Source organism: Falco punctatus (genome assembly GCF_963210335.1).
Source record: "Falco punctatus genome assembly, chromosome: 4".
NCBI lineage: Eukaryota > Metazoa > Chordata > Aves > Falconiformes > Falconidae > Falco > Falco punctatus.
In genome coordinates, this window is record NC_137583.1 from 57721688 (window position 1) to 57968151 (window position 246464).

General features: G+C 42.4%; 6 protein-coding genes across 18 annotated transcripts; 2 read left to right on the top strand and 4 right to left on the bottom strand.

The window, feature by feature from the left end:
• Positions 1-19193: 19193 nt before the first annotated feature.
• XYLB (xylulokinase) lies at positions 19194-103628 on the bottom strand. Of its 3 annotated transcripts, XM_080386950.1 has the most exons (19): positions 103450-103626; positions 101648-101730; positions 100819-100888; positions 99268-99348; positions 97426-97512; positions 96110-96238; positions 94773-94838; positions 92307-92379; positions 86616-86734; positions 85338-85419; positions 84294-84334; positions 83763-83878; positions 81566-81681; positions 79072-79145; positions 77594-77690; positions 33700-33758; positions 29752-29839; positions 27334-27428; positions 19194-19485 (listed from the first exon to the last, which is right to left on the bottom strand). In XM_080386950.1, the coding sequence occupies exons 1-19, from the start codon at positions 103492-103494 to the stop codon at positions 19402-19404; spliced, it is 1605 nt and encodes a 534-aa protein (XP_080243076.1). In that variant the 5' UTR covers positions 103495-103626; the 3' UTR covers positions 19194-19401. The 3 variants fall into 3 exon arrangements, with proteins under 3 accessions (XP_080243076.1, XP_080243077.1, XP_080243078.1); XM_080386951.1 differs by lacking the exon at positions 94773-94838; XM_080386952.1 differs by lacking the exons at positions 19194-19485; positions 27334-27428; positions 29752-29839 and having other exon boundaries at positions 33721-41733; positions 103450-103628.
• A 157-nt stretch (positions 103629-103785) lies between these two features.
• LOC308063668 (uncharacterized protein C9orf152) lies at positions 103786-123396 on the top strand. The gene is given in 3 exon segments (XM_080386967.1): positions 103786-113943; positions 118700-119205; positions 119207-123396. Coding segments are annotated over 3 exon segments (840 nt in total). The 5' UTR covers positions 103786-113714; the 3' UTR covers positions 119312-123396.
• Positions 123397-124258: 862 nt separating this feature from the next.
• NUB1 (negative regulator of ubiquitin like proteins 1) lies at positions 124259-140233 on the top strand. 2 transcript variants are annotated; one of them, XM_080386943.1, is made up of 15 exons: positions 124259-124281; positions 127469-127586; positions 127672-127833; positions 129515-129573; positions 130138-130208; positions 131073-131255; positions 132809-132897; positions 134291-134397; positions 135260-135446; positions 135789-135896; positions 136064-136216; positions 137172-137318; positions 137594-137692; positions 138440-138632; positions 139547-140233. In XM_080386943.1, exons 2-15 carry the CDS (start codon positions 127470-127472, stop codon positions 139708-139710), a joined length of 1839 nt encoding a protein of 612 aa, XP_080243069.1. In that variant the 5' UTR covers positions 124259-124281; position 127469; the 3' UTR covers positions 139711-140233. The 2 variants fall into 2 exon arrangements, with proteins under 2 accessions (XP_080243069.1, XP_080243068.1); XM_080386942.1 differs by lacking the exon at positions 124259-124281 and adding an exon at positions 124366-124525.
• Positions 140234-142391: 2158 nt separating this feature from the next.
• On the bottom strand, positions 142392-167728 carry WDR86 (WD repeat domain 86). Of its 8 annotated transcripts, none has more exons than XM_080386964.1 (8): positions 167350-167728; positions 166324-166359; positions 166048-166236; positions 163181-163322; positions 161172-161604; positions 150972-151107; positions 146321-146424; positions 142392-143873 (listed from the first exon to the last, which is right to left on the bottom strand). In XM_080386964.1, exons 3-8 carry the CDS (start codon positions 166208-166210, stop codon positions 143595-143597), a joined length of 1257 nt encoding a protein of 418 aa, XP_080243090.1. In that variant the 5' UTR covers positions 166211-166236; positions 166324-166359; positions 167350-167728; the 3' UTR covers positions 142392-143594. The 8 variants fall into 8 exon arrangements, with proteins under 8 accessions (XP_080243090.1, XP_080243091.1, XP_080243089.1 ...); XM_080386965.1 differs by lacking the exon at positions 167350-167728 and adding an exon at positions 166879-167082; XM_080386963.1 differs by lacking the exon at positions 167350-167728 and adding an exon at positions 166819-167082.
• A 16743-nt stretch (positions 167729-184471) lies between these two features.
• On the bottom strand, positions 184472-201099 carry CRYGN (crystallin gamma N). Of its 2 annotated transcripts, none has more exons than XM_080386970.1 (4): positions 197746-201099; positions 192317-192565; positions 190314-190459; positions 184472-184698 (listed from the first exon to the last, which is right to left on the bottom strand). In XM_080386970.1, the coding sequence occupies exons 1-4, from the start codon at positions 197767-197769 to the stop codon at positions 184563-184565; spliced, it is 555 nt and encodes a 184-aa protein (XP_080243096.1). In that variant the 5' UTR covers positions 197770-201099; the 3' UTR covers positions 184472-184562. The 2 variants fall into 2 exon arrangements, with proteins under 2 accessions (XP_080243096.1, XP_080243097.1); XM_080386971.1 differs by lacking the exon at positions 197746-201099 and adding an exon at positions 193022-193413.
• A 137-nt stretch (positions 201100-201236) lies between these two features.
• Positions 201237-243475, bottom strand: RHEB (Ras homolog, mTORC1 binding). 2 transcript variants are annotated; one of them, XM_080386972.1, is made up of 8 exons: positions 243199-243475; positions 223173-223244; positions 216279-216346; positions 213027-213109; positions 208689-208745; positions 208541-208588; positions 207872-207953; positions 201237-201748 (listed from the first exon to the last, which is right to left on the bottom strand). In XM_080386972.1, the coding sequence occupies exons 1-8, from the start codon at positions 243248-243250 to the stop codon at positions 201656-201658; spliced, it is 555 nt and encodes a 184-aa protein (XP_080243098.1). In that variant the 5' UTR covers positions 243251-243475; the 3' UTR covers positions 201237-201655. The 2 variants fall into 2 exon arrangements, with proteins under 2 accessions (XP_080243098.1, XP_080243099.1); XM_080386973.1 differs by lacking the exon at positions 208689-208745.
• Between the last annotated feature and the right edge of the window lie 2989 nt (positions 243476-246464).

Consider the following 246464-nt stretch of genomic DNA (forward strand, 5'->3'; position numbering starts at 1 on the left):
AAACATCCCTGCTCATTAGCACAGAACGGCTGGCATGCAGCAGTGCCCAAAACCAGGGCACACTCCTCTTTTGCCCTCCTTTGCATTTTAAGCATGAACAGTTAAAGCTTGCAAACTTTGGTAGGGCTAGAGAGAAGGACAAGGGTGTACACAAGAGATGTGGCACTGGATATTTTCAGTCGGCAAGACCTCAGTTCAGGAAGGAGGAGGAGAACACCTTGAATTTGAAACTGCTGATACGATCACGAGAAAAATCAAGGGAATTATGCTAAACCAGAGAGCAAAGTGTGGTTGTGGTACCCAGCAGCCAGACCCAAGCAACTTTGTAGAAAATAATTTCTACGGGCCCTCCAGAAGCCATTGGCTCCAAGTGTCTTCCCAGGGGCTCTGCTCTCGCTCGGGGGGAGAGGGGGTGGTGTCACCCTGACCTGCGCAGGGACAATGGTGGTGTCACCCTGACCTGCGCAGGGACAAGGGACACTGGTGAGGACCCAAGCTGAGCCTGATGGAGAGAACCAGGCACAGGACAAGCCATGAGAGGCTGTGTCCTCTCACTGCTAACCAAACCACAAGCTATTCATCACACACCTCGACTACCACCACCAGGACAACCTAAGAAAGGTGCCGCTCATGCCAAGCACTGCTCTGAAAGATTCACTTCCAGAAAGCACCAGTTGCCACAACATTTTACAGCAGTGAGAAGTAGGATCCACAGCTGGTTCCCAAACCCCTCTGAGCCTGGCTTGCTGTAAGGAGCAATGAATATGTGGGAATTTTTTGTGCAGCTCAGGGAAAGTCCTCCTTCTTTCTCACCCCTCTACATCTCAGAGGATAATAAGACAGAGCACTACTAACACCACCAGGAAAATCAAACAGGACAGTGTCTAAATGAGCCAGCCATTCCTAGTAATATCCAGACTCAGTCTGAAACCAAAAGTGAGCAAATATGAATGCAAAAGGCTGGATGAAGGAGCAAGCAGCCAGGACAGATTATAGGACACATCTCCTCTTCCTGGGCTGTCCTATGATGCCACCAGGTTGTCACACATTAGCCACTTACAGACACAAGAAAATGGTGTGAAAACACAGGGCCAAGTCCATCCACGGTGCAAATTCATCGAGTGCCAGCAGATCTACACTGAGTTCTAATTTGGCTTATTATGTTTAACTGAACATAATTCTAATTGACATGTTTGATTACACCTCACATCACTTCTGTTCTAATTTACTCACATGGGACGAGAAAGAAGTAACACACAGATTGAGGGCTGGCTCCAAGGGTGACAGCAACAGGAGGAAGAAGGAAAACCATCCCTGGACCTGTGCATGATGGCCAGGGGTGGAGCGGGAGGCATTCTTCCACTGAAGAAACATTTATGCTGCTGGTATGCAGGAATCAGGTTGTTTCTAATTTACCATTATGCAGCTTTACCTACCCAAGAGTTTGCTACCCACCCCTGCAATATGCAACCTCTACTATTACTACAGATTTTATGGTGTGGCAGTCCCTACAGGCATTTTGGGGGTAAAAATTCAGCTTGGTATGTGAGGAAGAGCATCTTTGTGCATGGGTGGGATTACAGTTTGGGGGATTTGGAGTTTATAATTATTTTCTCCCATCTGTCTCATATACTCCACCTTCTCTTCCAGACTCTTCATGTCTCATGTTAGGAGACAATTTCAAACCTACAGGGATCAGCGGTGCCAGCTCCACCTCTCTGGGGAAGAGAGGTACTTCCAAGGGGCTTCCAGTTAACATGGACAAAAATCTGGTATACTAGACACATACGTCAACCAGTCTGGAAGGAAAAGGTCTGGTCCTAATGAAATACCAGTTACTTCAGAAAGGTCAGCTTAGACCCCACCAGGGTGGGAATGTCCTTGCAGGGCTGGGACTGCACAATAGCATCCATGGGCAGATCCATGGATCTTGGTGAATTCATACTATGGATGCTTTGGGGGCCCAGAAAGCCCAGCTGATAGCCCCAGGCCGTAGGAAAAGCTATGGAGGAAAGGGCACAAGTGGATGAAAGAAAGCATGCAAAGTGGTTAGCCATGGCTCACTCCCAAACCGGCAGAGGCTTGCCTCAGATCTGGATCTGGCCAGTGTCATGATTGATGCCTTTGACAAAGGGTCAAGAATCTGCTTGTGAAATGCACAGTGGGACCAAGCCCACAAGGGGTGCAAGTGCTCAAGAGGAGAGAAGCAAAATTCAGGCAGACCACAACCTGAAATGCAACTATCTGAAAGAAGCAAGAAGGAAATCCAGAGAGGCAAGTTCAGCCTCCTGCCCTCGGGAAGAACATCCCCAGAGCACAGGCACAACAAGAGATGCTGGGTTATGGTCCAGGGGCAGGGAAAAGGGTGACAAAGAGCCAGAAATGAGAACAGCATCCCATCAAAGTTACGAGATGTGCTGACTGGAGGGGTACACAGGGAGGCACAGGAACCAGCCATGGCACAGCGGGGATAACCCCCAACCTTCCCACTTGGGGAGCTGAGGGCAGCTGCCCTCATCCCAGCCTCTGGGCTCCCTATCAACGACAGGGGTGTTTCCTGCTACCCAAAAGGCACATCCCCCGACCAACCCAATTTGCTGTTTGGCCACTGCTGAATTTCAAGCAGCAGCTCTGGCTTCAGGACCAAGCCAGCCTGTGCAGAGGAGGACACCACGCACCCATGGCATGGATTTTGGGGTGGTCAGTGCTCTCCCACCCAACTAGCAGCACGCCTGTGCGCATACAACGAGCACTTCAATGGGTGGAAGGAACGATCAAGACGTACAAAGCCAAATCGGTCCAAACCTGTGCGAGGGAAGGCAGCAGCGCGGAGAAAAGCAATCTGGCACCCTCTAGTGTGATGCTCTGAGAAAAGCTCGCACCCTTCGCATCTTTCCTCACTAGCACAGGCCGCCCCTGCCCGCAGGCTCGGGCTCAGGCTCATCAGCCCCCTTTAATTGCCATCCACCGTAGCAAGACACGAAACTCATTAGCGTGAGCGGCAATGCGTCGCGGCGAGGCTGCCGGGCCGTTTGCGTCCCAAGACACTCAGCATGTGCGAGCCTGGTCTGCGGGAGATGCGCAGCCTGGCATCTTAAAAGATGATCTTCAAAGCTTTGGGGAGCTGGCGAGGCTGAGATTGAAGAATTGCTGATGCCAGGACACCGGGGCCACTGTCACGCACAGCACTGCGTGCGCAGGGCTGAGCACGAAGGCAGACGTGTCCCAGGGCATGCGCTGGGAAATGAGACACGTCGCCGTTTGACAGCACTTAAGCCAGGAGAGAACAGATTCAGGTGACTGCATGACATCTGGAGAGGGACGTTTGTATAAAGAGAGTTTGAATTACACAAAATAAAACCCCAAGGACCAGCCAGGGTCTCCCAGCCCAGCCCCAGTGGTGCAGGCACAGCTACAGCCACCCGAGAACATTCTGCCTTTTACAACTTGGCCCTCAAGCCATTGGAAGAAAATAAATTTTCTTCCCTTCCTAATCACCTTCATCGTCCTCCAGTGAACTTTTGGGTAATGTATGCTGTGTCATCAGAGCAGTGCTGCTCCACGAATGGTAAACGGGCACTCGTGGATGTCTCAGGATGACAGTTTATATTATCATTGAACCCAAGGAGCCAACCCAGGGCACAGGCAGCAGGAAATAAAATACCCCCCAGCCAGAGAGCACCCAGGCACTGGGACCACTTCCACAAACACTACTGAACAAAACCTCCTCCGCTCCCACGGCTTTGCAAACAAAAGGGTTTGGGGGTCAAACCATGTGGCCATGGGACAGTGGTTGGTGGCTTGGCCTTCAGTACCTGGGATGGTGCAGGTGGGATGGCTGTCCCAGCAGCGACTGCTGACTCTGCCAGCTGTCAGAGACAGGACAGGGCCAAGTCCCAAAAGTCCATGATAGATATTGCAACTGGTACTGCAAACACATTAATGTGAGCATCCCTGTGAAACCTGGAGAGCTGACACCTAAACCTTCATGCCACTGAGGGTGGCATTGTCACATCACTGCTGGTGTATTTATGTGTTGGAGGTTTCTATGATCTGCACAAAATGTTGTATTTGGTTTAGGGCAAGCCTGTCACCTCAAAACGGTCCTCTATCCTCATCCCTCATGCTCTTCCTTGTCATGTTAGTCTAATGCCAAAGGACCCTGCTTGGGTAGGGGGCAACCCAGGGCCACATGTCTCCTGCATCACCTCTTACATCTCTCACTGCCCTCCTCCACACCCTGTGCTCCTCTGCACCAGCCAGATATTTCCCAGGCAAACCAGCTGCTGATAATGCAAGCCATGGATCTGGCTCAGCTCTGGGTAAAGCTGGATCAAATTTTACAAAACCCATCTTGCAAGCAAGTTCATCTCCTATAAATAAACAGAAAACCTGGGACATTTGCCTGGCCCCTGAAACAAAAGGATTTTTTGCTACACAGATTAAATTTTTATTGCTACTTAGCGTAGGAGAGGGGGAAACACAAAAATGCAGGCTCGGCCAGGATCTACACAAGCTTTTGCAGGCAGATCAGCCAGTGTATCCCCTTAATAACCATTAAAATGCCTCTTGCCTGTCACGCCAAATTGCATGGTCATTTTGTGATGTGGACACAAGTTCACAGAAGACTAAGCTGAGACCATCCATGAAACAGAATGCTCTCAAATGATAGACACATTCTAAAAAGTGTGATTTCTCTCCCTTAAAGATGTACAATTCCTTCTTAAAATCAACTTTTATTTTCAAATCATGGACTCACCAAAAATGAATACACTGAATTTGGCGAGCTAAAGCTATCAGAGAGGTGACTCCAGCCGTGTTCAAATTAGAGTTATGCCCAGATCACCAGCCTCCATCAGAAGCAGTAATATTTTTGGAGGTAGGGCAGAAGGTTAAACATTAAAGCAACTCCCTTACACTGCCCTTTCCACCTGCAAACCACATGCAATGCTTGAATCTTTTTGGAAAACCAGAGAAAGATACAGCCTTGCCATAAAAACATTACAGAAGCAGTGCTTCAGAGGACATCCCTTTAAAAACAGGTCTTGGCAAAATGCAGTGAGGGTAAGTTCTGCCCTCCCTGCTGCAAACCAGACTGATGCTGCTCTGTATCCTGCCTGCTGTAGCAGATGCCTAGGGAAAAGCAGCAAACAGATGACCCTGAGAGTATAAAATTGGGTTGCATTTGCTAGCTATGCCCTTACAGAAGACACAAGAGAGGAACAGAGGCACAAGGATAATGCCTGATGTACGTTTGTACAACCGTGCAAGACCACACTTGTCCACACCTACAGCTATTAAGTGCTACTGCAGTAGGAAAACTAATACAGTAATACCCAAATCAAATGAGGTATCTTTCATGTTCCCTCCACCCTCCCTAGAAGTTTTGAATAAAGACTATTAAATGAAAACTGAAGGGCAGGTCATTGCTTAAGGTCAATCAATGCATCTCCTTCATGGTCAGTGAAGTTGCATCTGGTGAGGGCTCAGCCACAGGATCTCAGGAAGGTTTGGACGGGGGCTGTGCTGGTGAGAGCAGAGTGAAATCACTGACAACAAAAGAAACAGCCAGAGTTGTTGTAAAACTGAGGAGCTGAAACCAAATATCAACTAGAAATAGAACAGACTAGACTATTTCAGTTGGCAGGGACCTACAACGATCATCTAGTCCAACTGCCTGACCGCTTCAGGGCTGACCAAAAGTTAAAGCATGTTATTAAGGGCATTTTCCAAACACCTCTTAAACACTGACAGGCTTGAGGCATCAACCACCTCTCTAGGAAGCCTGTTGCAGTGTTTGACCACCCTCTTGGTGCAGAAATGCTTCCTGATGTTCTATCTAAACTTCCCCTGGTGCAGCTTTAAACCATTCCCATGTGTCCTGTCCCTGGATCCCAGGGAGAAGAGCACAGCAGCTCCCTCTCCACTCCCCCTCCTCAGGAAGCTGTAGAGAGCAAGGAGGTCGCCCCTCAGCCTCCTTACTCCAAAGGAGACAAGCCCAAAGTCCTTAGCTGCTCCTCATAGGACATGCCCTCCAGCCCTTTCACCAGCTTCGTTGCTCTCCTCTGGACATATCAAGGACCTGAGCATCCTTCTTAGACGGTGGGGTCCAGAGGAGCACATGGCGCTCAGGTGAGGCCGCACCAATGCTGCACACAGCGGGATAACCACCTATTTCGACCGGCTGGTTCTGCTGGGTTTGATACACCCCAGGGTGCAGGTTGTCCTGCCTTCCCCGGCACAATGCTGGCTCCTGCTGAACCTGCTGCTGGCCGTACTTCCCACCTGGGAAAAGAGAGGAACACGCCAGCAACAGCACGTATCCATGTTTTGCCATTAGGGAAAAAGCTTTAACATTAACGTATTATTTCTTGGTTTCCAACAATTAGTGAAACAGAGCTATATTGTTCTCAGTATCCCTATTACCCTGTTTTTCTTGCTGGTTCTTTAGCCATTACTTAGCTCAACTCAAACTTACTGTTAAACGTACTCCCATCAATGCTGGTCAACAAAGCATTAAGGCACGTGCTTAAGTCAAAGCAGATAACTAAGGCACATTCAGCAAAACTCACCTATAAACCTCTCTTTTTTCCCTGAATAGGGGCCCTCCATCGTGTTAAAAGCTGTATTTCTTTTCAGCATAAAGTACTGCAGCCGCAAAATCAATGCACTATGCTCCATCAGTGTGCATCTGTCACTCAGCTCCCAGCATGGCAAAAAGACAGGGCACGTATAGAAAACACTCACCCAGTCCCCTTCATTTGAGAACAGCCAAGAGTCAAAAGATGCATAATTTAGCAGAATGGTTTTATTTGTGTATCATGTTATTTTAAACGTCAGCTAAGGTTATGTTCTTGTCTTCAGTTGCTGCTGGGTGTTGCTTCAAAGTCATTCTAAGTCACTGCTCTCCATCTTCTGCTGCTGATGGGCCCCCAGGTAGTGATGGAAACATAACTTCCCTTGACATGGATAACCTCCAATAAAGGAGCGACTTCCCTTTTGACATGCTGATTAGAATAAACAAGGGGAGGCAGAAGGGAAGAGGAAGGCAACCATCACTCTTGAAAAGCCAAGAAAAGGGTCACATCCTGCTCTCGGCTTCTGCAGCATCAGATTCACTCCAAGCTGTTTGTAAAGCAGCAAGCAACTCATCGGTCTGCTGCTGGGGCTATTGATGGAAACACAAATCTTTACCTACAGGACCTTATCTCACAGCAAATGAACAGCAGGCTGGGGAAAGCCAGCAAGCTGTAGTCTCAGGTCCAGGAGTCCGGCAGACTGAAGGATCAGCTCTGTTTTTCAGATCTCAGTCCAAAAAAACCCACGTCTGACTTCACTCAGATTTTCCATTAGTTGCATCAACACTGACTTGAAAGAAATTCCTCCAGGTTTCCACAAGCCTAAATAAGGATCAGAGCCTGAGTGTTCAGTAAATCAGCCTTGGCCCAGTGCGATATGAAAGGGCTGTGTTCAGAGGGATACGGGCCGGCTGGCGCTTTGCAAGACCAAGGGAAGTCTCCTCCAGAGCTGAGCTTTTGTTTTGGCCTGATGCAAGACTTGCCAGAGCAGTAATTCTTTCCACTATCTTCCATGGGGTTTGGAATAGGCTGCTTATACTGAATTCAGCTTTGGCTGCCCAAAGCCATACTTCATTAGATCACCTAGTACAGAAACCCGGTAGAAGCTTTCCAGAAAAATCCCGCCCTGGTGTTCTGAGCAAGCCTGCTAAGTCATTGCACTGGTCCCAGTAAGGCCACCTGCAACTGGATCACACAGCCAGAGGCTTCAGCTCTCTTAGAAAGAGCATTAACCCCCCCATCTCGACCCCTCAGTAGGGTCTGCACTCCCTGTCACATGCACATTTTCCACAGAGCGCCAAACATTGTCATTTACACCCATAAAAGCTGAATTCAGCACTCTTTCCATAAAACGGATCGTGAACCCTTAACACCACTTGCCTCTCCTTGGAATAATAAATTATGAGGACAAATGGCAGAATCATTATCAGTTTCAATATCCAGTCATAAATAGTCTTGTAAGAACACTCAAATGATGGTGTTTTATTGCATTAGATATCACTTGCCATTAATTATAGCATGAAACTTTTGTACTTTGATGAAAAGCATTTTAGCCAGCTCAGTTATAAATTTAAAACAGTCTTAAAACAAAAGTCACCTCAAGTTGTGGGTTGTTTGGTTTTTTTTCTCTATAGATCTGAACACAAAATAGCATTTTAAGTTTGGAATGACACAAAAGTGAGATTTTATAAAAGCTATTTTATTGCACACATATTCAGCTTTAGCGCTTACAGCAAACTAACAGTACCCATGGCAATTTTTTACGACAAACATTGTTGGCAGCTGGATTTCACTGCCACAGATACTTCATAGTTCATTTGGTTTAGTGGGGGGGTTCTTACTAATGATCAAACGCTGTTGTGAATCAACATGATCTAGTTTACGTTTCTGCTCTGTTTCTTTCGTTCGGATCATTTCTCCTCCCTTCTGTCACTGTAACTCACCACGCGGGACAGGAATGCAGCTGGCTGCAGAGCAAGCCTGGCTCTCCAGGAGCTGGTGGGTTCAGTCCCTAGGAAATCTGGGATGCCCACAGGACCTCGCACAGAAAAGTCACCTTCAGCCTAACTTCAGCAGGATGACCCACGGGGGTGAAGCTCATATCTAAATTTTCAAGCAGTTGTGGGATCAGTCTTCAAATGTCCAGGTGGAAGGGAGTCAGGTTGTGGCAATTTAAGTTGCTGCTCCTGGAGAACAGGGTATCAGCCCATGGCACCGATCACATTTTGCATTTGTTTGCAAAAGGGATTAAAGGGATTATTCCATTCCTGCTCTGGGCATGGTAACCTTACAGCCACCACTGCCAAGTACCCCAGAGAACGGGATTCAGAGCCTCTGCTCAGGTGAACAGTGGTACATCAATTATTAAATCCAGAGGGATTGCTAACATCCATTCACGAATGTACAGTCCTGAATCCACATGCACAGCACCAGCTGTACTGGCTCCCATAGATTGCTAAGAAGACTGAGAGAAGGTATTTTGCTTTCCTTTCCCAACCCCTCCAGGAGGAATTAAGGGTAGCCCAGTACTTAAACTATTCTCATAAGACCTGGGGGACCAAGGTTTGGCTCTTGTCCTGCCAAAGGCTCTTGCTTTGCCCAGGGACACAAGAAAAACACCCACCTTCTCAGAGGTATGGTGGGAATCCGTTCAAACTTAAAACAGATAAGCTGAGGAGTCAAATTCCTGTGACAGTCAATGCAGATCTGGCCCCTGAATTCTTGTCCTTCATGTGCCTGGAAATGGCCCTCAGGAAGATTTGCTCTGTAACCCTCCTGGAGACAGAGGTGGAGCTGACCAGTTTGCAGTTTTCTTGGATCCTCCTTACTCCCTTTGAGGATGAACTTCACATTAGCCTCTTCCCAGTCATTCGGGACCTTCCACAATCACTGCCACCTTTCAGAGATGATAGAGAACAGTCTCGCAATGACATCAACCAGCTTCCTCAGCATCCTTGAACACACCCCATCTAGTCCTATGCACCCATGTACACACATTTTGCTTCAGTAGTCCCTAAACTGATTGTCTCCTGCTACAGGTAGCACCTATCTCCCTAAATTCTGCTGCTAGGCACAGAGATAAAGAGGCTCGACAGCAAGCCTTGCCAGTCATGACAAAGAGCACCTCGGCTTTTTCCATGCCCTTTGTCACTAGGTTGGCCAACCTGCTCAGCAGCAAACTAGTATGTTCCCATTTTCCCTTTTCTGTTGATTTACTTATAGAAATACTTACTCCTGCCCTTCACACGCCTCACCAGTTTCATCTCACTTTTGGCTTTTTGAATTTCATCCATGTCGGACCATATCTGAGATCTAAGGACAAGTGACATTCCCCAGGACTCATCAGCACCTGTAAAAACAGATGTCATTGTCACAACTCGACTGCTGCTTGAAATGGTGACCATTTGCTTTTTGACACGAAAGTGAGAAATTGAAGAAAAACAGTCTAATTGCTCTTTTAAGGCAGCCTGTTCCTTCCCTTCTGCTTAGCCAGTTAAAACCTCATTTGACAATCTGAGAGTTTAGCTCCCAGTGCTCTTGCTTAAAATATAACAGATGGCCTCTAATAAGTAAATTGAAAAGTGCAAATAAGGTTAAAACAATTTTTCTTTATTGAATATCATTAACTTCAAGGCTGTCCACTTTAAAATGCTAATTAAACTTCACTTCCTTTTGCAGGGTTCTAGTGAAGAAAGATTGCCGTGGGGTAAATTCCTCTTGTTTGTAGAGGACTAGCCCAGCAAACTGATAGCAAACGGGGCCATCACACGTTCTGAGCTTAAGAAGCGGAGTTGGAAGCTTTTCCTTTATTTTCCCCTTCCAGACTAGCTCCTTCCCACAAACCAAAGTCAAGAAGGAAACTCAAAAGAGGTCAAGTGTGAAACCCCGCTCTGCGCACATGGCAAACAACAGTTTCTCAAATGGTCGCTGCTAGTCCAAACCAAATGCAGTTTCAGCACAGCCTTTCTGACACCACGTTACACCCTGCAAAAGGTCATGCTGCAGGCATGGGGCTTTACAGTCCTGGCACCACACACAGAGTACGAAAGGTTCATCAGCACCTTGCCCCCACCTTATTCCTAATTTCCAGTTCAAATTTATTCCCAATCAGTAGTGACACTTGCTCACAAGCCAACATTGTCTTTTGGCTGGAATAGCTTTTCCCTTGCTCTTTACTGCCAGCCTGAAGGATTTTGACTAAATGATGGTATCACCTCCCAGCTTCCACTTGCTAGGCAAAGCAAGCTAAGCTTTTAGTCTCCTCTCCTAGGACAGCCTTTCCCTTCCCCTGATCAACATATCGGCCCTCTTCCTCACTTGTTCCAGTTTTAATTTTTCTTTCTTGAACGCAAGAGAGCAGATGTGCAAATGCCCTCTTGTATGAGGCGATGCCCCCATCTCAGCTGGAAAGACACACGGGTAAACTCAGGGTTAACGGAAAGGCACACAGGTAAGGTCAAGGTTAATGGAAAGACATACAGGTAAGCTTAAGGTTAACACCTTTTACCTTTTTCACGGCCAGGTCATACTCCCAGTTTCTAGTCAACATGTAAAAAAACCTAACACGTTGAAATCTTTCACCTCCTTTACTCCTGCTGAAGGTTGAGCTCCCAGCCCAATACAGGTCCCAGAGGCACCACAACTCATGACAGAGTCATGCAGACAGCCAAAGACAGCCTCATGTTCAACTAAAAGCGACAGGTGCGATGCAGACAGCTTTTTGGACAACAGACTCAGGACAACAGCACACCATCGGGAGCAGGGAGCTCTGGGTGCTACCCCTGCCTGGTGGGTTTGACCCCAGGTCCCAGTTTGCAGACCTCCAGTAGGCTGCAGGAAGCTCAGGGAGGAAGCGGTTTCCATGTCTCTCGTGATCCTGGGCTGCTGTAAAGGAAAAAAGCAGGATGCATCAGGCCAGAAGAAAGGGAACCTGACTGAGTACCTGGGCCTCCCCACCAAGCAATTCCCGAGTCCAGATGCATTCTCCTTCCCCCTCTAAACACATGATTCTCACTCATCTGAGAAAGCTAATTAACTTTGTCATTCAAAGATTCCGAGCATAAATTACAAAATGCAGAACTTGCCATAAATTACCCATGCAGTCTCACCTCAGTGATTGCCCACCTAGAAAATCTGGCTGAACATTAGTGACACTTACCCCAAAATAGTCATGCTACGGACAACCCAACACTGCCTGTCCAGTGACGCTGAGCTACAGCAACATTTCTGGGTCAAGGAGAAGGGAAAAAGTTTCTTGACATTTACTCTGGCCTTCACAAGAAGCACTTGCCCCATGGTGGCTCATCTCCTTCAGTATGGAAGGCCATGAATGATGAGGGTTGACTACCAACAGGGAGGGGCAGTCGTTAGCAACACTTGTTTAACCGGTTCATTTATAAAGTGTGCCAAAACCACACACAACGTAGATCAAAATGAAAAATCTGTATTCGCTGGGCAAACAGCAAAATGAGTCCGTGTTGAAAGGCTTTTGGGAGAGTCTGCTGTGCTGCAAACGTGGTGAGATGGAATCAAACGAAAAACAGTGGCCGTTATCTTCGGAGCCAAGAATCACTCTGAGGAAACAAAAGAAAAAAAAACAAAACCAAAACACTTTCACAGAAAAGGAGGTCTTGAAATACAGCTTATTTGCTTGTTCATTCAGTTGAACTGCCTGACTAAATCACACATTGGATTAGCTGCATTCACTGTCTTCTCCTCCCTCTGCTTCAGCAGGCATCTCTTCCAGGGGACAACAATGGCGAGGACCAGAATAATTAGACTGAGAAATGGAAATTGGGAAAACGTATTGTTGCCTTTCAGCAATATCTTTCTTAATCAAAAGGGTATTTCTGCTATATGCAACTGTCCTCAAGTAGGGTAAGAATCTAGCAAAGCAACGATACCAGGAGCAACAGGGGAATATCCCACCCTAACCTAACAAGCTACAGCAGCAGTGTGAAGAAACACTTTCAGGAGGCATAAGCTGTGATATCAAAGTTGTGTGAGAATCCTTTGCTTCTTAGTTGTTTTCTGCAACATGTATTATTTTAAGATAGAAGTCCTCAGCTAAGAAGCAGCTCTCTTTCTGCTCCGTTTCTCTGACTAAGCCCTTCTGTTACACAGCATGGCCTACTATTTTTTAAGGAGAATTCAGTCTTCCACTACACCTTTATTTAACAGAACTTGAACAGAGTTGAGGTTTCAGAAGGGTAGTGCATACATGTCAGTCAGTAAATATTGTCTCTGAACAGCGAGTTGAACAGACCTCTCTTTTCCTGCGCAATGCTTGTCTAAGTCTTAAGGGAGCTGTCTTTCACTGGGCTGGGGTACTGAGCTTGCAGGCATAACACAAACACCTGAAAGAGTCCAGCTTGAAGGGATAAACACAAGCAAGGGCATGCAACAAAGGGACAAAAGGCAAGAACGTGTGGCATTCCTCAGGGGTCTGTACTGGGACTGGTGCTGTTCAACATCTTTGTCAGAGACATGGACAGCGGGATCGAGCGCACCCTCAGCAAGTTCGCTGGTGACACCAAGCTGTGTGGAGCGATCAACATGCTGGAGGGAAGGGATGCTGTCCAGAGGGGCCTTGACAAGCTTGAGAGGTGGGCCTGTGCAAATCTTCTGAAGTTCAACAAGGCCAAGTGCAAGGTCCTGCCCGTGGGTTGGGACAACCCCCAGAATTAATACAGGCTGGGTGAAGAATGGATTGCGAGCAGCCCTGAGGAGAAAGGCTTGGGGGTGTGATGAAAAGCTCAACATGGTCTGGCAGTGTGCCCTTGCAGCCCAGAAAGCCAACCCTGTCCTGGGCCGCATCAAAATTAGTGTGATCAGCAGGTCAAGGGAGGGGATTCTCCCCCTCTACTCAGCTCTCCTGAGACCCCACCTGCAGTACCGCATTCAGCTTGGGTTCCCCAACATAAGAAGGACATGGACATGTTGGAGCAGGTCCAGAGGAGGGCTATGAAGATGATCAGGGAGCTGGAGCACCTCCTTTGTGCAGACAGGCTGAGAGAGCTGGGGTTACTCAGCCTGCAGAAGGGAAGGCTCTGGGGAGACCTTATAGCAGCCTCCCAGTACCTAAAGGGGCCAACAGGAAAGCTGGAGAGGGGCTTTTTACAGGGGCATGTAGTGATAGGACAGGGGGGAATGGCTTTAAACAGAGAGAGGGGAGATTTAGATTAGATATTAGGAAGAAATTCTTCACTGTGAGGGTGGTGAGATGCTGGCCCAGGCTGCCCAGAGCAGCTGTGGGTGCCCCACCCCTGGCAGTGCCCAAGGCCAGGCTGGACGGGGCTGGGAGCAACCTGGGCTGGTAGGAGGTGTCCCTGCCCATGGCAGGGGGTTGGAACTAGATGGTCTTTAAGGTCCCTTCCAACCCAAACTGTTCTATGATTGTAAGAATATAAGTAATAAAGCTCCTAATCTATGTCTGCTGGATATCTCCATGTAAGTGTAAGAGAGGACTGTCTGAAGGGACCTGGGGAAGTCAAGCTCATGGATTTGACAGTAAAAACAGGTAAGTCCTGGAACAAGAAAGCTTTCTATTTGTACAATGGTAACTGGTGACAAAACTCACCTCCAAAGTTGAGACCAGCTTTCAATCAAGTCTTCAGAAGTTTTAGCACAAGAAGAAAAATTGGCTTTTTCTGTTCTCTACACCACTGCCTTTCTACTCAGCAGGGAGAAATGGCTCACTCAAGAGACAAATCACCTGATCTGCTGTAGACATCTGCCATAAGATAAGATGAACAGCCAGAAACTCTTCTCCCTTGTGGTCCTCTCCTTTGATTATAAAAGGAGCCCATATGATGGCAGACACAGATGTCCACACTGGCCAGGTGAATCCCACACCTGAGTGACCAAAGACTTCTGTTTGCCTGATTAGATGCCAAAAGAGAAACAACAACCAGATGGATGCCTTACAAAGTACTAAGGCACAATACACCAAATAAAAGCAGAGCTTAGCATCTTAATGAAGAACATATCACAAATACCTGCCATATAAAGATCTTAGAGCAAGAAACATTGTATACAATTAATAATATCCCCAGTTGTTCTAATGAGCATGCTGATGCATCAATGGATGAGGCAATTTAGTGAAAGACTGAAATCAGAGATCACAGCAGTATTCATAGGCAGTGACAGCCGCCCCTTCACCCTTGCCCCTCAGGGTATGTGTTCCAAGAACCCTGAACAAAATCAATGAGTTCCCACAATGGTCAAGACATCCGCAGAAGTCTGGGATCACTGCAGAAGCATCACTGTTTGTCAAGGCCAACTTTAAGAAGCAACAGAGAAGAAGAACAGGTAAAGCAATACGACTCCTGGGGCTGGATTTCAGCCCAAGACAAGTTAACTCAGCAAAGTGTCTCTTAAAAGAAATTAGCATCCCGCAGAAGCAGCTAGCAAGGCAAACCATGTACAAGAAAAGGATGTATCTGCTGCAGGAGAGGAAAAAACGGTTCTAGGGAAAAGAACAAACCTAAAAATCTTACACTCTGGTAATGTAAGCTTTAATGACCAAAAGCTAAACCACTTGAACCGGCTAACCCAAGAGGCTTGATCTAGGCTATAACCAAAGCACAAAAGGTAAGCAGGGGCTGTGAATACTCTGAATATCCCAAAGGTGTCCTACTCACACACTTCAGAGACATTCTCAGAAAAAAGCAGGTTACCAAAAAAAATGCATCCACAGTTCTTTCGCCTTGCACATCACACCGTGATTTTGACCTGCACAAAAAGAAATAACAAGGTAAGATCCTTTGGAGCAGATATGATTTTTTACCGAATTTGCACAAGAGTAAAACACTACCTAAAATTTTAAGCCATGTGGAATCAGAACTAGAAGCTACTCCGAAGATGACTTCGGAGAAGCTTCGGAAATGCTCCTCATAGGATAGCAATCCCCTGGTGAGTGAACATCCACCCACCTGATTATCATCCTGAGCCATACGTTTGCCAGCTTCAACCCAACCTAACATGAGGGCTGAGATCTCACCAAATTCAAAACCTGAGAGGTTACATGAAAAATCAGCGGCTAAGGAAAAGAAAAAAATCCAAATTAGCCCTTTTCTGCTAGGGAAGAGGCTATGATTTGGCCCCGTAATCATGACAAGCACCAACAGCAGACAGTTTAGTTCTCTAAAATGTTTCTCTTTTCATCCCTCAGCCTCTAACCTGCACGCAGTAGCCTGGGGACCAAGGTAATAGAAATACAGATAAAACAAATGATCTGTTGAAAGTTCTGCTTTGGCTTTTTGTGGCTTTAGATACACATCCTCCACTGCACCGCTCTGTGATCTGTGGTGGTAGCTGCAACTCCAAAGGAAAAGAGAGCTGAAAAACAAAAAGGTCCCGCTGGGATCACACACGGTGGTATTCAGCTCAATTACTTATTAAAGCACCGACAGAGCATAGACTTTTTCAGTACATTACTTATTCAATCAGAGCTCCAGCTCTCTCAGACTGATCCCTTAAGAAAAAGCAAACATCTTTCCCTGTTTGTTTCCAGCTGCAACACAAAAGACTTTAAAGACTTCAGGCTGCAAAGAAAACTGTTTGTCTTTGGGTCTTGGTACACCAAGAGCTTGTGGGTGAATCCAGTGCAGCTCTGATTGACTGGTGAGGGCACAGGGCCATCGAGCTAAGGAAGCTGCTTGGATTTTTCCATGTACCTCCATGACCCACCTCCAACCTGGAGTGGCTTTGCTTGTGCAGGACAGGAGCTGCAGGTTAGACAGTGATGAACCACCTCCTTGTAGCAGTCAAGGGTGGGTTTTTTTCTAGGAGCTGAGATCAATTTTCCAGCAGATTAGTCCAGATTGGGAATAGATCAGCAGGTCTTTAAACACAGAAGCTAACCTTTCATCCAGACAAGATGGGGATACTGTGTTTCTCACTTGAAGACCAATAAGGTCACTTATGGGGGAGAGAGGGAATCAACCTCCATCAAATACGTTGAGGTAGAAGACATTGACTTTCCTTCAGATTTCTGTTAACTAAGATGTCATTTAAGTCAGTAACCTCTCTACTTCAGACAACCAGAATAACATAAGGTAGACAAGCTGGCAAAAAAACAAGATTTTGGAAACCAAAGGGCACCAGATCCTTCCATCGCTGGTGGCTTTTTTACAGAGATGTGCACGTGACAGCAGGAAGCCTGTGGTTCCTTGGCAGGCTAACATGCATTCCTGGAAAGACAAAAAGAAGAGAGTGGTGGAAGTCTTACAGCAGCATTTCTTCAAAGGACCTTTCAAGGGGGAGATTTATTGAGTCTTATTCTGACACTAGTCAGTGAACATGTGCAACTTTGGTGAGCTGGAACAAAAAAAAAGAGCTTGTCTATAAATTCTGATACTCCAGACACCATTCCTCAGAGGCCAGCCCTAATAAACCCATCACCACAGCAATTCTATAATTCAGTGGTGCTCAGCTCCTGGCCCTTCCGAGCTTTGCATCTGAGCCTTTTCTCGGCAACTTCTGCAGCAAGCACACAGTGCATCAGCCACCCCGAGGAAACAGCGTTTTAATGCTAACGTGGGACCCACCAGAGAGCCCCAGCCCAGCCCAACAGGGAAGAAAGTCTTTCCTTCTCCCTACCCAGAGAAGAGCTCTGGCCCAGAAAGTAGTTAAACCATCTAGACTATATCCTACTAGCACCACATAACACTTTCTTTGGAGCCAATATATTATCTAGAAACGTTCTCACATGTGCTGTGAGCTGGGAAACGAAAGCTATAACCTTCTTCAGCTGAGTAAGAAATTGACCCTGAGCCTGCCATTTCGCAGGCAAATAAAGCCACAAAGCTGTAAGACACATCAGCCTTCCCACTCTGATTAAGCTGAATGAGCTACTCAAGAAATTGTCACCAAAACTGCAGAAAGTTAAAACACCTCTCTCGATCCCATCCCTGTGTGGTTAACCTTGATGTCAAACCAGTCACCAGGCAGAACAAAGACTAATGATGATGGCAATGCTGCTTAAACTAGTGGCATTGTTTAACTTGCATTAATGAATCCTTCTGTACCTCTTTACAGCCTTACTCAATGACAAAGCAACTGCTGATGACGGAGGCCTGCAAGAAGTATTATACATTTTAGCGCTGTACCTTTGGACCCAGAATAATAAGCACATAAAAGAGATAGATGTGTATTTGTAATGCCACCTTTTAAAGCAATTGCTTAAACGAAGCCTGCTTTAGAAACTCAGATATGTAATTCTTGACCTTCCTGAGTAATCATGCTAATATCAAGAAAAGTTATATTTATTCACTTCTGAACAAAAAAAATGGCACTGTTCGTACTCACAGATGAAGCACTTAAATATAAAAGGGAGAGCAGAGGAGGAACGTGCCTACTCCCCTGCCACCCCAGAGGCAAGCCATGGCAAGGGGTTCCCACCCTCATCGCAGGGATACAGCAGGGACAGGGAGAGTGGTCCTGTGCCACTGTAGTGTGAATCACCCAGCTCCAGCAGGGACATAATCCAGCTGTCAAATACTCAATAAAGGGATCCTCGTCTCCCTACAATTCCCTGGCTTACTCCCTGGGCACATTACCACTTCTGCAAGAAGGGAAGAAAGGCTTTATTCCCAGAAGAAATTTTAGCCTAAGGGAAAGATATCAGCACTGCAGAATGGTGCAGTAAAGTGTTCCCACTTGCACAGGGTGATGTAAGATATTCATTCAAAATCTGCAACTTCCACACAACTCCGTACAAAGATCTCCTGGCTTGTACTTTCACTTAAGATTTTCTCAGCTAGAGCCTACTTAATCTGGAATAAAATACTTGAAGTGAAAGAGCAGCAACAGAGCAAGGCAGTCACCTGTTCTGCTCTGTTTCCAAGAAAGAAATGGGATAGTGGTGGTATAAAGAAAAAAATCAGTAACCTTCATGCCCTGCTGCGAGCAGAGCCCTACTTCTGCAGTCGCACTCAGCACAACACAAAGAATTTCATGGCCATGACACCTGAAGGAGGAAAGGAAAACAGAATAACGCCAAACTGGTGAGCAGATGAACTGACTACTTTTTGAAACAGAAAGGAAGCATGTGAGACTTCCAACTTTAGTTCCCTTATTTTCTTTTTTACAGACCGATGTCAAGTAACACATTGTGCAATGGTGTCTGTATCCATGTAGGCCTCTGCGCTTTCCATAATTTATAAAATCCAACCCCATCATGTTTTATCACACAACAGACTTTCCATAGTGTCATGTACCAAGAATTCCCCTTCTCTGAAGATCCCAGGGAGCCTTTAAAGACTTTAATCAGCCTTCACACCACAAATCTCTCACATATTAAAGAAAGATGGGATTAAGTCAGTGTGCTTATGCTTTCTGTTGGTTTCATGTAGTCAAAGATATAAACATCGACAAGTTACAGATGTACAGAAAGATAGTCTCAAAAGATCTAAGCTGGAGAAGTTGCAGAATTAAGATACTGTCCTAGATAAGTATGCAGAGGTCGGCATGCTAAACACATGGCATCAAAGCTGACAGAGATGGGTAAAGTGACTCATATATACAAGGGACTTGACTTTGTCACGCAGCTATTCCAAAACAGCAAGCACAATCTGAAAAGTACCTAAGAAAAACTGAAGTCACAAACACACAGAGCAATATGATGCCTTTTTTGTAAATCAGGTTTTCAATCGCAACGTAATTTTTTCCACCAGCACACCCAAACACAGACATTTAAAAATTATTTGTCTACAAAGAGGAACGAAATGATTTAAACAACTCCAGTAAAATCTGAGCAAATCTTTTCTGATCTTCTTCTTGGGAGTCCACTCTTCAGCTGACTTATAAATTTTGTTTGCTTCTATTTCACAAGACAAGAAGAGGTTGGGTTGTAGATAACCTTCTGTTCAAGCTCAGCATATCTTTTCAGAAGTGGACGATAGAGCTAAAAAGGAAAAAGAAATAAGTATGTCTAGGTTGAGAAATTAGATTTTTACATCATGCTGCAGTTAAAAACATCTTCAGACCTGAAGGTTTGGGTTTTTTTCCCCCAAATTGCTCAAGAAAATGCTGCAGTCTTCCTTTTCAAATGTCACAGCCTTTTTTACCATCTCCTTCACAGCTTAATTTTATGATGTGCACAGGTTGTTCTTATTGTGGCTGTAAGCAGAAGTCATTTCTTCCAGAGGAAGCAGCTCAGCTAAAGTCACCTCTCCCAGTCTGACATGCCCCCTTGGTAATCGCTGTCCTAATCACCCAGGCAGAACTCCCGTCCTTGCCTCCCCCCACTACCCCCGGACGGATCACTGCCTCTGTCCCTCCTCCTCTGCCTTGTTAATAAGCACGCTGCCACCCTGCAGCACAGTCCAACCACTGTCAGAAAGGTCCTCCTTGGCCAATACGCTGACCAGGGCCTTCTAAAATACACTTCACACTCCCTCTCCCACCCCTCTCATACTCCTGTATCTATTCGAGCTTCTTCTCTCCTTCACATTGTTCACAGCCACGACTCTTCCCAAATACAATCTGCTCCATGGCCAGGCTCCTCACTCCCTGAGCCCCGGCCCAGGGGGAAAAATGGGGACCCCACTTCTTTTCACAACTATACCGAGTATCTGGGTAGCTTTTTTGTATTTGCCTAGCTAGAATTCCCCAGGAGTTTTTAGATCCAGAATTGTTACAACCATAAAAAGAAGAATCAAGACTCAAATGTATTCAAAACCCCAGATGCAAACATGCCCTCTGCTTTTGGATATGGGCGAGATCCACATTGAGATTCGTTTCACGTTACCTTTTCTTTTCCCCTCCTCCCTTTAAATTCATCACAGGATGTATCAGAGAAGATGAGCTGCTTGTATGTGACCAGGTTACATCACAGAAAACCTGAACAGACCCTAGCCTTACTGATAGCTCCAACCCAAAGCTGTACTTCGTCTAGATCTTGGAGATACCCCTTCTTCATTACCTCCTCTTTCTGCTTTTAACTGTCCATCTATCAGGAGTTTGACAAGCCATACCAGGACAGCTTCACTCATTTGCTGGCTCCAGCACAAGGAAGGGACGGCCAGGAGCCAGTGTGGGGTCTGGTACAGGCTCGAGCAGTCTTTAGGAGGATGCCATTGAGGTCATATCACTGCCACAATGAATCCTAGGGGCTGCCAGTCTAGTCTACAAGCCCTCTGCACTGATGTTATTCATAATCAGAGCAGTCTCGCTCCTGGCTCCAGGTTCAGAGAGGTTATAAAGCCTCAATGAATCATACCCAGTAAACTGTTCTCATCAATAAGCGAGATCCAGCATTTAAATGCATTTTATCCTTTTCTGGGTAAGATCCACAGCCAATAACTGTATATGTATATGCATGATAAAGTCAGGAGGAAAACGTTTCAAGCATAAACTATGAGGCCATAGGAAAAGACAGGGTTACTCTTCCACGGTTTTATGTATAGTCTGCAGTAGCCTCAGTGTCTGTAATATTCACAGCTTCTCAGTGGAAGAAAAAAAAATAATCACAGTTTTCTCATCCAGAAAATAAAAATTAGCATTTTAGTGGTTTGTTTCAATTGACAGCAAAATAGCCAGTTTCTGTGTTTCCCTCTTCCTGAATGATAGTTTCAGTTTGACCAGTGAAACCGGGATTTATTTCTTTCATTTCCACTTCCACCTTCCACAATGGCAAGGTGAGGGTGACTTAATGGACAAATTCTGCAGAAGCAGCCTGTTTTGATCAGCTCCTCCCTTTTACCAACCAGATATTACAGAAGTTAAAGGACATTTGTACAAAAGATTAAGTATATGAAGGGGAAGAATAGAAGGCGCATCTACAGCAAATGGGAAGAGGCACTGTTCGCTTGCCAAGGCATCACCTGGACAGTTTTTAAACTCATCTCACAGTGACTGAGTCTTACAGTGTCTGTCACTGACTACAACAGAGAAACCTGCTCGCTCCTACCTCTGCCACAGACTCGTTGAGTGACCCTGGCCAAGTCATTTAACACGTATGTGCCCCAACTCCTCTTTTCCACAGGACGGTGAGTGATACTGAGATCCACGGAGATTTATACAGATTTATGGGGTTAGGAAACAAAATGCACCACTACTATGAAATACCACATGATTCAGCATGGTATGTTTAACTAACTACTTGAGGGCCTTGGGGGGTCAGTGAAGTACACATATATATTCTTTTCATGTACCCAAAGAATATTATTGCTCCCATTTCTGCTAAATATGCACATCAGAGTAAACAAAATATTGAGCAGGCAACTATGCCTATACTGGGACTATCAGTTTGTCAAAACAAAAGCAGCTCCTTTATTCACTGAAGGATCTATAATCAAGCCTCACTATTTCTTACTTTGCTATTCTGTAAATTTGATAAACCCTAAATGCTTCTCAGAAAAGATTCAGCACAGCAGAGCTGCATCGGTAAGTGGGCTCAGGCACTGAGAAAGCAGGCTCCATATCACCCAGCAGTATTTTTACAAAATACACAACAGCCCTTTTACTAGAAGGCTGGGAAGTATTACTGTTAATAAATCACTCTAAATTAAAATGTACCAAAATAAATGAACAGCCACGTTTACTGATACAGTTTTTTCTCCTGTTTATTGGGCTTAAGCACTTAGCTTGCTAATTGAGAAAATTCAGGCATTTGCAATAACCTTCTCAGCCATTACAGTAAATGAATGCTGCATTATGGACCATCTGAAGAAAATGCAAACAAAAAATTAAGACTATTCCTTGTACTCTATTCCCGTTCAGATGGGGTAAAAAGTAGCACAGTTCAGAGGGCTAAGCCAAAGTCTTAAATTCTTCTTCCTTAGGGAATTGGGCTGTAATACCACTAGTACATCATGGCTGATAAGCGCAGCAGTACTACAAGCTTTTCATGAGCAGTATTTTACATGCCAGCTCGACACCAGCTGAAGTTTGGGGCCAAAGCAGTGCAGCTCCCATGAAGTATGGAGAAGAAAAGCCAAACTGCACTGACCAAGAGCATGGCCTGAGCACACACATAGATGGGTCTGTGAAAGATGCCTCTCCACATCTGCCACGACTGAACTGCCTCCGCAGACCCTCAGGCAACTCCTCCTAAGTGATTCCAGGAGTCTTTTTCCTAAGGCAATTATATAGATTTATTTTTATAATTGAGGTCCAAAGGGAATAAAGAACTCTCAGTGATGCATAAAAACTCAAGAACATAAATTCTCTCCCTGTCATAGCCTCAAACCTAATATATCAAACCATGATATTTAACAAAAGCAATTACAAGTATCACAACATGAACCTTATTATTGTCCATAATTTAATTGTCCTTGCTATATTATGGCCTTTTCTCCTGTTTATCTCTATAGCTTACACCACAACATCAGCAGTTGTCTGATGGCTTCATTTACAAACCCTAAACTTCTCTCCTGGGACAATCTGGCCACACTCCGACAGTCCCACAAATAACTAAGAAGATGCTAATGATAAATATTGCATTATAACAGAGAATAAATTAACTTGCCCTCCCTGGAAAATGTACTCAAGTAAATGTTACCTTGTGCTCTAGTCCAAATCAAGTATGTCATCCTCATACTATATCTCACCATAGTACCAGCCTATAAACTCAACAGGGCTTTTTTTTTTACACTGTCCCTGCCGCCCTCTAAAAGCAAAGCCAGCTCCAAATTATTACTACAAGTGACAATCCACATAGATCCTTCTGTCTCCTGCATTGCTATGTTAGCCAATGATTGAAGCAATTCAAAATTTACAAATTACAGAGATGATGCTGATGATTACCTAATTTTAATCTACCCGAGTACATTTAATCTACCCTGAATAGATTAAAATTAATCAGTCTCTCAGAAACACTTGCTACTTTTGATTGGTTCCTTTTTTTTTCCCAACCAAACTCAAATTACTCAAAGAGATTTGCTTAAGAAATCAAGAATTACACATTTTATTTTTAAATCATAGCCGTAGTTTACCTTTCATAACACAGAAAGAATACTCCTAAAGCAGAAAGATTATGGCAGTGTCCTGAAATGCTCTGAAGAACCCTCCAAGGAACCACACCTCAAACAGTTACTTTATTTACTTCAAATATGCATTCTGCAAGCCTATCTTAATCAGTTTAATAGGTTAAAAAAATTTATTGGCTACAAAATTACCTTAATCAAACTCCCATCGATACCTATTATATTTTTGTGCTTGTATTATTATTACCTACTTTGCACTAAATTATCAATCTAAACCAATTCTAGGAAACAACCTCCCCCCTCCAAAATCTAACTCATCAAAAATATAATTATTTTAAATCAATGAATAGGTCGTTATAACCTTCCTGGGTAATAGGGTCGCTTCTATAAATCTACCTACTTACAAGGCAATTCACCAAAGTCAAGAAAATCTTTTAGGTCTATGTTTTCCCTTCTTGAATTTTTGCAGGATTAATACATCTCAGTAGAGTCAATAATGCAATCAAAAATTACACATCCAGAGGTAGTGAACTGCACTATGCCTTCTCCCTACAAAACCGTACAGGACAGTATCACAATAAATCTGACACTATGTCACAGACACTCAGCTTATATAAACACAAATGATCAACTCCAGATAATCATGTTCTCTCTTACACGTTTTTGCTTAATTAACCAACTAGCCAACCATCTCTGTTTTAATAGATTACTAAAATGGATCTGAATTATAATGCTGGAATAATAGATTCCTTCTGTCTGTTAACATATATTTGATGCTCTAGCATCTCCTGGTTATTTCTGTCATGCTTAGTGGTTCTGATTCATCTTCCTCCCCAGGGTGGAGAGGAAGCTCCTAAGAGGTGAGGTGACTCTCTAATTTTTGCTATTCTGAAAATAGGGAAGAAGGATTCATCAGCTTAACCCACAGATGACTGAATTTGGCTAGCCTCGGTTGAGCAAGTGACCAAAGACTACTCCCACAGTGGCTGCCACCACAATACTTTATGACCCGTTTGGGCATTGGCACAATTAGAAACAAGCTCAAGTAAGCCCCTGCACCCTACAAATATACTGTGAAATCGGGCTCAGCTACGGAACTTAGTTAGGGTCATAGCCCCACAGAGGGATTTATTGTCTTTGAAATGGTCTCTGCAAGGCAGGACAGTCTGCTGCAGGATAAAAGTCACATTTTTGCCAGACAAGTTGGAACTTATGGGACTTTACTGACTACTAATTCATCACCCATCACAAGCTCTATGTTCCCCATCTTATGGCTTTATTCAATTTTACCAGCCCATCAGTTTAATTGAACCAGAAGAGCTGTTTTGTGTGCCCTGTTCTTCCTTTGTGAAATCAAATCCATTATCAAAAATGAGCCCTCAGCAATCAAAGAAACACTTTTTGCATTTTTGGTTCCTGGAAACCCCTACTGCGTGCATAAGCCTTGGCAATGAAGAGGAAGCTACATCAAACTGTCGCATTTGCCCTCTATCTATAGGAGCTTTTCCTCTCTCCGATGATCTAACACATATTGTCTCTGACCTATACCAGGAAGAAAGGATGAAACCAGAGCAGATTGCTGTGTTATGACCTGTTTTTTCTCCACCTTGCCAAGATTTAGTTGTAGCCGTCCAAAACATGTAGGGAAGTGGTCCGGGAAATTTCACATTGGTTAGCCAGATTCTTTCAGAAGAGCTTCTCAGCAAGACAGAACTTAACCTCAGGATGACTTTGAAGTTTATAAAAAGAACCATCATTTAAGTGAAAGGCTCTAACCTCAACAGAATGAAATCGGATGGACAGGGAGACGCAGCTCTGTAAAAAACAGAATCAAACTGACTCATCACATTATGAATTTTTACTGCACTGTTCATGCTAACACACTGTATTACTGACAGGCCCTCTGGCTTTCTGCAGTTTCACAGCCATGAAACTAGCCAGGGAATCCACCATCAACTGCAAAATTATAAGACAGGAAGTAAAAAAAATTGGTGTAGAATACATAATTGCAAGAACCTGCTTTTAATGGAATGAAGCTGACAAGCTAAGCTAAAGTGCAGGAACGGTTATTCCTTCTCATGCTTCATGCTGTTTGGCCACTACCTTCTCTATCATCCACTCCTGTCTACTGGGGCAATAATTCACTGCTGTACATCATTTAAAACCAATAAAAAGATGTGCTATGAGAGCCAGGTCTAACCAAGTGGAAAAGGAGAAGAAAAGTATAGAGAGGGAGATAATTAACTCTTTTAGCTTCCAGGCCATTTTATGCAGACGGTAAAATAGAAAGAGGTAAATGAATTCCCCACCAACGTTTCCAGTTAGGTTAGCTTGGTCCCTGCAGGGGTACAAGGTGCTTGCTGCTCTTGCAAAGGCCCCTGTGAGTGACAGCTGTATTCCCTGCCCTTGAGTTTTATAGCTGAAGCAGCACCAGGGGGGTCAAAAGCAGGTCTCTGAGCACTCTCCACCTCCACACAAGCCAGCCTGGCAGCTTTTCAGCAGCCAGCATTTTTGGGGGGAACAGGGCAGCAATGTGAGGTTGAATCAGACACCAGGGATGTGCTCCTGAAGTGTATTCCCTGCAGATGGCTTCAGCTGCAACACAGATGACACAGGCCATTGCTGTTAATTATTTTATCTTTTCAAATGAGGGGGGAAGGTTGAGTAAATGAGATCAGATCAATCAAGTTTAAATTATTCAATGTCTTAATATTTCTGAAGGGGACTTCTATTCGATTACTGAGCTCCTCCATCTCAGTTAATAATTAAATAATACGCTGGCAGGCACAATGCAGCATGATCATTTCTATTATTACTCATGATGATATCTGGTGCTCCACTACACATGTAGCTGGGAGTTAGTAGTTTTGGCAGATCATTAATTTCCCAGTTTAAATAAAAGCCTTAAAACCTTCTTGCCTGTAGTTAGGGCACATTCAAATCTCATAAATGGAGAGTGTAAGGCTGTGTTGGTGTAAAAGAAGTTTCTGCACAGCTTAAGACAGATTCACCTTTGGTCACTTAAACTTGTGTTCTCTAGGAATCTTGCTATATTGTATTTTTTATTTATTACTGAACTTTATATTTCATAAATTATTGTAATCTAAGGCCTGTGGTACCTTATAGCAAGAGGTACAGGGTTGCACGGGAGAGCCTGAGACAATTCCTTCCTTGCTTTTACAGGGGCTGGAACCACACAGTGTGCAACAACGACTATTTATTTTGCTTTATCTGTACGGCCCCACAAAGCAAAACTTCCACCTTCAGATGCACTGAAATTCCCAGCATGGGCATGGCACCTAAGACCTGTACCTACTGAATCTTCCCAGTTGGCACGCTTTCCGACTGGGAGCTACAAGTGAAGATACACAATTGCTGACCACTGTTTAAGATAAGAAAGGAAGGATTTTTGGGGACGTTTTCCAAGAGGCCAGAAAGCACCATCACCACGCCTTTTTCCATGCTGCTTCCTGCAAACAAGTCAAGACTATTTTGTCAATATTAACAGTTACAACCTGACTGACCTGTATTTAAATTCAACCTATTTTGTAACTTTTTCTGTCCCTTAAGGAATAGATTTTGTTCTGGGATCACACCCAGTTGGGAAAAATCACTCTCACAGACCTGGATGCAGTGATCAGATTACTGCAGCAATACAACACCGAAGATCTCCCAAAATAAAATCTACCTTTACAATCAGGAGTAAGAATCGTGCAACCCAGTGTTTCTTAAATTAATCTATTTTACTAGAAGAATTAGTAAAGCACTACTTTTTGAAGCAGGCAGGAAATGAAAAGAAAAATGGTATTCCCAAGCTTGCTCACCTCCTTAGACCCAGCAGTTGGTGTAACAGCCAATCTAGGCTCCGGTGCTAATTTCACAACATCAGCCAAGGACACATTCGTCTCAGCTACAAGCCCTGCAATGAGAATCACAATCCTGATCAATGCAAAAAGCACGTGAGGGATGTGTCTTGACTCCCTGGCAAATTAATACATTATATTGATCTTCCCTGGTCAGGTCAGCATTCAGGATTGAAGGATAAATGGCAGAAGATCTTACATTCCTATGCGCTAGCCCGGGAAGTGGGGACTCTGTGATTGAGTTTTTGCCAATCACTCAATTCGTACCCTGGAGAATAGGTAAGCCGCAGGAATGCTATTCAACAATATCAGTAATTATGGTTACAATACAGTAAACACCAGTGAAAATATGTGTAAGCAAGGGATTCAAGGACAAAATGTGACTAAAAAAAGGGAAGAGAAGTGAAAACCCTGTCAAGAAAATACGCAACAAATTATTAAATACATTTATATATAAAGAAGCAGAATAACAGAGTTCTGCTACTACACCATCTTGCTTTGCAAGTGAATCACAGCATTTCAGGAGCTCCTTGTACACCTTCTAAGAACCCCAGGCTAACTGCAGAACACCCTACTTGCAGGTGTACATTGTAACATTATTACGAAGACTTTGCCATCAATATTTCATTTATATTACCAAGTCTTCACTTTTGCTCAATTCCTTTGCCTGGCCAAGAGTGAGTCGGCTGAAAGCATCGATCAGACATGCCATTTAGAAACACAAACAGCAAGCCCCTGGGGCTTGGCTGCCAGCGCACCTGAGCTGAGGAGTCCCTCCATCAGCATGGCATCTGAAATCTTCCCTCAAAGGCTCTGTCAACCAAGCCTCGAGACTTCATATGCCAAACTGGCAGCCAGAATACACATCTTCCACACAAACAGAATATCTGCACAAACTTTAAGGACAGCTCCACGTTTCACATACGTTCACGGACAAGCAATTTGCCTGCAGCATTAGGCACTGGGAAGCTTCTAGTGGTTCTGAAGCAGTAGGCAAAGGTTGAGTGCAGAGGAAAACAGTTTGGAAACTTGGTCCCCAAGGTGGAAAAATGGTCACATCGTGGCTTCAATCATACTGTTAATCTAACGGTACTGTTTCCACTGCCCTGCAAGAGCATACTTTGCCTGACAGAACCCTTGCGTCTTTTCTGGAAATAAAAAGGAGCACATGCTGCGTGCATTGAACACATCGACTCAAGTTTTGTCAGTAATAAAACTGTGCAGTTTTCTGTGTTGTTTTCAAATGCAAGAGAGCATGCAGTCTTCAGATGCTATAATGTGACAGCAGAATTTGCTTCTAAAATTAAAACCTGGCTGATTTCTTCTGATGACTGATGTTATCTTTTCCATGCTTGTTGCAATCCCATGATCCTACATGAACATGTACAGAACTTACAAATCTTAAGGTCCAAATCCTAAAGCTTCTAATCAGAAAAACTGAGGCTAAGAAAAACTGGCATAAATAAGGACTTCAGAATTTGATACACATGCCTTGATTTCTTTAGCTGTAAGATAGTAGAAATTGTTTTAAACCACATTAATAAAATTTCCTGCTTGGGATTCAACTCTTAAATGGCTGATGGCCCACCTTTAACATACACCTGCATGTATTAATAGATTTAAATCAACTAACACTTTAAATCAGGGACTCGGACTGTTACATTACAGTGAGTGATGTAGTACAGCAAGCAAAATGACTGGTCAACCTAAGAGTATCCCAAGATTTATGCTTTTATAAGAGAAAATGCATGGAGCCCAGGACACCTTGCATATCCTTTGTCTTGACATTTGAAAGCTGGAAGATACATATAGATTTAGTGACGTTCATTTGGCCAGTGGTATTACTGGTCCTGTTGTCCCTGATCTCTCTGATCTTCTTTGCTAGGATTTATCTTTTGCTTGGTTTGGCCATTTCAGCAATTCAGTTCACAGCCTGCCCCCCAAACTCGGGCAGCAGGCTACACCAGCACCTTCACTTGGCTGTATTCTCCCAAGAGCAGCACGTGGAGTAGCAACTCAACACATTAAGGTCCTAGACTTTCCCCTGTCAGTACCAACAGGTTCCAGGCCCTTAGAACTTTCCCCTGTCAGTACCAACAGGTTCCAGGCCCTTAGAACTTTCCCCTGTCAGTACCAACAGGTTCCAGGCCCTATCGCTTGGCTGAGAAGCCACCACCAGACTTGAATTCTGATGTAAATGTTATTCTTGGGCCTGATCCAAGCACACTAAGAGCAGAAAACCCTCTTTGACCTGAGTGACCTTCCAGTCAGATCCACACAGCTTTATTCTCCCCTCATTTTCAGTAATGTTAATCCCAAGTATTAACCAAGTGAAATTAAATGCCCAGGCCGCTCAGAAGTATCTCCTTACAGTCTTACCTTGAATTGCTCTGTAAGCACTTCCCAAACAAGCAGAGTTGGCCGTATCAATAGTGTACACCGGTGCGTTGAACACATCAGACAGGACCTAAGAAGTATCAAAGCATTGGTTATGCATATCCATGAAATACCAGGGGTAAGCAATCCCCTATCTCTGCTTAGGAAAACAAATAGCTACCATACATCCCAGCCAAACATTTGGGTTCCCACAGGAAGAAGCACTGCAGGCAACGACGAGTCCTGAGCTTGTCACACAACAGGGTATTTGTAAATCTGAGCTACAGATGTAACCGCAGCCAGTAAACAAAGTCCCATTTCTCTCCACATCTCTTTATTTCAAATTCAGAGAAGTCCAGGTTCAAGCATCATCTCCCTCGTAAGCCCACACAATCAGACCATGCCAAAGGATTAAACCAGGGCAAGGAGATCTGCTCAGGAGCCCACCACTGGTGCCTGTATTCTTCCATTGCGTTTAGGGCTGAGCCAAGTGGGAAAAGGAGGAGCGAGAGGAACCAGTCATGGCTCCTCAGTTCTCAACTTTGATAAAATAAAAGCTCCAGCAGTATGAAGGCCTGCTAAGCCTGTCTTCACCTCCACCATTTCTATGTTATTAGGGTTAGCAGCAAGAACGACACAGGAACTAGTTACAGTTTCTAAATTTACCAGGAATTTTCCTGTATTGGAGGGATCCTTAGGTATGAAGATATACCAAGACTGTTCTCACCTTGGCTTGAGCAATTCAAAGAAAATCTTACAGGCAAAGAATTTGTTAGGGTATCCAACAGATACTAAAGTTATTCAACCACACATTATTCTGCATTGAAATCAACACCAGGCAACTTCCATTCAACGAGTACACGTGTTCTTCCTCACAGCGTATGTTTAGGAAAATGGATATAGAAGGGGAAAAATGAAGACATATTTGGATAGAGACACGGGAGGTTCAATAACTCTTTTCCAAAAACATTGTTAACAAACTCTTTCCATTTGGTTTCATCACCTCTAGGACTGCAGATGCCCCTCAGGCTGAGCAACGCAAGCAGCAGGTAACAATTCAGATCTAACTTGTGCTGGTTTTATTACTTTTGCCAAAGGGAACAGTGGTATCACCCGATTTACACCCACACAACCAAGTCTAAAGTAAGGCCAGAGTTTCCAGGAAGCCAAACCATTTGGATTAGTGATCTGCAACCCTGATCCAGGAATTTTCAGCCCTACTAATCATGGGCCCCAGGGCTTCATAAAAGATGACTAAGTAATTAAATTCATATATGCTATAGAAGAAAACTGTATGTGACATTTCTGAAATATTTTGTGTCCTTCTCTGAAAGTTTGCGGGGAATCTGCAAATCAAAACCTTTGAAAATCACCATTTTTCATACAAAAATCATACATTTTTCATATAAAAAGTAGCTGGTTGCTAACTAGAATACAATGAAAGCCTGAGCTTACAAACTTAAAATACTCTCTTCTGGCATGATAGCCAAGTCAGTATTGCCTAACTTTGCTTGCAAGAAAGCATTGAGCAAAACATGAGCTTCAATGCCAGAGGATAAATGGAAAATTAATCATGATATCTATTGAAAAGTCCTCTGGAAGTAGTAAGGTCACAGAGTGCTCATTCCACTGTCCATCCTGCCAGCCAATACTACCATATTGTTTCAGCACATTCCCCATCTGCTGCTTCATCTCATCCCTAACAGGTATTTCTTGTCTTGAGCTGGAATTGTACATTCCTTTGGAAAATGCAAGTCTTTTTTTTGTCTTTTTTTTTTTTTTGCATCTCTGCAGAGACTTATACAATGCTGTTCTGCTCTACTCTGAATGCTAATAAGTACTGTAACACTACAAATAACTACCTTTTGTGCCACATGATTATAAAATCAAAATTATTCAAAGTTCATATATTAAGTCATTTGAAACTGTAGAATCTCTCATGAATAATTTTACAAGGAACTGTTACAGGTTTTACTGTTAAAAATATTTCACCATGTTTCATGTGGTCATTAATCAAGCACCACATATGTTATAAAAAGCTTCCCAGAACTGTGGAGAAAGCTACCCTACTATATTTTTTTTCAACAGATATTCCTAAGTTGTCTCCTTTGCAGTGTAAAATATAGGAGTTACTGAATGTTGATTAATTAAGTGATAAGTCTTTTGTAGCCCTGGAACAAATTATCCAAAATTGACCATGATAAGGATGGAAGCTGTTATTCCTCATGCAACTGATATGGCTTCTGAGGTTTTGATTAAATTAAAAAGAAGGATCCAATTAACCAGTGATTGAATTAAGTGGATGACACTGTATTGATCATATTATTTTAAGACACTTTTAATGAGTTTTAAAAGCAGCTGTAGTTACACGTGAAGAGCAAGCACCACAACTACCACTCTCCCATCCCCACGATTTTTCAGCTGTGTATGTTGCAGAATTGCATGTTATAAGAATATTCAGTTCTCTGCCTTCATTCCACAGCAAAGAGATCCTCCTGGCACCTAAACTGGAAATACAGCTTTAAAAACAAACTCATCTATTAATCCAATCTCCTTCCTGACATATTCTTAGTAGAATTACTCCAGTGGGGACCAATGTTTTAAGCAATTAACCTATCAGCTAATTTTCCAACGTCAGGTTCCTAAGCAAAATAACCAAAGTAGATGAAAAGAAGTGACATCTGCAGGCAAAACATGCCAGATTTGCTGTGTCCCAATCAGCTGCATAACCAATGGTTATACAAACATGTGGCTTAGATGCCTTAGGAGAAAGACAGCTTTCTGCTCTTTGCTCTTCAACCTCCGTTTATCTAGCTCAGGTTTTGCAGAGCAGAAAACCTTTTTTGACTGCAATTGTCAAAGAGTATGGTGCATAGTCGAGGCTGGCCTCTAGACACCCCAGCTGATGGAAAGGGATTGGCATCTCCAGAAAAAAATTCGCCCTGTGTTGACTAACTTCAGTGCCGGGACTTAGCCCCAGACTAAACCAGGTGCCTTTTGGTGTAAATGTCTACCTCCAGGCTCAGTGCTGGAGCCCCTAGTCAAAGGGGAGCTTGTCAAAGCTGTCAGTGGAGTACAGAAAGCTCTCAGGCTCGCCCCCAGGGAGATGTCTACATTTGCTCAGTTAAAACACCATCCAGTTTCCTTTGCACTGTAACTGACAGGATCTCAGGACTGACAGCTCGCACACAGATGTCACATCGCAGGTGACTGGATTTGGGCGAGAAGAATCCCAATCCAGATGTCTAGTTCTGTGCTAGCAGGAGCCAGCTGAGGGGCCTCTCACCATTCTCAAGCAAGGCTTGCCAAACCTCAGCGAGCAGAAAGAGGGAGCACACGGTACTCTGTTCTTGAGAAGATGGACGAAGGATCTTAACCAGGGCTGGATGTGCAGCAACAGCAGCAGCAGAGTAAGGTGTGAAGAGGGAGGACAGGCTGTACAGAAGCATAGCCTCCCCCCAGTATATGACACAATGCTAATAAGTAACAGATACTCAGAACAACAAGGGCAAGGGTTTGGGGGTTTGCATGAGGGTTTTCTAGGTGTTCAACACCACATAATCCCTCTCCAGTTTAAATTCATGGTCTTTGATCTGAATGGCAAAACCTAGAAAAATCTCAGGTGTTGTATCAAGTCTCTTCTAGATTTCTTTGCTGATTGATTTGATTTAAGTCATGAGACCTGGAAATCATCAGTGCTTCAGATACACATTCATAAAACTTGTCAAGTGTAAAAAAAACCCAGAAAACCTTTAAAGTTCAATACAAAATTAGCATTAGGCTAATGGTTTCCACACCAAACCTGAAGAAAAGCCCTGAAGACCTGCAGCAGATTTAGAATTCCACACCAACACCTTCTTGTGCAGCTGCAGGGATTTGGATTCAGTACCTCAAACTAAAAATGAAGATGTAACTGTAAGTTCAGTTCAAAGGATTTAATTTTCTACTTACCTGTAAGATCTTTTTATTGTGGGATGCACCACCCGTAGCCAAGATCCTTGTTCTAGGCACTGCAATGCAACACAACACACAGATCAGACTGAACGTGCATATTGCCACGATTTGTGCTTCCAAACCAAGCAATGAGAACAAGGAGGTGCAAGTTGGGTGATCTGGGCGCTCTCTCTCTCTCTCTACCTCTAATTTAACTTCTGTAAAAAAGGGGGTAAGACCAATTACCCACCTTTGCAAGAGACGTTAGAACACTTCCTTAGAAGAGGCATATTGCAGATCCATTGTTATTATAGCGCTAACAAAGTCAGGGAGATTTGCAAAACAGATACACAGCAAGAAAGGCAGAGTGCTGTTATACTACAGCTCTGGTTTGAGGTCAGATGGGTTTGGCTCATAGCTGTATATATACAAACTGACAGATAACCTTTAAAAATCACCACTATTTTCCAAACTTAGCTCTCTGTGACGTTCACAGTCAAGAGTTCACTGAAACTTGGGCAATCCCTATATGCATGAGTGACAAGGAAGTGTGTCGAAAGGTAATTAGAGATGGTCTAAGTCACTTCAATCAAAAAAAATATCTGAATCTTCACCCAATGCGAACCCACAGTTTGGGGGCATTAAAAAATAAATTATCCTGCATTCTTTAGTATTTAAAGAAAATGTCTTTCCCATGCCTCATCATTTATTTGTGTGCAACAAGTCACGCATCTATGCATAACCACAATTCAGCAAGGCACTATGAACATGAGTATTCCAAATTATCTCTCTGAACTACTTTAAAGGATTAAAACAAAATAAACTCATAAATACTTTGATATCATACATTAAAAAAATCTAACCACTTAATTACCCTGATTTATGACAATAATAAGTGATATCAGCACGTATACCCTCCCAAAAAGGGAATTTCAGCGTGGTTATTATTTTGTTATTTGAACCTCCTTTTTAATAAAAGCTAATGATAATTTATTTCTTACAAGGCAAAGCTGGTCTATACTGATGCCCTAAATAACTTATTGTAATTTATCCTTTCAAGTGTCTTAATGACAAAAGCCCTGAAGACAGAATTAGAAATAAAGAGAAGATGCGACCCACCGTGCCATTTCTAGACCCAGAGCTAGGTGCTCAGGTGGAGTCTAAGACCCAGACAAAGCATTGCATGGGGGACCCTATTTTACTGACAAATTTTAATTTTATTTTCCTCTTTGGAGGATATTCAGTGATGCACAAATTGGGTTTTAAAAGCCATTAGGATCTCTGTCAATGTCAGTAAACAAATAAAACAAACAGCAGAGTGATTCCTCAGAGAAAACAAGTTTCAATTATTCCAGCACAGAGTGACAGATCCCTGCCAAGATTATCACAACATAATAGCACAGAAACCAGTGAAAAATAACTAGTAAGCCTCTGTTCCTAGAAACCAAACCGAACTCCAAATGATTTGCCTAGTAGTTGCAATTCTGTCTTGCTAAACCTTGTTGCGAATATAAATTCTTGCAGAACTACCACATCCAACACGAAAACATCACATTTCAGAGACAGCCAGTAAGACAGAATGAGAAACAGACACGTCTGCCACACTTCACAGCAGCTACAACCAAAGAATAAGGCACGCTTGCCTCTCCACCGCCTCTGGGATGGGGCTTAATAAACTGCTGGGCTATCACCATCTGGAAAGAATGGTGGACAATATAGAAGTGGTCAAGCCAAACAGCAACCACCCCGGTGAAAACCTCAAACGTATCTTAGCTCATCTCCAGCTGCATGCCAGTGCTCTGTCTCTGGGCTTCTGCTCCACAACTTTCCAAAGGTTTCAGAGCTCCGTCAGTGTGTATTGCCACCTGCTTTCACTGGCACAGTAACCGATGGGCCAGGCAGGGCTGATTTGTGCCTCCTAGCTGACTCCACTGCCCCTGTAAGAGGCAGCACATTTGCATTTGGAATCGAGGACTGGACAGGAGACTTACTCCTTGCCAGGTCAGAAGATTCAGAGTTTAGCTACGTTATCAATTTATGCCAGAACTGTCATTCAAATTACTTCGATATAACAAAGTTATCATAAGAAGAGTAGGGGTGCATTTACAGTTTGCATTGATACAAACCGCTCACGAGTACGCATTTACCCTACTAGTAGGTGAGTTAGATTATTTACCAGGGCAGCAAACAGTTCTCAAGTTTAAAAGTATTTAACACCCTGATTATCTGCACACCCATCTTAATCCAGACTGATTCATTCATAGCAAAATACTAAGAATTATTTCAGTATATAGCTAACCTACTTGATAAATGAAACTAACTTAATTTATACCAAGTTGCTAACGTTGGTTGGACATCTCAAGTTCTAAATTGGATCAGCTTGTGAGTACTAACACACACAGATACACAGTAAAAAAAAATCCAGACCCTATGCTGAAGTTACATGAAGGGCACACTCATTCGTTCTCCTCCACTTTGAATAATGAGGGTGGCTCACCTCACCAGAAAACATCCCAGCAGGCAACAGCCTAGTGAACCTCAGCCATCGCTGTCTGACAACCGAATCTGATCCACCATACTGGATCATATGGTGGCACATATGCATCCCGGCCATGTGGAAGAGTGATCTTAGGTGAACCCAGCGCACCGCGTTTCCAGAGGCAGCTCTGCGTGCGGTTAGAGCAGAGGCAATGGCTTCCTTGGTTGAGTTTCAGCTGCTTCTTACAGATGAGGACTAGGTCGCAAAAGTATTTACTGGAATTTGCTGAATTTTAGGTTTACCTCTTATTTCAAACTCTCTCCAGAGAGTGAGGAAAATGCATTGATCGCTGATTTCAGGGATTGTCTTTTTAATGCCAATATTGTGTGCTCTACTGAACGGGGAACATTTGCTCTGAGATGTGTAATTGGATACATCTTATAAATAAATAAAGAAAGCCCATCATTTATGTATACAGGGGCATTTAACAAAGACATCGTTCATCCATCACTAGCAGTGTTCTCAGCCGGCTGTGTTTGAATCTGTCAGGAGCTACCAACTATCCCCTATGGCAGTGCACAGAAAGAACTTAAATACAGTGTTACTAAAAAAAAATTCAAAACCAACACCAAAAACCCAACAGTTGTAGCAAACATCATTGTTTGTTGTTTAAAAACTGAGAGAATCAGTTTTAAACATCTTTTAATTAAAAGCTCCCTGCATAGTACCTAACCAACCAGTTTATTTCCTTCCTATTTAAAAACTAATGATCTTTCAGAGAGCTGATCGAGAACTTTAACCCTATCTAGAAAGCACCTGCAGCTGCGCATGGCATGGTGTCATCCTGCAATATGCACATCGTGCACAGATCTGTTATCTGCCGTGGAACGCAGTGACTGATATAAATGAAATTCAGGTAAAATAATAATTCCCACTGGACAGGAGGAGGGGGAAGACCCAAGAAGTTCACTTGGGAACATGTGGGAAAACTGAGCACAAGGCATTTTCCCACACAAGGTGAGAAGGCAGCCCACTCTATGCATGTTACTACTCAGACAACAACCTCCATTCTGCCCTTCACAGAGATCCAGCAAGAACTGAATTATTAGTTAAAGTTCATCTCCTGGCTCTTGTTTTCAGCCAAAATATTGCTTTCATTGAAAGGCATGTATGGGGAGGGGGCGTAAAAATAATCTGTTGCTGAGGAGAGAAATTACTGTTATCTGTGTCCAGCCATTGTCAGTGGTCCCAAAAAGACTGGTCCTGCATCACTATGTATTTATAAAAACAGATCTGATGCCTTTCCAGAAGAGCAAGAAGTTTAAGTAGAGTAAGCCAAAAAGTGCAGGAATAACAAAGATTTTGGAAAGTGCAGACTCAAGGAGCACTGCCCGAGTGGATTCAGCAAGTGAGACAGCAGAATCAGTAACACAGGGCGAGTGTCTCCTGAACAGTCTGACATCCCCTTTAATGGTCTTGGCCCATTAACCACAGCTATTAAAAAAAATAATCACATAAGCAAACTTCCATCAATCAGAAGGTTTGTGCTGATAATTAGTACCAAAGTCTGCTGCCACATAGTTTGTGCAAGATGACTGGAGGTAGAAGTTCAGCCTCCTCTTCCACCAGGAGTGGGTCAGATCAGACCACTAAGTGGTCCAGATGCTGAAACCGATGGGATGGCTCCTGGGATGGCTCAGGGCTTTTGGATCTGGCTATATTTCAACTGGACTGTAACAATGTGCCTGTGTCAGTCTAGAATTTTGCTGGCTCATGGGCTGCAAACTCCGAAAGCAGAATTTGACCTTAGATTTTAAGGCTGAAAACTCTTTAGCTTTTTCATCTAAACTTCCAGTGCTGCACAGAGCCCTGGTTTGTATCCCAAACTCCAGGCACTCTGTCTTTCAAAACTCCTAAAAGACGTTTCCAAGGCTTCATCCAAACAACTTCACAACATCTTTCTCATCACAACTGAATCCATAAATAAAACAGAACAACGGAACATGCATTCAAAAAGCAGCTGATTATGCACATGAACCCACGCCAGCTATAAGCATGATTGCGAATAACTGCAATTTACAATTTGCAAGCAAGAAGAAATGTATCAGCCCCTCCTTTATTTCTCTGATTAACTCCAAACACTATAATTTCAAAAAAAGTATTTTCTAGCTTTTCATTCAAGAAAAACAAACCAAGAATATATGATTATTTTGTCCCATTTATAAAACAAATGTTCCAAAATTGCCCTTCTTGCATACTAACTCTTCCAATATTCATGCTAATCTTTCATATTCATATAAGGACTGTGAAATTAAACTCCCGCTATGGTAAAAGGTTTCTCTTGTCTATATCTTGTAAAATATGAAAATGTACAAGGTACTGAGTGCCTTTTATGTTACTCCAAGTTCTAGAACTGGGTCCAAAGGCGCTTGCTTCTCTACCTCATTGTGCTGCATCACTTTTGGCATAACTTTCATAACAGGAAAAAAAAAAAAAAAAAAAAAAAAAAAAAAGACCAGCCTTCAGCATATTAGACACTATCTACCTAAGGCAAAAGTAACGTAAATTGGAACACACACTTTTTTTTTCCTTTTCTTTTCCGCTTCTTTTTTTAATTTAGACCCAATACAACTGTCTGAGTGAAAAAATTACAAGCTTGAAGCCAAATACTCAAACAAATTCAGCCACCTTTGCAATTCTAAAAACAATACTGTAATTCATAAAAGCCATTAAAAAAATAGTTTTAGAAGTGTTTCTAACTTTCACTTTAAAGCATCAGCTAATTTATTCCAAAGAAAAGCAAGCCAGACTTGCCATACGGGTTAGCTGTTTTCTTACTTACAAGCAAAAAAGTTTTCATATTCTGTAACATGCTTTAATTTCACTGAGGGTTTCAATTGCTCAAATGACTGTCAGAAATTTTCCAGACACAAAATTTTATTCTTATTTTTTAAATGCAGTGCCTGGGGAGGAAAAACAACTTTTAAAGTAGAATTATCATCAGCCTCTAAAGGCTACTGAAGTAGAGCTACTATCCTACCAGCTGTAATTCAACAGGGGAAAAAAGCCTTGATTTCTTCAGCAGCCATGACAAATACGGCTAATATCCTCAACAATTTATTCTACTTATACAGATAATGTCTCTACAATGATGTAGGTAAGAACAGGCATGATTTTTCTTGCTCACACTACTCTAAGGCAAGAATACCACCACTAAAATGAGTAGATGCGCACACACCAAAGTAAAACAGAGTAGGAAAGGTATCCATGGTCAAGACTCTTATGCCACTGATAGTCTAGGTCACCTTATATTCTCAAATAACTTCTAACAGCAGAAATTGTTCTTCATGAGGGTGCCAAATTTGGCTTTCCTAAGACCCTGCTTCAATAAAGACAAAACTTTAAGCTTCAGGTTTTGAAATGCAAAGACACCAAATCACCTGAGTCTGAAAATCCTCAGCCTAGCTCACTTCAGATATGAATTAAAATTTAACATTGACTCAAAGCCTTCCCTTTTTGATGGATTTCAGAAAAAATAAACATAGAAAAACATGTACATAAATTCTCTCTTAACAGCACCTTAAATTATTGCAGATCACCACAAAAGTACACGCAGCCTAAGATGTACTATCAGAAACAAAACCTACTCCAGATACAACCCCACTGACAATTCAATTTCATTGACTTTGGCAGGGTTATACAGCAAGAAAAACTTTGGTACATGAATGGTAAATACTTGTTTGGGAACAAAGCAGATCAATAGTTGTAATACTGTTATAACATATACATTGACACCCTCCCAACAAGACCTCTGAAATATCTGCATTTTTGTAGAAATAGTGCAGAGCTGTAATTGCTTATCAATTTGCTGTGATTTTTTTTTTTGAGATGCATATCTCTATTTGACAGAATATTTTGATGAAGCCAGAGATAAATTCCAATGGTAATGTGTAAAAAAATAAATCCACAACTCAGTACTGGCACTTACAGCAAGGGAAAAAAAAGGGAAAAGAGAGAAAAAAAGGGAAAAAAAAAAAAAAAGAAAAGAGATTCAGACCAAAAGTTTTTGTAGATATAGGCTGAATATTTTGGAAAATATTTCTGTGACAGCTTTTAAGGAAACGAAGGAAGACAAATTAGAAGGACCACTTAAAATCCGTTTGGTTGAGACTGAAAACGTATTTGGGGAAAAGTCCTCTCCTGAAGACATTATTACTAGAAGTAGTTTAATAAACCCTTGTTATCTCTAACTTGTGTAAATTCTTCATTCTGAATTAATTCCTTTAAAAAAAAAGTAATACATTTCATGAATTAGTAAGGTAAAATGGGTTCACATATCAATGTAACTGGCTTACATCAGGTTTATTTTTTTTATTTTTTGGCCACTCAAAGTTCTTCTGTTTTGTTACCCGAAGTTTAGATATGGCAAGAACTGTGAAACTTAAAAATAATGTGTGTTGGGGAAAAAGACTAATCACCACAAAATCTACTCAGCTGTTGCTCAAACATCCATAAAGTGGCCAAGGTTCCAATTAAAGCTTAACATAACAAAGCGCAACCTGCTTTGATTTACCCCATGCTTCCACAATTATTCATAGACTCTTGGCAGCACCTCTGCCTTCACCCTCCACTTCAGAATTCCTGTCATTCAGCAAAAATAAATGTGAAATCTGGAACCAATGCGACAAATGAATTGATTCTCAAAAAATATTCTGAAGCAGGTGGTACCAGTCTGAAAACAAAACTTAGAGAAGATCCAAACTGGGCATTTGAAATCCAGCCACCACATTCAGCTACTTAATAACCTACCTACAGAGAGCTCCAAAAACGTAAAAGGTCAGAGTGGACCATCTGCTGAAACGGTATCACACAACTTTCACACAGCAATCTCACCACCCAGCTCAGCTCTGTATTCACTGAACTGCAGTCATCTGAAGAAGACACAGAACCTCAGCTGAAGGACCCAAAGTGACAGAGAATTTACCGTGTCTACTGGCTGTTTTCATGTTTAATACCCGTAAAGTTAAATATGTGCTCTTTCCCCATAATTTAGATTTTTCTTCTTTAATCTTCTAGTCACTTGATCTTTGTGGCTGTAGCCTTCCAGTTAAAACATTACTATAAACTTGGGTTTCCCCTTCTCGTTTTGGCACTTACAGACCACAATTAAATTGCATCTTGTCTTTCTTTTTGATAAGCTAAGGATATTATGTTCCGGTACTCATTAAAAGGCATAATTTTGAGACCACAAACCACTGATTCTTAGTGCTGCTGGTATACTACCAGTGCCTAGCAGAAATGTCTTCACCACTGAAACCACTATCAAAAGAGAGCAGTTGGTAAAAGCATCAAAAATGTCTACTCTAGAAGTAGCTGATATTGCACTTGGTCAGTTTGCCTATCCAAGTACTTAGCAGGAAAGTGTGAGGTTTTATAAACTGATAAATGACAGAGAACCTTGTGCTACAAACCTGCCTGCCTTCTTGGGAGAACATTCCAGCTCTGAAGGTCTGTAGCCCCAACAGACACATGCCCTGCAGTGCTGCAGTAGGAGGTCAGATGTTCTACGGCCCCTGTTGCAAAAAAACCCTGAGTTCAGGAGGGCTCTGCACCGAGCTACACATCGGTGCCTCTCGGAACCCTGGAAATGCAAACTTACAATGCCTGCTGCTCAGTTCCCAGGACTGGAGGTGAGATACCCACCCAAAGTCAGGAGCATGCAAGATGCAGGTCACTGCTACCTTAGGCATTTTCCACTGACTAAACCCAACACATTTTATGTGCTCTGTTGCTAGTATTTCAGCAAAGCTCAGTATTGCCTCAAAATCTTCTGACACATGAGAAATTTGTGCGTGACACTCAGCAAAACATACACCCTCCCATGGCTGTCACAACTCTGATGTAAGTACTGTACATGGCTTTACGAATCACACATCAGTACATAACGCTTGCTACCACGTTATTTAGAAACACAAAACCCATTGTTTTAAAACTATTTTGTCCTCATATACAGCAATTTTCAGCCTTTCAAATCTTCTAAGGGAAACAGAAGATTACATTGGCAAATCAACATGTGACACCATCCATCGAAGGTTAATATGAGAAAAGCAAGGAAGGATACAAACGAGGTACCCAAGGTCGCACAAAATCAGTAGAACAACCAAGAATAGAACAAAGACCTCTTCATTACTTACATCACAAACACATTCAATTCTGCATTAGTTAATCTGCAGAGTCTGTGCATCAGTAGCAAGACATGTCCACAGGAGAAAATACAATAATAATCAGCTGCAAGTTCAGCATTACCTAAAGCCACGGGATAAAATTAAAAGGTACAGGGTGTGATGGCCTGACCTTGAATACCACTTGACTGAAAAGAGGAAAGAATATCCTTCCAGGTATTTTAATTCTAGAGGAACCCAAATCACCACAAACTTGGAAAAAAAAATCCGTTTGGGATCTAGATTTGCAAACCAGATCTCTACCAGATCTCAGGACTACTCTGCTTCCCTCAGCACCAGCCTTTGCACCTTATCAACATCAAGCCTCTATAAAGAAAAAAGTCAAAGCCCAGATATCATTTTATTTTTTCAAAGGATTAGCCAGCTGAAAAACAGAAAAGAACTTACAAAATAAGGCAATTTGGGTGATTAGTTTACATGATTTTCCAGAAGAATTACAACTGTTCCAGCATCCACAAATATTGCCTGTAGCTCTTCTTCCCCCAGCTCTGTAAGGCTGTTTTGAGTTTGGTGCTGGTGACGAATTTTTCTTCTTGATTTTTCTTTTTAATACCTCCCACTCCTCTCAATAGAAATAACCTACAGGCTGTAAAGTACTTCGTAAGCGTAAAATGAATTGATAGGAGGGTGTACCTGCTCACAAAACACTAGGCTGAGATAGCAGAAAATCTGTTTATCTTGTTTGTTCAACAAAGTTCCATATACCAGAAGCCAAACAAATACATTGAGTAGGAAACATTTGCTTCTTTTTCTCCCTAAAAACCGTACCTAACTTACCAGCCAAAAAAAAAAAACCCACTGACCTTCTATATGTGACTGTGGTGGGTCACTTCACTCCTTTGAAGCTCTGGGTTTTTTTACGGTACCTACAGAATCCAGCACTGGGGACCACTTGTACCAGTTGAGGCCCTGAGCACTACTAAAGTCTTCTGTTATTAATAAACCTCCTGCTTTCCAAGTGGATTATTTATAAATGAATTTTGTAACCTCTGGCAGGCTAGAACTAAACAGAGAATAGTTTTTCCCCCTTTAACTTAAAAATAAAGGCTACGGAAAGATGAATAGAGAGAAGCAATTAATATCTCCTAATAATTGTCATACTGAATGGGAGAACCGCTACGTTTCTTGGGGTTTCTGTGCAGGAAGGTTCCAGGTAACTATTCATTCACTGGGCTGGGTTCATGTAAATCGGATGCTGTTGCCAAGCAACTATAGGTGCTAAGGAATGAAATACAGTCTGCAGAAACCTAATAGCCTGGAGAGAAAAAGAACTACAATCTGAGATTTATGGCATATATAAAAGGAAAAGAGTCATTCTCCCACACACAAAGAACACAGATACTTTATTATAAATGTCCTTAGCGTGTTTTTCTAAAGCATAATTAAGCAATAAAACCCCCACTCCACCCCAAATCAAACAGGTATTTTTTTTTTTTTATGCTGTGTTCATTAAGCTTTCTAGAAATAGATCTTGAGAAATTAGCTACCAAGACAAAAGCTAAAATATAACCAAAAGATCTATCTTTTGCACATGAAAAATGTTAGCTGTACAGACAGCACTGCAACTGCCAATCAGCTATCTACTTCACCTTCTTATGTTTTTATACCATGCTCATTAACATTGCATCTGATCATCAGAAATTCTCTTTAAGCTTATTAAGATTTTAAAATATTTTTAGCAAGTTAATTAGAATACATTAACAGAGCTCATCTGTGTTCACCCATCATGCATATTTTATTTTATTCAGGCAAATTGCTTTTAAATGAAATATTAGACCTAGGAAGGGTACACTGTTGGGTACTGAACAATACAACCCCTTAGTACAAACAACTCCTCTCAAACACCCTAATAACTTCATGCCACTGGAATGTGGGGAGATTTTCTGATGGCAAAGGGGGTTTTTTTTAGTGTCTGCCCTTATCACAATCCCCTCCAGCTGAGGTGTGGGTACCCAGACCTGGTGTATCATCCTAGTACCTGAACATCCTTCATTGCCATCGTGTTCCCATACAATCAATAAAGGTTAAAGCCACTAAGAAACCACTGCAATGGGAACCAAAGATCCAGTTAAGGAGAAGGAAAGAACATCTTCAATCCCTCATACTGTAGTTCAAGGGCTTTTACAAATTTGTGTTTGGTGGTCTTTTTTTTTTTTTTCCTCCTGCTGACAGTCTCTGAGGACATTATTTGATCTTAGGACAGGAGTCCAATTAGAAGCTCTGGCATGACGTGGCAGAGGTGCACACATTTGGCAGAACAGCAAGAACAGCTCACAAAGAACAAACCTGAAATACCCTTTGCTTTAGTTAACATTATAAATTCCTCCCTTCAATGTGCACTAAGTGTCACCAAATTCAATCACTCAAAAATAAATAACAGTTCATGAGGAAAAGGGAGACAGCAAAAACTACCTTGGGGTATTTTGGGCATGCCACTTGCAGAATTTCACTCAAGTCAGATGAAGTCCATCACTGGACACTGAAAAGTCACTACAATGCTACAATAAGATGCTCCTCAAGCTTCTGCTGTACATTCACTCAATCCAGTCAAATATGACACCTTTGAAATTGTTCCTTTAGATTCCATACAGCCCAAATCCTTCCTATCTAAGGAAGGATGGAAGATCACACTAATTTCATCAACATTTCTCAAGCTAAGTGGTTACTTTTAGAGATCTGCATAAATAAAAGGATGAACAAAGTTTGCCAACCTCATGCTTGATTCAGATTTTGCACTCTCACTGCATTTCAATTAACCTGCCACAGATTGCAGAGCTGACATATTTGATTCAGATAGTAAAGAAAACACTCTTTAAAAAACAACAGGTCTGAAGCTTTTGATGAGCGATCATACAATCTATATCAAAACACACATTTAAATCTCAGTCACCACGCATTTCATGATCTGCATCATTAACACTCTCTGGTTTGAGGGATTTTGATAATCTCTTTTACAATCTATAACAGTTCTTTATCTGCAAGGCACTGATGCCTGTTAACCAATGATCATTATTTACATATGCTTTGTGCCTGCAGCCTTCCCTGAGATGTTAATCTCTTCAATTCTAACGGCTCCTCTTTTATAAACTGCTGTGATACGCCCCATGTTTTCTCCCACTGACGAACCCCAAAACTGGATGCATCTCATTTAGCATTTGGCTGAACACATCAGCCACGCTGGCACAGGGAAATTTTAATCACAGCTGAGCAATTCTATGGTAAGCTCTTCCAAAGGCCAAGCGAAAAGAACCGTATCGATGGGTGGAGCCCCTTGTCTCTGAATAAATCACTTCTGATTGCACTGAATCCAAAACCATCCTGTTGTAACCTTTTCCTTCTATTTCTACATTCATTAATCAACTCAAAAAACATCAAAAGCACAAGCTGCAGTGCTGCGGTCCGTAGTTTCTCCTCAAGCTTGACCACGCAGAAGTTTTGCTTTTTAAAGGAATTCTTTGCCTTTGACAGTTGGAGCAGAGATTTCACCTCCATGCCACGGAGCTGGAGTCCGGCAGCTGCCTTGGCCCCCGGGATCAGCCAGGATATCTCTCCCCAGCACTTGCTGCATGCTGAGTAACAAGTCACACAATCCAAACAATTTATTTCTTGGCATTAAAGAACACAAACTGCCTTGGTTTATTTTGTAACATTTAAGCAGAGATACGTCCTATCCTAAGGAAAACACGCACCTAGAAATCAATATGAATTTCTACTAGCATCCTAATTGCAAAGAGTAGGGCTTGAATGAGCAATGAGGGCAAACGCACATTTTAACGTCATTTAGAGTGACCAAAGACACTGAAACATGTTTACAGTTAAGAGTATTCACTAGAAAAAGCAGGGGAGAAAATAAAGCATGACTACCAGACAACAGTAATATAAAATGCAATTTAACAAAGCACGTTTTGTCACTGGCCTACCCTGGTGCACGCTCATTGCTCCTGCAACCAGAACAGTGACTCAGTTATCCAAGCCAGCGGAATTTTAGCAAATCCCTATAATATCGCCGCTAGAGCTGCACCTGTAGTACAGCTATGCTCAAGCTCACCTGGCTCAGGATTCTAATGGGAACCTGGAGCTCTCCACTGCTTACAGAAACTTCCCCATTAACCCAGCCATACCCAGAGCAGCTCGGAGCACGTTACCCACCCCAATCCCCCGTGTCTGGCTCTGCCACCCCTTCAGAGAAGTCTCAGCCAGCTTTATTAGCAAGCTGCAAAAGTCCTCCTGTCCACCCCCTCTATCTTCCCCTTCTCCCAAACCCATAGCACAGAAGACTCCTGACCAATTCTTTTCCTTACATTTTCTTCTGCAGAGGCCAAAATCTCCCGCTACCTAAAATCCAGCCCCATGTAAGTACTGGACATCACTGAATAGCCACTGACTCTATCAATTTTATTTATTATTACTAGCTTTTTATTATTATTACTTTATTATTATTTTAAAGTAAGAGGCTGCTCACATCTTCCTTTGAAATGGCAAAAGGACAGGGTTTTCCAGCCTGGGTACATCCTCTGGGTCCCCAAGATACGGTTCACCACAAACACCAAAATCCAGCACATCGTCTGAGTCCGATTCCCTACATTACACCCAATCCCGGCATAAAACAGCAGTCAACAAAAATGCACAACATCTTTTCCCAAATCCTCACAGTTAACACATTAAGTGGCAATAAAGGGTGCAATGACTTTCCAAGGGCATGTACCTGTTTAATTATTCAAAAGAAAATTGACTCAGGCACCATGGTATGAAACACTAAAATATGCAAACGAAGTAAATAATGGGGGAAAGCAACAAAAGAGAAAAAAGGGATCATGGTGAGAGGAACATATGGGGCAGATTCAGATCTCCTTGTGTACCTGAGTTTCTCTATATACTTGTGTATAAGAAGAAAAGATTGTGAAGTGACAGAGAAATTATTATTTACTCATTTCAGTACTCTGACTAGGGTCTTGAAACAATCTAACCATGCCTAGAATTTCCTAAGAGAGTGTTATTTTCACCTATATACATGAAGCAATTTCAGGAAAAGGAATGTTTACACCTTTCTAGACAATCAAATCTTACTGCTGTGAAAACACTTACTTGTTTCAACAGAGGCTGTATAGAACAGAAGAAAAGATGCAGGATCTGATCTGTGAGCTAATCTTGTTTATTCTAAATTAAGGCCTTGAAATGACTCGCTAAAACAGTAAGAACAGGTTAACAGAAAAATATCGTAACACCAATTCTAGTTTTTGTCCATAAAACATGAATATCCCATTAAAACAAAGAGCATTTGATTTTAGCTTGGACCAAAGCAAATGTCTTTCCAATCAAGACATCTAGTGAATTGAATGTCTCTTGTAAGCAGGTGCTACTGTGTTACATTTTCATCCAAACTGCTGAGAATAAGCTAGAAGAAAATGACAAAGTAAATTGAACAAGAAAGTGTCTGATCTTGATGAATAATTCAATGATGCAATGCAACAAATACTGATTTTTTTCCTGGTAAAGGCAGTTTACAACTGTCCTTTGCTTAGAAAAATGACCTTCTCATGGTAATTCTGCTTTTGTCTTTAGGCACTGGGTGACAGCCTCAGTAATACTCACAATTCCCGTTCACAGCTCTGCTGCTGATCTCAAAGCACGCACTTCAATTCCTGCTCTATCATCTAATACTTTTAAAATAAAATAATCCAACGGCTGAAGAACTGACTGTTCTTTAACTGATTTGGTCACTTTCCTTGAGTCTTAAAAAGTATGAGGCTATCTTTTAACAGAGTTCAGAGTCACAACCTGCACGCTGGCATGAGCTGTAGGAACTGCAGCATGATGTAGTCATCGAGGCAGGAACGATGCCATCAGCCAGGAATACAGCAGCTCATTGGATACCTAGCAACTCCTTACAGCAACAGGGAGAACCTGGAAGCTACGGATTTGATGATCCACATTCAGGATTGTCTGAACTCGTAACAAAAATACATCACACCTACTTCTGTCTCCTATCTGTTAAAAGGCATTAGACTGGAACTACAGCTGGAAAGCAGGATTCAGAGCTGTTGGGTTGTATATTCCTGCCTCACACCACCAATGATTTCCTGCATTACGCTTGGGCAACCTGCCTTCACCCTTAAGGGTAGAGCTTCTCCTTTTATAAACAGGCAGTATTAACAGCAGAAACATGATAAAAATATCATCCACAAGGAGACAGGGAATAAACTCTCTTCTCCATAGCCAGGATGGACAGAACAAAGCCTGACAAAACTATGAAGCTGCGACATGCCAGTTATACTTGTTGCAAGAAAATCTTTTTAATAGTCAAGATAGCAAGACATAGGAATAGGTTAATCACCACTCCCATTCCCTGAGGAACTGCTTGACTGCGTGGATAACAACAGTGTGAACCCAGACAACCATCACTCTTCCATTACAGAAAAGTTACCATGCAACCAGAGCCGCAGGTCCAGAATAACCACGGCCATTTAGTCTAATGAAAAGAGAATTTACTTGGGAAAGGGCTGAGCTGGATGCCAGCCTCCATTCCCAGAAGTATGTCTTTTATTCCCAACAATTGAAAAATGCATATAAGAATTCATCTGTCAGCCCTGTTGTATCCACAGTAAAGATTGCATTGGAAGAAGCCCATCACTGGGGAGGTGGGTTCAGCCTAATGATCTAGTAACCAGAAAGCCAGAAAAATCTTCTTTAGAGGTGGTAAAGTCATACCTCACATATCAGTATTAACAAGGGACATACTTCACTAGAAGATCACAACTGAAAAAGGCTTATTTTGCCTTTTCTCATGTACTCTTTGCTAATTGTGCTCTACATCTTTCTCGATGCATAGTCTTATTATAACAAAAACATATAGCAAAGAATCCAGTCTACAGTAGATTACCAATCCAGCCAGAAAAACGAAACAACAACAACAACAACAAAACACCAATTAAGAAAAAGATTAACCCTACTAAAATGTGCGATCCTAGACATAACCAGTATGGCCAGCTTAAATGCAAGTAAGGACACAAGCATCCAGCTGCATATTTTCTGTCCCCTGCAATGTATCAGAATCTCTTGCTTATGAATAGTCAGATTACGTTTGGCTAGTTGGCAGCACTTCTTAACACCTAACAATCTAATAAAAATATATTTTTTCTCTGTGCTAGACAAATCTGCCCACCTTCAACCTCTGCTACCCATAAAACACACAATTTATTCAAGTACCTTTACTCTGAGTATAATTAACCTTTTCAATGTACAAAAGCTTCTGTGCCTCTTAAATGAACAAAGAGCTATTAATGAACAAAAAATACTCTCCTGATCAAATGTTTGATACTATTTCTGGGAATACAGAGCATATTATTACTATCCATATATTGTATATAATATAGTATTTAGCTCACATATCTTCTTCCAAAAGGTTTCTGTTTTCAAAGTATCATTGTATAAGACTGATTTTTATATGCCACGAGGATACATTAGTCAGGTTACTGCAGATTTACACTGACAATCAGAAACAGAACGACATGATCATGAAAAAGGAAAAGCCCATTTGCCCTAGCTTCAAAGCCAGGGGATAAATGTAAGAGGAAAACAAGATTAATTTTATTTTACTCATTTCAAGGTTAAACTGCAAGGAACCTTAACATCACATGCATGGTCATAAGTTTTCAATGCATGGTCCATGAACTCTTGGCAGCCCATAAGGTAAGGGAAGCAGGTCAGTTGTCAAGGAGATTTTGAATTTACCATGTAAGAGGTCCAGTCCCATACTGAAAAATTTATGAAACCTACAGATTTGAAAGTTTGAAGTTTGAAAATCAGTGACCAAGAGGAAAGAAGGTGGCATGTGAGTGGTTTTCTTCCTCCTCTCCCTCATTTCTTATAGGGATGAGAGGTCGGAACTGAGTTGGAAGGCTCGAATTCACCAGTGCTGCACATCATCTCTTCTGTACAGACACTTCACATCTAGGCAAATGCTGGCTTTCTGGCTTTAGTCCTGTATTTTTAGCTGTATTTTCAATGAAAAGATGCACTGAATTCTGCAGTAACACAACTGTTGATCACACTCTGTTTTGTAACAGAAGTCCTGTCAGATATTTAGCCTTAGTTACCAAAAACTATCTTCAGGGAGTACAAACATTTCCCCTCTGGCATCCTGTCAGTCACAGCAAATCTGTAAATAAACTGTCAAACTCCATTCTAATCATTCCTGAATCTGCAAGGGAAAAAAGTAGTAAAATTGGTGCAGCTGGTTGTAGTCCCTGTAGAGCAGGGCTGATTTCACAGCTTTAATATGGTTCACTACTTCACAGCAAGTCCGATCTGATATACAGCATGCAGAAATGAGTGACACCTTTGCTAATCATTTTCTTAAACTTATCACATGTGGAGGTAATAACAGATGCAATGACTTTTCAAGGGCACAGACTGGTTAATTTTTCAAAAGCAAATCAACTCGAGTTCTGCAAAATTAAAAATCCACTAAGACACACTGTCAAGCTATCTAAATTATGGAGAATCACACAAAAAGGGAAAAACAAAAGTCTGGTCATGAGAAAGATCGTGTTAGAGGCTCTTCTTATATTGTCATATGTAAAGTAGGAATATAGCAGCTGCAAACAAGCCAAAGATCTAAATAGGGATGCTGACTTTAGCAAAGACTTATTAAATAAAAAGGGAAACCCTATGTACTATTACCTAGAACATATTGGCACCCTCATTCTATAATTCATAACTTACTAAGTAATTCTGAGGGAGCTGGTCAAGAATTTTTCTGCAAGATATTTTTTGTTGGACCGTGACAGCTAATCAAAGAGTTTTTCAGGGCCACAACAGAAAATGTGCAACAGAAGAAAGATCAGAAAGAGAGCAGATAAACACTATCACCTCACTGCCTATGGACTCACTTAGGATGTAAATCACCTGATTTAGAGCAGGGACAGAACCTGAACCAGGGTCTGCTTTATCCCACAAATTTTCCTTCACCATCAAGTTAGACAAAGTCACACTGTCTCTCTGGATCGGTGAATATTTCATAAGAAGCAGAATAGCCCCAAGCAGAAGAAAGACTGACTCTAAGCCCAATAGCTTGACTTGTATCAAATCTAGGTTCAAGACTCAATTCTGTTTAGCAGTCATAAAAGGGATCTCAGTCTCGGTCTGCAAAAGGAGATGCATCCTTCATGTTTCTTCACAAAAGCCCCACAAAATGTGACTTTAATTATGAGACAGTTTGAAAATAAATTCTGAAAGTACATAATTTCTCATGAAACATAAATACAGATATTTGATTGCACATGCTTACTCAGTCCCCCTGCTCAGGAAGGAAACGTTTCATGAGAATAGCTGAATGCACCACAGGAAAGGAAAAAGCACTAAGGTCAGTATGACTGCCATGAGTTTGAAGGTGAAAAAAAAATAACATCACCCCCTTAATTAGGGTTGCCATATGTTCAGACTTCTGCTTTCATGTTTTCTTTTTTGAGCTCAGATTCTGACTGGCTGAAAAGAGAGGAATACAAAATGCATCAAGATTTACCATATGTGTCCTGGCCTCCTGTGCACTACAATGTGTCAGAGATCCGACATATCAGAGACATCATGCTCACTATGCAAAGGCTACATGGCCTATCAGCTACTATTTCCTTCCAGTAAATCCCAGAAGAAATGATGGGAGTGCTACCCCACATCTTCCAATTTCCCACCACACAGAAATCCAAACCATATGCTATAAAAGTTTTCAGCAGAAGCAACTGCTGCTCTCCAGAAGTGAGAGTCAAACTGGTTTATTCTCCTCTACTTGTATACAAGCATCTCACTCAAGGGGCAAATACACCACCATGACCCTGAAAAATTCAGTGACCCTTGTCAAGACACCTCCCCGTGTTGGTGTACAGGGTCCTTAGCAGACCTTTCATCTGAGAATTTAACCACCAAAAAAATAATCTCTGGCCCTGAATTTAATTTCCCATGTAACGACTGTTTATCATCCCAGTCTAATAATAGTCAATTCACCCTCAGAACACCCTTAACAGATAGGAATTTCCACCACTCCAATTTCAGATGTGAGAAAAAGATACAGGGAAGATACCCATCTAGATGAACCAGGAGTGCAAGCCAAGTCTCCCGAGCACCAAAGCAGAACCCGAATCACACCGCCTTTTCATTGTGAACTACAGCCACGGCTTTGCTTTAAAATCAATGAGACCTCAAAATCCAGCCTGTATACTTCTTTCCATCCAAAAAAAGTAACGTTATTTCAATTTCCAATAAGAAAGAAAATGGTTTATTGGATTGTCCTTCCAGTATCAAAAAAATAAATAAATAATTACTTTGCACACATAAGTTTCAGCCCTATATAAGTCCACAGCGAAATACAGCCCTCTCTGGCAGACAGCGCAGCGCAACTACTCGTGACATGAAATGAACCCTACGATAACAGCCGACAAAAACTGGACTTTAAATAAAAAGAATGTAATTATCCCAACGGGGGTTGCTCCAGGGCACCTGTGTTAACTTCCCTGCCAAAAGTATTTTGAACCCTCTAATGGCCACAAATGATAAGAAAAGCTATGATGAGAGAAAGTCCATGAGGCTACACCTGCAAAGTGAAGTATTTTAAAGAAAAATGCTTCAGATACAGAAACGGAAGCAATTAAAAACCGAAAGAAAAACGTGTACCGCCGTCTTTGTTTTCACCCAAGCTGAACTTCCCCTGCAATTGAATCGCTGGCTCATGGGGGCAGCTGGCTGACATCCTGAGCCATGAACAGGAAGAGCTTGTCTGGGAAATCAGCACAAACCTCAGGCTTGTTTGTTTGGAAATGAGCCCACATGTAAACAAGCTTACACACACACACAGACCAAGGTCTGTAGCACATGACTGCAAATTAACGGGACCTGGTGATAAAGGATCAAAGTTCTTGATGCCATCTTTGCCTCAGTCTCTACTGCTATGATGCACGCTCAGGAATGCCAGGTCCCTGAGGCCAGGAGGAAAGTCCAGAGCAGGGAAGACTCACCCTTGATGGAACAGACCAGATTAGGGAACATTTATATAAACTGGACATACAGAGGTCCATGGGACCTCATGGGATGCACCCATGAGAGCTGAGACACTTGGCCAATAACATTGTGAGACTACTCTTGATTATCTTTGAAGGTCATGGCAATTTGGGGAGGCTCCTGAGGACTGGAAGAAAGCAAATGTCACCCATCTTCAGCAACGGCAAGGAGGAAGATACTGGGAACTATAGGTCAGTTAGGCTCACCTTGATCCTCGAGAAGATGGAGCAAAACCTGGAAACCATTTCCAAACATACAAAGGATAGACAGGTGATTGACATTAGTCAGCATGGCCTTCTAAGGTGAGATAACTGGTTTGGTGGATGAGGAGAAAGCAGCAGATGTTGTCCACATCAATTTTAGCAAGCCTTTTGACACGGTCTCCCACAGTATCTTCACTGACAAACTGACAAAGTACAAATTAGATACGTGGACAGTGAGGTAGACTGAAAATTGGCTGAACTGCAGGACCTGAAGGCTGTAGTCAGTGCTACAAAGTCCAGCTGGAGGCAACTCACTAGTGGTGTGTCCCAAGGGTCAATACGGGTCTGATACTACCCAACATTAATGACCTAGGTGATGGAAAAGAGTGTATCCTCAGCGAGTTTGCAGATGATACAAAACTGAGAGGAGTGATGATACACAAGAGGGTTGTGCTGCCATCAGCAGGACCTCAGCAGGCTGGAGGAATGGACTGACAGGAACCTCATCAAGCTCAATAAATGGAAATGCAAAGTCCTGCACCTGGGGAGGAAACACCCCATGCACCACTACAGGCTGAGGGTCAACTGACTGGGGGCTATCAGCTGGAAAGCAGCTTAGCAGAAAAAGACTTGAGGATCCTGGTGTACAGCAAGGTAAGCATGATCCTGCTGTCTGCCCTTGCAGCAAAAGTCAGCCAACATCATCCTAAGTTGCATTAAAAAGAACATTAGTAGCAGGTTGAGGGACCACTGCTCAGCACACGTGATGCATATCGGTAGTGCTGGGTCCAGCTCTGGGCAAAAGAGTACAAAAGAGAGACATGGATGTACTGTCCAGTGACGGGCCACGAAGATGATTAAGGGACTGAACACCTGGCATACTGCAAGGCAAGGCTGGGAGAGCCAGGACTGTTCAGCCTCGAGAAGAGAAGGCTCACAAGGGGTCTTACCAATCTGCATAAATACTTGATGAGGGAGAGTAAGACAACAAAGTCAGATTCTTCTCATGCTGTTCAGTGACAGAACAAGAGGCAAAGGGCACAAACTAAAAGACAAAAAAAATCCTTTAAAACACATTTAAAAAAAAACCAAACATATAGGTGATCAAACACTGCAGCAGGTTTCCCAGAGAGGCTGCGGAACCTCCATCCTTGGAGACAGTCAAAACCCAACTGGACACAGTCCTGGGCCACCTCCTCCAGCTGGCCCTGCTCTGACTAGATGATCTTCAGAGGTCCTTTCCATCCTCATCCATACTGTGATTTTAACTACTCTTAGCACAACTTACTACATGTAACTGTAAACAGTGTAAAATACCCCGAAAGACTACTTTGCAGAATCAGCCTAAACTGTGTGAAATACTAATTTACAACTTACATATGTACAGACAAAATTACTGAACCGCATGTAAGAATCTACTTTGAAATTCAGAAACTAAATACCTAAGGAGCAAGGAGTCAGAGCAGAAGAGAAAACTGGTCATATGCTGTAATTTAAAGTGCATCTTTGGTAGACTTAAAGAAGTCAAAACAGAACAAGCTCAAGACGACAAAATTACTCAAGAAAGCACCATTATAAAGGTAATATTTTGACTAGTAAGTCATGATACTCTTGAGGACATGACAGTTATTTTGTAGAGCAAAAGTCTGTGAATGTAGCCATCTCTGCTTTGCAGGAGCCTTTGACCCCAAGGAAGCCAACTGATTTCGGTGGGAATTGGATAGCACCATAGCCATACAGCGCAGCTTGTGATGATGCAGTCCTAAAGGCTTCAACAAGAAACAAAACACATGTAAAGCTGAAGACCCCAAAGATAGCTAATTTACAACTATGCAGTTGAGGTAGTTTTCTATCCTTCTCTATAAAGGAAGGGGACTCTTTGTCCTTTGCAAGTTCGTCATACAACATTTCATCAGAACAAAAATGGTACAGCCTAGCATGCAAAATAGTATGGGGTTTTTTTAGTGAGGAGAGAGTATGCATAAAGGACATGACTAAATTAATTTTGAGAACCTCCTGATTTTCAAGTGCCAGGTATTTAACACTGTGATAACTGCAGGGAGGAGGGTTGCCCATAACTTCATAAGGAGGAAACAAAAGGAAGCACTTGGATACTGCAGAGAAACAGACAGATGGACAGATTTACTTGACATGCTCTCTAGAAGCCCTGCAGGCTTCATCAGAGGTACTTGTAAGGCCTTTGAAGTGTAGCTGTTGCACATCTTGTAAGTCCCTTCCTCCAGAGCTAGAAAGCTTGTGGTGTTATAAGCTACTTAAGCTCCTTAGTCTAGATCTAAGCAAACAGCTTGACGCACTTACAAGCTTCACTCCCTCTTATTCTGAAGATGTTAAGCTGCTTAGCTTACTGTCTTCAACTTTCAAATTCCTACAACCAAATCCTACCCATACACCGTGCACCCGCCTTTATTAGCCTGATTCTCCCCTCTGCTGAGGATTCTGAATGTCTTGTGCCAAGTCAACAGCAGAACAAAACGATCTTTTATAGCTTAGTCCTTCCAAAGTCATAGCCAATACCTGAGTGCCTACTGCTTTGGCAGCTACCACTCTGCATTTTCAGTATCGACAGATTTACTGTAAATCAAACTTTTTATCTATGCTAACAAATCTCTTCCCATCGATAAAGTCTATTAAATATTTCAGTTATGATTTTCAAAAAAACTTCACACTGGCGTAACTCTTCTCACAAATGTGAGCTTTTACTATTAAATTTTGATTTGGTAGAAACTGCAGAAGCTTTTGGAAGAAAGTCTGCTTATATAGAAAAGATGGTTTTCAACTAAATCAAGCTGGTACCAGACTACTGGCATTTGCAATTAATAATCTTAACAGGAGAATCTTGAAACCAAGAAGTGCAGTAAGGCTGGCACAAATGGACATGACACATTTTCTAGGGCTGAAATCATTAAAACTTTGTACCTATAAATAAAAGATAGGGCAGACATTAATAAATCTGAACAAGAAACCACAAAGAAGAAATAATTCCATTTTAATCATAGCACAAAAAATAAGCTACTGAGCCAAGCGTGGAAGTCCTGCTATAATGATACCAGAAATCTAAAAAATAAAATAAAAAGCCTTAAAATGCCTGGTTTTCAATTAGGATATTGACAGAAGCAGCATACTGGTGAAAGTCAGACAATCATTACATGCTGTAAAATAAAAAAACAAATTATATTGCAAAAATACAGAAAAACCACAGCAGTGAGTGTTGCTATACGTTAATGAAAACCCGAAGTCAGAGCAGACGAACAAGTTAATTGTACCAAGTTCTAACATAATCCATATGGTTTGAATATCACATCAATATTGGGACCATACAACAGACCACTCGCCCAGAATGACGACAGTGACTCCAACACACACAAAACGATCAGAGAGACTGCCAGGACAGACAATACAGTAACAGTGAGATACTACAGTTATCCCTAGATGACTTAGGGTAAACATCATACTTCCATATGCTTTATGCTACAACTTCTCAAGAACCCTAGAAAAAAAAAAAAAAAGAAAAAAAAAAAAAAGCCGCAACTTCTGACCTGTCTTATCGTAAGTAGAAAACACACAGGTTCAGAAGGTTATTACTGAAGAACTGCTCTGTAAGTTACCATGAAGTACTGAGTTGTGGTGGTTCAGCCCAGAGAAGAGAGGGCTCCAGGGAGACCTTACTGCAGTCCTTCAATACTTAAAGAGGGCTTATAAGAAAGATGGGGACAGACTTCAAACTTTTTAGCATGCCTGTTGCAACAGGGCAAGGGGTGATGTTTTTAAACTAAAATAAGGTAGCAACAAACCAGATTTAAGAAAGAAATATTTTACAAAGAGAGTGGTGAGGCACTGGAACAGGTTGCCCACGGAGGCGGTAGATACCCCATCCCTGGAAGTGTTCAAGGTCAGGTTGGATGGGGCTTTGAGTAACATAAAGATGTCCCTGTTCATTGCAGGAGGATTGGACTAAATGATCTTTGGATGTCCCTTCCAACCCAAACTGTTCTATGATTCTATTAAGATAAATAGGTCTATGAAGGGCCAATCAAAGTAAATAATCAATCCACAGCAGAAATACATAATTACAGCAAAGTGGAATAACATAAAAAAAGGAGAAAGCACATTAAAAAGATATTAAAGGCAGCAGCCACAAAGCCTAGAATACTCTTAAGTAACACCAAGATTGTTCACGAACAATGTATGAACATCTTAATTTGGGATGTGTTGGAGGGCCTGTCTCAGACACAGGTGTTATCAAGATTTAGATCAGATCATATGTTACCCATGCAAAAGTTGTGTATCAATGAAGTGCCAAATTGTTGTAACATTACCTATGGAAAATACAACCTCTTGCTTAAAACTGCCTTAGTACCAGGGGCATGCTGGTGACAAACATGATGCCACTTATCAAAATGGGCTCCCAGCTGGATATGAGGAACTTTCAGTAACTGAGATCCATGCTCAGCTAAAACTGGCGGGAAGCACTGCGAAACCAGGATCATTAGGTACTCTGACAAATGGGATTTAATGGGGAAGACTTGGTGCCTTTTGTAAGGAAAAGTCCTGCCCGATAGACCTGAAAAGAAGTCTCTGCCTCAATTGCTTTACACAAGCATAAACATGGATGTCCAACAGGTTTTTGACAAGGTCCTTCATCAAAGTTTCTTGTAGAAAGAAAGCTGCCACAGGACAAGAATGGAAGTGGTCTTACAAACTAATGATCATTTTTTTAAAAAGTCATGAAACAAACAGTAGGAGTAAGTGATCAGTTTTCAGTTGCTAGTGAAAGGAGAACACAAGTATTGTGGGAAAGGACAGAGAATGAGACAACAAAGCCAATCCTGATGAGTTACAGAATTTTCTCATGATAGAGGTGGGATAAGAAACAAAATGGCAGATGAAATTCAACGCTGATTAGTACAAAGTAACATACATGGAAAGAACAGACCTAAATTTGCACACCCAACAGGTTCTGAAGTATTATCTTTGAAGAAAGCATGGTGAATTTTAGTAATTTCATTAAAATATCAGATCAATACTCAAAAATTGAAAAAGTATACTAGAATTTTTTATAAAAGCTATTAAACCAAAACCAGCATTATGCCACCTTTTTAATAAAAGGTGAGTCTCCGAATACTCACTGCAGTGCTGGCCCTGCATCTCAAAAAGAACATAACAAAAATGGAAACAATACAGAGAGGCACAACAAGGCTGATCAAAGGTGCGGGACAGCTTCCAGTGAGACATGAGTAAGTCTTGATTACAGTCCTTCAGCCAAGAAAAGAAACGGCTAAGGGTATACCAGGGGGAGGCCAGCAGAGCACAAGCAGTCGAGGAGATGATAAATACAGAATAACTATTCACTGTTTCTCATAGTACAAAACCTATTGAGGAGCAAATGAAATTATCAGGTGACATGCTCAACACAAACAAAAAATAGGACTTCTCATACAATGCACAGCTCAGCCGAAGTACTCAATGCTACAGGATACCACAGGTGCCAAAAACCTACATGCTTTTAAAAAGCTATTAGAGACATGCATGGGAAAAAGTCCGTCAACAACTGCTAAATAAAAAAACCTCAGGCTCAGGAAGTTGCTAAACTGCAGAGTGGTGGAAACTGGGAAGATACAATAGCTCTTCAAGTCTAGCTTGTGTATTAGAGACTGGTCACTGTCAGAGAAAGACTCTTGCCTAGCTGGCCCTTCAGCCTGACTCAGGGTGACCACTCTTACCTTCACCAACAGCAGCCAAATTATTTCGGCCTTAAGCACTCTTGAAAGAACCTCCCCTTAATTCTCTGCCACTTTTGAAGGAAAGTCTGTTAATCACATCAAACCAGAGGTGGTCCAAAAGAAGTGTGAGAAAGATATACCCTGCACGTTTTTCCTTTCCCTATCACAAAATACATGAAAGTATTTTACATCCAGCGTTTCAAAAACTCACCATCCAGCCAACAAATAAGGCACCTTCAAATCTTGCAAATAGACATTTGATGGTACCAGCTCTAAATTTCCAAGTATGGCCATTTTCCCTCCTCAACATGTTTGTTTTAAAAGTTATAAGAACACAAGTCTTACAACCTTAGCTATATTTATCATAATTCTGGAGACTGCAACAATATTGACCAGTTTTCCGCACGTCTTAATGCAATTTCAAATTAATCTTCTCTGTTTAAAAGAGGTATCAAATGCCATACAGCATGTAAACTGTATCTTGATTGCTGAAAAAACATCTCTTTGCAGAACATTATTTAGGCATGCATTTAAGTTTCATTGACCTCACAGGTACCTAAGCACTTTCTTGCATCAGGCATTTCTCATTCTGACAGTACCAAGAGTCAACGGGAGCTGAAACCCTGTACTTCAACCCTGAGACTTTCAGTCCTTAAAATCCTACTGAAAAGGGTGGCTGGTCAAGATGCTGCTTTGCCTTCTTCCACTGTCATGAAGGGCATAACACAATGCAGCTAAAAGAGAAAGCATTGTCTATTTGTCAGAAGTAATTAAACGTGTCACTGACTTTCTGTAAAACTCAAAGGCCATCTGGGAAAAGAGCAGTATGTCTCCACATCCATCTGAGTGACAAGGTCAGAGCATCCCTCACTTCCTTGGTTGCTTCTCCATAACTGACTCTGTTCATCATGCTGTAAATTAATCCACAAAAATTTGGATAGAGTACCTACTGTAATTAGCTCTATCTGTCCAAATGAGGCAAAATGAGATGGGGTGGCAGCTGAGGGATCCAATTGGCTCGTGGCTGCAGAGTGACAGAACTAGGTCAATATACCAACTTTATTCAGAACGAGAACAGCATAAAATCAGCCTTGTCTTGTTACATTTCTGGGACAAGGTTTCAAGACCTTCAGTTACCAAGAGCCTGCTAATAAAATGTTTTACATTTATACTCCTCCCTGTGAACATTTTCTTTCATATATCCCATTAGAAACTCTCATCTGTTGATTTATTGGACATGGTCTCGCATTCTTCTGCTGTGTACCTCAGTAAATAGCATCTCAACAGCTTGCCATTTAGGTCCCCTGAAGCCCCCTCTTCCCCAAGCTGAACAAGCTCAGCTTCCTCAGCCTCTGCACCAGGCACGTCCTCCAGCCCCCAAGCATCTTGGTGGCCCTCCACTGTACTTGGTCCAGTTTGCCACTGCATTTCTTACATCAAAGGGCCCCAAACGAGGCACAATACTCTAGATGCAATCTAACAGACTGCTGAATAAAGGACCATAATACACCTCCCTCAATTGCCTGGCTGTCCTCCTGTTGGTACAGCCTGTGTGCTGCCAGCCTTCCTTGCTGCAAGGACACACCGCTAGCTCACTTTTAGCTAGACCTCCCATGTCCTCTTCAGCAAAACTCCCCCCCAGATTCTTACGAATGCAGGAAGTTTATGTGCCCCAGATGCAAGACAAGACGTTTCTCCTTGTTGAATTTGATGAGGCTCCCGACAGACCATTCCTCTGTTTAACATGCAACTTAAATGATTTTATTCAAGTCACAAGCATGGGCTTCTCATCATCATATCAGAGGATAAGCCTGAAAATAGAGTTGAATGAGTAACACAGGATTAGGTGTACATTGGATGAAGTAGTATGATGCACAGCTCACCTCTTTGGCCTTTTCTCATTATATCGTAAGACCTTTCTCAATGTTTATATTCACAGTGACTAACACACTGGAGGTCTCTCTGCTAACAGTTCTCTCTTCTGAGAAACTTGGCCCAAGCCACATGTCCCTGTTGAAGGGACTTCTGCCAGGAATTGCTAAGCACACACTGGGTCACAAATGACATGACTCAGTTTTCCTGCTGGCTCTCAGCAGGAGCTGAAAAATTAAAGCTAGGACTCACGAAACCACTTCAGAGCATGCTTAAACACAAGTAGCATCAAAAGCATCAACAAATCGATGAGATGACAACATCTCTATTTAAATCTAGACCCCAAAAAAATGGCTGGACTAGAGATAGAGCCCATTTATATAAAAATGTATACATTGTCTTCTAAAGGTGCTTTCTTAAGTCAGAGCTGGGATTAAAGGGTAAGGAAGCTTTCACTGCTGCTGTCTGTGCAGAACACATTCTGCAACTGAAGAAGTAATTGCAATTTCCACCATTGACCCTGCAGAAAGTGTGTTCTCTCTTGGTTTTTGTTTGCCTTCTAAGTTTTCTGTGAACTTTTAAAGCACACAGAAGCATTTCAGGACTGGCTGTCTGAACTGGTAATGCCCAGTGAAGGAATACAGGAAACTTTTTTCTTTTTTTTTTTTTTTTTGAAGTGTCTAGAAGATGCACACAAATGTGAGGGAGAAGGTAGCACTAAACTGACAAGTCAAGGAGGTGCATGTATTTGTATTTATGTAAACTCATGGATCCTTACAGATGTGAGCCAAGTGTGTCTCAAGGCAAAATAACTTCTACCACTAACATCAGAATAGTAGGACACCTGTGTAACTTAAACACCAGTTTCAGAGGCTTTAAAAGCAGCCTTTCCACCAAAATAAGCATTCCAAAATAACTTCCCTGGGATTATTTATTAAAACCATTAATAACATCCATAAACTTGTGCATTTCTTTTGAATCCCTGTCAAGACTAACACATTAGACAACTGCTACACTTGCAACCTAGAAGCACTTGGGCTTTTCATGCATGAGTGGCACTAGGTCAGGAATAGGTTAATGTGTGGAAACACAAAAAGGATTTGGCAAGAAGGAAGAGGAGAAAGCACTGCACTTCGGCTGAAGAATATGACATTTCAGCACATGAGGATACTAAAACATCAGCTATTTTTTCTAGGCAACAAGGGAGTGCACTACTGTGCTCTATACCTTGGCAAACTGAATGAGCATTACAATTTTCAGAAAACACGGAAGGGAACAAGGGAATCATTTCTCAATACAGTGTGGGATTTGGATAAACTGGTATCTGGAAGGATCTGGAAATGTCCTTTTTATCTCTCAGTTACAACTTTAAACATGATAGGACAGAAACAGTTACTGCCATCCTGTTTGTACCTGAACCATGAATCACGATCCAAGGTATCAATTTACCCTCAGAATCCTTCATTGCAGTGTAATTTACTTTTCCTCCAGTGTAATCCTGGTGTCACCTTACTGTTTAATATTGAAAGTTATTGACCAAGAAAATGCTGACTCATGAAAATGAGATTTTGCTCTAATGTATTCATGTGAAAACAGATGAACCCATACCACTACATGGTTCTTCCGCTGGTTCACATTTCATTTCAGCCCTGACATAATTTCAGATGGGGTGAGTGAATCCTGCACAAATCCTGCAGTAAGTTTTTCTCAGTCGTGGGCCAATGAGCAAATCTGATTTCAAAGAAAAGCTTCATCCTCAGTGCAACAAGAATTCTCCTGGGAGTGTGAAAGGGCACAACCATTTACAGACTGAAGCAGAGCTGTCTCTGAAATTATGGAATCTGTTTATCTAGCTTGTTTCCTATTCAAAGAGTACGTTCTGCTCCATAGGTACATATTTGCTGTGGCTTAATCCTGATTAAGATTTATATTCTAATCCAGCACTATTTATCCTCACTATTCATAACAACTGTACTTTAATTGATACTGGGCTCGATTGCCTGGGCTGGGTCATAGCCTGCAAACCACTTTAGCCACCTGAAAACAGTCTGTTTTGCAGGAGGAAGCAATACAAGCTCCTATTGTGCAGCAAGGTCAAACCTTCAAGTTCAATACCAACCCTTCTTTCCTCCATGCTAGTGCTTCCAGGACTTCTTCATAATTTATTCACATTTAACTAGCATGCACTGAAAACAACTCAACTGTTGGCTTTTCCTGGATGCAGAGATCCTCATTCTTTGATTGCTGCAGTGCCGCACCATTCAATTCAGTTTAAGCAAGTACAAGATGGTGCCATTGCAACATGGTGCCAGACAGCCAGGGGATCATTCTGGAAGTCTAGTTATAGTGTGGCAAAAAGATGTGTAAGTTTGGAAGAAGCACCAGAAAACATCTATGGAAAAGCATTTTCAAAATTCTTCCAGAAGAGAAGCCCAAGCAACATCAGCCTCAAAACCATAAGACATCCCCTGCAAGGTAAAGATCTCTGTTTGCAGCCCAGGAACGCCTCATTTACCTGCCACCACTGCAAGGAGGCCCTCAATAGCTGGCAACACCCTCAGCAACAAAGCCAGCATAACACAGGGGAGGTTTTTGAGCTAGAATGGTGTCATTTTCAGTCCAGGCACAGAACAGGGATTCTGATGACCATGGGAGTAGAGTAGCATGAATAGACTATGCTGACAGACAAAGGTGTTTCAGGAGAACATTCTGGAGCCACACTCCAAGGATTTGTGCAACAATGGGCAGGGGAGGAAGCATCAAGAAAGGGAAGCATTTTGTTAACTGTAGTAGTCAAATACATGAAACAAAGCAACATGGCAAATACCATGAGGTCCTCGTCACAACGCAGAAAAGAGGGTGTTTTCCATCCATTCCAGTAACAAAACATTATGGTCTCTTTCGGTGCCTTCACAGAACCATTCTGAATGAGACTGGAGGCAGGCTGATCAAGAACTCAATAGAAACTGAAAGAGGAGGAGCAGGGAGAGGAGGACAGAGAAAGAAGTAGGGGGAAAGTACTAGTTTCCAGGATTTGGAGTAGCATGGGCAGAAGTTTCTCTGGGCACAGGGTGAGAAGGCTGACACTCATGCTCAGTGCTCAACATCTTGTCCTAACGCTGCCACACGCTCCCCCTGTAGACACAGGCACCACAAACGCCTTAACCCTAGTACTGGAATCCCATCGCCCAAAGCAGCTGGCACTTCGGGTACACTAGCTATGCCCACCACATAAGGGTAAAACAGAACAGCAGCTACCTCACAAGCCTCCATCACATCATCTTGAACAGTTATCCTGCCAGGAAAAGCTTAACCATTGACTGAAGCTGAATCAGTTTTATTCACATGGACGGTTATGAAGCTACTAGCCAAGCTTACCTCATACACTGGCAGGAAAAAAAAATAATATATGTACAGTGAAACCAGAGCAACTGCTGTAAACATCAACTATCACCACTGCTCTGTCAGCATCCCACTTGCATGGATTCCTCATCGAAGTCCAGCAGTGCCTTCCAGAAGGTCACAAAACAGCGGAGAGGTCTCGTGTTTATTCTCTACACCCTGCTGTAAACACAGTGCAGCCAGAGCAGAGCTAATCCACTTGTGCTGGACACGTGCCTTGACACCACCAGAATAAATTGAAGTGAGAAGCATGCTGAGCTGAAAGAATTTTATACTACTGTACTGGCAAGCTAAGAACACTTCTGCATGGGGGCTCAACAGGACAGACAAGTTCTTCCACACTATATAATATTACAACTCCTTTAGCAGCTCAGGAGTACTGGGGGACATCAGAGAAATCCTACCATCTCACCCAGAGCCAGGCAGCACCAGGATGGATGCAGCGGCACAGGCACAAGCCACCCCAGCTCAGGAACGTGGTACCCCCACCTGTGCCTGGCTTGCCCAGAGCTGCGCTGGACCAGTCACACCACAAGGTGTACCCTCGGTTATGGTGGCTTCTCTCCAGCTGGGACTGTCACAGGGTATCTATGGGCAGCTTTGGTAGCTAGTTTGCTCAATTTCACCTTCCTGAACGGCTTCCGAGGAAAACAATAGCTTAAAAATTAAAAAAGGATTTTTTAAGCAGACTAGTACCTTGGCTGTGCACAAAGCAGACAAGCCCAAAATGGCACATTTTCCTCTTTCCTACCTAGATTTCTACTGATTTCAGACAGTTTAGGATACAGCATTTTATAAAAATACAAACCAAAGGACAAAGAACAACTTGGAATAATCTAGTTCTGATACTTGGAAGACACGCTTCATTTATTTTGGATGTTTTAATCATACAGGAAGATATATCTTCTGAAACTAGCATTTTCCTTGCTAGCTACTAGTATTTAAAGTTAGCATAGCAGAAGCCACTGAACATTTATTCAGGTGAACTCATGTATGTAATGGAGTTGCCTTTAGCAACTCTCCCTTACCCCTGGGCCTCCTGTGACTATGCTACCTAAAGTTTACATTTATCTTTCTCTGATGATCGCAGCTGGGCAGGGTTTTAAAACTTTAAATCAGAAAGCCTTGAAGCCTGCATTATACACAGTGCTAACAGCCCAAACAAAGAGGCAAAAGCAGCAAGAGGTTTATTGTAACACTGGTATTTTCCAAGCTCTTATCGAGCAAAGCATTTAATCTAATGTATTACACTTAATGAAGAGTCAGGAACTTGTTCTGCAAATAACAGATCAGATATAATTGGAATTTGCTCCACACCACTAGCCTACATATATCAATAAAAACAATAACCACATTGGATTTTGGGCTCACTTCATTTGCATTTCTTAATTTAGTGTTTAACTAATTTAACAATAGTAATTATTTAATTCAAATTAAAATCTAAGGAAAATAATTTTAAAAAGCCATTAAAGATTTCATTAAGTTCCATCTAAATTAATATTAGCTTTCTTAATATATTCAGTAAATGATTTTTTCTCTCACCGCTGAAACAAACACAAAGTTTCCTCTGTGCAGTCAAGCTTTAGACAAACCTCGTTAGATTTATTGGTATTATTTCAAGCAATTAATTAATATACATTAGAGTTATTTAGAGGAAAAGCAAGAAATGGCAGGAAAACGGTTGAAGCTGTTTTTAAAACACTGCATTCAACTTAGATAATTGTTCTCTGAGCCTTTTAGGCAGAGCTCTTGGGTATACACCATCCATTAGATCACTTTTCCTTTCCCATACATTTGTGGTATTGCTCCTAAGCATCAGGCACATGAGTTACTCAAGCCACAATAGTTCTACAAGACACCTTCTGCATCTCCACATGTAGCAGTTACCTGCACATGAGCGACTACTCAGGGAAAATAATTTCTCTCAGAAATATGTCAGTTACAATAACCAAAAGGTTTCTATAAATCTCCCCTCTTGCCTCCCATCCTCTAAATGATAAAGTAATTTGTATGCCATAGGCATTAATACATATTAGGACTGTGTGTGCGTATAAATAAAAACATATATATAAAACTTTCTTCTTTTGATCAGTAGAATACAACACATCCTACCTTAGCCTTCAACATACGTTTGCTTTTGTAGTCTCTCGGGATGTGCAGCTCATTTTGGGGTGTTGGACATGCCATCAGACCAGACAGAAAGGATGTATGGAGGAGGTAGAGGCAAGAAGTCAGACTGAAGCCTCTCTGAACTGCAAGGCTTGCTCTATCAGTTTAGTCCCTTGCTTAAAGTGTAATACGGTTAAATGGTCAGGCCTCTGAGGAGCTATCACCTAGCTCATTTTCAAGCGTATAACAAGGGTTGGAAATTAGGGTTATAGGCCTGCACTCTCCTGGTTCTCACGATTAACCCTTATTCATGCAAATGGCAACATTGAAATCAGCAGGAATGTCCTTGCAGTGATTGTATTACCCTTGTAAATAACAGCCTAGATAACATCTAAAATTTGCACTGACCTCTATCACACCTCATAGCAGCTATGGCAGTTGAAAGAATTTAATAAGTAACAAATAAAAAAGAAATTTAAAATACAAAAATAAACAAGAAGCCACTGGATCCCAAGTACTTGCAATTTACTTAAAAACACAATTCCAGCTTTTCAAATAGATATGCCAGCAATTTTTTATTTTAATGTGTCATACTTAAAAACAGTGGCTTCAGATGTTCACCTGCAGTTGAGTGGATACCAGGCTTTTATGTTTACAGACAAAATTAGGTATGAAATATGAAGCTTTGTATCACTTTCTTTGCAGCACAAGTATTCACTCACAGGTAAACTTAAATCATTTAACTAGAAGTGCACTTAATTTGAAGAGATTGCTCAAGCAGCTCTCCACTTGTACATTTGTATTACCATTATAATTAGAGCTACTTCAAAATAACAAAAAGTTCATTTTCGACTGTGGTGGGTTCGTCCTGGCTGGATGCCAGGAGCCCACCACAGCCGCTCTATCACTCCACTCCTCAGCTGGACAAGGGAGAAAAAAATATAATGAAAGGCTCGTGGATTGAGATACAGACAGGGAGATCGCTCACCAATTACCATCATGGGCAAAACAGACGCGACTTGGGGAAATTAGTTTAATTTATTAGTAATCAAATCAGAGTAGGATAATGAGAAATAAAACCAAATCTTAGAAACACTTTCACCCCACGCCTTCCTTCTTCCCAGGCTCAACTTCACTCCTGATTTTTGCTGTAAACTCCCTGCCAGCAGCTCAGGGGGATGGGGAGCGGGGCTGCGGGCAGCTCATCACACGCTGTCTCTGCTGCTCCTTCCTCCTCACACTCTTCCCCTGCTCCAGCGTGGGGTCCCTACCCACGGGAGACAGCTCTCCACGAACTTCTCCAACCCGAGTCCTTCCCACAGGCTGCAGTTCTTCATAAACTGCTCCAATGTGGGTCCCTCCCATGGGTGCTGTCCCTCAGGCACAGCTGGCTCCAGCGCAGGTCCCCAGCCCTGCCCGCAGCCCGTCCCCAGCCTGGGCTCCTCTCCCCACGGGGACACGGGTGGGCTGAGCGTGGGCTTCCCATGGGTCACAGCCTCCTTGGGGCATCCACCTGCTCCAGTGTGGGGTCTTCTATGGGCTTCAGGTGGGATCTGCTCTACCATGGACCTCCATGGGCTGAAGGCACAGCCTGCCTCACCATGGGCTTCACCAGGGGCTGCCGGGGAACCTCTGCTCCATCACCTGGAGCCCCCCCGCCTCCTCCTGCACTGACCCGGAGGCTGCAGGGCTGCTGCTCTCACAGCATCCCACTCCTCTCTCCCACTGCAGGTGTGCAGGGTTTTTAACCCTTTATTAAATAAGTTATCTCAGAGGCGCTGCCACTGCTGCTGACAGGCTCAGCCTTGGCCAGCAGCGGGTCCGTCTTGGAGCCGGCTGGTATGGGCTCCATCAGACATGGGGGAAGGTTCTGGCAGCTTCTGATAGAAGCCACCCCTGTAGCCACCTGCTACCAAAACCTTGCCATGCAAACCCAACACAGAACAAACACAAATAAAAACAAGAGCACCCTGAGTGAAGAGAGTGAATGCTCTTGAAAATATCCTTCAAAACCCTTCCAGCTCCGTGACCAGTGACGACCTTCATTCCAAAGTCACTCACAGGGCTACTGTGACACAGGTTAAGATATAACATTATTTTCTGCTTTTTTGTATGGTTTAAGTTGGCCACTGAGATGACTCAAATACTTTGTCAATTTATAACAATGCTGAGTGCCTTATTTCTTGAGGTGCATACATGGAAATTGCTATGTACAGATAATACTGACATTTACCTGTTTGGTAATAGATAGCAGCAATAGAGAGGGAAGGAACTGAGTGGCCCAGTCCTGGAAACACTGAGAAGGCAGCCAAGGATGTGCTGGAATAGAGGCCCCAGAAGCCTTCCTTCAGCACATGGATACCTCTAGGATCCAAAGCCCTCTACCAACAAAGCCCATATCTGAAATGTAACAAAAGCAACCTTAACCAGCTGAAAACAAGAAAGCTGCTATCAATGATGGAGTACACTGACTAGACAGGCAAGTACGCTGAAACTTTGGCTACCAACTTTAGCCTAAGGAAATCAAACATATTTCCAAGTCAGTCCATTTGTTGTCCAAAGTAATACTGACATTTGACACTCCTTCTGTAATGAATATACATTGTTTAGTATTGTTACCTTTGGTGATATTGTTGGTTTGTAAAAAGAAATAATTCAATATTATGCATTTGTGCACACCAAACATTTCCTAGTGGAGTTTTTCAGACACAGCATTCAGCTTATTCAAACTCCTATGCAGCCATTCCTTTCACTTAGTGTTATGCAAAAGTGGAAATAAAAAAGCACACAGATGTGTATTTCAGAAAGATGCTAGCCGATTTCTGTTAACAGGGGCAAACTGAGCTTTCATCCACCAGAACTTCTGAAAACATCTAATAATTATACATTTCAGAAGAATCAACCAAAACAGGCACACCCAGAGATGGAACTTTAAGAGTTAAGCCACACTTTAGTAATATTTCAGAAAAGATTGACAAGTGCAGTTATCTGCAGTAGAGGTATCCTCTAAAGAACTATTTCACTTTGAGACACTATCAAAAATATAAACCTACCCTTTGCTTCTATGTATATACATATTTCTGGTTTCATTTTCAAATTTCCAGCTTTCAGAAATTGTCAAATGGAAGATCCATACTTTAAAACCAACAGAACTGGTAGAGAAATGGCCATTTTTAAATTCACTCCCTGCTTGAGTAGTAACTGATGTGCAAAGCTCAGCAGGTACACCTGAGTTCGTTTTACTTTAAGTCTGTCTGGTGCTGCACAATCTCTGTAAGTGCGTTCGGAAAAAGACAATTTCAGATTCAGGCAAACTTTTTCTTTGTGTTCTTTCATCCATTCTTTAGATTTTCCAACTAGGAAAAGTATAGTACTGATGAGCTGAAGGCCACTGTAAGAGACTGTCAAGTCCAGCCTTGAACATCAAAGAGAAGAACAGTATCAGCGTCCAGAAGCTGGGATCAGGAATTACATGTCACCTACCATATCATTAAGGGACTCAATTCTGTGGATGCTCTAATCTCACTCTTACACACATCCAATTTTCTTCTTTGGGTCATTCCTGTCACTTATCCCAAATTCCAGCCTCCAAGTGCAAAGCCAAAAAATTTCTGTTCTCACGTCAGAGAGAGAACTTTAGAAGTACATACTGCACTTGAAGCTTATTTCTCATGAACTTCCCATCCTTTGCCACTCTTTACACTTGGACTAAACTGACACTGTGAAAGCCTTGGGGACCGAGACCTGTCATTTTACATGCACCATGCACACCTTTGCTAGTGCATAAGTTAGACACACCACAGACAGAGTGAATAATGTTATAGTTTAAATGTGGAAAAAAGAATACCCTTCATGTGCGCACTTGAAAACGATGGGCCAGAAATAAGAAAAGAAAGCTGCCCAAATTCTTTCATGTCTGAAGAGAATTAAAGTTATACAAGTAGAATGCAAAATTCCCCTTGTCCACAGACATGTGTTTGCTTGGTTTTTACTTAAACAAGAAATGTGGAGGCAGTTGGTTATTTTTTCTTGAGATAATCTGAGTAAGCACTGAGTAGCTGTCCTCTAATAATCAGAGTCTGGACGGAACCAAAGTTTTAGATATTTAAATTTGCTTTTAAAACTTGGGCAATAATCTCTTTTGAAGTAAGGCAAAACTGTCTTGCTTAAACTTGAACAACAAACACAATCACAGCTAAAGATCACTGGACGTGCAGGCAAATAAACTAGGCAGGGAAAGAATGACTTCCCTAGTAGAAACCCTGTTAACACTAAAAACCCCCAGTGTGGGTTGATGCAGCTGAAAGCATTGAGACACTTCGTGCTCAGAACCAATGTGTAACGTGAGACGTGCAAGAGAAACTGAATAACCTTAAACTAGAAAAAAAGGAAAGACAGCTGGAGGTACTAGGGAATCCTGGGAGAGCCGATTAGAGTTCACTAACAAGCCCGACATATTTGAGCAACAAAAATGAAAATACAGAAAGACACAGAAAGAAATGTTTAAAGTAATAAATATGTAACATTTCACTGTCAACTAAGGTAAATGTAGTATTTTACAAGCACAACGATCAGCAAAAGAGGACATCATTTACAGTGATACCAGAGGCTGCTATTGGTATAAACGATTAATACAAAGCAATGTGTATATAGCTGTGAACCAGATAAGCTTCCTAGCAATGACATCTCTTACAGATTAACATGTGTCTGAAACAGAACAGACCACTGTGATCCACTAATACACCCTTCTAACATAAATGATCTCTTTGAACCAGAGCACCTGTTTCTTAGGGGACCAAAAATTAAAACAAAATTTAAAAAATCTTGCTCTTAAAACTACCAGTGCTAAAGAATTCACTACACCACTGTCAATTGCTGTACTGTTTGATTTCAATTTCTGTTAAAAATCTGCACCTTGCTTGTCATCTGAGGTTTGCCTACTTTCAGCTTCCAGTTATTGAACCATAATGTTTCTGTCTGTAAGGCTCAAGAGTCCTATACTATCAAGTTCCCTTTCCCCAAGAAAGTACTTACAGAGTACAATCATGTCATTCCCTTGCTAATCTAATTGGATTTAAAACTGTAGATCAGTCTCAAAAAACAAGCGATAAAAGGAGATTTATTAGATAACCCAACTGATCTCAAAGTCCCCAGCTTCTAGAGATCCATGAAGCTCTAACAAAACCAGCCAACTGACAGCTTGACTTTTTTTCTGAATACTGCTTGAACAGTACATCCACTGAAAGAGTTGTAAACAATCTCTCCTAACATCAGGGCACAGGAATTGAACTATTTACATACTTGGTCTTTTGCTGACCAAACATTAAAAGCCATTGTTCAAACAATGACAACATTTTATCATTGTGTCAGGAAAGAAAGACAGATAGCACCCTTTCCAATCTTTTTATTAACTCTTCAGATTTTCTGCCTTCATTGTGTTTCCTGCATATGTATAACAACAATAAAACAAAATAAAAGCAAGACAATAGCCACTGCATGAAAAATTCTACAGCACGTAAGCAGCTTCCTTATAGCACATTAGGTCATTTCCTTCAGAGACACTTTATCTAACCCTTTTAAAAATTAGTTAAGCCAATACTGTACTCTCCTGAACCAACTAATAATAAAAAGCCCTTTTTAATATAATACTTGGTCAGGGAATTGGTAATGAGCTACTCAGCCTTTCACTCCAGATCACTGGCTTAAAACCAAGCCTTGCTTGATCGTGCCTAGAAGGCTCCACTACACAATAAAAGTCAGATGCTCTGCAGAAAATATGAGCGGGTACAGTCAAGTTCTTGGCAAGGTACTGCCCATCTCACACTGGCACTCTTATCAGCCAGATATTTCATCAGAAAATACAAACATCCTCTGCAACAGGCTTATCTGGGAGGAAGATCCTGCCTTTGATGAATTCAAAAGTACTTCTGAGCCAACACTCCTCCCTCAAAAATACAGGCTTAAGATCTAACGGCAAAGCATATTTGTGGCCTGTTTGTACCACATACCAAGCAGCACACTCCGCCCCATCGCTATTCATATATGTTTCAATCTGACCATTACCACTATTCACTATTATTTTAAACAGAGGAATTCCACCTCCCATCAACGGTGCTGTCCTCTAATTATTTTTACACTGTTTTTACTCACTTGCTGAAGCAAAAGGCCCTTAACAAAGCCGTCACCCCCACGCCGTTGAAACACCATCAGCACTCTTAGCAGCAAACAGCAAGAGACAAGCACGAAGCCAACACAACATTTTAGTATTGATTTCTCTAAGAAATTTAAATCCCTCAGGGCATAAACATCAATTTAATCTGTATGCAACTACAAAATGGTCTCACTCACAGTGTTCCTCACTTCAGCCAAAACACGGCTCCAAGTGGAGTAGAAACACACTTAGCAGGGAAGGCAAAGGTGACTGACAGAACAAGTCCCCCAATGTTCCTGGTAATTTCTAAGAGGTTTGGAGAGTACAATCACAGAAGCCAGTCAGACAAAGACAATCAGCAGCAGAAACACCTGTCTCATACAGAGCCATCCCTGGAATGTCCCAATGACCAGCGGCATCTAGCCTTGCCAAATCAGAGAGCCACTTCATCCTCCAGCAGACCAGCAAGTTCCCCCTCTAACCTCTGAGAAGCCAGGCCCAGCACACTGACATTTCTCTTTTTTCCCTAGCACTGTAGGACTGCTGTTTTGTTTAAGAGTGCATCCTGTTGTATATCCAACCAGAAAGATGTACTTTCACACATTTTAAACACCAGCAACATGCAGCACTTCAGGGACAAAAAAAAAAAAGTGGCTCATTTTTCCACCAGTGCAAAGCCACGGGCAGGTCTGTGTCACCCCAGCCAGCACTTAAACACCAAATACAGTCAGTAGAATTCAAGGCACCAACATTATTTGCAAGTGATGGATTTATGTACGTAAGAAACTGTAAATTACATAATAAACACAGACACCAGATTTTATGGACAAAGCTTGCGCTTGTAAAACATGGCACCTTCTATCCATCTGCCCCCGCTGACGACAATTAGGAAGCAGAATCAGATTCCTAAAGGTATCAATGTGACACGAAGAGCGCATCGGGCAACTGGAGTACTATGAATTCACTGACAAGCACAACACAAGTACTATGAACAACCGACAAGCTGTCCAAAGCTAACAGCTTTGGCACACCTACCCCAGATAATCTGCCTACAGACAAGGCAGGATTTATTAACTGCTGCTGCAGTCCCACAAAAGCTTATTTAACACAACTCTAGCACACACCTGAACCAGTATGTACAGACGTAATGCTCAAGTCACCACTGACAGGAAAGTTTCTACACTGCAGGCCAGCGTATCGTTTAAATACCTGTTGGCTACATGCATGGTCAACACCAGAACGCCTACCTGTTTTTCTTCAGCACACGCAACATACATCATGGCAATATTTACTTCACCCATCAGTGGGTAGAGAGGTAGATTTTACTCCCAAGAATAATCAGGTTTGTGGGTTTTCACTAGGACAGCATCATTAGGTCCAAGCAAGGACCATTGCAACATTCTCCAGTCAGCATCAATTTTAAGATGAACTTCAGGATTGCTTGGTCAGGAACAGAAGCAACCCTGAAGTGATCATCAAGGTTATTGAAGTATATACTGGCAGATCAGTCTGAACTACTGACAGGTTTATAGCTGCTGTGATCACCTGTGTCACTGAGCTGCAGACACTGTCATTTCTCTACAAAGTTACCATAGTTTTGATTTCAGAGAGTCCCCAAACATGCAGCAAGCATGTCTGTGACCAGCCTCTGAACTCCAGTTGTGAGCCTGGCTTTCCAAAGGGGATGGCTGCAAGCAGAAGGAGGAAGTGACAAAACAGAAGGTGTTTATGATACAATCAAAATTCAGGAAAATAAAGGCAGAACAGCAAACCTTCACCTTATCTACATGAATCTCTGAATCGGAGGATGTAAACAGGGACAGACCAAACTTGACTTGTTTGTTTCTAGATCACAACACTATCCACCCCTTAAGCGCATAAGCAAAACAGGATACAGGGTGTTACTGAATGATTTCCCCTGAAATCTGATTGAGAAAGATTAGAGCAATTAGAACAGAATGACACACACTTTTAAAACCCTTAAATCGTGATTAATGTAAGGTTTAACTTTTCTCCTAAGGATCATCTGGTAACTCTGTGCCGTTTTGAAAACAAGGCTCACACACGCATCCCTGCCTCAAAGAAAAAAATCATGAGACAGAATCCCCTGCCCTCTACTGGTACACTGAAACCTGTGCACATGCCTGCAGGCAAGCATAAACACAACCTGAAGAGCTGTTTCAAGGGGGGAGGGGGGGGGTGTTGAACTATTATTTGCAATTTTTGTAAGATCTAGAATGTACCAGAGAGATCAAACGGGGAACAAAACCTCACATCAAACACAACACTCTTTCACCACCATTGCACTTCCTCCTGCAGCGCTAGCTAGACCAAGGATTCAAACTACTGCTCCTAGCAAGATAATATATTCATTAACTGAAAGTAAATTCTAAGGGATTATCTAATGTTTGTCATGTTCACAGTGCAAAACCAAGAACTCTATATGACACATTTTTATTTATTTTTACAAAATTCTCCTCCCCATATGCTACTGCTTTTCAGACTACAGGCACCCAAACAGCATTTAACCCAAGAATAGAGAGGCCGGTTCATGACTGCCAAAATTCTTTTTGAGCACCTTGGTGCCAGAGCTAGGGAAATTCTTAGCCAGGTTTCTGACTCATTTGCACCACTGAGACAGCACCACGCAAATCTCAGGACACCATAGCAAAGCATTTATTGTGACTGACCATGTCACTTCCATTTCTGTTACAGATCAATTTATTAGGTGTCATCATATAACATTCCAGATCTTATAAGCAGTTATTACTATATTCTCTCATTGTTGTAAATAGCAACAACAACAAATGCTAAGATTTACACCGCTGTGAATATATTTCTGCATTTAATAAAACCAGCCTGATTTCTGAAAAAAATCAAGGTAAATTCCCCATGCAGACAAGGCCTAAAAGGAACTGAATAAACACAAGGGTCCTGACTATATATTTCATCCAAAACATAAATAAGCTTTTAAATCATACTGAAAAGAAAAAAGAAGCCTGATAAACAGCAGGTACTAAACAAGAGAAAGTCTAGCAATACCAGAGTAATTCCCACAATGTTCATCCTTACCCTGAAACACACATTCAAAACACACCCTGTTTTCAGAGCTGTCACACAACAAACACAGAAGTAAGCCTGCCATCACTACACAAATACCAGAATATGACATTTAAATAATAACACTAAGGAAAAGTGGGAGATGCATACAGCAGTTCTTTTTTAAAGCAACTCATCTGTTAGTTACCAAATAGCTAAAAAACCCTTGGGATGCAACAAAACAAAAGTGTACAAAGTTCCAAGGAATCTACAGGAACACAATGCAATCACACCCATCTCCTTTTTACTGTAGACACCTACAGCTTTTAAGAAAAAAGACATTTTAAAACTTATTAAGACACATCCTAAAACCATGTAGGTTTTTGTCTTTCCTGCTTAGCCTAAATGTATTTACAGATAATTTCTACCCATTTGTTTCTGTGTCAGAGTTGTCTAGAGTTGTCTGATATCTTAAATAGTTCTTCTCACACTCTGGTGCTTGTCTAAACCCTGACATTTACAGAGTATAAAAGTATCCTCTTCAGCCATGAGCTTTCTAGGCTATACAGGCCAAGCTTTTGGTGCAGCAGAATCTAAGAATGAAGGATAAACAGGTATTTTAAACACAATCTATTTGAATTTCTGCCTGTCTCCATAAATAATCTCCCCAAATAAATACGGTTTCAAGTATATAAGAAAATATGTAACAGGAGAACCTTTACATGTAAATTAATAAGGTGGTGTTGCCAAGCCTTGCGATTTGTTCCGCTACCTCTATGTTTTCTCAACTTTCAGCTCCTGCGGTTCTTTCTTAAAAATAAAAAATAAAAAAATTCTATCTTTCATGATTACGGATAAAAGCCTGGAGGTAGGAGTCAAGCAATGGCTTGTAAAGGAGAAGATCAGGCATGGCTTGTAAAGAAGGAAGTCAGGATTTCTTAAAAACCCTAAAGATGAGTTAATTCAGTATTTTCCAAGATGCCACTGGCTGATATACTGACACAAAACACCAATAAAACATCTTACTAACTTGCCCATATTCTTTTTGTAGAATTGCAGAGCTATAGGTAAAACACTGCCTGACTTTATTGGTCCAATGTGCTAAAAACTATTCAACATTATAAATTCCAGGAAGCAGGATCTCTTTGCTTTCTAAAGCACAAGACAGCAAAAGGGCTTCTGTTTTATTAACAGAAAACGGAGGTAAAGAGGTAAGTGAGCAGCTTATGGCAGCTCCAGGAACTGAACACAGATTTCAGATTTTCTAAGTTACAGTCTCGTGCTTTAGGCAGAAGGCTGATATTCTTTCCACTTAACAAGCTATCGAAGCCCAAACTCTTATTTAAAAATTGACAGTGCAGCTCAATAACAATGAAATGGCAAAAATACTTGAAAAGGAAGTAATCATGAAGTTAAACCAATCAGTTCTTCTAAAGTTAACATCTGCAAAAACTTGGCCCCAACACACTGTCAAAATTTTTTCCAGAAGACTCATTTAGAATTCACACTAGTTCCTGTCTCCATCAGGCAGGACAAGAATCACAATCCTGACATTACTGTCGGGACTCCTATCTTTGTGTTTGATCTCTAGTGCCATTTGTTCTGCAGCTTTTCATCATACTTACAGACTTTGTATCCCAGCTTTTCAGCATGGATCCTCTTGCCTATGAACTGCCCTTCAATCAATGCTCTTATTTCTACGTCCTTTGGAAAGTCTGAAACCTGTATCAAAGAGGGAATACATTAAGTTAACAAGCACCTTACGCAGTGTACGATGCCAAGCTGGAGACTGGTTAAAAACACAAGACTTATAGTTGCTTATCCTGGTCATCACCCTGAAGTCTGCTTTCAGCTAGGCCCAGTTCTTCACCCATATACACAAGATGGACCTAAAGACTCACGACAGCAAACGCAACCCATAACCTCAGCGCTGCTGGCAAATCCATCAAACCTGAAATCAATGCACAGTGGGAAGAGGTTCCACTGCAAGTTATAAACTTTTCTCTATGCATTTCCCAGCACCAAAGCCTTCTTAAGAATCAATATCTCAAAAATGTAAAATTAAAGCAAGTAGATAAAATTCAGATGCATTAAGCAATGTCACAAAAGTTTAAATCTATTTCTGTCTGCACAGAAGTGAAACCACATAATCTTTTCATTAATTTATTTAGTTCCTCTATATAACATTTTTTGTCCTTTCATCAACCAGAATACGAGAAAGGCAAAAGTAAGAAAATATGTAACTATAAATACAAATAATCGTTCACAATAACTTTATTTTTTCCACACACTACAGTAAGTGCCTACAACTTCTATAACAGCTAGAAGTGATTAAGCATTCATTTAAACAGCAAACATTTAAGAGACTAGTGCTACACTGCAAACACAAGACAGTATCAATCTCTGTTCACCTAGGTGAGGTCTAATCGACTGGGAGTCATGATTGATCTTCAGTACCACCCAGAAAGTCAAGACATTTAAACATCCATCCCTCAAAAGAAAAAAAAGAAAAAAGATACAAAGAATTTTTATTTTCCATAACATAATTTCTATTTTAATTCCAATTGGATTTGAGATTGTGCCTACTTACAAATCACTATGTGGCATGTAGGTTACTCCCAAGACATGCAGGACAGCAAAATGAGGGCTTTACTTTACTTTGCATACACATTTAGAGCAAGATAAAGGACAAAATATTATAGCCCAAAGCTTCAACACATCCTTATCTGTGTGTCTGAAACTGAGAAGATGGGGACTAAGTCATGTAAGTGTACTAAGCTCTCAATAAGCTTAAAGTTAATCCTGTTTCAAAAACAGTGTCAGGTTTCAGTAAATCCACATTTTCCAATAAAGGAAGTATTTCCTCAAAAAAATACCATATAAGTTCTAGTTCAGACTTTGCACTGTAGATAACTCTCAAGCTACAGACCAAATACTTCCTCACGAAAATTGTCCCAGGGACTTGCATCAATAAATGAAACTTGAAAGCAAGTATCTCAAACCAGACAAAAGAAAGAAATAAAAAAAAAAAAGATAATGGCAAATATTTCAAGCCTTGACAGTACTCCTTCAAAATTTGAGACGTTAACTAGATTATTACTACCTTTTGGTTGTCTCTGTTGAATCTGTGAATCCCAACTGCTTCAGGAGTAATTTCCTTCACATCAAAGTAGAAACCTGTATCAAGGAACATTAAAAAGCATCATGTTTGCTCCTAGTCCAAAGTTGGAATCTTATTTCAGCACACAGCTAAAATGGTAATAAAAGTTTATCACATATTTGGATATTTGAGTCACCACACAGCCTGTTTCATAGTAATTTCAGTCCACATGTATCAAATTTAACTACTTCCAGTTTATAAAAATGTGGATCTTAAGCATGTCTGGCTCTAGGCATGCAAACAATATAATAAACAAGCCTACAAAAGAGCACACATCTACGATAACACACACACATGCAAGCAATGTAGGTAATATATAACATATCTTGGAGTTCAGTAGGTCGTATGCAAGGGTGAAAGAAAAAGTAAAATAAAAAAACCAAAAATGGTATGTTAGTAAGAAGAGTACAGGAATACTGGAACATTTCATGCACTAGATTAGATTTCATGAGCTTATCAGAGAACATCAGATATTTTAAGTCATGAAGCAGAGCTGATCTCTGAATAGTTTTCATGAGATCTGAAGAAATGCAGTAATGCTTTGTAGAGAGCAAGACAAAAAGTGTGAAAAAGATTTCTTTTGTGTTGATGGCAAGAAGGGTTGGTCAAAAAGATATTCAAGAAAGGAGACAAAAAAAAAAAAAAAAGAGAGCGAGGACAGAAAAAACTGAACAGAATAGCTAAGAAACTATGGAAAGTTTCTAAGGTTCAGACCTTGAACAAGACCATGCTGCCCTAGGAGCTCTACAATTACAAGCCAAAAAAACACAAAAACAGTACTGTGCTTTAGCACATATAACCTTTTTGGCTAAACCTTCTGAAAACCTGCCAGTAAGTAACACTGTGGGTTACAGATCTGCGGGCTCTGCCAGGGGATGTATATCTCAAATTTCCTTTCTGACTCTGCTGCCACCCTGAATCTAGCAGATAAGGTCTTCAAGTAAACTTGCTGGGTTTATTAACCTTCTCAGGTACTTCCCGGATGTGACAAGACCCTCATCCAGTCACTCCTCCTTCCCTGCTTGCTTCCCCCATCACTCTCATTATCCAAACGTCACCCTAGCAGCTGCCTCTGCCCACCTCCGAACCTCTGCAGGGGCAGCTGCTCACACAACAGGGCGGGCAGGGCACAAATGATGAAAGGGAGGGTGCCTAACCACTTACTGCTTTGCTCCACTTCCCTCAGCGACTCAGATTATGGAAATTACTGCATTTTTACAAGTATACCCCGAGGTTATCCAAGTGTATGGGTTATTGAGGATGACTGCCACAAAACACCTTTTATAAGGGACTGAGGTATACAAATGAGTATATTAAAGTGTTTTTTAAAGCTTCAAGGCAGTGTCCTGGTATCCTTGAAATCAGTAACAATATTTTCATGAACTTCCAATTTTTTTAATACTGTCTAAAGCAGCTGACTTCTGAGTTTTTGAATAACTTCTTCCCATTTTCTGAAACACATGAATTGATTTGTCTTCTAGTGAAAAGAGATTCCTGGTCATTTTAATACCCCACAGAGACTGGATTTGACAGACAACATAACAGAGCTTCTAAAAATGAAAAATCAGTGCTAAACTCATAGTGTTGAGAAACTGTACCTTTAAATTCACCTTCCTAAGGAGCGAAGTCTTCTATAGCTTAAATATCTACATTAATTTAAAAACTGTAGATAGCAAAGTTTTTCAATTTTGCTTGTATCAATTCAGATCTAGGGTGATAATTTTAAATCCAGCTCTGCAACGCGTTAAATTTTAACACTGATTGCACATATGCTCACTTTTCAATAACTTATTTCAGAGCTGTATACTACACTTGTAAAATGTTAAACTGTAGGGAATAAAATAATGTAAAACTTCGCATACACGGGTTTGTTTATATTTTTTAAATATTTTGCATCATCATCATTTTGTTTCATTACATTCACTTGCCATAACATAGGGAAAAAACAGGGATGAAATCACTCTGTGACATACATTGGGGGAAATTCAGGAAATCTAGGGTTTGATTACTTGACATTACTGTTTTGTTCACATGCATGAACAAGATTCTAGATGAATGGCTGAGAAAGAAATAATATGGAGCTACTTAATTCACTTGGTTTGAGTCTTCAGAAAAAAAAACCCAAACTTTAATGAAAGCCTCCTTCAGCAATTATTAGTTTTAAACATTCTACAGCTAAGGTGCTAATAACACCCTTTCAACAACTAAAAAAAGCTCCATAAATATGATTTTCTTATTTAATGAGTACTGTAGGAAAATACTATCATGACACTTCGAAATGCTCTGTTGGCAGGCGAAGTATGCATTAGAATTTCCCTTGCTCTAGTTAACTTAATTCTTGGCCTTTAAAATGACCTCAGTAAAAAGTAGATACAACACCCACAAAAGCATGTGTCTAAGCAAACTCTGGATCTCCCAGCCCTGCTAAGGTTCATACCCAAGTTTCCATTGTTTCCAGCAACAGTAGATGATAAGGCTTTGGAGAATTCATCCCAGGAGCCTGAAGCACAGTCATCTCTGATCCTCTCTCTCATGAGAGAGCCGTTCTTAAAACTGAAACACACAAACATACCACACGTTGATTTCCAAAACATTTGGCTCTAGATTTTTTAAGCAATTTGTTGTTTCACTCTATATTGGTGTTTATTGTATCAGGTAAATAAAGCTGCGCAAGCTAAAAGATACAATCACTTCTTCATTATTAAAAGAGATAGAGAGGGAGAAAACTAGATAAGAGAGAAAACAAATATTACAGGTTGCGTTGAGGAACACAGTATAGAAATGTTGGTATACATCTCTCCGATGAGTCAGCTTAGATCCAGTCTGACAGGTCACACTAAACCTAGGCTAGCTCTGAGCAGCTAAGACACCTCCTCAGAGGAGTACTCTGACACAGTACTGAAAAGCTCACTGAGATGACTCTGCAAGTCAAGGAGCAAGAGTGTCTCTACATGGCATTTATGATCTCAGGAGCATGGTACCAGTATGCAGCCAGCTTAGGGCCAACAAGACTTATGAAGTGTAGCTCCATGCCAGCATCAGGCAAAGGAAAGCACCACGGCTGCACCTGCACAGTTCTGCTCCACAGCCAGTAAACCGTGCTGTAAAACACGCATCTGTCCAGCGTTTATGGTCTTTGCACCCTTTATGCAGTCGCCTCCTTTGCCTCCTCTGCAAATGTAACAGTCCTGCAAAATACTGCAGCGTTGGACACAGACCCAGAGGAAAGAAGTTTGAATACTCTCCAGCACAGAGTTATCAGAGCAACTCAGCAGGAAAGGCACAGAAATATTCAGAAAGAGGGCAAAGAAATTATTGAACTTGTTCAGTAGCAGCAGCTGAAATTACTCGAGTTTTCTGTACAAATACTCTGCCTGGTAGCTTATGCGCTCTTTTTCTATGAACTGAGAGTCCCCTATTAATTGTGATATTCTACAAATAAAGGGGTATTGGTGCAAAAGGGGTAGTGTCAGGGCAGAAATGGCTGGGCAGAAATGGCTAGGCAGAAGGAACAGGAACTCTTTATATCTGCACGGCGACAGAAGTATCTTGTGTTCTGAATGGCAGGTTTGGCTTTCTGCATATGTTAAGCTGCAGCAAAAGAACGGCAGCACCTCCCTTCCTGTTATGAAGGGGTTGTTTATAGAGCTCTTACACACAGCAGGTGGGGGAAATATTGGGTAAAAGGGAAACTTTAATGCAAAACTTAAAAAAACAAACACACACACACACACAGAGCTGCTGGGAAATCATACTACGAAACTCAGTCACTTGCAATTGACATCATGCTTTTGAACTCGGCCTCATCAACACTGCTCCCACTGCCATCTACACCATCCTACTACTGCACAGGTAAGATCAGCACTACAGTTAAAGAGCAGATTTGACCTTTGCTGAAGTTTTGGGTTTCAAGCACCTACAATCCAGGGGATTTAGACACAAAATTGATCTGCATATTACTTGTAAATACTTTCCTAAACACTACGACCTGTTTTGGAAGTTTTGACTCTGAAAACAGTGACTCGGTGAGGGAAAATATAGCTTCAGGCCACCTTTCCACCTACTTGGCTGGCAAGGAGCCAAACAATTCCCGAATCACAGCAACCAAAAGCTACCATGAGGATCATTCTCTCAGCTGGGTTTCTTGAGATCTCCGTATTTTCCACATGCACAGCCTAATACGTCCCTGAACAGCACTGATTATACTCCTCTCTGAAAACGGAATCTTTACCTGCCCCGTTATGTCCCCTCTGGACCACTAGAAGAGCACAGAAGTTATACAGCCTGGTTAAGCTTCTGACATTTCACATTATTATATTTCAGAAGATTGTTATTCCTGTACATTAAATATATTACCTTAGATTCATAATGAACTGGCTCTATGTATACGTAAAAATAATTTCGGCTTTTTATTGCCATGAGAATTTATCCTCCACAATTCTGCAGTTTCAGTTACACAAATTAAACAGGAATGCTATAACGTTGATGCAAATGTTGCAGCAGTAGACTGCCATATACTGCACAGAATGCTGAATGTTCTATTCATTATCATTCTGCAAAAGAAATAAAAAACACTAACAGAGGAAGAAATATATGTTATCGATCCCAGATGCACAAAAAATAAATTATATTACCATAAAAGTGCCATATATGTTTGAGAATCAACAGGATTGCAGAGGATATGACCTTCTAAGGCAGGAGTTGGTTCTTGAATCCACAGAAACAATGTGTCACTTGTGCCAAGGCTAATCTGGAGGGGAAAAAAAAAAAATAATTGAAGCGTTATCACAATGTGCATGGAAAGCAATACAGAAATTAAATTAAAACCATTTGTTACTACCACTAATTGTTTTTAAATTACACATTAAGTCAATTGGATTTGTGTTGAAGCTAGCTCTGACTTTGGTTGTCACACCAGTGAAATACATACTAGATGGAGACTTAGGTTTTAATGTCTGGAGCATTAGTTAAAAATATTCACAAGAGTTTACTTAAAATCTTTCAGGCAGCTTACAGATTGATAGAAATAAAACAAGCGTGATTCCAATAAACAGAATATTAAGACTAGCAGATAAATTTAACTGATAACCTACAGCTAATTTACATTTCATGCATTTCATTTATTCAAGGATATGGGCAGTTTTCAGGAGCATGTTCTGACTTACTGCAATATCTCCTTCTTGAAGCCTCATCCCTGCCAATGATGCTGAAAACAAAAAGTAAGAATACCAAATAAAGAGTTGTTTGACTCCGTTACAGCATGTTGTATGAGACATCATAATACATCACATTCACCACCTCAAAGTACAACATAAAAGGCAAACATGCTCAGGATGGCCTTGGCCTAGACACTGAAAAAGATGGGCAAAGCATTTGGGCGAGAGAGTGATTTTTAACAAAATCAAAATGCTTGAGACAAAAGACTACAGAACTGCATGATTATCTAATGTTTTTGAATCCAGGTTTTAAATACAGGGGACCCTTAGTTAATAACACACTTCAAAGGAGAAACCCTCCCACTTACATCAGACTACTCATTGGACTAAGATGGATTTGAATCTCCAAAAGAAATTTCACCTTTGGGAAATGTAGAGTTTAAGCATCTCCCAGAATATGAATGTTAAATATATCATGATGAAGCCTCCACCTTGATTCAAACCTGCATATGCTACCGTAATACAGATAAATATTTTATTTTCACAGTCCTGAGAAACAGACAACTTTGCTCTACACTGAAACAGCCTCCGGGATTCAAAAAACTGACCTGAAATCAGCACCTTATACTGAGATCTATCAGTCTGACGAAAAGACAGATCTAATTATTAGAGAAAGCCTATAAGGTCCATCTCCACCTTTTTGCTTCAAAAGATAAACAGCAAATTTTTAATTCATATCTTTTAAGTTAAAATGTTAGCAGTTCATAGTAAGAATAGTTTCTTAGGGGCAGGCAAACCAAAGTCATCAAGAGGCAAATGAAATCACTTCTAATTGCTAAGCAAAAGAGAATTCATTTGTCATACCCAGCTTAGCCAAGATGTCTGTATCTCAGAAGAACCAGTGATGGTAGGCTGTTAGAAAAAGGTATTAGTGCTGATAAACACTATATTCTCTCACTGTATAAGGAGCATCTGAGAATCAATGAGATTGATTTAGAATTTTAGTACATACATAACCATATTCACTGAATCTTATACATCTAATCACCTCACCTGGATTGTCTCCTGTAAATGCTACTACCTTGCAGTCTGGGCTAAACCCGTAACGCTGATTATAATATGGAGAAATGGGCCCCTAAGGAAAGAAAGAAAGATAGAGAGGAAAAAAGCTCAAAAAACCTGAAAGTAATCTTGGAATATATGACATAATCTGTTGTCACAGAGAACCGAAAACACCAGAGCAGCTACAATAATCATTTCTGGGTATTTAAGGTATGAATGAAGATTTTAAAGATTTTTAACTCTATTTTTTCGCTGTTGAGAACCTCACAGAAATATCTCAGATCAGATTTTACAGTAAGTTAAGCAGCACTTTAACTTTGGGTCTTTCTCCAGTTATTCACATCAAGTAACCCAAACACATCCATCTGTTTTGCACACATACATGAATATTAATACACAGAAATTAGAAATTCAATGCAAACATAAGAGGAAACACAGCATTAATATACATCACAACATCAAATGCTGGAATATGACCCCTATTATTTTAGGGGTCAAGATCTGTATTCTTTTAAGCGATATTTGATACCTATAGAGAAAAAACAGGAGGAAAAAAAATGTCTGTAAGAAATACAAGGACATCTACAGGGACTTTTAATATGTTCCTCTCCATTACAGAAGATGAGCACTGAGTTCAGAGGGATCGGGTGATCAGTATCTACACCCTCTTACATGTGTACCAGCTAAAGCAATAGCTCTTTTTGTGGTGGGTAGTAAGACTAAATTCATTTACTCTAAGAGATGTGCAGCTTGATTTGATTTCACCATTATGCTACATGAACTGAGAAGCTTTAAATATCCCAAATTATTCACAAAGATTACCTCATTAACTCCACAAACCACTTAAAACAAGGTCTCTGTCAAGAAATGCAGATGTTGGGTTCTGTTTCTGCAGTAATAAATACTGTGCACAGTTCTGCAGTGACCAGGTGCTTGTGGGCACAGGAGGGGACCCCAAAGATTCTTATCGCTGCAGCAGCTACCAAATCTTTTCTCACCATAGCCCAGGGCATGCAAGAATCCAAGGAGATCAATGACAAAAGCTATGCCCAACACCAGCTAGTAGTTTTCTAAGATGTCTGGTTTTGCTCTGGCATACACATTGACAACACACCTGAAAATATTAAATCAAGCAGCATAACTCTGAGGATATAAGCATGCATGCACGCTTGCGTGCACACACAAATACACTCCAAGCAAGTGCTATTAGCAGAACTCTCAGCACAAAGCCCTGTTTGTTGTTTGAAACTCTTCTAGACAGGCACGTACCAGGACTGAATGGGATGGTACAGGGTATCCTAGTTTCTCCTCTAATCCAGGTGCACAAGCATCAAGGCAGGACTGTGACCATACCTTTTCCCAAATCTGCAGCAAGTTCATACCAGAACCTACAAGACAGATCAAAACAGGAAACATATATGATTAAACACAAGACAGTGTTGTGTCAGAAAATTTCACCTTGTTACAGGCAACATAAAATTTACACAGACGCATGTTTTACATTCAAAGAGAATGGTTTCAGCTCTCCTAAGCATAAAGTATACTGATAATTCAGCCTCTAGATTGCTTTCACCTGTAAAGGCAGCAGAAAAGGCTGCTCTGATGCAAAATGTACTCGACAATTCAGTTATTCCCAAGTTAAAAGCGAAAGAACATGGATGCTTCCCCATCAACTCCTCCCCAAATCATCCACCTTAGACAAAGGCTTCACTACAACTCTCTAAAGGTGATGCAGGAATGTCACCTGAAGGTGTGGTGTGCTCACATGAGACCTAACAAGGAAGAAATTTCCCCCTGGGTGGTACGGCTTTACTCTACTCAAAGGCAGGAGTGGTGTATCACATAAGCATTAAAATCCATGCTGACTAATCTTCCTCCATATATCAATGTTTCCTTCTGCAGAGATGACAAAATAAAGCTTAGAAATCCACAAAAAATGGCAAGAGATCAAATTTTCAAATGTAGCCTCTAATTTTGAGGCTAGTTTAGAAAGTCCAGCTTTGAATATCAGTCGTGATTTTCAGAAATGATGAACAGCCCAACTGAAATCTGCGACACCTGCAAACATGCAACACCCCTAAAGTCTAGATTCTGTGAAATGAATTATAGGTTGAAAAAACCTAGATAACTGATTTGGTCACCTATTTCCTCACCAGATCCACAACTAGACCTGGGGAAGACCTGTGCAGTTTCAGTTTGGTTTCTCATTGCTTTTTCCTCATTATTTCATTGCTGGTTTAGAAGTTAATTGAAGTTGGTTAGTGGCTGAATCTACATAACATACCGAGCACTCCACACCCCTTTTACATTACTAAGATGACTGTAATTGCACATTTCATTAGACTTGAAAATCTGTATGTGTTTCTGGTTAGTACTGTTCAGGGACATATTAGTCTTATTCTAGATTAACAACATTTTCATTTCAAAGACCATTTAGCCCACGACACTTATCTCAGAAACACAGCCACGTTCTTAGCTGAGTACAGTGGAAAACCTGAAATTCACTTCCATTCAGTACATCTTTAAGCTTTCTAAAACACAAAGACTGTGAAGTTGACTCCACATGCAGTGTCTGTGGAACAAGACTATGCTTGCAATGCTGGGACACAGAGGAAAAGAAGGGATGCAACCGACATCTCAGCTAGCACATCACAAGGCTCTAGCAATGCTCTTACTCTGACAAGGGGTATACATCTGCAACACACTCCACACACATACACTACTGCTGGTTACACATGCACAAATGAGCCCACCCTTTCAATTCCCAGCAGCCTTTTTCACATAGGTTTAATAATTAATTTAATAACATTTAATAAATAAAGTATATATTTGCGCAGTCCAATCCTAAGCACCATCAACAAGGTCTGGACCTAGTGCTTCACACAGTCTTGTAAACAGAAAGTGTTGCAGCTGAGACACTGGAATAACCCAAGACAAACAGTAGGATATTTGGATTATACTTAACAACACAAAAAATAGAATTAAATTTCTTAAAATCTATCAATCCATTTTAGGCAAATTAAACACACTTAAATTATGCACAGCTTTATTTGGCCTATGATGCAACAGCAGGAATTTGACAGAGCACAAAGTGCAACACACCTATCACATGCAAAAGGTGCATTTCCCTTTTCTGCTGTCAAAATTGCTACCACCCACAGAAAAAAACAGATTTAATCCAGTTTCTCTCAGTTCTCTATGTGAGAATACTCTTAAATCTATCCATCTCCTCCTTCCAGGGGTAAACCAAGTCCTTCCAAGGCAAACTGAGCCCAGCATCACTGTTTGCATTTCCCAGAGACAGAGGGTGTGAGCAGCCAAGTGGTCCATGCCCGCAGGCATAACAAGGCTTTCTATAAGGAAATATGTACATCTATAAATTTTCCTTGGAAAGTCCCCAATTTAAAAGGCCAAGAACCCCTTCACTAAATTAAATCAATCAGCGAGCAACAGAATCTTTAAATAAATAGGCATTTCACTAGAGAAAGATTAGTTGTTGTTTCTGTGGTTTTTTGGAAAAAGTCCTTTCTCCTCCCCACCCCACAAGCCTAGAGAAACATTTAACCAGTGCCCTCCGATGCAATTTTGCAAGACATAAGGACAGCCTCCAATCTCTTCTGCCTAAAACTGGAAAAACACTAACCTTTATAACTGAAAAGGTCTAAGTTGATATGATACAGATACAACACTTCAGTTTATTGACTGGTAGATAGTGTGGCACAAAGACTTTAATAAGCTCTGAGAAAAGAAAGATGAGCTAATTTACCCCGCCCTCAGAAACTCATTTAAAAGATGTGAAACAACTGTTCTACAAGAACTATTAATCTGTTGGCCTGAATTCATCCTATCCAACTGTGGGCACTTTTATGAGAATCTCTAGTCAGTGGAAAATACAAACCAGAGCTGAATGCTCCCTGGAATCGCTCCTCTTTCTCCTTTGATTATAGGAGTGATGCACAGAGAGTTCCTTACTCAAGCACCTCCGGTCATGATCTACGCCACTAAGTTTAACATATAAAATAAGTAATAGTCTGGGAACTAAGGAGGAGGGGGGAGGATATCAAAGGCAGCTCTTCAACTTGTCACTCCAAATAGATATCCCATCAGCAATGAAAGCCAATAGCCAAGACCATTGTCTAGTAAAGACCGAGGAAAGGGTCAATACATGGATGGATAGGATTCAGTATTTCACTGCAAGCATCACTGACTTAACATAAAATGACCAGGAGCACCAACAGGACTTGCTAATACTTAGTACATATACAAAAGTATAAGTGTTTCAACACAGGGCAGAGGGGGAAAAAAAAAGAAAAAAAAAAACAACCACCCAAACATTTTCATTACAAAGACCAAATGATGCAGACTAACTGGTTTTATTAATCAACTAACTAAAGATCAATATTTGCATTTATAAACAGTTAAGTGCATCTGCATTACAGTAGTCTGGATTGCCTTTTCAGTGAGCTAAAATCATAAGCAGCGTAACTGCTGGCACCATGCAAGCTACATTAGGAGTAAATTCAACCCACCATGCTTCCTTTTGAAAAGGCTTCAGTTCAAAGCATCCTTGTTTGATAGAACAACAAAAACAAGTATGCTAAGCTATGATTTGCCTAAGGCTCTTAGAAAAGCATTTCAAAAGATAAAGCTTCTCTAGGTCAAGAGCTGAATTGCTGTTCTTTAAGGTGTCTTCTAAAAGAAACAATGCCTCAAGTGTTCAAGTTGTTTAGGTCCCAAACGTATCTTACTTTTAACATCTGCACAATACAAATGAAAATCATTCTTCATTCCCCCAGAACGTAATTTGATTTTTTTAAAATCAATCACCCAGGGTGCTCAGCCATTCAGGAGGAGTGATTTGAACTTTATGAGATAGGACCTTTAAAAAGAAAATAAAAAAATCCTGAAACTGAATAGCACATTTCCTACAATAACCTGCAAATTTAGAGAGATAAGTTATTGTGCAGAGCTAAACAATTTGACAGGGTCTTTTAAAGACGGTATGACCTGAAGTTAAACCTGCAGAAATGAAGAACGGGTCTATTATCTGAACATTATTTTGAGAGATGCATTTTAAACTACAATATACAGGTGCAATGTAAAAGATGAAGTGAATTGCAAGAAATCATAGATGACAAGAAAACAAGTTTTTCCACTGGATCCAAATAACTACCACATACTTTATAATTATATTTTATTACTGGAATTAGAATTCTCTCTTATTATGTTAACAGAAGAAAGGAATGAACATGACAAAATATAGCTTACAATGGTGAAAAGCCTTTTGTCTTGTGAAGAGAACTATAACATCCTGCTGAGTTCTCTTATCTTTTTTGACACAAAGATTTAATAATCTTACATGCTTTGAACAGTAGATAACATTTATTCAAGTTCTGTAAATATCCAGAGGTGTAATAGAACAGGCTCTCCTACACTTGCTTGAAAAACGCAATACATTTTCTAAGAAAATTTTCTAATGAAGTAAATTTTCATTTTCTTTAGTTTAAAATGTTTCTGTTTTCAATGAAACCCAGGAATTTTCGTGTTTTGAAACGGAAGAAGCATGGCTTTCCCCAACTTGCTTCCAAGCAGAAAAGGCAGAAGTAACATTAACAAAAAAAAACAAAACAAAAAAACCTCAACCCAACCCCAAACCCCAGAGGTTTTTTAATGCTTACATTTTAAAATATTTGAATCAAAATAAACACTTCACTCTCATTAAAAAATCAACATGTTTCTGTATCAGAAGAAGCACCCTGAAAACCTCACAATCTCTCAGAAATACAGTACATGGAGCCAGTTCTGCTGAGCAGCTGAAGCGCTCAGTATTTGGGACTATGATAAGCAAAGTGCAAATCTCCAAAGAGTTACTGCTGCCCACAATATAAAAAAAAATAAAATTCACCTGTGAAAATACATGGCTAACAGAAGGACCAGAAGATAGATGTAATAATCCCACAACTGCTGCAAAATAAGCATGGATTGCCTTGCAATTTTTAAGGTCTCAAGCATAACTGGAAGATCTGCTATTGAATAAGTTGTCCATTAGCGCCAACTGAGATGACTTGCCTTTCCCTGAGTTTTCATGGACCAACGAAGGAGAAAAAAAATGAGTTGGTCTTAACCCATGGGTGTCAGCTATGGCTCTACAATACAAAAAGTCCTTTGGCAGCCTTATCTAACCTTTCAGCTCTGAAATATATCTTTTCTCTTAGTTTCAGAGCAGGAATCAAAACCGCTATTTAGAAATAACAGCACAGCTCCCAGGAAAATGGGTTCCTTTGTAATTGCCATTTAAAATCGCCATTTAAAAGCTGAATAACTGAGATAACACACAACAGAAGTGACAAGGCTAGTGCCTCTTTTTTTTTTTTTTTTGTCTTTGTTATGATGCATAGAGAGATATGGAAGTTTATTTTTTTTTAACTGAGTTTAGGATTTTTTTTAATTGGTTTATGCTTTTTTTTTTTCATTTTGAAAAGATATTTCTGTTGCAGATCCATACCCCAGCTAAGCGGTGGGGAAAAAAATCACAACATACATCTTGTTCATATCCTGTGCTACTCAGACCTAAACCAGCAAAACCAAGAACCAATACCAGAACTATGAAATCTAGCTTAAGAATTCACAATGTTTTATGCTTTTAAATAGGTATTTCAACATTCCTTTATACATCATAAACTAATGGAAAAAAAGGTTACAGTTTCATTTAAGAATATTTTCTGTGGATCCATTTTACAGAAATGGGAATCATGGTATGATGGGGATAAATAAGCACAGCTGACAGCACAATCAAGAGGAACAACAAATTGAAAGGAGTAACAGCTTAAAATCTATCAGACTTGCCATTAAAGACTGAAAATAAATAGCAGAAATCTTGTTCCCCTTTTATGTAAGATAGGGATGGAAAGGAAAACTTCCTTGTTGAATTGTTGCTATGAGAAAAGCCCACACACTTACCATCACTGTAATCGATGGGCGCATAAGCTCCTAGGAAAAGGGAAGCTGCAAAACTACTAACCAAGGAGATTCTCTGAAAGAAAAAGTGTGAAATAGTGAGTCCCATCAATAGTCACTTCAAAGAAAGTAAATCATTAAGTAATTTGAAGCAGCAAATGTTAATAGATGCTTAATGTTAGGCACCACAAGCACACAAAAATACACCAAGAAGAATTATTCAGTTCTATCATACTACCTAAATAATACAGCAGATACCAATCTAAAAGTAACCCCGTGATAAAAGCTCTTAATAGCTTTGCATTCTGAAACATGCAAAATACACCCAGTATATTAGCATACTCTATGTTATTATGAATTAATTCACAACTTCGGCGTACCACTGAATTTCATTTCAAGGAAAAACACTTTCTAAGAGAAAAAAAACAAGCAAACAAAAAACCACCCAAAACAAACAAACTAAAAAACCCCAAAAAACAACATAACCCTATATGTTGACAACAGGGGAAATGCCCAGAAACCATGCACTGGTCCACCAAAAGCACAGACCCATAAGCTTTTTAGCATCTCTAGCAAGGCTCTGCTAGCACCTTTATGTGAACTCTCACCTCCCTCCCAGCTGAGATCCCAGACCTCCCAGGAATTACTCTCAGGAGCTGGTCATAATCAGCTGATTTTGATCTGAACTGAACCACAACCTGCAGCTTTGCCTCAGGGTATGTTCCAATAAACGCATTAAATCCAGCTGCAGGGCTTCTACTACTGGCCCAGAAATGTCCCAGCCAGATGACACAAAGCACTGATCCAACACAAATTCGCCTCCACTTCAAATCTGCAATACAAACTACCAAGCTAACTGCCTACCACCAAGCTTTCTGCACGATCAGGTAGTATCTGTTCCCAAGAAGCTGCAAAATTCCTTCTGGTGTGTTCTGACTAATTCAGAAGAAATATGATTATCACCCAATAACTAACCAGAATCTAATCTCTACTGGTCGAGCCAGCCAGCAGTGACAGGTTTTGTATTAATGATCACAAAACCACTGCTTCACACAGCATTCAAAGACAGACTATAGGCAGAGCTCTAAGAGGTGGTTATAATTGCCAGGAAACTTAACGATGCGCTTGCTCTTCAGGTGTCTCTCCCCAAGAATATATCATACTGTGCTTAGATAGCAAAGGCCTACCTTCTGTGGTGCCCCAGCGGGCACTAGCTGCCTGAAATGGAAGGAAAAGGATGAAGTTAAACTGTGATTCAGCCAGTTTAGCAAGCTGACCTACAGAATGAGGAACATCCACCTTCCACGTCATTGAGACTGCCAGGCTGCTAAGTGCTTCTTGATGGCCCCCAAGAGCAACTCTGGCATAGAGATATTTTGTGCTTGAACACATTATCCTGCATATCCTTTATCGGTAAAAGGTGCCATCAATGCAACCAGCCCTCGAAGTCTGAAATTGGTCTGACTAGTTCTCAGTTCCGTGGACCTACTTTCCCCCCATTAACATATCTTTCCCATACCTTACTAGTGCAAAGGTTATACAATAAAAATGCACTAAGAAAGAAAAAAATACTAAAAAATTAAGCATTCTCCCACAAAATACAGTCAACTTTGCAACTCGCATCCCCATGAAACTAACTGTTTCAGACAGGGGTGAGATTTTAAAAACCACAAAAAAAACCATGATCAATGCTATCAACAACTGCAGTAATAGAAAGCCAGGAGCCGCCTGACTTCACAGGTCTAGATGTTTAGCATATTCTAATCACAGGACAGCAGTCCTTCTCTCATTTACATCATATTTGCATGGAGCTTTCACCTTGCTTCAAACCATGGCATTTTAGTCTCAGCTAGATGCAGACTCAAACTGGAACAATAACGGAACTGAAGCTGATTTCTCAAAATTAAAACTAAGAAGGAAACCAACTACACAACGCAATTCATTTGTAACAATAGAATCAAAGTAGCTCCTCAAGGGAAAAACTACGGAAAAAGTCTAGCATCAGCTGCAGGGCTTTTTTCCTACGCACATCCACACTGATGCTAGCTTTGTATGGCAGAGCCATCACATTTCTGCATTCAAATGGCCAGTTCTAAGTGTGAAAATTTCACCTGTGTGCTTAACTACCCACCTGTGTTCAAACTGCTGTAAATACAATTTATTACCACCCAAATGAAAGCCTTTATTCCTTTTTATAACGTCTTCCACAAAGATGAGATCCAATGGAGCCTGCTGTGTGACATGTAACATTCAAGATAGAACTGATGCCCAATTTTTATCTGCCTAGCAACTAATAATTTAACAAAACAAAGAAAAAATAAAACAATCACATTTTCAATTTTAATCTTAAAATCAAACACAAGAATCGAAATACTCTTTAGTAAAAAAAAGTCTGTAAAAACATCCCCACAAAACTAATTTTAAAAGATTTCCAACTGTGTTTTCCAAGCGTATTGAAGTTGAGCCAACCTCAGTTTGCATGTAGACCTCAGGATTCTGGCTGTAAATCTTTGCTATCTGGTTTCCTGTAAAACGCTGAGAAAGAAATGCAAATACTTAGAAACACAAACCCTAAATGGAGTCAATAATCATTAACTCTGTGTAATGAGTTCAGTACATTGCACTTTGGATACTTAATTTGCCGATGCATGATGAAAGTCGGTGCACAGCAGGCAATCTGCACTAAACAGGCTATAACGCATAGTCTCATTAGAGACTTTTGCTCACCTTTTGGGAAAAAAAGCATGTGAAAAAGCATTACTATCCATAATTTACATTTCAGAAATGACAGTTCAGTGGAATGAACCACACTTATTCTATGCACAGGAACCACCACAATTCAACTACTGCCTTCAAACCCTTGAAAAGGTTTAAGCTACCCAACCTACGTACCTCTGTGAGGCAGCTGAATTGGGACCAAAGCAGGAGGTTTCATACTGGAAGCAACTCCAGCACAGGCTAATGAGAGTTGTAAGAATAATTATTTTTCACCCCTGTATTATATCAAATAACAAAAAACTTTTAACACTGAAATTTTAACCGTTAGCAAGTTAAAAATAAACCATCACTGGCATGCAAAGTCCGATTTCAACATTGGCCATAAACCTTGCACAGTGATTCAAAACCGGAATCAGTAATTTGGGAGGTTAGAGCCTTATTCTGTTGAACCAACAGTAAGAGTAGCCAGGTGCTGAGATGCCCGGAGGACAGCCCTGCTCCCACTTTATAACTCACTGTCACGGTTACAAGAGAGGGAAGTGTCAGGAACAGGAGATAAGTAACAAAAGACTCTCTGATAGCATCACAAACTTCTGAAAATTCTCTTAGGTCAACAGCCAGCCACTTGTTAGCTTTCAGCGAATACTAAAGGCCAATCTTTTAATTGCAGAAGTAACCTAGAGCAGCAATCCACGAACAGGGGCCTCATAACTCCAAGTAAACCTGTAACCCAAACTGGATTGCCTTCCCAATGGAAACATGGCTACACAGGAGCTCCCAGGGGTGAACCAGGCCCTGAGATTGCAAACATGGCCACCACACACTGTATTTTGGAACCACTGGCCAAATGTAACAGCTCACCCTATCTGCTTCCTGCAGCAGAATTTCCAGTGTTTGCCTAATTTCACTTGACATTTTCCACATCTTCCTTTGTAAGACTGCTGCAAAGCACTGCACCATTGGAGTTTCTTCCAAAACTCTTTTTCATCGTTAAGGGCTGGTCGTCATCTGCTGCAGCACCACTGTAATGGCAGAACTGTTTCTATCACAAGACTCTGCTAAGGACTTTCTCCCCACCCGCTCCTTACCTCATAGGCTCTAGAACCAGTGATACTCGCCAAGTGCTGTGCTCCCCCCACGGCTTTCTCCAGAGCGCTGCACTGGGAAGCTGTGCTGGAATCCATCCAGATGGGGCTGTTACTGACAGAAAAACAAGCCTGTAGCGAACAATATCCTTTATTAGTAATTCTGATCTTTAAGAAGTCCCTGCTAGAGTACTAGCAATGCAGCAGACCTACGTATGAGCTCACAGTTCAGTTCGCTGACGTGCCTTCTGGTTTCCTCTCGATAACTACAGGCAAGCAGATACTGGTCAGCATCTTAGTCAGTGGTGAAACCCAAACTTCACACCAGAGGGAAGCAACAGGCTTTTTCTGCTGTTACTTGACATACACTACAGCATGGTGTGTACTTCGCATACCCTGCAGCGCGCTCCATTGGTAGCCAAAGCCCTTTTACAAAGTTTAGCCCCACTTTTTAGAACTCCTCTCTAAATAATCAGATTATCTTTCCACGGCCTTACTAACAGATTTCTCTTTTGTGACTGGCATAATCATTTGGAAATGCAACTGAGGCTTATCACTAGAGAGCATTTTAATTCCATTTCCATGAGTTTTGCACAGATGAGATATTTCCAAAATTACTCATTTAACAGATCAGTTACACAAATGTCTCCCTTTCAACAAACAATTGTCCTTTCTGATCTTGAAGGAAGGTAGGGAAGGGTCTTCAAGAGGCAAGTTGACTCTTCCCTACTTTTTAAACAAAAGTTTGCCAAGTCTATGTTCTAAACTTAACAACCACACACATACGCACACAAAATGTTGAGGTTCAACAGCGTACTTGTTCAGGGTTTGTGTCCACACAGTATTACACTTCCATCCTTTCAGAGGTTAAGTGTAAACTAGTCTTTTTTTTTTTTCTTATTAATATATATTTTCTAATGAAACCACAAGCACTGCAAGGAAACCCAGATATAACAGTATTTTTCACTACATCTTTTTGTTAATACAAATGTATTAAAAAAAATCAAAATATTTACAGGTTGTTTACAAAAATATTGTTTCCTAAAAGAACAAACATGCTGTTACTCTGACAAAGAAATATTCTGGGACACCCACTGGCACCTGTAAACTGTTAAAGCAGTATGTACTGTCACTCAGAAGAAAAGGCAACGTCAAAAGCCTTGGAGCTGAAGGAATAACTAGTACATTTCACTGTATGCTGAAGGGGCATGCAGCTCAGCCAGACAAGAGGAAAGGTTTGCAAGGAGAAAAGTAATGTGCATAAGGATCAGAAAAAGGACAGTGTAGCTCTCTCTTCAGAGCTCTTTCATGCACGTTACCTTTAGTGACTGATGTAAAGGCAGTTCGGGTGATGCAGTCTTTAAAATTTGGATGCTTCCTTTTTTCCAGTACACACTTCCATGTTGCTGTAGAAAGTACAGAAGCAGAAGTTGGAGATGCCCTCCGAAGCCCTGAAGTTCATATCCTGATCTGAATTTCAAACTCTAAGGGACAGAGAACTCTCTCCAAACTATACCAAAAACGCCACCTTTTCAAATCAAGTGCCTCATTAAAAGACTCTTTAACATTGAGCAAAGCAGATACCAAACCAGAAAATGTAGGAGTCAAGAGACAATGATGATTTTGAACTATAGCAACTTCTAGTGGGAACTATTATTATACTGCTAATGGCATCAGATACTTCCTTGAGGGCAATCTGAGCTGTAACTAGGGCTCCACAGCCACAACTGTTAGTTCTGTGCAATTTCAGCACAACCCTCAGATTCTTCAGTTACATGACCACCCCAGTCACCACTAACAGACTGCATAACACCGAGAAGGTTCTTTAAGCTCCACCTCTCAGGCAGCTTCCTCAAGCCAGGCATCTCTAGCTATGTGCCTCCAGGACACACCAGGCAAACTGCAAAGCACCATCCAGTGACCCACTATAGTTCTGATGGCACCATGTGCACACAGAACCCCCTGTGCACAGAGTACTTGACCACAGTGTCATCCAGGTTGTATTTCACATCTCTGCCATTTCTGTAGACAATTGTGACCAGGTTTTCCCCTTCTCTGGGACAAACACCGGCACATCAGTGCACCTCTGCAGTGACCTGCAGCATAGACAAGGTTTTTCAAAGAGGAAAGGGAGAAAGACAATGTGGAAGAGGGTAGATACATGAAATCTGTTCTATCTGAAAGAATTTGAACACAACACCAAGTTGATACCCCTGACTTGCTGGAGGATAGGTAGAATAAAAAGAATACTGGCAATCTGAAAATGCACATCTTTTTTCCATTTGAGTAAGCTGGGGTTATTTGGCAGTCCCTAACTTCTGTTCCACTGAAGAATTGGTAACAGAGCCTTGATACCGGCTGTGATTTTCAGACACTTTGCTCAGACTTTGAACTGAAATCAATGAAATGGGGAGATCAAAGCAATAGTTTTGCATAATTAGTCCCAGATGTATCAAGATGAATAACTTAAACCTCATATGTCAGAATTAGCTATTGCTTTGGTGCTGCCCCCACCCTAAATATCATCTGTGAAAGGTATAAGACTTCCTTATTTCACCACAGTACTAGGAGACTGGCTAACTGACTAAATGTCAGGGTGGTTTTTATAAATCTCAGAAAAAAAGGTATTATGCACTACAGGCTAAATCATGGCAGCATCTTTGTCATTTCTGCATCAAAGACAATCATCACTTGTTTTTTGTTGTTCCTAGGTAGATCTGTATCCCAGCCAACAAAAACTGTGCTCAAGGATGTTACTACGCCTTTAGCAAACTGCGCTCCTCACAATTTTTTTCTACCTGATTTCCACAAGCACCTTGATATGCTGAAATTCAAAATGGCCCCAGTTATTTCAGAATCTGTAGGTAAAAAGAATTTAAACAACAGGAAATCAACTAGTTATGCACTACACTGATCTAAACAACTGCACTGTAAACCTCATCCTGCACTCCCACTACCTTTCCAGTGACTGCTTTTTGTGTTTCAGGTTTTAAGTTTCCCTGAGGAACGTGTCTTTTAATGGATGCTTATATAGAAGCTTTGGTCTTACTTGATGTCATTGTGGTCTTCTGCAATACAGTTATTTAAATTATATTTATCATTATACCATATACTGTATTGAAGAAATAGAGTAAGACCGATTTTTTTCTGTATAAACCAACCTGGCCAGCACCAGACAGAGCTCTGACTTGAGAGAAGTTAAATCCCAAAGACTTCATCTTTTCCAAAACCATATCCAGAGCCTACAAGAACAAACAGAATCAGGAGTGACGGTAACGAGCTATCAAATTATGCATACTCACAATCTCTGGAATTAAACAGTAAATTCATGTCATCACTGATAAGAGTTCATTGGCAGATAATGAAAAATTAGCTAATGACTACAGACTTCTCAAGAAGCTGCATAAATTAATTTACTAAGTAAAAGTCCATAAAAGAAAAGTTAAATCACGGGGGGGGGGGGGGGGGGGGGGGGGAAGAATAAAAGGACATCTTTAAATAAGCTGAATCACAAAGATCCATTCTTTGAAACCTAAATAAGAGGCAAGAGTAGAGGATTCCAATTTATTAAAAAGTCACTTTTAAGAGTGCCATATACAAAGCAAGATTATCTTTTTTCTGTTCTTACTTTTGGAAATCTACGAAATCCTAATGGGGTGCACTCTGCACTCCATCCTACAAGATGTTAGGTATCCTCAATACCACTGCCCCCAGTGTCAGATGAAAACTCAAGAGTCTCTTTAGTATAAGGCTAATTCAAGTGAATTTCAGCACTTTAAGCACCTACGTTAATTCTGTTCTTGCCACATTTTCCTGAAGTTTAAAACCAAAAATTAATCTATCTTTACACAGTCTCATTCAAAACAGCATTTCCCAGATAATCTTGATATATGGACCACTGCAAGACTTCAAAATTTCCCAAGAAACATTGTATACCTATATCACCATATTATTAATTTAATAATTACAACTGTTCCTGTTCATTATGGTTCAAAAGACCAACTGCAAACAAATTTACCAAACCTTTGTAAACTACTGCAGATCACCAGCTGGGGGTTCTGTAACCTATTAAATACTAACTACTCAAACTGCACTAGTAAAACAAATTTACACGGCACCATGTGAAAGAAAGTGTTGCAAAATCTGCACAGAAGCAAGGAAGGCCTTCTCTTAAAATGCAAAAGAATGATGTATTTCAAAATAAACACTAAAGTGACTGGAAATCACTGAATAAATTGCTCTTTAACCACTTACCAGTTGAGACCCACTTACCAGTTGAGACACCAATTGGTCAGAAAAGCTTATGCTAAAAAAAAAATAGTGCACATAACCTAGATGCTACAAAAACACAGATTGAAGCTAGGCAAAGTGACAGCTGCCCCTTTTACATTTGAAACAAGAAGATGAGGTAAAAAAGAATAGTCTTTTTCAAATGAGAGAAAGTCAAGAGAGGATTTATCACACATACAATGCTATAATAGTAGAGAGTGAAGAAACAAACAAAGAAACCATCAAAATGTTAGCAACTTCCACTATGTTTGTTGATAACATTCATATTTGCATACCAAAGACACAAAGTAACACTTAAAAGAAACAGAATACAAGCAAAAGGACTGTGTTGATTTGAATGATGAGTTTCACTATTGCTTGGAATACATTTCCATTTCAATAACAGCAAGGAAGATGTTGAACTATATAAAGCTTTTTCATACCTTGACCCACATTAGCACAGGAGAAGTGACTGTCAGTCTGTCACCATGAATATGGACTCCACCTTGAGTCCTACAGAAAAACAGTATTTTCTCTTGGTAAATTCAGCAATTTTTTGCCCACCAAGGAAAGTTCTTCAAGTTTATTAATAACTGAAGAGAGTCTGCTATACTTTTATGTTAAGAGCAAGGATATGATCAGTGTTTCAAATATAAAAAAGTACAAGCCAGGTCCTAGGAAGAGACAAGAGATGTTTGACCCAATTGCAAAGTAAATAATTTGCAAGGAAAGTCTCTGATCCTGAAGTAAATCTGTGATAGGCTACAGTGCTGGTACTCCTCATTGGCTCCATGTAATTCATAGTTATTTTTAAGTTTCCTAACTGTCACCATTAGTGGCTTGAAGCTAGAAGATGAAATTCAATTTTAGCTGTTAAACCATCAAGTAAATAAGTGTACTTGATTGAAACCTGTGACCATGGAAGATGACATTTGTAAATTCTAGTCCATTAACTGAAGTAAACAAACACTGTCATCCTACATCTTACTGTGAGATTTGGAACCACTGAATTTGTCTCCAAATGTCTTTTAGATGTTCCCTTTGTGCAATTTACTTGCTATTATCATAGCATTCCACCCCAACACAAAGGCAGTGCTTATTTCTGTGTCCTAGAAAGAAACAGTCATGGCCACAAGCCTGAAGTCATGAACACAGCATGAACTTTTTCCATGCCCCCACACATATCAATGAAACCAAACAGGGCAACAGCTCCCCACCCCAATCTCCAAAGTTCTAAATTGTATTACCCAAGTAAAACAGAAACAGCCTTACTTAAATTCTGGAAGGTCTTTATCAAAATGAACATTATCTTCATAAATTACTCTCAGCTGTTCATCAATAGCAATGACTTTCAGCTAGAAGGTATAAAGCAGGATGTTAACAAAAACTAACAATAATTAAACAGCACTGATAACTCTGTAATAATTCAGTTCCCACAACAGATGAAATGGGAAAGATCACCCCAGTCCATACAACTTGCTTAAAGTATGGGCACGACTTTACATTAAACAAGTTATTATGTGAGTTTCCAGCATGCCACCTAATCAGTAACATGTATTTCTTTGCTTGCATCCCCCGCTCCCTCATTTTCTCTATCCTTAATCACACAATACCAAAATGTAGGCATACATCATAGCTTACATCATGGTAACCAATTTTTGCAATTTCTCCAAAGAATACAGTATCCTAGATTAAAGATGCCATATGCTCCCCTCCCCACCTCCTTTTTTTTTTTTTTTTCCCATCTTACCAAGGAACCTAACAGACCCTTAGGATACCTTGTGGACCCTCCCTGCTTCCCAAATGATGAGTAAAACAAACTCCCAGTCTGGCAAAGCTCAGCAAGCATTACACAAGCTTCTGCAACATATGGAAAGCAACATCCCAAACAGGTAACTCTATGAAGGTGAACTTTCTTGCAAGCACAAACTAGAAGAGTATCACAACCTCTCCTCCTCTATCTTCACTCAAGTTCACCTAGTACAAAAGAAAAACATGAACAGCCTAGAAGACAAATGAGAAGGTAGCTCCCATTCTGCACGTATTTCAACAAGGCAGAGTGCAAACTGCTGCTAAAGGAACAGACAAAAAACAATTCTAGAAAGACTAAAAGTCATCTCAAAGAGCTGTATTCAAATAATAAAGCCATGCTACTGTAGGCAGGGCCAGTAATCATGCATTGGCACAACTCTACCAATCTGATGCTCTGCGCTAGCTTGAAAACAGCTCTGAGCCACTGCAGCTGAACTGGCTTTCTGTTTGCAGCATGGCCCCTTAAAAAACACTTGATCAACTTAACCTGGGTGTGTCTTTTCAAGCTCCCAACCTTCACTACTGTCGTAATGAACTGACTGATGTCTGTACTCCTACTTCAAACATATTCAGGCCTACACACAACTTTTTCTATTTGCCGTGCAGGAATAACCAATTGGGCCAAAAAATCAAATTTTCAAGCAACCTGAACGTCCAGGTTCACAACCCTACCGATCCTCCCTTACCGGAGGGCACCGGGCAGGCTGGATGCAGGCGCACACCCCAGCTGCCAGCCTCCCAATGCCACGGGCAGCGGGCTGTCCGGGGCAGGACCACAGCACTCCTTCCCTGGATTACACGCATCCCTAGGAGGATGGGGGAGCAGGATGTGCCAGGACACGCTGCCTACAGCTTCAGACATGAGACAGGAGAAACAGAACGGGAGGAGGGCCATGCTTATGCAGGCGCAGGGAAGGAGAGGAGCAATGCAACACGTGAAGGGCTGGGAACCACCTCGCAGCGCTGCGGCAGGCGGCGGGCGTCAGCCCAGCCCGGGCAACCGGCGCAGCGCCCAGGCGGCCCCGCTGCCAACGCGGAAGCCCTGCGGCACGGAACCGCCGCTGGGCGAGAGACAAGGGACGAGGGGGGCAGGAGAAGGCCCGCTCCCCTCCCTCGCTGCGGGCAGAGGCCCCCGCGCACCCCCCGCCCTGCAGCCCCGCGGGGGTGGCCGCTGCGGCGGCGCCAGCCCAGCCCCGCAGGCCCCGGACAGGCGCCGGGGCTTCCCCGCCGGCCGGGGGAGGGGAGCGGCGCGGCCCCGGTACCTGCTGCGTGCTGAAATCCCAGCCCAAGTAGCAGGGAGCGGCCATGGCGCTGCCCGGCCCTCACCCGTGCCCCGCGGCCGGGGCTGGAGGGGGGTGCAGGCCCGGCCTCCCCGGGAAGGAGCCGCCGGCCCGGCCGGGTGAGCGCTGCGCGCCGAGCGGCCCCGCGTCCTGCCCCCACGGGGAGGGGTTGTGCGGGGGCGGCAGCCGGGGGGCGGCAGCCGGGGGGCGGGTCGCCGCACGTCGGGACCGCGGCGGTGCGAGGTGCTGCCGCGGGGGTGCCCCTGCCCGCGGGGGTGCCCCTGCCCGCGGGGGCCCGGGGACACCGAAGCCGCTGGACAGGGACCGCAAATCGGAAGCAAAACAAAAAAACGGGAAACTTCAAAGCAGAGTCCAAAGGAATCCATGAAACTGACATACCCCGTCCGTATCTACCGGCCCTGCGGTGGTACCGCGCTCCGGTGTGCACAAACACGCTTGCAGAGCATTCCATTAAAAAAAAAAAAATGAAAATTTGTTACTTTGGCTGAAGTTTTGGGTTGTGGTTTGCTTTTTTATTTTCGGTTGGGAGGGTTTAGGGAGGTTTTAGGATTTTATTTTACCTGCATGTGACGAGCGAAGTGAATTGCTCATCAAAATCAAAAGAAGGCTCATTTAAAACGTGCCTTCATTCTGCAATCAAGGCAGTGTCTCAGCAGAGACTTAATGAAGTCAAATAGGTTTTGCATGCCCAGGATCTTAAACTGTTTTAACAGTACAAATACTTTATTTGAAATGCCCTTTAAACTAAAAAACGTTACTAAATGTTGTCATCTAATGAACATTTCAAATATTCCCAGTGATTTCTCACAGCCCTAACTCCCATAGGTTTATACTTCTAAAATTTCTACTTATTATTGTGAAGAAAAACCTTTAAAAAATTAGTCCTGAAGACTCTCAACCTACAATGCAAACACTCTAATACACTGCCTTTTAAACCAATCTTACTCTATCATATCACCTTTGAATACTCTGTATTGACAGTACCTGTGTTAGAAATGTGATCACAAAAATCTCTAAATAAGACAGGGTTTAAATATAAACTTGTCTGAAAAACATTTACAATGTGGGAATCCCTTCAAATGTACAGTGTTGTTGGCCTGCATTTTAGAGTCTAATCTTGCAAATTTATCTGAATAGTTTGCAGTCAGGAAACATCCAAATGTAGTACGGTGGAAATACCAGTCCATTTAAAAATAAAGGTATGTAGAATTGTCATCCAGTTGGTAGTGTGTTGTCTTTAAATCAGATGGCCACAAGGCAGCGGTGGAATTTTACTGCCCCTAAGGAGCTCATGCTAGAGGGACCCATCCTGAACAAAGGTCTCACTTAACCAAGAGGCTGTGAAGAAAATAAAGTTTTTAAAATGTAACCAAGAATTGTTTCCTTAGTATGACTCTTCACAGAAAACAAAGGATCAAATAACACATAAAGGCTGCTTTTCCATTAATGCAGAATGTAACTGGTGAGCCAGGGAGGAGAGGCTTGCTCTGCCTTCCTAACCTGCTGCATATTCCCTATAAACTCGTAACAGATACAGAGGCTTGGAATGCTGCAATTGTCAAAATATAACCACTCGCCACAAAAATGAAGAGAAACTGAAGTCACTTCTGAAGAAAGCCGTAAGAATGATAAATTTCTTCAGAAAAGAGACATTAGTGGATTATTGAATTTTTTTTTTAAGGCCGTATTAGTTAGGAGAAAGGAAACAACAGTTTATAAATAAACAAAGCATGAGGATGTAAGAATCAATTATATTTTTCAGCAACCAGATCAGAAGAACAAGCCCAAATAGCAAGAAATACTTCACTTTAAATAGCACCAAGAAGTTGATACTGGAATAACCACCCTCATGTTATCTGACCTCCTTAAATTGGGAACAAGGGTGCAAGATAACAGGGTAGGAGAATCCACTCAAGGGCAGAATGGGAACGTTAATGTTGCTACTTTCACTCCTCACCTTTCTCTAGAAAAAACAGGGAAGTTTGAAGAAACATTGCCTTCCCTAGTCCCCCTGTTGCCCATCCTTCCATCAAGGCAGGGTTCTCTCAAATTCAGTTGTGTATGGAAAATGTGCACGGCTGCTGTTCTTTCTGCATTGAAGTTCATGCTTGTAGATAGAACCACAGCCTCTAAATTTGTTTCTTGAAAGCAAACAAGGTTTAGCTGTGCAGTTATCAGTGAAGTTGCATTCATGTACTAGTGATGTTTTAGCACTGACAAATCCAGAATTTCCAGAGGGGATGGACAAAATGCCTTTTATAATTGAAATGTCACCACTGCAGATTAACAGCTTGAGGCAGAGCACAGATTAATCACTCAAGACACATACAGCAGGGTAAAGGGAAAAGCGAGTTTATTCCCCTTTTCCTATTAACTAGTTTCTGACCTGACGGAGAAGCACTACTTCCATGCTCTGCTAGGCCCTTGGCTGTTTTGATAAGTTATAACCAGTATGCCAATTAATGGGGTTTTTTTATTTCCCTTGATGTCAGGTTAAATTCAACTGCACATTCATTTCAGTTCATTGCAAAATATATATTATTTCAACTGTATTCCATACTCCTACATACTGAGATTGTTCACTTTTTATTCTCACTTTGAGTATCCGCCTCTGATCTCAGTTGCACTCTGACATGAACTTAGATTTAACTGCGTTCTTCAGCTTTACACAGGTGAACTCCTTCAAAAACAGTGACAGCCAAACTACCATGCTTCCTTACCATCACATCATCTTAGACATGTCAAGAAGCTAGAGAACAGATAGGCCAGACCTTTGATATAACTTAGGATGACTATATTGACAGTGGTCCAGCCATCCTGACTTACACTGGCTATATAATTTAATGGGATGTGAAAGTACTCACACTTTCACTCCATGGGCAACTACAATGCTACCAATCCTTTTGCTCCCAGCAGTAGATTTTGAGCATCTAACTGGTTATTTTAAGTAGCAGGGCAGCCAAGTATTTTTGCACCCCCAAAGAGCTATTTCACATTTGTATGTCAGCATAGGTTGGCAAAGCAGAAACAACGGGACAGGAAGAGTCACTGCATCTACGGCCATCAGTTAGGCACATGCAATACAACTGCAGCAGCTCATGTTAGACCTAGCACTGTTAAGCCTGCTGGCGCAATTATACTTTTGCCAATAAGAAATCTTGTGGCTCTTTGATTAGATTCAGAAATATTAAACACAGTAAGCTGGGTCAGATAAATGGCAACCTATTCGCCAAGAAACCCAAGAGTCACGTGCAATGCTGCTAATGAGGTGGGAGATGTTTACAATGTAAACCTCCAAGTAACACAATAATAACACATTAACATATCACCTTAAAAAAAAAGTCTCAGCTTGAGCACTAGACCTACCTACTGGAAGGACGTCTGAACAATGACAGTGCTCTAAAGGTCATTCCCTTTCTACTTAGCATTGCAGGTACTCTGTTATCACAAAATCTCCAGCAATGTTTAACCAAGTACCGATAATATAAAATGCCATAGTACCATGAATTAAAAGATAAAGTCGCTGTTCTTTTTATTAAGATGGCATTATAACACCAACAATGTTTTCCTTCCCCTAAATATGCATTTACCTGTTGAAGTTACTTTTGCACATGATTTTGTGCCAACCGTTGTTTGTCCATACCTCCAAACACCGGGGAGTGTCATTATTCACTCTGTAAGAATAAATACTTGATGTTTGAAAGCAAGGCATTGAGGTGGCTGCTATTCACTGCAGTTTGAGGGACTGTACTGTGAATGGATGAGAGTATGTATAACAATCCAGCAAAAGACCTGTGCATGAGTTCCACAAGAGGAAGCCCAGACCACAGTTTTTACATGGAGACTGAAGACACAGCGTATTTAGCTGTAGTAATTATTCCACAGACTTATTGCTTGATTTAATCCTTGACATGTGCATATTCAAAATCCGAGGTGTGGTACTGCATTAACCAATTAAGGCCCTTTACAGAGACCTCATGAAGAACTGGCAGAGGATTCTTTATAGAAGCATATACGGGCACATGAACAATGGGTAAAAAAAAAGAATTTAAATGATGGCTCAACTACACAATCTCAATTATACTGTCAGTTTCATAGGTATTGGTCCATTTGCACCTTTTATTTAACCACGTACGTAAAATCCTCCAATTTCACTGCTACCCAGTGCAGCAGAACATGTGTTGACTTCAGTGGATACTGAATCAGGCACTGTGGAATTGTATCTGGTTTCACATAGTCTAGTTTTACAGATGTAATTTCATTGACTCATTTAGGCTACTAGTGATTATGAAGTGCAGTACAAATTCCTCATGAGATCTCTGCATGGAAGTGAAGGATGTTTCTGAATAGCAAATTATTTTTAGGATACTTTCCTCCCCTGCACAGATTTCAAGTCCATATTCATTTTCACAATAGTAATAGTACTTAACCACCCTCTTTGGAGGACTATAACTAGAGCCATTTGCAAGGCTTATTAAAGTTAACTTATACACACAGCAGATTTCCTTGAAGATGAATACTGAAGTGGTTTGTGTCCTAATGCTCAAGAGCAAGTATCTCAGAAGCAAGATGTTGTCATCCAGATAAAACTTTTCATTAACAACAGATTAACCAGTTTTTTCATGCTGTACTTGATTCTTATCAAACTCCACTTTCAGATAAGTACATTTTATTGATTAAAAACAATCACAGATAAACTCATTCCTACTCAAACAATACCTGAAGTTGAAACTAATAAGGGCCAAGCCTTGCATTTTTCAGCACCATCCTGCAGGGATCAAAAATAATTTTGCAGTCAAGAATGAATCAAAAACATGTAGTGTATAGGTGGAAAGATCAAGGCAGAAAATTTTTATAGCTTATTCAATTCACTTTAGACCCTGCTTGAAATTCTCCCAGAGTTCCTGTATGTGTATCGTGCCTGTTGGAAGAATGAATAAACACAGGCTGCTGTCACCTCCCAGAGCTGTAGCCATCGTATAGGAAACGTAGTAGTTGGTATAGAAAAGACACTTGGGTAGCAGTACCAGAAGTGTGGATTCAGCTTATAAGAAACTGGAATTTAAGGCATCTGTAGGCTCAATAAAGCTTCAATGAATTTCCAAAATCCTCTGAAGAGGACTATTGAAAGCCATTCAGGTCCCTCTCACCCTCTTCTCATGGACCATTTTATGAGGTCAAACTGGAGTAAACCTAACCATCTTGTTTGTCACACTGATCTAAGAAGCCCAACAACTAAGAAGGAAGCCAGGGAAACTGTAAGGGAAGATGTCCAGATTCATTTTTTAAAATCTCTAACTGGTAAGTATCTTCAGTTTCTTCTTAGACTTGCCTCTGCGCATTGTCACTTCTAAAAGGGAATCTCAGAAGCTCTCAGTAGGCAAGGACAGCAGCAGAACTACAAAACACAAAACTCCTGCCCCTGAATTATGGATGCTGATTGTTTGCACAGGGAGAGAGATTCCAGTTCTAACAATGCAGACAACCAGCAGAGTGAGCAGCCCTCTAACAGAGCACATTTCAGCATTTTAGTTTACTTTCCACAGCAACTAACACTCCAAAGGAAGACTATTTGTCTTGCTAATCCTCAGCACCAACAGAGTCAAGACAGAAGAACAGAGGTTTTTAAGTGCCGTTTATGCCAGGCACAAAAACCACATAGAACATCTGCTGCATTTAACTCCTTACAACCAGCACAATTAAATTTCTTCTGGATTAATCCAGTGACTTCAGTGTGACCATATTTACCATCCACTAAAAGAACATTTAAAAAAAAAAAGTATGTGGTTCTGCAAAGGGAACTGGATAGCACCAAGTTCCCAACACATGCAAAACCAGACCGGCGAGTATTAAAGGTAAAGCACAAGATAATTGGTATGGAATCCTCAGTGCTAACTTGGTGATCTTGATTTAAGCCTTTACAGACACCCAGGCAGAGTGCAGGACCAGAGATTCTAGAGTTCACTACTGGATGTGGAGCAATTCTACAGATTCTACCTCATTCTGGGCACACTAGTGTTTTGCAAAACTCTCCCGATCACTAGGGCTAGATCAGTGGTACTGGATTCAGTCACTTGGGAACCTCAGAGATCTCAGGAATAGAAATTTGCCAAGCTGTTTTACATCCTCTGCTAGCCAGGCAACCTTCTCAGGACAGCTAGCAAAGTAACATTCCTGATTTATTTTTTCATATAGAGATATACTGATGTATACCTACAGACATAAACATAATAATTATATTTACATAAAGACCTCAAGGGATAAAAGGTGACAATAGATCCTATCAAGGAAACGGGAAGGTGGACTACATATGACCCAAGCTCACCAAACCTTCAGACAGACTTGAAGGACAGCTGGGCCACACTCCCTTTGACACACTTGATCCCTTTCTGACTGAAAGCACATGAAAGGTCAGATCAGAACATCTTGAGATCACACTGAAAACTTGCATCCCATTACCATGGCCATGCAGAACACACCAAAAAATAACCTTGCATCATCAGAAAGTCCTTTGGTCTACTTACACCAAACCCTAACATGTTTTAAGGTTGTGCTTTCAAATAATAGAAATATATGTGCCCTTATCAAAAGTCTCACTAAAAAGTAAACAGTTACTATTGACTCTACTAATACTGCCTGGAATCCAAATAATAGCAGCCACCCTGTCGCTACCTTTCTTTCTGTTACCATATTGGCCAACAATAAAATAGTCACTTTCTAACATTTCAAGACTGCATTTAAATAATTTAAAAAAAAAAAACCACTATAGACAGCTAGTGAAAAGGGTTTATCACAGTAACTTTGATTTTCCTTCTCTGTACCAGTTACAATCTACAGATATTTGTATTCTGTCTTTGTAGCCTGCATGAAAAGTGTTGGATGCATCTATAGTTCTGCACACGAACAACATGAATATATACCTCTGGTCTCAGTTGTGCAGTAAAATCCAGTGTTACAGGAAGTACATTCAGTCAGTTAACCATTATGAGCATTTTTAATTATCTTTAAATCAACAATTATTCCTATAAGGCCCTCCAAACAATTTTTAAACAAAAAACTAATCTACTACTCACAAATTAATTAGCATGAGATAAAATTAGTTGCATCTTTTTAAATGAGATTTTGTAACCAAGGTCAAGGGCATTAAACATCTACTTCAAGTTCTAAAAGCCACTGCTTTTGTATTATGAGGTATTCTCAATTTTTTTTGCCTCAAGGAAATGAAGAATTGCTTCCATTGTGTGATGGAAGAACAGGCTTAAGGGAAATATGACACTTCATAGTTCGGTGGATAATCAAACAAAAATCACTCATAGATGATGTTTTCGACAAGAGTTTGTCCAATTAAAAAAAGACACAAACCTTATCATGGCGATAAATTTTCAGAACCTATAGGACTGTTAGGAAATGTGTGCCAGTGCTAGGAAATGGCTTGACTGCTTGTATTCCTCAGCAACCTACAAGCCAAATGGAGGCCTCTAACATTAGTAAAAGGCAAACATAGTCATACCACTCCAATAGTGCCACCTGCTGCATATTTTAAAAGTATACAGTGGTCTGTCGATCCAAGTCAATTTAAAGACTGAACTATTGACTGGTTTAAACGGAAGTCATAATTTTGAGACATATAATTTTATTTCATATATAATTTCATGTCAATACAAAAAACTGATTTTTTTTTTTGAATTAGTAATACCTAAACAGGCTAAGGGTACAAAGGGAGTTGTTCCAATATGGTATAAGAATAAAACCCATGGGTAATCCATTTTCAAGTTTATCTCAGCAACATAACAAGGATTAGTTACATCAGCTCACTGCATATCACAGCCACAATTAACCCTATGTACTTTGTGATATCATGTAGATTACACCTGCTACGCATTTAGGAATCATACCCTGGTTGCAAATTATTCACAAAATACACACATGTATATATGTGGATGTGTCTATATATAGACACACATGCCTCAACAGCAAAGTATACACACACAAACACATATACAACAAACACCTCTCAAGACTGAAGCGTGATGCCCTCTTCACAAGCTTTCGGTGAAAAGGAAACAAACTGTAAAGTATATGGGACTGGTTTAGCAAAACAAAAGCTAATCCTTTCCTGGTTGTAGCGCTCTGCTGTACCACCTGGACTCATTCACTTCATTTCACTGGGCATCTGGTTTCTTTTCCAAGTTTCTGGTTTTGCTGCTTACCCATGCAGCTGTTTGGGAAGAGAGTGCCATGCATAATCCATTTGCATAACTATGTGTGATGGCTTTTCCATGATCCTGAGGGAATGGTACAGTACAAATAATAAATAATAATAATTTCTGATCAGATACAAACTTACTATAGTAGATATTATATAGATTCTAATGAGAAGTTAAGTGTACATCTTTTAAGACAAAGCCTAGTTTCATGTTCAAGGATACTATCCTGGGTAATTCTTTCTGCAACACATAGTCAGGTTGCACAAGTCACTTCCACAGGAGGTCAGTGAGTCAAATAGTGTGACTGGAATTTTAAAAAGGTAGGGTAACTTTTATGACCATTAATAACATTTGTATTGAATGCCAGCTCAAACTGTAATGAGGTTAATTAAATCTCCTGCCCCAATGTATAAACCAACTGCCTGAAGGTCCAAAGGAGGACTCCACGTGCCAACAACTTGGAACACTGAACAAACAAGGCAATTGAGGTACTCCTTTCTACAGAGCACTGGGTGTTTGTCACTACTGAAGGCTAGGTATCAAAGTAGATCTACCAACGCCATGATACATCACAACTCCAGCATGACACATGCTTTTTGCAGGCTCAAGTAAGAAGATAACTTTAAGAGTATCTACAGGATCTGAAAAAGTATTTTGTTTACCATCCTCTCCCTGGCTAAGGTAGAAAAAAACTGCAGTTGAGGTAGGCAACACGATCTGCAAAACACAAGCATATTGGGAAGGCAAAAGCAATAATTAATAAAGTGAATTACAGCAGACTTACAGGTGAGCCTGCTGAGTCTTACCAGAATTCTACGAACTACATAACTACAGCCTTATCACCATGTACATGCAACTTCTAAAGCAATTCCCAAGGTCTGCAGGATTTAAGCCTGATTCGGTAAATCATTTATGATTTAAATCATCTCATAATTTCTGCCATTAAATGGAAAAATACAGCACCCAGCATTCCTTCCACACAGTGCCCTTTCACAATGTCCTTTTATGCAGTGCTTGTCACTGCAAGGAACCTAGCAGATTTATATTATGCACAATTATATTAAAACTACTGTTTAAGTGCATAATTTTTTCACATACTACTCTCTTGGGCCCTTGCAACAGCATCAGGCGGACCTATTGCAGGGACATAAACTTGCAGTTCATAGTCCAGACATAGCCTTGTCCTTTATTGATAGGATTAAAACCCATGTATTTTTAAAATTTTTGCCTTATTATTACATAATACTGTTACATGTATGGTAAGTGTTAAAATGTGGCTTACCATGCATTTCAAGAGTTGGTTCACCTTTCAGTAACAAAATGATTACTTCTATAGTTTATTTCATTTTATAGAAAGGCAGAAAACCTGAATGAGTCAGAGTAAAGCACTCCTATGTTCAGCCTCCCAATTCTAAGTGTCATTAGCACATACAGTTTTGACTCTGCACCCTGGCCTGAATACTTTTAACACATTCTAAAAAGGGAGCAACAAGCACAAAATCATTAAGGTATAATAAATCCTCCCCTCCAACCACTACTGCCCCAAAAAGCAGTAGCAAAAATGAAACCGGATGAAAGTTAAGGAAGGGAAGAGTAGAAGGAAAAAGACAACAGAAAAAAGAAACCTGAAGAAAGATTTCCCTGTTGGAACTACTGTCTTGGGAAGGTCACCATGACAGCATCCCTTTAAGAATTAACATTACTACATAAACCAGTATTACTCAGCCCTTTGTGCACCTGACAGTGTTCAATGAGGTTTTGTATTTCACTGTTTTTTTTGGCAAAGCTTCATATGCTTACAACCTTAAGTCAACAGTAAATCCAACTATCCAGTTATAATCATGAGCTTTGTATGCAGTAGCTCCAGATGCACCGCAAGAGAACAAGCTGACTGAAATCCAGAATTTCAGAATAGACTACGGAACTACTGAAATAAGTCACCGTACTTAGAAGAAAGTTATTTTTTCATTTAGGAAGATTTCAGATGCTTCACACCTGTTTTCATTTTTTGCCAACACAATGAAGGAAATGTCCTGCCTCTGCATGACTTTTTCTTCCTTGTTGGAACCAATGGTGAAGACTTATAAATACATGACTGGTATTTTTTCAGTGACTCATACCTCAGAGCAACAGACTTCAGATCGTGATAAGCAGCCAACCAAGATGGATGTAAGCTTACTTGAGGAGCAGTATGACCATATGAAACAGAAGCAAAAACTGCAGTCGCACATTATCGTATTTAAAACAGGTATGTTTATATTTATGGGGGGAAATGCAAATGTAGATGTAAAGACTATTTCCTTAAATCTTTAATAACTCCTAGCTTTGTTCTTTTTATGCTCAGCTTCAAAAGATGTACAAAATGAATGCCTCTTCTGTCATTTTGGGGTTTTATTCATTTCACTGAAAGGTGGTCATATCAATTAGCTTTATGGCAGTGAAACACTAACGTGAATTTGAAACAAATGTATCTGAGATACGGTTTTACAGGTTTTACGTCAATAAAATTCTAAACATAAATGGTGACTCTTACAGGAGCCACGTACTTCATGCCTATCATCAGTGTATTTGTGCAATGTATTCTGTAACATTCCTGCTCTCTTGAATGCTTCCATCAGAATAAGCAATTCTGGGTCTTCTATTTCTTTTCTGCTTCTTTATCTGTGTAAAGAAATATGTCCTACAAGAATATAGATAACAACAGCAAATATCAAGTGATTAGCACAAGTTGGGGTTTTGTTCAGAAAACTTATAGTAAGAGTCATAGTAGGTAACTAAGAAACAAGCTTTGAACAAGAGGTCCTGTTTTGAAAGTATTTTCACTGCATACTGCTTGTAAAGTTAATAAATAGGAAACTAAGAAACAATATGTATCACTCATCTACCTGCTACGTCAGATTTTATATAAGAAACTCTCAAATATTTTAAAGTTTTTATAGACTACTGCTTACAATATTACATTAATATATTCTCATTTACTTTCCAAGTTAAAATGATATTAAGAATACTTAGCCAATTGATGAAGTTGTCATCTGAATTTAATCACAATATGAAAAACATGCTTCATTCACCCCTCATATTAGTATTTAGCTCAATAAATGCAGAACTTGGGTTATTTAATTTTTTACATTTTTCTCTACATTTTCCAGCAGTTCTAGATTTTGGCTGTCATCAAAATATCATCAAAACAATTTAAAAACCACTAATTATGAACTATACAATAGATCCACTTCTTCAGTATTCTTTCATCCAAATGTCTAGAAATCCTTATGTTAAAAGAAATTAAATCTCTGGGAGGAAGAAAAAAATGTATATATATACACACACACATATATATATACACAGACACATGAGCTTATTTTATCAGGTCTGAAAAGACAACTAACTTGAAGACAAAACAGCCCATCTAAGCTATAGCAAATATGTAAGTTACTCAAAGAAAGGAAGCAGCAATCTGCATTCAGATTAAATTCAAATGTAGCTTCAGATATAATGAAATGAATCAGAGCAGATTTTTTTGCAAGGACACGGTTGGAAGATTCAAGAAAAGACATAAGAAAGTAGGACTGCACAGTTTCTGGGCAGTTTAAAATTTAGTAGGGCTGGAAGTTCACATACAAATACTTTCACACACATACACATAACCCAAAACATTCACAGAACTACATAACCTACTGCACTGAACTTCTATCTTTAAACAACCTGTATGGAAAGGAATAATGTTATTGTTAGAAGCAGCTGAATTTTGGGGTGTTTTTTTGTTATGCTGAGTTCTCAGTGTCCTAAAAGTTCATCTTATACATTCCCATGGTTTAGAAGCTGGGAAAACCTATGAAATAGGTCAGCACTTTGAACCTGTTATAAGCATCAGTTTCCAAGAATGTATCAAGCAGAAACAAACACTGCCATATTGAGACAGCCCTACACTCCTTAAGTTACGAGCTTGAACTACCCAGAAATTCCAGCTAGTACCGAAAGGCAGTAAACATACGAATCAGTATTTTGCACTGACAGCAAATCGTTTCCCTACCTAGAAGGTAAGATTATGGCTGAGCTGGGAAAGCAACAACAACAGCACCACCACAACTGCACACATACGCACAAACCTCAAAGGCCAGACACAAAAACCTCGTGAGATTCAAATCTCATGGAAGGAGAGCACCTTCAGTCCCTCATGGTCTTAAACATCCCTGCCAATGGTCTTTGTTCTAACTATTAGAATGCTAAATTATTCCTGCCTAACAGACCAGTTGTCCTTCCATGATACCACAGGGATTTTGAGCATTTCAGGTTTATTGCACCACAGCTGGAATGGTAACTCCAAGCTTCCTTGTGGACTTTTAGTTTCATATGTCACTACCTGTTTGCCAGTCATGAAATTGTAGACCTTGAAACAGAACTTAAAATCCACTAAATTCTCTAGGTTTTTGACTGGTGGGTTAGTAACTGAGAAGTCACCTGGAAACAACTTTCTTCTGTTTCTTCCCCAATACACACAGCCCTGTTCATGCTTTTGCCTGTTCCTGATTACTTGAGAACAAAGAGCGTGACAAGATTTGAAAGTCACCAACTAGAGGAAAATACAGCAGTGTATTCATTATTTATTTGCTAAGAAGCTGAAAAACAGTATTTACTTTAGGAATTAAATGGGAGCATTCAGCACATGCAGTCACAACAGAAAAAACACTGGGGCTCTGACTACAGGGAGTTCTGACTGCAGAGATCTCTTCCAAGTATTTCCCAAGCTAACTTGAACTAAGATTAACTGTTGTCACTCCAGACCCTTACAAGTATCTATGATGACAGCATATGAAGAAGGCCAGATGGTAAACAACCCCACAAAAAGGCTATAATGTAAAATTTATTTAAATAAACAAACAAAAAAAACCCAAAACCAAAACAAAACAAAAAGAAATCCAAAACCCAACAACCCAGACAAAAGATCTATCTAATTAAAGCTATCTTTAGAAGCTGAGAGAGTGCTGGATGTGCGTTCATGTGACAAAATTCGACATACAGTAGATCAGGACTCTCACATTTCTATCTGAGGTCATCGCTCAATGTTGTGTGCCGCACCTTAGCCAAGGAATTAAATCAAATCTGAACTGAAAAACAGTTCAGACTATTAAAATTGGACTAGATGCATTACTTTGAACTATCTGATCTACTCAAGCCAGATGATAATTCTTCTGATAACCAGTTCATAATGTTCAAGATCAAACCTCATGTTGCCCATCAATGCCAGTCAAGAGTGCAATTACATCCACAAGAACATGCAAAGCTGCATCTCCTCAGTCTCTCAGTTCCTTCTCTCATGCTTTTTCTTTCACACATCAAGAACAAGTCCCAGTTTTTGTATACCATGCTGTTCTGCAGAACACACAGGGCTGTATTTTACAAGTGGACTTTTTGTAGCCACCCAAGCTCAGCTGTATTTCCTGGATAAAGTCCACTCATAACTTTGATTCTCACTGCTAAAATAATAGAGAACTGTGTATTCTTATCTCTATGAAAGGTTTCACCCCAGGAAACTCTGTTAGCATACTTCACTGTACAGACACACACAAACACATCTGTACCTCTAAGCATTGCATGTGCTTTAGTCTTTTTCCTGGTAACACTGCAGGAGAGCAGAAGACATGGGCTGACATGGTCCTCACTCCCAAAGCCATGCTGCAAAGCTTCAGCAATGAGAGCCAAAGACAATAGTGAAAGCCCCTCATTAGCTGAAACCCTGTTGTACAGGTTCATTTACTGCCAGTAATCAGCTGGGTCTGACATCTTCAAATATTTCCTTGTAAAGATGGTAAGAAAGACAGCTATAAAGAGGGGATTCTGCTGTTGATTTTTTAAAAAGCAGCATCCTATTCAAACTAGCTTCATTTCAAATTCAGGGTTACCATTCTTTTAAAATGGTTATTCAGACATTTTGTTTCAGAATATAATCAGTACTCTTCTATGTCTACTTTTTTCACTTTAATATGCTTCATAACTCATACTGCAACAGAGACAGTTCCTATAACTCAACCCTGTAAATAAGGTCAGCATTCTTCACAACGCCTACTTTAAACTATATTTGTGCTAGCTGAAATATATTTCGTTAGTACTTGCCATATTAACAGCACTGTTTATCCTCAACGTAATGGTTCAGTTTCTATTTGTTTTCAAGGCACAGAAAGCCAGTCACGTTCAGTAATTTGATGGCTGCTACATGTAATTAAAGTAGCATTAGCATTTCTGTCCCTAATATCTTACACATTTCCAACAGTAACTTTCACACTACTTTAGAAATTAAGCTATAGGGATAGCAGAAAAAAATAAAAGACCAGATTCTCTTCCACTGTTAGAGCTACTCCATACTATTCATGAAGCAAGCAGATTTTTCCTCACAGCAATCACACCGGCAACATTAGTGTGATAGGCTATTTACGTTATTTAGAATGACTACAATAGTAAAATTGCAGTAAATTATTAAAATACAAGCTCTGTGTTAATGATCCCTCATTAAGAAAAAGAAGACAGACATTCACAACTTGTTTCATCTAGAAGTGGTCACAGTATTTAAGTTGTGAATACAAACTTCAAACAGTATCAAACAGAACATTTCTGTCTTTTGAATTACAGCACCTACAAACAGACTGAGCAAGTCCCTACTCACCTTAGGAATTTTTGCTTACAAGCAATTAATTAATGAAAGTCAATTCTCAATCTGTGTTGTTAATGAGTCTTAGAGTACCAGTTAGATTAATATTGACTCAATAAATCTCCATTTTCATCTGACTAACCCTAGGGTACCATTTATGTCCTCAGAACTGCAAAACCCAGCATGAAATATTGCTACGCCACAACCTGGCATCAAAAGAACTTGCATTACTCTCAGCCACAGACGGAAAGAGTACAGATAAATTCATCTGTTAAAGCTCTTCAGTTAAGTTTATGCCACAGAAATTAGACCCTTGATTTTTGCCACCATAGTAACATGCATAAATTTCTTTCTCTTGTAGGTGAACATGAATCTGTTCTGCCAGAATCAATGATCAATGCTGTTTTAATTAATACAAAAGTCAGAAGATCAAAGTCTTTTACAGAACATGCTCCTGTCAGAAAGGTCAGAGTGGAGATGACCAGTAGCAGCAACATACAAAACAACTCACCATGGCGTACCCACCTGGGAATTCACCGCCTGGTGCAAGCCCCTTGTCAAGGAGTTACCTGGGATCTTTCCCACTGCAAGAAAGGACATTGCAGTTTTGACAATCAGACACTGATTTCAAAGGGAAACGACAAACTGCAACCCAAGGAATTAGAAGGAGCAAGCAAACCATCTGTGCTCAGTCAACTGGGAAGTTCAAGCATGTTGAACAGTTTCAGTAAAGAGAATAGTAGCAACATTTCAAGCACCTGCCAAAAGCCTGCTCTGAAATCAGCCACTTCGGCAGTTCAGACACATCAAGATACTTCTACAAAATGCATGCCAGCCTGTAATAAACAGAAATTTTACCCTTTCCCTAATAAAAAAGGGCCCAGAATTTCTGAAGCAGCAAGGAGGCTTGGATTATATGTCTCACAATGAAGACATTCAGTACTATATAAATCTTAGCCAAAAACTTGACTAAAACTTAAAAGAGCAGGATAGCCTTCTTAGTAACACTGATTGACCTGCTGAGGGTCTACTACTTTTATTAACCACGGAAGTTCCTTACTACATAATGTTGTTTTACAGTACAGTGTAAAATTAGATGTCCTCATGAAAATTCTGGGCTGCAGTGACAGATACTCAATTCTATTATTTGAGATACGACAGCAATTTTATCTTTTTTTTTTTTTTTCCTATTTTCAGGTTACTGATTTTAGAAACTAAGATTTTATCACAGCAATATTTGAAATATCTGAAAAAGCTATAGCAGAGACTAGTAGAACTACTGATGAAGCAACTAGGCTAAATTTCAGCACAGTACTATTTAATTAGACAATAAACAAGGAACAAATGAAAGCACCTGTCTTGAAGGTGATTGGTACACTTAACATATGATTTCATCATTCACTTTCCTCAAAAAAAGATATTCAAGATACTTTCTGATGTATTTTTAAAATCAATGAATAAAACCTCTGTTCAATTCTGTGGTTGTTTTAAAGCAACTTAGTAAATGTCATCTTCTTATTGTATATAAATTCTATAATAACATAATGTTGGTTTCTATCTCTCCTCAGTATTTCATTAGAAAATAAAAGTCTGAAACAATTACTTATCTCCCCGATACTGTGTATCAACATACCTTCCTTACCAGAAGTTTAATGCATCTTTTTGCTGTTACAACTCTGTGCTCACAAAGGGGATATAACCATTTCAACTACACAAATATAACTGTAGTAGTACGACTATTTTTCATAGCTAGGGTTTAACATCTTTTCTTGTGGCACAACTGCATCGCAAACCTGCTCAAGTTTTTAAAAGGGAGTAGTTACTGCTGGTCTCCCCTCCTGCAAGATCTTTAGAGGAAGGAGAACCTCTTTTGTGAGTGCTTCTCAATGACAAAAGCATGAGCTATGCATCACCCACTTCTGGCTGCAAGTATTCAGATAGGTCCTTTTCTCAGATGTAGACTTGAGAAAAAATTGAGACATTAAATGTCTCCCCATTTAATGACAATGTTAATTTTAAGGTATACACCTGGCAGCCACTGGCTCTTCTGAACCATTCCATTTCGCCTGAGTCCTGAAAACAGATGGTAGAATGAGGATCAGGTGGAAGGCCCGCAAAGCTCTTCATGATCCCTGTAAACAGTCAGTAAGCTCACATCCCCAGTTATCACCACTGTCTGAAAAATCACATCATCCACACACAAAAGGTGAGCAAAAAAGATGCCAGAGATGATCAGCTGTGGTTTAGGTCCTTCTAGACAGAAATTCTTCTGAGCAAGAAAGATAAACCATCCTGTCACAAGGTATCTTGGAAACAGTGTTAACACCAATATGCAAATAAAAGCCTATTGTCAAAGAGATAGGAGTGTTATCCATTTCTAAGAGAAACTACCATTTTCTTTGCACCCAATGCCACTTCAAACCATTAATCCTTCATACAATTCCACTGACTTTTGTTGAGCTTGATGGAGGATACTACATCTGGAGATGTTGGCACAGATCTGTCAGAGCCTACACTGCCATTGCAGGAGATCCACAGCTATAAGTACATCACAGTACTTTGTTAAGTCTACAAACACAGAAAAAATATCATTGAATGTCATAGTACTTCACTCCCTCTGGCGAAACACCATTTTCTGTGCCACTCATAAGTTTCAGACCCAGATTCTGCAGTATCCCACACATCACCAGCAGTTAGGCAGGCACCTTGTCTCCTGTGACAGTCCTTAAGATAGTATTGAAAAGCTCTAGCTATTACCAAAAGCCATGGGTGTGCTCCTGAAGAATTTTCTACTCATCCTCAGTAAAAGCAGCAGAATGAAGACACAGGTTTAGGAAGAGGTGTTCATTGTGATTTTTCAGGTCTTCCAGTGTTTTCAATTAACTGCCTGCCCAGATTAGTATCCAGCTCAGATGCTGATTTCTATTTCTGGGTAGGCATGAGACAATAATAAAGAATCGTAGCTACATTGGTGTTTTTCTTCACAGTGGTTAAAGTTTTTAAAGAAAGAATAGAAAGAAAAAAGAAGATACGACACAGATATGCATAACAGGTATGTATATAAAAGGGAGAAAATACTAGATAACAACTAGCCCATATGAAATAAGAAAATACTTTAAAAAATTCATTGTCCCTTGATGTGTGGTATACATTAGCTTTCTATTGACTTGTCTTGCTGATTACAGAGTATACAGATTTGCACTCCTGCCTGTCATTATACTGGAGTGTTATTTTTGTTATACCTCCAAGTCTGTAATCCAGAAGAAAACCAAATAAAAGCAAAAGAAATAACTGAAAGGAAAAAAAAAAAAACATTAGCAAGAGGCCAGCCACTATTACAACTATTAAAAAATCAATTCCTGATCATTTTGCCTAGATACTTGCAATGACACACTTGAGAACATTTCAGTGAATGCAACTTAAAACTTTTGAAACAGTATCACAGAAAGCTTATAACCTTATCTAGCCACTTACTGTATAAACTATTTGAACTAAACTAATGTTCTGCACTTTTAAATTGATTTTAAAGTGCTTTGAATTCATTATCTTAATTAAACATGGCTCTTGAATACCTTGATTTAAAACTCAGTGCAGGCTTATGCATGGACAAAGTAACTAACCCCTTTGTATGCACTTTCATACAAACACTTTGTCCTTTCCTGAGACTCCTCTAGCATGTTACTGTGCTTTGTACTGACTGGAACTTATTTAGAAAAGTCATTTTGCCTTCAAAGAAGTCTTTGCATTTAATTCCCAAGGACATTATGGAAGAATATTTTCAGTAAATTTTGATTTGTTAGTGGTATAGTTTTAGTTACAAGAAAAGTTGCTATACTTACATTTCAAGAGACTGAAATATTACGCAGGCACATTGTCTAATGAGAAAATATATATATATATATATATTTCCTAAAGCAGCTGTAGTAAAACCAGAGAAACATGAGAAAAAATGGAAAATTTCTAATATGAGAAAGTCCCAGTTCTCAAGTGCACCTTATTTTCAAGACCCTTTACTGTTAGCTTTTTTACATTTGGTGAACATGGGACAGTAACTTTCATCACTTTGTTCCCATAGCTTTAGCTAAGTTTCAAGCACTGAACTCAAGCCCGCCATAAAAGCAAGTTTACCCTTATTTTATCAGCATGCAAATGACTAATTTATGCACATAGGGGAGCCTGGAATCCTGAAATTCTAGTTCAGCGTCTTGTTCACAAACTCATGATACCTGTGAGGTTCCCATTTCCAAAGCTGCAGCACACAGCACCCTCATTTTGTCTGCATCACTGCCTAAGGAAAATGTTTTACATAAGGACAGTCTTGCAGGCCCATGCATTCCGGAATAAATAATACTCCAGTGCAATAATTTCAGTCACACATCAGAGCACTCAGAATAAAATCCTTTTGCTGCTGGGACAGCTGGTCACATGAAAGAATTCATCCACATGAGATAATTATTTCTGGTGTAACCCACTAAAAGAACACTTAGGTCTTTTACAGGCACCAAAAAGATTCCAGAGACAACCGCCCACCTTTTGAGGGCCTTGTATACAAACACAACATCGAGCAGCCTACCTTGCACAGCAAAATCCCTATGCAGCCTTGCACCCTACACCCACTCTAGGATGTTACAGAGACTCGAAGTAACACTCCAGCACCACCCCAGCTTGAGGTGGTGTTCGGAACCATAGAATCATTTAGATTGGGAATGATTTAGGATCATCAAGTCCAGCCATTAACTTAGGACTGCCAAGTCCATTTGTAAACCATGTCCCTAAGAACCACATCTATGCGTTTTTTGAACACTTCCAGGGATGGCCATTCCACCACCTACCTGGGCAGCCTGTTCCAATGTTTGACAACCCTTTCAGGGATTTTTCCTAAAATCCAATCTAAATCTCCTCTGGTGTAACTTAAGGCTGTTTCCTCTTGTTTTGTCACTGAAAGGAAAGCCTCCTTTCAGGTGGTTGTAGGGAGCGATAAGGTCCCCCCTGAGCCTCCTCCTCTCCAGGCTAACCCCCCCAGTTCCCCCAGCCACCCCCCACCAGCTTTGTGCTCCAGCCCCTCAATGTCTTTCTTATAGCGAAGGGCCCAAAATGGAACACAGGACTCAGGGTGCAGCCTCACCAGTACCAAATACAGGGGGATGATGACTTCCACCCTGGCCACTCTATTTCTGATACAGGCCAGGATGCTGTTGGGCATTTTGGCCAGCCGGGCACACTGCTGGCTCATGTTCAGATGGCTGTCAACCAGCACACACACCACTTACTCTTCCAGCCACGTGTCTGAACCCAAGTTAGCTTTTAACAGCCTCACAACCAGGAAAGAACCCACCGACCACCACTGAAGGGGAAATACAAGCTTCCACAAAAAACCACACCTCATTAAAACACTGCTACCCTCAAAGAGCAAGGCTGGTGTGGGGGAGTGGTAATCATCATATATTGATCCTTCCTAGCACCTTTTAAAGCAGCTTGGCCTTTTGAGAAACACTCCTTCTTAGTACAGACAGGAATTTCAGCCTTTTCCCTCACAAACGGGGAGGCTGCAGCTGAAGGCTGGCTGCAGTGTGCTCAGCCTCCTCCATGCCCCAACACCTTCCGGAAGGGACAGCCCCACAGGTAGCCAAGGGCCTTGGGGACACCCCCCCACCCCCACTTAAGGAACCAGCAACCCAGGCTGGGCAGTACAGCGACAGCAACCCCTGCCGCTGCGGCACGTTAAACCAACAAACACCTCCCCTCCGAGTGAGGGCAGGACGCTAAGATGGCGGCTAGAGCGTGGCTTCAACCACGTGACGAGCTCCCGCCTCGCTCCCGTTCCCCTGGCCCTTCCGCGCTGCCGTAGGGGGCCCGCACACGGCCGGGGTGACGCACGCGGAAGCCCCACCCCTCGCGCCTACCCCGCCCTCGGAAGGCGAGCGGCGGCCGGCGGGCGCGCAGGTAAGCGCGTGACAACGCCGCGGGGGCGGGGCCAGGGGGCGGGGCCAGGTGCAGGCCCCGCCCTCCCTCCCCCATCTCCCCCGGCCGTTGGTCGGGATTGCGGTGCTGTCCCAGCCGCTCCCGGCTCCTCGCCTGAGGGAGGGGGCCCGTCACCGCGAGCTCAGGGGGGCGCAGCTGCGTGAGGGCTCCGAGCTCCTCCCGAGACCGCCGGGGTCTGAGGTCCGGCCTCCGCCGTGGGGCGCAGGTGGGTGCCCGAGGGCTGGGGCGGCTGGAGCCCGGGGAGCGCCCCTCCGCCCGGCCCTTCCCGCTGCCAGCTGGGCCCGGCCGCCCCTCGCCCGTCGGGAGCGGGGGCTCGTACTTCAGCTACGCTCCCCCCACGGGGGGCGGCCGCTGGAGCTCCCTGCCGGCTCCCCGGCCGCCTGCTTTAGCGGCGGCCCTGTGGCCGTGCCTAAAACCCCTGGTGACACGGTGACTTGCCGCCAGCATGCTCGGGGGGAGGCTGGCTGTCTGCTTGCGGGGCCGGGGGGCACCCGGGCCCAGCGCTCGGGCCCAGCGCCCGCTGAGCTGGCGGGGGCTTTGCAGATGCTGCTGCTTCGCTCTCCTGCCTGGCCCTTGGCCATGGAGGGGTGTGTGTATCCTGGGTGTGCCAGGTGGCTTCCCTCCTTGTGGGCTGGAAAAACGAATGCATACCGCTCTGTTAGTAAACCTTTCTGAGAATCGTGTGTTCCTTCCAACAAAAACAGGGCCTGTGAACGTTATTTCTGTAATCGGTTTCTTTTGTGTCACATGTAAGGCTAACTGGCTTTAGAGGATGATATTTTAGTTATAAATTTTCAATCTTTCATTCAAAATGGCCTTTGGGAAATACCCCTGATTGTTTACTTAGTTTTGAGAAAGTCCCTTTAAACGCTTACTGAAAGTGAAAGCGTGGCAGGAGCACTTGCCGTGTTGGCTGATGGAGAATTGTCATGAATGTTTTTGCTAAGGATTCTTGTGCAGTTTACTTATGGTAAAATAGGAACTTATCATAGATACTAGAAGTGTTACATATACAATGAGAGCCTTTGTGTTTGTGAAAGTAAATATATTTTTTTTAAAAAAAATTATTTTCAATAGGGGGCTGGGAAAAATAAGTTTAATTGGAGACTCCAGTGGTGTGTTCTGGTTTAATAGCATAGTAAGAAATCACAGACTTATAAAACTATAAAATAGTATTGATAAAAAGATGAATGTTCAGTTTATAAATGCCACTCATAGATACAATTCCTAGTCTTAAGTGTAGGTTGTAATTTTAGACTTTATCTGGGTGCCCTAAAGCCACTGATATCTTTTTTGTTTCTTAAGTTAATGTTAAGTAGAACTACAGCTGTAAAATTGTTCTTCAGCATAACCTAAAAGTGGGGAAATTATGATTACAGCTTGTTCATGAGAATTGCCTGGCATGTTTTGGAAAAGGGGGAAAGCTGCATTAGTAAGTTGAACTCAGTCTTTTGAAAACTGAGCATGTTTGTGGATTTCAGCTTTGTAAATTCCATGGTAAACTAATAACAACAATAATATCATCCCAGCCAGAAAAAGAATGTGTGGTTGTCTCCTGGTTTGGACAGATGCTATGCAAATTATAGCAATCAAACTGGAAGGATTGTTAAACCATCCTCTTGCTCAGTTAATCCCTCTGACTCCTTTACAAGAGACTATTGTCTGCAGCATTCAAAGATTCTTTGTAGCTCACTGAAGCAGGGGTTGAGGTAAGGTTAACCAGTAAACTTGCCCACATCGGATGTTTGCCTGCATTTTTTTGCTCTCGGTCTGTTTCTGACCAAGGAACAGTCTCTGGAACTGGAAGAGTGGATAGAAATGTGTGATTCTTCTTTTATGTCCCCTTTTCTCTTGAGAGCTATGTGTTAATGAACAAGAATGAGAAAAGGAAACAATTCTGAAAGGAAAGTGAAACTGATTAATCAAATTTCAATGCCAGCCTTAGTGCATGTATGCCAACATTTTAAACGCCTTTCAGTATAAATCAAAGGACATCTTCCATATAACTCCTAGAGCCAAGAGCCGCAATCTCCCATGCTTTAACATGCACATAGATGTTTTTTTGTTTGTTTGTGGTATCTTCTGTTGAGATCACTGCACCCACCTTTCCTTGCCCTCTGTGTGCCCTCCCAGTTTCTTAGGGTTTTTTTCAGGGACATGCTGATTCACTCACAGAGGTTACTGCTTTTTCTGAGCTGAGTGAGAATAACTTGTGGTGATGAATTCAGCCCGAACTCTTCAGCTGTGAGCCAGGGAGCTGCCCTGTCTCACTGTCATCTTCTCCCAAGTGACAACGGGTACTTTATTGCCTGGTGCAGACTTATAGCACATTTCATCTCAGATCTCAGCCTCTTGCACTTTATGTTGCTTGTGCCCTGTGTGCCCGTTCTAGCTTTGCAGTGGGAAGAGTGTCTCTTGGACTATGAAAAGTGGCACCCTGACATTCCATCTTTGTGAAACCAGAATTTTATGATACTATTAAACTTGTTTGAAAAATTGTTGAGATTGGGGAGGGGAGGTGTAGATCATTGTCTGCTCTTTGCACTCTAGCTGATCGTGCTTTGCTGGAGGGCTGGGAACTTCACCTTATGGTCTTGTCATGATGGAGCTTGTGGTTCTGAGATATTTCCTCCCGACACTTCTGTCCCCCAAAGATAGCAATAATTCATGTTCAGCTGTCCACTGGTGTAGAAAGGCTGTTAAAGTAGGAAAGTGGGAGAAGCAGGAAGGCAGAGTTACAACAAGGGCGTGTTTTGGGGCAGAGGGGGCCAGATTGAGCAGCCCTGTCCAGAGCAGGAAAGAAAAATTGAATCTTGGGATTCTGGTGAATTGGCACTTTATGCAATTCTGGATCTTATGAAGGGTTAGGAAGAGGTTTCGTTTGTCTTGAAATGGCAGGGGGCTTCTGAGTTATCATTACTCCAATCCAGGTTTCACCCCCTTTTCATCCTTTTTTCCAGTTTTTTGTAATAGTTTGGATTCAGGTTCCCCTCCTCACTAAAATGGAATGCATTCTGTACTCAGCTTTTTTTTCAGAATTCCGAAATGTCACTTAGAATTTTCAAAGAAGTAGAATGTCTTAGTACAGGAAAGCTATATTAAAAGATTGTCTTCCTTTTCTCTTCCAATTATACTTCTGTTTTAAAAGAATGGCGCAAAAGAAGTATTTAATAGCCAAACTGACGAGCTGCTTAAGAGAGGACAAAATTCAGCTATGGAAACCACCATATACAAATGAAAAAAAAGAAGCTGGTAAAGAGATGAAGGTAAATATTCTCTTGAGTTGTTGTCATGCATCTTCCATGTCATACTGCTTGTGCATTTTTCCAGTTTTTCTTGCTGTTTTCTTAGGAGCTTGTACAAAAATATTCATCCAAGCTGAATATCAATGAGAATGATACAGAGAATATGCTTGAAGAAATACGGTGTAAAGCAATTGAGCGTGGAACAGGAAATGAAAATTTTAAAGTGACTGGGATTGCGAGACTTGATATATATCTGCCTCGTAAAAAGGTAAGTGATGCTGCAGAAGAGTCAAGATAAGTAACTTGACTTTGGCCTGCTGGGTTCTAGGTATGTATTTAATGCAAATATTTTCACTTCAGCTTTTTTGGGTGTATCATATGAGAGATATGTGTCATCTTAGGCCATGTATGGCTGATGACATTGAAAAGGAACTCCTTTAGCTTTTAACCATGGCATGTGGCAATGTTCTTACAGTGATGACATTATCCTCGTGTAACTATTCCAGCCCAGGCAGCTAACTTAAAATAAAGCTTACTTTAAAATAGGTATGTTCAGTGTTTGAACTTGGAAATGAGAAGCAGTATTTTCTGTTGTGATGGTACTCATCTATGGTCTTCCAAGTTAAGCTCCTAAAAGCTTCACAAAGATGGAATTGAATTAAGTCTTACTCTTTTAAAGCCATGCTTCAACCTCTAGTTCCAAGCAAAAAATATGCTAGAATAGTGATGTGAACCTAGCTAAACCAGTGTCAGACTGGTCACCATACCAAATTCTGTGGCTCCATCTACCTTAGACATCTAAACACAGGTTGGGGACAGGCTGGCCACTGATGGACATCCATACTGTCAAGCTGTTAGCATCAGCTGTGACGCATTTTAGCCTGGGCCAGCCAGTATCTTGCCAGGCAATGCCCAGGCACAGTGTGAGGGCTGACATGGGCCAGGGACCCGTCCCAAATGGCACTTCGGATACAGCTGCTCTGCCTTGCAAGTTGAGAGGATTCAGCGATACGGATGTGAAGTGTGCTGTGCAGGTTGGTTACAGGACAGAAAGCAAGACCTTGATTAGGTTCTTACTAACACAAAGGCTCTTAACTGGGAATATTTTCCCCTTAAAAGCAGTCTCTAGCAAACACAACTGTCTCCAGTCACTTCCCAGTTTTGGTCTTGTACAGGAGCAGCATCTTCCCTGGTGCTGTATGTCTTTATCCACTCTGAGAACAGTGAAAGAACTTTATTTAGGGGCACTTAGAAGCCGTAGTCATCAGCAACAGAAGTAAATGTTCACTTTGGAAAAGGGCAGTGGTTTGGTGTCTTTTTCTGAAGATTTTAGATGGTAACCTATGCTTCAGAAGGATTTTTTTTTTTTTAAGTGAATACTTGCAAAAACACAACACAATCATAATTGTTCTCTCTCCTGTAGTAAAAAGTAATTACCAGGGCAAGTGATGGGCTAAAGGGTAGAGGGTGTTAAGTGATTGCCATGCAGGTAAAACAAATAGTTTCATAATTCTTCTTTATAATGCTACTGGGCATAGGGGAATTAATTAATTTAAAATTCCAGTTTATCTAATTTGAGACCAGAGACACTAATAGGAATTAATCATAACTTAGCCAGTCACAGGTGAGTGCCATGATTACAAAGCAGAGTTAAGACTGGAAGTGCATAATTAAATTAGTCAGTTGAAATTGTTTGGTTCTGAATTTAGATTTACCTAATTCTGGATCTTCTGCTGTTATAATGTCTATTTTTAGCATAATAGCAAGTACAAGACTCCCTGTCTGGAAATTACTAATATGTATGCCCAACCATAACTCTGTTAACTTGATTATTATTTGAAAAAGAAAATGTAGTTGTTGTAAAACAATTAATTAAGAAAATGTCCAGAGTATCTGATATGCTTTTTTCCTCCCCTCCTCCTTTCCGCCACCCGTTATAATTACTACAGAGCAGAAAAATCCCACTGGAAACTAACCTGTTCATCACAGGCAAGGAGCTCAGATCACAGTAAGTGTAATTACCCTTGCTGCTTGTGTAATAAGATAGCATGCTGCCATACAGTACAAAAAAAAAAAAAAAAAAGAGAAACAGAGCACTGTTTGCTTTAAGCTTTTTCTTGGCATGTATGTCTGAATAGGATGTCCCATACTGTCCCTCTAGGACAGTTCTTCATGTCAGAAGCTGTGGCTTACCAGACAGAAAACAGGAAAGTTGCAACTGTGGATGAAGACAGTTCTCTGTAAATCCCCAGCAAGTAGTGATCAGTGTTCCCAGTCTGTAACTAGGCAGGTCTTCTGAACAGTGAACATTATCTTCTCTTCCTCTTGTCTTTTCAAGCCTAATAAAATCAGATTATTTTCTGTTCTGTTTTTTCCCCTTCTGTATCCAAAATTCTCCCTATATGGTATACAAAACTTTCTGATGATGTTATTTTACTTCTAGCAGCCTTTTATGGCAGAAGTTTTAAGCTAGTTATGAACGTAATAATTCTTAAATTTTATTGCTGTTCTAACAGAAATATTGTATAGCCTTGCACATTTATATTCATGGATGAAATAATTTATTTCACAGGATAGCACAGGAACATGCATTAAAAGAAAATGTTATCAAAATAATCATAAATAAGAAGCAGCTTGACCTGGGTATGTATCTCTAGTTGAGTATACTTTTATGGTAATTTTCTAGTTTACTGATTCTCAAAAGAAAAATTACTTGCAACTCTGTTAATTTCAGAAATCCCTAAGGAATAGGGATTATATTCTGCTAGGTTCTGCTCTACAGGAACTGTAGCAAATTATAATCAAAATTCTTAGGTAGAATTAGAGCAATTATAGGAATCATGTAATAAATGTTGAGAATCCATTGTTCGAGATTTAAAATGCTGAAAATGCACATTTAAGAGAAACCCTCAAAAAACATATTGTACAATTATGATTTAAGCACATTAAAAAACTTCTTGTAACGCTTTATACACATTCAACTTGTCAGACATGTGGGAGGTGATGGCAACAGCTTTCTCTTTGTTAATGGCCTGAGCATCTGACATACTTATTTCCCTTAGAATGTGTAAGAAATAGAGCCATGGAATTGACAATAGGAACTGAAATTCAAATCCCAGTTCCTCTGTCCTGTTACTATTGTGGTGTGTGATCCTGGACTGTTATTCCAGTGTGTGCCTGAAGGTCAATTAACTGAAATGGAAACAATCCTGTTTTTTGAATGTTTTGAAAAAAGTAAGCAAAGAAAACTACCAGTCATTTCAAAAGCACTTTTAAGATGTAAGTCTGATGCTAATTTCTGAGTTTCTGCTGAACATGTCAGTAATTGGCAGGGGTCTTGACTGAGTCTTGAGTACTGTAGTTCTTCCATACAGTACAAGGCAAGGGGCTGTTCAGGTTGTTTTGTTTGCGTGTGCTGGTTCCCTCCACAATGACAGTACAATATAAAATGGTTTCTTTTTCACAAGTAGAAAATTTGGATTGTATTCATCGTGCTCTATTCTGCAGGCAAAACCCTTGAAGACCAGGGTGTGACACACAATGCAAAAGTGATGGTACTTCAGCTGGAACAGAGCGATGAGGAAACAAAAAGAAGAGTTCAGGAAGAAGAACTTCAATGCAAGAAAGAAAAGGAAATAAATGAAAAGATGCAAAGAACTAAAAAGGGTTTGGAAATTCTAGCAGAAAGAGGTAAAGGGGGATTGTTGGGCAGGGGTTTGGGGGGTAGGGGGAGATGGGTTTTCATGAATTCTTGTGCATCAAAAATTATCTTGTCAGCGGACTTTCAATGTAAGGAGAGTGCTGGTACTATGGCTGGATTTCAGCTTATACTTTTGTAGGTTTCTGCCTACTTGTCAACTTAAAATCCAGTTTTCTAGAACTGCCTTTCCTACTGTAACCCTTCTTACACAACTGGAGTGCTAGAAAACATTTGGCACTTTTGAGAAGGATATAATACGAATTAATCATTATTTAATTAGCACTTTACAGTTAAGGGACTGATGACTCTTGAGAACAGGCTTTAAAGTCATTGTAGACATAAGCCCAGTGGAATAATGTTTTATAAGTAATTAAACACTTTTTTTGTAGTTTACCTCAGATATTGCTGTGCGTAACCATGGTTTCATTGTGCAGAACAGCTCACTCGTCATTCTGATCTGTAACGTGGCTGTTCTGTTTTCATTGTATTTGATGTTGATTGCTGGCAACTGTGGATTAAGTTAAAGGGATATAGTCAATTTAACAGTAATAATTTTTCAAAATAAGGTTGTGTTTGTCAATTGCATTGCTAGGTGGTGAGTTTAAATCCCTTCACTATTCTGTTTCAAAAATCCACAAACAAGAAACTGAAATTGAGTATGTAACAGATTCCTGCCAAATGAAAAAATACCTGAACAAAGCTTCTTTTAACAGTCAGTGACAGCCTGTTTCTTAATGGAATATCAGATTTTTGAACAAATGAAAGAAGTGATTCCTTTCATGGACTTAAGGGGTGATTTCCAGCCCTTGAATCCTGTATAGGACCTCTTTAAGGTATTTACCAACAGTCAGTTACAGCACAGAGCCAGCGTACCCAGTAGAACTCATACTGGGCTTACAGGCTGAAGGGTCTTTGTGAAGCGTAGCAAAGATTTAACAACCTTTTGTTTCATCTGAGAAAAATTGCAGGGCAGAAGCTTTTAATCCCAGCAAATTCCTGCTTAACTGCCTTTTGTTTACAAGAGAAGCATCCTTTCATTGTAAATCAGACGGAAGTGAAAACAAAATTGATAGTTTGGGTGTAAGCATTAAAGAAGTGGCAGAAGAAAAACACTGAGATGTATTTTTATATTTTTTCCAAGTTATCAGCTGTGCTCAGTTGTGGTTTTTTATATTCTATGCTTTATTTGATAAATAATTTCAAGTGTTGTACCATGTAAGATGTAGGTATTTTGTCTTCTGCAAAAAATTCTTTATGATTCGTGTAGCTTTTGATGTTGTGTCTAAAATTCTGGACGTACAAGGGTTTTTTTGTAGCGACCTTTCTTAAAACGTTCTTCATGCTTGTTTGGTCAGGGCCATTGTTAGTTGGTATGTCAAAAAAACCCACTCATGCAGCCTTTATATGTAATTCTGGGGTTTTTTGTTGTTGTTTGTTTGCTTTTTTGTTTAACAATGTACTTAGTGACATGCTCTTATGACAGCAGAGTTACTCTGTTGAAGGTGGTACTTAAAAATTTAAATTGCTTTTTCTTATATTTCAGAGGAATACTTGGATGCAGATTCTGTTCCATACCTAGCTATAGCTAATCAAACTGGAAGGTCAATCGAGATTCCCCCTCAGGCTAAAAAAGTAGGTAAAAGTATCTTACAAAGCTATTAAGATGACTTTTTAAAGCTTGATTTGTGAAGTGCTTCAAATACGGGATTGAATTACAGTCAGACTTTTTTGGGATTGTAACCCTGGGTCCACTAGGTGTTTGCTTAATAGAAATAATTTTGAAATAAAATTGAAGTAGAACTCTAAAATAGGGAAAACTTCAGTCATCTGGAGACAGACCTCTGATTGCTGATATAATTGCAGGTCTAATCTTGCACAGAGCCCTGTGAGGTCCATATCTTATTTTTGTGGTTTAAGATGGGCTTTAATTTTGTTACATCCTAGCACCTATCTTAAATTCATATCACACTAGGGCACCCAGAAAATAACTTGTTAGGCCTTAGTTTCAGTTGGAAACTTGACGAGTCTCTGTCAGACTCTTTTAAAATAGTTTTGAGATCTTTTGCACTGTGACCCTTCTCAAACTGGTTTGTTCACTATTCAAGAAGGTTGCACATTCTCAACTGAAAATAGCTTTGGCTGGGTGCAAGCATTGAATGATAGTAGAAATGACATACCTGATGTTGGCCACTGCAGTGGAAGAGTAGTGATAGATGCCAAGATTGCTGGATTTTCTGAAGATAAAAATCTTTACAAATACTTGAAATTACCCAGTAATTAAAAAATATCCCGGGAGGAAATGAGCAGACCATAACATGTGTTAACTGCTGCTCTAGCCTCTTCTGAGGCATACTGGTTTTTTCTGCATCATCTGGAGCTTCTGGATGATTGGAATAACAACTGTCCAGTCTCACAATGTATGCTGTTCTGATGAAGTGCTGAAAGTAGCAATTCACCTAAAGAGTTAAAGCATCAAATGTTCAAGTGCACAAGACTTCATCAGTATTGAACATGGGTAAGAGGAAATATTGCAGGTTGTTTCTACCCAGAAATATTATTTACATTTCAATTTGTCATACTGCAGGAACTTGAGTGTTTTCCTGCCACATTCAAAATTTAATTTTCGGTTCTGAGGTTTTGCAGGCAGTGAATTGTTAGGTTTTACAAGGTAGTTGTAATAGCAAAGCAAAACAGATTTGATGCTGTTAGGAAGTGTAGTACCCAGAAAATGCTTAGCTTTTTATCACTCATCATTGAAAATCTGTCTGGGATTGCATTCTTAAAAAAAATTTGGTGCGATGTTTCATGTGTTGATAACATTCATTGCTTTTAATTAGACAATATCTAACATTAGCAGATGGGAGAAAAGCATGAAGCGATGTGAAATAGTACTGCTCTTACAGAACTGATGCAATGGTATTTTTCTAGGAAGAACAAAGGCTGTAATGGATTACCTAGATGCTTCTGTTTAGTTATATAAGTGATTTGGGGAGGAGACAAAAAAAGTCTCAATCTGTTTTTCTAGGCCCTTGTGCTGGCAATGGGTTATCATGAGAAGGGCAGAGCATTAATGAAGAAGAAAGAATATGAAATAGCCCTGCCGTATTTGTTGGATGCTGATAAACACTTCTGGTAAGAAGCTTTTGAGTCCTTGTGTCTCTGTTGCCTTTACTGTCAACCAAGTTCAGGAACAGCATCAGCTCTACCTGTGCCTGTTGCCCAGGGTTGCTTCACCACCCCTTTGCAGATGGGAAACAGTATACAAAGGCTCTGATGTGCAGTGGCAGGTGGCTTTGTGTGGAACACCTGAAACAGATACTGCCACTGGGCAACTTAATCTTTCATATCAATGTAAACAGAAACTGTCAATATTCACATACTAGGCTATAAATTGCACTAGTTTGAGAGACAGTTATGGTTACGCGTTCATAATTGCTCCTGTGGGCTAATAATTTCTTGTAAAAGGTGGAGCAGATAGCTGAGGTCAGTAACCATACCAGGGTTTCTGCAAGTAAACTAGTTTCCTGTTAGCAGTCAGAGCCCTGAATAGCTTTTTTTGAGATCCCCAGAAGTAATATTGTCCCCAGTGTGCTTCTTATGTGTGTGTATGTGCAAGGAGACTGGCACAGAACTCGGTATGTTCACATGCACTAAGGAAGACAGTTTCTCTGCCCTCTCAAAGATTGCACAAGGTTTAATTCCATTCTACTTTTAAAGAGATGCTGCCTTAAGTAGTCATCACAACTCAGTTTGTTGCTATAATTCTTTGAGATGGAGCGTTAGCGTTAGCATCCTGCGTATCGGTGAGTGTGATGGGAGGTCAGTGCTTTATGAAAGTTCCGCTGACATCAGTTTGCTATCACGGCTATGGAGTGTGTGCTTTCTCAAATGTGATTGTGCACACTTCTAGCATGTTGTTTCATTGGTGTTAAAAAGCCAGGGGAATAAACAAACCCCTCCCAGAAAAAAACAAAGTAATTGTTTTATTTTCCAGTGAGTGTAGCACGGAACTGCTGAATACCGTTGATAATTATGCTGTACTGCAGCTGGATATAGTGTGGTGTTACTTCCGCCTGGAACAGCTGGACTGCCTGGATGATGCAGAGAAAAAGCTGTCCACAGCACACAGATGCTTCCAGAGGTGCTATGGGGAAAACCATGAAAGACTTATTGATATCAAGGTATGCTGGTTTTGATTTAATTAGGATTTTTATCCTATGTGTATTCAGTTATTACAAGATTGACTTTCGGAAGTTTCGTTTTCTTATGTCTCCTTAGCCTGTCATCTAGTTGCGTAACTGTCAGCACAGTGAAAGCATTGGACCTGACAAAAAGGTCATGGCAAACATGCACATTTATATGCACAGACATCATCAGTGGTTTAGATGTGATACTTTGTCTGCACGCTGTGTCACATATTGCCGATTATGTCTTCGTTAAATGTGTTCTATTGATAATGAATTTTTATTCTACTATATGCTTCTCCCCCTGTGCTCCCCCCTCTTGTTTAAACAATTCTTTAGGGAAGCTATGGTCGTGAGAAGGTTTTATTTCTACGGCTTTACCTCCTTCAAGGGATAGGACACTATCACAGTGGCAGAGAAAAGGAGGCTGCTGAATATATTCAGAAGGTAAGACACCGTTAGGTAAAATTTCTGAGTTGTTCACGCTGGCTCCTGTGTTTGGGCTCTGTCTTGCACCTGTTCTCTGCTTACTCTAGAAAAATGGGGAGATGGGTTGGTTTGTTTGTATCTTAGAAACAGTTTAAGTAGTATCATCTTGTTCTTTCTGTACACAGGCATCTTGTTTATATGAAGAGCTGTCCATAGATCCCGATAAAGTTGATCGCCTGTCACTCCTGGGATTCTCCGAACAGGAAGCTCGCCTTGCCCTGCGAGCGTGCCATGGGAACGTGGAGCATGCTGCCAACCTTATCACCAACAGGAGAGAGGTATGGTGCAGTGAAAGTATTAAATCAAGGATCGTATTAGTTGGAGTGTCCATAAGGTCATGTTTTGTGTGACTAGAGCAACATGGTACTAAATTAAGAACTTTGATTATCCTACTTTGGCACCGTTAGTGTAACTGACAGTTTGACATCTGTTGCCACAAGTTTGAAACCAAAAGTTTACGCGACGAGGGAAGCTCTGTCCCAAAACAGATGGGATGAGAGCGCCAAAGACCTGTGGTTGTACCACAGAGGCACATAGGAAGACTTTGCATTGGTGTTTACTACTCAGCACTGCTCTGTATGGGAATAAAAACACCGTGATCAAGCCTGTCACTCCTGGGCTTGGCTGGTCTGAAAGACAAAGCAGCTGCACAATGAAGTGCTCTGAGGGTAGCCATCAAGTTACACTGTATTATGGCCCTTGGCTCGGAAGATCCGGGGTGGGGAGGAGAAATTTTTTTTTGTGCTAAAGTGAAATGAAGACAATGTTTTCCACATCTGAAGTACCTGAAGTGGTGTTTGGTAAGCTGAGGTGGCACATCTAGACTTCAGACAGTGAAATGTGGATGGAAAAGTCAAATGGCTGAGAGAAGGCCTGAACAGAACTCCTTGGCTACATGCCCAGTTCTGACTGTATGTCCTTGGCAAGTCTTGTCTACAGCCCATCTGCCAAACAAGTTTGTCACTTACCACACAGGGCCCATAATAGCTGTGATAGCGTAAGATCCAATCTGCAGAGCGGAAGTATGGCAGCAGTGCTAGCTCATGGAAATGCAACTTTATTTAGTAACGAGTGTCTGGCAGCACAGTCTGTATTTAAAAAAAGATAAAATCCCTTTTCCTCAAGAGATTCAAACTCAACTCTAAGAAATAAATCCAAGAAATTCTATATGCACAGGGAAAGGCTGAAGCGTTCACATGCACAGGCAGCTTTGTAATGGCTGTGTTCTTGCAGGAAAAGGCACAGATAAGGAGGGAGGAGAGAGCTAAAAGGCGGCAGCGACTGGAAGACATAAATACCTTGAAAAGTATGGGCTATTCAGAGAGAGCTGCTCAAGTAGCTCTTCATAATACGCAAGGAAACCTGGACCAAGCCTTTAAGGTAAGTTATTTTCAGGAGTAGTGCTTTTGTACAAAAATCTTGTTTGCTTTTTTATTTATTGTTTAGCAGATTCTTATTTTCTGTAGTCAGTATTTGTTAGTTCATAGCTACCTTTTCTGAGCCGTAACAACTGAGCTTCCACTTCCTGATCTGATGAATCAGGTATCACTTGAGTTGGCTGAGGTTTGCTTGTATCAGCTCTTGGGCTAAATACCCATGCTGAGGACTGTTAAGTTTTTGTTGGTCTGTTCTGACCCCCCTCTGTTTTGTTTTAGTTTATTTTGGACAATCCTGAGTTACTGTTGGAAGATGATGATGATGACGATCCTGTGGCCACGGACCGGTTTCAGGTTTCCCAGGAAAGTATTGATCAGGTAAGCTAGACCATTTGCTTGCTTAGGAGTTGGTTGTCTTATTTCTGAATTACGTCTTCAAACACACCAGATCTTTGTTAAGCAGAGCTGTACAAATATTCTTTGACCCATGTCACTCAAGCTGTCGAACTTCCACTGCCTGGCATCTGCTCTCCACAGTGGAGTCACGCTCAGGCTAAAATGTAATTTGTGTGTACATCCTGCCCATTACACCAACCTGTCATGCACGGATGCAGAGGGAAGTATGCACAGTGTAACTCTCTATCCAATAAAAGACAGCAAATGAGAAATTTATTCAAGTGTCTAAACACTGCAGCGCACAAAGGAGCGAGTTGGACTGTGTCTTTCTCATCGCAGGCTGTCTGGAAAGCTCCTCAGTAGTTAGTGTGGCTATGTAATAATGTCATATAGGCAAGAAAACTATATTGCCTAGAAAAAGTAGCACATGCACCCTCCTGATATGCTGGAGTGCTTTGAAATTCCCTTTTGAAAAAACAGAAAAAGCATTGGTCTAATATCAAACAAGAGGCTCTTGATTATGTTCAACGTCCCCATTCCTTTAATAGGTCACTGCCCTGTTGTTAACTGTTCCAGTAAACCAGTCAGTGTCCTGGAATTCCTGGCATGCAGTGCTTTCCTCTGCAAGAGGAATGACTGCAGATGCAGAGTCAGATTCCTGTCAGACCTGATGCTGGGTGAGCTTGGATTTCTCCAGGTTTATCTTTATTTTCTTTCCCACTCCTGCAGCTGATGTATATGGGTTTCAGCCGTGAGTCAGCAGAGCAAGCTTTAAAGGTCTTCAAAGGCAACATCCACTTAGCTTCCCAAACCCTTGCTCATTATGGGGGAGTTCTTCCTGCTTCGCTGCAGCTGTCTCCAGAAGGGTCCAGTCCATCAGAAGAATCAGTGTCATCAAAAGACTCGCCTACAGCATCTGCAGGTAAGAACGCTGCATACAGCAGGCAGAGGAGAGGGAAGGGGGAGGGCTGTTCTGGCTTTTGTAGGAAATGATTAAGCAACTTCTGTTACATACTGGTAGAGGGCCCCCAGTAATGCCCCTCGCTGTTTATATTAGTAACATAGTTACAGGCAAGGCATGGTTACCTCGGGTAAGCTGTCACCCCAGCAGGCAGTGACAGCCATATATGGGACCATAAGGGGGATGCACCGGCCCCGACAGATGCAGCCCAGAAGCGAGGGTAACTTCAGCGGTGTTCCGGGAAGGGCTAAGGAAATGGCCACTGAGCAGGCTGTGGCTTTGGCAGTCAAGACTGGAGGCGCTGGATGCCTGCATCTCCCCTTCCCCAGCGAGGAACACGTGGCCCCCTCTAGCCCACAAGCATTCTAGCTTCTCCCATCTAATTGTACTTGCTCACACCAGTTCTCTTTAAAAACCAGCTGGCCTCTCCCTGCCAGTACTCTGCAGGAGAGCAAGTACGAAGTTGCTGGAGCATGTTGCCTGGACCTGCCGCTGATAGCAATGAGATTTTGGCTTGCTAGTATCTGGGTTCTGACTGGTGGGGAGTTTATTCCAGATCTGCTGTATGGTCAGGTGATTTGACCACATACTCCTTCCTCGTGTCACTTGTGTGATAGAACCGTAATGGAGACTTGCCCTTGAGCAAAGAAGAAACTTCCATGTACTTTCACTCTCTTCTGTTATTTGTCAGAGCTGTAGTGGTCCCTGTTGTACAACTGAAGAGGAGAAAATGGCCATCCTGCAGTACCCTTTGCAGAGCCATTTTAAGAGGTTGTTTTAGAGTATGAGACTTGCAGAGCAGTCATGCTGGTAAAATAAGGAAAGCATTAACTTCTTCCAGAACTTAATTCACTGCTGCTTCTTTTTATTGCAAGGTTCTTCTAGTTCACCAACAGATGAAGACATGGAGACTGATGCAGTCAATGAAATCCTAGAGGATATTCCTGAACATGAAGAGGATTATCTGGATTTAACGCTGGAGGAAGAGGAACAGATCATTCATGAATACTTATCCTATATACAAGTACCACAGCATTAAATCCCATTACATCTACTTCACTTATACGTATTTACCTTGACAAAATTGAGTTTGGATTATAAATGCACCTTCAGCTTATCTCTTACTAAATGCCTTGAATTCAGTTAAACTATAGGTGGAACACTTAATTCCTGCTTATTTATAAATCTGCTTAAAGCCTACATTTGTGATACATTGTAATTTATTGTCATAGCAGAAAAATAGAAACATTTATTTTCAGAAGAAAATTTAATAGAACTAAAGTATATTTTTATTGTGAAATAAGTTAATTCACTTAGTATTCAAGTAAAGAAGCATTTCTATACCATTTTAAAATACCAGCTTTAAAAAAAAAAAGGTGAATTTCTAAATCAGAGACCTAGCTCATGAGGTTATAGAGGTATTGACTTTCAAGCTGTTCTCCTTTTCTTGTGAGAGATTTCTAAGAGATATTTATGTGTCTGTCGTGCATGGATTTGTACTGTGCTCTGCTTGTCACTTCCTGCAGGTGTTACACAGGCAATAAAGATAACTGTGTGCTGCTGCTGCTTGTGGTAAGTTTTCTGCGCTTTTGTTTTGAAAACCAGTGGGAACTGCCTGTCAGACCCCAGTGACCCGCCTGGCGGTATTTCCTTTTATAACTAAATAACCAGTTCCCCCCAGCAGCTTCTTAACCTCTTGCAGGGGCCTGGCTCAAGGGGGATGGATTTCACAGGGACTACGCGATTGTCTTTAATCGGCTGTTGAACCAAACCTGGTTCAGGCGCCGTCTCGGTAATTGCACCCCGCCTCGGCATTCTGGAGGAGTGTTTGGGGTTGTGTGTCTGGTACGACACCCCGCTTTCTGCCGTGTCAGCACTCCCCGGGGAACAGAAGTTCCCCTGCTTGGCAGCCTGCCTCTAGCGTTGTTCTTTGCTTCCATAACGGCGCTGTGACGGCAGAGGGAGCCCGAGCGCCGCCTGGGCCGGGCGCCGCGCACAAGGCGGCGGGCAGCGCTCGGCAGCCCCCACAGCAGCTGCAGGAGCGCGGCCCTTCCCTCCGGTGGCAGTTAGTCCTTACCCAGCTCCTACCCCTGAGGAAGCGAGGGCCTGAACTTCTGCTGGGGCAAACATGACACCGGAGGAAGCTGAGCTTTGGCCTGCAAAACAACCGCTCGGTTCCAGCAGATGGACTTAATAGGCTCCAGTAATGGATTTTTTTTTTTTCCTGGCTACCCTAGCCAAAGACAGCAAAAAGCAGGGAGTGATTACACTGTTAAGGAATTATTTGTATTTCATACTTCTGTATCAAGGCAAGTGCTATAAAAATTGAGTAGTTTTGTATCTCCTCCCAGAAAGCTGAAGTGTTTCTAAAGCCAGAACGATGAGCTTTAGGGGGAAAAAAAACCAGCCCCAGCAATCATTATATCCCATTTCTCTGCAGGCAGGCACTAAGGAACCACTGGAGAAAAGGCAGGGAAAAACCGGAATATACAAAAGAAGTGTAGGAAGTGATAGATGTAGTTTTAACTACAGTAGGTGGGAAAGCACAAAATGATTCCTTCATTTAGCCAGAGGGGTTCCCAGACCTACAGGCATTTCCTTACGCTAGCCCCTGGGCAGGCAGTGGCAGCAGCGCTGGCCTGTACAGTGTTTCTCCTCCTTTGAAGTGGCTTCCATAGCAAACTGGCAGTGACAACTTAAGAAGTTAAGGTTTGTCCTTGGGGAATTTAAAATTAGCATCGTAACATGCAGTGCTTGTCAGAGGAGCCGTTCCTCGGTGATGTAATTCTGCCAGCACTGCCTCTAACTGAGTGTGCAGTTTTAAGTCATCGGCAGGGCAGGAGGCAGGGGCTAGAAGTCTTAATTTTGACCGCGTATTTGAAGATGTTGTGATATGTGTAGCTAAACATGACTCATTAATTCCATTCTTTATGAGGTCTATGCCTGCTAATTCCATATGCAGCTGCTGTATGGGCAGATAAGCTCTCGTGTCTACCGTACTGTGTGCAAAGTTTTAAACAATCTGTATAGCCCAGACCACCTGTGCTGCTCCATCCCCCTCTGCTAGAGGCCTCCGTCAGCAGAACACAAACTGCGCGGTGCAGTCAGCCATCACCCCAGCAACCACCAGCTCATAAACCTGTCTCACAGGGCCAGTACTGAGCTATAACGACTGGACTGAGAGGTTTAGAGTGGAATTAAGTTTACACGATGCAGATGAGCTCCCAAATTAGCCTCTCTTGATGGGCATTTAACATAACATAATTAATTAGAGTGTTTCCTACTAGATGCAGAAACCTGCCAGGTAAGAGCTAACAAAGCTGCTCGGCAGGAGAGGTGAGCAGGGCACAGGGCAGCTGGGACAGGGCTGACCCAGAGTCCCAGAGTTGGGGTCTTCGGTGCCACCACAGTGAGCATGGAGCCAGCACATGGCTCTCCACTGCCTGTGCTTTTCCCTTAGGGTTGTGTTTTGTTTTGTGGCTGGCTGCTCCTCCCCCAAGCAGGGAAACCGAGCTCTGGCAGCCTGGTCACAGGTGGGAGGCAGGACAGCTCCGCAGCACACCTGCCTCCATCCCCAGCAGTGAGAGAAAGGCAAGACATGTTTCCAAAAGGGCAGGTATGGGGTTTTTTTTTCCATATTCCATCCATTCTTACCTGCTGTGCACCTGCAGGCAGCCCAGTCTCCTCTAAATGAGAAGAAAGTAAGAGCTAGACAGTTGGTAATCTGTAGATACCACATGTTTATTAGTCCATTCTAAAAAAGGATTACAGCATGTTTACCTTGCTGTAGCACAGAATAAATAAAGCCATAAAAATAAAAACATGTGGTTAGATACTTTTGTACTGGTTCTACAAAGAGTTATATCTGCAAATAGAAAAATATAAGAACCCTTGTTTATTCTTGGCTCAGTGGTTATCAGAGAGGGATAAACCTGGAAAAAGACTGGGAGAACTGCTCTTGAGTGTGACTGCTTTGCTGGTGTTACTAAGGGCCTGGCAAACCGAGGCCAGGCATAGCCTCGTACGGAGGAAAGATGACAAACCTACAGCGTCCCGTGCACCCTCCTCTTCTCTCCTCTGAAAAGCACAATTCAATGTTTCTGGTGGATACAAGGAAAACCTTTCCCCCGTGAGGACAGTCAGGGGGCCAGGCTGCCCGAGAGGTGGTGCCATCACCACCACAGGCCTGGCGCCTAGTGAACAGCTTCTGTGTCCTGCAGTGCCGAGAGGAGCCCAGCAGGAGCTGTGCCCACAGGGGCGTCATGCCTAGGGGGAAGTGGGCTGCTGGAAGCACACAGCCGGAACGTGTGAGGCCCTTGCTGCTTCCTTTGCTGAAGTGTGAGATCATAAAAGGTAAAAAAAGGACCAACCTTTGTTGGGAGGAGGGTAACTGCTGGGCCTTGGTAAACAGCTGACCTTGGTACAAAAGGGCTGAGGTTTAGCTTGTTCTTTAGCTTATGTTTTGTTAAAAAAAATATATAATTTCAATTTGCAGTTGTACTGCAGGGCACCTTTCGTTCCTACGTTCAGCCAAACAGAGGGCATGTGAGTGGGCAACAGGAACAGGAGAAAACATTTCTCATTAGATACTAGACAAGCAAAAATGTGTAACATCTCTGTGCCCAAGGGAACTGATAACAAGCAGTCATAAGTGAAATACTTAATTATACACAAACACCCCTCCAGGCACATCACCTGAACCACACAGCAGTCCCTCCTGCCCCCAGTGCTGCTCAGCTGAGAGTCATCTGCAGTGACATCTGACTTGAGTCCATCTGACAGTCACAGAGGAATCCTGGCTCCTGAAAAGGAGGTTCAAGCAAAGCTGTTTCCCATTCCTTTCCAAGTTCTGGTTTACATGGACACGGTGCAGAAAACCAAAGGTTCAGCTTTGGTGACTGACGGAAAGTCTGTTCTGGACAGTCACATTAGTTCAACAGCCTCGTGTTCCCCATTTTCTTGCTGAACCATACAGCCGACTTTATTGTTGAAGAGACGGGACAGACTTCCCTTCTGAGAGCTCCTGCCCTGGGCAGACCTCTCCTTCTTCAAACGCCGCTTATTTCTCTTGCATATTCCCCGGATGTCCCAAATCCGTAGTGTGCCGTCATGGGAAGCTGTGTAGAGCAACTCGTTGTGGATCTGGAACAACAGGGTCACACTGAGTACCACACCATGCAGCTCGGAATCGGCACAATCAAACTGTCAAAAATCAGAGCAAACACAGCTTGATCCTAACACTTCAGGCCTGATAGCTCATTGCGAGCGCCAGTATAAATTATCACAAAAGCTGCTGAAGTGGGATGAGACATTACCAAGTCAGGACTCGTTTCTCAGCCACTTCACAGAGCCATAAAATATAAACAGCAAGAGTTATTTATAACCTAAATCCACCAGAAAAGCAAGGGGGGAACTAAACTCGGTGTCAGAGTAGGCTGTAGCTAGGAATTTCTAGGCTTCAGACTGCTGGTTTTGAAGATGAAGCTTAAGGAGGCACCAAAGTCAGCATCAGTGGGCAGCCGGGGGGGGTGGGGGGTGGGGGTGGGTCGTGAACACTTTCCCTTCTCACTTCCCTTCTTTTGCAGTAAGTTAAAGGTACAATTCCTCCTTCAAAATTTGTTGTTCTTCCAAACCTGCAGTAATTTAACCTTGATTCCCTTACTGTAGTTTTGTTTCCTCCATGAAACATTTGCCTCTCTTGGTAATGTTTCCAGTTGCCCTCCCCCTGCCCTAGAAGCCAGCCATCAGCCTTGCTCTCATTTTTCCCCTTCCTGCGTCAGTCTGTCCACCACAGGTGCCCCAGAAACTGGCTGTGACAGCGAGTAACCCACCGGCACTCTGGCTTACACCAGCATGAAGCACCACACAACCACAGCTTCCTCATCCATATACTTAAGATATATGAAGGTGGCCACTTCTCAGTCCTCTCTCTTCCCAGGATTTTTTGCCCTGTGTGCTTGGGTATGAAATTTAAAAACAAAACAAAACAACAACAAAAAAACCCAAACCAACCAAAACCACAAAGCTAAGCTTTAGTCTTGTCAATATTTAGGGTTGCCCAGAGTGATTAGATCAGTTACCACCCACGTACATCCAGGTGACCATGTGCTACACAACCAATTGCTCAATACCCAAGAGTTTGCAGTTTAAGACCAACTAGCCACTTGCTACTTCAGAAAAAAGTACAAATACACAAAATATACAAAAGACAACCATATTTACAACAAAAGACAACATATTTACTGTATGCTTGGGATCAACTCCAAAACGAATTTTATCTCCTCTTTTTTTCATTTGACTGTCAACCTGCCAGAAATAGTGTCTCACGTTCTTAATCAAAATCTGTATCCTGCACACAGCTTTTACTGATATCCTGATGCAGAGAGATGTGGATTCTTAAATGCATAAAGCATCCAAGGATTCAAACTTTTCCCCTGGGATTCCTTACATGATACTGGTCTTTGCACTGCCACGAAGGATTACTAATTCCTCCCCTTTTAACTTTTAAACACCAGTATCACTTGAGCCTAGAGAATATGCAAGCAACTTTTCAGGCACTTAATTAACTCTTTGAAAATCTTTTAAGACAGTGGCAGAGACTCTTCCATTTGTCTGGTAGGATGCGGGTCAGACATCAATACAGAGCTTCTTAGTCATCTTTATACCTTCAGAAAAATATATCCTGATGTCAATATTTTATGTAAGTGTTTATATAAAGACAGGCTGAGAGAGCTGGGGCTGTTCAGCCTGGAGCAGAGAAGGCTCTGGGGAGACCTTATAGCAGCCTCCCAGTACCTAAAGGGGCCAACAGGAAAGCTGGAGAGGGGCTTTTTACAAGGGCATGCAGTGATAGGACGGGGGGAATGGCTTTAAACTGAGAGAGGGTGGATTTAGATTAGATATTAGGAAGAAATTCTTCACTGCGAGGGCGGTGAGGTGCCGGCACAGGCTGCCCAGAGCAGCTGTGGGTGCCCCATCCCTGGCAGTGCCCAAGGCCAGGCTGGACGGGGCTGGGAGCAACCTGGGCTGGTGGCAGGTGTCCCCGCCCGTGGCAGCGGGGTGGAACTAGATGGTCTTTAAGGTCCTTTCCAACCCAAAACATTCTATGATGTGCAGGGTAACACATAGAAGTCACCACTTGCTCTTCACTAAGGTCATAAAGGACGGTAAAGCAGTTGCTAGACGGATGAGGGATACCCGTGCTGAGGGGTGAGGCCAACAACGCTACCTATTTTTCTTCTTGCATAGGGGAGAAACTTCTTTTCCCCCCTACAGCACTGCAAACACATATTGTCAGTGTCTTGTAATGGAAGCGGTCTTGTGAGGCTGGAGTCCATTCCCTGCCCCTACACAGAATCAGTTGTAGACATCTCATTTCTTATGGTTGCTTGTCTAACCTGACCTGAAAAACCCCCAATCACAGAAACAGGACTGTCTCCGGGGGCTCGTTCTGTGGTTTCACTTACCCTTATTTTACCATCCAGTTTTTCTAACATTGCCTAAGAAATATTTGTCTGCTACATTTTGTCTTATCCTAGAAAAACATCCAATGCAAGACACACAGAACAGCTAGCCACACCAATTCCCACAAAAAAAAGTGAGGGTGCTGTCAGAAGTGAGAAATCCCAGCAAAGAACACCCTTCCTGACCTGGATGCAGTTGATGATGAACTTGTGTCCTCGGAAGATCTTCTGCAGGACACCACTCTTGGAATTGAAAGCTCTTGCACAGGCATCACCGCTTCCTGTGAACACTGCAAGGCAACCACACAACATGGCGAACAGCCAGATGTGAGCAGCCACGTAAGGTCAGTTCATCCGAGTTCAAAAATGCACTTAAAGCTAGTTCACAAAGGAGCGTGATGTATCATTTTTAGGCTTGATTCTCTTCTCAGTTATACCGAGTTCAGATCATTTTCATTTCCCTGACCCCAGCATGCTTGTGTTCATTTATATTTTTCAATACACTGAACTGCCTTAAGCCTGAAGTTCCTACATACATCAGCATTTCACTCCACATGCACTTCAAACAGCTACTTCTGCTCTTCTCTTCCGTGTATATTTCCCTGCCTAAACACACCTCACTAATTCTGAGCAGGCAATTTATCTCAAGTCTGGTTTTAACGTTTTGCACTGAGCCCCCCATATGTTTTACCACGGTTATTTCCAGGTTTCCATTCAGTACCATAGTACCTTCATCACTTCTGCTGCAGCCTGAAGCAGCAGAAGCGTCTGTACAGGGAAGCTGCAAACCACAGGAACAGCATTACCCCCTCGCACACTACTGATATGAATTCGGTCTTTGCTTTGTTAAAACATACCATGTTTTCCCCCCCATTTTCAACAAAAGCTTCCTATCAGCAGGTAGGGCTGTCTCTGTTGAAATACCGTAGTGAAATCTTCTGTCCTCAGAGGTGAGTGGCATGTGTAGGCAGCTTTACAAAGCAGCTTTATAAATTCTTTCAGTGTGGTAGATTTCTTCAGCTAAATCCTGTAGCTTAGGATCTTTGCAAGCAGCAGAGCCTTTAAGTGATTCAAGGCCCAGGCTATAATCTCTGTTTCAGTATGGCACGGAATTATTTGAGGGTTGTGGCTGTAACTCTTGTATTCTATGCGCTATATTGTACACGTGCTACAAGGCGGGGCGGTAGTTAAGTAAATTAAGCATGACCAGGGGTTCTGGCCGTTCATCAGGTTTTCTCAGGGTATCTTAATGTGTTCGAAGAACAATTTCACAACACTTCAGGATCTTCACATGAGATCCCCAGACCTGCTGCATCTGGAAACTCTAAGTATTGAATATTTAGATTTTATACTTAGCAATATGCCCAAAAAGGAGCACATTTGTGTGCTTTAAAGGTTACAAACTGTCTTCATAAACACCCAGTTTCAAACTCCTCAAGTTTATCTAGAGATAAATTATTTCAGAACTGCAAAAAGCAATCTATTCACTGCTCCCTGCATTTCTTGTCATTGCAGAAGCCACTAGCATGGAAAGATTTTTATGAAACTGAAGTGCCTGAAGACAACAGATCCCTTATCCTTTGGGAGAAGTCAGGCACTGGATTCCTAAAGAGAGGTGAGTAAGTTATCACAGCTGTAAATTCAGGATACAATAAGAGATGAGAGAACAGGCTACCTACTGCCATCAGATTTCCAACTTCAAACTGAACAGCAGGAGGCTGGGTACACCTTCAAGAAACATCTGGATGTGGAAAATCAATGTCATTTTATATGGGCCACTATAAATTCAATTGCCAACACAATCCTGAAAAAACGTTGTGTCCCATTCTGCTAATGAGTAACAACAACGTAAAGCAGGGAACAAGGTACAGATTGACTATTTTTTTTCCAGTGAATGGAAATCACTTAATACCATTACACACATGCAGAGAGCAGGAACCAACTAAGAGCTGTTTTCACACTGTCAGTTTACTTCAGCTATCGCTATCAGGGTTTTGCTTCTGACTGACATCCTTTACATCTTTTGAACTGCCACTCTAGATTTAGGAAGTCTCTTAGCACCTCTGAGTTTCAAAGGAGAGCTGTTATCTAACCCAGATTTAGTAAACAAACAACAAAAAAAAGAAATCAACAATTATTTATATTTTTTTAACTTAAATTTCATAGACTCTTGGGAGGGAGAACAGGTTTTAAACATTCCCTTAGAGGTTTTGCAACACAAAAAAATATAATTAAATTTTAAATGACTGTGCACATACTGTAGGAGAGAAATAACCAACATAATACCATTAAGTAAAATAGATCGAGAACCAACTTTAGTATTCCCCATGCTATTAATTACACAAGCAGACTGAGAAAAGCCACTAGAAACACATTCTGATGATTTAAAGCTTAATTCTCAAATCTGTCTAGACTCCCTGTCCACTGTAAAGTCATTTTGGAAACACACATATATTTTTCCTCTCATTCTTCTACTATATTTTCCTATTTAGACTGTAAACTCTTTGAGGAAATGTGCTTTTAGGTACTGTCAGCAATCAACAGAATTAAGATCTTTAACGGAAAGTTACCACTTCTTTCCATGTTCTTGCACAGATGCCAATGCAACATAAACTGTAACAAACATCATCTATGTTGAATTATTTTCTCCACAGTTTTGAAATACAGAGAATGGACACACAGTGCTGATCTGTCCCAGGTGAACAACTAGAATTTTAAGCTACACTAGCTCCAACATCTGGTATCCAGAGAGCACTTCTTTGTAACTCTAACTGAACAAAACTATTAGATACTGTGTAAATAAGTGATCAATGTATTACAATAATGCAAACAATCACAGTATATGAATTAATTTTTAAGGGGAAATTTCCTCTTTCAGGAATTAAAATGTGTCTAAATTCTATTCAAACAAGTTCCTAATATTTTCCCATGAGATTTTTCTGCCCTTCAAGTGGCACAATTCAGTTCTCCCCATTTGCCATTTTTAGTATTTTTGCACTTGATTCAAAATGAGCTCTTAAGTCCGTGAACACTTCCATCACACTATCAGGATGTTCTTCACAGGTCTGACTAAATGCAGCAATATTGCCTGCATTTTAAGAAAAAAAAAGAGTGTTATGGAAAAATAACGTATGTGTATGGCAGGGACAGGGTGGTACGGTGAGGGGGAAAAGAGAGAAAGCTGCAGAGCTGATGGGGGTGGCGTCAGATAATGAAACCTTTGTTTGAGCCTGAACTTTCTTTATGATGGTTTTAGAAAGTCCGGTTAAGACTATACCAGTTGCATGAAAAGCAGGATCAACACTGAAAAAAAAGCAGCTCTGGAGGTCTCATTAATGGAGACGGTCTCTCCATCTCCCACCCAGACATGAAGATTCCTCACCGGATCAGGCCAACATCAGCTTAGCACAGTTATCTTGCCTTTGGGTAGTCTTGCTGAACTCAATGTTTTTGTTTGTATCTTTGTAATTAAAAGGCGGAAAACACACAACACACACAAAACTATGACTAACTATTTTAATGAAGAAAAGTAGTGCTGTGAGTCTAATGATGAAAGTAAGACCAAAACAAGGCTTCCTGATTAAAATAAAAATCTACCTAGGAGCTTGGCTACATGTGACGTTTCCAAACATAACTTTAAAAAATCAGTTCAGTTACTGAGTTTTAAGAGTGGTCAGTCAACCATGTCAAGCATGGTGCTAGACAACTGCATTAAACTTTAATCTGCCTGGCAAGCTACAACCCTCTTCAAATGTGTACCATCTCATATTTGTCAGCCATTTATCACCACCACACTGATGATCTGCCAAAAGAGGTACAGAGGCCCAAACAGAAACCATTCCTTTGGTGTTAACACATTCCCTTCATAGCTGAAGTACAGAAATCTATATCAGAAAGGCATTGCAAATTTCTAGATTGGTTTAAGACAGGCATTCCCATCCTGGTTACCCCGAAGGAGAGAAGTACTTGTCTGGGAAGCAAATGAAGGCACATCAGGTCTAACATCAGTGGCAGGGTAAGACCAGAGCGACACGTACTGAGATTCAGGCTGATAAAAACGGAGGTGCAGTTTTGCAACCCCAAACCAGACATGGATAGGTGATGTGCAGAAGCAAAGCCAGCCAAGAGAGGGATTTAAAGAGGGAGGTTTCATGGTCAGAATACTGTTATGTCAGCATACCACTATTGATAGGAGTACTGAAAGTAGGGGCACTGAGTCCTGAGCATTAGTAAGGCAAGCAATGCTTGGCTACTGCAGAACCAACTTGGTTTGGGGAAACAATACATGAAAGAGGACAGAAAGGGAAAAAGAAGTTGTGGAAAATGAGTTTAGGAGATGGTCAGAGTCTGAACAGGGCCCTAACCATTAGAAAGGAGCAGTGAGCATCTGAGATGTGATTCTGGTTTAGGACAGTCCATTACACAGTCCCTACAAGGTAGCGGAGGCAGGCACAGGGCTGCATATCCAGCAGCAGCACTTGCTGTCCCCAAGTATGCAGCAGAGGCAGACTGACAGGCATCAGACTAGCAAGGTTAAACCACAGCTACATAAACAACTCACAGACAGCTCAGGATTTAAGCCACTTCCCTTGGTAACAGAAATAAAGCAACTGCCTCTTCATTTGCCAGAACAGAGGTGGAAAATGGAGGGAAGATCTAAACTTCCCACATGGAGTAGCGCAGTGAAGTTTGCTACTGAACATAAACATGTTGGAGCTGAAAAAAGTGACAATTTCACAAGCCTTCAAAATTACAATTTTCTCTATTAACAACCTTTGATCAAAGACAAACATCGGAAAGGAGACAGGGATTGCTGAACATAGGAAAGGCAACTTACAGATCCCAGCGTGGTATTTCAAAGTGCTAACGCTGTGTTTGTGAGCCTTGTACGTTTGGATTCGCTCCCCAGTGTCTACTAACCAGCACTTCACTGTCCTGTCCGCGCTTCCTGAATACAAGTGCCGATTCACTAGCTGAAGGGAAGAGAAAAAAACATCAACAATAGTCTCTCAGGCACGTTCATGAGAGAACTGCGCTGAAGTGACTCATCCAAAGTCGCAGTTTCCAACTCAACAGCCTGTTACAAAGAGCACCAACTACACCTTGGAACAGAGGGACAATGAGCAAAACCAACCTTGCATTCTTCACCATCACATCTCCCATTGACTTCTGGGCCTTAAAAAGAGCTCCCACATTTCAGAAGATTAAAAAAAACAAAAAAAAGACTTAGCCCACCTGCTGGTGCAAGCAGGCAGGACTTCAGTGAGCTTAACAATGCTAACCCTACTTCCATAATTAGTTACATCAATACAGCCTCAAAAAAAACTCTGCAGTGTAGTTTCTGCAAAGCATATTTGACAAGAACTTTTATCAGATTGTAAGTTTCAATTACAACAAAAATTTCAGAACTATTTTGAGTAACAATAAAAAGTAAATTAAAAAGAAAATCCTACACAGTGTAATCCAGGATTTAACATGATTACTCTGCACGAGGTCAGTACTGGAAACACTATCTCTTCCTTGAAACTGTTCTGTATCTGCATTTCCACAAGTCTTTTTAGACTGTGTTATCAAATGATTCAGTAATTAACCATCCTCACACAGGTTTTTAAACATCTTCAGTCACATTGTCTCCTGCTGCATGTTTAGAGCAACTGGGCCGATAAATCCCAAAGGTGCCTCATTACACTAGTCACCCTGCACACTGTGTGAACTCACTGGTGGTGGAGGCTCGATTTTATTTTACACAGACAAAACAGAGAAGGAAAAGGAAGGACTGCAGTTGGGAAAACAAGACAGAGAGAAAATAACGGACCCGTGCAAGCCTTTAAAACTAGCCAGTACACAGTAACAAACTATCCATAGCCTGGGAGCTCAGCAAGGAAACTCTCCACAGTGCAGAGAAAAAGCTTGTATTCTATGCCCATCTAATGAAAACAAACTAAAGGTGTTAACAGCCATCGTTATGTACAGGTCTGATGGCACGCTGCTCCAAGCAGAGAACTGGCCCAACACCTGCCATCTGAAGGCAGTGTAATGAGGACAGGCAGTCACTGCATGCTCACAGTTTCATGGACTTACAGCAATCTCTGTTTCAAAAGGATGGAGAGACTCAAGGGAGAACCCTGACCCACGCAAAGAAACAGATTTTGCATAAGGAGTAGTAACACCTTGCTTGCCCTCCAGACACACAGACCAGACTGTTCAAATGACCAGCAGAGCACTAACCCCTCACGCTACTCAGGTACCTCCAAGAAACCAAGTGCAGAACAAATGACAAATCAACTTGACATGGGTCTTGCTCTTAGGTCACTTTTAAGGGTCTGGTGCTTCGGCCACCTTAGACTATTACAAACCTTTGGTCCCCTGTCTTTGCACACTCTATATCTGTAAGGCTGGAATGTTTTTCACACTTAGCCATCTCCACTCCATTCCAAAACGGAATCATCCCATTCCTAAAAGGCATCATAAGTGTGCTTTGTGCATAAAAACATTTGCACTGTGTTACAACAGCATAAAACAAAAGGCATTTTAAGATACAAAGCACTACAGTGAGGGGACTGCGCTAACCCACGTAAGAAATGTATGCAGGCAAAGCGAGATGATCACTGGACGCAGCTTCCACCAAGTCCAGCTGGAGCAGTGCATGCCACGCTTCCTACCAGCAGCACTTGGCCCATGGGACAGTTTTCATTGCTAAACATCAGGAGACTGTAAAACACATACCACTGTTAAAAACCAGCAGGACTTTGAAATGTCACATCCTATCACTTTTAAGCTATTTTAGCAATGGCATTAATACTGCATCTCAATGAAGAAAGAGAAGGAATGACCAACAGCACTAACAAAAACTGAGAGCTACTGAGAGCTAGCCTGAGGAAGGTAGCCTGACTTTTAATTTCCAGTCTCAACCTGAATGGGCATGAAGAGCATTATCACATCGTACCTGCTAAATGGAAGAGGATGCTCTGAGCTGAGATCCTGCTGCATTGTTCTTGGTCAAGTCATTGCATTTCTTTTTCAGACCTCTTGCTAGCAGAACAAGGGAAAACACTAAGTTATGAACTCCTGCAAGTAAATGCCACACTACATTAATGGTACATTAGGTTATGCTGCTTCATTTCTACGTTTAAGTGGGCGTATACATGCAGAAGTGAAACAGAAGAGCTGCAACTTGTCTAGATTTGTTAATTTGCTAGATATAAAAAGGTTTTAAATGATGTGGGCTTACTCAGGTGATTTAGAGCACCAGGATTGTAACAGCCATAAAATCATAGAATGGTTTGGGTTGAAAGGGACCTTAAAGATCTTCTAGTTCCACCCTCCCTGCCTGTGGCAGGGACACCTTCCACTAAACCAGGCTGCTCCCAGCCCCGTCCAGCCTGGCCTTGAGCGCTGCCAGGGATGGGGCACCCACAGCTGCTCTGGGCAGCCTATGCCAGTGCCTCACCACTCTCATAGTAAAGAATTTCTTCCTTATACCTAATCTAAATCCACCCTCTTTCAGTTTAAAGCCATTCCCCCTTGTCCTATCGCTACATGCTCTTGTAAAAAGCCCCTCTCCAGCTTTCTTGTTGGCCCCTTTAGGTACTGGGAGGCTGCTATAAGGGTCTCCCCGAACCCTTCTCTTCTCCAGGCTGAGCAACCCCAACTCTCCCAGCCTGCCTCCATAGCAGAGGTGCTCCAGCTCCCTGATCATCTTCGTGGCCTCCTCTGGACTCGCTCCAGCAGGTCCATGTCCTTATGTTGGGGGGCCCAGAGCTGAACACAGCACTGCAGGTGGGGTCTCAGGAGAGCAGAGTAGAGGGGGAGAATCCCCTCCCTCAACCTGGTGGCCACACTTCTTTTGATACAGCCCACAATACGGTTGGCTTTCCGATGCCCAGTAAGAGATCTGACAAGATGGCTGGCACATCAACCATCTTCGTTAAATTCAAAGCCTCTGTGCTACCCCGGCTGCCCCATGCTACACTTCTATGCACCTTCTTCTCCCTCACCAGTTTAAGCAGCTGAGCACAGTAGCAAAGGATTCTCAGCCTTGCATGGAAACAGAAATACTTACAGGTTAATCTACAAGATGCCACAGACCAAGCCTGCAGCACAGCCAACAGCAAACCCCAGTACAGGCTCTGACTGTCACACAGCCTCTCATTTCCATGGTATTTTTAAAACACAGAGCACGAAATAGCTCTTGATGGCTTTCTCAACTAATAGCTATCAGCTCAGGTTGAAGTTGCAAATCAGATCTCCCTTTAGTCATATGATGCAAGCATCGTGCCATCTAAATTGATGCAGATTATCTACAGCTAATATAGTCCCCTTATAGTCACTGCAGTCTAGGGCACAATTCTTCTCACCCTGAAGCAGATGCCTGAAACAGATCATGTCTCAAAACTCGCTATTTCTCCCCCCAACAAGGACAATCTTCTCAGCTACAGCCACCTATATCAATTTAGGTGCGATGACTCCTTCACTCAACTAAAGATAGGTCTAGTTTACAACTCCAGCCTAAGCTACAACCTTTCAGATATCTATATTTAATCAAAACAATAATAACCATCACAAACTGTTCCCCTAGCCAGAGCAACTTACAACCAGGCCCCACATCGTGTAATACAAAATAAATACCTTCCCTACTTTACAGATGGGGAACCATGGCATAATGCAACTGAAGTCCGTCCAAAAAAAAGGACTTGAAATTTGTGGCAAGTTTTGACTGCCTAAATCCCAGAGTGCACCCCTGATTTGGGAGGCTGATCCAACCTGCCAGCCATCCCTTTTCTACAACACGGAGGAAGCACTACGTGCTTCAGGGCAGCTGTGACAAGCAACAGCGCACAGTATCCCTGAAACTGGTCAAAGGAATATATGAAAACCAGGTGGGATTCTGTCCGAGTAAAGCAAGACAGAGGAACCAATCTCAATATAACCCATGTCAAATTGGTATTTTCACTCCAGAGCCTTCTTTCAGAGTTTGCATCCAAAGGGTGTGATTATGCCCCAACAACACAGACATGGCAGCCCTGGCTCTAACTCACCAAGGCTGGACACTGCAAATGCCCTTATGCTGCCTGGGCACAAGCCACCTTTGCTGTGGGAGCAGTGGAGGTCCTAGGGTCCACCAGCAGCACAGGTCCTTGGCTCCTGTAATCATTTTTCTTAAGTCATGACTGTATTGAAAACTAAAAAGCCCAAGAAAGGAGGACTGTAACACCGTTCCCCTGCCCACTCCAGACAGGTCCCCAAAGCATTGATTTCTAGTTAGGCCATCTTCTGCTGGCTCTCCCTCTAGCACTCTTGCTGACCTCCTTACACCAGCTCGGCTTCTCCTATCCAGTAGTTATGGGACTCACCAAATGGCTTCCAGTTTCTTCAGCCTACAGAGGCTGCTTAATCCAGATCCACCGGTTTTGTTAGACTACTGGGCAAAACCATACATTGCCATTCCTAAGGTCAAACATCTCCACTAATATGTTATGCTCAGCAGATCTGTCCTCTCTCAGGAGCTGGACAAAGTATACAGACTTCTCCAAAATGCTGCAGCTTTGGTGGAATCTGAGCCTCCCTGCTACCAAGACTGGCACCCATTTTTGTGTATGAGTATCCAGGCGCAGTCATTTTCAGCAAGTACTTGTAAGCTAGGTCCCCAGGTCCGTAACTACTCTTTTTTTTCTAGCCCAAAGCCTCCAAACCTTCACCCAATTCCTGAGATCCCAGTCCTATTTTTATTAAAGAATTTCATTTTCTCATGATTTAGAAGGAAAAACGTAAAACTTCACTCGAGAGATTTTTCCAGATACTCAAGTCTGTCAACTCTTGGTTTAAAAAAGATCAGTAGAAACAGTTACATATTCTGATCTGCAACTGCCTGGAGAAGCAGTGATATTTTCAAAGCTGTATTTTCCTTGGCTGGCTTTTGAGCACTTCGTTCACTTTGGCTAATGGCCCAACAAAGCTCCTGACAAGGAAAATCATGGCAAGGCAAGGACACCTGTAGCAGAGCAGGCAGCACAGAACAGATTTGCAGCTCAGGTACTAACGAGCTGACTGGACATTTCAAACCCAGGTAGCTTCAAAAGAATTGAAAACCTGATGACAGTCAGATGCCCAGTTCTAAAGCCTCAGCCAGACAGTAAAAAAAATCACTGCATTGATATCTGTAATTCTGGATTGTTCATATTTCTCATTACTCTGAGAGACTTTGCTTTGAACCAGATGAAACACTGAGAGACATGAACGAGGCAAATTTGTCTTAATTCTCAGCCCAAAGTACCAGAAGTGCCATTCCATGAGAAAGTTCAGTTCAAGACTGCTTGCGACTAGCAAAGTGGCAGTAGCAAAATACAGGTTGTGAACACTGAAGTAGTTACAGGTTTCACTATTCAAAAATATCAGTTTTATGCAATCCTGACCCTAATTGTTGTCCCCAGACACACCACAGTTTGAATAAAAAACCCTAAACAATCAGACCTAGGGTTGGTCTCTCAAGAGTCACAACCCTATTGCTCCACAAGCTTGGCTGAACTGAATACATGCAGCAGCTTAAGACAATTTCAACTTGTATGAATGCCAAAAATATCTGCCAAAGAGCTGTTTAGTGTGTATTTCAACCTTATAGGAATGGACTTTGTTCTCCCAATTAACCTTTCCTATAAGAAACAATCTAACCCTCACCCAAGGAGAGGCAGTCTGCATTCCAAACAGATTTGGACACATCCTCTTTCTGAAGGTCATTGCACTCAAGACTGGCTCCCAGGAACTTCGTGATGAGTTCACATCAGCCACCCATATGTCCCATTACCAGCTTAGGTCAGTATTGCTACAGTCTGCCAGCTGGGTCTTCTGTTCACAGCCACTTCTAAGTCGAAAATCACCAACTTGGACCAATCTCAAGTTACAACTATGTAAGCCTTCGGCCGAGTTAGACTTTCAGGATCCCATTCAAACCACATTCATTTTAACGAGCTAACAAACTCCCTGTAGGCAAGAAATTAGTTTTTTTCCTGAGAATCCATCTCGAATGAGCTCTCTGGTCTGGCTGTTGGAGAACATTTTTCAACTTTTTTACTGCATTGCAAAGTAATGGTACTAGGAACATGTTTCTTTTCTACAGGTGGTGTACACGTTCATATTCCTCTAATTCACATCTTCACCCTCTGATGAATTATACAACAAATACAAACACAAATTACAAAAAATATGTGCACTTAATTTAATTGATGTGACAAGAAAAAAATTCTGTCCCCGTGATCACAACAGTTAAGAGTATTAATGGAGTTCAGGCAATGGCTTTGTTCAAAGCATTCTTCTAGTGAGCTTTAAAAGGCAACTAAAGGGGATGGTCCAAACAAAGGATCTTTTGCAGGAAAACCAGAAGCAAGTCCTTGCCCACTCGTTCATTTGAAACCCCTTTTGCAAGAAAGGAGTTTACTTGCAAGAATGTTTGCTATAGGATCCAAGCTAAACGCCAAGCTGGACCATTTCTCTCTGCCAGCTTGTGGCAGCACAATTTTGATAAATACTCACAGGCAGAACAACCTGCAAAGGACAAAGCAATCCTTGTGAACAGTTTGCAAAGCTACTTTGGAGACACTCAGAAAAACATACACAAGTAAATATTTAAGTCAGGGTTATTCAGCCTATTGCAGGCAGTCACATTAATGAAAATGCATGCTTGATTATTAATTGCAAATACTGGTCTTTAGCCAGCCCTGAAATTTTTGAGTGGAAGAACTAGCATGGGCCGTGTGATTACACTCAGCCCACCCTTGCTTTTTCCCATCGCTTCCTATAAAATCTCATAATTGGCTCTTATACGAAGAAGGAGCACTCAAAACAGCTGCTGTCCCTTGCCTGCCAAGCTATCAATGTGCTGCAGGAGAAACAGAGTGAAGAGTTCTGGCTGCTCCTCTGCTAGTTACCTTGCCTGACTATGCAAGCAAAGTGGTCAAGGCTGCCAAAGCACCTAGCATGCACACAATTCCCACTGCAGATAGAAAGCCTCCTGGCAAAACGTTTGTCAGTCTAATTTAAAGTGGAAGGAAGAGAAGAACAGCATTAGAATAAGCCGGTACCTGCAGCAGAACTACTTGACAGCAGACCACATGCAGTCAGTTCAGCTGTTAAATCACCTTCAACAGACTGACCCCAGGACAAGCCCTGGGGAAATACCTGAACAGCTCACCCTCTGCACTCTGCCATCCAAGGCCACCAAGGACAGGGGAAAGGCGAAAGCTAAAAGCTCACCAAAGCTTTCAGCTCTGCCATGCTCAATTAGAGTCAGTTTCAGGCTCCTCTAACTTATGCTAGGGGACACCACCACCTAAAAGGATCTTAGAGCACCTGAGGGACCTTCAAAATCTGAACAGGCCTGTGGCATCACCCCTCTTGCTTTTCACATGCCAGTATTGCAGGAAGCGAGGTGGAAAACATGGGTGTGCTTTATGAATATCTATTGCTCCTTCAAGAAGTTCCAGGAATTTCCATTCACTGCTACAATGACACTATTGGTATTACTGGAAAGTAACGGGAGACAACTGGAACAGTCCAGAACTAATTTGCAGAAGTTGAGAACATCCTGGGACATTCTTGTTAGTAACAGTACTTTTTAACGTTGGGGAAAATATGGTCTCAATATCCAAATTTTTCCTGATCCGTGTCCAGGATTGGGAGATCACACTGAGCATTTCTCAAACTTTTTGAAAGGTCACCCTCCCTTAGGGATCTTTATTTGAATAAATAAAATGAAAATAAGTCTTTATTTTTTTCCCTTTATTCTTTCCACAAAAGCATTATACCACCTAAGGAACAGGTAACTACCTTTAATTGCTGGTATCAACTCAGCTCCTCCAGGACAGGGGAGTGAAAATCTGGTGCTCACTTTTGCCCTGAAGAAAATGAACTATTGTCAACAATTAAAACCATCAGCTGGCTACGGTGAGCAACTTACAACTACCTCCGAGTCATTCCCGACTCATGGTTTGAAAAATACCGTCCCAACTCACTGTCATAGACTGCAACATTGGCACTAAGAAGCCCTAGGCAAAAGAGGCTCCAAGAGCTTTTTGAGAACAAAAATTAAAAAAAAAAAACAAAAAACACACACCTCTATTCAGGAAGTTTCCCTTCTGTTGTAACATCTTTGTACAGATTCTGGTGATTGACCCCTTTCTAATAGAACAAAAATACCATGTGGGCTGTGCTGAGAGGCAGCCAAGCGGAACAGAAGGGCTAGTGTTGAACCCAGTAAAGAAGAGGGAGGAATTAGGAAAGACCGACAGCCTAAAGCTATTCAACAGCAGTACAGTGACTGCTTAAGCTGGGATAAGTTTTAGAGGCCTAGAAACTAAATGCTGTCTGTGAAGCAGTATGTACCTCAGCTGGACTCTTTTAGCCTCAAACATCAACTGGTGATGAGAGAAGTGAGAGGCTACCAGTTACTCACGGCTAGAAGATTTGGCCAGGACTGTTGCCAACACAGTCTTGGCAGCAGTAGTCTTGTGTACTTTGAATTGTTCAGGTTTTCCAAATAGATGTATTGGTTTTGCTTTTCTTCTCCCCTACAAGAAGTTCTGTTTATTTAAAACCATTGTTTAACTCCGTGCTCACAAGCAGAGAAGCATTGCTCATTCTTGAGCATTCTAAGAGTGCAATTGAATTTCCCAGGCTTCTGGGAAAGGGTCAAGCCAGTTTTGTGTAACAATTTTAGCAAGAACCCAATTAAATTAAAGCAAGCTCTGTTGTTGCCAATCTGTGCCTTGGAAAAGGGTTACAATTAAACAGCAAAGCATAGCATGACACCAAGAACAGCAACAGATTTACATGAGCATCCACAAAAACAAGCTTTAACACTAAAAATTTACCCAAGCAAGACAAACATTACTCTAGGGCAACGTGATTTTGTGGGTTGGTTGTTTTTTTTCCTTTCTAAAACTGAAGGAAAATAGAACTGCTTCAGTACTATCAGGTTTTTAGTTTGCTAGTGTCAGCTGTGACTACCTTCTTTAGAAACAAAGGCAACATTTACTAAACAGCTATTAAAAATACATACTGTAGCCTTTGTAAAGGAAAAGCACTTATGGGCAACAAACACAAACCATGAGAGTAGTGAGAAAAACTACTGTTGTTAACTTCAGTCAGACACATACATGAATAAATCGGGTTTGCTGACCTGAAACTAAGTCACAGACCGTCACACACCTCCATTAAATATACCATTAGCATTTTCTGGTGGATAATGCAGTGTACAGGACAAGTGCTTGTGCCATAGCTCCTCTTTCCCTTCATCTGCCTAACCTTCTCTCCTCTGCAACATTAACAAATCTGGCAGCGTTCACCAGAAAAATACTGCAAACAGGAAAATGGAGTATAGTTTTTCAGGTTACATTAAATTGTTTCCTCTCTGTCCTTCAGCATTTCCTGATTTTTCTCCCCCATGCTCTACTTCTCTTTTCCATTTCCCTTGCCCATTTTCTTGTCTTGGCCATCTCTTTCTCCCTTTCTTTTCTCAAATTACGTCTGTGTGTTTTTTAAAGCAGGATTTCTTTTAGCTTTATGACTCTTCTATTACCATTTGCCCACAATTCTGGATTGTTGGGGTTTTTTTATCCTGGTTTAACCTGAATTTTTTTCCCCTTCCCTTTTTAAGTTACCTGACCCTGTGTCTGTTTACTTCCTCAGATTATTTTCTTTCAAAGTCTAGTGATCCCGTGTAACAATCCTACTCAGGTGAACAGCCTTCCTAGCAAACCCACTCATGAGTTTCAAGACCTAAGCGGATTTAAACAGATACTGAGCTAGAAGTTAGACCAGGACAGCCAGTAGAAGCCAAAAGGATATCACAAAGCGTTTTAGGGAAAGAGAATTTGTCTTAAGGCCACAGAGCACTATTATTTTGTTCTGAGATGAATGTTTAAGATTACCATTTATAACCTGTCTTGGGAGAGCTCCTTTATGAATGAAAAGGTAACTAAGGCTCACATGAGTTAGGACACGGATACCCCCTTTGGAGAGCTCTTGAAGAAACCTCTGTTCTTACCTCTAGGCAAATTACTGATCCTTGATGCTCTTTGAACACTTTCAGCTGCTCACCAGTGACAATATTCCACGTTCGAATAGTATAATCCGTGCTGCCAGAAAACAGTTCCCTGTTTGGTGCGTCAAGTATAAGGCATAAGACAGCCCCAGTGTGTCCCAGCAGAGTCTGGTAACAGCGTCCACTGGACACCCACCAGACCTTAACAGTGCAGTCTGTGCTACCTGTCACCAGGAGGTCTCTGCTCACTTTCTCTTCCTCCTCCTCTTCCTCCTCCTCTTCTTCAAGAACATCCCTGGAGGAATAGTGAGCTAGAGTCAAGACACAGTTCCGATGGCCCCGGAATTCCTGGATTTGTTTCTCTTTGTCCACACTCCAACAGCGGGCCGTCCTGTCATAGGAGCCACTAAAGAGATAGTCTTTGGCAACCAGGATCCTGCAAAAAAAGAAAGTTTACATGTAGGAACAGTATCATTCTTTTCAATAACCATTTTTTGTCACAATTTTGACACCAAGCAACCTGAAGTTAGAAACAGTAGCATGAATACATCTGTACAATAGTAGCATATAATACATCTATAACCCCAAATCAGCATCACTGTTTAATACACATTATTTATGAACCTTTTTGTTGGGTTGGTGTTTGGTTTTTTTAACATTTCCCTGTTTCTACTTTTAAAATTGAGACCCCTTCTTCAGATACAGTGATGCAGACATTTCTGCACTAAAGCACTGTAACTTCAGGCATTTGTGTCTTTCTAAAATATTTTCCAACAGGACTGTTATGTACTTTTCAGAAGTTACATATACTAGCTAAGAGTTTGTTGTGTTTCCTTGTTTCATTGGTTGGTTTTTTAAGTAACTCATTCTTGATAATTATTGATTAGAATTTTTTTACAAATAATTATTTACAAACTCACCTATGAAAATAGCTCAGAATTAAAATAATAATTAAAAAAAAAACATTCCAGGAACCTGAACTGTAACTGACAGTGTACAAAGATAATCATCTTCCCATCATCAAGCAGAGAGAGTGCAAAAAAAATTAAAAAATGCACCTAATTTCACTTAGTCCAGGACCTCAAAAAAGGTATAGCAAAATCACCCCACTTTTATAACTGAAGAGCAAATCAGAGATTACAGCTCAAGAAGTCAACTTACTGGGCCTCCAAAATAATGGAGTTGTAGCTACACAAACATACAATAGAAAAATCTCTTAGTTCATATTTCCAAACCAGAGATAGGGAATATCATAACCTGTCGTCTTCTTCAGCGGAGTTTGGTCCTCTGGAACCTTTCAAACTGGCAACAAAGTCATATGAATAGGGAACACATTTCCTATTTGCTGATTCAAGCGAAAATCAGGCCAGTGCCAAAATACAGACAGAGCCAGCTTTCCTAACTATTTACAGAATCTAGTTACACTTTGTATGTGTTTTGAGTTTAGTAAGGAACAAAAAAACCCACCCACCCACCCCAAAAAAAAAAACAACAAAGAAAAAAACCCACACACCAATCTTTGACTGCTCTATTTGTCATTAATTAAATCCAGTCCAACTATGAAGAGGCACTTTAAATTGACAGGCCGATCCGTAACGCACAATCGGTTTAATATTAAACTTCATTTGCACAAACAGAAATAGTATTTCCAGAAAAAAGCCCTGACTTTACCCCTCTTAATGATGCTGACACAAAGGCTTGACGTGATGTTTTTAAATCTATTTATCAGAAGCATCTGTTATCAATTGAATAATTTCTTGTGGAATTTCATTCCTAGCCCTGGATTCAATTCCCCTGCTGTGTGCCTTTCATTTCTCTCCTATCTGCTGTCTATGGATGTGTCAGCACTGTTGCTAGGAAAACTAATCATTACAGCACAGAACACGTGTAGCATGAACTCCAAGGTTTACACAACCCACTTTATTAGTGTAGTAATGGAGAACTGTAGTAAAATGACAATATGTGCAATAATAGATTACAGGAACACATGGGAAGAACTCCACAGAACCAACCTGTTAACTATTGATGTGTGTCCTCGGTAAATGGCCAGGCACTGACCTGTCATCACATCCCACTTTCGAATGGTATGATCTGCGCTACACGTGAAGGCAGCCTCATTTTCTAAGTGGCAAAAGGTGATGTAACTTTCATGTCCTAGGAATAACAAAGGAAATAAATTCAAGCACTGTGCATGCAAGCAGGACTGACTAGTCAAGCTTTTCACCTTAACTAAAAGAAAAATAGAACAAACAGACTGAGACTCTAGTTTTAAATGCACCACCATGTTCTTCACATTTAAAGATTTAAATAAAAATGTTGTGTTTTATACAACAGCAGAAAACTCTGCTTCATTGATATAAAGTTAAGTGATAGAACAGTACAGTTCCACCAATCAGGTAGATCAAAAAGTATTGTAAAACATAATGAGCTATATTAATATCAGTATAATAAAACTCAGATTACTAAAGTTTAAAACCAGTTAAAGATTGGCCTTTTTTTTTTTAATGAAGAAATGTTTCTGCTTCTTTCTTCAGAAGTCAGGAAAAAAGGCTGCATTTCAACCCAGCCCAGTGATCGTCAGGACACAAACAGCCCTAAATTAAAGCACTGAAACTATGAAAAAAGGAAGCGACATGAGACTTACCAGCAAGCTTAATTTCATTGTCCAAGCAGAATGAAATGCGAACAAAAAACCATATCTGCTAAAAAGTCAGCCAATACTTTCCCCATTATGACTAATAACATTAATAAATCCTACAATTTTCAAAATGCCAGTATACCTTTAAGGAAATGACACAGAAAGAAAGAATAAAAGCACAATTATTTATACAGTAGTCACAGTATTTTGAGATTCTACAGTTACAATAAAAAGAGACACAAATGCTACTCTAAAAATTTCATGCTGAAAAACAGGGTAATGCTAGCAAAGAGGAATCAATATTACAACCTTAAGTTTTGTCATCACTTAGCAAGGTGTGTCGTTTTTTCTATTGTATCATTATATGCATCACATTTAAAAATCACCTCATGATTCAAGTCTCAGCTTTGTCCAAGATACCTTGTATGAAATTGTTGCCACCTATCTAATCATTGGGATAGTATTATCTTGCACTCTTCCATTTTAGTTTAGACTGTAAGCTTTCAAGATCAGAACTGTTTCCTCTTAACTATCAGAAGAGAGCCCCAGACTTTGGTTGAAGCTGGTGGGTCCTACTGTGATTTAAATGACAGTATTTTTTGACTAGAAAAGAAAAAAAATGTAAGAAGGACACATATGATTAAAGAGAATTAGATGGACAGACGAAGATATTAGAAAAACAGAATCATGTTGTAGAATAAAGATACGGTAAAAAAACTGAGGGAAAGCAGACTCTCCAGTAAAACAGTTTGTTTCACTGACTGCAAAAAACAGATTTTAATACAACTCCTGTAGTTCAAGAGTGAACCAGAATCCACGTTATAAACACACGTTTTGGTTTCCTCATAAGCAAATTCACCACATGCCAAAAATTAAACATATCACCAGGGCTATATAACCAGAACTACACCCACCTTCACAGTTTTGTAAAAACTTTTTGCTAAGCAACTTAAACAGGACAAGTTTCAACCAACTGGGATTTTTCTCACAGCATCCTGTAAGCTTGCTCTGAGAAGATCAAAAAACCATCTTGGTTACTGCACAGTAACCAAGTCTGTCAGTCAGATTTTAACCATCAATAACACTCAAGCCACGCAAAGAATGCCAAAAGCCCTTGTGGCAGACAAGGTCTGGTGCTGGTCTGGTCAAAAGCAGCCACCAAAGAAATCTTTTGGTTATGCCATGGTGGAAGCCTGAGACTGTGTTATAGGAGTTTATCAGTAATTATAGCTTGCACAATACAAATTTACACAACAACTGTGTGCATGCATAAACATAAAATAAATTACCTGCTTTGACTGACAGTTCATAAACCATCTAGCCAACCTTCTTTAGAGTTTACCCCAAACACTAGCAGAACATAGGCCAGATCCTGAATATCATCCAATACATTTCTATTTCTAGTTAAAACTTAGTCAGTGGTTTAAAGGGATTTCTAAGCCTAAAGCAAATGCAGTGACTTTTTCAGGAGCTAGAACCATGGCAGGATGTGGGAAAAACAGAGAATACTCAATAGCTAAAACAAGCAAGAAAATAAACAACAATAACAAAAAAAAAATCACAGCAATGTGACTTCTTCTTTGAAATAAAAAAGGATTAGAAATTCCAAATTTAGGAGTTTTTCTTTTTTTCTGTATTAAGAGAAAAGAACGTGAGTGAGGATACAAACATCTTTAGTCTACATCTGACTCATGCATGACTGTACTTTCTACAGAGTTTTTCTTTTCTTTTTAATTCTTTTGAGATGCTACTCTAAGGATAATAAACTTCGTTTAAAATGCAAAATCAATTTAAAATTAGGGGGAAAACACCCTATTTCATAAGGTTTCTTTCCAGACTTCTGGGTCGAGAGTTTCTAGATACAGATTGTCTGGAAAATAAGATGATTAAGGGCGGGTGGGGTGGGGGGGGTGGAGAAGAAAGAAGAGGCATAGAGAGACCAGAAGTCAATTTCATCAGGGTGTAAAACAGACAGTTTCTAGAAAGAGACACAAGTTAAACATCTGCTAGGTTCCACATCATGAGATAAAAGGATCCATAAGTCAGTAGCACTGGTAACTTGTTTTGGGTTGCAACAGCTTCTCCTTAACATTACTGTAACAAATACTCAAAAGAGCACAAAACAAAACAAGCAGATTTTGGCTGCCCAGCAGGCTGCAGGGACTGAAAGAGCCCAGAACATGCTGTGTGGCCTGTGCCATGCTTTAGAGTCAAAAACTAGGTGAAAAGAAGCTACTGTACCTTGGAAGTGGCCATGGCACTGGCTGTCGGCGGTGCTCCAGAGCCGCGCAGTGCCGTCCTCGCTACCCGTGAGCAGGCGCTGCCCGTCGGGGCTCAGGCTCAGCCAGTTGATGCCTCCTTGGTGATCGGTGCAGACCTTCACGGCTGAGCCGCTATTCCCCATCCCGGCGGTCCCAGAGAAGGCAGAGGCTGCGGGTCAGATCACAGGCACCATGCAACCCCCAGGCCGTGTTCTGGGCCTCCAGCTGTCTCCCACCGACCAACTTCAGCCATTACCTCAACTCCAAAAAATCAGCTGGGTAGTCCACACTCCTGCACGGGGACACAAAGGAGGAAGAGAAGCGCACGTTAAATATCATTTCATCTCCCCCGTGGATACATCACTTTCTGGGTCAGGGCGTGCTGAAGCCACCGAGCGCCTCCCCCGCAGGAACCGAAGCCCTACGGTGGAAGATGGCTCTTCAGCCACCCGCTCACTCGTGCGCCTTCCCAGGGGCACAGAGGGGAGTCCAGCCCCCGGGAGAGCCGCCAGCCCGGCCGCCCCGGCACCGCTACCCGGTGCCCCGCGCTGAGGCTGCCGCCGCGCCGCTTCTCCTCACGCGGTTCCAAGGCTGACCCGGGACACGCTGAAGAGGCGACGAAAGAGGGAAGCCCAGCCTCAGGCCGCCCCCAGGGGCCGCCTGCCCCCTCCCTCGGCCGCCGCGGGATCCCCTCAGCGCCCCCAGCCCTCGCACACGGCCCCCGGTACCACAGCCCTCGGCTTCCACTCACCGCCCCGGACACGGCCCCGGGTGGAGGGCGCGGGGCTCGGCGCAGCGATCCCGCACTCACCCTCTGGGGAGGGGGAACCTCCTCCCGCCGGGGCGGGGGGCCCGGAGCGGGCGCTGGGCCGAGCGCGGTGTACCCCCCGCCACCGCCCTGCGGGGAGGCGGGAAGGGCTCCCCTCCGCCCCCGCCGCCGGGCCGAGGCGGGCGCCCCGCCGCCGTGCCCCGCTCAGGCCACCTCGGGGCGGTTCCGCACCCCCAGCGCCGGCCCTCCCCCCCTCCCTCCGTTACCTCCCCCCCTCCCTCCGTTACCTCCCCCTCCATGTTAGCACCGCTCCCAACCGCGGCAGCCCCCTCCCCGAGGCGGGAAGCCGCGGCCTCCCCCTCTCCGCGCTGCTTCCACGGGGCTGCCGCTCCCCGCCTCGGCCCGCCGGGGGCTGCCCCCCCGGGACGGCCTCCCCCCGCAGCGACCCCCATTTTCGGGGGAAAGAGGCATCCCCCGCCCCGCCCGCCTCCCCAGGGCTGAAGCCGCCCTTACCTCATTTTAGTCACCCGGCGCTGAGGCGGGGAGCGGGGGAAGAGCCGAGGGACGGAGAAAGTCTTTCCCGGCTGGGGACCCTTTAACAACCGCACTAGAACCAAACCAGCCCGAGCGCTCCCGCACCCCCAGCGGAGTCCCCAGCCCTGTCCCCGGGGGAGGCAGCGCTTCCTGCGGCACGTTTCGCCCCCTCAGGCTGCCGGCCGGCCCCGCCGTGCGGCTGCGCCAGCCCCGCCGCCTCAGGGCACCCCCCGGGGGCAGCGGCCCCGCGGCGGGCTCCCCGCCGGGCAGCCGCGTTCCTGCCCCCTCACCCGGCTGCTCAGGACGGTGCCTCCCGGGGGGACGCGCACAGCTGGGGGCTGGCTCTGAGGGAAGCCGTCGCCTTTTGTTCCTCTTTTCACCCCACTGGCGGGGCAAGCTCCCGCCAAACTCCTCCTCAGGACCCCCCTCCCCCAGGAGCCCCAAACCCCCTCTCTCACTCTGCACGTACCCAAAGCCTTTTGAGCCGTTTTTGTTAACGTAGCCCCTCGCCCCATCCACCCCCAGTACCCGAGGGCTGGGCTGGTGGCAGAGCCCCAGGCTCTGTGCTGTACCAAGCCGCATGGCCCAGGGCTCCGACGTGGAGGTGAGGAGCTGCTCCAACGTGGGGCTCCGCTGCCTCAGGAGCTGTGCGGAACACGGGCTGAAAGGGTCCTGTCCCACCGTGGCATAACTAAACGTACAAATGATAAATCCACCAGGCAGACAAAAGTGACGTCAGGAGGCCGAGAGCCCACAGCAGAGCCCAACATGGATGCCCCCCATAAGAAATAGGGAGCTGTGGCTATTTGCTGCTAAAAACATGCGGTAGGACAAATCAATAAACCTGCTCCTCCCAGCTGCGGCCCCATTTAATCAGAAAAAAACCTTTTTGTGTCAAATCATCAGCGTCGAAACGAGCCCATTGGCTCCATTTCACGCCATCGTGTTCGGTAGAAGGGGCCCACCAGGCGGGCACAGACGTTTAACAAGGCATCAGCCCTGCTCCGGCGTGATGTATTTCAGTGCGTGGGCTGTGCTGAAATGCACGCGTTAAATGGATACTTCATGGGATATGTCATTTTGCACAGCGCATTCTGGCAAAGGCCAAACAGGCCTAATACGTCACACCCAATGCAAACACAAGGTGATCCCAGTTTGGCTGCCGGCTGTAACCATACGGCCGTGGAGAAAGGTGGCAAGACGGAGCTGTCGAGCCGCGTCGTTGGGTTTTGCAAGGATCGGGTTGAGCCCCATGGCATATCGTCACCAGCCAGCTCTTTCCTGAAGACAAGCATTTCCACACAACTCCTGCGCGCCCAAGAAATGACCGAGAAGTTTTGATGTGAGACGTGAGCGCTGAATTTCTTCCCTCTGAAAATCACATTATCCATGGAAAGATACTTTTTTGGACATGGAGGCCTGGGAATCGGCTGCTCTCAGGGAGTGTCCCTCACCATCTGCTCATACATCTGTCAAATCCACTCGCAAACCCCTGCCCAGAGTCCTTGTTTGGGAAACTGTAGGATAGATTAGTACTCCTTTTCATTTTCCCACGCTGCTATAATGTGAATGCAGGGAAAAAATCAGGCAGAAGAGGTATTTTGTTAGGTTTGAGGCAGGTATGCACATTTTAAATGCACACAGTTTACATCTCATGGGGAGGCTGAGCTAGAGGGGAAACCCTTGGCCACTGCTCAGCCATGCATCAGCTGCCGGAGCCCATGGGAGCAGAGGGTGTGCTGTTCCTTCCCCCCCTTTTTAAAGCCTTTTCAAGTGTTTTTATTATTATTTCAAATTATTTTTTGCCTCCTGTGGTGACTGATGAAAGCATCTGAACTTTTGAATATTTTCATGAAATACTTTTGAATATTTTCATGTTATTTTCTTGAGGGTTTTTCATTATTCTTTTTCTATTGGCTTTATCTGCCTGAATTTTAGAGCATTTTTCTTTATTACATTTGTGTTCTTTTTTAAAAAAAATAAATGTAGTCCAATGAGGAAGGCAAAAGAAAGTTATCTGCTTTTTGATTTTGCTTCTCAGGGCCCAAATCCTGTAATCAATCCTCCTTCATCCAGACACTTGAGGATGCACAAGTACTAATCTTGGGATTGCGGGTACATGTTTCACGTGCCATTCTCCAACAGTTTTCTATTGGCTATGTACATAAATACAGCTATGTACATACACAGATGCACGAGCTACTCCCATAACATCCAGATAAATATAAAACCTTGAGAGGGCATCTAGATATTAATGGCTAGATTCATAGTACGTGATTTTGCACAATCCAGTGGCTATTACTATGTTTGGAGCCAAGTTTAAAGTCTTTTGGCAGACACCAGGAGTAAACAAAAGCTGTGGAGTCTAGATCAGCTACATTGTCCTCTGGAAGGGGAGAGGGGTGCCTCTATCCCTCACCATGGACTATGCCAGGGATCCAACATCAGCAGGTTCCTAATTCTCTTCCATTAGGTAGAATGAATCAGGACCTTTGTCTTTAAAATATACCTTCATTCCACCAGAGGTTCAACCTGCTCTCACATCTCCTATCCAGAGACAACACAGCACAGGGAAACTCCTCCAACTGCTCCCCACCCCAGCCCCAAGACAGTAAGCCTCTACTAAGTAAGAGGCAAAAGCCTCTACAAACAACTTCATCCCAAATTCTTTGTGTTTAGACTCACTTGACAGACCTTCAGGCATACAGCACGGGCTCCCAGCCCTGCTGGAAGTCTTATTTAAGTCAGCATTTACATCAGTAGCTGCTGCTGAAGAACATTTCTCTTGAAAAGATTTCAATAACGATGCAAATGATTTCAGTAATTTTATTGATGCTGTTTGTGGGGGAAGGAACACAGGCAGTTCCTCCATGTTCACCTCCCCCTCTGGGGCCTTGGGTATCTGGATGGATTGCAATGGTCTTTGATGGACAACAAAGGCTCTTTTGTTCTGTCAAAGAAGCAGAGCCAATAACGCCCCAAAGAAGTCAGCACTGAGAGCTCCACTCACCCGATCAAAAACAAAAGAAGAAAGTGTGCAGCAATGCAAATTATCTGTCTTAGAGAATTAACCCCTTCCATCATCCCAGCCCCTCCGCATTCCTACAGAAAGTCCTTTCTGGCTGCCAGCATCTTTTCACTTTCATCTTACTGCTCTGCTTCAGGCTGTCACCCCCAATCACTGTCAGAATTCCTGATAATTAAATATTACCTCCTCTTTCTTCACCTCAGAAAATTGCAAAAGCCAACTAACACTCTGAAAACTACTGTCAGGGGTCCAGATCGATAGTGGCATATCCTGCGCTGACAACAAACCTTGGTCTTTTTTGAATCAACCACATCGTTACAGTCATTGAGAGCTGTTAGCCTCAAAACCGTGTTACATGGTGTCTTCAGAGGCAAGGTTCCTCACTGAGCAAACCTAGCCTATGCTAAATTTCCCTGGTAAGGTTAAATTTGATTTAAAAATCAATCCAGTTACACTGGTACAATGTAAATAAAACCTAACCTAAAATAGATTTAAATGTAGCTTTTACTGGTTTGATTTAATTCAAAACATGGACATCTAAGTAGCTTCACTTGCATTAAGAGTTGGCATTGGTGAAGGCAGATTCATTTTACATGGATTTAATGATCAAAACTCAAGCAGAATTAGTCTTACTCTGAAGTGAGGGTGGAGGAGCAGAAGTCAGCAGAGCTTCTGGATTAGTCCATGGCCAGGCCCTGGCTCACAGACCCAGCAAGTGCTCAAACGGAGGGGAGAAGCTGCCCACTCCTTCTCTTCCCTCCACCCTTTGATAAGTCCAGGAACAGCAATATTCAGCTTTCCCTGATAGAGCCATACTTCTACTTCAGCGAAAAGATGGGCACAGAGCTTTGTTTTAAAATGCCACAGCATAGCTTTGTCGGATAAAATGTCTTGCCTTCCCAGCCTGATGCCACAAGTATGAGGGCAAGTCAATGGAAGCCAGATAACTCACAGTCCTGAAAGGAAATACCTTCCCGGCAGCGTGTAATCAGCCTGTGGAACTCATTGCCACAGGATGCTGTTGTGGCCAAGAGTTTAACAAAGAAATTCCCTAACAATTCATACCAGTGGGACCTCACCAGCCCTCAAAATTTATCGTAGACCACTGTGTAGCTCTGGATCCATGTGGGGCTTTGCACCCCAGTCACAGTGCTGGGGAAGGCTGTGACCATGCATTACATCGAGGCTGTGTGTAATACTGTTTGGGGCCTCTTTGAAAGCAAGGGTTGGTTTGGTCCATAGATCAGCCACAGTCTTCTTGTTCTACATGTGGAACCACATGCTCTTTAAAAGCAGTCCTCTTGCCACCCAGATTAGACCTGTTCGAGTACACCGTGGTTCCCTTCCAGCCTGCGAGCTGTGGCTGTCCTCCTGTAGGCAGTGCAGGAGGGATGGTTTGTGCCTGTACTGCTCACCATGATGCCTAAACCAGTTGTAGCTGGAGTGCAGAATCGGGCTTCACAAAACCCTAACCCACAGAGCACCAGTGTGTGAGACTGGAGAAGCACATGTGGAGGTACACAGATAACCGTAGTATTGCCAATGGTATTAGGAAACACAAAAAACACTTTTGGAAGGCGTATAGACCCTCCCCATCTGCCTACTCTGGAATTTCATGCATTCTTCCAGGGTCATCCAAAAGCCTTCAGAAGCCCTGGGCAGAGTGCCTGTACGTGCAGTTCTGCACACCATCTGAAGTTATCCTTTCAGACGTCAGACCCATGCTTCACGACATAAATCAGCATTGTAGTTCCTTCTGACCCCTCTGCAATTGGTTTCTTTTGCAGGTAACACAGTTCTTCCTTCCCTCAGAGGAGTGTGGATCCTTTGCAGCTTAAAATGTCCTGGAGTGCTCAGAAGTCTAGCTTGGGTTTGGCAACTTCCCCTACAGGACAAAAGATGGTTGGAAACTGTCACTTACCCTAGGATTTCCTATAAACATCTATAAAGTCCTTTTGGTTTTTAATCAGATCTGAAGCAGCGTTTCCAAAACAGTTCTTTTTGAAAATATTTGGTTTTCTAGCATTCCTACACTGCTGTAACAAGAATACCTGTCTGCAAAACCCATGTACATCTCTGCTGCCCACTGCTGCTTTGCCTAGGTGCATGGACTACTAATCAATGGAAGGAGTCTAAAAGCCGGGGACCTGGAAAATCAAGTGGTATTCAATGACCTAATGAATGGTTAGGTGGTGGTAATATGGCTGGTTGATACAAATGGGGTCTTAGTACCCCAGTGTCAGTCCCTGGCAGGGACAGGAATTTAGCCATGAACTCAGAAAAGGCAGGGAAATCTCATTAACTTTTTGCTGCGATGAACAAATGACTTAAAACCACTGCTGTGAAGGCATCTTATCTCTGGCTAAGAAAGCAGTCACAATTTCCTAGAAATTTTTAAGATGCTACACTCCAGGAAGTGTAAGATCTCACAGCAGCTGTTTCAAAGATTACTGTAAACAGGTTTCCCCTTGCATAGTCTATAGACGGCAAGGCCCTTCCATCATGTCACTGCATAGTGGGAACTTTACTGCATAATTCAAAATTACAAATATTTACAAAATTACAAAATAATAGTCAAAAGCTCATTTTACCCTGTTCCCTACTTCGATGGGAGCCCTGCTGTTTCTTCCAGACGGTAAGCTGGCCTCTTGCCCAGACCATATATCTCTTATGACAGGCTCCTTAAGGACCATATCTAAATGGAAGCCAAAAGAAATATGTCTTACTAAGTGACACAAGGGTAACTTGCTGAGTCTGATTCTGAGCCTGTTTTAACTGATTTTGCACGGATACAACTCTGCTGGCTTTAACTGCATTAATCCAGATTTGTACTGATGCAAGCAGAGTGCCCCAGTGCCTTTGACATTGGTACAAAAACAAATTTCTAAAAATGCTGAAGTTGCAACCAGTGACCCAGGCAGTATTTTAACAATTGCATTCACATCTGGCCCCTGGAAGATTTCTCAGTTGTTTGTCTGCCTCATCGTTAGCAGAGCCGAATCATTGTGTTACCTTAGGTAAGGGGGGAACATTCACAACTTCTTACACGTCATTGCTGCTAAAAGTTATATGAGCAACTGATACCAAACCCATGAACCGAAACAGAATAATCTTCTACAGCCTTGGCTGAGCTTTGTGCCAGGCTTTCAGGGCTGCCCCCACTGCTGACAGAGGGAACACAGGAACTGTAAACCTTTTCCAACAGGTCTGAGAACGACAGGGAAGAGTCTAGATGGGTGTTTCTGGCGGTAGGAGTAAATAGGACCATCCCAAGGGATGTCAAAGCTTCTGCCCTTTTCTGTGCCCCTGCCAGAGCTTGTTTAGAGCCAGTGCTGTTCTTCATCATTTTTTCTATCAAATACCCCACCAATCCTTGGTAAACAGAAGGACACCAGGGTAAATATTCAACTTACTGTGAGGACTGCAATCATCTGTGCATCTTGAGCTGCTCAAAGGCAGCATCCCAGGTTGGATTTGTAAAGAAAATATTCCCATGACACACCTATACTTTGCTTTTTCTTTGGTAGTTTATGTTATTTATAAGGTGCATTTCTCATGCACCTCACAAGATCTGTGGCTTTGCCTTCTTAAATACTTTCACCTTTAGGACTGAATTTTACTTCTACCTGATTGCTCAGGATAAGCGTGCGCTGTGGAGTTTGGGCTCACCAGTGGGCACAGTCTGTCTCTCTTGGTGCTCTTAGGCTGAATAGAACTGGGACGTGCAGCACCAGCAGCAGCATTGGGCCCACAGTGCCATTGCTAAGAAAATTCCTGCTGAAATCGATGGCACAGTGAACGTGCAAAACACTGGATGGTGACTGATCTTTCTGTTGGGGAGGCACAAAAGGGCAGCTGTGGAGTAGGGCAAGGAAGCCCGATGCCATGCACTGATAGCAGCATTGCAGATAAGGTAACAGGATGTCAGTCTGCTTTCATTTCCCGAGCACACTCCACAGTTTGTTTGATGAATAAATCTTTTCTCATCTCTGTTCTCCTTTTCACCTCCCCGACCGAGTTTGCAGCGGTGTTCGTCCCATTCCTGTTTTAGGAAGGCACCCCGACTGCAGTCCTTTTCTGTTGAGAGGAGAGAGCTGGTCTGTAACCGTCTGTTTCCATTCATTCCTGAGGTTTTCCAGCTGCCCACAAAAACAATGCACTGATACACTCTGTGCGGACTTGAACTGCATCCAGAGCAAAGGGTTAGGTGGGGCCAGGAGATTCGGGGAGTGTTCTTTGTCCTGGAAAACAGAGCGGATACCGGCACGACACGGTCAGAAAGATGATGGAGCAGCAGTCTGCTGATTCCTCAGCCCACGTGGTCCACATGCCAGACTTCGGGGTCAAGCATCCAGCTCCTCGCCAGGCAAATGTCAGGGGTACCAAACTCAAGCATCTAAGTGCCGGGAGGAGGAACAAACTGAGTTCCAAGGGGAGCTGATGCTGCACTTTCACGGGTGTAAAGTAGACAGATTTAATCAGAAAGGGTGTAATATTTAGTTAATTTTTCAGTTAAACTCTCTCCCTCTCCTTTTATCTTCCTTCCTTTTCACAGAGAGGCATAAAGTGAGTAATAAAAAAATGCTAACAGCACAACTTCTTGATTTATACCCCTAGCAGACCTCAGGCAGAACTCCCTGTTGAGTTTGAAGGAACAGCCTGATTAAAAATTGATGCCACAATATGGTCTGTCTTAGCAACAACACTCACAAGTGAAATTCATCTAGGATATAAACCGTGACATTTAAAATGCCTGTTGGGTGAAACTTGACAAAAAAAAAAAAAAAAAAAAATTGGCGTGCTTGGCTCTGGGGAATAAAGGCAATTGCCATGCCACTTTACGGAATATTGTCTGTGAATCACTGAAGCTATTAAGTCTTCTGCTGCCTTTTTCCTGGCCTTAAGAGGTTAACTTCTTCCCAGAGCCGTTCACTGGGGTGGGAAATAAGAACCGTGTGCGTGCCACAGAGCTGTCTGGTCTGGGTATGCGGGTGATCCGGATTTCATGTTATTTGCTTGAGAGACCCACTGAAGAAAATAATGAGGGGGTTCAAAAGGAGAATATTCTTCCTGCCAGAAGTGGTCTTTTAACCAGGCCTTTGCTTATTTGTTGGGGGAGATTACTCACAGGGTCACCTGGCAAAAATGACTGGAAGTTATGAAAGAAAGGGCCTCCTGCCAACTATTTAAGAGAAAGGAGAGAAATGGAGAAGAAACAGGAGAAAGAGCAGTGAAGTTGGCTGCAGGGAAAGGGACATTTTGTGATTCAGAGGAGCCAAGAACCAAGGCTGTAAAGGGAGGGAGAGGACCCTGGGCTCCTTAGAAGGCTCCGTGCTATGTTCTGGTGGCATTCAACCATAAATTGAAAGCTGAGGCAAAGAAGAAAGGCACAGGCACTTACACATGCTTTGCAGAGCCCTTACGGCAGAGATGGAGCTCTAGGAAGGGATTTGCATAAAGCACTGGAGTGACCTGGGGCTCGGCACTGCTTCTGGGGCACTTGGTCTTCCCCATCCAGCTCCCAAAGAGGGGCAGAGAGAACCTGTGCTACAAAACCAAGGCCGGGAAGCTTAGCCGAGTCACTCGCTGGTTGTTGGTTGTTCACTGTGCCCAAAAAGGTGCTTAAAGACTATGAAAGGGAGGGTGCTTCTGAGATACCCCCATAAATCTCAGCTTGGGCTGTTGTCACGCCAGCAGGGACCTTCTGGGGCCAAAGCAGGGTGGGATCCCAGAGTATTTGGCCTGGAGCATGCCAAAAAGGAAAGCTGTCGCAAGGCAGCAGCGATGCACCCACTGAGTTCCAAGGACAATGAAAATATACAGACCCAGCACAGTTCCCTGCAGCTTACACCACTTCGACAAAACATCTGCTTGCCCGGAATAAAATCCCTCCCCTATTCTAAGCAGATACAGTTCCCCCTGAAATAGCAATAGGAACTGCTGCATCTGCTCACACCATGGCCAGGCTTCAGCCCCAGGAGAATGGGGCCTTAGCTAAATCAGGCTGAGCTGCCTGCTTTATCTTACACTCTCCTGTGAATAACTTTTCTTATTACACCTCTTTACACAAACGCCAAACCCCAAGCAGGCAGGAAAGCCGTCCAAAATGCAGAAGAATTATGACAGAGGCTCAAACATCACGGGGTTTTGGAAAGGTTATTCATTTAGTGAAAAAGTATAAATGTGCAAATCAAACTCGCTGGCAGCATTTGTGTAATGATAATCGTGCTGATTAAGTGTTCAAGCCTCAGGATACGCTGGGAATGGCACTAGGACCTAGCAAATAACTACCCCATGCTTTTGGAAGACAGCTGCAGGCTCTTCCTGTTCTGCTCTGTAAGTGATCCATCTCCTCTCACAGATCTGTTCATTTTGGATGCAATTGCTCAAAATATGCATTACTTATGGTCATACAGATAAATACAAAGGGGACTAGCAGTTGTGCTGTTAACCATTCACATCCTCGTTAGGCCTAGCCATGCAGTGAGAAAGCAAAAGATTCCCAGCCCAGTTTTACCTTCAACTGACTCCGATAAAGCCACATCATTACATTAGCTGAGGTTATTAACCTTAGGGAATATGCTTTCCCTCTCTCCTCTTTAAATTTGGCTATCATCTCCATTACCACCTGCTAATGAGGAAGGTGCTCATTCTCTTGATCTCTCTGTTGGTGATGGAAAGGAGACGCTGATCAAACCAATGGCCTTGATTCACTTCCAGCCTTGAATTTGATATATCATTTTCATCTCATCAGTTCTCTACAAGGGTGTTAGTGAATATCTGATGTTTAAGGCATGGAGATAGTTTCCCAGGGAGTTATAATGGCACAGAAGTGACAGCAGGAAAGAATCATGACTGAGGAGATGCTGTTTACCTTGGTTGGCTGCTTTGGGACTTTTCTCCCTTCCTCCTCAAGCATGAATTTCACAACTAAACCACTGAAACGATAAAAACAATAGCTGCTTTGCAGAGGCACTACTGAAATATGCGGTCTTGGAGCTCTCAAACAGGAACAGAAATGTGAAGGGTGACTTTTAACCATCCAGGAACACAGACATGCTGTGGGCCAGCTATTTGGCTGCAGTAAATTGGTGCAGTTGGGCTAAGCAAACTTGATTGAACTACCTGGCTTGCTTGGTGAGCCAGTTCCGCACCAGGCTTCTAAACCAGGCAGTGTCCCTCTGGGACAGGCTGCCGTAGCCAATGCACAGCTCTGGGCCTGCCCTAATTCACGCTAATTGGCACTGACTGCCTTTGATGCTGAGTAATCACACTTTGCAACTGGGAAATCAGAGCTTCCCTGTCACTGCTGCACCCAGCAGAAGTCAAGAACAGCAAAGGACTGAGCCTGACATCTCCTGACACAGTTTTGGGTCTTTTCCATAAAAGCTAAAACACTCTGCTGCATCTTTTAGGGGTGATTTGGACCCAAATGGAAAAATCACGGATTTGAATGTTTTTATTATTGTTGTTACTACTATTATTCATACTATTGTTGTTCATTCCTGCTAGGAAGGTGCTGGGGAAGGAACACCTTCTGCAAGAAATCAGTGCAAGCTTTGAGAACCTGGCAACCTATGCCCTCCCCTGAAGCTTCCATCATCTTGACAATAAGTGCCAATTTAAAAGAAAAGGAAAAAAGAAAAAAAAATACCCCAAGAACTGGAACAAGGGAAAGTCTGCCTGGTACTTCTTTCCAGCCAAAGAACTCTTTAATAGCAAACTATTAGACAAATCCCAGGCCCGGGGGGTTGTTACAGAGGTTTTGGATTCCTACCAGATTTTTTTTTTGTGTCTCCAAACCTGTGTTGTCTGAATACAGGTGAAAAGAAGAATCATACAGTGTAATCAGAAGTTTTCCAGTGTCATGAAAGTCCCTATTTCTGATGGGATGTGTGATCCTTAACTGTCAAGGGAGATGACTGTTAAATATCATTTACTAAGAAATTGTGAGAAGTCTGAAACCTTTGAAATGCAGATTGTGAGTTCTGTAGTTAGACCTGCACTGAAATGATAAATTCCAGAAGTCAAAATGGTGATTGCCTGGCTTTTTTCCTCTTCCTCTTTTCAGAAGGTAGATGACAAATGAATCTGGCCCCAATCCCCAGTGAAAAAAGAAGCTCTATTATTTTCAGAAAAATAATTTCAAAGGACAAGTCAATAATAGCAGGATACACAAAATAAAACCTTTGGAATCCTGTTATTATTATTATTATTATTATTATTATTATTATGGTAGGTTCAGATGACTCAAATGTTATTATTTTCTTCTTGCATTACCAGCCAAGAAAACCAATGACAACCACATAAAGCTCTGCAAATCTCAGCAAGTTTTGATTCCCACTTACATTACTGGAGCAGCTGTTGCACTTGCATAGTTTAGCAGGTCAGCTCTGCTTGTGGACTGGCCCACACTGTGCTTTGTCTTCTTGAAAACTTTAGCTTGATGTAAGAGCAGGATTCATGCACAGCCTACCCTGTAGAACTAAACTAAGCTGATAGCATTAGGCATGTCACGGTGTCACAAGCGGCTCGGTTATGTGGTAGTACCTTATAGTTTATACAGCACATTGCACTGGTTTGTGGACGGGTTGTTTTGGTGGTGGCCACGTTCAGTAAAATATGCAAGGAGGAGGTCTGTTCCACAGACGCTCTTCTGCTGTTGCTCTCTCTGTTTGTTTCCAACAGCACAAAAAACGCAAGGGGAAAGTCAGCTGAAACCACAGAGTCTTGCCCGTCTGTGAGTCAGGATCATTCACCCACCTTCCCACCACCATGATTATGGGGTAGCAACGTCAAAGCTTAAAAGCACCTCTCCCAAAACGTGAATAAACCTGTACTGACCATGAGCAGGTTGTCTTGCCTGGTGTGCTGTCTTGTGGGGAAGGAGTTGCACTGCTGTCTTACCCCATCATAGATGATGAACAGTGCTGGTGACCAGCAAGAACTACTCACATGAGGAAACGGCTATCTTAGTTTACATCAGGCCAAACAAACTGAGTGGTGGCATACCAAAACTGCTGCAATGAGCTAAACAAAATTTTTTTAAATGCATTTTTTCCATGGAATAGCATGGACTGATCCTTCACTATCCCAGACGTTGGAGTATCCTAGCAGGAGCACATGAAACCATTCTGACTGAGTGGAGGCTTTCAGTGCATTTTGGACTGTATGAGTGCAGGTGTGAATGCCTGTGCAAAGTGTGGATTTACCACAATCCACTAGAGATCATCATATTTAAAGAAGGAATTTACATTAACAATTTCAATATGATTTCGTGTTTGCTTCACGCACAATTTAACTGAATACACTGGTACATTCCTCCATATGTTAACATGCTTAAACCGGGACAGCTTGACTTAATTACAAACTGACTTATGCTGAACCACATAAAGATGGTCAGCTGTCCATGGGAAACATGGTGCACCCATTTGCTCCTTCTTTGGTGTTTCTGTTGCTCCATGGAAAATTAATACACATTTTACTTCTGTCCTTTTCCATTTCCCTCTGTGTGTGTTTGGTTTCCGTCGTAGCCACCAGTAAATACCAGAACAGCTCAAATGTCGTGAGATGTTATTTCACCTCCTCTGCTGACTGAATGGTTACTCTTGGAGCAAAGGGCACCAAGCTACATGAGTCCCAACTACCGGAGGTTGATTTAACTGAATTTCACCTCTCCAATAAATCCGATGATTTAAAATTAAAACCCAAAACTAATCACCATTTGCAATGCTGAAGATGCCGACAGCATCAGGCAGATATCATCTGATGCCAGGACTCATTAGCTTTATCAGATTTACTCCTGGACAAGAATTTGAGTCCACGGATAGTAAAAATTTCAAAGCCAAACCTGTTTTCACCCATGTTGATCTTCCCTTGACTTTAATACAATAGAGAAAAGAAAGCTAAAACCAAAACGAATGAAGCATCAGAGCCAGGATATCTGTTCAAGGTTCCACAGTACTAAAATGTGTTCTCTCTACATTTTAACCCTGTCATTGCTTAGGCTTTGGCAGTGACCGTGGCTCTCCTCCTGGTGCCAGAGGTCAGAGAGATCCTTTGAAGCTGTTCGTTTCCTTTCTGCAATCTAAGAGGTCACTGTTGAGCAGGAGTTTCTACTTAACTAATAAAGCAGCTCTAGCAGACACCTAGGAGTGAATTCATTTTTACCTGGTCCAGAGAGGTGGCTCGGGAGGAGGACAGAAGAAAGCACAGGAAGGTGTGAGCATTGGGCGCCCTCAGCAGCAGGATAATGCCTCTTCAATTCCCCAGGGAAGGGAGGTGGCTGTGCAGCCCTTTCGCCTGTGTAAGCAGTTAGTAAAGATTCATTTGAGCTATGACAACATCAAACACGCCAACAGTGGATCAGTAGGCAGTTTCCTCCTTACCTTCACTATATATACATGCACTGTATAAATATATATATATATATATATATATATATATAAATGTGAAAGTACTGCAGTTGCTTAGGTATCTTTCAAGGATTCATTTGAAAGAGATTCCATCAAATTCCCACATTGTCCAGCTACAGAGAAAGGACATTTGTGTATGCAGGCATTCTGGCAGGAGCTGTGTGTTTTGGGGCCAGATGTAATTCAGAGTTATTCTGAATATTACACTGCAGCAGCCTGGCCAAGCCCAGTAACGCTGATTATTAGGGCTTTCCTGGTTTTCCAGATGGAGCCGATTTCATTTAGCTCTCTCTCTTGTAATTAATAACTTGTCCCTTTTGTTCATTTTTGAAGCTTTGTTTTATCTCTGGCGTTTTGTAGAATAGTTCCAATTTACTTAATCCATTGCTTGCCTCCTCGGTGCACGTAGCAGAACTCATTCAGCCATACAGTTTAATGACGTACAGCTCCAATCTCTGCTGCACAGTCTCACATCCACTTCACATCAAGCTGGCATTTTTGTCGTTTATATTTTATACGCTATAAACTCACAAATCATACCATTTCATACTAAAGCAATGTCAATAATCGTTTTTGAAAAAAAACAACAACCTAACCGCTAACAAACATATGGGATCTGTACATTCTGTCCTTTAAACAAGTGCAGATTTAGCAAGGAGGGGGAGGGAAAAGGAAGAGAACGAGAGCCACATCCCCCCGCTGCCAACGCAATGCATGTTCCTGCAGCATCAGTGTTTGGATTAGGCCCGTGGCCACCCTACTTAGGTTTCAAATCAAGAAAAAAATAAATGGAAGCCAATTCCTCGCTGCCAGTTCTTAGTGATATTAGACTTCTGCATACAGAGGGTTTTTTTTAAATAGTGTTCACACGAGACTAGCTCTTTGCATTGAGAGTGTGTTTATAAATGGGATATCAGATGTTAATAAATGATGAATATTTAGTCTGTAGGCATATTACGGACACGTGTAAAATGTGCTATAAGTGGCTAAATGCTAGCTGATTGCAAACAGGGTTCCACGCAACAGCATGGATTAACAAGACTACCTTTTTCCTGCTTTTAACTCCTAGAACACAGCAGGGTTCAGTCCAGGACTGGGGCTCCTAAGTACTTCTACAATTTAAATAACAAATATTAATCTACTAGAATGTATAAACAAATGACGAGTTTGAAGCGTATGGATGAAGTGGGCTCGCACACAGTAGCTGTATGTTGGAATCAGCCTGTACATCTGTGTACGTGCAGAGTCCCACGTATCCCATTAAGGATGAGGAGGGAGGTCAGTGGGTCCCTCTAAGGGCTGGTCTGCACGGGGGGAGGCTGAATCACCAGACACTGAAAGCCACACAGCAGAATATCTGTGATATTGCAGGTCTGACCCCAACATCAGTGGGACAGTCACCTCCCCTGGCTGTGTGCACCAAGCGTCCAGAAACCCAGGTGTGGGGATTTCTAGGCTTATGCTCTTGTTCTCAGGGGAATGTGGGTGGATGGTTGGGTTTTAATTTCTTTTCTTTTGTCCTCCAACTATGTCGAGCATCTGGGATCCCAGTTAGTATATATTTTAAAGCTTTTGTTTCTTTATCCTTCATGCTGCACCGTGACATTGAACGTGCTTCACATGAATGAAAAGGCTCCTTTAAATCTAGTCACAATTCAATGCCTGTCTTTCTTTGGGACCACATTTGGATTTTTTAACAGATTAATGGCCAGAAGGTCACAACAGAGAGCAATCCATATGACTGAATATTAACTTTTAATAGAGTACATTGAGCTCAGGAGCCGATTAGAGCTTTCATGAAGCAAGAGCAACACTAATCCTGGAAGGACTCTAAAATCTTTTGTAAGCTGCGTTTAATTAAAAGAAAATGAAATACGCAAGAGTTGTTGCATGAGTTGTACATTTGTGCATCCCACTCGGATGAATGAATCATTTCCCTGCCTTCTTCTCTGACACTGAAATACCTTGCAACCCATTAAAGATGCTTAAATATTTTTAAGGCTCTGATGGACCACATGTCACCACAAGCCACCCAGGACATGGCCACTGAAGTCCAGAGGTGATGTGGTGTAACTATAGGGCTTCTGCAACAATCTGAGTAGAGGATATCATTCAGACCATAGGCTATCTACAGGAGGACTTAAGTGCCTGTATCCGTGCTAAGGCAAACATAACACAAACTATTGTTAAATTCATAAAGTAGATTTTTTTTTTTTATATTTCCATGCCCCTCATAATGCATATGTGGCATATGTGCATCTGGGTGAAATCTCAACTGACGCAACTCTACCAATGGTGCTGCTTCATCACGGGAGCAGTACGTGTCCTTCTCACACAGGCACAGGTCCAGTTGTTACCAATTGCCCCAGTTCTGTTACTGGTAGAGAGCCAAGAAGCTCTAACTGGAAAGACAAGGTGGATGAGTGTGAATTGATTGAATGGCAGCTGGATCCGGTGTCAGACCGGGATGCAGTACGGGGCCAGCCAGCCCCCTGCCCCGGCACAGAGCACGGACCCTGGCTCCTCCAGATCGCTCTGCAAAGGGCAGGATCCCATTGCAGGCCTGAAAAGCAGAGCAGCCCTAAAGGCACATGTGCACCTCATGCTCCAGTGTGCTGGGGACCTGTCAGCCTCACTCATGTCCCCTTGAAGGGCTGGGGACGGTAGTTAGATCAATTCCCGCTGGATTAACACAGAGCTTTGCAGCTCTGCCAGCACCATGCCCGTGCCTGTCAAGATCCATCAGACAGCCAAGCCTTAACAGCTAGTAGAATAATGGAGTGAAAAGAATAAAATTACCTCTTTCTGAAATAGCCAGAAACACTCTTCACTAACGCTGAACACGGCTTATTATCTCACAGAAAGGAGGCTACTCGACTTTTGGGTCCTGAATGCAAGGGGATGCACCCAGGCTGTACTGGATGGTCCACAGCTGAACGGGCAGAGCTGTTCCCAACCTGGCTGCCAAGCATCAAATGGGGTTCAGGGGCACTGAACTGGGACTGGGAGCACCAAAGGGGCAGAAAGATGGGAAGAGCATTGTGCAGAAAGTGACAGTGCTGTGACTGCTTTTCTTTGCTGCTGCCCCCTCAAAATGTCATTGGCAGCTGAAGGACTTACGAATCAGGGAGCATAAGAGAAGATTGCTCAGGTTTTGTGCCTTCAGGGAATTTTTTTCTAATGTATTTTTTTTAATGCGTGCTGATCTAAGGTCAAAGTAACTCAAGATGAATGATTTCTACCACATTCGCATCAGGACCAGTATGTCATGCTCTGACAGACCCTGCGAGCTGGTCAGATCCTGACATAATTCTCCCGTGTATCCTCACACGGCAGGAGCAGACCCTCCAACAGCTGCGCACCTGGCGCTTACAGTGCACATGGGCAGCAACATGACCCCCTCTGGGCTTCGAGAGTCAGCTGGGCCCATCATGTGGTGGCCCTGGACAGGGAACAGACCACAACTGCACCAGGGAGCACGTTCCTGGATCTGCTTGTCACCACCAGTTCTGGCCCTTTGCCCACGTGTCCTCCTTATAAATAACTGCAGAATAAAAAAGCACATTCATGGCACGTAAATCAAGCTTGGAAAGGCTGTAAGTCCATTCCCTCTTGAAGTCATGCAAGTGATGGAAAAAAAGTACTTAGAGCCAAAAGCTGGTGTTTAATGATTTATTCCATGGTCAGTGAGTGGGAAGGAGGGTGATGCCTGGTCTCATCAGGCCATCGCTGGTAGCATGAAAGCTCAGCTAGAAGTAGTTGACGACTCTTCTGATGGACTGGACACTCGCGTTGCGCGCCTGCCATGCATTGAAGCTGGTGAACTCACCCCGCTCCACCACGTACATACGGCCTCGGTAGTTGGGCTCCTCGTACAGCACCCACCTGAGCAGAAAGGGAGGGTTACTTGGGTCCCAGCAATGTGGTCACACAAGGTGGCCTCGTGCCCACGTTCAGTGGCTGCATTTAGGCACTGCACTACTGCAGACTGTCAGGGTCCAATGGTCCCTCTACAGTCCCAGTCCCATCCTGCACACAGAAATGCCCTGGGTGGAATTAACTGCTGGTGCTTCTCCTGTTTCCAGCATAGCCCGGCAACTATCCACAGCCAGATTGGACCTTGTGTTTAGAAGAAGTTGTTTTGGGTTACACCAGCGATGAAGCCTGGGACCAGGGGCTCCCTACTTCACATTCCTGTACGAATGGATCTCTCTGAGCTTCACCATGTGCAACAGAAATGTTTTTTTAGCACTCAATAGTGCTAAAAAAGGACATGAGTCCCCTTAGCCCCTGGATAAACCCATTTTAGACTGTACGGAGAAATGTGCAACATTTTAAGGATGTTTTACCTCTTTGAACTGACTCATTAGCTATCATGGGAACCATATTTTATCATTTCCCCCTTTACTAGCAATTCTCAATGGCCTCTCTTTGATGTTTTCCAACAGAAAGCAGAAGTTGGCTCGGTTATCTTCACTTCATCTCTACATTCAGAGTTAACAGCAACTTTCCCTTGGAATACAGTCAAACAGATACAACACTCAACTACCTTGGTGACTTTGGTATGCCTGACTTGTTCACCTAGCTCAGCTACGTCTTTCTCCATTCGAAGGTCTTCAGGTCAAGAGCAATTCTGATGGTTGAGGGACAGTTTTTGCTGCTCTTCTCTCCCTTCATCCCTTTAGTGCACACTGTGTCATGATCTTAACGTGGCCACAAGTGTCACCTCTTTCCTCTGTCTCCCATGCTTGTTAACAAAGTTTTGCCATTTCTCTGATCGTTTTACAGTCAAGTTTCCACCCCATCATTGCTGAACTGATCATCTCTGCCTTGTTCTCTTCCCAATATTTTAAAGGATTTTATTAGGATCTCTGCTGCTTGTCCCATCTGTTGGCTTAGCAATGACAGCAAAGCACAAATGCAGTCCTCCAAATAATTTGGTTTCTGTGGTCTGTCTCTTGCCAGGAATTCAGCTGTGACATCGGGGTTGGGACCTACTGTATGTGGGATTTCCAGGAAGAAAGTCCTTTAAGTACTGGTTGGGTCAAAGACTGCTGGGCCTCCAGGGTCAGATAATGGCTGGTGAATTCAGATCAGTTTGACCCAGACCAAAATGCTGGAGGTCTAGGAAAAAAAGTTGTTTATAAAACCAGCCACCCATGGGCATTATTTAAAAAAAACAAACAAACAAAAAAAAAGCAGCCAAAGGTTAGGGTATTTCGTTGAGCCACCTTACAGACTCCTTGACATATTTGGATTTATTTTGTGGTTCTGAGAGGACACGAGCTGGGACTGCTGTGGGTCCCTTCTACCTGTGCACTGATACAACCAGCATGTTGAGCACATGCCTGCCTGGTGCCCCTCTCTACCCTGTTGTCTGTGCTTGCACAACCCTCTTCTGCAGAATTGTTGCAATGTGCTCAGCCAAGACATTTGGATTCCAAGCATTTCCTGCAAACAAACAAGTTCATTCTTTAGCACTTTTTGCAGCCAGTTTATATCCAAACTGGAATTACAAAGCCATCCTAAGACTCTTCCTTTGAAGCTCACTTTGTAGCCCATGGGGAAGGTTGCCCGCAGCTCACATAACGGCAGGTTGCCCTGAAGCTATGTGTCCCCCCCATCACACCCTGATGTGCACTGTCGGAGAGCACACTCAGTTCTTCAGCTTAATTAAGAACCTCCTCTAGATTCACCCCAGCCTTGCTCACAAGACATGCACGGTTTTCTTCCTTTTCTACCCCATCCCTTCATTTTATATGCACTTCTCTGTATTTTTGGACGATCATGGACCTCTTTCTCCATCAGCTCACCACCCTTCCCTCAAGGACTCACAAAAAGAGCTCCAAATCCTATTTTCTGCACCTTCCAATCACTCCCGCCTGCTGGGAATACCTGATGCCATTGAAAATACTGCATGGTGGTAGGACAAGGATGTTCACTGGTTGTTGCTGGCCCACCAGGACATGGTGGTTCTTCCTGCTCTGCTCTGCGGCATCTTGCAACAACTGGTGGACCCTGGGAAATAGTGCAGGGGTAGAGCAGCCCCTCACAGTGAATGCCTTTCCCAAGACCTCTGGATTTCTCGTCAGACACTTGGTTGATGTGTCTGCAGAGTTGCATGGAGGGAATGGGACAGACCTTGGGGTAGATGGGAGCAGACTGCCTGACCTGGTGTGGTGATAAGAACCCACCAGCTCGTCCCCTTGTTTAGGGGAAGGCAGCAGAAAAGAGAAAAAAGGAATAGCAGAAAGCTGGGAGTGAAGTGTATTGGCAGTGCAAGGTGATGAGTGAAGGCTTGTATGGCTTACTTAGCCGTTCCTTTATTGCCTAAAATTTACATTCTCTGAGACTATCAGCAACAGAGGAAATCAAGTCAGTCAGGAGCCCAGAAAACAAACACAAAAAAAAGATGATCCTGTCCTCAAGCCCAGCATGGGAGAGCTGATCCAGGCACATAGCACACAGCCCTCAAACATCTCGGTGCTGTGTTTCATTAGCACTTAAACCCAGAGGACACGGGAATAAAACTCACATGGAACCAGCTCAAGCCCTATACGCCAACATTGGCTGCTCACACTGAAAAACTAGCAGGGGAACGCTGCAGCTTCAGCCTGAACCGAGCAAGATGCTTTCAGCAGAGCTCGAGGTCATTTGTTCTCCATGTAGGACTCGAGCAGTGCCACGACCAGCTGTCGCCTCTGCCAAGAAATATGTAACATTTATTGAGCAGCAATGTTTAGGTACCTGTTCTGGTTGATATTTCACAGCCTCACTGCAGAACATCTACCAAATGCTCATAAATGCTTCAGCAGAATAAATGGTTGGTCTAGTTCCTTCAAATTATGTCACTGTAATGTAGAAAAGCCCTTTTTGGAGTGTTCTTTCCCGGACTGTAAAACAAATTCAGCTTTTTAAATGTTGTTATTCCTAAGCACTCCTCTGCGGAGCAGCTGAGGCACAAACAGGACAAGAAGCACATGTCTTCGTCTAAAACTAGATGATACCATATGTGATACTGGAGCTGGCTCTGCCCGTGGGATGGGCAAAGCCACTCACCACGCAAACCACAACAGCTTCCGAGGAGGTGGGAACATCTCGAAACTGCTTTGAAATAGCAATCTCATTTCCAGCACGGTTTTAACAGCTTTATCATCACCCTTTCTAACTGTGTGGGGTAGCAGTTGCCAGCCCCAAAAGGGCAGTGGGGAAGGTGACGGACACCCTCAGCCCCACCAAGCACCGTGCCAAAGGCAGACATTTCTCTCCATTCCCATATTTCCAGCTGGTCCATCATTACCTCCCGCAGGCACAGCCACCACTGCAAGTGCAGGCAGCAGCTTCTTAAACAGCACGTGACACCATCTGCAGATTTTGAAGAGGAAGCAAACGTTTCTGTATCCAATGGATGTCTCGTTGCAGGAATTAAGGGGGAAAAAAATCATACAGAGAGACTGTGGTGGGCAGGGAGCTCAGGAGGACCCTACTTTACGCCTGCTTTCTGCATACACAGAGTAAACAGACCTGCTTTCGGGCTGGTGATGGGCTGGAGACAGCCTGTGGTTGAAACTCCCTTCGTCTCCAGTGACCCCATCTCCTCCAATTCCCAAATGGTCAAGGACGGGTCCTGGGAGGGCTTTGCCAGGCTGAGCCCAGCACCAGCTACACCTGCAGCACCTCTGGGGTCAACTGGGCTTATATGGTCCATCCAGAGGAGAAGAGCAGTGCCATAGTGTCCCTTTCTTCTCCCTGGTCTCACGTCTCTGCTGCAGTATCTCCTCCTGCCCTCCCTCCTCCGGCAGCCTGGGGCCAGCAGGTCCCTCTGAACCGCCCTGTCTTTTAATGGCCTTTACAGACCCTTCCACGCACTTGCAACGACTGCCTTCCCAGGGTCTGAATGTCACGCTACAAAACACGGCAAGTTACCTCGTTACGCTCCTCTCAGTATTTTTTTTCTTTTTTCTATTTTTTTTGTCACTACTCGAAACTTTTGAGAAGTCTCGTAACGTTAACATAAACAGTCTAGGCTTCCATGCGAGGGAAAGCAAGCTTTGTGCCCCTTATACATTTTGCTGGGGAGGGGGGAAAATCAATCTGAAAAATTTAAGTGCTTGAAGGTTTCTGGGCAGCTTCCCAATTTCTCAAGCTCCAGGCTCTGCTACAGGAACACGTGTGGTAAATAATTGGCCGTAAAGCTCTTGCCAGAGCACTCGCAGGCTCTCTTTTGGCTTTATAGTGTTGTACTCAAATGCCTTTTGCTTCATACGCTCAGCACTAACGGTGTCCCCACTGGGCTCCAGCCGTTTCATCCCATCAGGAGCTGGTAGCTCTGCTCCTTGGTTTTAACGAACCGCCACTACCTGATCATAAGGCTGCTTTTTTGGAAGAGGAGAGGTCTCAGCTGAGTCAGAAAGGGTCCTGCAGCACCCTCGCTGTCAGGATATCACCGGTTTGGATGGCAACAACCTTTTTCCTACTTTGGGAAAAAACAGCTGTTGGACAGAAAGGGTCCAACAACCTACGCTGGATGCAGGTGAGATGTGCAGCATCCAGTCCAGGACAGGTAGAAAAGAGTATTTCTGCACCCCCTCCTCTGCGGGGGCTCCCCTCTGCCTCATGCTTTGCTCCAGCCACCCTCCGCCTGGCTCTGGGAGGATTTTATAGCACTCCCCTGCTCCCAGCACACTTAAGTGAAAACGCAATTGTCAGACAAAGGAAAGGGGAGATGACTTGCTAGGACCGACACTGCTGAGAAAACGCAAATGCAAATTGCCACCCAACAGCAAGAAAAAGGCAAAGCTGCCGTCATGCAGAGGCTTTTAGGAGCATCCACAGGGGCAGGAGGATGGGGCTGGGCATCAGTAACACATCTGCAAAGCAGGTTCACGAGGCACCAAAGGTGACCAAAACCCCCCATTGGGGTGGCTGTGCATCACCGCTGCAGTTGCCCCAGCCTTTCAGAGGCAGGATTTAATTTTAAGGTAAGGTGCCACTGCCTCATTTTTGCTGTTCAAGGAGGAGGTTTCTGGAGTTGCAGCAAGCCTTGGCAAAGCCACTTGCAAAGCAAAAGCCCTGACCTGCATCACCTGGAGCCATCCATCCACCCTACCTGAAAGCCTCTGGGTGGATTTTGAAAAGGTGTATAGAAACATGCACAGAAATGTTCAAAAGAAAGAAAGAAAAAAATAAGAAAGCTGGGTTTAGGCTTCTTGTTTCAGACACCTTAAAAAGGTGTCTCAGAGCTCTTGTAGCTTGTGCCTAGCTGCCACCCTCAAAAATTTCATACCCCTCTGAAGCAGCTCTCAATGGGCAAAATTCACTTTTAAACCATAGGCTTAATTCACATTTTTAGGCTTTCTCCAAGTCGCCCCAGCATCAACAGGCTTTTCCACGATGGGGGAGCCTCTGCAGCCACCTCGCTCCCCCGCAGTACTGGGTACAAAGGGTGCAGGGCAGGGAGAACTGCAGCGGCTGCATGCCGGGGCTCGTGCCATACTTACGCGCCGTCGCCGTACACTTTGAGGGCGTTGATGCAGGTCTTGTCCCAGCCTTGCCCTTGCAGGAAGGAGCAATCTTCTGTCAGCTCCAGGCTGGGACCACTAAAATGGCTCCCCTCAAATATTTCGATCCTGTAATGCTCACCGTGCTGGGGACAAAGGGATTCAAGTCAACCGAAAAAAAAAAAAAAAAAAAAAAAAGAAAAAAGAAAAGCAACAAATTATTTCCCCAGCTTTTATAAGACGAAGGGGAAAATGGAAGGGTCCTTTGGAAGGGGAATGTGAAAAGCAGTCCAACACCACCAGTGCCAGCATGCACAGAGCACGCACAAACTCATGCCACCTCCCAGCACACCATGCCAGCCAGAAAAGCAGCCAGAAACCCCTTGCCTCTGCACCCAGCTCCACCTTCCTACAGCTGCTGTCCACATGCAGTCACATCGCTTGGGGGCTGCATTGTGCTCAGGCACATGTAGCCCCTTGCCCATCTGCAGATCCCCCCCACTGGCCCACAAACCCTCCATCCCAAACAGCATCAGCTACAGCCCCAACTCTCCATGCGCTCACACAGCAAAAAAAGATACAAACCTTTTAGTGTACTAGTATCTAAAGCGTACAAAGATGTCAAACTGTTCCCCTAAACTAATTTATATTGCCTCCAGTTCCACATGTAGCTGCTGTTCCTGATGGGAGATGCTGTGCTTTTCTTTAAGGAAAATTAAAAAAGGGAAAAGAAAAGGAAACTTTCCCAGCATCATTGGTGCTGCATGTGCCCTTGAGGGTGACATGACATAAATTACTCCAGGAGATTTCTGCAGCCTGCGGCATAGGTATGTGGGACAGAGCAAGCTGAAAGGATATTTTGAAGCCAAATTCAAAGAATACCTAAATGCATTTTTCAAATAAACAATGTCAACGCACAAGAAGGCTGGGCTGCAATGCCAAACCCCACAGCAGGCAGCCGTCAGCAGCAGCCAAGTGGATACCGTGCCTGAGCAAACATTCCTCCGGGAATCTGCGCTGCAGAAATGCCTCGAAGCACTCACTGGCATCGCACGGGGAAAATCATGGGCTGGGGAAGGAGGAGCACATCCTCATGCTGGCCAGGCTCCAGGGCCTGGGGCAGAGCATCCCTCCATGTACAGACCACAGATGTGCTTTGGCAAGGACATTACAGACCTGAAACAAACCCATCGCCATGCCAGAAAGCAGCTCTGGGGCCAGCAAAATACCCCAGCAGCTCCAAGTGGGTTCATCATTGCCCCGGGGGGTCACGAGTTACAGGAGTCTCAAATGGAAAGATGTAACCCACATTCATTTTTCTTTGCTACCTTTAAATCTTCCCAATTAAACCTTCCTCTGGGTGGTGCTTCTCAAAGCTTCCTAAGGGGAAGGCTCACTAGTATGGGGGGGGAAGGTTTTAGTTTAGGATTACTGAGTGTTTTTTACAACAGCAGTGAATCCAGCTCAGGTTTGCTAGAAGCAGCCCAGCTGCCCCGTAGGTATGATCTGGAGACCCTCAGGCTGCCTGCTCCCTGCCAGCGTGCGTGGGGGCCAGGCTGCCGCGGCTCACGGCTCAACTCGCCCTGGGGAACGAACCTCCTGAACTCCCCCGTGACCATTTCGTAGCGACTCACGTTAAAGAGGAAAAGCACGCGATGCTGGCAGGACCTTGCCACCTCATCTGCAAAACCACGGGAAGATCTCATCCCATCAAAGCCACCGTGTTTGGCGCCGTGGGAGGAAGGCGATGAGCCTTCCTCCGGGCTGCGAGACGTGGGAAACCGCGACTCAGCTTTGTGGCCTGTGCAGACTACTCCAAGGGGGGAGAAACCTTCCCCAGGAAACTGTTTCCTTCTCAATGGGATGTGTTATTTCTAAAGAGCAAAGACTTCTGCTACCCTTATTCATGGGGCTCCTACGACCAGGAGAAATTAAGCCCAATGGCAGCTCCATCCCACCAATGCTCCGGCTGGGAGAGCAAAATGCCAACAGCATCCACTCACCATCCCGACGGGCCGGCAGGAGCCCAGGTGGTCACTGCGGCCGTTCCAGCGATAGAAGTCGGGGTACTCGCCATGCTCCAGGATGTACTGCTGCCCTCGGAAGTCGGGGTGGTCGAAGCAGACCCAAGCTCCGCTCTGGACGCAGATGGAATTGACTCGGTTGAGGAAACCTTGGTCCTGGAAGCTGCCACAGCTGCCGCAGACCTCCAGCTTTCTGCCCGTGAAGCATTTGCCTTCGTAGAAAGTGATCTGGTGGGGGGAGAACGGGCCGGCGGTGAGGAGCTGGGGCACAGCTGGACCCCCATTTTGAGCAGATGGGACTCTCTTGCAGATGCATCATTTCAGGGTGGTTTGGGGGTTTTTTTTGCTGCTTTCCAGCAAAAGGAGCACGGCATCGCTGGCATTTTTTCCTAAGGACTGTATTTGTTTTTCTGGGAACACGGTGCATCCCACATTTACGACACTTCTTGCCGCCTCATGCTCGCTCACACATATTTCCAGCAGGAATGTTTAAACAGGAAACTCAGCTCCTGAAACGCAGCTCCTTCTGCTGCACCCTCCCCGTCCCTGCTACCAAATTTGCTCCCGGTATTGTCACTCACATTGCATCCTCCGAGATACCTTCCTAACCTACTCCTTCAACCGGGAGGATGCTCGGGCTTTCTGGCCCCAGGCTGAAAGGGAAGCGGTTGGGTCATTACTTACTTTTCCCGAGTACTGAGACATTTTCTGCTGGCTACTATCCAAGACTGAAAGCAGGAGCCAAACCAAAACCACGATGGACAGGAACTTTGGACACCCCACTATATAGCAGCTGGTGGGAGGGGGGCGGAGATGGGGCTGGTGCTGCGAGGGCTTTTTAACAAAGCAGCGGGAACTGGGGGCTTTACACTTTCCTGCTTGGTAGGCAGAACCACCGGTAATGGGCCTGCTGAGTCCGGGGTTTTGATTTTGGGCAGACGATCTGACAAAAGATTTGCTTGGCAGGGCTTTGGTCGATTAGCAGTGCGCATTTACTGCTCCTTTTTGGAGATTTTTTTTTCTTTTTTTTCCTTCTGTTTTCTCCCCTTTCCCCTTTTATTTTTCCTTCCCCCACCCCCCCCCACCCCCACCCCCCCCCGTTTTCTCCTTTTTTCTCCTTTTTTTTTTCCCTTAGATCCGCTAACAAGTCAATAAGGGAACAGCAGCATCTCTAAGCATGGCACATAGTTTCTCCATGCTGTGTTTCCTTCCTTTTACTATCAGGCTGCTGCTTTTTCCCAGCTTTTTCTCTCCTACCGCAGCGTGGCAGCCAAAAGTGAGCGTCCTTGGGAGACTCCTGACCAACAATACATTGCACTCCATCCATCAAAAAACGGTTCCTCATTTAACCTGTGAACCTCTCGAAGACATCTCTGAAAGCCAAACCAAACCCCCTCCTCCAAAGCACAAAGGCTGGGCTCGCGAACCCACTGATGTTATTTGCAAGTGTTGTTTTTATGAATGTTTTGATCTTTCAGCACTGAAGCACCAAGACAGACATGTAAGTCAGGATTAGAGAGGTTTTTAGGCCATACTGTTGGCCATAAAGTAACATTTCCCTATAGCTGCAGTTAGGACTTCGGAGCCTGGCATCTGAAATGTCAGTGCAAGGAAAAGCTGCTTCATAGTCCCCTTCTTTTGTGCTAGAAGAGCATTCAGAGACCATAACTGTCTTATTCTCAGACCAACAGCAAGGGAAAGCCCCAGCCCACAAACCCCACCCGTTCATACTAACAAGCCAGGCTAGGAAGAGGGAAAGGCAAATGCATGGGGGCAGCCCATGGGCCAGCACAGAGACATAAGCAGGGCACCACGTTACAAGGGGACTTGTTGTTGATGCTATTTAATAGCCTTGGAAGAGGCTTCACACCCAGCTCCTACTCATCAAATCCTCCTCTTCATCACCCACGAGGCCGCCATCACCTCCCTCTTGCCACCAGCACTCCGCTCCCTGAACTGTCAGGCACACGCTTTGAATCCGAACCCTAAAACCTCATTTCTCGGCAGGTCCCTCCCATCCGTATGCGTGCCAGCAGCCTGGCTTGGCAACCCTGCTCTGCCACCTTGGCTCACTGATTTGTTTCAAGATTAAAGACCATTTGGGAAGAAAAAGGTGGCATTATTAAGGCTTAAACAGGTGCCACCCTTTCAATTAAGATGTAAAAGTTAGCAAGTACGTGTGCACACACGCGTAGGCTGAACTGGAAGACGTCGCGTTGACTGGGATACGCCGGAGGAGGAAGGAGGGAGGCACATTGTGTGCAGAAGAAACGCATCCTTCAGCTGACACAGGTAGACCTGCCCTGGCATCGCAGAAATGCTGTCGACATTTACATGTTCTGATGGGAGGCAAGAAATAATGAGGAAAAGTCTCATTTAATTAAAAAAAAACCACCCTACCTCACTGAAATGCTGGTGTTATTTCTAGGTGCTAAATTAGTCACCACATAATGTAACAGCGCATGGAAAATCCCACTTGGATGAGCAGCAGCCAGGGCAGGGGGCATTAGCGATGTCCCCCAAACCAGCCCTTCCCCGTGGCCTTGCACTTAGTGCCCTGGGAAGGAAGGAGAAGACGTGTCCTACTCCTGAATCATGGTGGGGAGCACCAGGGTGACAAGGTGGCACTGTTGCTGGCGTTGGGACACAGTTCTCCCATCCACTGGGGCTGTAACAGCTCATGTGCTCTCTGCGTTGGCCATGAGCTGTTTGGTGCCTGCAGAGGAAGACCCACAGCATCCACAACAAACTGGCCCTGAAGTACCCAGTAAAACAACTGTTACCGCAGGAGGAGGTTTTTATGGAACCGCAAAAGCCTCATTCCCTCTGGCTGTCTCATGATGGGATTTTCCTGTGTCTCCTAAGGTGCAAGCTTTAATTAAAATGCGCAGGAACTTGATGTATCTGAGACTTGTGCCCAGCTGTTAGATCTGTTAGAAGCTGTCCAACAGGTTCAAATGCTGTTCCAGCAGAGATGGGAAGAGGGTGTGACAACTTTGTTCTTGTTTCTTTGAGAAACCACGTTAAAGATAGGAGACAACAAAAGACCTAGCTCTAGAAAAAAGGAAAATGATGGGGGGGAAAAAAGAATACTGAAGAATGGGAAAATAATTCCTGGACAAGCCTCCTTAATTCCTCACAAAGGATAAAAGGCTGCCAATGGAAAAGAAAGAAGAGCAGCCTGGGGCCACCAAGAGCCTTTCAGGCACAGGAAGCTGGGGCAGAGCTCACCTCCTGCTCCTGCCCAGGTGCAGGACCACATCTGACCACGGTGCCCCACATCGACAGACTTACAGGCAGCCTTCCTCCGCTGTGGCTGTTCAAAGGAGGAAGCACTGGAAACACGAACTTCCAAGTTTGAGTGATTGGCTTTAACAGACAAAACCCCAAAGCCTGAGATTTTTTTGGCGCGCCTTGGTTTAGAGGGAGTGAGAAATGAGGCTTGACATCTGCAGCGGCGCCCCGGGGCTGTGCTCTCCCTGCCTGCCTGCCTTTGCTGCCACGAGGCCGAGGAGCAAGGCAGGCAGAGACAGTTTGCTCCAAATCCAGGCCAGAACCAGGGGGTGAGAGAACCAAATACCTCCACCACACAAGGTGACCAAGGTTGATTTCAGGTCCATTATAACCCTGCACTGACATCCCCAACAAAACCGGGATGGGAAGGACCTGATGTTGGGACACCACTGGTGTCAACAACGGTCACAGAGACAGACCCCAGCCACGCTAGGAACCAGAACTCAACCATCCAGGACAAAACCACCCTGCTTGGATAAGCGATGTGGCTCCTGATACTACCTCAGTCTCCTCCTCACATCCCACCTACACGCAGGATCTGAGCACAGCTCCGGTCCTCTTACAAAGTCATTTCCATTACATGCAAAGGGGTTGCAAGCAAGGTGATGCTGGCCTAAGCCCAGGCTGGGTGGTCTTCAACATGCAGCTGTGAGATGCCACCACCTCTTTCCATGGCATTTACGGGGGTGATTTTTCCCCGCAGCTCAGCAGACGTGGCCATGGCACGTGGGCAGCCCAGCAAGCCCCCTCACTGTAATCCGCGGTGTTAGGTGGTGCTGGCAGCAGGGTGCTGCTGAATGACCCGAGTTACGGTAGCAAGATGCCAAATTCAACCCTTCTCTGACAGATTTCAAGAGAGCAGGGTGTAACTCCTGAAGGTCAATCTTCGGCAGTGACCTTGCTAATGTCAACAGGAATATTTCTTGGCAGAGGCTGAGCAGGATTAGCATTCTGCCCGGAGGTACCTACTACGGCCAGTACAAGCCCACATAAATGATAATTAAGTGAACAACCACCATGGAGTTCCACCGCATCCTCTGAAAGAGCCACGCTCTGGCTTCTGGAGCAGCTTTTAGTACCTGCAAAGCAGCGTTAAGACCCAGCACAGGAGACATCTGTATCTCAGGGCTTTCAAAATGCTATCTCGCTTTAGAAAGCTCACAGGTTTCTTCACATGCCTCACTAAGAGATACTTCTAGCTCATTAGGTATGGAACAACCATGGGTCTAGCTCCTTCCCATGGAAAATTTTTTGGCTCGCTGCTGAAATGGATGAGTACATCTTGTGGGCCGCTTCAGCGCGGCAACAGACCCAAGTGAGAAACCATCCTTATGACTCAAGGGAGTTTCTATATTAAATTCACATTGCTGGATTAAGACCTAGCCCACCTTACACCAGTTGTCAAAGCACTAATTTCTGCTGGCGATTAACCCATTCCCAGTGCCTGGGTACACCGCGTGCCGCCTCCCAGAGCTGCTGGAGGGGGGGGTGGTTACGCGAACCACAGAACACCTCTGCAAACCACACAGAGACAGGATCTTCCAACTCATACCCTCACAGGCAAAATACATCACCTCTTGCTGGAAATGGGAATCAGCTGCCCAGCAAGAGTTTTGGGTTCAACCCATCCTTCTTCATCATGGATGCAGCAAGACATAGAGTGTTCGCAATCTCTCTACCAATGGTGGCCATCCCACATCCTCACCATGTTTCCACCGTGCCCGTAACGAGTTGAAGGGATCTGTGCACAGGTTCTCACCGCATCCCCCCACACCCCCCCCAGCTATCAGAGGGGAGTAAATTTTGACCTTATTACGTGAGGTTGTGAAGATCAGTCAGCATTAATGAAATGCTCTGAAGATGGCCAGCACCGATTACATAAGGGCTAATTAGTACCTGTTGATTTCTCCTTCTCGAGAGGCTCCAGCCCAGCGGTGCTAATTAGCAGGGTAAGCCCAGCAAGCCGGGCGCGCTGGCACCACCCGCACCGTGCTCACGCCGCGCTGCACAGCACTCTCTGGTACCGGCACAGAGCAGCAGCGCAAATTTTGTAGCAACAGAGGTGTAAGACTGCACTTATTTTTTAAAGGTGGTGAAAACATAAAAATACCCACCATGATGCAGGCGACCCTTCTCATTTCAGGCTGCTGCCCACCTTGCACTTCAAAGGGAACTGCTGCAAACTGGGGTAGGCCCAGCTTGGGTGTTTATGCTCATCCATGCCAGAAACAAAGGGTGACTGCAAGAGCTGTCCTTGATCGCATCCAGGGTGCAAGTTGGGACATAGAAACTTCTCTGTTCAAAGGAACCAGAAGATGGAAAGCCTGAAGTCTTCACCACTGCTGCAAAACCTCCTCAGCAAAGCCCCATTCCAGCCACGCTCCTCTGCCCTGTTGTGGAATAACATAAGGCTGCCTGGTCAGATACAGTACAGCTACCGCCGGCACAAGGGAGCAGTAAAAACACTTTGCCGGCTTTTTTCTTCTCCAGCGTACGCTCACTCACCAGGCTGTTACAGAAGCTGGGAAAATGCATTAGGCAGAAGACTCCAGAGATCCAAAGCAGACTGCCTCCAAGCCTTTCCCATTGTGGAGGAGTTCATCAGGCAGGGATAAACTTTGCTATGCACAGAAACAAGAACAACAGGAAGAAGGATCACGCACCCCCCTTCTGCCTGCAGACCATCCTCCGCTTGCCAAGCTGCACCTGCCCCGCCGCTTTCCCTGTCCTCAGCATTTCCATGCGTGGCAGGCTGGGAGATGGGCAGCGTGGTCTCTGGGGCTCAGGATACAGACAGATTTCCCAGTATCCATGCAGCAAAGCAAGGAGGAGTTGGACAGGAGCACAAGCAAGGCAGGAGGCATTTCCAGACCAGCACATTTTCAATCCACACGTCAATGGGAATTTAACTTGGTTTACGGTAGTTACATTTTCGCAGCATCGCAGAATGGTTGAGGTTGGCAAGGACCTCTGGAGGCATCTGGTCCAGCCCCCCTGCTCGAGCAGGTGGCTCAGGACCACGTCCAGGCAGTTTCTGAGTATCTCTAAGGTAGGAGACTGGTAGGCAGTGCTCAGTCACCCTCATGGTGAAAAAATTTTGCTCATTTCCTCAACAGGAAAAAGAGTAAGGCTGGGCCCTATTAAGACTATCAATTTTTTTCTAGCCTGGCAGGGACAGAGAACTTTTTTCTTTTGCAATGTACCTTTTATTCCATGCACCATTTATCACAATCCTCCAGAAGCCTCCAAAGGATCAGGGCAGCTGCCAGACAAGGCTGTACAAATCCCCCCATTCCAGGCAAGTAAGTAGCAATTTTCTAGACACCGGTTTCTTGCTTCTGTACATAAGGCTTCCAAGGTCACCCGCCACCCCGCTTTAGGGCTCCCACGGTGAAGAACCTAACCCGTGCCAGCTCTTAAGGCAGTACAGGGAAGCACAAGGCTGCCCCAGCCTCCGTGGGACTCCAGCTGCTGGAAGGTGCCATCCCAAGCAGCCAACTGACATCTCCGTATAACAAAACGCAAGTAGCTCACTGATCACGCTTGGCTACACATTGCATTAAAACTGCAAGACTATTGTACATGGCTGGTCTTCAGACCTTATTAGCACAGAAAAGTTTGGACAAGTGGAATAATTTACATTTCTTACTGGATGAGCCAGCAACAGGAGAAAGGAAACAAGGTTATGTCGATGAATTCAATTCTTCAGCTGTTACGGAAAATGCAAGAGCAGTACATGCTTCTCAGGGCTGAGCACATGAAGTCCTGGAAGTTCCCATTGCAAAACATCCAGAAAACCTGCACTTGCCTTTAAGCGCCCTCCTGAAAAGCCTCAGCTCCAGCAGGCAGGGCCTTGGTTCTCCCAGGACTATCAAGTTGCACATTTCCTCATCCATCCTCTTTAAAAGCCTTAGCAGCTGGCACACCTCAGACACCAATGCAGCAGCTATTTCAGGCTTTAGATTGATCACCAGGACACACATGACCACTATTTAAAAAAAAAAAAAAGTAAACAGCTTAAACAGTCAAGGTTTTGGGTATTCCAGAACTTCTGCCATGTGATGCAGACCACATGACATTGTATCTGTGACGCAATGCCACAGACATCTATCACCTCATGATCAGGCAATGAAGAAGGGTACTACCAACCAGATGCACAGCGTTCCTGTGTTCCACAGATCATTTTCCGAATCCTCAGTAACTTCATTATCAGCCACATTACCCTCATTCCAGCACTGCAGGTTCTTGCGAAGGAAACCTACTGCACAGCCCCAGATCAGTCTGGCTCTGAAATCAAAGCACGTACAGGTTTCCCTGATCGAGCACTCGACTCCGCTGAAGTTCAGCAACCTGTCATGTATGACGATCGTCCACCTACAGAACCTGTATTTGGCACAGAGTATAAAAATTCAGGTAACAGAAATGAGTTTCCAGAAACTTTGGGAAGCATCTTAAATGGAGGATAAAAAAAAAAAAAAACAAAAACCCCCAAAAAACCAAAACAACTTTTTTTTTTTGCCAGGAAGCCAGTTAATTTCATGGTGACAAAGAAAATAATTAAGTTTTTCTACATACACTGTTAAATGAGAGGTTTAGACCATTTTCTATCTAACATGAGGGAACTACCATACAAGGAATGAAGAGAGGAGACATGCTGAATTTTACCTTAGCATACACCAAAATGCAAAAGCTAATTCTTGTTGCAAAAACATTCCAGGTTTCCCCTCCATTTTACTCCTGCCAGAAACTAAGTTTTCCAATGGTTATAAAAATGCATCAGAAAGTTCATTTAATTAATTGTTCCCCAAATCATCCATGTTTTTGTTGTTGTTTTGGGTTTTGTTTTTAAATATGAAGTAGGTCAACTGCACACTTTTTTAAATATGCAGCTGAAATAGTTTGTTATCAGACTTAAAGACATCAAGGCTTGTTAAGTCTCTAGCCCCAAAGCCAAAAAAACACCTTGCAGCTGGTTAGAGGAGGCTGCCCAGTGCCGTGCTGTGGCCCTGACATTGTGAAGAGCCAGATGCCAGGAGACTTCTCACCTCTTAACAGTGCTCTCCCGATGCAAAAGTACAGACGTGCATGATAAACAACTCACATCAATTTGTTCAGGACGTGCAATTTATTTTAAATGACATTTTTTATTTCTTAGCAAGTCTACGCTTGATCTGGATAAATCCACTCCATCCTGACAGCGTTCTTAGTTACAAGTCCACACGAACAGTCTGTAGCGCAGGTGTATGCGGGCCCCCTACTTGGGACACATCTGCACACCCTTTACTCCATGACTTTTAGCGGTTACAGAGGAAAAAGACAGTGCAGGTTGTCTGACTGAAAACCCCAAGCCTCCCCTTCCAAATCAAAGGTGTTGCTTGTGCCTCCTTCCCACGCACGTGCACAAGGCACGCTCAGCCACTCGGCCAGCTTGGAGTTCTAGTAGCAAAAATGGTTGGAATCACTCGCAAACAACTTCCCAGGCAACAGTCAAACAATCCACTGGCTCCACGGATCTCATGCCTCCTCTTAAGGTCAGCAGGTGAACATTTTTCACAAAAAAACCCAGTTGATACTGTGTAATCAACAAAAAATTATAAACAGAACATTTAAGGTTTGCAGCTATTTTATTTACAAGTATACATTTAACACAAAGAAACACTGATATCCAAGCCTAGTTAATAGTAGTGTAACAATATGCATCATTTTGATGATTATTCTAACCAACAAACTACACTGAAAAATTAATGCCAGTAAAATTCTTGGTCATAATATTAAGAAATACAATATATAAATTGAAAATATGATTGCTTAAAATTTGAAAATGGAAGTGAAGCCATTTGCACAGGAGTCAGAGTTTAACATAATCTGAAGGGAAAGGCTCCAAACCAATTGTTTATCTTTCAGGTTAACAGAAGAAAAAAAAAAATAAAAAAAAAAGAAGCATAGTTTATCCTTAAAGATAATGGGCAGTTTTGCTTCTTCAGGTAGAATGTATTCCCAGTGTTTTCAGGTTTTGCAGTGGAATTACATTACTGAGCATGAAGACTTCCCTTGTGAAGCTGCCCCATCGATTTTTTCTGCCTCCAAAATTATCCTCTTAAAAACATCAACGGCAGTCTGCAAAGAGAGTACAACGTTAGTAGGTAAGGAGAAACTGCCCACTTACTGAAAAAATAACTTAAAAAAGTTAACAGTTTTACTGGCTACACTAGCAGATAAATGCGCAGCCAATGCTTATTTTCCAAAATCAAAGAAGGAAAATACAGTAATTTCAGTTTGGAACACAACATTTTGGAAGAGAAGTGTAAAATCCTATTCCACAGCAATTCTCAAATACTTTCTGTCACTGCAGGAAGGGCAGGTATAAACCGAGCCATACTCACAACAAAGCCAATAACTATAATTCAGCTTTATTTTAGATAGTAAGCTTGCACTGAGTGACTGAGAGCACTGAAGATCTTGACACTTTCCTGCTACAGAGAATAAATTAATTAATTCTAAGTAACCTTTAGGATTCCAAGTTAATTACAGGAGGCAGCAGATTTTTCAGCCATAAACACTGACTTTGCACAGCCCACCATGAGGGTAACTTCAGTATTCTTGATTTTCTCATCTTACCTGTAAGTAAGACCAGTATTAAGCATTGTGCGACACCGCAAGGGGAAAACATGAGCCAAATTAGCCATTGTCTAATATTAAGCAATATCCTTTGATAAAGTCCTTCTGAGAGAAAGGGATTTTACATTTTAAACAGCTTGAACTATAGGATAACCACTGCTAACACTGTCAGACTCACACAAACATCCTAGCTTACTGTATGGAACATACAGGATTATAAAGAGTCCCTCTGCAAAATCATGACCTACATGTGTTATGGATCCCTTCACTCCTTCAGAGGGAAGGCAGCAGGTACTCTCAAAGTAGCAGCCACTCATTCTGCTGTTAACTCTGCTCGGTCTACACCAGGTCTCCTCCCTCCACAGCGAGCACGAAGCAGGCTGGTGAGAAGGCTCTCCCCTGCTACAGCTCCCCCGAACACTAAGAAAGGGTGTCAGGTAACTCGAGTGATTCAGGAGATTTTACGGAAGATTTCGATTAAGTGCAGTTAGGGTTTTGGTGGGTTTTGTTTGTTTGTTAAGGATACTGAAAGAGCAGGAGAGTAAGGCGTCTGGGACAACATCATGAAAGCTACTTGTAGTAAATACTTTACACTATTAACCTGCTATTTTCAGAATTCACTCAGTTTTAAGGGTTTCAAAATTGTACAGTAGCTTCCAACATAATACCCAGAAACTACGGCGTGCAGCATCAGAGACTGCCTAGAAGTAATTTAAGAAGAATAAATCTATACTACAGTTGAGGACCACTCAAAAGTGCTTTTCTTCTCTACGGTATTGTCAAGCTGAAGATTCACCATATGATCAGTACTTCAGCATGTGAATCTTCAACTTGGAAGTGGTCTCCTATCTTCTGAGACAAGCCATTTTAAGTTTATCTAACCTCTAACCACCCATTCATAAATTCCGAGCATGTGCTCCTTAAGAATGAAAGTATATTCATTATATAAAAGAAGTCACATTATGAAAGAAGATAAAAAGGGTTGGTGGTTGGTTTTTTTTTTTTTAATCAGCAGGCTGAAGAGCGCCCTGTGATTTATGACGATATGTTCTGACCTTCTTCTGCCTCCACAAGGTGTAATTCTTAATTGGATCACTTCCAAACTAATCCCATTAACTAAGTAGCCCCATAACAATATGAAAGCAATCTTAACAAGATTAGACTGAATTTTAAAGTTTCCCATTATTTATACCATTTGTGCACAGTACTATCTCTGCAACTATTTAAAATACTTCATCAGCTGGAAATAAGAGCATTCCTCCACATAATGGAGTTTCCCTGCAATCCCAACAGAATCTGACAGAAGTGACTCATTAGTCCAGTAATGACATAACACATATGCTGGGTAAATTAGACTCTAGGAGAACCACGGTCAAGACTGCAGTTGCTATCAAACTGGTTCCACTAATGAAGAGTTTCTTTTAATCAAAACTTGGCAATATACTGATTTATAAATTCACTGCATCTGTGTTTCCGTAGAGTTGAAATTTTCAATGGTTTCATTTCAACACACAAGTTCTTTATACCCCTGCTTCAAAGCACCCATTAAAAAACCTCCACAACTTCTGTCACCCAAGAAGCTGTATATTCTCTGTCAAAGACGTGCTGCTTGAAACACAAAGATGTAGGAGTTCACAGGGCTTGTTAATTCATTTCACAGAAAATATGTATTCACTGAGAAGGTTTAATCACTGTCCTACAGTTAACACTTAGGAGGGTGTCATTCAGCCCAAATATGAAGAATTTTAGAATGAGCTTTCGAACAGCGCAGGAAGCCGTGTTTTGTGACAAGGAATAAAGAACGCAGCCAGACTTCATATGCATCTGTCTCCATGTGGCCCTATCACAGAACGTGGGTCACACCTAGCCTACAGAAGGCCATCTGGCTCTTTTTGCTACCTTTCTCCTCTGAGGAAACAAAATAGAGGCCAGCCTGGGCAATGCATGGTGCCTAGGGAGCTCAGCACCATGCAAAAGACTCCAGAGGCTCAACTGCTTCTGCAGATGTGCCCCTTGGTGTGAGCAGGACAGACAGCTCGCGAGGTGCAGCTCTCTGCGGGGAGAGAACACGCGGCCAGGAGCCCGCCCAGGAAGATGCAAACACCCAAATCCAGCCCACAGGCACTGGAGCCATCCTTCGGTATGCTGTATTTTTCAACTATCCAACAGTTTTACTACTTCAAAGAGGAAACTCTCAACTGCTCACACTACCTGCTAGTGTATCTTGGCACAGAACTGGGCAAAGGAACTTGAGCAGTCAGGTAAAGGAAGAGCGGTTCCCCCCCATCCTCTGCCAGTCCAAACACGCTCACCCAGATAAACATGTCAGATCCCTGGATCCCAAACCACTCTGAAGCATTTACCGAGCACTGCATCTCCTGAACTTGAAGATCAAATCGCTCTTTAAAAAGATATAAAGCAATTGCTTCTTAAGAGAGCTCCGTTTTGGCAAGAAGTAGGTTTTTTGCTACTTCCCATCTCCATCTAAAACAAGTTTATCTACTGGATTTGGTGCAAGGGAATGAACACAGTTTGGCTGCTCATTACTCCCTAAATTCTTCCAGTAAAAGCTGGCTCCCAGCTTCAACTGGCTTTAAGACCAATTTGGATTCTTGTTGTATTTCAAACAGTTAACACATTATTGTACTGGGATTAGGATGAAGCACTATGCTATGGCTTAGGTTAAACAAAGCGGGGAGCTGCACAAGAGAGGCTCAAAGCTCCTGAAGTTTGCCAAAGCAGTTCAACATAGCTGGTAATAATTAAGCAGCTTGAGAAGATATGACAATAGCCCATGAGAAATCTAAAAGAGGTCTTCTCCATTAAGTCTCAGAACTGCCTTCTCAAAGCCCAGGGATTCCCCTAGCTGATATGCAGGTTCCTCTGGAAGTCCTACCAGGTCACCCTTGTCTGGAGGAGCTGACACACAGCCTCAGACATATGTGACCTTGACAACTCTTGCCAGCCACTACCATTTACCATCACCGCAGTTTTGATCTTTTCCTCTCTCACTTTCAGTCTATTCAAAGTCATAGCATTTCTGGAACACGCTATCTTTTGTTAACTCCTGGAAGAACAGGTCTAGTTTGCTGAAGCTAATCTATAGAACTGTTTTAGTTGCCCAGTATAGTAGGACTAATGCTCCTAGGACTCTCACAGATGCACCAAAAAGGAGATTTTAATTTTTTTTTTTTTTTTTCCAAAGCAGGGAGAAAAGTCAATGCTCTCCCACCCCCTTGTAGGGGGAAAGGAGCCTTTGCTATTAGAACACATTATGGGGAATATCTTCTCTGGTTCCAGCAGTGCAGACAGCGTCGTTATAAAGGACAGACCACACAGCTGATCAAGTTTGGTCTAAACCCTATAGCAAGGGGACCTACTCTCCTCACTGCTGCAAAGAACATCACATACCAAACCAATTTCAGACCAGGATAGTAGAAATCATCATAGTTTTGCTCCACATCCATCAAACACAGATGGCTAGGTTTCAGAAAGGATTAAGAGACTTTCTCCCAGTCAGGAAGGTTTGACCTCTCTGCTGAAGTTTTTAAACTCTGAATTCCCAATCCAGTCCAGCTCATCCCTTTTAGCATCAAACTAGCTTTCTGTAAAGCAAACAGAACCTGAACCAGTTTTGGAAGTTTAGACTTAATCTTGCTAAGCAAGTTACATTTGCTGTACCAAGACAGCACAGGTGATTTGGATGAACATCCAAGCAAAAAGTGCCAACAGACTTCTTTTTCCAGTAATGTTGACTTATGCAAGGTGAACATTCAGTACCAACAGAATGACAACACACCCCATTACTAAGTTCAAAATAAACCCTTCTTCCCCTCAAACCAGACAGTTTCAGAATAGAAGACAACCTGTCTTGACAGAGGTCTATGTATCAGCTGTTTTGATCCTGCCAAATTAGGATTTGCAGGGAAAAAATGCATGAATTCAGAACCATCTCTGACCTAACTCATAGTAAGGGATGCTACAAGGCCTGGTGTCTCCTCTTCCCCCTAGCACCTCACAGCTCTAGACTTCACACTTTGCTCTCCAAGCTCAATCCTCCACCTCTTCAGAGGCAAGTGTTCCTCTGCAACTGGTTCTGAGAAGATGGAAGCAGCTGCCCAGTTTTGGGTTCCTTCACACTTTCTTCTATACATCCCAAGCCTCCAAAGGAAGCATGCCAGAAATCCTGAAAGATGGTCACATGCTGTGGGCACCCATCTCAGAAGTGACACACGATCTCCCAAACTTCTGAAGCCAGACAAATTTACCGAGCATATTATGCAAGAGGCACGAAGGAGGAATTGTGTTCAAACACCTGTTTCTAACAACCTGTATCTAAATTCAGAGGGTCAGAACTTACAACAACCAATTTTGACAAGGTTAATGCAAGTCTTAGCCAGAAACAGAAGTACTGATAAACTAACTCACAGTGTTCCATATCTGCAGGAAAAAAAAAAATATATCTTTCTTTAAGGGAAAAATCCAGCTTTACTCAAGTAACTCATAGAATTGGCTACAACAGACATTGGACAAAAGCTGCTTGTTTTGCTTCTGGGTACAGGGGAGAAGGAAAGAAAGGCTGCTTAAACAGGTCCTGTCCTAGCTATAGGATTGCCCTTTCGATTGTGCTGAAGTTATCAAGGAGGCCAGGGATGCGATATGCTACGTTAAATGTGAGACAATGTTAAGTGTTTCTTCTGCATAAGGACTGATTTGTTTAGAAGCAGCCCGACAATGTCGCTATCATATATGCCTGTATTTTCAAAAAGCAAAAACTTCAATGACGTTGAGATTTCTAAGGGAAAAAAAAATTAGAAAAAAAAAGAAAAAAGACATCTCCCCCGTAATTCGCAGCAGTTATCTGTTACTTCAAGCCCAAACTAGAAGGCTCTTACAGCTTAGGTATGTAAGGTGTCAAACCAATGACAAAGTATTATTAACAGCCACAAGAACAAAATCAAATACCAGAAGATATTTAGGAGGCATTTTCAAGAAAGTCAGTTAAAGCAATCAAGACAAAGGTGTTATTTAACACGTAATTAAACACTTTCTTCCTGTGACAGGGAACCAACAAGTGTGAGTGTGTGTGGATTGTATCCCATCAGATTAAGCAACTTGACTGTAGCTGTATCACAGTAATGTCTGAGAGCCTCTGCTGTATTCTAACGTTTTTCCGTTTGCCCCACCACCCTCTGGTCTCACAGGATGATTATTTCCCGCATTAGAGAGACTGAGCCTTGCCTAGCACCTTGAAAGACAAGGTTCGTACCCTTGTACCAACTCACTCCTCTGCAGCTGTGATGACCTCTTATTTAAGGTAACTGCGGTAGATCACAGATACTGTTCCACCTGCCATGTGGATCTGAGTTTTAGTTTGTCACTAAGTGTTCTGCTATGTGCAGTGAAGCTTAACTTTCAGTTCTTGACTTCCTCCTTCCATTTACAGTTGCATGGAAAAACTTCTATACATAGACCTGAATGCCGAGAGCCATTTTGTTTCCAACCATCTACAAAAAAATATCTGTAGAGTACATGCAAATATTTTAGCTTCCTTTATTAAGTGAAACTATGAGTCATTCCATTACATTGCTATTTGAATAAAGTGACGCTTAAATCCATTACCTGATTTTCTTTAGCAGAAGATTCCAAGAAAGCTGCATTCCAGGACTCTGCTAAAGCTTTCCCTTCTTCATAGCTGATCACCCTGACCAGAGAAAAAAAACAAATCTTTGTAACTTGCAAAAGAATTGGAATTTGATACATCAGGAAAGACCTCTGAGTACTGAAACACATAAATGCATGTAATAGGAATGTCTTAGTGAAGTCTGATCCAGAGCATTTGCTTTTGGCTGCTGTATAAAACGCTACTGGGCCAGGTGAAACTGCTATGCAACCCAGAAGAGCAGTTGTCTCAAAGTCTTGCTTTGTTTTCATAAATACCAGATCATACTACAGATTAACAGAAGTCTATTCTTCACAATTGTAAATTTTTTTGGGAAAAAAAACCAACACCACACCCCACACACCCCCCCCAAAACCCCATCAGCAACACACCAACCCAACAAAACCTGAAGTGTTAAATGACTGCCCTTGGAATCTTACAGCGAAAGTCAACATTACAACAAAAGTTCATAGCTCCTAGTTCACATTCTGGACAATTCCTTTGCCAGTACCTTACTTTAACCTACAACTTGATTTTAGTTATGGAAAGCCAGGAAGAAAACTAGCGCATTGCAGCCACAGGAATGCCGGCTGCTGTCTTGCTTTTCACACATACTGGAGTTCACATACCGTTCCATATGCAGGTCTTTTTTATTTCCAACCAGCATAATGGGTATTCTGTGAAAGAAAGTTCAGAACTTCAGAACAGTTACAGTATACTGAACAAAGTACTAGTAACATGCCTGCAATGAAATGAGATGAAAGTGTCACTACTTACTGGACTTTTCCCACCATATCCAATAACTTGCCATGGATAACTTTTATCACTTCAAAACTGCAAAATAAAGGGATGAAGTCACACATGCACTCCAATGTTTATCCTTAATACCCAATACACAAGCAATTAAATGCATATGTAGGTTGCTGTGTTTAAAACATACTCTACGTACAGTGGCAGAACTACAAAGATGCTGAAAATCTTACCCATTTGCGTACAAAAGACAAAATGGTCCCAGAAGCAGCAAAGACTAGCCTACTATCTACCTTTACAGCCTCCCCGGTTATGATATTTGCAGAAATAAATAACATTACCCAGGCCCAATGCACCTAACAGAATCACTAAAAGCCCCTCCCACCTCTCATCTTGTTTGTAGCTGCAGTAAGAAATTTATCTGCTTGAGTCCCAACAATTCTGGATGAGCATGTCAAATTAAAGCGGTTTCAAAGAAAAATATTTAGTTAAGCAAGCTCCATCTTGAAAGAACACATTAACTTTTAAGAACACTGAGTTCATAGAATTCTTTAGTTTTACTTATGTGAAAGCCAAAAGAAGCCTAAATTCTAATTTTCTATGGAAAGTGAGTAAACTGATCTGGAAGATAGTATCAAAACAGCAGTTACTCAAGGACTTGTCTGGTCAACTACCATGTATGTGAAGTTTGGAAGAGGGAGGTAAGAAGCAGTAATGTGAAATACCAAGAAGCCCAAAACCTCACTAACAAAATGCACCGCATTTGACATTTTGTACTTTTGAGAACAAGCTATAAATGGGGTTGAAGAGTTAATGTTGTGCTCCTCTAGTTACATTACGGAAAAAATGCTCATACGTGAAGTGCAAAATTCAAATTCAAGAGAGGCACAGGCTCACAGATGAGAGACACAACTAGACAACAAAAAAAAGTGACCAAAACTTTTCCAACTTCCAAGGCTGTTAGCTACGGGCAGCGTCTTGACTTGCACTGCATTTCAATTAGAACTGAAACTCTTAAAAATAGAGCAGCACTCAAACACACTACCAACTCTGAGCTCTCAAAGAACTGGTGCCTAAAACCACTACTGAAGCTATTTGAATCATTAAAACGTCTCATTTCCAAACAATGAACACTACCACATTTAAGAAAGATTTTCTGTCAAGTAGGTCAATTTGACCACTCCAATAATTTTCGAGACCAAGTAGAACACAGTACTTCTCCCATGTTCAGCCAATAGTTTTAGTACATCCTATCAAGAAAATGAGTTCTTTGCAAACAAAAGTGTGACTTATATGGCCCATGTTACTATTAATAACTCAAGTACAATACTACAGATTACATTAGAATGTGGAATCGGAATCAATTAAGGGACTTCAGGGTTACTAAGAGCTTATCCTGAAAAATTTCCAGTGAAATTCTGGTCTTGACACCTTGTTTTGGACTTTTATTCTTAGAATTATTTTAAAAATAAGAATTAAATGGAGCTTGGTTGTGACAAATTTGAGAGGCACTGCTACACACGCAACCCTGCAAACTGAAAGGAGGAGAACAGTACCAAAACCATTCTGCTACAGACCACAAAACTGTTTCTCAGTCTGAAGCAACAGGAAAGATCTAGCGTAATAGCCACAAGATAACTGAATCACTAACACAGTACAATCACAGTTTCCGTTCCACTATTAGGTGTGATGTTTCCAGCACAGCCATGAAGACGCCCTGCCAAGGCACAGCACCCTGGTGAGCCCTCGCCTGAGGTTCCAGCGCACAGTGCTGCAAAGTGTTCTTGTTCAATTTGGGCTCTTCATTCCCTAGTTCTGTGTACCTATCTGCTTGCCTAGGATAGTTCATGAGCTCTGTTTTCAGTAAAAATACTACAAGTAAACAACTGATCTTTGTTAACAGATCAAGGAGGAAACCAAAAAAAGAAGTGCTATTTAAACTCAAACACAATTCTGACACAGGAACAAGTTGCTAAGATCTGCCAAGGAATGAAACTGGCTTGACCAGATCAATTAAATGTTGTAGAAAGCTTTTCAAATTAATAAGGCTAGAATGATCAGGGACATGCTTTAAGACAGATACTGACCAATCCAGAAAGAGCATCATCACATCAAGTCATGCAACAGCAAGAGATTTGGAGACCACAAAAGGTCCTTTGATTTCTGTCAAGGAAATCAGGTTACAGCAAACAGCTCAACGTGTGAAATACAACAACAAAAAAGTACTAGCTGTCAGATAAACGTGTTACACAAAATCATGGAATCTAGCAAGATATAAAATTGGAATTTAATTAAGGTGAACTAGAACAAAAGCCTTCCAGTAACCTTTCTGCTGAGAACCTGGGAATATGACAAATGTAGGGCATTAGCTTTTACTCCAGTCCCATTTAAACTTCCCACTGGAGGTTAGCAGGGAAGACGATAATTTTAAAAGGGCACTTCTATCAAGTTTGCTGTCAAAGCTCTCACCCCTGTTGAATCGATATGCAGATCAATACACACACTTTGACAGAAGTCAAGACAGATGGTGACTGCAATCTGATTTCCTAGGCAAGTCATCTAAGCTGCCAGACCATTATGGAAGATCTTCCCTCTTGCCTAAACAGGGTCTTGATACAGAACATAAGGAAGTGAACAAGACAGGATGATGGATTTTTTCTTTTTAATTTAAATTTATAAAGGAAGAAAAAAAAACTGAAATAAATTGATCAGGACTAATATACTGACTACCTGTAGTCTTAAAAAAGACTACCTGAAGTCTTAACCTATCGTTGTTCCGTTAGTATTTTCACCTGACTGAACTAACTGATTGACCATTACAAGAGAAAACAGATTTTCATTTCTTCATCTGTGCTGCTAAGCTCAAGACATCATGAGGCAGCAACTGGAGTAGCTGAAAAAGAACATGTCCTTTAGCGGCCAACCAGGGAACAGGACAAGCTGCAGAAGCCTCCAAGTGATCTAAGTTGATTTAAGTCAAAGATATTTTTGTCCTCACAGTACCACCAATCAATGAACATTTTTCTATTCATTTTAGGAGTGGAGGATTGTCTACTTCAGGCTGAGAATACTAACTCCTATTTCATATAAGTTACTCAGCACCAAACACTGAACCTCTGATTAAAAAAAACAAAGTTAGGTAGTTTAGTATCTCTAGAGACACATGAATGCCTAGTACCTGTTGCATTTCCTCTGTATCACATGTGCTTACCCTTCACTACTTCAGAACTACAGATGAAAACCAAGAATGAAGGACTCTGGAAAATCTGTTCAGCATTAAAGACCTCGCAAGCAACGGAAACTTATAACCAGACTGTAACCTTTTTAATTTGAGAAGCACAGAAGAGCCAACAGGCAAGTTGTTTTATCTCTATTTTATGACTGTCTATTAAAGAGCACTTGAGATGACCAGTTTGGTCTGATTAGAGGAAAAGACATGGAACACTTCATCACTTGTAAAAAGCTGGTCAGCTTCCTTGCAAGTAGAAGGGATGCAACAATTTCTCTTCCACTTGATGAGAGTGAAAGGTCTATGGTCCTAATCATTTTACACAAACAAATTTAAGAAAATAGGATTGTTTTCGCTGTCATAACAAAGACGTTGCATAACATTAGAAAATTAAGATCTATTCAATATAGGCCAGTATTTGAACAAAGCAAGATGACCAGAAACAGGGACAAAATAACCAAAGACAACAAAGCCTTACAAAGGCTGAGATGTGTCTTGCAAAGTAAATTACTTCAGTTCCGATGGACCCTGTCCTCATGTCAGAATGGACAGCAAGGACAAAGTAAGATACTCTAGGGGAAATTTTCAAGTAAGATTATTTGCTGCAATATGTGAAGAGTGAGTCTGCAGGCAGAAAGTCATATATTGCTATTTATACAAAAGTTTCTGATAGTCAACCAGAACAATTCAAGACAAGTGTCAAAGAAATCTCAGTACCGTAATGAGCTACAAGGCTGAGGGACCGATCTAGCAACTAATTGGGTACTTCACATAAATGCACAGTGCCCTTTAGGGTCACATTTAGGTCTGCCTTTGTAGCTGATGCTGGAGTAATGAACTCTACTTATTCCTGAAATCATTCCCTGTACCTTCACTTACACCTCAAAACAACGTAGCTCAGCACTGTCTCATTTCTTACATGGTACCTTGCATATTAGTCTGCAAACTGCCTGTGACACTTGGATCTGAGGGGAAATATCTGAAAAAACATTACTTTTAATTTCCACTATACTTCTAAGGGAAAGAGAGATTAAATGAATTAAAACACATGTAAAGAAAATATAGCATGGCAGGACCTGAACCCAGAATATAGCTGGTTAATATCTGAACCAGAAGAACACAACAGATTTTGTTACCTTTTTATTGACGTGACTGAATAAACAAGAATGTAGCCATTGATGTCTATGGAGTACGTCTGAGGAAATATGGAGTATTCATCCTGTAGAAGGAATATTGCATTTAAAATTACTATGGTCACAGTCCAGAACTTAGTAATAGCAGATCACCATCAGATAAGCTGGTCATATTTCTAAGACACGAGGTGCAGAGCCATTTTGTATTGCATAGGTAGTACTTGCAGAATTAAGTTTTTTCATCCTAATGTCAGATGTGGCATTGTTACCAAATCAAGAGAAAGCCGAGTCAGTCTGTATACTCTAAAATTTAATCTACAGCTTTTTTGGTTTATTCCCTCTACAACTACAGATCAGCTAAAGCTATTCCCAATCCTCTAATCCTGCTTAATTATCAGTTTGTATTAGTATGAAACATGTACTCTGTCCTACCACTAATTAGCAATTACGCCTCTTATCTTGCTTGTGATGCATTTCAAATTCCTAATTTCAACAGCTGAAGACAGGATCTAGCAGTTTGTAATTTCAAGTGACACTGATAACATCTGAATTACCTAAGGGATCTGTTAGGAAGTGAATAACTGGCTTACTAACTAATGCTTATCAACTACAGATGCACAAAATATAGTTATTAGTTGCTTTATGACAACTAGAATTTTATGTTACATGACAAGTGTTTTGTTTGGGTGTTTTATTTAAACATCAGAAACTTTATCACTGAATTTAATACCCCTGTAGAAAAGCAACTGACCAAATCAGTAAATGACACAGACTGACATAGTGCAGGTGATGCAACAGGAATACTATGAATCTATCTCATGTTAAAAGTCTAAATTGTTCCAATAAATATTCCCAGGAAACATTTCCATTTTGACAAGAGCCATACTTGTTACTGTATGAGTTCTCAAATTTTTAAACCTATGCTTCTTAAGATGCTAATTTTAGCTTAGGAACTCATAACCTCCCTGTATATTGTCACGACTGAACAGATGGAGCAGTACAATCACGCAGCTTAAATCTAGACAGCCAAAAGGAAACAAACTCCCCTAACTGGGAAACGAGGAAAAACCCTTTATAAATCAGCTTCACAGATTCAGCCAAAAAAGTCTGAAAGAATAACACTTGACAAAAGATGCCCTTAATTGCCTTTATTGCTACAGGCTGAGGGCAGCCCTCCCCCATCCTCACTGAAATGTCAAGCTGCCACTTCAGTTGACCGTGTAATCCCTAAGTCAACACCGAAGGGATTTGAGCTAGTCTGCGTGTAAAACAGGTGAAAGTGCAACGCTGTAGTGGTTTGACTTTACCCTGAATTTCTTGGGATTGCCCCAGCTGGAATTTGGTGTTAGGTAAGACTTCCTTTCGCACTCCTCTCCTATGATCTGCACCAAGACTCCTGTTTAACTGAACTACAGAAATTAGATAACTATGAAAGTTAGAGAGGCACGGGACAGAGGAAGAGTACCAAGAAAAGTAAGTGCCATAACCTCAACTGTTTCCAATTCATTACTTAATGTTTAGCTTGCTAGGAGGAAAGGCTGCTATGCTTCCTGGAACTTGTGGGTCAGTTTAAGAACTTTGCCAAGCGCTAAAACAACACTGCTACAACTTCTCAAATCATAGTCAAGTTTTCAAACATATAACAAATCTACAATATGATCCTTGCTATGCTGTATACACCAGGACTCCCTATGGATCATTAAGCAAGGCGGACTTACAAGAGGAATCTGTCCAAGCCACACCTTCCATAACCCAACATCATCTCTCCCCTCTAACCTTGCGAGTCAGAACTCAAAGTTCAAGTCATTTGTAGAAAGAATCAAATCTGAAAATAACCACAGGCTGGGAGAGAAGTTATTTTGGTGTAACAGGACTGTATAACGTTAAATCAACCCTGAAAACAAACCTGAGCAATAGAGAGGTACATTACTGGTGAAGCTACGCTGCCTTCCCCAGAAGGCCATTTCTTCCTCAAAGAGAAATTTTACTTTTATCACTATGCCACAACTGGAGATGTAAGGCAAGTACACCAACATTGGCATGAAGTAAAACCTATGGAGCCTACTCTGCTGCTCACACATCTCAGCCTGTCCACCTCTCAACCTCGCTCTCCTCTGCAGAACATTCCCCGTCAAACAATCTTGCCCCGGAATGTGGGGCAGGTATTGTGTTTTTAATCACTTCAGACACCTCGGGCAGATTTTAAGTGGATACAGTGTTGCTGATTAGCACCACAAGCTGACACCATATAAATACAGCACGGTTATTCTTAAGTCATGCAGCTCACTTCAAAGAAAGCGATCAAACATACTTAAAAGGTTACAACCCTTCTGAATAGTCTCCTAGCTATGAGCAAGCGTCCTGAAGCTTTAAAGCCTTAAGTACTGGCAGCGTATTTTACAACACTAACATTGTTTAACACTACTCATAGTTTGGAAAACCCCAAAGGCGTAGTATCAGAAATCACAGAAGGTAAGAACATATAAGCAATAAAACATCTACGATAAAAATACAGGGGTTGAACAGTCCCTGTATTTAACAGTTTTTTCCTAACACAGAGTCTTTCAGAAGACGGAGCACTCCTGTGCACAGACGTGCAGTGCCAGTTCAGCCAAGCAGCACTATATAATGAACACCTGTACTTTGTAGAGCTACTGACCATGCTACAGGACACGTGTTCACTGTCTCATCCTGCTCCCTGTCATTACGTGAAGGCTCAGCAGGACGCATGAACCATCATGTAAAAATGTAAACAAACTGCAGTTTATTGGTAGTCTGGTAAGTACTACTGATACGCATTTCTGTCTATTCCCCGTGACTATTTCATGGATACAAGTCACAGTAGTGTAGATGGAGCACACAAACAGGGGAAAAAAAAAAAAAAAAAAAAAGTCATGAAAAAGTTCTCCATGGTTTATTGAAGTGTATTTTCCACCTAAAGCAAGACCTCTAGCTTAGTCCATAGATAGCCAGAAGCTACTTATGAACTTTTGGTACATCAGAGCTCAAGCAGTTCCTTCTTCACTTTTTTAGACATTTGTTCAATAGGCAGGAAAAAAACACCTACAAAAGCCAAAACAAAGCATTTAAATAAACACTTCAGAAACATTGCTCTTTAGTGACTGAATGACAAGGGAGAATCATTTAAGTTAACCTTCACCTTTGAACACATGGTCACTACCAACTTAGCACTACAGGAGTGGGAATACCTGTTGTCTTAAACTCTGAAGAATGTTTCAAAGAAACATAACTTACTTGGCCAGCAGTGTCAACCAGCTGAAGGTGATATTCTTGGCCATTAACTGTGATCAGTTTTGTAAAAGCTAGAACAAAAAAGAAATACATAAACATGTCAGAACTACACGCAAGGAAGGGATCAGAAGTCACTCATCTATGCCATCATCAGCCAAGGCACTAAGAAAAGGAACTTTATTTACAGGCTTTAAAGTAGCAATAAAAGGCTAGATCAGGTGGCTGTATTTTTAACTACCATATTGCAGATAATGAATCTCCTGAAATATGAAACTTCTGAGTTCCATATATTGGATGCACCAGTTTCTCTTTTACTTAAAAGGAAGAGTAAAAAGGCTTTTTACATGCATCTCTAAGAATTCCAGGCAACCATAATTTGTAGTAACACAAGACACTTAAATACAATTAGCATAAAAGCTAAGTTTGAACTTATTATAGGATATTCTCCCAGTTTCCAAGCAGTTCAGCAAGATCAATTTCCCAAATGTAAATATCATGAGGTAAATTATCTCAATTTCAAAACCAACAAAAAACCCCCGACCAACCAAAGCCAACCAAAACTCCCCACACCAAAAGAAAAAAAGAAACCCATCACCTTTGGTGGCTAAAACACACAGAACCTAACTTATGAATATACTGAACCTAAATAATTAAAATTAGCTAGAAGTTCACCATGTTGCTTTCACATTTGCTGTAGCTACCAGCCTATCTAGTCCCCAGTTGGGAAGTACATTCAGTCCCTAAAAGCAATGAGAATTGCTTCTCTTCCTCGGATTCATGAAACGCCAACGCACTGTGAGCTGACGAATACAAACTCAGCGTTTGTATTATGCAACTGCAAAAGCAAACAGTGTCACAGCTCTTGCAGGAATAGTGTACTACCGAGCACTACATGTACCAACCAGAGCACACAAACCTGGCTGCAGAGCCTCACTTTGCCCTTAGTGTTGCATTCAAGACACAGCTACTGGACAGTACCAATATACTGAGTAAAGCTTGTGTTGTCCTCTGGTTGAGGTGGTTTTCCCAAATACTAACAGTCCTAAGAAGCTTCATCTTTCATTGCAGCGATGGGCAGGGCAACAGCTAACACTGCAGAGACCTGTTCATCATACTTTGTCCTAACAGCTGCCCGAAGCTGCGAAGTTGAATGTTCTCAATCGCGCTGTGCGGTCTCCTGCCTTCGTTGCCTCCTGGTTTTTTTTTTACAGGGTCTCATAGAAGCTGATGTTCGTCAGCTTTCCTCCTCCCCGTCAATTGTCGTTACCATTTCAAGTCTCCACAATGTGAGTATTATCTTGAGTAAGTAGGCTGAACAATCTGAATCTGGAGGTGTCAACCCACCTAGTAAATCAAAGCAGCCTTTTTAGAAAAAGGAGCAATTCAAACAGCAAAGCCAAACTAATATAAAGCGTCTAAATTAAGCGTAAAGCATACCTAAAGTTTCCATTACAATACCAACAAATGCAATTTGAAATGGAGCCTCAGAGCGAGAGCTCCTGCCTTACCCTGCCTATCCTCCAAGAAAGCTGCTTTAGCGCATGTGCACGTGAGCTGCTCTCACGTCACTGGATGCTGTTGTCATTGCTGCATAAAATTTTAGGGTTGTGATCCCACAACAACTCTTTGCCGTGGATGAATACTGTGGTGAGGAGAGAGGCAACCATTTGTTTAAACAGATGTTATTGTGCAGTGTTGCCATATACAGTATCGCTGCTTCAAGTCAGAGGGAAAACAGACTCATCTGGAGACATACTGCATTAACAGATATATAAAAAGTAACAGGCTCTGTCTAGTCTCTTGACAGTTCACATACACATCAAAGCACTCCGCAACCAAAGTAGCTTCAAGAGCCTCATGAAGTTAATATTTAAAAAGGGACAGAGGGCAGCTTTTTCAGACTACTCTAGAAGCCTAGACTAGACCCAGCAAAGACAGCAGCAGCAATGGAAGCAGAGTATGACAGAGCCAGGGGAAGAGAAACAGTGGAGGAGTCACCACAGACTGGGGAAGAGAACTGTTAGTTCAGCGCAGAGGCTTGCAGCACCAGGATCAGCCCACTGCAAGAACACAAATCTGCTCCGATGCAGTCATAATTAATGACTCCCTTTTCTTTGCTGAAGCTTTTTTAAAATATTCCTGGTAAGAATTTCATCTTGAGGAAAAACCTGCAGCTGTACTACATATGATTAGTGATCCACAGTCCCCCAGAGGAAGTCTTCACTTCCAATTCCCTCACCTACCGCCCTAGGACACATTGCCTTCTACTGTGCCTATGAGCAAGACAAACAACCGATAGTAAGATCAGTGCACAGTATGACTCTTCCTGGTATGCCAAGGACAGATTTCAGCAGAACTGAACGGTCAGTCTCTGCAGTCCCAGTCATAACATGAGCATCTGCAAAACGCTGCCTACAAGCTGAAGTATGAGTAAAGCCTGTTTTAGCTCCGTGAAGCACACGCATCTCAGAACAGGGCTTGCTTACACCTTGCAACACAACTACCTTGAGTGTAGCTATATGAAGAATGCTGCAATCCCTACTTTCACCTGCAACTGTTCCTAATTCTGATGCACTATGGAAACTTGGAGAATATGATGTTGCAGCAAACAGCACAGCACCAAACAGATACATGCACACAATTGAGGGTGCAGCAGTCAACAGCTGCACTGCAAAGGAACTACAGCCATTTTATCATCATCAGAAAAAGTTCTGGTAAAGTACATGCAGAGCACAGCCCTGAACACTGCTACAGCTCAGCAGAAGTGTAACTTAGGCAGCAACTCCATCAGCTGCTGATCATCATTACCCTAAGATCAAGTGTATCTCAATTAAACCAACATGAATGAAATGATTTGCATATGCAACTCAAATGACAGCTGCTGTGAAAACAAGTCATTATGATAGAAAAAAATAAACCAGTACCAGGCTTTTAGATCAACAGTGCTACTGAGTAAAAGTATGAGAGTGGTGTAACATTATTCCCATAGAGCTACCAGCCAGTAGCTAAATACAACCACCTTGTAAGGGTTCCTCAGTTACCGCCTTCTCCATCCCCTTCTACTTGTCCTCATCCCAAATTCAATGTCTGTCACTGATCTGCTGGACAGCTTTTAAAACACCGAGATGTGTAATTCAACAGAGCTATTTTTAATTTTTCCCAGAAGACTCATTTCCAACCCTTGAGAAGTTGGTTCATCAAGAACTCCTGGGAACAAGCACACTTCACCTTCAAGAGCAGCTGCCATGATATGCATGGAAGAAGTTTAGCCTTAAAGATGCTTCTAGCAGACCCAAACTAAACCTATAGGTATCCCATCCACCATTACTAGACTCCTCGTTCCCCCTTTCTAATATGCTTCTACTCATAACTACATTAAAACACATGGGTTGGAGTTAGGTAGCCCTTGGGGGAACACTGTTCCTTTCCTTAGGGAGCTACTGAGCCTGTTTAGGGGAGAAAGACAGACCAGAGCGCCGTGGCACAGTGCTAGAAGCTTCTTCAAAGCTGCACGGAAAAGCAGAAAGCAGCGAGGCAGGCCTCAGAGGAGGTGGAGAAAACATTTTTGAGATGCAGTCAAGTCAGCTTTCCTGCAGCACAAAATGACTGAATTAATGATAACCAAAGACATCCCTGCAAAGACGGGGGTAGGTGGAGTTATGTTTGTGTCTTCATTATTTACTCCTACTGTGCTATTTGCTTTGAGTTTCAAATTAAGATTCTGGGGTTTATTCCAGTAAAATGAGAGTTTTAAATTGTTCTGGTCTTAGCTCATCTGAGCTAATCTGCCTTCAGAGCCCCATCCAGCTCAGGGTCCACACAGACTCCTTCCACACACTCCCATCCTGCAAGGATCTTCCTTCTCTTTCCAACGCTCCCACAAGTAATCATTCCACTAATTTCTCAACCCAGCTGTCTCAAGAATAGCCACCCATTGTGGTGTCACTCCTATCGGGACATTCAGAAAGGGAAAATTTATTTTGCTAACCAACTAACTCTCACCTCCACTGCTGCCACAAAATGCTGCAAGTTACTCTTCCTGATACACAAGTTGAGTAGAAGCAACTGAATTCAACCTGGCCATTAACTTAAATAAACTGACTTTTCTGGTTCTAATGTAATACGAGCAAAGGAAAACGCAACTGTGAAGCAGTGTTTTTCCTCTACCACTTCCAAAGAAAATAGAGATTTTCACAATGGAAAAATGAAACTACTGGAATATTAGGTCTTATTCCTATTGTTCAAGGTCCATAGGCTATGCAACTTGTTCCTGTAAGGCTTAACTATAGCTTGCCTTCTATAAAATTCAGCTTTGAACTCAATTTTTGTTCAAGTTTCATTATTTGAAGAACAACAATCATGAAGGTTAAGCTACCAGCAGTACTGCAGCTTTCTACCCTTCCATCAGTGGTGGCAGAACACTGCAATAAATTTGCAGTAACAATTTTCTGGAGACAAAAGAGAACTCACACGGGCTAGCCTACTCTTTAGCCTGCATTTTTTTCATTTCCAAGTTTTGTGACACTGAAGTAGACGCAATCAGCAGTTGAAACTGTTTTATAACCTGCTATAAAGCACTGCAAAAATGTAACATCCTCCAGCACCACCTGTAGTATAGGCACCTCGACTCCTCAATCCCTTTTGCCAGCGTTGTCAACCAGGTTTGAAATTACAGGCTAGCAAAACAGTAGAAGAGTCGATTACATACTTTGTGTCTTATGATCCTGCATAGGATCAGAAACATACAGCTGGAAGCGTCAAAAGACAGGTCTGACCAAAGATTTTTATTTAGGGAAAACAAAAGCTTTTAAAACCATTAAGAACTTAAGTCAAAATAATTTTTTTATACTAATCCCATCCAAGTTAGTTTCGTATCTTTATTAAAGATACCTTCAATATATTTTAAAATTTTATGTTAAATTGGAATGTATTATGTCTTCCATTCTTCACAGAAGTGTTTTTAAAATAATTCTATCAGGCTGTCCAGGACTTAAGACAGGACAGACTTCCTACTGTTTTGAACACCTTTTACCCTTCCAACCCTTACTTTCCAGCAACATTTTCTGAGGCAAGAAGAGGTCCTTCAATTCTCTACCTTTCAGAAAGCAAATTCCTCTAGCCATGCCACAGGTCACTAGACTTTCACCAATGAATATCACTGTTTATTTTCCAAACAAATAAGAAGTCAAGTGAAGAAAAGTAAGCCTTTTCAAGATGCCCCTGCCCATAGCTCTCACGGCCACGACATGCTCAATGTTTAGAATTCAGATCAAACAAGCAGCACAGACTACAAGAGTCAAGTAAGAACAAATTCATCCGACGTGTATTTTCATATAGTTAAGAAATACTGCCAGTGTGAGACACGCAACTACAGACTCACTAGTAGCAGTTAGAGACAATAGGTTTCTGTGGATGACAAGAGCTTGTAAAGGATGAAACAAGCCAACCTCGTACCAAGATGTCAAAATCCTAAAACAAGATACAGACTCAGTATTTTGGACAGACGTTGACCCCATGCCTCTCAAGCTTTATTCATTCCCATATATCTGCACAAAACTAAAAGATTACTTTAAATAATTTGCATTTATATAGCACAGACAGTGAAAAATAAACTGTCCCAACTGATACTAAGATTTAAAATATGGAAACTTAAGTCCAGTATTCTGTTAGCAGCTTTAATTCAAAGCTAACTTTATAACTCTAACAAAGTAAAAAAGAATGATGGAAAGTGTTAATATTAATGACAGGTGTATAAGGACTAATAAATCATTCACGTCAAGGGGCAAATTATCCAACTTGACTCGCTAAAGCAAATTTAGAGCTTCTCAAAAAGTAGCATTTGAATTTCAGTTCTAAGCGATAAAATAATCCTGATAGCTACTGATTCGTAATTATTACGACATATATCCAAAAGAAACCTTGTTCTGATGATTACTCCATTCAAGCTTCCAGAGTATTACATATGCTTAATGTCCTACTGCACAATTTTGCAGCAGTAAAAATGTGCGCTACCGCTGCATTTCAGAAGTCAAAATACATGAAGTCCAGGGCTACAATCAAAGTTTTATTTGTTACATGATTAAAGTGAGCCAGTATAATCAAGTTACTCAGCCTAGCACCACAGTTGCTCAAGTACTTTATGACTGCTAGCTCAGAAAGAGGTGGTTGGACTGTAATGAATACTGGGTAACTTGCCTCTGAACTGACTTGTTGCTCTTGGCAGCATTTTTAGTGTTAGTATCTTTACTCACCCACTATGCTAGCTATTTATAAAGGCACTAATATTAAAAAAAGCTGCTAAGAGAAATAAAAGACACTTGAGAAGTCTGTTACATAGTATTTGCAGCAAGCTGATTGTGTACCAGGCTTGTTATCAAGCAGCTGGAGATGAGTAATTGAAAAGATTATCATGTTATCATGGCCACAGCATGTCTACTTTCTAAGGTAGCCATTTAGTCCTGACTGCTATTGCTTTGTGTTCATCTGGATATACTGATCAAGTGAGACATTAGAGACTTTGGAATACCTGAATATAGTGGCACATCTTCATGTAAGTATGACATACTTAATTTGAAGAGCCCCGACTATTAGGGGAAGCAGATGTCCAACAACACAGATATCATCAAAGAAGGAGATGGATTTTAGCCAGCTTGATTAGGCTTTCCTTTATTTAGCGTTAAAAGACAGTTCAGCTGTCTGGAGAAACATGCACGCAGCGATTTCCACACTGCAATACTAAAGCTTGGTAAATATCGGTTTAAAAGAATAATAACAGTTCACAGTCATCAATAGGCTTTAATGTTAGTATGTAAATGCCCACATAAGTAATACGTATAACCACAATGGCTTCTGATAAAAGTTAGGTACAGAAGAGCAGCTTGTCATATATTTACTTACTGTTCTCTATGGTTGGATCATACGAATCAACAAACTGTCCTTCCACAAACTGGATCGTCAGTGAAGATTTTCCTGTAAAGCAAGGAAAAGATTATTTGTATTGCAACAGGACTTCAGGCTGTTAACACTTTACATTTTCTAGTAAGTTAATATTTATGTAAGAGCCAATATGAGCTTTGTATGGTCCATCTGAACCACCTATACACGACAACTGACCTATTTTTAAATCAAATGCCTATTCCTAGTAACTGGGTCTCCTGAACATACGAAGAAACAATGCAAAAGCTACTCGGCATGGGTTCTGCTTTTGTTTTAACACAGCATAATTTAAATGCCTCCTCCAGTTTAAAATAAATCTAAAAGCAGCAGTGTCCAGTCCTCATAAAACTAAATTTAACAAACTGCTATACTTGGAAGGTTTTTCTCGGGAGAAGCAAGGAAAACTAGAAATAATTTTCAGTCATTGCACAGAACAACTAAGAACGTGGATAAAATTAGCCAAATTTAGTTTGACTAGGAGATTGAACATATTTCCCATGACAAAAGGATGACCTCAAAATTCTTGAGATCAATATACTCTCCTATTAATACTGTTAATGCAGCACTACAACAGACTGGTGGATGCTGTATTTTAAGCACAGTGATTGAGGGGGCATCACTGGATGTCTTTTGAAAGCAATTAAACTGCAACTTTTGCAGACAACTTTGCGTTTCCAATTTCAGTTACGCTGATCAGATCATACCCCCCCCCAAAGATGAATGCAAAATGTTGTACTTAGTAGCATACTGAAGAAAACTAATTTAGTCTTGAAAGATTTTATAAGACTCTCAAGGCAAATCGTGTACATTGACCATAAAAAGCAGCTTTAAAGCTCTGCAACTTAAGACTTTTCAAAGCATTACCAAAGTCTTAACACAATTTCCATTACAACACATCATCTGCATTTGGGAATCTACTAGATCCTATTACATTATGTTTACTGGACAAATACACTCTTATAAAGACTGCCAAGTGCATCAGCAGCTGTTTTTGGACAAGAGTGTATTCTTCATGCTCCTTTACACTCCTCTTATCAGCAAAAAGCACAAACAGAATACAACCTCAAGTTAAAGTTTAGACTCAAGACTATCCTACTCAGTGCAAGACTTCAATGACATTATAAGTAACCATGTTGTGCTTGAACTATATAGTAAAAGTATTTTCCGAATTAATTGCTTTGGATAAAGACTGCCCACTTGTAGGGCTCAGGCCATGCTATGTTTATACTTAGCTGTAGAAAAATTTCTCAGCTAAGCATTCCTCCAAAAGATATTAAAAAACAGTTTTCCACTTCAAACCTCCCCATTCTTGCTTCATCACACAAGGCTCTTGACCTGTTTTCATTTGACTTTTTATTACCATCAGCATACTTTGCAAGTTATTTTGTTAAAGACATTGTAAAAAATTGTGAGTCAAATGCAGCACAAGCATGGAAGTGATGCAAGGGAAGTCTGGCTTAATATTTATAGTGACACGTGCATCCAATTCCTTGATTAACTGCAACACTTCCAAGAGTTATTTCTCTGAGAGGAAGGAATAAAATGTTACACAATCATCATCATACGGGGATTCTCCAACAGCCATAACGCTTAACAACTCACTGCTTTATTTTAACATCACTGCCCAGCTCTGTCATGCTTATCCCTTGCTGTCTCTTGTCAATCATGCATTTATTCATGATACAATGCTAAAAAACCCAGACAAGCCCCAGAAAGGCCAACCAGCACACAAGCTTTTAAGAGCTGCTTTTTCTCAAATCAAGTTCCTAGACACCATTTTCTGATACGCCTAACACCACGACTAAAGGTGTCATACGGTGCATGTTTTTACAGAGAACACTGCACTTTAAACTTGCTCCAGCAAGGAGAGAAGGGAGAATAAAAAGCAACTATGCACATTTTAAATCATCCTAATAAGGACAGACTTAGAACTGAGACTATGCATCCCAGCAACTTTCTGAAACTGTGTATTTTGGACATCACTTAGAGAGTGAATGAACTTTCAAGCTGTTTCTTCTTTGGCTATAAGCTTACGAAGTTGCTACCCAGAGTTGACAATTCCAGATTCTTTGCCAATACCAGCATATTAAGCACTTTTTCAAACAAAGTTAACTATTCCTATATTAGGCTGTTATATCTTCAAGATAAGAAGAGCTAAGTTAAGCACAGATCATCATTGAACATTTTTCCTCCTAAGAAGGATCCTAAACTAACCAAAAGACTTGACTGCTACCATCTGTCGGTGCTAAGTCTGGAAACTGAATACTAGAAAGAAGTCAGAGCCAACAGAAAATGCTGCATTTTACATCCAGCTGTATTAATTACTGCTTTCCTCCTAACAGTGAAAGAGCAGGAAACAAAAACAGACAAAACCAGTGTTCCAACACTCTCCTCCTAAATTCCTCCAAGCTTTGTGACAAGCCTTCCAGTAATGATGTGTTTGTGATCACAAGAGGATGCCTGCTTTCCTAGATGAGCCACAGGGAAGCTCTCCAGTCTTGGATTCAGCCACACACCTCCTCGGGAGAAGTGCATGCAACAGTATCACACTAAACCAAGGCAGGAGTAGAGGACTACAGGGACAGGACACACAAGAAATTTAAAACCCAAGTCATTAACACCCACTGCCTTGTCTCAGCCCATGCCCAAGAAGCACACAGGACCATGTAAACAACAGCTTGGCTTGAACTTTGTCCCACAGGTTTTATTCCAGGCCTTTGACCTATACTAGTGGATAGGGAGGAAAATTAAGTTGACAATTTAGCTCCTATCTCCTATTTCCCCAGAAAGATCAGGCAATGTTTTCAGAGAGAATTACAACACAAACGTAATGCGTGTGAGGCAGGGGCCAAGGAACTGCTTGCAACTACATTTACTGACGTGCCAACTCCATCTCAGAGCACTGCAGGGAGGACGACGACGCAGAGAGACACTGCAGTCTAGACGTGTGTACACCACAAGCACACTTCAGCCTAAAAGGACGAGAGAGCCTGACACTAGCAGCAAAGACCTGATTAGTTTATTACTCAAGGGTACATACCTCAAAAAAGGCTCAGCTCTAATATGTCCTCATTTGGAACAAATGCCAAGTGTTTTCTGGTTTGCTAAGCCTTCCCTTGTAGCATCCTCTATGCTGGTACTTTTAGTATATCCACTACCCTCAAGTTTTAGGAAAATAAACATCTGTTGAAACCAAAAGGAGAAGTGTCATGAGCAGAAGCAAGGCAAAAACCTGCTGGAAGCAGTTCACTAAATTGACAGAAAGCTGTGATTTTAAGATGAGAAAGCATTTTCAAAATCTTGCTGGAGAAGATTACGGTTTAACCTTTTGACTCTGTTTAGAATGAGAGCTTAACATGACTAAGAAGAAATAAACGGATCAAATAAGGGCAATGCCGGAGCAGGCAATGGGATGACTCCTCCAGCTGTACTTGCTGTGGTAACTCAAAGCAGCAGATAGTCTATGGCAGAGGAACTGTACGCAAAATCTTCCAAGTCCACCAAGCTTCCCTCTCCCTGGAGTAACAGGACAGGAAGTACTGGCTGGCAGGAATGGATTTTACAAGCATTTAGAAAGAGTCCCAGGTGGCCAAAAGCTCGGCTCAAGTTGTCCAGAAGTACCCAAAAGGTATTTGCATATGCAATTTTATATTTATGATAATATGCGGGAGTGCTAAAGAAAAGAGTTTTCCACTGTCAAAACAGAAAAGGAACAGGTTTTCAGACAGAAACACATTTCAAAAAAATAAAGCTTTCATATTTCTGTTCATACAATAGAAGACTTGCTACACAAAGCAGAACGTCGCATAAACACTCTGACTAGTGCAGTCACAGCACATCAGTTTCAAATGCCACTGCAATTGTCAAGGCAAAACAATTGCCAAATCGAGTTTTTACTCATCATTTTACTTCTTGGACAAGATCTGTGGTATTTAATCTAGCCTTAAAATTCAAGCTTTACAACACTAGGCAGTTGACCAAGAAGATGAGTAACCGAGCATGGGTGGGCTCACGAACAGCTGGCCTCCCTGAAGCGGCCATGCCTCCTCTTCAGTGCACTACCACCTGCCTGCTGTCCCCGGCCCACATCCTTATTCTCCTTGCAACAGGCAGAGGAATAAGCCCGGATGAAATTCTCATCTGCAGCCAACTCCCCCCACCCCCCCCAAAGCCAGGAGATAGAAATGATGCAACTGGCCAGCGAGCAAGTCAAACAACAGCTCCACAAGCAAGGCATTGTGCAAGCCTGAATCCGCAGCTGCCCTCTAACATGGCATCTCCACGATGACAGCCACTGGCAGCACAGTGCAGTTTATCTCAACAGGAAGAATTTCTCAATACTTGAAAGCGTCTGCACAAGCAATCAGTAAACAGTTTGACGGGGTCAAGAACAACCACCACTGAAGAGCTGCAATTCTGTTGGAATTTTAGATGCAGTTTCTTTAACCCATCTTTTTCTATTAAAACACCCACTTATGAACCCTGCTTGATTATTAAACACTCAACAACTGGCAGCACCTAATCCCACCCTTCCACAAGCCTAGCATCTTACCTAAGCTCACCTCTACATAGATCTACTCAGACTTACCTCAGAACGAACTATTTTAGGCTTTGTCACAAAAGGGTTCAAGAACTTTCATAAGGAAATGCTGTCAGTCATATCAAATTAGGTAAGATTACCGTACCCAGCTCTCAGTATCTCACACAGAGCTATGCTCAACTTACTACACTTCACAGAGATGAAACTTTCATACTGAAAGCTACGCTCAATTTAACTTTGATGCTGGGATCTTCATATTCTTTAATTCAGAACACCAAGATGCACAAAACGGAGACCCCAGCATTTCCATAGTGCAGATTATCCGTTTGTCCTCAGAGCACAGAAAGGGACTGAACGACTTCCTGGAGCAGATGGAGGTTTAACTGGGTAGCAAAGGGAATTAGAGCATCACTCTTTTAACAAAAATCTTTTCACAAGATAGTAGATCTCAGAAACCATCACTAGCTCATCATTCATCTCAGGCTTCATCATTAGCAACTTTCTATGGTTAATCAAGGTTTTATTCCCCCAGGTATAATTATGGTTATGTAGCTGCTATTTTGCTGACCATTGCTGTGTAGCTTGGTGAATTATTCTAGTGACTATAAAAATGATGCATCTGGGTCAATAAGGAATTCTGTTTCTAAACCTCTGGAGACAGCGATGCAATAAACAGTTTCTGTTTTACTTAGATGCAACTTAATTCTACTATTAAGACTTCTAATCACGAGGAATTATCATGTATAAATTAAACATCCACTTTGATCCATAGTTTTACCTAATTTGTAGTGATTTCCTTGCAACATCAACATAATGGTACCAGGATTAAAAAATTATTTTCTGATGCTTACAGAGAAAACTTTTGCCGACACACAGCTTAATTGGTGCACTTGCTCATACAATACTCACGACTGATTTGCAACTGGAAAGAGTGGTGGCACTCATCTCAAAGTGCTGTCTCAGCTTTCTGAAGGACAGACTAAAGGGTCTGCCCTTACAATCCTGGAAGGGCAAAAGTTGAGGACCTCAATGAGCCATCTTTTGGTAATGTAATGAGGAACCTCAAGAACACAAGAGACCTTCATGACAAACCAAACAGTGGATCCACATTTCAGGACAACACAAGCTCTTTTTCAACTTCTGTGGCATTCCATCCCACTGCTATAACTGTCCCCTGCACAGAGAAAAAAAAAAAAAAAAAAGACATATGCTTGTTTCCCTTCCTTCTGCATTGCACAGTCTTCTTGACGTTTATCAAAGGTATTCCTCTGCAAGCCAGATGAAATCTGAGGCAGTCATTTAGACAGGCAGTAGATGGCTTCCATCACTTTTTTCAGATTTCAAAGCAGTCGGTCAAACTCAAAAGCATACCTGCAGGCCCTTGCTAGGTTGGCAGCCATAAGCCTTCAAAACACAAACCACAAGTCTAATAATGCTATCTAGATCGTATTTTCTGTAAGGAAAGCAAGAAGAGAGCATGTGCTTTATTCCCCGATAGGTTAACAACATGCCTGCTCCATCCTGCAACAGTGCTCATGCCTCAATATTCACTTACACTTTCTTGCAGTGTATTAGATGTCCAGGCAAGTATGTAGCGAAAAATACTATCCTTTCCCTCCAACAGCTCAGTTCCCACTTAAGGTGTCCATTTTGTCTCCATTTAAGTCAGTAACCTCAGCAAAGGATTGTCAGAAGATGTTTTAGTTATTTTAGGGCACAGTCCAGTTACCTCTTCTGGCAGAAAAGGAGTGCCACTGTTTGCCCGATATTTCCCTTTTAATGAGGTAAACCAACTGTAATTCCTGTATTTATTATCAGTTGTCAAAGATGGAAAAGCTGTCACAAGGCTTAAAGCAGTCCAGAAAACTTCTGTGGCATACGTCTCACCTGGCTGTGGTATAGGTGCACAGACGGCCGCATCCAAGATGCTTTAAATAGGTCAGGGGAACAGCATCCTGGGGTCTCCTAACTACAAAGGAAATTCAGACATTCATACTCCAGGCAGTCAAACAATACTGTTCTGATAAACGCCACCTTCTGCATTCCCTTCAGAAACCGCATCCTGCAGCACCTTCCCACCTCCCCTCCTCACAGCACTACGCCTAAAATATCTCAGGCAGCGGCAGAAATACAGAAGCAACTTGACTTACCAGGCATGTGCTGCTAGCCTAATTAGCAAATGTATTCCTAAACTGAAAGTTACACAGCACAGCTTGATATACCTTACTTCTGTCCTCATTTTGGCTGGGATAGAGTTAATTTTCTTCCTAGTAGCTGGTAGTGCTGTGCTTTGGATTTAGGATGAGAATAATATTCATAACACACTGATGTTTTAATTGTTGCTGAGCAGTACTTACACCAACTCAAGGACTTCTCAGCTTCTCATGCTGTTCTTCCAGCAAGGAACCTGGGGGTGCACAAGAAGCTGGGAGGGGACACAGCCAGGACAGCTGACCCAAACTGGCCAAAGGGATATTCTGTACCATACAATGTGCTGAACAATAAAACTGGGGGGAGTTGGCCAGGGACTGGCAGCCCGCTGCTCAGGGACTGGCTTGGCACCTGTCAGCAGGTGGTAAGCAATTAAATGCATCGTGCATCACTTGTTTTGTATATTCTTTTATCATTATTATTATTATTTTCCCTTCCTTTTCTGTCTTATTAAACTGTCTTTATCTCAACCCACAAGTTTTACCCTTTTTTCCCCCCAATTCTCTCCCCTATCCCACTGCGGGGGAGGGAGTCCATGAACAGCTGTGTGGTGTTTATCTGCCTGCTGGGTTAAACCACAACTTCTAAAGGGAAGCTTATTAACCTTAAACATCAGACCCTAATGTTTCAGTTTACGACACACTTAAAGGGAAAGAGCCTGAACTTTGTACTCATTTCCCCCAAAGAGGGAAAACTCAACCCGTACTGCTGGGTAGAAGCCAAGTCCTCTCTCCCTGTGCACACACTTCAAGCAGCTAATTAGGTATCCGAATAAACTTGACCTTTCCTTGGATCATCGGGTATGTACAACATTAAATGTCTTTGAAAGATACTTTTAGTAACTGTCATTGTTTCAGCATTATACCAGATTTAAATGCTATGCCATTAGAAATAAAAACGTCTATCTCTTGCTTTAACACATTTCATGCATTCCCCCTTTTCCAACTTCAAGGTTTTTGTTTCCACACAAAGGAATGAATCCCAAACTCCCAGTCAGCTCACTCTTAACGCAAAAGATCAGTGGGGTGTACAACTTAAACTACCTTTCTGCAAGCCAGAAATGTCAGGACTAGCAGGTTTTAGCACTTCTTCAAGAAAGATGTGGGTCTTTCCAACTGCAGATACCAGCACCAGCTCTCCATCCACTGCACAGACACTGCCTTGACTGCACTTCCAGCACAGTTGAATTTAACAGCAGAAGTCACTGAACTCTACTCTATGCACAACACAAGGGATAAAGCTGCTTAAGTTTACCAGGGGTTTGCAGCCATTACCTTCCTTTGTTGATTTCTACACAACTGGCTGAAGTTAACACCAGCCACTAAGTTACATGCTACTGATCGCCCATTAAAGCAGCGTGCCATCAAAGAAGCCAAAGTGCAGAGATAAAAATTAGGATTTAAAAAAATATTTCTATTAGAAAACTCCTCTTCCTTTCACTGCAAATCTCACTTGTGTTTTTAGACCACCTGATCTACACCGGTAGCAAAGAAAGTTTTAATAGCACAGAACCCTTACCAAGATGGAAGACCTCAGTCTTTCAGCAGATCAGTACTTTTTCACTAAAACACAGGGTCTTCTAAGGATCTTTCGGAGGACCGGAGCCATAGCATTCATTGTTGCCAATGCCGTGGCCACCATACCTCATCATTGCTTACAACCACCATGAAGCAGAGGGCTAACTCTCTGAAAAAAAATCTGTGAAATTTTCCTGCCATCATTTTAAACAGGCAAGTCTAGGAGATCTGAAATGAGCTGAAATGGTGAGGAATGGACCCTCTTGGCAGTATTACTGAAATACGTATGACCTCAGGGCCTCAAGGGTATTCTTGGAATTGAAGGAAAAACAGTAAGAGATCATAGAACGGTTTGGGTTAGAAGGGACTTTGGAGATCATCTAGTTCCAGCCCCCTTGCCATGGAGGGGGACAGCTGCATTTCTGTCTTGTAGGATGACAGAAGGCAAGTACCTAACAAGACACTAATGGTAATATCCCCTCTCTTGGTAACATCACCCAAGCAAATAATGTGATATATAACCAGCAACTATAGCTAAGAAATTTCAGCCTTACTCTGAGGGAAGGTCCACAGAGCTCTTCACCAACTTGAAGCAAAAGCTGGAAGATGCTACTGATCTGTCCCAACAAAGGCAGGCTACTTTTACAACATACTAAACATATATATAAATCTAACTGCATAATGTTCGCTAGAAGATCTTAGGAACAAAAGACTGCTACAGCCTGCAGTAGTATGTGTGACTATGAAACGGTCAGTCAATGTAAAAGGCTCTTTGTGTCTCCATTGATGGTCCAAAGTCTGATGAACCCAACGTCAACAAATGCCAGCAATGCACGTGGCAGCCAAAACCTGACTTCCACGGAAAGCGTACTGCTACTGGCATTCAGCATCAGCACACAGTGCTATTTGCCTGCTGTGACCTAGACTGGTAAGGTTCCCAAGGCTCCATGAAGCATCAGGAAGACAAACATGTCTTAGCACAAAACAGAGGTCGTGGTCTTTAGGGATACTGACACAGATTAGCATCGACTCTCCCTTTCACCAGTGGAGCAGGATATCGTCAAGTCCATCACACCTCTCAACAGATGCACAGGTAGACACTCAGTCATTAATCAAGACCATGCAGTTGAGCCTTGATCACTTTAATCCTCCTGTGCCAGCACACAGCTGCTGTGGATCTATCCGCAACCATACCAACATAAAAAACAGTGTGCCTGAACTGTACCTTCCTGCACAAAAAACTGTCTTCCCCCATCAGATTCAGACCAACTTTTGATAAATTACTGCTGCCTCTCCTCCAATTAAATTCTCCATCTTCTCTGAATTAACTTTATAGGCATCTTCCACATTCCTTCTGCTTAAATGCAAAGTTCCTCCCCTCTACTAATCAGGGTTGAAGAAGGCCAGAATCTGTTAAATGCCGTCTTCATACAGCTGGAGTTAGTCATTAAACCCTCCCCACTAACACTGATTGCAGGCTGCCTTCATTTACATACCCAATCAATGTAACAGAGTAGCCTCTGAATACAGAGAACAATGCGTTAACAGCAAGGAAGGTTCAAAGTAGTAATATACTAAAATCACAGCATGACAGACATCAGTAAGACATCAAGTGGGGGGACACACAGGACATGACACGACACGGACAAAACACCAAGACTGTTGTAAGGACAACTCCATGCAGAGTACCAGAAGAATCATTAAAGCTTCCAACCTTGGGAAATTTTAAGGGAAATTAAGACAAAGATCCATCAGATATGACATAATTGATTTTGCCACAGGGCAGAGAAGATAGAATTGTTTGCTACAGCATACTATAAAGTTCTTGTCTGTTATGACAGCCAGCTGGCTTTCTCACCTTCCTAACAAGTGTGTATTCATCCACTCGTTCACAAGGTACTTCAAACTAAGAGTTTTTGGGTAGGAATCTGGTCTATTCTCAGTTTTTTATACTATCTACTACAAAAAGGTCACAGTACAGAACTCTGATCTTTGCAAGGAAGAACAACAACAACAAAACTACCAAAAATTGGAAAAACACCCCACCCCACTCCCACTCTCCCTTAACCACTCAAAAGTATCTCAGGGAGGTGACTAAGGACGACACTTGCAATCCAACATTGAACTATTTTTTTCCATTTAGAGTGTCTTTCACAAGTGTCTTCCAGCCAATCCAGCTCCAGCACCTGCGGAAGCACTTGCCAATGTAAGCTGGATTCTTCACTTCAGCACTGCGCTAACACAACCCTACAACCTGGGACCATGAGTTCAATATCAAGTTGCAGTTTAAGGCAACATAAATTCAGGCCAACCTTCAAGCGACAGGGCAGTATATTGTACTTGTCTGCTGTACATGTGTCTGCATATAAATGCAAATAAAGCGCAACAGTGATTATTACTGTTATTATCCAGTTAGATTGCAGGTTAGTCCAGCAAATCTTAAATTCTATTCTGTTTGAAACAGTACATAAGAAATTAAGTACATCACATCCACTTGGCAGAAATGGATAAAATATTAACCATTACAGGCAAATAGGCCAAGGGCCAAGATTTACTGCAGGTACAGCGAAGATTTTTGGAAGCTGCTTACTTCCTTAGCCAGGCTATTCGGGAAATAACCCACACCTTAATTTTTGGTTTTCACACTTCCATGCTGTAAGAACTGGAGAGGCATGGCCCAACTTTCCCCATAACAAGCTGCCCTTAAAACTTAGGTCCATACACCCCTTCTCGCACTGTCCCTTTTTCTCCTTGCCAACCTCCACCTCTAAATCCTTTCAGCCTTTGGGATGTACATACAGACCATGCCCATAAAGCAGCTGGAGGCCAAAATAATGGGATGTTCATATGATCATCTTCAGTCTCACCACTAGCTATAAACTGTATAAGAGAGAATGGCTTTTTAAGATCACAATCTTTTTGCCTGGAAACGCAAAGAGAGAAGGCATAATCTTATTTTTTCTGCACTACCACTAACTTACACCTGTTCATAGTGGTTGGTTGTGACAGAAGTACAACCCAATGCTAGGCTTAGGAACACCATTCAAGACACTAATCTAGAAGAAATTTCAACAAACTAGGCATTGCAACAGTTCTGGAAGTTTCACTTTAACTCTCCCTCTGTCCTATCACCACACTTTGGGGGTGAACCGTGCAGCTGAGGAAGGACAAGCAGAAAAATGGTTTAGGTATCATAAGACTCCTTGATACACTCTATAAAGAGCGAACATGATTTTGAAACATTCAGACAACTTCCTATTCTTCCTAGCTTTACTGTTCAGAAAAACTTGAATTACCTTACATTTAAACAATTTTTAGTTACATTTTGCAACTACAAAAGGTTTATCAAAAGTTTTGACAACCTTTCTCTCCAAACATGAAAAGAAAATTAAAATAGCACAACTAAACCTTCCTTTAGATTTTATTCACCAGTGTCAAACCACACAGATGAAGCAGAACAGCTATTAGAAATGGACATTTCCAAGAAAGAAATGCAGCAAACTAAGAAACACAGTGCTTGTTTATATGCATGTTTCAAAGCAGAACTTCCAGTTTTAATTAAAAAAATGCTAATTTTGAAACAGATTTTAGAGCACCACAAATTTCTTATTAATGGAGGATGAAGACTTAAAGCAAAATACACTTTACTGCATTAATGTCAAGTGCTTGATTGTTTTGACAGTTTGTAGGACAGATTTAATAGAGTTTTCCTACATATTATGCATCCCAGCTCTTTTGCATATAGCAAGAGTACCTTTAAAGGAGGTTGTACATATTGAATGAAGTTTTGGCAATACAATCTGACAAGTTGTTGAAGCTAGACAGATGTATCCCACCAACTCAGGAGACAATGTTGTCAAGAGATGCTTTCATATCATAATTTCATATTACACTTGCACATGTTCACACCCACACACTGAAGACCACTTATGTATTCCCTCTTTTTCCAAACTAAAATTTATTTAACTCAATAACCCACAGAACACAAATAACTAGCTAAGATTAGTCGTGCATGCTGTTCTGGTTCATGTAATCAAAAATAACTAAGAATACTGCTAACCATTCCAGAAATATTAACTCCTCATTCTCTAAGACTTCAATGCAATAATGAAAAAGAGAGAGCTGAAAGGAACCTTCACTGTTTAAAGCATAATCTATCAGGGAATCTTACTTTCTTCAGTTCATGTCTATTAAATACAGAAGCACTGCAGTTCTTCTAAACAAGTCATCTGAGTATTACACATTAGGGTCTTTTGCTCCTTAAAAGGCCTTCAGAAATCATTCACTTAAGTCTTATGCCTCAAAAGATTAAACTTTGGCCATTATCCACAAACTATTAAGTATTTCACCCAAATGAAACTGCTGTAAATTTCCTCCTCATGTTCTCATCATAAGTTCTCTAATTCATGTAAGAAGTCTCATAAGAAATTCCAAGTTGATCTCCCTTTTGCAGGAGCCCCCAAGGCTCAAGCTATTCTTTGCTTGTTCTATCTTCATCTTAACTGGCAGGCACGCCATGCTTGATAATCCAAAATCCGCACTTTGAGAACTGGATCATCTGTTTATAACACTACTTTTTTCACCACTGCCTCATCCTGCACCCTTCACACAACTACACTGAAAATTTCTATTGTACAGTGTTCAAAGCACATGTGGTAAACTGAGGAAGAACCACTGCATCTACACAGGTTAAGTAGTTGTGAATCATCTCTATGCCGCAACAGTGTCAATAAATACTTACAATTAAACGAGGAGTCAACCAGGTTGAGGAGTCAACTGGTATTTTCAGGAAACAGGTATTTTGTAGGGTACCTTAGTAAACGCTAAAGATTACTCTGAAAAGCAACATAGCCTTCAGATTTGTTCCCACTGGTTTTCCAAGTAGGGAGTCAATCAGTGATTCCAAATGCCTCCCACTTTGCTGTACAGTTATACAGGTTGTAGCAAGGTGAGTGTTGGTGTCTCTTACGAAGTAACAAGAAACAGGACGCAAGGAAATGGCCTCAAGTTGCATCAGGGGAGATTTAGGTTGGATATTAGGAAAAATGTCTTCACTTGTTTAAAGGGCTGTCAAGTATTGGAACAGGCTGCCCAGGGAAGCGGCTGAGTCACCATCCCTGGAGGTGTTTAAAAGACATGTAGATGTGGTACCTGGGGACATGGTTTAGTGGTGGACTTGGCAGTGTCAGGTTTCAATTTGGAATCAATGATCTTAAAGGTCTTTTTCAATCTAAATGATTCTACAGTACTGTGATTTCAGCCTGGAGCTTTGGCTTTGATCCACTGCAGCACCTTTACTACCAAGGTGTTTCCAGAAAATTCCAGATCATATCATTTAAAGTATCATCTGATTTTGAAGACTTCAGAACAAGTTTAGATTTACCCCAGGTCAAATACCTTACTTTTCCTAGATTCTGCATGAAATGATTAGATTTGACTAAGGAAGGTTATTTAAATAAGAATCTCGAAAAACTTGATTTCTTCATGCTTCCCTAACGCACACTTCACGACCTTTACAAGGCTATCTTTTTCCATCAAGAGAACTACTTTGGTTCAAAAGGCCCGCTGCTGGAAGTTTACTAAAAAGCATTCACGCTTATCTAGAGTAGCAGAGGAAAAAAAAAATTAGAGATGTGGTTTCATAACAGGTCTGACTAAAGCGAAGTCTGCTCGGCCACGAAGAGCCAACTCCACCCTCCCCCAAACAGCTCATGCTCCTGACCCCATTCCCTCTGTCAGTCGCACTTGCAGAGCCAACCAGCTGAACGACACGAAAACTCTTCCTTCTGGTTTCTTCACTTTTCAAAGAAATCAATCCCCTGAGCTGATGACCAGGCTTCCAGCATGCCAGTGCCAACACCCGGGTGGGGGCTAGACAGCAGAACCTCCAGCCAGGGTGCAGGATCAGCTCCACTTGTGCCAAGGGAAGCCCCACCCTAGATGGTGAATTTGCATCTGCCTTCATTACATGGCAATTAAACCCAAAAGTGGCAGGGATGCTTCTTATGAAAAGCTGCACCTGAAAGCCCGTTTCAGCACTTCATTCAAAAACTGCCTCAGTTTACTTCCTTGTTGCAAGTTCAACATGAGCATATTTTCCCCCAGAAAACAATTCAGCACCCACTGTACTTCCTATTTCTCAAGAAGGAAATACAGCCTTTAATGGCCCATATTCATATACTTTTGGTAAACTTAATAATCATAAATCTCGTTAAGAGGCCTACCAGGCAACACACAACACTGACTTAGTCCACCTTCTTCCCTTTTTCCCCATCCCATATACCCTTACTTGCAGATAGCTGCCATTGGTGTGCAAGAACCGTATAGGAAAGCAGATGCCCTGACCAGGATTGACAGAGAGAAAAATTTAAGCACCACCTCCCAAGCTCAGGAAGCACATTTTAGTTTCTCACCATTATCAAATTCACAATAAATTCAGCATTCACTTCAAATGCAGGCCTTGGAAAACAAAAGGAAGCTTCTCAATTCCTTCAGGAGACAGGTCCACAACTGACAAGGGCAGCTTCACATACGTACCATGCTCCATCTCTGCAGCTTCCAATCTAGAATAATTTGAGATGACACCAAGCCATTTTGACTCATGCAGGATTCGCAGAGCTTGAGTGCATTATGAACATCCCACAGAGAAGCTGTTTCGATTTAGGACTGAATACACAATTAAGTTGAGCAGTTTTTAAAATATGCCCTTGAAAGTCACCTTCAGGAAAGCTACAGGAAATTAATCGCAATCAGTTTATCACATTGTAGCCTGCTCTTCTAATCCCAAGTGTGTGGTTATGCTGTTTCCACAGCAGTGTGTACTGCAGAGGTGGTTGGTTTACCCAGAACCTACACTTAAGGCAGTGTAGTGTATCTAAATGAAGAACTTCAACTTTATATAGCTTATAAATTACAGGATCTACATTTCATTTGGTTTCTCCTGTCGATGTTAACTCTAAGTTGAGTAATCAAATACCAAAACACTCAAATATGCAAGCAAAACCTGTAAGCGTTACCGTTAAGATAGAGCAGAGTAGGCACTTCAAGAGTTAATGCTGGAACGTGTCCTCAAATAACCCAACTGTGGCTTGATATTACAGCTGAACATGCTGCCTCTAGTGCTTCCAGCTACTGCTATCAAATGCGCTGTAGCAACTTTCACTGTTGAACGGCTAGTAGTCAGTCACACTGAAATGCAATTAAAGCTGGCATTTCCAGCCTCATTTCAGTCCCCTGGTAGCTGCAACCTTTCCTTTTAGCAGCAATGCTGCAGCCCGGCACAGCAAATACAGTCCTAACGAGAGAATTGCTGTGAAAATAATCTTGGCACTTATTAGGGAACTCAGCAAAATTGTAACCTTAGGTATCAGCTGGATCCTGAACCACTCCATTTTCCTGTTAAATCTCAGGCTTTCCAATGCTGCGGACACAACCAATTCCGTAAATCAAATTACAGCACACAACAGCAGTAATTTCTCCCTTCCTTCTCTCTTGACATTTACACGGGCAATTTATTGCCTGCTAAAATTACCACTTCCCTCCGTCCAATATCAAAGGGATACCTCCTCAGGGCGGCATACTACTGTGCGAACAGATGCCATCTTTCAGAAGCTAAAAGCAAAGCCTCGTCTCCAATTTACAATACAGACATGCCAATACTCAAATAACTCATGTTTCTGAAAACAGTAACTATGCTTTGTCCTCACAATTATTCTTACTATTTACAGGTAGGTATTAAAGGTACTACTCTTTCTGCCTTTCTTGCTTTTATGCAAAGTGGAGGGAGGGAGACTGTTCTTTAGCTTAATACTATCACCTGGAAGCCTTTACTATAAATCTAACCTTGACAGATGATTTTGTTCCATCATAGGGTTTTTGCTACCTGCATGCCACAGACCATGACTACTTCAGCCCGCAGTATGGACTGCTCTCCACCTACACAAAAAAGTTGATGTATTTAGCTGGGGAAGAAAACAGGCAAGTCACCACTAACTTAACTGGATTTCCCCCTCAGAGCTATAAACTGACCAGGCGCGCATCTTCAGATCACCAGTCCAAGTGTGTAAAATTCAAAAGAGAATTCAGATTTCTGCAAGTATATCTGTAATACCAGCCATACAAGTTATCTGAACAGCAAGAAACTAATCAGGCTGAGATAGTGGCCTACGAATGAAGCAGCTGATCCAAACACCACCTCCCTGCTTATGTTAAATCCCTTAATTCAATATGATACAGAGAATCCTAGTAATAAGCTACTTTAAAAGATGAACTAAGAAACCTCTTCTGTCATACAGGCATCTGTGGTCTGAAATTACTTATTTCTTCTATAAACAAAAAGAACATAACTGAGCGCAAAGCATTTTGGACAACTATATGCTGCTTTTTAGAGTGGCTGTTACTCTGAAGACGTTCAGAAAATCTTAAGTTTTGCTTAATTTATTTTCATGCAAATCTATTACTTCCAATTATATTTGGGATATACTACATTATGACCAGAGTACAAGTATGAAGATTCTTTTTAGTGAAGGCAGTAACTTTGTTAAAATTTTATGCTTGGTCATGCGCAAGACAGATCTCCCCTGCCACCACATCAAATCTCGAGTAGCTGGTTCACTCTGGTCACTCAGCAAACAACAATCGAAGTCAAGTTCCTTCCATCGTGAAACTATCAGATTTTGGGATGAAATCCATCTGATTTCTACCCAGCACCTCAAAGAGACAACCACACTTCCATAATGGAACTTAACTTTCTTAGACCAATTTAAGCCTGAGCAAAACCCAAAGGAGACATTCTTGTAGCATCATGCCACAACCTGTATGCTACATCCACACATAATTGGCCTTGCTCACCGAAACACAAGTCCCAAAGTTCCTGGCAAGTACTTTGCCTGCATTTCAGAAAGTATATCTGCCTGGGAATTCATGAGGCTTCCACTGTGATCTCTCCCATCAGCAAATACCAGTTTCACATATGAAAGGGCTGATGGTGGTGTTGAAAGATAGAGGGAGTGTATTCAAACAAGCAGACTCCTGAATTTTCTGTTCCGACAACTATTATATCAGAATACCACTCCCAACCTATAGTCTATCTGACAACAACACTGGGATAAGAATTAAATTTAATGTAAGAAACATGGGCTTAGCATGAAGCTAGTACAAGATTCAGACTCCGTTTCACCAGTCCCCATGGAGGACGTGTCTGGCCATTACTATATTTGCTCATAACCTGAAGGATCCGCAAAATTGTTGAATCATCAACTGTAGGGAACAGCTCACTGCTTGAAATATGTCATCAAACGTGACTGAAAGAGACATGGGAAAAAAAAAAGCTTGCCATTTTCTGATTAGCTTCATCTCAAACACCATACAAATTCCAAGGAGAGCACGCAACTCCACAGAGCAGGTCACCTAAGCATTTATGCTAACCTATAAAACTGTAAACGTTTTACAACTTACCAGAGTTCGCCTCCCTCATTCCAGGGTCAAGATTAATGTTAATGGCAAAGCAATGTAGCTTCCTACTTGTAGAAGGAAATTTAGAAAACATTTCCTTCCAGTCCTTCAGATTTTGGAATTATTCCCCATCTCAATGAACATTTAGCTCTGTTGAGATGTTGCATTTTCCCCAGAAGAAATGCTCTTCATTTTCTGCTACCCAAAAGCTTGTCCTAAGAAGAGATTAGATCCTTTCTTACTCAGAGTTCAAATAATATTCTTGCCATCGTAATACAGACTTTCTCACAGTTTAACTTTCTTGTTTTTCTAACAGCTTTACAACATGGAAGCAAGACTCCAATGACCCGTTTCTACTGCTTGAACTTTTATGTAAGTATCTGCCTAGAAGTTTAATGTTCCTGTATTATAAGAAGAGTAACTTCGCAGTTTTAAAATGCAAGATTTTTACCTAAGAGGGAATTGTCAAGGGCAATGAAAGGAAAACTACAGTGAACCAGAATTTTTTTCTGTTCTTAATTCCATGTTCATACAACTTGTAGCTGATCTAACAAAACTGATCATGTCCCATCAAGCCCAATACCACACTAGTGTCTGACAACTTTAGCTGAAGAAGATCAGCAGTACGTAGTAATAGATATTAGGTAACTTTTTGCCCATCCTTTCCATATGAATACCATTGCTCAAAACATCACCGACCAGGTTAAGAAAACTGTACTATTTCTTCTGGTTTTCCTCAATGGAGTATAGACCCTACTATCATCTGAGTTTCCCACTGCTGCCTGCCATTGCCAACAGATAAAAGACCAAAGCACAGCAGCACACCCAGTCCCCATCACAGACTTCTAAAGGACAGAATTTCAGGCATTCTTCCTTCCCACTTACGCTGCCCATTGCTTGTTTTCACCAGAGCTCAAAAAAACCCAAACACATAACACACAAGATACACAACAAAACTGACTACAAGAAGTGATGTCAAATACACTATGCAAACTGATCAATCTACTACTCACTGTTCCCTTCAGGGATGAGACAAATTCATCATCCTTTTTACAGCATGCTGTCTCAAATTCAGGCTGCAATTACATGCAACATCTAAGAAACAGTTCTGCCTATATATCCTATTGTTTTGATCCTTAGAAAAGCTTTTTTTGGGGGGGTTCTTGCTGCTGAGTGCATAAGAAAGATTACTGATTTAGTCACTACTTTAATGTAAACCCCCCTTTTATAGAAGCAGTGTCTCTCTGTAGCATCTTTTTTTGTTTCCCCAACCGCACATTACCTTCGACATCGATCTACGCTTTTAACTTTGATCGATTAGGATAGCTGTGCTACAGCTTACTCCCCTGTGCTTTAAGAACCCGAACGTCGAAAGCGCTGAAGCTGTTTTCCATCAAACACAGCAAATGCGGGAGGAGAAAGCATTACAGGTGTGGGCAGCTACAGAACAAAACCCCCATCAGCTACTCCAGCCCGGTGCTGGACGCTTCCAGGAAGTTCTTCGCCGTCGCTTGGCCCCGCCGGGCTGCCCCAGCGGCGCCGTGCGGAGCCAGGCGGTGCCGCGCCGGGACACGCCGCAGGGCCGGTGAGAGCCCAGGGCCGTCGCCGCGGCTGTGAGGGGCTTCTACGGAGCGGTGGGAGCCTGGACAAACGGGCAACGGGGCAACCGGGCCGCCCCTCGGCGCTTCCGAGCCGGCTCTAAACCCCGCGCAGGGGCGCGTCCGGAGAGCGCTGGGTCACGGCTCCCCTGAGCCAGCGGGACCGCAGCGTGCCCGCATCCCCCAGCGGTCCCGCGGCCGGCGAGCCCCCTCCCGGAGCGGCGGCAGCGCTGCCAGCACCCACCGCCTCCCGCCGCCCCGGGCCGCTCCGCCGGGTACGGCCCTCGGGGCAGGCGCGGCCCGGCCGGCAGCGGGGCGCGAAACTTCCTCTGAAGGGCACGGCGGCCCCGCAGCCCCGGGCCCGCAGCGCGCTGCGGCGCCGCCATGGCGGGGCCCGCCCGCCCGCCGCGGCTGCGCGCTCCCGGCGGCGGGAAGCGGCCCTCCCTCCCCGCCCCGCCGCCGCTGCACCTGCTGCCGCGGGGGAGGGCGATGCGGCGGAGGCCGCCGGGCCGGGCCGCGCTTCCCCGCGGGCGGAGGGGCGCTGCGGAGCCCGGGACGGCCCGCCCGCACCAAAGGGGGGGGGGGGGGGGGGGGGGGGGAAGCGCCGCACCTCAGCCCCAACGGCCCGCCACCCCCCCGCCCCCCTCACGGCGGCGCCCCGCGCTCACCCACGCTCCGGTAGCCCAGGATCGCGATCTTGCGGGACTTGGACGGCGGCATCTTCTCCCCGCCCGGCTCCGAACCACATCAAGGGCGGCGGCAGCGGTCGCGGTGGTGGAGGCGGCGGCGGGCGGCTGACGGGGAGCGGGGCGCGCCGCCAGCGACATGCGGCGGGGGGAGGAGGGGGAGGGGCGGCGGAGCGGCGGGCCGACCGCACGGGACCCGCGGCGCCTGGCAGCAGCGGCGGCGCCCGCCCCACGTGACCGCCGGGCTCGCCAGCCCCTCACGTACCTGTGCGTCACGCGTCACAGGCCAGAGCGGCGACCTCGCCGCCGCTGGGAGCCGGCGCCAGGCGCCGCGAAGGGAAAAACTCTCTGCGTCATGCCTTGCCGCCCGCCGATTGGGCGGCGCCGCGGCAGCGCGGGCGGCGATTGGCGGAGAGCAGCGGCTGCGGTAACAGCCGGCGTTCAAAGAAAAGGGCGGGGCCGCTGAGCAGAAGCGAGCGGGGACGCGGATTGGGCGGAGGGAGCCGGAGAGTCCGCGCGTGCGCGCTGTGGTCGGCGCGCGGCCGCCTCAGGGGCCGTGGGTGCGCTCCGCGCTGGCGGGCTCGAACGTCCGCCGCGCCGCGCCGCTCAGGGGAGGCGGCCCCGCCCCGCCCCGTCCCGCCGCTGAGGGGGCGCGGTCCGCCCCGGTCCCGCCGCGGGCTCCAACGGCCGCCGCGCCGCTGAGGGGAGGCGGCCCAGCCCCAGCCCCGGCCCCGGCCCCGCCGCTGAGGGGAGGCGGCCCAGCCCCGGCCCACCTCAGGCTCAGACGGCCGCCACGCTGCTGAGGGGCGGCTGCCGGGCGCTACCCGCTCCCGGGGGCCTCTCCCCGGCCAGACGGCTGCACGACGGGCCGGTGAATCGGGTTGGGTGCTGCTTCTGGGTGGGGGGCGTCGCTTGGCGGCCCGCAGCTGCCGGCGGGGGTCGGCTCCCCTGTCACAGGGCGGCGGGGAGGCAGCTGGCCCCGGCCGCGCTCGCAGCCTGTAGTCCCGGAGGCTCCGAGGGCACCGCCGCCGGGCCGGCTGGCCCCAGAAGGGCTCTGCTGGACTGTGGCGTTCATTTACACTATCTCAGTGTCTCTTCAGAGCATTTCCTTTACACGCAGATAACTTCGGGGGAAGCATCGGATCGGAGCATCTAAAACTGCTGGCAATTGCATGTGAAGAGCTCTGTGTGTGGAAAATCTTCACCAAGAGATCCAAGCGGTCCTGAGTTTTCTGCTTTTTTAAAAAGTGCTGCGTGTGCTGCTAATGGTGACTTCAGCACTTCAGGGATGCAGAATTTAAGTGAGAAATACATGAACAGATAGTCTTCCCCCCCCCGCCCCCCCGGCTACTTTGAATTCACTTTTGGTAATATTTACCCATTCCACATTTCCTGAAAAATTAATGTTATTTAGAAATTCTATGTGCATCTTGGCATTTTGGGGGGTACACTGCTATCTAACATAGCTATGCTAGGGTACAACTCTGATACAACTAAACCAACCAAACAGCTTGATGATATTAAGAGAGATGGATCATCACCTTCTCCCTGATCTCAACCATTACATTCCCATGTACTACCATTCATCTAACTTGGTAAGAGGGCAGGGAACTAAACCAAAATTTGTACACAAAAGTGACTTGCTTCTGAAGAAACAGACAAGCTTTAAGGAGGTAGCTGCATTTTTTAGGCTAGTCTGATTATACCCTTCATCTTCTGGATTATGGGATCTTGAAGGCTACTGGTAACCTGTGCAACAGCAGGCATGTCAGCTTTTAGTGAACAGGTACATGACGAAAGGAGAATTATTTCATGAGAAAACAGGGTTTATGCATTTTGTCAGTGATAGCTGTGGTGTATAGCATTCTGCATGCTCCACCATGGCCAGCCTTTCTCTTTTCCACACGCTACGGTACAGATTCTTACTTAATCACAGCTCTGGAGCACCATACCGTAGGGATTGGTGCGATCGTACCACACTGATGGATTTGGTGGGCCTGCAGAGAGTGAATACTATGTGGAAATCCTGTCTTTGTGAATAGTGGTATTGTTCAAAGTTCTTCCAAGAGATGTGGAGGGACAGTCCTGCCTGGTGTAGACCCTTTTTGCCTTGTGTGTTTTAAAAGACACAAGGATTGCAGTAGCCATAATCCTGCAGGACCATCCCTTGTGTATCTGCAGCACTCAGGGAGGCCGTGTCATGGTCCAAAATTTGGGCTATTTACTGAGCCAGAGGACTGAAAGAACAGAGATAAGAGTTACCATCCAATGACATAAATGGGTGTGGAAGCATCAGTGAAGTTTGTGGTAGTTAGGCTTTCAACTTCCATAGCCTTGCAGTTCTTGTTACTTGCCTGACGTATTTAGGCACCGTGCTTTTCACTCTGCTGAAACCTAATGTGCATTTTCAGAAAATATAGCAGACATGCTCACAGTAAGCATCACTATTTTTTAATTAGCTCGAGTTCCTGGTTTTGATCCCTCCTTGACACCCCACTTCTCTTGACGAGGTCTGTTCCCTTACTCTTTTTCTTACCCCACTCACCTCTTGGACCCTTGTCTATGTATTTATTTTGGTTCTGTTAACTTGTACAAGGTCACTCTACGCTCATTTAGGAGAGCTCACTACTGCAGGGTTTCTGCTCCCTGACTACAGCTGCTTCATTTACTACCTCTACTTGCAATAGAGTTGTTCCACCCAAGGATACCCTCCACACTTGCCCAGCCTGCGCTGCAGCAGGAACACAGAACCCATCCTTCCTGGGCACAGGTGTTTCTTAAACTTGCAGAAAAAACTATGACTTTCTTTCTTCCACTGGTTCTTTGGAAGGAATTGGCTAATAATCCTTATTCCACCATGATCACCTAAGTGCGTGCTTCATTCTGGCTTGACTGGGACACTCAAACTGCAGGCAAATACAGAGCTCTCGGGGAACTTTGTTGTTTCTCCATGCTCTGGGACTCGGTGATATTGCTGAGTGGCCTTCGAGAGCACTCTGGCATACTGCTACTCGAGCGGTAGCAGCTTGAGCAGAGACAAAAGGATCTGGAGCACAGTAAGGCTGTCACTGCGTTTCTCCTGCCCAGGCGAAGTTTAAATGCTTCCCGGAGTGTGCCCTGGCACAGAGGGAGAGCTACCTGTGGCTGTGAGTATCTCATCAGGCCACTGTGTCTTATTTGAACTCTCACGGTTTATGTGTTTAGGACTGAACGGCTTTGCTACGTGGCCCTTCACTGAAATTCTCTTC

What these genes read in the sequence shown, in the direction of transcription:
- WDR86 (XM_080386964.1), bottom strand. Translation starts at nt 166,210, where the DNA reads ATGGGGAATAGCGGCTCAGCCGTGAAGGTCTGCACCGATCACCAAGGA. An exon ending in GAAATACCACGCTGGGATCT is followed by an intron (nt 146,425 to 150,971) that starts GTAAGTTGCCTT and finishes GTTGCCTTGCAG; the next exon opens with TGTTCACAGGAAGCGGTGAT. An exon ending in TCATCATCAACTGCATCCAG is followed by an intron (nt 143,874 to 146,320) that starts GTCAGGAAGGGT and finishes GATTTTTGACAG; the next exon opens with TTTGATTGTGCCGATTCCGA.
- CRYGN (XM_080386970.1), bottom strand. Translation starts at nt 197,769, where the DNA reads ATGAGAAGGGTCGCCTGCATCATG. An exon ending in CCTGCCGGCCCGTCGGGATG is followed by an intron (nt 190,460 to 192,316) that starts GTGAGTGGATGC and finishes CTTTGTCCCCAG; the next exon opens with CACGGTGAGCATTACAGGAT. An exon ending in AAAGTGTACGGCGACGGCGC is followed by an intron (nt 184,699 to 190,313) that starts GTAAGTATGGCA and finishes CTTTCTGCTCAG; the next exon opens with GTGGGTGCTGTACGAGGAGC.
- NUB1 (XM_080386943.1), top strand. Translation starts at nt 127,470, where the DNA reads ATGGCGCAAAAGAAGTATTTAATAGCCAAACTGACGAGCTGCTTAAGA. An exon ending in TAAGAAGCAGCTTGACCTGG is followed by an intron (nt 130,209 to 131,072) that starts GTATGTATCTCT and finishes TCTATTCTGCAG; the next exon opens with GCAAAACCCTTGAAGACCAG. An exon ending in CTGCTGAATATATTCAGAAG is followed by an intron (nt 135,897 to 136,063) that starts GTAAGACACCGT and finishes TTCTGTACACAG; the next exon opens with GCATCTTGTTTATATGAAGA.
- XYLB (XM_080386950.1), bottom strand. Translation starts at nt 103,494, where the DNA reads ATGGCCGCTCCCTGCTACTTGGGCTGGGATTTCAGCACGCAGCAG. An exon ending in ATTTACAGGAGACAATCCAG is followed by an intron (nt 84,335 to 85,337) that starts GTGAGGTGATTA and finishes TTTTGTTTTCAG; the next exon opens with CATCATTGGCAGGGATGAGG. An exon ending in TGGAAACAATGGAAACTTGG is followed by an intron (nt 79,146 to 81,565) that starts GTATGAACCTTA and finishes TCCTTGATACAG; the next exon opens with GTTTCTACTTTGATGTGAAG.
- RHEB (XM_080386972.1), bottom strand. Translation starts at nt 243,250, where the DNA reads ATGCCGCCGTCCAAGTCCCGCAAGATCGCGATCCTGGGCTACCGGAGC. An exon ending in AAAGACCTGCATATGGAACG is followed by an intron (nt 207,954 to 208,540) that starts GTATGTGAACTC and finishes TTCTCTGGTCAG; the next exon opens with GGTGATCAGCTATGAAGAAG. An exon ending in CTTCTGCTAAAGAAAATCAG is followed by an intron (nt 201,749 to 207,871) that starts GTAATGGATTTA and finishes CTCTCTTTGCAG; the next exon opens with ACTGCCGTTGATGTTTTTAA.